The sequence below is a fragment of the Cryptomeria japonica genome, chromosome 2 (assembly GCF_030272615.1).
Source record: "Cryptomeria japonica chromosome 2, Sugi_1.0, whole genome shotgun sequence".
NCBI classification, from domain to species: Eukaryota; Viridiplantae; Streptophyta; class Pinopsida; order Cupressales; family Cupressaceae; genus Cryptomeria; species Cryptomeria japonica.
In genome coordinates this window covers 39627453-39915810 of record NC_081406.1, presented here as the reverse complement: position 1 = coordinate 39915810, position 288358 = coordinate 39627453, and the positions used below count along the sequence as shown (strand labels likewise).

General features: G+C 37.4%; 1 protein-coding gene across 1 annotated transcript; it reads right to left on the bottom strand.

Annotated features, from left to right (window-relative positions):
- Positions 1–53020: 53020 nt before the first annotated feature.
- Positions 53021–188627, bottom strand: LOC131859044 (uncharacterized). Its single transcript, XM_059212559.1, has 2 exons — positions 188453–188627; positions 53021–53268 (listed from the first exon to the last, which is right to left on the bottom strand). Exons 1-2 carry the CDS (start codon positions 188625–188627, stop codon positions 53021–53023), a joined length of 423 nt encoding a protein of 140 aa, XP_059068542.1.
- Between the last annotated feature and the right edge of the window lie 99731 nt (positions 188628–288358).

Genomic DNA, 288358 nt, shown 5'->3' with positions numbered 1-288358 from the left:
AGTGGAAGATGGAGAGGAACTATTAGTAGTAGCTATGCCTCAAGACCAAAATTTATTCTTAGATGTAGTCAAATCCATTTCTAAAGACAACTTGGATGGATTACCCACATTTGGAGGAAATCTCAATGGAGAAGAGTTGTTAGATTGAATAGAAGCTCTCAATAATCACTTTGATTACAAAGAGGTAGCAGAAGAGAAACATGTGACCAAATCAAGATTGAGAGGATCATCATTGGTTTGGTGGAATATGATGCAAGAAGAAAAGATACAAGAAGGCAAAAAGAAGATAACTTCATGGGAGCGTATGAAGATCAGACTTCAGACACAATTCCTTCCAAGAGATTATGAAGTTCAAATCCATAAGAGACTGCAAAATCTGAAACAAAGGGAGTTAGATGTCAATGCATACACTAAAGAGTTCCATAAGCTCAGTTTGAGGGCTAGGAAGCATGAGAATGAGGTGGAGAAGTTGGCTAGGTACTTGAATGGCCTTAGACATAATATTCAAGATGAGATAAGTATCCTCACACCAGACACTGTCCATAAGTGTTTTCAGTTGGCCCTAAGGGTAGAAGAGAAGATCAAAAGGAGGAGTGAAAAAAATCATAAACATAGGGGAGGTAAGAATTTTAGAGGTAGATGAAACTCTGGTAGAGGGCAACAATCACCAAGAAGTGAAGAGCAACAAGGCCAAGAAGGCAATAGAGACTCTCAGAGAGGAGCATTTAGAGGATCCTATAGAGGAAGGAGTAATTTTAGGGGTAGGTTTGGAAATTCAGGAAGAGGAAATACAGTCTTCACCAGTAGGTGTTATCATTGCAATCAAGTTGGGCATACCATGAGTAATTTCCCAAGGAGAGCCTCAAGCTCCACAACCTCATACATGGGGGAAAGATGAACTCAATTGTTGCAAGAGGAGGACACTCAGAGTGTAACTTCTTCAATCAGCAAGGAAGGGCCAGTGACAGATGGAGAAAACTTGATGATGAGGAGAACAATGCTCAAGATACCCCAAGCTCAAGAGCCAACACAAAGGAAAAGATTGTTTAGAACCACTTGTAGGTCACATGGGAAGATTTGTAAAGTGATTGTAGATTCAAGTTCCACTGAGAATATTGTCTCAGTTGAAATGGTGGACAAACTCAAGCTGAAAAGATTGCCTCACCTCACTCCTTATAAGGTTTCATGGCTCAACCGGGGTCAACATGTATTGGTTGATGAACAAGCATGGGTATATTTTGAAATTAGTGAGTACAAGGACAAATTATTATGTGACATATTTCCTATGGATGCTTGTCATTTTTTGTTGGACCATCCATGGCAATATGATGTGAGAGCTACTCATGACGGGGAGAAGAACAACTATCTTATCACCAAGAATGGGAAGAAGTATCAAATGGATCCAGTACCTGAACTAAAGAAATAAAAGAAAATAGGCTCAAGTGTGATGTTGATGAGAGGAAAAGAGTTTCTCAAAGTGTTGAAACTTAGAGAAGAAGCTAAGACAGATCCAATGAGTGAAGTACCTCAAGAGGTGCAAGGTGTACTCAAAAAATATGCATAAGTGATAGGGGATGACATACCAAATTCTTTGCCTCCAATGAGAGATGTAAATCATCAAATAGACTTAATACTAGGGGCCAATTTGCCAAACAAATCTGCCTACAAAATGACACCTAGTCAAAATGAAGAGATCGCCAAAAAAGTGCAAGAACTCTTAGACAAAGGGTTTATCAAGAAGAGTTTGAGTCCATGTGTTGTTCCTGCCATGTTAGTGCCTAAAAAGGGAGGCAAATGGAGAATGTGCATGGACTCCAGAGCAATCAACAAGATTACTATAAGGTACTTGTTTCCCATGCCAAGGATTGAAGACCTATTAGACAATCTAGGAGGTGCAAGCTACTTCACAAAGTTGTACTTAAAGTCTGGTTACCATTAAATCAGAATCAGACCTGGAGATAAATGGAAGACAACCTTTTGAACCAATGCAATCCTATATGAGTGGTTGGTGATTCCATTTGGCCTCACCAATGCACCTAGTACCTTCCAAAGGCTCATGAATGAAGTCTTAGTTGAGTTTATTGGTAGATTTGTAATTGTATATCTTGATGAAATTTTGATATACGATAGGTTCAAGGAGGAACACCTCAAGCATTTGGAGATGGTTTTGAAGAAGTTGAAGGAGGCTCAACTCAAGATTAATCTTGAAAAATGTGAGTTTTTGAAAATAGAGCTTGTATACCTTGGTTTTGTTATTTCTCATGGATGTTTAAAAATGGATCCAAGTAAGGTATAAGAAATACTTAGTTGGCCTATCCCTATGGGCATAAGTGAAGTTAGAAGCTTTCATGGAATGGCATATTTTTATAGGAAATTTGTGAGAAACTTTAGCCATGTTTGTGCTCCTATTCTCAATACCATTAAAGAAGGGATTAAATGTCACTTTAAGTGGATAGAATGTCAATAAGGGGTTTGAAAGGTTGAAAACCAAGATAGCAGAGCTTCCAACCCTTAGATTGCCTAATTTCAATCAATTGTTTATAGTAGCCAAAGGATAATAGGGGCAGTTTTATGCCAAGAGGGATATCCTATAGCTTTCTTCTCAAAAAAGTTAAATGAAGGTAAGAAAAGGTACTCCACATATGAATTGGAGTTGTATGTGATGGTTCAAGCATTGAAAAAATGGCGTCACTACTTGCTGCCCAAATAATTTGTAGTCTTCACTGACAACCATTCCCTTAGTTTTCTCAATGGGCACAAGAAGTTGAATCAAAGACACCTAAAGTGGGTTGAGTACCTGCAATATTATACATTCACTATTAAACACAAAAAAGGGACAACCAACAAAGTTGCTGATGCACTAAGTAGGAGAATCACGACCATGTAGGAGATTCAATTGCAAAGTGTGGGTTTGAGTGAGTTAAAAGACCTCTACAAGGATGATAAGGATTTTGCAGAGGTATATAATGTTGTTCTGATTTTTCTAACACCTCGCATGTCTCTTATTCAGAATACATGATACAAGATGGTTTGTTGTTCAATGGTCATCTTCTTTGCATACCTCAATGTTCTATGAGGCAAAATATTATTCAAGAGAAGCATCAAGGAGGTCATTTTGGCATTGATAAGACTTTGGAGCAGGTTGGTAGGTTTTATTATTGGGCCAAGTTGCAATCAGAAGTGAGAAGATTTTTAGATAAATGTACCATCTTCCAATGAGAAAAAAGAACCTCAAGTAATGCAAGTTTATATCAACCCTTGGTCATACCTCAGAGGCCTTTGGAATGTTTGAGCATGGATTTTGTGTTAGGCTTTCCTACGACACCAAGAGGTTTTGATAGTGTCTATGTGGTAGTAGATAGGTTCAGCAAAATGGCACATTTCATACCTTGCAAGAGTACCAATGATGCCACCTATATTGCATGTCTCTTCTTCAAGGAGATAGTCAGAATTCATGGTCTTCCAATCAACATTGTTAGTGATAGAGATGTAAAGTTTTTGAGCCACTTTTGGAGGACACTCTGGAGGAAGTTGGGCACCAAGTTATCTTTCTCATCTGCCTATCATCCTCAATCATATGGTCAAATAGAGGTGTGTATGGTGAAAATGGATACAATAATAACAATATTGAAAGGCTAAATGAATTCAACCACCAAACCCTAGCCTAACAACAATAAAGATCCACCATAACATATGAAGATTACCTAAGACAATGCAAATCACATGAAATCACAAAGATTATACCATCACATGTCCAATAGGGTTTTGATCTCCATTCTTCCTATCTCCATTGATCTTGCTTGATATATATTTGCTCTCAGATTTTATGTGCACAAGAGCTCAACAAAGAATGGAATGTGGTTGCAAGTAGGATCGTAATGTAGTCAAGTCCTCCAAATTGTCGATTAGGGTTTGATAATGAAGGAAGTATCTCCTTAAATAGAAGACACAATATGAAATGGAGGGATAAGATTGAGAGGTGTAAAAAGGAGGTCGGCTAAGATTAGAGGGTAGGTAAAAGAAATAATAAAATAATGAAAGAGGTAGGTAGTGTAGGAATTAAGAGATGAATGACATGTGTCATAGGTAGAAAAGGTTAATAAATTAATTAAATAAATAAAGATTTATTTAATTAATGGAAGAAGTGGGATCAATTAAATAAATAAAATATTTATTTAATTTAGGAAAGGGATAATTTAAATAAATAAATGTATTTATTTAAATGAGAAATAAGGCTAGAAGAGGATAAATGAATTAATTAAATAAATAAGGATTTATTTAATTAATAGAAGAATTAAGCTTAGATAATTAAATAAATAAAATATTTATTTAATTAGACATGACAATTTTGGGTGTCTACATTTTGCCTCTCTTTGAGACAATGCGGCTTGTCGCGTTGTTTCAAAGAAGATAAGATGAACTGATACAAAGTTGGCCCAGAATGGGAATGATATGCCCCCTCGAGAGATTGGATGAAAATGTTTGAAAAGATTGCAGACAATCTCTCAATAAGAAAGAAAGGCTAGAATGGACTGACCGGATAAAGTGACAAAGTCATGGGATAACGAAGACTGACTTGAGAAATGAATGCGAGGGCTAGGGTAGGCTATAAGATAGACCACAGGCAAAAGACATCCTCATTGTCATCTACACCTTCACGAGATCAAAGTGCAGAGCAAGAAAAGAGCAGTAGCAGTCAGCAGCGATGGCTTCCGTGCATAGATTCGACCACGTTCGACGATTTCAGAGGCCAGCAGAGGCAGGAGAGCCGGTAGGTACCACCAAGCCTCCTCGTATTTTGATGCATTTATTTTTGTCAATAATGCATGCTAGTTAGAGCAATAAATGCACTTAGGAATAGGGTACAAAAAAGTCTGAAAACGTGTAACCGCGTCTGCGTTGGTGCCAGGCATGTCTGTGTCGGTGCCAGGCACGTCTGTGTCTGGAACCGCGCTTGCGTCATATGCGGGTGCGTCTGCGTTGTGCAGGGGCGTCTGCGTGGTAAAGTCGCGTTTGTGCACAACTTAGGCACGTCTATGTCGTACAAGCATGTCTGTGTTTTTCAGGCTCGCTTGTGTAGTCTGTAGGCGCGTTTGTGTCAGTCAAGCGCGTTTGTGTTGAAAAAAATGCAAGTTTTGGTCTTCGAGGTCAAATTGGCAGTTCTGTGATGAACATACGCTGTCGATTGGATAAGCTACTAAGAGGATACACTCAAGCAGGTCCTCTAGGAAGACTAGGATAGATCAAGGCACTTTGTGATGAGCAGTGAGTACCAAGATAGAGTACTTTGTGATGAACAGTGAGTACCCAAAGTATGAGCAGCACTTTGTGATGAACAGGGAGTGCAAATGTGAGTAACACTTTGTGATGAACAGTGAGTGTCACCCACGTAGTACTTTGTGATGAACAGGGAGCACTACTAGGATAGAAGCAACACTTTGTGATGAACAGTGAGTGTCACTAGGATAGATAACCATATGCATTTAGATAAAGAAGTAGCATTTTGTGATAAACAGTGAATGCCACCCTGACTGACATGATTGATTTGCTTGACTGCAGGAGTATTTGCCTATGTTGGAGTCACGGGAGAGATTCCCGTCGACACAGAGATTGCGACCAGAGCTATCATTTCAGGATAGAGCTGCCATCAAGGAGATGGGCTTGAGACATATATTGTATGTGCCTGAGTTTCGGGCAAACATGGGTTTGCTGACTGCACTTTCCGAGAGATGGCATTCTGAGACATGCACTTTCCATTTGCCAATGGGTGAGATGACAGTCACCCTTGAGGATGTCTATAGGATTCTGCGGATACCGATTGATGGAGAGTTGATTCCATATGATCGTGACGGAGACAGGGAGGCATTGAGATGGGTATTCCAGAATCCTGGACTAGAGATGAGGGCAGGACATGTGGCATGGGACACCATGACCGCCACAGGGTTAGCATTGCCGCCCGTGATCAGAGGAGCGATCAGTAGATTTCTATGCCCAGACAGGGCGACATGGGGATTAGCTATGGGCTGGGGGGAGCATTGGAGATGCTGATGACACAGCATACCAGATATGCTTGGGGACCATGTGTATTGACCCACCTATATTATGAGCTTCACCAGTTTGTATACCATGGGTCAGTGGGATTGGGCTGCGGGGTGACACTACTGCAGGTTTGGGCCTATGAACATCTGCTAGTGATGAGGTTGATACACTTCCGAGGTAGGGGACATGGATGCAGTTTTGTTCACTTATACGACATGATCACCTCGTAGCTGCGGATTGGCAGGTTGGAGCATTAGCGGCGAGTGCTGGATGATATTGATGTGGTCATCTGGAGACCGTATCTAGGATGCGAGGAGTGGGAGGATGATGCCGTGGAGCTTCCATACACCTTCTGGAGTAGGTATCTGATTGGGTGGATGCCCTATGTTTTAGAGAGGTAGTTTGTGGACAGGGTATGAAGGCAGTATGGCAGGATCCAGAGGATGCCACGAGGCTCGGGTATGTATGCCCGTACAGTTAGGGATCAGGCGCAGTTTGGGCCTTTATTGTCATATGATCAGGTGGTCACTCAGCTGGTCGAGATGGTAGCCCTACCCTGGGATATGTGGCCAGAGGTCAACGATGCCAGGATGGATGCTAAGTATTCAGCATATTGGGCGGAGCATCCATTCCCGCGACTGACAGATCCAGGGGAGCTGGTGGAGGGAGATGGAGGAGGAGATGAGGATGATGATAGCGGAGGTGATGGGGGGAGAGGCCGACGGAGGCGGAGGGGAGTTGTTGGGGAGAGGAGGGTTGCACCTTAGAGAGAGGGTGGAGAGGAGCAGCAGGCTCGGGTGGTGAGGGGTCGCGGTGGCTTACCCCTACAGGTACCAGCAGCACAGGGTCCCAAGCAGAGATAGAGACAAGGACAGGTACAGGGACAGGTGTAGGGACAGAGACAGGTGCATGTACAGGCACCAGCACAGGTACAGGGGCAGGCACCCGCTGAGGGAGAGCCACAGGCAGCGGCAAAGGGTGGGGATCCAGAGGAGGATGAGCTGATTGAGCTCAGGGAGATTTGCCAGGGTCAGGCAGATGAGATACAGGAGCTGGAGCGGGAGAGAGACCGACTCAGGATGAGGCTCAGAGATAATGAGCGGGAGAGAGACCAGGCGATTCAGCGCTACACAGAGGCTGAGACAGCGCTGAGGGCAGGGAGGCAGGCGGCGGAGGACACAGGGGCAGGCTACGCATATGTCCTGCAGGCTGGAGAGGAGATAGGGTACTGGAGGGACCTCTACTATGGTGCAGTGCCGGTAGATCAGCGGGCGAGGAGCTTCCATAGACCGTCGCATATAGCGACAGCTACGGGAGGGAGTCGGAGGAGGCAGGCATCAAGTGGTGGGGTCATGGGTCCTCCACCACCACCAGATAGAGGAGATAGGCAGGGTGATCCTGGGGCGGGTCCCTCAGGGGCTCAGATTCCACCGAGGCGAGGCAGCTCCGAGGGAGGGAGTTCATCATAGCCTTAGAGGGCTCCCATTGTATCAGTTTTGTACCATTATTTTGTATTGTAGACACCTGTGGGTGCTTTTGTAGCCATATGATTTTTTTGACATCATTGTATCATGACACTTTATATATATATGAGATGATTCATCTTTGTGGCAGCTATATGCATGTGTACCTATGTGATGAGATGTTTAATGATGTATGTTTCTATGTATATATGTGGATGCAAATATGTATATGATGCAATGCAATATATTTTTGTTCTTTTATGTTTTATATATGTGTATGGATGATGCAAATGTGAATGTATGTAATGCAGATGAATATGATAATGCAAATTGTGCTAACAGGTGTTGTGTGCAGGATGTGATGTAGTTGTGATATCTATATGTATGTATGAAATACTTATATGTGGTAATGCAGGTGCAACTACATGAAATGCAAATGTTTTTGGTGTGTCATTATACTCATTCATGTGATAGCAGGCTACGCGGACTTGAGAAGGATGATGGAAGTCAATCAAGAAAGGGGGGATGAAAGACAGAAGATATGAAAGTGAAAGAGCTTCTTGCGCGTTATCATCATTGAGCTTTATTATGGCAAAATAGGTTATGACAATCGAGGCATATGTTCGACCCAGAAAGTCATTGTACCTATTTGCATGGAGATAAGATAGTCACAAACAAGGAATGCCCCAGTTCACACTAGACTCACAGTGTCCTCATATCCTTGGACAAGTCATAGCATTACTAAGAGACAATCCACAGACAGCAAAATACAAATAGGTGACGATACCCCATCCTCGCCTTTCTAGTCAAAGACATCCTGGAGATAGAATCTCTAGTCAAAGACATCCCGAAAAAGCTAAAAGACATGTCACCAAAAAAAGATGAAATCAAAAGAAAACCAAGACTCGACACCAACATCCACTATAGTCCTCAAGTTTAGTGTCTCTTGTCACTTGTATAAGTCTTATTTGATTGTGGTCACAATGTTCACTTTCACAGAAAGGATAGATAGCACTGAACCATAATGTTGTCTGAGTCTGTTGAAAGATTTGATTTGTTGAAGCCCATTGTTGCTGCTGTGTCTGATCTGAAACTGACCGAATCCATGAAACTGATACTTTATTGCGGAGAAGATGAAACTTTATTGCGGATCTGTGATGCAAATGTTGCTTTATTGCGGATTGTGCGCGGATAGACTGAAGGAAGCTGGAAGAAACTGTACTCCTTGAAACATGTGATGTTCTCAGTTCCACACCCATTAATAGACGTAGGATTTTGCCTTAGCCACAGATAGGATCTGATTTATTATGGATGGAAAGGGAGGTGAAAAGGGAGGTTTATTATGAATGGCTAACCAATCTTGGGTAGATCAATAACAAGCCATGATGGGACTGGGTAAGTTTATTATGGATGAATAGGTTGTGAGTGTGTGCAAAGTGAAAAGATGAAAGTGAATCCTGAAGGAGGGAGGAGCAATGTCTCTACGCATGGTGTTGGTGACCCAGTTTTCACCATAGTACTTGCCCAGGGCGCCACCGAAGTGGTTTTCACCGTTGGACGAAATTATTTCTCTTTACTTTTTTTGATTTTCCAATGTTTTTTGTGTCACAAGGCGCCTGTTTGCCAGGTTTTCACCAAGTAACGATTTTTTTGATTTTTTTGTATTTTTTGATTTTTTTGTATTTTTGAATTAGGATATTCCAAAGAGCTATGTGTAGAACCTGCGAAGGTGCATACTATTGATAGGATCCTCCAAAGGTTCACCTTCTGTAGTTGAGAGCTGATATGCCCTAGATCCATATGCTGCTGTGATGATGTAAGGACCAAGCCAATTTGGTTCGAACTTGCCCTTCTTCTCTCTATCTTGCTGATTCTTGGGGTTTTCTCTGAGAACCAACTCACCTACCTCAAATGTGCGAGGCTTGACCTTGTGGTTGTAGCTGCGACTCATTCATTGTTGGTAAGCCTTGAGATGATTAAAAGCAGTTTGTCTCCGTTCATCCAGCAGTTCTAGTTCTTGTAAGCGAGAGACCCTGTAGTCTTCATCAGCGATGATGTTTTGCAAAGAGACCCATAAAGAAGGTAACTCGACCTCAATAGGAAAGATGGCTTCAGAACCATAGACTAGTGAATAGGGTGTAGCTCCTGTAGGTGTGCGAACACTTGTGCGGTAGGCCCAAAGTGCAAGATTGAGTTGGATATGCCAATTACGGCTAGCATCGTCGACTGTCTTCTTGAGGATTTTAAGAATTGTTTTATTAGACGCCTCAGCTTGGCCATTACCTTGGGGGTAATATGGTGTGGAGAAAAGATGGGAAATATGGAAGCGGTCACAGAGTTCACGAACATCCTGATTTTTGAAGGGACGCCCGTTATCAGTAATAATGGAAACAGGAATACCATATCGGCATATGATATAGTTAAGGATGAATGTAGCAATTTGTTTTCCAGTGACTTGTGTGAGAGGTACGGCTTCAATCCATTTTGTGAAGTACTCTGTGGCTGTGATAATGAATTTATGACCATTGGAAGAAGGAGGGTGAATCTTGCCTATGAGATCGAGTCCCCACTGACAAAAGGGCCAAGGAGACACAAGTGGTTGTAATTCTTGTGCTGGTGCATGTATGAGGTCTCCATGAATTTGACATTTCTTACATTTCTTGACAAATTGATATGAGTCTTTTTCCATATTGGGCCAGTAATATCCAGTCCTAATGAGTTTCTTGGCCAAGGTAGGACCACTAGCATGTGGACCACATATCCCTTCATACACTTCACGTAACGCAATCTGAGCTTCATCGCTTTCTAAACATCTAAGAAGAGTGCCATCTAGACCTCGTCGGTATAGGATATCAGCTAAAATGACATATCGAGAGGATTGGCGAATGAAGGTTCGACGTTGGTTATTTGATAGATTGGGAGGTAAAGTATTGTCATGTAGGTATGTGAAAATGGAACCATATAACTGGGATTCGGGACCAACAACACATCATTTCAGTAGGAGTAATCTCATATGAAGAAACCAAAAGGTTATCCACCAAGAACTCGTAGCAGGTCTCATTTTGAGGTAGATCAATCAGTGAGGCAATTGTAGCCATGGCATCTGCGGCACGATTCTACTCTCTTGGTATCTGCTCAAAATCTATCTTTGTGAACTGTTGTTTCAAATCGTCCACCATTTGCTTGTAAGGCAGTAATTTTTCATCTTTTGTTTGGTAATCATCAATTGCTTGACGGATGACAAGTTGGGAATCCCCAAAAACATGAAGTTTCTGGATCTTCCACTGAACTGCAATTCGTGATCCTGTTGTTAGTGCCTCATATTCCGCTATATTGTTAGTGCAAGGAAATGATAAGCGGTATGATTTTGGTATAGAATCGCCTTGAGGAGTTATAAAGAGAATACCAGCTCCTGCCCCATGCTATGTGTATGAGCCGTCAAAATACAATTGCCATGGCTTTGCATATGATATTGTTAAAATGGATTCATCTGGAAATTCTGAATTTAGAGGAACATCATCAATCATGGGGGCCTCTGCTAATTGATCTGCGATGGCTTGTCCTTTTATTGCTTTTCTGTCCACATACTCGATGTCAAATTCACTAAGGATCATTACCCATTTGGCCAGCTGCCCAGTAAGTGTTGCTTTATTGAGGAGGTATTTCAATGGATCGATCCTTGCAACTAACTGAGTCTTATGAGTAAGCATGTAATGTCGTAATTTCTGCGAAGCAAAGACCACGGCGAGACATGCACGCTCGATTGGCGTGTAGTTTAGCTCATATCCCACCAATGTGTGACTGATATAGTATACTGCTTTTTCCTTGCCGTCAACAATCTGTTGTGCTAGGAGTGCCCCCAGTGCTGTTGGAGTAGCTGATATGTATAGTAGCAAAGGTTGATCTGGAACTGGTGGCATCAAAACTGGCGGATTCAAAAGATAATCTTTGAGCGTCTGAAAAGCTTGTTCATAGTTATCATCCCATTGAAATTTGATATTTTTATGTAGCAGGTGTTGAAAAGGATTGCACTTATCTGCCAGTTGTGCTATGAATCTTCGAATGGACTGGAGTCTTCCTTGTAAGGATCGAAGTTGACTGATATTTCTAGGTGGTGGCATGTCCAAGATAGCCTTGACTTTTGCTGGATCGGCTTTGATTCCTCTTTTGGACACAATGAATCCTAGGAGCTTCCCGGAGGTTACTCCAAAGACACATTTCTTGGGATTTAATTTTACTTTGTATTTTTCCAACCGATCAAAGACGACTGACAGTATGTCCAGATGCGTATTTCTGTCTACTAATTTACCCAAGAGATCATCAACATAATCTTCCATAGTTATGTGCATGAGATCATGAAAGATAGTGGTCATTGCTCTTTGATATGTAGCACCTGCATTTTTCAGCCCAAAGGGCATGACGTTCCAGCAGAAAGTTCCCCACGGACAAGTAAACGATGTTTTGTGTTGATCCTCGGGTGCGATTCTAATCTGATTGTAGCCAGAGAATCCATCCATTAATGATAGCATTTCATGACCTGCTGTAAGATCAACAATCAAGTCAATGTTTGGTAATGGGAAGTCATCCTTTGGACAAGCTTTGTTGATGTCTCTGAAATCTGTGCAAATTCTGATGCTGCGATCTGGTTTACTGACAGGTACTAAATTGGAGATCCATTCAGGATAATCAATTGGGCGTATGAATCCGACATCCAATAACTTCTCCAGCTCTGCTTTGACTAGTAATGCTACTTGTGGATGCATTTTTCTTAATTTCTATTTTACTGGTTTTGCCCCAGGTTTGACTGTCAGATGATACATTACCAAATCCGGATCCAATCCAAGCATGTCAGCATATGACCATGCAAAGTTGATTTGTCTTTCCTTGAAGAAGCGTATGAACTGTGACCTTTCAAACTCTGTCAATGATTTAGCTAGGAATATGTTGTGTGGAACCTCTTCTGTACCAATGTTTGTCTTGGTAGTCTCCTCTACCAGCATGGATGACTTTTCTTCATACGAAGCTGGGAGAATGTCGAGCCTTCCATCTTCGGGTGCCTCAGAGAGGTTTTCGCCTTCAGATACGTCCTTTCTTTTTTACTTTTTTGGGATCAGATAGTGCCACAGTGTGGTTTTCACCATAAGATCCTTGATTTTCTCTTATTTTCACATTTTTGCGACTGGAAGGTCCAACACCCTCACCAAAATATGCCATGTTGTTGAGTTCTATAGTGTATCCTACTTTATGGTCCCCAAGGGGAAGATCATCTCATATGCCAAGATAGTCAATAACAGCTTCATCATTTTGAAATGTGTCAAACTGTGCTGGCCCTTCATAATCCCAGTCAATGAGTTGGTGGTGAACAAGGGGAAGGCCTTTAATGTTTTTGGGGTTTGCGGGGTTAAGAGTGAAGATGTGGTTATATTCGGGTATGTCGAGGTAATTATTGAGGTCATCGATGGCACTCTCCTCATCAGTCTCGATCACGAGCGAATCCAAATTATCATCACTAGCAGCGCATTCCGGAACAGGTGTCCTCATCCTATGTGATTTCAACCTAGAACCTTGAGACAAGGACTGTGTAGACTCCTCATGGGTTGTTTCTTGACCAACTCTGAATTTGTTATAAAATTCCTCCTCTTCTATGGGTTCATCTGGCTCTCTGAATGTCTCGGTGAGCTTGTAGTCATTGGAAGACTTGTCGGAACCCCATTCCCATTCATTGGAATCTGAGGAACAACAATTCTCTTGTTGAATTTTGGCAGCTTTGATGTGTAAGGCTTCTTCTGTCCTTTTAGTAGGGATCTTGGAAGTCAGAAAACCAAGTCCTTTCGAGCGTTCCCTTTTTACAGTCAATTCAGGTTGTAAGGGCTCCATAACGCCTTCTTTGCATAACCCAAGAGGGTTTTTTCCATCGTACCCGATTTTTTGTAGAATCTTGAAGCCTTTGCCATATTTCTCACAGGGTATATTGATCTGTTTTTGTGTATCATCCTCAATGTCTTTGTAGAGCATTTTGTATAAACCTTCCTCTTCCAGTTCACCCCATCTTTGAAAGGTAGTAGGATCCCATTTGAATGCCATGATGGATATTTGCTTGTTAGGATGTGGCCTTCCATATTCTTTTGGCAAGCTCATGACTTGTCGTAGATACATGGTCTGATTTAAAGTGTATTCTCCCATGCCTTTGTCCTGAAATTTGCCTTTAAGTTCACCCTGTTTTGATGTCGAAGGTTTCAATGACTCAGGGTCAATGTATGCCGAAGAAGGGACAACTTCACGATTACTGGGAATGATGGTCTCAGTATGCAATCTCAAGTTATTGCAATATATGAACGGATTAGGATCACCGTTAACTATTACTTCGACTCCATTGTGAGGAAACTTAATGCATTGGTGATATGTCGATGGGACTGCCCTCATTTCATGAATCCAAGGACGTCCTAACAATATATTATAAGTGAGATCCAGATCTAGAACCTGACAAACCACATCCTTTGTGACTAGCCCAATTCTTAGAGGTAAGGTGACTGTGCCCTTGGATGAGCGTTCTTCATCATCATATGCCTTGATGGTGATTTGATTTGTAGAATTCACAGCTTTATCAGAATATCCCAATTGTTTAATGGTGCTCAATGTACAAATGTTTAGACCAGCTCCTCCATCTATCAGGACTCACTTTATTCGATGTTTGTGTATGAAGGCTTCAATGTGTAATGGCGCATTGTGTGGCTGACTTACGGAGGCGTCATCGGCTTCTGTGAATGTAAGGGAATGTGGAATGGAAAGGTATCCCACCATGGCCTGAAACTGGTCCACATTCAGATCGGTAGGAGCGGCGGTGTCTCTCAAGATTTTGTCCAGAATAGCTTTATGAGCGGGGGATATGCGTAAGAGTTCAAGTATGGAGATGAGCGCGGGTGTCTTCCCTAATTGTTCTACAAGGTCATACTCAGGTTTGGTTGATGAAGAAGCGGTGTTTTTAGTTGAAGCACCTGGCAAAGTAATTTTACCTCGACAGGTTGTAACATGACACTCAGAGGTAGGTTCGGAAGAAGATCCAACACCTCTTAGGACAATCTTGGGTCGCTGAGGAGGATTCTCAGGATTTTTGTTCTTGATGGTAATAGTAGAGATATGATTGTCCATCGAGATATGATTGATAGTTGAATCATAGTTGTAAGGTGCTCTAGTATAGTTGGCCTGATCATCTGTGACTTTAGCTTTTCCATTGTCATGCTTTGGGAATGGTTCCTTAAACATCTCATGTTCTTGATTGGATGAGTGTCCCTCAATCTCAATGTCACCTCTATCAATGAAATCTTGTACGATGTTCTTCAGTCGATGACAATTTCCTATCTTATGACCCTTGCTCTTATGAAATTCACAATACTCATCATCATTCCACCAATTCGGCTTAACCTTTGGTTCATATGGAGGAAAATCTGGAACTGTGATTACCTTGTTTGCCACCAGCTTCCTGAAAACTGACTCAAGTGGTTCTCCCAATGGGGTGTACTTCCTTCGTGATCTGGGAGTTGTTTGAGTATTTACTTGATTGTTTGTAGAACTTGATCTTGAAAAGATGAATTTAGGTTGCATTGTGTTGGCATCAACAACACCATCATTGACTGTGTTCTTGTTTTTATTCCAAAATAATGGCTTGTCTTTTCCTTTAAAGTCATCTTTGTTTTCCTTGAATATCTTGATGACTCCTTGTTCAATTAGGACCTTTTCTGTTGCTAAGTCTTTTTCAATGACATCCTTGAAGGTGGACAAACAAGCTTTCCTTAGATCATAGCCAATGTCCTTGTTAATGTTTTGGGTGAACATTTCTACCATTTGTTTTTGTGGAATCTCACAAGAGCATCTGCTGGCTAGATTTCTCCATCTTTGTAAAAATGATGCAAAATATTCTCCCTCTTTTTGCTTGGTGTTGCACAAAGTAGTGACTGATATGTCTGTCTCTATATTGTAGGAGAAATGTTGAATAAATGCTTCTGCTAAGTCACCCCATGACTTAATACCAGGTGGAAGTTGGGAGAACCATTCCATAGCTTGATCACCTAAGCTTTGTGGGAATAATCTCATCAAATATGTCTCTTCTGCTGCTACCTCAATGCAAGCTGTGAAAAATTGTCTTATGTGCGCCTTAGGATCCCCTTTTCCTCTATACTTGTCAAATTTAGGCGTCACAAAGTGTATAGGAAAAGGAGGCATTGGAATGCTCTTGTCAAATGGATAAGGACATATGTCTCTCATTGTGTATGTTGGCTTCGGTGCATTTATGTCCTCCATTTTCTTTTGTAAGTCCCTGATTTGTTGTTCCAAATTGCTCTTAGGTGGAGATCGACTTCTTGGACCATATCCTATGTTTGAGGTACCCATTGGAGGAGGTGCATGTTGCATATATGGATGATATTGATCATACACATGTTCATATGGAGGAGGTCTGTAATGATGTCGCATATATGGACCACTTGGTATAGATTCATGTTGAGGAACACCATATCTATTTTGTGCATGTATACCATATTCTACAGGCATGTCATGTTCTATTGTGTTGCCCCCAAATTTGACATGAGGTTTCCTTGTGTCCAAATTTTGAGCATGCCTTGGAATATCCCATTGCTTTGGTGGTTGTTCCTTAGCATTCGTATGTGATTGAGCATATTTGTCTGCATAAGACTTCCATAATGGTCTACAAAGGTAAGTATCATATGTTTGACCATGTGTATGTGGGACCTCTGGTTTTTGAAGCAAAGCTGATGGTGATTCAGGTACCATATGTGGTCCTCTATTTCCTCCACTATTAGGTCTCCTTTGATCCATATTGGAGTGCAGTTGTTGCAAAGGTCTATGTTCCATTATTTGAGACATGTCAAAATCATGAGGTATCTTTGCTCCACTTTGTGCCATCATGTGTAAGAAGTATTGTCTATCTCTCCTCATTATTTCCTCAACCAATCTATTGAAATGGGGATTCATAATGGATTCTTCCACATCTGCTGAATGTACTAAAAAGTTGTCCACATTGTCATTTCGTGTAGCATTGTTGTTTAGAGTGTCCATGTTCTCAACATTTGGATTATTTCTATAGGCATCCATGTCAGGTAATGTAGTATGATCAAAATTGAAAAAGATCTCATTGTCATACTCATAAGAACTCATGTTTACGGACTCTTGAGCCTCTTTAGTTTCTCTCCTAGATTTTTGAAGATGGGTTTCAACCATGAACTAGGTATTGACCAAGATGAAAAATGGAAAGAGTATGGAAGACCAAGAGTTGAATGGAATGTAAATGAATCTGAGGTGTACTTGCAATGTCCAAAGTGTAAGACCAAGTATGTATGTAGTAGAGTAGGTGTGACTTCCAAAGAGAGGATAGTTTCTCTTGATGAGGTAAGTTGACCTTGACTCTAAGTAAAACCAAATGAGACCCAAAGGTAAGAAACCTTGATGAGGGACCACTTAGCAAAGTGTTGTTGTATGTAGTGTGTTGACAAAGTATGATGAGGACAAGCAAGTGACCTTTTGACTCAAGTTTAGACAAATGTGAATGTAAAATGAGATGTGAAGCAATGATGGACTATGTGAGACCCAAAGACAGGTTGAATGCTAGATGAAACCTGAAGAAACAAGCTAGGAAGCTCAAGTATTCCAAAACTGATTTCTTGTGTTTGCTGGACTGTGAAATTTTTCTTGCAATTTTGAACACAAACACGCCTGTATACTGCACAGACGTGGTTTCCTGACCCAAATGCTACTCTGCCCTTCACAGACGCGCTTATGAGATTTTTCCTGTTTATGTTTGTTGGATTGTGAAATTCTTTTGGCAATCGTGGACACAGACGCGACTGTATACTGTACAGACGCGATTATCTAACACAAACGTGTTTCTATTCAACACAGACGCTGTTATAAACATAGACGCTATTCTGCACTTCACAGATGCGCCTAGACAACACAGATGTGGTTAAAACAGACACAGACGCGTTTCTACAAACTTTGTGCAATTTTTCCAATATGTGAAGTCGTTTTTGTTGTGACCAAATCTGATTGTTTGACTATTTTTCGTGACAAGAGGACACAATGTTGATGAGGACTCAATGTTTGCAAGTGTTTAGACTCCAAAATGACTCCAAGAAAAGTGTGTTGTTTGATGTAAAAATATTTTGCATACACTTGAAGACACAAAAGACACAATGTTTTGCTGTTTGGTTTTGAATGTTTGAATGTTTTAACATAAGTCAAGCACAATTGTTATGGCTGGCCAAGACAATAGTTGTTGATCCCACATGGGGTTTTACCCCCGAGGCTACGCTATTCAGAGCGGATACTTAGATGCTTGACCTCACTGGCTCCACCCTCGGCACTCACTTCTCAGGTCAGCCAAGCATCAGTCCCCATGAAAACTCCCCATGGTGAACTTTGTATCTCTACTAAGAATCGTATGTGTGTGGGCCGCTACCAGAGGTTCGACCTCCTGCCCCAACAACTAGAAGGATTTGGGCATCTAAAACAAAATGGTGCTAGTAAGGGCATCCGCTCGTGTGGCCATACATGCGGCACTTTTAGCTCTGTAAATATAGAAGGCTCCCAGCCGGTAGGGGTTACGCCCTACAAATGATCAAATAAATTTGATCAAACAGGTTTATGGGGAGACATAGTGTCGGTATGAACTAATCAGCACACGTTATTCATAGCTTTCACCATGAATACATTTGATTATAGTGGTTCGAATGAGGTGGGTTTTCTTCGCTACCACTTGGGTCGTTCTCTTCTCACTAGTAGTCCTAATGACCACACAGGAAGACAGGCCCTCTAAAGATTAAACAAAAAGAGCCTATTGCTCAAGACACAAAAGACAATGATTCAATTTTAGTGCACCAATGGAAGTGTTTGCTAGTCTATGAAAATAAGGTACACAATAAAAATCCAAAACCCTAGCCAAGGACCTGCAACAAAGAGTTGTTAGTAGTTTGGGTTGTTTGAAATAATCACCCCTTCCTGCAAACACACAGGTTAGGTAAATTTTAAAACCCAAAAGACTTTGTGAAAATAGGGGCCTTCAACCAAACGATTTAGCTTCCAAGGCAAGCTGCACTAATGTTAGCTAGATCTGAAAGTGTTAGTCCAAAAATAAACCAGATCTGAAACCCTAAATGCAAAAATCCGAAAACTGAATCACTAAAATTTCAAAATTTTGAAACAGTAAATACACAGACACCGTTACCCTCAACACAGACGCATCTGGAGCACACAGACATGATTATGTGATTCACAGACGCGCTTAAAAGTCACAGACGCTCCTTTTAGACACAGACGTGGGTAGAAATAACACAGACGCGTTTCTGGAACACAGACGCGCCTCCCTAGAACCTGCAAAATGAAATATTGACAAAACACAAACGCGGATCTCGTTGTCGCAGACACGCCTGAAAATCAAAAACGCGTTCCGGAAGTGCGCAGCCGCGAAAATACCAAAAATGCTGCCGAAAATGTCCGATCTGCAACTTCAAAAACACAAGATCTGCAACAAGGAGGTTAAATGCAAAGGGACAAGTGTCCCACCGGGCGTGCCAAAATGTGTATGGTGAAAATGGATACAATAATAACAATATTGAAAGGCTAAATGAATTCAACCACCAAACCCTAGCCTAACAACAATAAAGATCCACCATAACATGTGAAGATTACCTAAGACAATGCAAATCACATGAAATCACAAAGATTATACCATCACATGTCCAATAGGGTTTTGATCTCCATTCTTCCTATCTCCATTGATCTTGCTTGATATATATTTGCTCTCAGATTTTATGTGCACAAGAGCTCAACAAAGAACGGAATGTGGTTGCAAGTAGGATCGTAATGTAGTCAAGTCCTCCAAATTGTCGATTAGGGTTTGATAATGAAGGAAGCATCTCCTTAAATAGAAGACACAATATGAAATGGAGGGATAAGATTGAGAGGTGTAAAAAGGAGGTCAGCTAAGATTAGAGGGTAGGTAAAAGAAATAATAAAATAATGAAAGAGGTAGGTAGTGTAGGAATTAAGAGATGAATGACATGTGTCATAGGTAGAAAAGGTTAATGAATTAATTAAATAAATAAAGAATTATTTAATTAATGGAAGAAGTGGGATCAATTAAATAAATAAAATATTTATTTAATTTAGGAAAGGGATAATTTAAATAAATAAATGTATTTATTTAAATGAGAAATAAGGCTAGAAGAGGATAAATGAATTAATTAAATAAATAAGGATTTATTTAATTAATAGAAGAATTAAGCTTAGATAGTTAAATAAATAAAATATTTATTTAATTAGACATGACAATTTTGGGTGTCTACAAGAGGTAGTCAACCAGTCATTGGGTAACTTGCTAAGATGTATTACCAAACAACATGGGCAGACTTGGGATCTAGTACTTAGACATGCAGAATATGCATATAATGACTCAATGAACCGTAGCACTGGTAAAAGTCCTTTTGAGATAGTGTATGGATTCTATCCTAGGGGCATATTAGATCTTAGATATCTCATTTCAATGGCACCCAAGAGTGCATAAGGGGAGAACTTTGTAAAAGGTATTAAAGAGGTGCATGATAAGGTAAGGCAGTCCTTACAACAAAAATCCAAGAAGTATAAGGTTCAAGATGATAAAACAAGGAGGAAGGTACACTTTCAAGTAGGAGACTTAGGGCTAGCATACCTTTGGAAGGAGACTTAGGGCTTCCAAAAGGGCAACCTATCAAGCTCATGATGAAGAAAATTGGACCTCTTAAGGTGGTGCACAAGTATGGGTAGAATGCCTATGAGGTTGAGCTTCCTCCTACCTTAGGGATATCTCCTATTTTTAATGTATGTGATCTCTATCCATACAAGGGAGAGACACCAACAAATTAGATAGACATGCCATCACCAGTTCATGAAAATTGGGTAAAGGATTTGCCACCTAGTCAACCAGTTGAGTTAGAGAGTATCTTGGATACCAAAATAGTAAAAAAGACAAGGAAAGGAGTCTACAAGTAGTATCTTGTTAAGTGGAAAGGGTTACCTGATTCAGATGCCATGTGGATGTCAGAGGTAGATATACTTAAGCATGGAGTGGATATTTCAGACCTTATAACTCTAGGGACTTGAGTTCTTTGACCCAAGGGAGCATGGTGCAGGGCACCTAGCACTCCAAGAATGAAAGATTTGATTTCTTTTAAGTTTTTGTGTTAATTTGTGATGTAATAATGGACCAACCATTGAGGAATCAGTAGAGCCATGGTTGAGATGTCCAAATTTTGGTTTGAGTCAATTGTGCTCAGGATGTTGTTAGCCTGAGAAGTGAGATGCTTAGGTAGTTCACAGGCAAAATACTCCAGATGAATGTATTCATGTATTAGGAGTCAATTGAGTTGTGTTTAGGTCTTCTATGGTGTTTGAGGACCTTTAAGAGCCTTAGAATGCATTAGAATGAAAAAAATACATCCTGGAGCAAGAGTTGTCAAAAGTTGTTCAGCAACATTTTGCAATTTCTTGCAAAGGTTGCATTTTTGGTTATAGGCATTAGGAATTTGGTTGAACTGACTGAAACAAGTGGATATAAGAAAAATTTCACTTCATTGTACAGGCTGGAGGATTGGAAATGCAAGAGAAAGTTTTTGGTTTGTGAAGCAATCTTGTTTCCACTAGTTTTTGACAATGTTTGTCTTATTTTTCTTTGTTTGTATGGTCCAGTATGGACTAGATGGTGTAAAATCATTGCATATTTGAGATTTAATTATATTTTCTTTAATTAAGGTTGATTTTAAGGTTTGATTGTTCCAGGTTGTAGAGATTTCTTTCATTCTTTGCAACTAGGAGCAAAACCCTTGCAAGTAGAGTTTAAGAGAAAGAAATGGCTCTAACCTAGGCATTCTTTGATGAAACCTATTGAAATAACTAAGAATGATAGGTTAGGGTCTATAAATAGCTTAGAATAGGGTGTGTGATGTTGTAGGTCTAGGAGGAGGAGAAACAATGAAGCCCTAGGCTCACCGCTGGGAGTAGGTGAGTTAGGACAATAAAAGTGTGATTTATGAGCACATGGAGATTGGTACAGGTCCAAGTGGCATATGAATAGAAATATCTCAGAGTTCCCTTGAAGGTTCCCAAATTTTTTTGATCAAAATATTTGACTGGTGAAGAGTTTTAGACCCATCTTGCCAAGTCACCAGCTAGGCCTAAAACCCTTCAAAATAGTGCAGCATTGCAAATCCCACTTGTATAGATAACCCAGATACAATTTTCTAGTATTGTCTATAACTTCCAAAAGGGTACTCAAATCCATGATTTATTTCTAGGCTTGTTTGGTATTTTTTCAATTTAAACCCCTAAAACCGCCTAGGAAGGGCTAATGCAATTAGGCCTATTTAGGTACCAGTAGAGACCTAGAAGGGTGAAGAATCCAAGGTGATGGACTTGGTGAGTCTTAAACCTCAAAATACATTGAAGACACCTTCTTTATGCATTGGGAAACCATAGGAAGAGATTGTGTGTTAAGATCCTTGTAGGAGTGGTTGGAGCCTAGGAGAGGAGTGTGTGAGTAACTGAGGTGGCAACCTCAAGTGGACGAGTTGATTGACCTAAAACAATTGGATATACCTAGGAGGCAAGTCAAGAAGGTTCAAACCTTGGAGGTCCCATTAGCATAACCCCTTCCAAGTGCCATTGGAAGGACTTGAGTAGTTGAAGGGTTGAGTAGGTCAAGTCACTCAAGAAGGTGTAACAAACAAAGCTCCAAGACTCTCCGCATCAATTTCCTTCCAAATATTCTGAAGAATTTAAGAGTAGGAGTATTACCAAACCATAGTTCATAAGGGGTCTTACCGGTTTCACTTTTGATGTGAACTCTGTTGAAAGTGTAAACTGTTGTATTTACTGCTTCTCTCCAGTACACATGAGGTAGATTTGCTTCCAATATCATGCTTCTAGTTGCTTCCAGAATAGTTATATTCTTCCTTTCCATAATTCCATTCTGTTGAGGTGTTCGGGGTGTTGATAGTTGTCTTTTGATTCCATTCACTCCATAGAATGTATTAAATTCCTTAGATATAAATTCTCCTCCTTGATCAGATCTCAAACATTTGATTTTCTTACCTATTTCATTCTCTACCATTGCCTTGTATAACTTGAATTTTGCTAAAGCTTCTGATTTTTCCCTGAGAAAAGTAACCCAACACATTCTAGAATAATCATCAATAATTAGCATAAAATATATATCTCCCTGTAGACTTCTTGTTCTTCCTAGACCACACAAGTCAGTATGAATTAAATCAAGAACATTATTGGATTTCTCAGAAATACTTTTAAAGGTTGTTCTAACTTTCTTTCCCATTTGACATTCCTTACATATCAGATTATGAGGTTTCACAATCTTAGGTAGATCCCTTACTACCTTTTAGGGATCCCATAGATACTGAGAGGGGGGGGGGGTTGAATCAGTATCTAACTGGTGATTAGAATTTCTTAACTTTAAACATGCAAAACATAATATAACAGTGTATCGGTATGCAAGAAATAATGCAATAAACAGAATCAAGAACATCCACATGAAAGGTACACCATAACACAAGATGTTAACGAGGAAACCTAGTGTGGGAAAAACCTCGATGGGATTTGTGACCCACAATATTCACTCACTGGCCAATAAGAGAATATTACTTACAATAGGGGCCTGCACATGTAGGAAGACCAATTGCCTAGAGCTCACTGCTCAATGGGAAGTCTCACTGACTTACAATGAGGATTATACAAATCCAATATCTTGTATTGCTTTACAATAGCATCTTCTATGCTAGATTCAATACCAGTTCCTGCTCTGTCCTTTACATATACCTCTTGACCTATATTTCGCACAATAGGTCTGCCTAATATTTTCATATCTGCTTCTACATTACCTATCTCAAATGTCTAAAATGATCTCTTTTATATATAAGAGTCATTTTACAATTTTCCAAGTCGACTTACACATTTTTACAATAATAAACAAAATATAATATAACAAAATCCTCTCGGCCTCTGTGCCGATATACTTCCTTTCTTCTATGTCGGTGCCGGTGTCCTGAGTGCCGATGTAGAGTGTGATCTGCTGATGCTAGTATAATGCCTTTGCCGGTGCCATAAGATTACAAGGTTGCCATCAATGACTAAACCTTCAATCACATATAATGTCTGATTGGAGTATGCATATGCCAACAATCTCCCCCTTTGGCATTGATGGCAACACTCATGAGAAATTTCAAAAAGTATCCAAAAATGTGTAGTCCAAAAATGTTACCAAAAATGTGAGAGCTCCCCCTGAGCATATGATTCCTGTCCTGTGATTTGAATTTTCTCATCCCACTACTCCCCCTTTGGCATCAATGACAAAGGTTATCAAGATGTCAGTAGAGTTTGTAGTTTCAACCTTGTAGCTGGGTAGTTATAATTTGAAAAAGATCACCCAAAATCAAGTTTATACTATCCATAAACTTTTGCTATCCTTTATTTCTATTTCTGTTCTCTTCACTATACCGGTGAGATGCTACAAATGCTCTACCGGTGTTTTACTGCCCTGTATTAGTGTCTCAGAAATTTCCTTCCACAGAGATGCTAGATAGTCCAATCTTGGACTTAGTTTAGATCTCAAATGTTTTGCCTTACTTATTATTCTTTCTTTTTCTCTTTCCAATTTGAGTAGTTCTTCCTCAAAATTTGTTATCTTTTCCTCAAAAACTGATAGTGTATCAGGTGAGTTGACAAAACTATCTGCAAGTTTATTGATCTCATCATGTACCTTTCTCATTTTGTTGTCAATATCTACAGTCAAAAAGTTTGTTTTACAGGTATCTTTGTACAAATTTTTGTACTCTTTCAACAAATTACATAATTTCGGTAGAAGTGTGTCAAAATCTCTATTACACTTCTTTATTTGCTCATCAAAGAATTTATGTTTTTCAACTTCTACTTTATCCTTTACTGACTCTTCCTTTATTTTCTCAATGTTTTCTAAGATATATTTACATAGTGTATCCAATTGTCCTAAAGAATCTTTATTGTCTATAATATAGTTAGGAGCAATTACCTTTAAAATTGGTATGGTATCATCAATTGCTTTGTAAGCCTGTGAGCTGCAGTCAGTTATTTTCTTGATAGAGACAAGTAGTACCTCAGTCACATTGGTTGACTTGAAGCTTGATGATGAATCAACAATCTAAGTACTAGTGGAAGTAACCAAGCTTGTATTAACCTCTGGTAGGTCAGTTTGTGTCTACATTTCTCTAAGCAATGGTTTTCCAACTTCACTAGTTGTCGGTGGCACTGTTTCCTTAAGTACCTGTTCTGGTTGTTGTTTTTTTGGAGCCTTTAGCTTTTTTTTTTTCTCTGTATGTTTCATTTCCTTAGTCCATTTCTCAGCCTCTACCTTTAGCTCTTTATCCTCTGCTGGTTTATTAGTTTCCTCAGTTACTGAAGGCTCACTAGCCATATCTGTCTTTTTTGTTGTATCTTTGTCTACTACTATGTTGATTTTCTGAGTATCAACATTCACAGTATATAGGACTTCAGGATTAGGATTATTATTCTCTACATCCATACTCTCGGCTACCGGTTGATCTTCAGTAGTTGTTATCGATGGAGTAATCAGAGGTGGTGGGGATAAGTTATCTTTTATTTTGATACTAGGAGGTCCACCAACCTTTCCTTTACCCTTATCTTTGTCTTTCTGATAGACTTTGATAGGCTTGGGGTTCCTATATTCTTCCTGCTTTTCTTTCTCAACCAAGAATATATCCCATCCATTTTCTGTTTCTTTTGTTACCTCATTTACTCTTCCTGCCATTAGTGCAATATGCCGGTGTGTAGTGAATACTGACCGGTTGGCCTTTGCAATCAAATCATCAATTTCTGGTGGAGAGTTTACCGGATATACAACAAGTAGCTTTTCAATTTTTATTTTCTTATCCAATTCTATCACTGCTTGTCTTCTTGCGTCTAGTCTTTTGAATAATTCATCTAGTATCTCATTGACTACTTCCATAAAAAATTTCTTATACATAGCCATGTGCAATATAACACTATTTTCAACTTGTTCTTTCTCATCAACTGTTAGAGTGTCATAAATTTTCTCTATATTTTTCAGTTTACCTTCCTCTGTGATTTCATTCAGTAGTATATCAAGAGGGGCCAAGTCTTTGTTTGTCCTTTTCTTCTTCTTGGGTGTTAGTTTCTTCTTTGGTGTAGCCTTTCTTACTGGAGATCTCACTGCTTGTTGCTTTTGCCTTGTCCTCCTGGGTGAAGGTGTGGTTGCCGATGAGGGATCTCTTTTTCTTACAACTCTTTTGAAAGTTGCAGGCATGTCACTTCTTGAAGAAGTACCTACCAGTGATAGGTGAGTTTCAGGCTATGGAGCTGCTAACTCATCCTCTATTATGCCGGTTTTCTGCAATACATCTTCTTTTATGGCTTTTGCTTGTTTGGACCCTTTCCTTACAACCGCCTCAACCTTTTTCACCCTTTTCTTTGATTGAATTTGTCTTTCAATATTTTTAGCACTGCCAAATACCTCTTCCTTAGGTACTCAGGGGGCTTCTAGAAGTGCTTTAGCATATGTTTCAACTATGTGATCATCTATTTCATAGCCCATCTCGGTTACCCAAACTATCCTTGGGATGACCACTTCCATCCAGATTTCATCTTTCTTGATGACCAAGCATATATCATCTTTGTATTTGTCTACAATCTTCTATGATAACCTTACTCTTTTCTTCATTTTGGTTTTTAATACTTGAAAGAACTCATGAATATTGTTTTCCTTGTTCTCACCCATGTTATTAAATAGTTCTATTAATTGTTTGCCTACTGGTATGTCATATCCAAGTTCTTTGTAACTTATACTTGGAACCTATTTTGTTATATGTAGCATTAGGCATACTAACATATTTCTAAATCTGAAAGTTCCTTTCTTGTCCTTCTTGATCTTTCCAAGGTTGTCAATTAATTCATCCTTTAACCACTCACATATGTCAATTTTTGCATTATCTGTGACCATATCATAAGCACTCTTAATGCATAAACTTGAAACTGAATTAAGTCTATTAGAATGAGTAGCTTTATACCCTAATATCATACTGATGAATCTCACATTGATATCTGCTACATCATTTACTCTTAGAGATCTCTTGTCAAATGTTGCACCAGTTAGGTTTATAACTAGGTCATTAGAAACTTTCTTGGTTTTATCTGGTCTTTTACCGGTGGTCGGTAACCCTGTGATAGCTTTCACAACTTCCTTGGTGATCTTATGGATTGCATCTAACTAGAAAAATTCTCCATGTACCCTGCTCAAAACTATCCTAATCACATCTTTTGGAAATTCAGGAGTGCTAAGGATCTCTGTAAATCCTAGGGTCTCAATGATCTTGTGTTCATCCTTTACATTTCTGGTATTATAACATATCATAGTTTTATACATGGTTTTAATTTCCTCATCTCCTAAATCTTCAATGTTGCAGTGGATGTACATTCTGGGGTCTTCAGCATACACAACTCCCTTAGGAATTTGAGAAAAAGCACCTAAGGTATCATCCTTCTTTGCTATCTCGAGAACTAACTGAAATACGAGCCTAGGTCTTTTTATTACTTCAACAATAGTAGGGTTTGTTATGTATTCAATTGCAGAGGTGGTTGCCATGATTAAATACCTTTTACTGCCTTGGATGGATGATTTCTTGGAGTGTTCTTGCTTCTTGCCCGAAATGCCTTAGCTTGGAGTCTTCGCGCTCTTCAAAAATTTGAAATCTCGATGAAATGAAATGGAGCCAAAACCTTAATTTTATAATGTCTTTTCACCATCTACCACATTAATTGCATGCCGGTTAAGTATTCACTTAACTTTGTTTGCCGGTAATAAGTAATTTCCAACTTCTTATCTCTAACCAAGGGAATAATAGCACATGTATCAATAGATTTCCAAACCCTCAAGAAAATTTTCTTCAATTAGATGAACAACTTCCTACTGGTGGAGCACTACTTTTTCCTTCTAGTGAAGCATCACTTTGTTCTGCCGATGAAGCATTGGTTTGTTCTACCGGTGAAGGAGTATTCCCAATATTTAGATCAGCTTTTCTAATCCATTGTTTTGAGAATTCTTTCTTAACCTCTTCAACTTTTTCTTTACCTTTCAAGCTAGAACTTTTGTTGTCTATTGGTGTTCCTTTACTTCTATAGAATTTAGCAATATGCCCAATTTTGTTACATGCATAACAAGTTACATTATTTTTCTAAATAGCTTTCCCATAACCTATGTCGGTTTATGTTCTGCATTGATTAGATAAATGTCCAAATCTTCCACAAACATAACATCTCACATTCATTATGTGGTTTTCAGAATTGAGACCAACTTTGTTGCATTTAGAACATTGACCAGTGGGTTTGTTGATATTCTGATAATTTCTAGATCTACATTCATTTGCTCTATGACCATACTTATTACAGTTAAAGCATTTACCATTGACTTTATAAGCATTAGGTTGTCTTACCGGTTTGCTGTGATCCTGAGTATTTGCAGTACCGGAGCTTTCACCAACTTCAAAGCTAATTCCAGAAGTGTCACCTTTAGGTTTTTCATTCTTCAGCAAGGTGCCAAGTTCCTCTGAGCTTTTCTTGAATTTTCTTTGTGTTGGTTTGTAGTTTCTAGTTCTCTTTCTAAGACTTCCTTTTGTCTCATTAGTTCATTTGAGTCATTTTGAGTATGCATCAGATCTGTCTTCAATAAATCATTTTCATAGCTAAGTCTTGTGTTCTCATTTGCTACATCACTTAGTCTTCTGGTCAAATCTTCTTCATTCTTCTTCCTATCTTCAATCTCTTTGCACAATCTCGTCGTCATATCCTACATCTTATTCTTTGTTCTCATGATCTCTTGTTTCAACTTGTTTATCATATCATTAAGTGATTCCTTTTCATCATTCTCATTTTGCAATTTTTCACAAAGTTCTCTTCTCTTATTTCTTGCAATAGTAAAATTTTCTTGAAGTGCCTGAATGATGTCCTGAGCTACTCTTAAATCATCTTCTAGTTTGATATTTTTCAACTTTTCTGCATCATAGTCTATAAGAGCTCCTTCCAATTGCTTCATTAGATTTTCCATCTTTACCGGTGTCCAGATCTTCCTCAAGCTGTTAGGCTTTTGAAAATAGAGGACCAGGCTCTGATACCAATTGTTAGGGATCCCACAGATACTGAGGGGGGGGGGGGGGGGTGAATCAGTATCTAACTGGTGATTAGAATTTCTTAACTTAAAACATGCAAAATATAATATAGCAGTGTAACGGTATGCAAGAAATAATGCAATAAACAGAATCAAGAACATCTACATGAAAAGTACACCATAACACAAGATGTTAACGAGGAAACCTGGTGTGGGAAAAACCTCGGTGGGATTTGTGACCCACAATATTCACCCACTAGCCAATAAGAGAATATTACTTACAATAGGGGCCTGCACATGCAGGAAGGCCAATTGCCTAGAGCTCACTGCTCAATGGGAAGTCTCACTGACTTATAATGAGGATTATACAAATCCAATATCTTGTACTACTTTACAATAGCATCTTCTATGCCAGATTCAGTACCGGTTCCTGCTCTGTCCTTTACATATACCTCTTGACCTATATTTCACATAATAGATCTGCCTAATATTTTCCTATCTGCTTCTACATTACCTATCTCAAATTTCTACAATGATCTCTTTTATAGATAAGAGTCATTTTACAATTTTCCAAGTCGGCTTACACATTTTTACAATAATAAACAAAATATAATATAACAAAATCCTGTCGGCCTCTGTGCCGGTATCCTGAGTACCAGTGTAGAGTGTGATCTATTGATGCCGGTATAATGCCTTTACTGGTGCCATAGGATTGGAAAGTTGCCATCAATGACAAAACCTTCAATCACATACAATGTCTCATTGGACTGTGCATATGCCAACACTGCCTTAGTTGAACTAATCTCTACAATGCAATAAAAATTTACATTGTAGAGTCTCTTATGCCATAACCAACTTTCATCAATATGTGCAATCAAACATGTCTTATCACTATTATTCAAATGAAAGATATTACCTTTAGTCTGATTACTGGTTGCAATCTCCAATCTAGTTTTGTTCATGATTTTGCATTTACCATTCTTGAATTGTAAGTAAAATCCCTTTTCAACTAATTGACCAACACTCAAAAGATTATGCTTCAAACCTTCAACATAATAAACATTGTCAGTATTGTGCTTACCATCTAAAGATATAGTGCGTTTTCCTTTGATTAAACAAGCTTTATCATCACCAAATCTTACTAGACCTCCATTATATTCCTAAAAATTTATGAGTTTACTTTTATCACCAGTCATATGATGTGAACATCCACTATCAATGATCCATTCATCTTTTTCTTCAATTTTAGCTCCCAGGGCCTGCTCTACCAATGGGACAATAGGTGCTGGTTGATCTTCTTTTATTGCAACAAATTCCCATCCATTGTCTGTTGGTTCTTCATCAGAATCATATGTAACTCCTTCATTAGCATAGTAACATGATTTATCTTTGTTCTTCTTAAATCTATATCTCTGATATTCAGGGTTAGGCTTATATGTTCTTTTAGCTTCCTCTCTCAATCTTGCATGTTTATCAGAACATCTAGATGCTATATGACCAACTTTATTGCAATTAAAACATTTAAATGATACTTTACCTTCATACTTACTTCCAATTGGACCTTTAGGCATCTTTCTTGCAAATAGTGCTTCAAGTTCTTCCAGTTATTCATTTTCCCTCATAATATCTTCAAGTTCTTTAGCATAAAGTGGTTTCCAATTAGATTTGTTAGATGAGGATGATGATGCTCTGAAGGTTAAATTTGTCTTAACTATAGCAATACGACCAAATTCCTCAAGCTCAAATGCTGAAAGTTTTCCAACCAAGGTATCTCTAGATACTGATGTATTAGGCATTGTTCTTAACTCATTAATAGCAGTTACTTTCATTTTGTAAGCTAGTGGCAAAGCTCTTAAAACTTTAGAAACAATTTCATCTTCACTTAAGGATCCTCCACAACATTGTATTCCTAAAATAATTTCATTAACTCTTTCCATAAAAGCAGAAATTCTTTCATCTTCTTCCATTTTCAAATTTTCATACCTAACCCGGTAACATTCTAGTTTTGCAATTTTGACAGTGGTATCTCCTTCATTCAATGTGTCCAATTTATACCAAATAGCTTTAGCAGTATATTGGTTTGACAATCCCATGATTTGTTGATATGATAATGCACTCAGAAGTGCTTCTCTTGCTTTGCAATCATTTTCTTGATCTTTACCTAAAGTTGGTGGATTAGGTTGATTCGGAGTAGGACCAACATAGCCATTATTTGTAACTTCCCATATGTCTCTTCCAATGCAACTAAGATGTGTCTCCATTCTAATCTTCCATATACCATAGCTGGTTCCATCAAGTTTAGGACTATCCTTCCCGAAAATGTTTGTTGCCATAGGATCTCCTCAAGATGTTAGGCTTCTACAAAAAGAGGACTTAGCTCTGATACCAATTGTTAGGAACCTAAAGGACAACTGAGAGGGAGGGGGTTGAATCAGTTGTCAATTAATTTCAACCCAATTAGAACTTAATCTAGCTTAATACTTGATATCGGTAAACCAAACTTAATGCTGGTTAACAGATTAGTAGTTAATATCAATACCGATGAAACTTAATGCATGAAACCAAAAGAGAAACAACATCCATAACACATAACATAGATATTTTTGATGTGGAAACCTTGTAAGGGGAAAAACCACCATGGGAAACCTTACCCACAATCAGATGATACTACTACAGATAGTATGTGTCTACAAATGGGGTCTGCACATGCAAAAAGGCCAACCTCCTAGAGCACACTGCTCAAATGGGAGTTGCAATGAATACAGTAGGATGGTTAAATCCTAGAATAATGTACTGCTCAAAATAGCATCTCCAATGTTGGATTCAGTACCGGTTAAGCTCTGATAAACACCTTCAAACCTTCTTTTAACCTTCAAATGATATTTGCTTGATTCTCTCTATGATTTGCTCATATGATCTTCAATATTTGCACATACCATGATCATACCACAATTCCACTCTTCCACACTTCATCTCACAAATGAGATCTTACATTTATACAAAACCTAAGACCAAATGTGTAGGTCGGCTCACTAAGAATTATACAATTAAATCAATTACAAATAAGTCTTGATGCGATACAACATGTCAGCTCAATACAATTACAACAATATCCAATCAATAAATCATCTCCATAACATGTCGTGCTGATCTGGAATAGATAACGCATACCGATCCATAACCTAGACCAATCTTCCAGTAACAACAAATATGTCAACCCAATTAGACCAATAACCAAAACACCAAAACCAAGTATCCAAACCATGTCTTTGACATAATCAAATGATCTCCAGATGATAACAAGTCATCATCAGTGCCGGTGAACCATATAACCTATCGGTGAGCATATATCGATGACTGTGCATAAGTCACTGATCTTGCCACTAAACACAATGTGCCAGTTCAATAGTAAACCAATATAACCATAGTGCCAAATCAACAATGTAGATTTCCAGAAAGATAAGTGTTGACATCAATGACAAAACTAATGAAACACATCCATAATACCAATAGTTTTCTCAGGGTGTGATTGGGAGGAAGAAGTTTGGCGAGTTAGTAATCCGTCAGGAAGAGCTACACCGATAGAATAACAATAAGGCAGAGTTATCGGCATAGCGTTCACTATCAAAAGTATGGAGAAAATGTTACCCTGATACCCGATGAGGTTATCAACATAACTTATGCTGATGTCAGATGGAGTGGAATACTTGTTGACGATGTCATTGGGTCATCAGAAAGTGTCAGCTTACGCTACCCTGATACTCAATGGATTAGGTGGTGAAGGCAGTGTTATCGGCCTAACCTACTTCGATGAGGCGATACCAAAAGGAGGAGAATATAGAGTCATCGGGGTAACTTAAACCATTAGGGAGAGGTGTTTTAGGTTATCCCAGTACCCGATGAGGAAGACAAGCTGGGCACAGAGAAGGAGACTTGATCAGGATAAGTTACACTGATCGAAGTCGAAGTCATCGGGATATCATTGTCTCATCGGGAGGGGACATTTTTTCATTACACCGATACTCTATGAGAAAGAAGAGATGGGTGTGAGAAAGGAGATCTCATTGGGGAAATGTAAGCCAATAGACCAGAGAAGTAAAAAGATACACAAGTATGAGGTCGATGTCATCGGGTCATCGAAGAAACATAAAATGAATTGTTCCAATACCCGATAAGGTGACCCAATGTAACAAATGAGAGTCGAACTACAAAGGAGGACTCATCAGAATGACTTCTAACCATCAGAGGAACATATTTGGAGCTATGTTGATACCCAATGGGTAGAATGCCACAGAGGAATCAAAGGAGGGTACATTGGAATGACCTAAGTTGATGTGACATAAAGGTGAAAGTAAAACCTCGCTAGAAGGCAGAGCCATCGGGGAAGCTATAACCATCAGAATGAGGTAAAATGAGATACGCTGATGCCTGATAGAGTAATCGGGGAGACCTATGCCAATCAAAAAGATGGGTTGCACCAAGTGATTGAATCATCAGGAGGAGTTGTGCCAACTAGCCATTGCAAAATTTGATTTTAACGAATCCACCTGCCATTATTAAATGTAGGAAACAGATAGGTCTATGTTTGCATGAGGAAAATCATAGCACGATTTCAATTGAGTAAATGCTGCTGAAATACTAAATCTATATATGAAAGTTTGTATAAGGAATTTTCATAACAAATTGAAGCGAACAGAGAGACTGAAGCGAAACTAAACTATAAAAAATTGAATTTCAGAAAGCTTGAAGGATTCAAAAATGGAGGGTTCTAGTTCCAAAGGCAAGAGGAAGGTCATTGAAGTTTCTGATAGTGCCTCAAAGAAGTCTAAAGGTGGAGAAAGTGCACAAAAGTGGAAGTTAAATCAAGATATGATTGACCAGATGAGATTACCAAGAGCCAAGTCCTGAAGGTCTAAGGCTAATTTTCCTAACCGTGACCAGCTAGAAGATGATTTTTTAAAAAATGGTGATGTCTGGACTAGGGTTAGAGGCCACAAATTGTTCTTATATCATTACTCATAAAGGGGCAAGCCCAACCCTAGTCTTAAACCCATGGATAACTGGATTGGGTAAGCTAGTGGTCCCTAATGTCTTTGTAAATATTCAATTGTTGAAAACTTTGGCTAGGGTTTATAATTCCACGAACATCCATCTTTCAATAGCTACCATTCATGAGGTTTTTGGTCTTGGTTTTAAATCTGATGTGCCTCTATCTTTTTAGAAGTTGGAAGAAGAATATACAAAGATGGATACTATATACAACAGGTGGAATTTGGCCATACATAAGGCTAAGAAAGGGAAGTTGATAGATGAAGACAGGCCCCCGTTCAACATCAATATTTTTAGACAGTATTTGCAATATACGTACATGGCATGTGGTCAAGTGGGAGGAGTTGAGGTTCCAGATGTGGCTTGAATAGGACCTTTGGTACTTTCTGCAGATACACAAATTCATGAGCCAAGATAATTTGATTATACTATCTACATTGTGGAAAAAATGCATGAGGGTTTCTTAAATCTTCAAAATAACCCTGATAAGTCTTCTAAGTTTTATTCATTATTGATGCACATTATCTTGTTTTATAGATGACCCAGGGGGTTGTGGCCTAAAGAATTGAAATTAAATGGTCATGGTAAAGATTAGCAAGAGCAACCAATACAATTGTGGGTATCACTATGGGATTCTCGGATCATGAGATCCCATTATGTCAAATTTGAAGAGTTTTGTGTTCAACCACTATACAGAGCTTTTGGGGTTTCTTGTGATGGATCAATCTCAGAAGAAATTAAAAGATTTCTTAGACCCCATGAGCATGGAGATACAAGGTGTTAGGTCTCAGAGACAACTGAGAAGGGGGGGGGTGAATCAGTTGTCAAATAAATTCAAACCAAAATCAACTTAACCAACTTAATGCTTAATACCAGTAAACTAGTTTAATATGTCGGTAGATAGTTTTAACAGTTAATTTCTATACCGGTAAGGATTAGTGCATGAAACATAAACACAAAGTCATCCACAACACATAACACCAATATTTGTACGTGGAAACCCTATAAGGGGAAAAACCGTGGTGGGAAACCTTAGCCACAATCAGATGATACTACTCCAGATAGTAAGTGTACATAAATGGGGTCTGCACATGTAAAAAGGCCAAGCGCCTAGAGCTCACTGCTCAATCACAAAATGGGAGTCACACTGGCTATAGTTGGATGGTTAAATCCAATAAGAATGTACTACACAAAATAGCATCTTCATATGCTGGATTCAGTACCAGTGTAGTTCTAATTGTCTTCACAAAAACCCTCCTTCAATCTTCAAATGATGTCTACGTGTATAGCTCTGCTTATTCTCGCATATACCTTCACACAATCCTTTTTCACATTCCTCATTTGATCTTACATTTATACCATAACCTAAGACCAATTTTAGTAGGTCGACTCTACAAGATATTACAATACAACATTTTACAAACAATACAATATCCGATGCAATAACCGATTGAACATGTCGGCTTAATGCATTTACAACAATAATTAGTCATCTCCATAGCATGTTGTGCTGATCTGGAAAAGATAAACCTGTCGGTGTAACCCTGGACCTATTTGCCGGTAACAACAAATATGCAAATATGAATATACCAATAAACAAAACTCTAGGACAAGATGTCCAAACAATGTCTTCGACATTACCAAGTGTTTTCCATATCATTCCAAGTGCTGGTGACCATTATATCTTGCCACTGTACCAGATACCAATGACTATGCATGAGTCACTTGCTTGCTGGTGAATGTTGCTGATTCTCCAAAGTGCTAGAGTTGATAAGTGTTTAGTAGGTGTTAAAATCAATGACAAAACCATACCAAAATACCAACACAAGGGTGAATCAAAATTGGGGTGATTGGTACATATGCCAAGACTTCTCATATGTTAGGGTTTTTGGATTCGAAGGTACTACTACTCCCTATGTGCTACCAAAGCCTATGCCAGACCGAATTGCTTACCTAGAGATTCTGACACAAATGAGTGTCTCTAATGCACATCACTTTGGGGGTGCCCACAAGCAAGTCTTCTTACCTGGAACTCTATATTTTAGTGATTTCACCATTGTATCAACAAAGGATTATGATGTTAGTGACAGAAAGTTGATAGAGGATTATAACCTGTATGAGCACACAAGTAGAAAAAAATATGACCCAGAGGGATATATACACTAGTGCAGAAAAAAAGAAGAATCTTGGTGATTACTTTCATGAGCATATTGAAGCTTTAGATATCTTCAGGAACAAGGAGTCTGAAGAAGCTATGAAAAATTTTCAGGATTTGAATTAGAAATTGGAAGTAAAAAGACAGAGACTGTAGGAAATGGAGGAAGAAGAAGAAGTTGAAAGTGAATTAGGTGAAAATGAGGTTGTCTCAAGATTCAAAATGCCTAAAAGAGAAGAGGAACCTGGAGCACAGGATCAAATTATTGCAAGGATGAATGCTGATGTTGATGCCAGATTGGAGGAGCACAACACCTTTGTGTGTGATGATGTTTTTGTTAGGTCTAAAGAGTTTAGAACCTTTTTGTATCAAGTCAAAGGAAAGAGATTAAGGAATGCAATCCCTAATATCACCCCAGATAATGAGGCAGAGTTAACAAGGAGGCTGAAAGTTGAGATTTATGTGGAGATGGCTATGATGACCCCTCAAAGAGGGAGACAATTACTTTTAGAGGTGGGGATTATTCTTTTTCCTGGCTAGGATTTGAATGCCTCGTATATTTTTGAGAGTTTGTTAAATTCAAAGAATAAAAAATTCAAACTGGATATTCAGGGAGTTGATGATATTTTCATTGGGTCAAGGTATGACCAAGATGAGGAAGCTATGTAGTTGTGGGCTCTTTATCCCCCAAACAAAAGGCCAAAAAATAATAGATGTTGATAAAGCTTTTAGTCATATGATGAAGTTAAAGGTTGGTGAAGTGGATCCCATGGTCATAGTGGATATGGGGATTGATATTTCCAAATTAAATAAGGCACAGATGAAGATGTTGGCAAAAGAAGTAGGGAAATACAAGTAATTGTATGAAGAGCTCTTGAGAAGTAGGGGTCATCCTGTACCCCAAATAACAGATGAATCAAAGTTGAAGAAGAGGTGCGAGGAATTGCATAAAGAAAAGAAGAAGTTGAAAGAGAAAATGTAGAACATAAGGGCAGACATAGTATGTGTCTTATTATCAAAAAGATTTGAAAAGTTAAATGGAGTTCTTGAAGACTTCTGGACAGTTTACCAGAAGAATATGGATAACAATTTGTCACATAAGAGAGTTTCTGATAGATTACATATGCTCTTGCAGGATAAGAAGGCTAGTTAGGTAGACAATGCAATTACTGAGAAAATTCAAAGACAAATAAAAAAACACGAGAAGTTTGATGCAGACCTGAAGGTAGAATATGATGATTGTCAGGAAATTGTGCAACACGGTATTCAAAAAGTGATAGATGAAACAGGGCAGATTAAGGACAAGAATGTGTGGATTACAGAATGTTAATCATTACTTAATGCTTCCCTAGGTATTGCATGGGATGACACTTTGGACACGGTAGAGACAGTGGACTAGTTGGAAAACTTTGTGACTATAGAGATGGTAGTGTGGGATATGATATTCAACTCCAACACTTACAAGGATGAGGCCTACTTTCGGCATATTCAAAAAATGTGGCCTGGTCCTGGATGGCCAGAGTTAATTTGTGTTAATTGTAATATGTTTGGTAATATTGTTAGTTGTTCTAGCAGTTAGGGAGTTATTAGTTAGGTTTTTGTCAATTTTTAGTTTGTACTAATGAAAGGGTGTGTCCTTTCATTTGTGTCTTTTGAGTCACATATGTATAGGGAGTCATTTTTGTATACAAGGGGGTACACAATTGAAAAAACTCCTATCTTTCAGATTGTTTGTTGGGACTAGTAGTGTTATGTAAAGCAGGTCTGTAGAAATGAAGTCATTTTGTGCAAGCAAGAATATCATGAAGTATCTATGAGTTTGTAGCTTTTGTATACCTTTTTATTCCAAAATTAATATATAAGATTTGTTGTCTTTATCTTCAAATCATTTTATGTTACATGGTGTTGATGAATCAATTTCTTTGGATAAATCTAATTAAGATTTGCTACGGTGTGCCATGACACGATGTTGTGTAGGAAACATAAATGTTTTTGTTATTTCTTGCAACACATAATGAAACCATTGCATTGATAATCTTGCATATTTGTAAGTTTTTCAAACTGTCTCCAAAGTTGATTGCAAATATTCATCCACTAAGTAACATATAAATTCTCAGATAAGGCACTGGTCTATTATTAGTTTTCTGTGAGTAAACTTGGTGTGCATAAGGTCCTCATCAGGGAAACATACTTCTTATTTCTATCAGTATTGTTTTTTCATAATTACTTAAGGTTCCAACAAAAATTTTTTATAAGAAGTCATTCACTATTAATTACATTCAAGTTTTTTAGATTAAAGCAAGTTAAAAGCACATAATAAATCATAGTTGCAAGAAATATTTTGCCATTCTTGCAAAGAGCTAAATTGATAAGTTTAAATTCACTATAAAGAAGTCTCTTTGTGCTTTGGAGATTAAGGTATACTCACCTAGGCCTAGTGGAGCCTAAAGTGCAGAGGAATTTGGTCTTTGACCATTCCTATTTGTTGGCCAAGGTTGATTGAGAAATCAATAGGAGATTTGGCAAAGCTCTAGGATTTCCAATCTGTACTTTTGGGAACCAACACTGCCATTGATGAATTAAACAAGAAATTGGAAGAAAAGAAAAAGAGATTGCAAGAAATGGAAACTAAAGAAGAAAAGAGTGAAGGTGAGTCCAAAGAAGTTGAGGTGGTATCTAGGCATCAAGCACTAGACACAACAGAAGAGACAGACTTGCAAGAGAAAATTGTTGCTAGGCTGAACATCCATAGTGATGAAAGATACGATGAGTATTCTCCCTTTGTGTGTGATGATGTTTTTATTAAGTTGAAATAATTTAAATCCTTTTTATATTATTTCAAAGGGAAAAAACTGAGAGACTCTATCCCAAATGTAACCCCTGAAAAAGGATCATAATTGTTGGGGAAACTAAAGGAAGAAATGAGTTTAGAATTGACCACTATAACCCCTCAAAGGGGAAGACATCTTCTTAGTGAAGCAGACATCATCATCTTTCCAAGATGGGACATGAGTGCATCATTTATTTTTGATAGAATGTTACATTATGAGAATAAGGTTTTTAAATTAGATATTCAGGGGGTAAATGATGTGTATGTCGACTCTAGATTTGACTAGAATGAAGAGGCTTTTCTTTTATGGGATCTTTACCCTCCAAATAAGAGGCCAAAAATCATTGATGTGGATAAAGCCTTTGGTCACATGATGAAATTGAAAGTTGGTGAAGTAGATCCCATTGTTATTGCTGATATGGGTATTGATATTTCAAAATTTAATAAAGTACAATTGGTCAAAGTGATCAATACAAGGGATTATATGAAAAATTGCTAAAAAGAGGAGGACAACCTAAGCCACAAATCCATGATGGGTCTCAGTGGAAAAGGAAATGTGAGGAAGTGAAACTAGAAAATAAAAAGTTGAAAAGGCAAATGCAGAGTGTGAGGGCTGACACAACCTCTATTTTATTGACTAAGAGATTTGAAAAATTGCAAGGTTTCCTTGAAGATTTCTGGGCAGTTTATCAAAAGAATATGGATAATGCAATATCTCACAACCGGATTTATAATACACTAGGAACTCTGTTGCATGAGAAGAGAATGGCCAATACATATGCTAAAGTCATTAAAGGAATACAATGTTGGCATTTTCATGAAGATTGCATTAATGATATGCTATGTTGTCATTGATGTCAATTGAACCGGTAATGGTATTTATGATATTTCTAATATTTGTTGTTAGTGATGTCTTCTAACCAGTAGGAAGAGCTTTGAGGAAGATGGTGTAAATCGGTATGTTGGTTTGTGAGATGAACCAAGAAACCGGTGTATAAGGTTAAACCCTTTCTATGCAATGTAACCGGTAAACCCTACAAGTTGTTTTTGTTAAACCCTAACCGATCAAGTTTTTTGGTTTAAGATCTAATGATGAGCGGTAATGATGGAAACATGTGTGATCATTGTATGAGGATAAGTTTAGATTGTTTTGGCACATTTGTTTGTTTGTTTGATTGTCTAGGGAATGAGAAAAGTGGATTGCATCTAATGCATAGCGCATGATGAGTTACAAGTCCGATGAAGTGGTGATCATGGAGTGGTTGGAATTTTCTTAAATAATGTGTATAGATTGCTATGTAAATCCAACGGTCACGCTTCAACTAATTTGTTTGTAATATCTATGAGAGTATTAGGTTTTTGTTGTGTTACCGCCCTAATTGATTTGAATTTAAGGTCGATGAAGTTGTTTGTAAAGTTGTTGGCAAAGCGTTGTCTGAAATCAGTGAGTGTCTGGTTGCCTAATCGAAGAATGGATCTACAATTTGAGTAAAGGTAGATTGAATCTTAAAAGGATATGATCAAGCAAATGTAGTGCTATTTAGATAGATCAAGAAAACCTATTTTTTTCTAACAATTATAGTAAAAGTGAAATCCCCTAACTGGGTAAGCTCTAACAAGCTTAGTTACTTATTAAATCTTCTAACAAGGTGGTCCATTAGATTGGATTCTCAAATCCTCTACCGAGGTTACTCCTAATAGGGTATTTTCTTTTCATCGAGGCATTTTGTAAATCCCTTAACTGAGTGATTCCTAACATGATCAGTTCTTAACAGGACTTATTGGAAAAGCTTTAATAGGCTTGGCTCCTAACAAGGTGAACTTTTGAAGAGTTCAGATAACTATCCTTGTGAGTCTCATCTCTTCATGGTTTTTACCTATTTGGGTTTTCCACATATAAACATTTGTGTCAAGTGGTGAATGTTTTTGTGGTTATGATCTTATTTGTTGATTTGATTAATTTCTAACAAAACATGATAACTGGAAGCTTTGAGAGATGGAATATGTTGATATAATTAAGCATTTTGATGTTTATAAGATTGAAGTTGTTTTCAGTTAAGTTGTTATAATAGTTAACCAGTTGATGTTGAGTATTCGTATGAGTATTGATCTTGATAGTAAAAGTTTACTTTGTGAGTTTGAATTTTAGATTGGGAAGTTTGTATTAGTTTTTTAGTTTACTGATTCACCCCCCCCTCTCAGTAATCTACCAGATACTTATTCTTTCATCATACCATCAATTGGTATCAGATCATCTCAGGTCCTCTTTAACCTTAAAGCCTAACAACTTGAGTAAAAGATCTTGCAGATCGTGATGAAGAAATAAGTTCTGAAGTTCAACAAAGATAACTATAGGATATGGAGTGACATAATGAAGATTTACATTAAGAGTCTGGGAAGTTAGTATTGGGATCATGTAGAAACTAAGTATATTTCACCTACTGGAACTCTGACTGATTATCCGAAGAAAGAATAACAAGAAAATCATCAAGCATTGGAGACTATTATAAGTTCCATGTTTGATGCTAAATATGTAGATGTTCATGGTCTTGAAACTGCATATGAAGTATGAAAAAAACTTGAAGAGATTTATAGTGGTGGTGAACACATTAAGATTTCTAAAGAGGATAGCCTAAGAGGAAAGTTTGATGACATGAGAATGTTTGAAGGTGAGAATATCCAACACTATGGTAAAGCATAAAAGAGATTGTTGGTGAAATAAAGAGTGCAGGAGGGAAAGTGGAAGATGCCACAGTGATTAGTAAGGTACTGAGAACCGTGCTACCGATCTATGCTATCCAAGTTACAGCTTGTAGCGTCCTAAAATTGTGACACTTGCAATTTCGACTGCATTTCGGTCTTCACGATGGTGACGCAACACGCAACCTGAATGGAGACCCCGAAACTTGCTCACGACATCAAAAACTGCATTTTTCAAGTACCCTGGCCTGAACCTCCTTGCACCCTGCTGTCCCGGGAGGTGGGACCAGAGCGCCCAGCGCCCTGGTCCCTGGGTCCTATTTTGGGCCCGGTCTCCTAAGGGGTCTCGAGTCTTTTTTTTTGCAATTTGGAAATTAACTTTCCTGGTCGGCCTAAGGTCGGGAAAATCAGTCTATCAGCCCTAATTGACAAGTATATAAACTACATTTTTCTCTCTCATTTGGGATAGGAAACATACATGTGTACAAGGCGTGGAAACTATACTCAAGCATTCAAGCATTCAAGCATTCCTTCTAAGTCTCCATTCAAGGCTAAGTGTTGCATTCAAGACAAGGATTCAACCATTGAAGAGGAGATCACATATCACATACTACTACAACATACAACATACAACATCTAAACCTTCGCACATAAGGATACAAACATCCTTAGAACAAGGTATTAGTACTTGTTTTATAGTCATTTACATTTACAGCTCTTGCTCATTTCTTGGTTAATTCCAAAACTGGGGTTTGACCTAAAGACAAACCCCTAATCCCTAACCCCCCAATCATCTTTGCTTTTCTGTGTGTAGGTTGCAAGTACGCGGCTGAGATTGAAGATCTGGAATCCTTGTGCAGAGACGAACAGATCCCCCTTCGTTTCACGGATTTTTCGGAGGACCGTGGCATCGGGCGCCATCGTCCTGACAACTTTTGCTCAAATTTGCAGGACAGTGTCGTATCGACATTTTACTGCTAATTCCAGGTCTGCAGCTTCATACTGTATTCCTATCTCAGTTTATAAGCGAATCTTTGTCACTTTCTATGCATTCCTAGCTCAATTCTCCCATGCACATTCTTTACAAAAGTGGGTAGCTTTGCTGTCTTAACCCTTGAAACTCATTTAGCATCCAATCTTGCATTGTGTGGGATTGGATCTTGTGGGTTTCAACCCCTCTTTTGAATGTAAAGTCTCCCCCCTAAGTGAAAACCATCGAATCCTAGCGAACCTCCCTTCTCTCTCCTTGGAGTTGGAAGAGGGGAGAGCAACTAGGGTTCGATCGCGATTTTTCCACTTTACATTTTGGTGAACCCGACGTGAACATCCTTTCTGATTTTTTCATGCTTAGATCTGAAAAAATTGATTACATTTCCATGTTTGATCTTTTGCAAAATTTTAGAGGTGATTGCATAAAAACCCTAAAATTTCTTTTTAGTAATTAAACTTGTGAAATTTTTAATTGTTAATGCTTGTTTCAGATCTGTCCTTCTATTACAAATTATCAATTCATATCTATGCTTTAATTTTGAAAATTAAGTGGTTAAGTGTCAAAACCCTAATTTTTGAAACCCTCTTGATCCAACCTTTGTTCGACAATTTCACCGATCAAAACATCTCCAAATCAGCTGTAACTTTGGATTCCGCAATAAAATCACAATATCTTTCATCCCTGAAAATTTGGAAAAAAGTTGCAAGGACCGTGGCGCCGAGTGCCATCGTCCCCGACATTTTTTATGAAATTTCGGGAGCGAGATCTTACTGTATTTTTCTACTAAAATCCAGAATTTTGGCTGATTTTATCAATTTTAACACCTTCAAAATTATAGTCAAAGTTGGTCTTGTGATTGCTTGGATTAAGGCTTCTAAACATTCAAAAATCATTGAAACTAAAATTTTGTGTCAAAATTGTGTTCTTACTGTCCTAAATCTGAAAAGTGCGTTAACATTCATTAAAAATTTCAGTGCTTTATTCAAATTCTTGCATTTTGTGACTTTTGAAATTAAGTGCTTAATTACAACAACTTTGATTTCCGCTTTCAAAATTGAATTTCGCGTGAAATTGAGTCAATTTTTAAATTTCAAAATTTGCATTGCTTTTGACATTCCCTCTAAAATCATAAAATTCAAAATTTCAGTTTCCCTCTCTTTTTCAAAATTCAAATTTTGCATTTTTCGACAATCTGGGTAGGGTTCAATTTTGAGATTGCAACTTTAATTTGGCCTATCTACAGATCGTAAAATCACTCAATTTTTTCAGATTAGCTTTAAAATCATCATACCTTTCATCCCTGCAAATTTCGAAAAAAGTTGCAAGGACCGTGTTGCACTCCGAGCGCCACGGTCCCGGACATTTTTTCCGAAATTTCGGGAGACTGTTGTGATTGCATTTAACAGCTTAAATCCAGAAGATTGGCTGATTTTACTGAAAATTGCTACCTCTAAAATCAAAATTTTCTCTCCTTCTCTAGTGCATGAGTTTTACAACAATAAGCCCTACTTACACTATTCCCGTTAGACGAAGCTGTAGAATTAAGTCTTTCCAAGGTTTAACTACCAAGGAGATGGAACCTAATTTCAATAGCCTTTTTAACGAGGACATGGGTAATTCCTCTAATCCTCCTAATGATGAAGAAGCTCTCCATGAGGTTTCTGAAGAACAAATTTCGAAATTGGATAACCAATTTGATGATTTTCGACAATGGATGTCTCAAGAATACCCTGATAGTCAAGCTCTTCCTTTAATTGAGGGTCTAAAACGTATGCTTCAAAGTGATAAGAATGGAATTGATATTTTGCGTGGTATTTCACACATTGTGAATTCGAACGTGATGCCTATGAAGAGTTGTGCCGAAACTTTAGGTTATACACAACCTCCTACACAAGTCAATCATTCTATTCCTTTGATGACTTCTATTGCTAGCATACCTACCTTTACATCAAACATAATGGCTACTTCTACACAAGACATTCCTCCTGTGATCACTAGTCATGGGGGCAATCCTTCCTTTTCAATTAACCCTCTTCCTTCATTCAATCTGACTTCTTCATTCACTCCTTCAATGAGTGTTCCTATTACATCTTCACAAATGAACATGACGCAAGGGGGCAATTCATTTAATCATTCCATTCCTCCTTGTAGTGTTCCTCTTGTCCAATCATCTCCTATGACTAATTATCATAGAGTCCCACCACCTTACTCTTTGCCTTCTTTCAATAACATAACACCTCCATCTCAATCTAACACATCTAATATGAACCCTTCGACTGAAGCGACCATTAACAATCTTGCACAAACTGTCTCTTCTTTACAGCAACAAATTGCCTCTATGAATCAATCTAAGTTTAGTGTGCCCACATTTGATGTTGCGAGCCCACTTTCTCTTGACATTGTTCGAGCTATTCCTCCTAAACATGTTGAAATTCCGCATTTGGAGCTTTATAATGGTAAGGGTGATCCTCTAACACATGTTAAGACTTTTCAAACAATTTGTACTGATTTTTCTTATGACCCAAGGTTGCTTGCAAAACTGTTTATGAGAACATTAAGAGACAAAGCCCTACAATGGTATTGCTCGTTGCCTTCCTATTCTATTACTTCTTTTGAACAACTTGCAAATGCTTTCATTCAACAATTTCAAAACAATATAAGTCCTAAAGTTACTTTGATTGATTTAATGCATTGTAAACAAGGTGTTAAAGAAAAAGTGACTGATTTCATTGGTAGATATAAGCATTTGTATGCTCAAATTTCTTTTCCAGTGCCTGACAATGATATTCAAAGAATCTTTATTTCTAATTTACAAAAAGATATTCGAGACAAACTTCTATTTTCTGAGTTTACTTCTTTCCAACAGTTGTGTGCCACTCTTCACAATTATCAACTGACTGTGAGTCAAATGGAACAATCACATCCTATGGCTCCGAGTGATAAGGGTGATAGCAGTCAACAACCATTTGGGAAGTTTAAACCGAACAGACACTCCATCAAATTCAATGAAAACATCATCAACAACAATGTGAATGCAGCATCAGGTGTGCCTCCTATTTCTAGATTTTTCAAGAAAGAAAGAAAGTATACTCCTTTGAATGAATCATTGCATAGTATTATGAATAAATTATTGGAACAAAATGTGCTTACTCTTCCTCCTATAAGACAAATTGATCCTACAAAGATTACTTCACCTTATTTTGATAACAAAGCCTTTTGTCAATTTCATCGTCAGCCTGGGCATGATACTGAAAAATGTTTTTCTTTAAAGGGTAAAATTCAAGATTTAATTGATAATAATACTATCTCTGTTTCTGGAGTGAATGATAAAGGCAATACATCTATAGCTCCTCCTAATCAAAATCTTCAGATTTTCACTAATCCATTACCTTCTCATACCTCTAATGCGGTTGAGACTAATGATTCCTCTCTTTCATCTGATGGTCTTGTGTCTATGACTCCAAATGTGATTAACTTTGTAGAGCAGCAAGAAGACCCTAAAGAACCTTCCATCACATTTGATTCCAGTGAAACCATTAGGGCACCTGATGGTCCTTTATACATAGTTGCGAAAGTCAAGAATACACCTTGCCATGGAGTGCTTATTGATCCTTCGTGCACGGTTAATGTTATTACTGAAGAATTTCTTTTTACTTTGCAATTGAATCAAGTGATTTATGATAAAACAGATGTGATTGTGAAACTATTTGATGCATTTTCTTCTCCTGCAATTGGTTCTATTACATTGCCTATTGAGGTCTATAACAAATCCCTTGATGTGAACTTTGCTATTATTCCATCTTCCGAACAATTTCGTGTGAAGCTTGGCTATCCTTGGCTATCTTCCATGAAAGCTATTGCTTCTCCTATTCATAAGTGTTTGAAATTTCCCCATAATGGTGAAGTTGTTACTGTTAATCATAGCCTCTTTAAACCAGCTGAAAGAACCTGTAGTGTTCCTCTTGATTACTTTTGGCCTAAACAATTCCAATCTCTTCCTCCGCGAAGTGATCATCTTTTCAAATCTTATCAAAAGTGGAAAATAGATATGATCCTATCTTTAAGTGAACCTAGAACACCTAAACTTGACATTCCTATCATTCTTGAGAAGGAAGTTCTTCCTTTGAAAGATAAAACTAATGTCTTTCCTCAAGAAGATTCCCAACCCATCCCTATGGATGTGACTATGTCTATGTCTAATAAATTTCCTACAAGTAGACCTATACCTCCTCGTCATGATGGACTTGGTCTCCTTCCTAAACCAAAAATTCCTCCTTTATATGGAGCGGTTCCTCCTCCTTCCTTTTATAGAGAGAAGAGACCTTCTTCTTCTCCTATTATTTAGCCTAAGAGACCACAACCTAAACACCCAAGTGATAGGGATGAGAACATTCCTCCTCCTCAATCTTCTTCACTTCCTACTAAGACTAGACGAAATCGTTCTGCACGTGAACGCCGACGAAAGCGTCATCTTAGAGCTCAAGCAGCTGCTTCTCAAACTTTGCCATCTCCAAAAACACCTTCAACGAGCATTATTCCATTTTCTCCTCAGCCGGACATTGAGCCTAAATCTCCTAAACATAAGATGCATGATGGTCTTGATCCTGTGCGAGTTAAAGATCCTATTTTTATAAATCTTGATGATGATATAGATGAAAATGTTATTCATGATGAAAATATTACTTCTCTTGCTTCTGATAGTGAATATGAACTTGTTGATATTGATAACCATTTATCTAATGAATTTTCTAAAGCACTTATCCTAGCTCCTAGACAAGAACAATGTGGCTCGGAACATGAACATAGCCCTTGTTTGGATCTTGTGATAGCTCCATTTGTTGTGTTGAATGTTCCTCCTCTAGCGTGTTCCCTGCCTTCCCGAAACATTGATCAGCAAGATCGGGGGGTAGATGATGTGCTAGACTAGTTACATTAGCATAGCAGATTCTCTCCTCCTCTCTTGTGTTACTTCTTCTATATGTTATTCTCATTCTTCTATTTGTTGTCCTTAGTATTGTCTACTTGAGGACGATGCAAAGCATTGAGATCTCTCGATCTCTCTCATGTTGACTCAAAAGACACATGTGTTCCCTTCTTCTAGGTGACCTTCCTTGATTGGGGAATGAAGAACAATTATGCATACATACATATGATATATATACATGAATTATCATACAGCATACTGACCCCGAGGAAAGCGAAGTCACCTCGTGCTTTGTGTTTTGTGTCTATTATCCTTGGGCTTATCTCACACTTGGGGGCTAAATCCTTGCGATAACGTTCTCCTTTCCTTTCTCATTCTTATGTGTATCACTACGTTAAAACAATCACCCCCGGTGAGGCGTGTGCGATCGCTTTAACGTAGGGGGGCATACATCCCGTTCATATCTTTTCAAGATACTTGAGAATTTCTTGGCAAAATTAGCTTTGCCTTGAAAATTCTTGATATCTTTCTTGCATGACTCATAGTGAGGGAACCTTACTACTGACAGTCATGGTTCTCCTTCGTGATCTTCCCTTTTACTTTGTCAATCAAAGTCGTAAGATCCTTAGTCCACTGGGGGCTTGGTGTGTCTTGCCTCCTTGACATGGTGAAAGTTTTTCAATGTTGTTTCCTTGTACTTTACCGGAAGTATGAGCATACATACTCCCGCTAAAGTGGGGGCTAAATGTAGCGTCCTAAAATTGTGACACTTGCAATTTCGACTGCATTTCGGTCTTCACGATGGCGACGCAACACGCAACCTGAATGGAGACCCCGAAACTTGCTCACGACATCAAAAACTGCATTTTTCAAGTACCCTGGCCTGAACCTCCTTGCACCCTGCTGTCCCGGGAGGTGGGACCAGAGCGCCCAGCGCCCTGGTCCCTGGGTCCTATTTTGGGCCCGGTCTCCTAAGGGGTCTCGGGTCTTTTTGTTTGCAATTTGGAAATTAACTTTCCTGGTCAGCCTAAGGTCGGGAAAATCAGTCTATCAGCCCTAATTGACAAGTATATAAACTACATTTTTCTCTCTCATTTGGGATAGGAAACATACATGTGTACAAGGCGTGGAAACTATACTCAAGCATTCAAGCATTCAAGCATTCCTTCTAAGTCTCCATTCAAGGCTAAGTGTTGCATTCAAGACAAGGATTCAACCATTGAAGAGGAGATCACATATCACATACTACTACAACATACAACATACAACATCTAAACCTTCACACATAAGGATACAAACATCCTTAGAACAAGGTATTAGTACTTGTTTTATAGTCATTTACATTTACAGCTCTTGCTCATTTCTTGGTTAATTCCAAAACTGGGGTTTGACCTAAAGACAAACCCCTAATACCTAACCCCCCAATCGTCTTCGCTTTTCTGTGTGTAGGTTGCAGGTACGTGGCTGAGATTGAAGATCTAGAATCCTTGTGCAGAGACGAACAGATCCCCCTTCGTTTCGCGGATTTTTCGGAGGACCGTGGCGTCGGGCGCCATCGTCCCGACAACTTTTGCTCAAATTTGCAGGACAGTGCCGTATCGACATTTTACTGCTAATTCTAGGTCCGCAGCTTCATACTGTATTCCTATCTCAGTTTATAAGTGAATCTTTGTCAATTTCTATGCATTCCTAGCTCAATTCTCCCATGCACATTCTTTACAAAAGAGGGTAGCTTTGTTGTCTTAACCCTTGAAACTCATTTAGCATCCAATCTTGCATTGCGTGGGATTGGATCTTGTGGGTTTCAACCCCTCTTTTGAATGTAAAGTCTCCCCCCTAAGTGAAAACCATCGAATCCTAGCGAACCTCCCTTCTCTCTCCTTGGAGTTGGAAGAGGGGAGAGCAACTAGGGTTCGATCGTGATTTTTCCGCTTTACACAGCTATTCAGGAGCTAAAGTCCATTAACAAAACTAAGGTAACTCTTGACTCTATCATTGGAAAATTTACTACTTTTGAATTAAATGGTTATAATGGTAGTGTACAGAAATCAGAATCTACATTCAGAACTTTTGTTTCTAATCCATCTATGAGAAAAAGTAGAGATACTTGTCATGGTTATGAATCTAGATCCAGCAGAGATGCTGATGATGAAGATATCTTAGTGGAACTTGAAGCATTGTTGGCAAAATGATTACCTAGAGGAAATGGTAAATATAGATGTAGACTAACTTTAAAATGTTTTACATGCAACAAGATTGGTCATATAGCAGTTAACTGTCGTAATGGTGAAAATGAATACAAGAGAGACAAATTCAAGAAGTATAAGGGAAAAGGCAAGAGAGATTGTCTTATAGTGGTTGACAATGGTATTACTGATGAAGAATCTGATGATGATGTTGGTGAAGATATTGTGTTTGTAGCTATTAAGGAAGAGATATCAGATCAGAAGGCACTAGTGTCCAGGATGGATAACTTTGATGATTGGATCATTGATATTGTTTGTTCACATCACATGATCGATGATCAGAGCAAATTTCTTTCCTTGAAGAAATTTGATGGCGGTGTTGTTAGATTGGCAATGACTTGCCCTGTATGGTTAAAGGTAAGGGATTTATTTCTCTTAATGTGAAGAGCAGTGCTGATGGTGTCTATTGGGTTGAAGGCCTAAAGCACAATCTTCTGAGTGTGGCACAACTTAATGACATAGGATACCCACTGGAGTTTAGAAATGGTATCTGCAAAATATTTGACAACAAAGGTGAATTGATTCCAACCGTGAAACAAACCAGAGGTAATCTATTTCATCTTAATCCTAAAGTTAGCAACTGTTTGATTGCAAAGATAGATGATAGCCGGCTTTGGCATAAGATATTTTTTCATTTAAACTTTGATAACATTGTTAAAGTTAGCAAGTCCAAGACAGTAAGAGGTCTACCTCAGTTAGACAAACCGGTTAATGCTCTTTGTAAAAAATGTCAGTTAGGAAAGATGACTTCTTCAACTTTCAAGAGCAAGTCCTTCTCAACAGAGCATTTGTTAGATTTGGTTCATACAGATCTATGTGGACCAATAAGAACAAGAAGTATTTAAGGTGATAGATATTTCATGATCTTCATTGATGATTGTTCAAGGATGATATGGGTCACATTCTTGAAGGATCAGAATGAATCTTTTGGTAAATTCAAGGCATTCGGGGCCTTAGCTGAGAAAGAGAGTGGCAAAAAGATAAAATGTCTAAGAACAGATCAAGGCGATGAATTTACTTCTAAGGAATTCACTAAGTACTATGATGAGAATGGTATCAAATAGAAAATTTATGCACCAAGGACACCACAGCAGAATGGTATAGAAAAGAGGAACTACCGGTCAGTGGTTGAAGCTGCTAGGACAATGTTGATATAAGGAAATGTAGTGAAAACATTTTGGAAAGAAGTTGTAAGTATAGTTGTCTACACAATGAATCGAGTTCTAGTGAAAAGAGGTAAGGACAAGACCCCTTATGAATATTGGTATGGGAGATCACTTGATGTTAGCTATTTTAAGATATTTGGTAGAAAATGTTTTATTAAAAGAGGTGATTACATAAGCAAGTTTGAAGCTAAGAGTGATGAAGGCATATTTCTTGGCTATTCCACCAAGAGTAAGGCCTATAAATGCTTCAAAAATTGGACACTGAGAATTGTTGAGAGTTTTGATGTTTGAGTAGATGATGTTATGATTCCCAAAGATACTGAGAAGGGGGGGTGAATCAGTATCTAATGAGTTTATGGATTTTCTAAACTTATTAAATGAATTGCATGCCAAAACAGTGTACCTATATACCAGAAATAATGCAGTAAATAAGATCAGTAAACACAACATAGAAAGTGCACCATAACACAATATTTTTAATGAGGAAACCTGGTGTGGGAAAAACCTTAGTGGGATTTGTAACCCACAATATTCGCTCACTGGCCAATAAGTGAATATTACTGATACAATAGGGGCCTGCACATGCAGGAAGGCCAACTACCTAAAGCTCACTACTTAAATACAAAAAGGGAAGTCTCACTGACTTACAAAAGTGGATTATGTAAATCCAATGTCATGTACTACTTCAGTTTAGTATCTACTATGCCAGGTTCAGTACCGGTTTAAGCTCAACAACTTCCAAAACCCTATTCCAAGGTCTGCCTTAATATTCGCATCTGCCTATTACATTCCTTCCATGTATTTTGCATCTTACAAATGATTTACAAGATCTCATACTTATATGAGTCCTAATACAATTCACCTTGTCGGCATACAAAAAGATTTTACAATTAAATACAAAATACAATAAACAAAATCTTGTCGGCCAGAGTGCCAGTAAACATCTTTGCCATTGCTGCTACTAGTGTCTGTCGGTGCCATAGGATTGTAAGGTTGCCATCAATGACAATACCTTCAATCACCTACAATTTCTCATTGGAGTGTGCATTTTCTAACAATCTCCGCCTTTGGCATTGATGGCAACACTCATGTGATAAAGCCAAAAAGTATATCTAAAAGTGTTGTCCAAAACTATCTTACCAAAAAATTTCAATGTGTGCTCCTCTTGAGCACATGATCTCTTATGTCATACATTTTTCTCATCCTTATTCCTTTTTCTCATCCTCTACTACTCCCCCTTTGGCATCAATAACAAAGGTTGTCATTCAATGTCAATTGAGTGTAGTTCCTGTTATGATCCCTGTAACCGGTGGGTTTACAAAAGCAACATTCAGATTGTTGTAGAATCTTTCACTGTCCTTTAGTGCTACTTCAGTCCTCTGGATTGTACTAGTGAGTAAGTGCTTTTTCTCTTCTGGTGTCTTAAGTCCTAGAACAAGAGCCTCAAAAATCTCTTTTCTCAAAGAGATGAGGATATCTAGTTTAGGACCTAGTCTGCACTTCAGTTCTTTTGCCTTAAACCTTAATCTCTCTTTATCTTTTTCAATTTTTTTAATTTTCTCTTCAAAGCCGGTAATTTCTTGTTCTAATACTGATATTGAATCTGATGAACCTATTAAATTGTTAGCAATATCATTGATTTCCTTTTGTGCTCTGTTGATCTCTTTATCTAAATCCTCTATCAAAATGTTTGTTTTACATGTGTCACTGTATAATTTCTTGAAATCCAAAATTGTCTTTCCTAGTGCCGGTAATAATGTATCCATATGTTCCTTACTCTTCTTTACTGTCTCCTCAAAGAATTTTTCCTTCTCTTTATTCATTTTCTCTCTAAAAGTCTCCTCATTGATTTGATCAATTGTTAGAAGATTGTCGGTTATGTGCTTAGACAATGTGTCTAATTGGCCTAAAGAATCTTTATTCTCTATGTTACACTTGGGTGCAATCATCTTCAAAATTGGTATGATGTCATCAATTGCCTTATATGCTAGTGCATTACAATTTGTTGTTTTCTTGATTGAACCTAATAATACCTCTGTCACATTAGTTGGTCTAAATTTGGTCATGGAGGTTCCGAATGACTATCCAACTACCTTCACAATTTGTAATCTACCGGTGGTAGTAATAGCTTTGCTTTCCTCTTTCTCTAGAGAGTCAATTTGTGTTTGCATTTCAACTACCAAAGGTTTAGATTTTTCAGTTGTAGCTGGTGGCACTGTCTCTATATGTACCTATGAATGAACCTGTTGCTCTACCTGTTTCTCTATATCTGTCTCTGCCTTTTTCTCTGTGCTCTCTACTAATGGTTTCTTTGATGGTGCCTCTGATGATTTTATAGTGGTATCCACTGCCAGTTTTTTTGTTTGCACCTTAGTACTGTCCACTACCAGTATCTCAACAGATTTTTCATAACTATTAGTTGCTAGTTGCTTAGTAGATACATTAGTGTGTATACTAATAGTATTTGCCTTTCCTGTACCTAGGGAATCAGTTTCCTATTCAGTTTGTTGTTCAGTCCCAATTTCAATATTTCCAACTATATTCTCCATATTTATCTCAACTGTAGTGTCATCTACCGGTGGCTCAGTTGTCACATCTCTCTTCTCACTTGTTTCCTTATCCACCACAATGTTAACTTCCTATGTGTCAATATTCATTGTAAACAACACCTCTGAGTCAAGATTTGTGTCCTCATGTGGTGTTTCCATACTCTCTATTGCCAGTGGTGTATCAACATTTTATACCGGTGGAGTATCAGAAAGAGGTGGGGGTAAGTTATCTGTTATCTTTATATTCGAAGGACCACCTACTTTACCTTTCCCCTTATCCTTATCCTTTTCTTTTTGATAGACATTAAAAGTTTGTGGTCTCTTAAGCTCTTCTTGTTTCCCTTTCTCAACAAAGAATATATCCCATTTATCCATTGTCTCTTTTGTGATCTCATTAACTCTGCCAACCATTAGTGCTACATGTCGGTGACCGGTTGAAAATACAGTCTGGTTAGCCTCACTTATCAGTTCGTCAATTTCTTCTGTTGAATTTACTGGGTAAATTGCAAGTAGTTTTTCTATCTTCATCTTTTTATCCAATTCAACAATTGTTGCTCTCCTTGCTTCTAACCTTATATACAACTCATTGGATAAATCATCTACAACCTCAATCAAAAATTTCTTGTAGATATCCAAGTGTAGGATAACACTATTTTCAATGCTTTCCTTTTCATCATTGTTAAAAGTATCATACAACTTGCTAATGTTTGATAAGTTACCATTTTCCATTATCTCATTCAAAAGGTTGTCAAGTGGAGGAACAACTTGTTTTTCTTTTCTTTTTTTTGGTGTTAACTTCTTTGTCGGAGGCCTAACTACTTATTGTTTCTATCTTGTTCTCTTAGGTGTAGGAGCAGGTACCGGTGAAGGTTTCCTTTTCCTTACTAGCCTTTTAAACTCTATTGGTATCTCACTGTTAGAGGAGGTAGCAACCAGTGAGAGATGTGTTTCTGGTTGTAATCCTTCCAAGTCACTTTCCTTAATACCATTTTTATTCAATACATCTTCCTTGATTTCTTTTTCCTGCCTTGTTCCTTTTCTAACTATTTGTTCAGTTTTCTTTATTCTTTTCTGTGAATGAATACTGCTTTCAATTGTTTTGGCATTTCCAAATATTTCTTTAGTTGGTTCTTTAGGGGATTCTAGGAGGGCTTTTGCATAAGTTTCAATTATGTTTTCATCTGTCTCATATCCCATTTCTGTAACCCAAATAGTCCTTGGGACCACTACCTCCATCCAAATCTCATCCTTCTTTATCATAAAGCATATCTCCTTTTGATATTTGTCAACAATAGATTGAGATAGCCTTATCCTTATTTTCATTCTATCCTCTAGTGTCTAAAAGTGTTCATTTATGTTCTTTTCTCTATCATCTCCCATGTTGTTTAGTATGTCTAGAAGTTGTTTTCCTACCTGTATGTCAAAACCAAAATCATTTCTACCAATACCGGGTACTTCCTTGGTAATATACAACATTAAACATACAAGTAAGTTGCCAAATCTGAATGTACCTTTCTTATCACCTTTGATCTTCTTCAGATTGTCTATCAGTTCATCCTTCAACCATTCGCATATGTCAATCTTTGCATTGTTGTTTACCATGTCAAAGGCACTCTTGATACATAAGCTAGAAACATAGTTTAATCTATTGGCATGTGTAACTTTCTATCCAAGAATCACGCTGATGAACCTTAGATTGATATCCTTTACATCATTTACTCTCAAGGATCTCTTGTCAAAGGTTACACCGGTTAGGGTCATTACAGTGTCATTTGGAACCTTTTTAGTCTTGTCAAGCCTGCTACCGATGGAAGGTAAGCCTGTCACTGCCCTAACTGCTTCTTTGGTTATCTTGTGAATTGAATCCAACCAAAAGAACTCACAATAAACTTTTCTTAACACAATCCTTCTAACATCCTTTGGAAAATCAGGGATACTAAGAATCTCCACAAAACCTAGGGTTTCAACTATCTTATGTTCCGGTTTAACATTTCCATTTACATCACATATAACAGTCCTATGCATGTTCTTAATTTCATCACCTCCTAGTTCTTCTATATGACAATGTATGTAGATTCTAGGATCCTCAACATATACAACTCCTTTGGGTATTTTTGAGAATGCTCCTAGGGTATCATCTTTCTTCGCAATTTTGGGAATAATCTTAAATATGGGTCTAGGGTGCTTAACAACTTCAATTACAGTAGGGTTTGCAATAAATTTAGGTTCAGAGGAGGAAGCCATTGTTATAAATACCTTAATTTTCCTTTAGGTATAAGTGCTTGAATGATTTGCTTCACTTCTCATTATGGATGCCTTCACTCGAGATTTTCGTGCTCTGAGGAAATTTGAATGATTGGTGAATAAAAAAGAGCCAAAACACTTGCTTTATAATGTCATTTGTTTCAACTACCACATTAAATGTCTATCGGTTAAGTGAAACTTAACACATCTGTCAATAAAGAAGTATTTCAACTTTCCAGGTGAGATGAGTGACACTTGTCTTCTCCTTCCCCCTTTCTCTCAACCTTCACCTTTGCTCATAGCCATCCAAATCTATAGATCTGATCATGACAGTTGATCTAAGCCACATCATCTTATCCTCTCAAAGTATATAAAATCCTGAGCTTCAGTTGAGAGAGTTAATCTTCAAGTTAGACTTCAAGAGACTTCAAGTGTATCTTGCAAGCTAACCATATGCATCCGTGAGTTTTTGAAGCAAAGAGCAATAGCAAATATCATATATCATTTTAGCATAATCATGTAGTATTTACATATCATAGTGTCAGTTAACTACAAGTTATCACTCCATTCTTCACATGCTATCTTGGAAGCCAACAATGCATTGTCTGAGAGCACACCATCTGCAACCAGGAACAGTGGAGTTGGGATATAATGAGACATAAGTCATGAAGGTAAAATAATATTTTATTTTAGTATGTATTTCATGTAGTTTCATTGGTGGATTTTGAATTTCCTGTATGCATTTCCATTGTATTTTGTGAAACTAACTTATTACAGGTAACATTCTGAGGATGAAATTCAAGCTCACACATTTTGGTGCCCATCGTGGGGATTGACCTCAAATATACATTTAAAAAAATCTTGCAAAAAGTTAAATCAATGCATTTGTAATGCAGATTCACACATGTGTGAATTCTGACATCACTTTTGTTCAACAGGTTAGCGCATTTGCATCATAGGTTAGCACATATGTCATGCAGGTTAGTGCTTTTATCTGAAAAACTGCGCATTTGCATCATAGGCTAGCACATATGTCATATAGGCTAGTGCTTTTATCTTAAATTTTGTGCATTCGCATTACAGAATCGCACATTTGCATCATAGGTTAGCGCATATGTCAAAGAAATCACATTTTTGTATCCACAGAGCAGCACTTTTGTAGTCTAAGTTAGCAGTTTTGATATGTAGGTTAGTGCTTTTAAATAGAAAGATGGCACATATGTTAGGTTAGCACTTCTATTTATAAAACTGACAAAATTTTCTTGCAGGTCTGAATATCCAAGAAATTAGATTTGTCAGATTACTAACATGCGTGTGCAGGATGGCATTTAAAGCAAATTTTATTAATTTTATCATCTAGCTAATTAAAACTCTTCATTTGGGAAGTAATATATCATATCTTGTTCACCTAGTTTAACTAAGAGGATGAATTGACAGCATGGAACTTACATTTTTGGTAATTTTTTCTAAAATAGTTGCACATAAAAGGGCTAAAGTGATCACCATGCTTGTTGGACCAACATCTCCAAATAGGACTTAGCTAATAATTGAATGGAAAAGGATAAAAAGAACACTTGTATTTCATGTCTAGAAAGTGGTAGGTATATTCTCTCCCCTTAATTGGGTGACCAAAAATCCAAACCCACTCTCTTACGCTTTCTTTACTTTCAAGCAATTAAATCCTTTTAGAAGGCCTACCTTCCCGAGTTGCCTTGAGGGGGCCAGTGAGAGGGGAACGACCTAAAGTGGAAACAAGCTAATATCGAGTCCTTCCAATCCACTATAAATAAATCGTGTTTGTGATGAAAGTCCCAAACAACATGTGTTGATAAGTTCATACTGACACTATGTTTCCCCATAAACCCTATGGAGCGTAACCTCTATAGGCTAGGAACCTTTTGTATTTATAGAGCTGAAAGTGTCGCATGTATGGCCACATGACTGGAAGCCTTTACTAAAAACCACTTCTACTAGTTGCCAAAATGCTTCTAGTTGTTGGCATAGGAGGTCGGACCTCTAAAGCGGCTCACATACATATGGTTCCTAGTAGAGATATAAAGTTTGCCATGGGTAGATTTCATGGAAATTGGTGCTTGGCTGCCTCAAAGAAGTGAGTGCCGAGGGTGGAGCTAGTGGGGTCAAGTATCTAAATATCCACTTTGAATAGCGTAGCCTTGAGGGAAACTCCACGTGAGATTCAACAATTATTGTCTCAGCCTGCCATAGGGATTGTACTTGCTTGTGTATTTTATTTATTAAACACTGTGTCTTCTATGTTTGTAACATGTTCCAAATGGTCAAAAATTGAAGAAAATTATCATCTACAAGGGAGCAAAAATCCAACAAATTTCTGAAAAAGTTTGATCAAAAGGGTAATACAAAAGCTTTTTAACACTTGAAACACCATACCCAAAATCAAAGTGTCAAAACATCAATATCAAAATAATTCTTGAATTAGGTTTGTCTCTAAACCATCACATACTTTTCAAACTAGCTCAAACAACTAGGTTGCTAATCCAACATGTTATACTCAAAAGGTTCTATAAACATCAACATTTAACAAGCTATTGATTCAACTATCTTAAGTGCAAAAATCAACATCTTTGTCAAGTTTCTCATCAGGATAATCAAATCCTCTATCACGAAGCTTGATCAAATCTATACTAGGTTCCTAATCTTGGATATATCTTTCCTGGGTTATATCAAAACTAAAATTGGACCAACTTTGGAATCAAACAAACTTGTGAATTGTCAAATGCTTATATGACTTTTAAGTATCACCTTAAGAAAAGAAAACCCAGTTATAAAGCTACTTAGAAAAGGATAAGATTCTTGTATATCAATTGCAAGATCTTATTGAAACATAAGACATTCTTACACCATTTTCATTACTAGTTACGTGGCTACAGTACATAATTTGACGGTGAAACTCTACAAAGATGTGCCTTTCAACAAAGAGACGCTTTATCCCAATGAACAAACAATTGTGGTAAGATCAAAAAAGCACATCTTCCTAAACCAATAATCACCTATTGACTTTGTCCTTTGGGAATTTCAACAACATTGAAATAATCACATGTCAGTTTGGACTAGAGCCCAACACGAGCAACTTAGAAAACAACAACAAATGGAGGAAGAAGATACTCCTATATTCCACACTTTTGGATTTACCGCTATTAACGAAGAAGCGGTCACTAGCACCATTAGAGACCTTGAGAAAGATTTCAAATTTGATGGGCTAATGGAAAAATTATTGGCAAAACAAAAGGAAAAATATCTCTTGATGTTGGCAAAATCTGGAGCTAAACTACCACAAGACTTTAACATGGAAAGATTGAAACAAGATGCAGAGACAAGTAACACCCAAAACACAGATGATCCAAATAATGAGGACATAAACAAAGAAAGTAATAGAGAAACAAGGAAAGAAGGGGATGATAAAAGAAAGAGCGTACTGACAAAAAGACTCACAAAGAAACAAGAAGAAACTATGTAGATAATACCTTATCAAACCTTACTCAACAAGTACAAACTCTTCAACAACAAATACAAGACATGCAAAATGGGACAAGCTCCAAGAAATATTCATTAGAAGATATATGCCCATATCCTTTTGATAAAAATCTGAATATGATACCATTTCCGCAACATTACGAGATTCCTAAATATGCCGAATACGATGGAAGATCTCATCCTCAAGATCACATTAAGGAGTTTTGTACTATGAGCATGGAATTTTCTCATGATGAAACTTACCTTATGCATCTTTTTCCTAGGAGTTTAAATGGACAATCAATGGAGTGGCTTTCAAGATTACCATCCGGAATCAAATCCTTTGAAGAACTTATGAATAGGTTTATTTCACAATATTCCTACAATATAAGGAATGAAATAACAATGCTAGATCTTTTCAATGTTAAACAAAAGAATGGTGAATCCTTTATGATTTTCTTACAATTATGGAAACACATGTTTAATAGGTATCCCTGAGATTTACCTGATCAAGAAAAATTGGATATATTCATTGATAATCTTATCAGTGAAATGAGTTATCAACTAAGGATGCAATGTCCTCCCTCTTTAGCCAAAATGTTCGAGAATGGATTAAAAATAGAGTACGCAATGGTAAAGAAAGGAGAACTAAAACTTTACAATAATTCATACAACAACAACAGCAACAACAACAATGACAAACCCAAGTTCTAGTCAAAGAATAGGAATGTCTGCAATGAAATCTATCAAGTCAAAACCCAAGCAATAACAATCCAGAAAACAACAAAGCTAAGTCCTTTTTCTCCAATCCTCAAAGAGAATTCACAAACATTGGATAATCTTTAGAATCATCTCTAAAAACTTTACTTGCTAATAAATTGATTGTTTTGCCAAAAACAAGAAATTATGAACCACCAGCCAAGCCCAATTGGTGGAATGGCAATCACTTTTGCAACTATCATCAGAATAAAGGACACATAATAAATGATTGTCAGAGATTGAAACACCTTATCCAAGACCTAATCGATAATGGAACCATTACAATGGATAGTCATAAAACGAACGAATCACACTTGGCTTTTAAAACTCCACTCTCAAATTATGACAAAGGCGAACCGTCCCAATTAAAAAATGACAAAGGAAAAACCAAGGTGAATTACACTTATACATACAATGATGTAATGAATGTGATTATTGTTAATGAAAATTCATCTTCAGAACCAATCAATGTTATCACGAGAAGAAAAGAAAAGGTTACCTTTCTAGGTGTAACAAAATATCCAACACCCAATCCACAACAATACAATTTGTAGAGCAATTATAATGAATACCCGCTCAAATATCAATTGTGGAACTTCTAAAGATTTCACCTATGCATAAGGGCATTTTGGAGAAAGCTTTAGTGGAGACAAAAATTTCAAAAGATTTGGATATAGATTTGTTCCAAAATATGGTAGGACACCTCATAGCTCCTCATTGCTTATCATTTTCTGAAAATGATGATGCATCCTTGCAACATCCTCATAATGCTCCCTTACATGTTGAAGTATCCATAAATAAAACTCATGTCAAACATGTACTCATAGATGGAGGAGCTGGATTAAACATTTGTGCATTAAGTTTGATAAAAGCTTTGGGATATTCAAAGAATGCAGTAGACCCGAAAAAGAAAATAACCATCAAGGCTTATGATGAAGCAAAACGTTCTTCTAAAGGGACTGTTGTGCTACCAATAAAGATAGGACCTGTGGAAAAGGAAACATTGTGTCAAGTTTTAGATTTGAACCTCTCCTACAATATTCTTCTGGGAAGACCATGGATTCACAAGATGCAAGTAGTTCCTTCTACATATCATCAATGTGTAAAATTTCCTCATGAAGGAAAAGAAATCATTGTAATTGTAGATTCCAGTCAATATTGCAATAATTTGAAGCCAACACAAGATACAAGAGTTCCACATAACAGAGAATTAGTATATCCTACCAAAGAAATTCAAGCAAAGTTATGGGAAACTTTTGAAGAAAAGTTCAAGTTAAATGATGAAGGAATGGGAAAGTATTCTTTGCAAAATTTTCCACTTTCCCCTAAGTCCTATGAAAAGCCTACAGATATTCAATCATCAATGTGTAAAATTTCCTCATGAAGGAAAAGAAATCACTATAATTGTAGATTCGAGTCAATACTGCAATAATTTGAAGCCAACACAAGATACAAGAGTCCCACATAACAGAGAATCAGTATATCCTACCAAATAAATTCAAGCAAAGTTATGGGAAACTTTTGAAGAAAAGTTCAAGTTAAATGATGAAGGAATGGGAAAGTATTCTTTGCAAAATTTTCCACTTTCCCCTAAGTCATATGGAAAGCCTATAGATATTCAATCAAAGGCATCAGGAAAATCGAAACATATGTTTAAAGGAACCTTTGTTAGTGCTGGAACTCTTGAAGAGGAAAATGAAGACAAAGACATTCTTGGTTGGTTATACAAAGATGAAGATAAAACTATAGCAACATCAACAGAAGTCAATATTCCCATAAAACAATATGGCAAAGGATATGACATCATGCAAAAGATGGGATATGAAGGAAAAGGACCAATTGGTAAGCAACATCAAGGTATTTCAGAACCTATTTGTCCACACTCGCAATCCATAGAAGATAAATCCGAGCTAGGATATCTAAAGTCTAATCAAAAGAAACATAATCATTAGCATAAAAAATGGAGAAAGAAAACAATTTCTAAAGAAGAAAATTGGCAAGAAAAGCTACATCAAGTGGCTGAAACAATACCCAATAAACAAAAGAAGAAAGAAGAACACGAAAAGAAATAGGAGGAGATCATCATCCAAGGTGAAGAAAAATCTTATCAACAAGTTTTGAAAATACAAACAAAGGCAAAATCATCACAAGATACTCCAGAAGTAGTAAAAATAGAGATGGCAGAAATCAGAGAACTCTTTGCACCATACGACATTCCAGTATGGTATAGTGGAGTAATCTTGGATCAGGATTCAGAAACAGACTCCAATGAATATGAATGGAGTCCAGATGTCTTATCCACTACATCAAGTAAAGAACATAATGAAGATCAAGTAGCTCTCACGAAAGAAGACTTGTCTATAGCAGAACAAAAGATGGAGTTAGAAAGAAGGCAAGAAAAACTTTGAATCCAGAGAAAAGAGGCATATGCAAAAAGGAAAGCAAATGACAAAGATAGAGAGGCAATGCCATATGAAGCACAAACACAGATCAGATATGGAAGAACCATATAAGAGCTAAGGGAGAGTCAAGTTGGACTAACTATTAGTCCAGAAGAAGTTGAGTTTGAAAGGAGACAAAATCTATTAAAAGAATCTACTTCATCATGTGCACAAATATGTCAACTCCAAAATGCAAATGAGGTCAATCAAGAAGGAATTTGCAGTATCAAAGATATGTGCATGGATATAATCCATTCATTTAAGGGACAAACATCAGTTGAAGGACCACTTGAGTGTGAACTACCAAATGCTAATATTAATCTTTTTAAGACTAATTCGGAAATGCTTGAGAAAGACAATTCTCAAAAACATTTAACCTATGACAATACCTATTCTACACCAAGCTATGATCATTATGTCATGAACATTGAAACAACTAATGATGATAATGATTATGATTTACCCCTTCTACATCTTGAACTAATTGATTAGGATAATTTAGACAACCTCAAACTAAATGTCTTTTCAAATGATCATGACTTAGCCATGTACCTTAACATTGTTGAACCCATCCATCCTAAGATATCTTCCATTGTAGAATCAAGTGATGTTTCTCGTAATTAGGAGAATGCCAAAATTTCCAGTAACAAAAGCAAAATAAAACAAAGAAAGAGACCTATTGTTGAAAACCATTTCATAGCAACATTAGATCAATCAAAAGAGAAAACAAAGGGCGTATCTGATGGTGAAAACCTCCTAGAGGCACCAGAAGATGGAAAGTTTGACATTTTTCCTGTATATTTTCAAGAGAGATCTACTATCCTAATAGAACCAATAGAAGCAGTAAACATTGATACATCAAAAGATCCTAAAATACTTCATTTCACTGCCTCATTATCAGAAAGAGAGAGGAAAGAGTACATGGAATTCTTTAAGCAAAGACAAATAAATTTTGCTTGGTCTTATGCAGATATGTCGGGACTTAACCCAGATCTTATCATGCATCATCTTAACATGGATTTAAAAGAAAAACCTGTTAAGCAGAAGCTAAGAAAGATGCATCTGCATATTGCTCTCCTTGTCAAAACTGAGCTCAAGAAACTATTAGAAGTGGGTTTCATAAGACCAGTTGCTTATCCATAATGGGTCTCAAATATCGTACTAGTATCAAAACCAGATAAGAGCATAAGAGTCTACATAGATTTCAGAGATCTAAATAAAGCATGTCCAAAAGATGATTTCCCGTTACCAAATATTGATATCATAGTGGACTTATCAGCAGGCCATGAGATTTTTTCATTAATGGATGGCTTCTCAGGATATAATCAAATAAGAATCGCACTTGAAGATCAAGAGAAGACAACTTTCACCTGTGCATGGGGAATGCATTGCTAGAATGTTATACCATTTGGGCTGAAGAATGTAGGAGTGACTTATCAAAGGGCTATGATGACAATTTTTCATGACATGATGCATACATTCATGGAAGATTATGTCGATGACATACTTGCAAAATTTCACACAAGAAAAGAACATTTGAATATTTTAAGCAAGATTTTTGACAGGCTGGAAAGATATCAATTGAGATTAAATCCAAAGCAATGTGCATTTGGAGTAACCTCTGGAAAGCTCCTTGGATACATTATATCAGCTCGTGGCATTGAAGTAGATGCTGGAAAAGTTAAAGCTATCATGGAGATGGAGTCACCCAAGAACATAAGTCAATTGTGATCTTTACAAGGAAGGTTGCAATCAATCAGGAGATTTGTTTCTCAATTGGCCGATAGATGTCTTCCATTTACCCATCTTCTACATAAAAATGTTCCATTCAAATGGGATACAAAATGTGAAGAAGCTTCTTGCAAATAAAAGGATATCTTATGAGTCCTCCAGTATTGATATCACCAACCAAGGGAAAACCATTGTTACTCTATGTCTCAACAACAAGTGTATCATTAGGTGCTCTCCTAGCTCAACATGATGATGAAGGAAAAGAAAGAGCAATTTATTATATTAGCAGAACTCTTGTTGGCTATGAGTTAAATTATTCCTCAATTGAAAAGATATGTCTAGCAGTTGTATTTGCAACCCAGAAGCTATGACATTATATGTTGATTCTATTGGCATATGCACACTCCAATGAGACATTGTAGGTGATTGAAGGTTTTGTCATTGATGGCAACCTTACAATCCTATGGTACTGGCAAGGAATTACACCAGAAAGATAGTTCACTCGCATCAACATATCACACTCTACACCGGCACTCAGACTACTGACATAGAGAAAGGAAGCATACCGACACAGAGGCTGACAGGATTTTTGATATATTATATTTTGTTTATTATTGTAAAAACTTTGTAAGCTGACTTGGCAAGTTGTAAAATGACTCTTATATATAAGAGAGATCATTGTAGACATTTTAAAAAGGAAGTAAGCAAAAAAAAAAGGAAGATATTAGGAAGACCTATTATGCGAAATATAGGTTAAAGGTTTTATGTAAAGAATAGAGCAGAAAACGGTACTGGATCGAGCATTATAGATGCTATTGTAAAGCAGTACAAGATGTTGGATTTGTATAATCCACATTGTAAGTCAGTGAGACTTATTTTTGAGCAATGAGCTCTAGGTAGTTAGCCTTCCTGCATGTGCAGGCCCCTCTTGTAAGTAATATTCTCTTATTGGCCAGTAAGTGAATATTGTGGATCACAAATCCCACTGAGGTTTTTCCCACACCGGGTTTCCTCATTAAATCCTTGTGTCATGGTGTGCTTTTCATGTGGATGCTTTAATTTTGTTTATTGCATTATTTCTTGCACACCGGTATACTGTTATAATATGTTCTACATGTTTTAAGTTAAGAAATTCAATCCACTGGTTAGATACTGATTCACCCCCCCCTCTCAGCATCTGTGAGAATCCTAACAATTGGTATTAGAGCCTAGTCCTCTATTTTCAGAAGCCTAACAGCTTGAGGAAGATCTTGACACCGATAGAGATGGAAAATTTGATGAAGCAACTTGAAGCAGCTCTTTCAGATTATGATACAGAGAAATTGAAAAATATCAAACTAGAAGATGATCTAAAAGCAGCTCAGGATATCATTCAAGCACTTCAAGAGAATCTTACTATTGCAAGAAATAAGAGAAGAGAACTTTGTGAAAAGATGCAAAATGAGAATGATGAAAAGGAATCACGTTATGATATGTTAAGCAAGCTAAAACTAGAGAACATGACAACAAAGAATGAGATGCAGGATATGACTATGAGATTTTGTAAAGAAATTGAAGATAGGAAGAAGAATGAAGAAGAATTGACCAGAAGACTAAGTGATGCAACAAATGAGAACACAAGACTTAGCTATGAAAATTATTTATTGAAGACAGATCTGATGCACACTCAAAATGACTCCAATGAACTGATGAGGCAGAAAGAAGTCTTAGAAAGAAAACTAGAAACTGCAAATCAACATAAAGAAAAATTCAAGAAAAGCTCAGAGGAACTTGGTAACTTGCTGAAGAATCAAAAACCTAAAGGTGACACTTCAGGAATTGGCTTTGAAGTTGGTGAAAGCTCTGGTACTGCAAACACATAGGATCATAGCAATACAGTAAGGCAACCTAATGCTTATAAATTCAATGGAAAATGCTTTAACTGTAATAAGTATGGTCGCAGAATGAATGTGAGATGTTATGTTTGTGGAAGATTTGGACATTTATCTAATCAATGCAGAACACAACCCGACATATGATATGGGAAAGCTATTCAGAAGAATAATGTGACTTGTTATGCATGTAACAAGATTGGGCATATTGCAACATTCTTTAGAAGTAAAGGATCACCGGTAGACAACAAAAGTTCTAGCTTGAAAGGTAAAGAAAAAGTTGAAGATGTTAAGCAAGAATTCTCAAAACAATGGACTAGAAAAGCTTATCTAAATATTGGGAATACTAATCCACTGGTAGAACCAATCAATGCTTCACCGACAGGACAGAGTGATGCTTCACCGGCAGGATAGAGTGATGCTCCACCAGCAGGAAGTTCTTCATCAAATTGAAGAAAGTTTTCTTGAGGGTTTGGCAATCTAATGAAACATGTGCTATTATTCTCTCGGTTAGAGATGAGAAGTTGGAAATTACTTCATTACCGACAGACAATGTTAAGTGAATACTTAACCAGCATGCATTAAATGTGGTAGATGGCAAATAAACACTATAAATTTGTGGTTTTGGCTCCATTTCATTTCACCATGATTTCAAACATTCGTAGAGTGCGAAATTTGTAGAGCTAAGGAATTCCAAGCAAGGAGGCAAAGCACTTCAAGAAATCAATCCATCCAAAATAGAAAAAGGTATTTATCATCATGGCATCCACCTCTACACTTGAATATATAGCAAACCCTACTATAGTCAAGGTTATAAAATGCCCTAGGCCTATATTTCAACTAGTTCCCAAGGTAGCAAAGAAAGATGACAATGTAGGTGCTTTCTCTCAAATACCAAAAGGAGTTGTTTATACTGAAGACCCCATAATTTACATTCACTATAACATAGAGGAATTGGGAGATGAAGAGATCAAAACTATGTACAAATCTATCATATGTGATAACTCCAGAAATGTGAAACTGGAACATAAAATCATTGAAACCCTAGGATTTACTGAAATCCTTTGCATTCCTGAATTTCCCAAGGATGTGATTAGGATAGACTTAAGTAGGGTACATGGTGAATTTTTTTGGTTAGATGCAATTCAAAAAATCACCAAGGAAGCTGTGAAAGCTATCACAGGGTTACCGTCCACCGATAAAAGGCTAGACAAAACCAAGAAGGTCTCAAATGACCTAGTTACTAAGCTAACTGGTGCTACATCTGATAAAAGGTCCTTAAGAGTCAATGATCTAACTAACACCAATGTAAGGTTTATCAACATGATACTCATGCAAATAGACTCAATTTAGTTTCAAGTTTATGCATTAAGAGTGCTTATGACATGATCACAGAAAATGTAAAGATTGATATATGTGAGTGGTTGAAGGATGAGTTAATTGACAACCTAGGCAAGATTAAGAAGGATAAGAAAGGAACTTTTAGGTTTGGAAATCTGCTAGTATGTTTGATGCTACACATAACCAAACAGGTTCCCAGTATATGCTATAAAGTACTTGGATTTGATATACTAGTAGGAAAACAATTGATAGAACTATTCAACAATATGGGAGAAGATAAGGAAAACAATATCCATGATTACTTTCAAGCACTTAAGGCCAAAATGAAGAAGAGAATCAGATTATCACAAAAGGTTATTGACAAATATAAGGATGATATATGTTTTGTAATAAAAAAGGATGAGATCTGGATGGAAGCAGCCATCCCAAGAACAATCTGGGTAACAGAGATGGGCTATGAGACAAATGATCATATAATTGAGACTTATGCTAAAGCACTTCTGGAGGCTCCAAATGAACCAAAGGAAGAAGTATTTGGTAGTGCTAAGACCATAGAAAAACAAATACAATCTAAGAAGAGAGTGAAAAAGGTTGAGGCAGTTGTGAGAAGAGGTTCTAGACAGGCAAAGGCTATTAAAGAAGTTGTATTAAAGCAAACAGGTATAATTGAGGACGAGCTAGGAAGTCTATAGCTTGAGACTCACCTATCACTGGTAGGCACTTCTTCGGAGAGTGACATGCCTACAACTTTCAAAAGAGTTATAAGAAAAAGAGATCCTTCACTGGGAACCACACCCTCACCTAGGAGGACAAGACAAAAACAACAAGTAGTGAGATATCTAGCTAAAAAGACTACACCAAAGAAGAAACTAACACCCAAGAAGAAGAAGAGAACAAAACAAAATTTGGCCCCTCTTGACATATTATTGAATGAAATTATAGAGGAAGGGAAACTAAAGAATATAGAGAAATTGTATGACACTCTAACTGCAGATGAAAAAGAACAAGTAGAAAATAGTGTTATATTGTATATGGACATTTATAAGAAATTTTTTATGGAAGTTGTAGATGAAGTACCAGATGAACTGTTTAAAAGAATGGAAGCAAGAAGATAAGCTGTTATAGAGCTTGATAAGAAAACTAAAATTGAAAAGTTACTAGTTGTTTATCCAGTAAACTTACCTAAAGAAATAGATGACTTAATTGCTAAAGCCAACCAGTCAGTATTCTCTACTGCACACCGACACATTGCATTAATGGTTTGAAGAGTCAATGAGGTGACTGAAGAAACAGAAAATGGATGGGATATATTCCTAGTTGAAAAAGAAAAATAGGAAGAATACAGGAACCCCAAACCAATAAAGGTATATCAGAAAGAAAGAGACAAAGGAAAAGGAAAGGTTGGTGGACCTCCAAGTATCAAAGTAAAAGACAACTTACCCCCACCTCCTTTTACATCACCACTAACAACAACTACAGAAGATCAACCGACAGTTGAAAGTATGGATGTAGAGGATGTCAATCCTCATCTTGAAGTCTTATACACAGTAGATGTTGATACAAAAAAGATCAACATTGTGGTAGATAAAGATATAACTGGTAAGAAAGACATGGCTAGTGAGCCACCGATAGCTGAGCAAACTGATAACACACAAGATAAACTAGCTGATGACAAAGAGCAATAGGTAGAAACTTAGACTGAGACAGTGCAACTATTGGCATATGGACACTCCAATGAGACATTGTGTGTGATTGAAGGTTTTGTCATTGATGGCAACCTTGCAATCCTATGGCACTGGCAAGACATTATATTGGCAAAGCATTACACAGGAAACCTTGCAATCCTATGGCACCGGTAAGACATTATACCAGCAAAGCATTACTCAAACAAGACAGTGCATCAGCATCAGCAAGATCACTCTACACCGGCACCAGCACAGAAGATGTACACCGACACAGAGGCCGATAGGATTTTTGATATGTAATATTTTATTTATTATTGTAAGCCGACTTGGCAAATTGTAAAATGACTCTTGTATATAAAAGAGATCATTGTAGTCATTTGTAGGATATAGATGGGAAGCATAAAGAAAATTATAAGGAAGACCTAATGTGTTAATTGTAGGTCAAGGGTATATGTAAAGAACAGAGCAAGAACCCGTACTAAATTTGGCATTGAAGATGCTATTATAAAGTAGTATAGATCATTGGATTTGCATAATCCTCATTGTAAGTCAGTGTGACTTCTTATTGAGCAGTGTGCTTTAGGCAATTGGCCTTCTTGCATGTGTAGGCCCCTATTGTAAGTAATATTCTCTTATTGGCCAGTAAGTGAATATTGTGGGTCACAAATCCCACCGAGGTTTTTCCCACACCGGGTTTCCTCATTAAACATCTTGTGTTATGGTGTTATTTTCATGTGGATGTTTTTGATTCTGTTATTTAAATTAATTCTTGCATACCGGTATACTGTTACTTTATGTTCTGCATATTCAGTTTTAAGAAAATCACATTACTGGTCAGATACTAATTCACCCCCCCTCTCAGTATCTGTGGGAACCCTAACAATTGGTATCAGAGCCTGGTCCTCTATTTTCAGAAGCCTAACAGCTTGAGGAAGATCTTGACACCGGTAAAGATGGAAAATCAGATGAAGCAACTTGAAGGAGCTCTTACTAACTATGATGCAGAGAAGTTGAAAAATATCAAATTAGAAGATGATTTAAAAGCAGCTCAGGACATTATTCAGGCACTTCAAGAAAATCTTACATTTACAAGAAATAAGAGAAGAGAACTTTGTGAAAAATTGCAAAATGAGAATGATGGAAAGGAATCACTAAATGATATGATAAGAAATTGAAACAAGAGATCATGACAACAAAAAATGAAATGTAGGATATGACTATGAGATTTTGCAAAGAGATTGAGGACAGAAAAAAGAATGAAAAAGAATTGACCAGGAGACTAAGTGATGCAGCAAATGAGAACACAAGACTTAGCTATGAAAATAACATGTTGAAGATAGATCTGATGCATACTCAGAATGACTCAAATGAATTAATGAGACAAAAAGAAATCTTGGAAAGGTAATTGGAAACTGCAAATCAACACAAAGAAAAATTCAAGAAAAGCTCAGAAGAACTTGGTACCTTATTGAAGAATCAAAAACCCAAAGGTGACACTTCTGGAATTGGATTTGAAGTTGGAGAAAGCTCTGGTACTGCAAATACTCAGGATCACAGCAAACCAGTAAGACCTTCTAATACTTACAAATTCAATGGAAGATTCTTTAACTGCAATAAATATGGTCATAGGGCAAATGAATGTAGATCTAGGAATTATCAGAATATCAATCCTCCCACTGGTCAATGCTCCAAATGCAACAAAATTGGTCATAACTCTGAAAACTGCATAATGAATGTAAGATGTTATGTTTGTGGAAGATTTGGTCATTTATCAAATAAATGCAGAACACAAATCGGCATAGGTTATGGGAAAGCTATTCAGAAAAATAATGTAACTTGTTATGCATGTAACAAGATTGGTCATATTGCTAAATTTTGTAGAAGTAAAGGTACACCGATAGATAACAAAAGTACTAGTTTGAAGGGTAAAGAAAAGGTTGAAGAGGTTAAGCAAGAATTCTCAAAGAAATGGATTAGAAAAGGTGATCTAATTATTAGGGATACTTCTCCACTAGTAGAACCAACAAATGTTCCACCAGCAGGATAGAGCAATGCTCCACCTGCAGGATGTTCTTTGTCAAATTGAAGAAAATTATCTTGAGGGTTTGGCAATCTAATGATACATTATTCCCTCGGTTAGAGAAAAGAAGTTGAAAATCATACATTACCGACAAGCAATTAATGTGGTAGGTAGCAGAAGAGACTTTATAAAATAAGGTTTTGGCTCCATTTCATTTCACTGTGAATTCAAACTTTCAAAGAGTGCAAAGATTTCCGAGCTAAGGCATTTTGAGCAAAGAGGCAAAGCACTTTAGAAATCAATCCATTCAAAGGCAGAAAAAGGTATTTATCATCATGGCATCCTCCTCTGCACCTGAATTCATAGCAAACCCTACAGTAGTCGAAGTTATAAAATGACCTAGGCCCGTGTTTGAGCTAGTTCCCGAGGTAGCTAAGAAAGATGATAATACAGGTGCTTTTTCAAAAATTCCAAAAGGTGTTGTTTATGCAGAAGACCCTAGAATGTATATTCATTGCAACATAGAGGAATTAGGTGATGAAGAAATCAAAAACATGTATAAGTCTGTTATATGTGACAATTCTGGAAATGTGAAACCTGAGCATAAAATTATTGAAACCCTAGGATTCACTGAAATCCTCCGCATTCATGAATTTACCAAGGAAGTGGTTAGGATAGTTCTAAGCAAGGTACATGGTTCATTATTTTGGCTTGACTCAGTGCATAAAATTACAAAGGAAGCTGTGAAAGTAGTAACAGGGTTACCTTCCATTGGTAACAGACCCAACAAAACCAAGAAGGTCTCCAATGACTTAGTAACAAACTTAACTGGTGCAACATCCGACAAGAGATCATTGAAGGTTAATGATGTGACCGATACAAATGTTAGATTTGTTAGCATGATTTTAGGTTACAAAGCAACTCATGCTAATAGGCTTAACTCAGTTTCTAGTTTATGCATAAAGAGTGCTTATGACATGGTTAAGGACAATGTAAAAATTGATATCTATGAATGGTTAAAGGATGAGTTAATTGACAATTTAGCAAAAATCAAGAAGGATAAGAAAGGAACCTTTAGATTTGGAAATTTACTTGTATGCTTAATGCTACATATAACCAAACAAGCTCCTGGTATAGGCAACAAGGATTTTGGATTTGACATACCGATAGGAAAACAATTATCAAACTTATTCAACAATATGGGTGAAAATAGAGAAAAGAATATCAATGAGTATTTTCAAGCACTAAAGGTCAAAATGAATAAAAGAATCAAACTATCACAAGAAGTTGTCAAAAAATACAAGGATGATATATGTTTTGTAATAAAAAAGGATGAGATCTGGATGGAAGTAGTCATCCCAAGGACAATCTGGGTAATAGAGATGGGGTATGAAACAGATGACCACATAGTGGAAACTTATGCCAAAGCACTTCTGGAAGCCCCCAATGAACCAAAGGAAGAAGTATTTGGTAGTGTTGAGACCATAGAAAGTCAAATTCAATCTAAGAAGAGAGTGAAAAAGGTTGAGGCATTTGTGAGAAAGGATCCAGACAAGTAAAAATCATAAAGGAAGACATATTAAAGAAAATCGGCATAACAGAAGATGAGTTGGTAGCCCAACAACCTGAAACTCATCTATCACTAGTAGATACTTCCTCAGAAGGAGATATGCCAACAACTTTCAAAAGAGTTGTCAGGAAAAGAGACCCCTCACCGGTAACCACTCCTTTACCTAGAAGGACAAGATAGAAGCAACAAGCCGTGAGATCTCTGGTCAAGAAAGTCACACCTAAGAAGAAGCTGACCCCCAAAAGGAAGAAAAAGACAAACACTGACTTGGCCCCTCTTGACATATTATTGAATGAGATCATAGAGGAAGGTAAATTGAAAAACATAGGGAAAATCTATGACACCGTATCAGATGATGAGAAAGGACAAGTTGAGGAGAGTGTTATATTACACATGGACATGTATAAAAAGTTTTTGTTGCACGTCTTAAATGAAATTCTTGATGAACTATATAAAAGACTTGAGGCCAGAAGGCAAGGAATAATTGAGTTGGATAAGAAAATTAAAATAGAAAAATTACTTGCAGTATACCCAGTTAACTCACCTAAGGAAATTGATGATCTAATAGCTCAGGCCAACCGGACAGTTTTTTCCACTACACACTGGCAAATTTCACTAATGGCTGGTAGAGTTACAGAAGTTTCAAAGGAAACAAAAAATAGTTGGGATACATTCTTGGTTGAAAAAGAAAAACAAGAAGAATATAGGAATCCCAAGCCCATTCTGGTATATCAGAAGGACAAAGGGAAAGGTAAAGTTGGTGGACCACCAAGTATCAAGATTAGAGACAACTTACCCCCACCTCCTTTAAATACTCCACTGGTAAAAACAACAACTACAGAAGATCAACCGACAGTTGAGAGTATGGATATAGAGGATAATAATCCTAATCCTGAAGTCCTATATATTGTGAATGTTGATACTCAGAAGATCAACATAGTGGTAGTTAAGGATACACCAGATAAATCAGGTATAGCCAAAGAGCCTCCGGCAACAGGAAACACAGAGAAACTGGCAGTAGATATAGAGAAAAAGATGGAATCTGGAACACAAACAGAGAAACCAACAGAGCTAAAGGCTCTAGAACAGATGCCGCTGGTAAGAAATGATGCAGGAAAACCAGTGCTTAAAGAGATGGAGACACAAATAGACCTACCAGAGGTCAATACTAGCATGGTCACTTCCATCGGCACTCAGTTTGTTGGGTCACCATCAAATGTGACTGAGGTATTACTTGAATCTATCAAGAAAATAACTGATTATAGCTCACAAGCTTATAAAGCAATAGATGATTCAATTCCATTTTTGAAATCAATAGCTCCTAATTGTAATATAGACAATAAAGATTCTTTAGGCTAGTTGGATACACTTTGTAAATATATTTATGGAAATTTTGAGCAAACAAAAGTAGAATCTATAAATCAAATTGTAGAAAAAGAGAAACAAAAATTCTTTGAGGAAGGAATAAAGAAGTGTAATAGGGAATTTGACACACTTCTACCGGAACTATGTAATTTATTGAAAGAGTACAAAACTCCATACAAAGACACCTGTAAGACAAACTTTTTGACCATAGATGTAGACAAAATGATGAGCAAGGTACAGGAAGAGATCAATAAAATTGCAAATAATTTTGTTAACTCACCTGATACATTATCAGTTTTTGAGGAAAAGATAACAAATTTTGAGGAAGAAGTACTCAAATTGGAAAGAGAAAAAGAGAAAATAATAAACAAGGCAAAACTCTTGAGATCTAAACTAAGTCCAAGATTGGACTAATTAGCATCTCTGCGGAAGGAAATCTTAGAGGCACTAACACAGGGAAGCAAAACACTGGCAGAGCACTTGCAGCATCTCACCGGTACAGTATACAGAACTGAGACAGCAATAAAAGATAGTAAGAAGTTTATGGATGGTATAAACTTAATTTTGGGAGATATTCTTCAGATAATAACTACCCAACTACAAGGTTGAGGTTATGGATTGGTACAACTAAAAAATCTACTAACCTTTGTCATTGATGCCAAAGGGGGAGTAGTAGGATGAGAAAATTCAAAACACGGGGATCACATGCTCAGGGGGAGTTCTCACATTTTTGGTAACATTTTTGGTCTACACATTTTTTGGATATCTTTTGAAATTTCTCATGAGTGTTGCCATCAATGCTAAAGGGGGAGATTGTTGGCATATAGACACTCCAATGAGACATTGTGTGTGATTGAACGTTTTGTCATTGATGGCAACCTTGCAATCCTATGGCACCGGTAAGACATTATACCGCCAAAGCATTACACAAGCAACCTTGCAATCCTATGGCACCGACAAGACATTATACCGGCAAAGCATTACTCAAACAAGACAGTGCACCAGCATCAGCAAGATCACTCTACACCAGCACCGGCACAGAAGAGAACATGTATACCAGCACAAAGGCCGACAGGATTTTTGATATGTAATATTTTGTTTATTATTGTAAGCTGACTTGGCAAATTGTAAAATGACTCTTGTATATAAAAGAGATCATTGTAGTCATTTGTAGGATATAGATGGGAAGCATAAAGAAAATTATAAGGCAGACCTAATGTGCGAATTGTAGGTCAAGGGTATATGTAAAGAACAGAGCAAGAACCGGTACTGAATCTGGCATCAAAGATGCTATTATAAAGTAGTACAGATCATTGGATTTGCATAATCCTCATTGTAAGTCAGTGTAACTTCTTATTGAGCAGTGTGCTCTAGGCAGTTGGCCTTCCTGCATGTGTAGGCCCCTATTGTAAGTAATATTCTCTTATTGGCCAGTAAGTGAATATTGTGGATCACAAATCCCACCGAGGTTTTTCCCACACTGGGTTTCCTCGTTAAACATCTTGTGTTATGGTGTTCTTTTCATGTGGATGTTTTTGATTCTGTTATTTACATTAATTCTTGCATACTGGTATACTATTACTTTATGTTCTGCATATTCAGTTTTAAGAAAATCACATTAACGGTCAGATACTGATTCACCCCCCCCTCTTAGTATCTGTGGGAACCCTAACAACAACAAACAAAGCAACAAGAAGAGCAAAAGGCTCCGGAACAGGTTCAGAAGGAAACAATACAACTGACAATTGGAGAAGTACACAAACCATTGCTTAAGGAAATGCAAACACAAATAGACCTACCAGAGGTCACAACAAGCTTGGTTACTTCCTCCATTGACGGAATTCAGAATGTTGGTTCCTCCTCAGTAGGTCACAAATCAACAAATGTAACTGAAGTACTTTTGGATTTAATCAAAAGGATAACAGATTGTAGTTCACAGGCTTATAAAGCCATAGATGACACAATCCCAATTTTGAAGGTAAGTGCTCCTAACTATAACATAGACAATAAACATTCTTTAGGAAAACTTGATACTTTGTGTAAATACATCACTGAGAACATAGTGACTATTGAGAAAATAAAGGAAGAGACATTGAAGGACAAGGGAAAAATTGAAAAGCAAATTTTTTTTGAAGATCAGATAAAGGAGTGTATTAGAGAATTTGACACACTTCTACCGAAACTGTGTAACTTGTTAAAGGAATACAAAACTCTGTACAATGACACCTGTAAGACAAACTTTTTGATAGTAGACATAGAGAAGAAGATAAGCAAGGTACAAGATGAAATCAATAAACTTGATGATAATTTTGTTAACTCACCTGATACATTATCAGTTTTTGAGCAAAGGATAACAAATTTTGAGGAAGAGTTACTTAAGTTAGAAAGAGAAAAGGAGAGAATAGTGAATAAGGCAAAGCATCTAAGACTAAAACTGAGTCCAAGATTGGACTATCTAGCATCATTGCGGAAGGAAATATTTGAGGTACTAATACAGGGACAGAAAACACTGGCAGAGCATATGCAGCACCTCACCGGTATAGTTAAAAGAACAAAGACAACAATAAGAGACAGTAAGAAGTTTATGGATAGTATAAACTTGATATTGGCGGATCTATTTCAAATTGTAACTACCTAGTTACAAGGTTGAAACTACAAACTCTACTGACATCTTGACAACCTTTGTCATTGATGCCAAAGGGGGAGTAGTGGTATGAGAAAATTCAATATCACAGGAATCATATGCTCAAGGGGAGCACACATATTTAGTAACATTTTTTGGACTTCACATTTTTGGATACACTTTTGAAATTTCTCATGAGTGTTGCCATCAATGCCGAAGGGGGAGATTGTTGGCATATGCACACTCCAATGAGACATTGTAGGTGATTGAAGGTTTTGTCATTGATGGCAACCTTACAATCCTATGGCACCGACAAGGCATTACACCAGCAAGGCATTACATTGAAAAGATAGTTTAGCGGCATCAACAGATCACACTCTACATCGACACTCAGACCACTGGCACCGACACAGAGAAAGGAAGCATACCGACACAGAGGCTGACAGGATTTTTGATATATTATATTTTGTTTATTATTGTAAAAACTTTGTAAGCCGACTTGGCAAGTTGTAAAATGACTCTTATATATAAGAGAGATCATTGTAGACATTTTAAAAAGGAAGTAAGTGAAAAAAAAAGGAAGATATTAGGCAAACCTATTATGTGAAATATAGGTTAAAGGTTTTATGTAAAGAACAGAGCAGAAACTAGTACTGGATCAGGCATTATAGATGCTATTGTAAAGCAGTACAAGATATTGGATTTGTATAATCCACATTGTAAGTCAGTGAGACTTCTCTTTGAGCAGTGAGCTCTAGGCAGTTAGCCTTCCTACATGTGCAGGCCCCTCTTGTAAGTAATATTCTCTTATTGGCCAGTAAGTGAATATTGTGGGTCACATATCCCATCAAGGTTTTTCCCACACCAAGTTTCCTTGTTAAATCCCTGTGTCATGGTGTGCTTTTCATGTGGATGCTTTTAATTCTGTTTATTGCATTATTACTTGCACACCGGTATACTGTTATAATATGTTTTACATGTTTTAAGTTAAGAAATTCAATCCACCAGTTAGATACTAAGTCACCCCCCCCTCTCAGTATCTATGGGAATCCTAACAGATTCATTCTATAAAACTAATAGCAAAGATAGATCCTCTCAAATATCTATTGAGCAAGTCAACATTGACAGGGAGACTATCCAAATGGGTTATGATACTGAGTGAATTTGACATAGAATATGTTGACCGGAAAGCTATCAAGGGACAAGTCATCGCTGATCAATTGGCTGATGCACCTCTACATAATAACATACCTTTGCACATCAAATTTCCTGATGCAGATATCTTGACAGTAAGTAAAAAAAATTAGGAATTGTACTTCGATGGTTCTTATACCCAATATGGTTCAGGCGCAAGAATCTTTTTCATCACATCTCAAGGACACACAATTCCAAAATCATATAGACTGTGATTTCCATGCACCAATAATACTGCAGAGTATGAAGCATTAGCTATAAGGCTTAAAATGGCCATTGAATGGAATGTCAAAGAACTACATGTCTATGGTGATTCACAACTTGTCATAAATCAAATAAATGATGAATATCAAACAAAGGATGATAAGCTTATGCCATAGAAACAACTAATAGAGGAATTTAAAGGGCACTTTAAAGAAATTACATTCACCCAGATTCCCAGAAATGAGAATAAAGCAGTAGATGCAATGGCTACAATAGCATCTCTCTTGCAAAATAAAGGAATCAATAGTGTTACGAATTTCTCGTGGAAGATATCTTAACCCCTACCATCCAATCCCAGAATACCTATCAAATTTGCCATATATCAGGAACCAGTGAATCCTTATACGATCAAACCTACCAATATTTGAAAGATCATATCCTTCCTCTGGAATTATCTTGTAATCAACAAAGAAACTTTATCTATCAGTCCTCTCGCTATACCATTATTTTTGATATCCTATATAAGAGTGGTCTACATGGTACATTATTGAGATGTCTTAAAAAGATGAATCTGAGAGAGTTCTTAATGACATTCATGCTGGTATTTGTAGTACGCACTCAAGTGGTTTAACATTGGCTAAGAAACTTATCCATATGGGTTACTTTTGGCCTACTATGGAAATAGACTCATTCACCTAGGCTAGAAAATGTAAACAGTGTTAGATCCATGGAAATCTAATCCATGCACCAGCACAAGAGTTATATCCTATGACATGATCATGGCCATTTTCACAATGGGGCCTTGATTTGGTAGGAAAGATCAATCCTTCATCTTCTAATGGACATAAGTTCATTCTGATTGCTACTAAATATTTTACTAAGTGGATTGAAGCAATGCCTCTAACAACATTGACAAGAAAACAAATATCATCATTCATCTTGAATTGTATAATCTATTGCTATGGCGTTCCTATGACCATTATCACTGATAATGGAAGATAATCAAGATGTGAAAGAACTATGTGAACAGTTTCATATCCAACATAGGTTCTCTACTCCATATTATCCACAGGGAAATGGTCAAGCTAAGGCATCAAACAAAACTATCTTGAAAATATTGAAGAAAACAATAAATGAAGCTAGAAAAGACTGGCACATTTAGCTAAATCCTACTCTTTGGGCATACCGAACTTGCATCCACACTCCAATAGGGGAACTCCATATTGTTTGGTCTATGGATCAGAAGCTATATTACCTATAGAAGGAGAGATACCTTCTCTATGTGTATCCTTGCACGGCCTTATACCAGAAGAAGAACAATGAGTTTCTTGACTCCAAGAACTAGAACTAATTCAGGAACGTCACCAAAATGCAATAGAACATTTGAAAGTATACCAACAAAGAATGGGAAGAAGCTATAACCACAGAGTCAAGCCACATATTTTCCAGATTGGAGACATAGTTCTAAGGGAGAATCCAAGAAATCAGCAGGACTGAGAAAAGAAGGGAAAATTTGAACCAAATTGGCTAGGACCTTTTGTCATAGTAGCAACATATGGATCAGGAGAATGCAATTTATCTACTCCTTAAGGTGATTGGTTTGATGAACCTATCAATTCTATCCATCTTAATAAATTCTATGCTTGAGATATTAAGTCCTAAAAAAATCAATAAAAAGCAAAAAATGCAATAAATTTAGATGGTGAAAACCTGGTAAACAAGCGCTATCTAAAAAGTGAGTTCCTCCATCTATGAGATCACTTTGCGCACCTATCCACTCCATCCTATTGCATCTATCATTTCTATCTATCGCTAGCTTATCCAAAACATCTTTCGCATCCATTTCTCTGAACTATTTAGCAAGAAATATGCAACTTACCAACAGTTAACCAATCTTTGACATCCTTGTCGTACTCACTATCTTAGATTTTATCAGCATCGATAAATCTACATTTTTATCCCGCTATGGTTTGGATCTTGATCAATTCATATATCCATAATATTTTTTGTTTCCACTAGGGGCAAAATCCAAATTCCTTTGGCTATGGTGATCTTTTGAACCTTTGAAAAATCCAAAACATACAAAAAACTTAGAAAAACCAAAAACATCTAGGGTTTTGAACCAGATAAAAAGCAACAAAGCAACAAAAATCAAGGCAGTTCATAACAACTGAATCATCAAACTTAGAAAATGAAGAATCAACCAGCAAGCTATAAAGGATTATCAAAGATCATTCATTAAGATGATTATATCAGTTAATGACCATTACAACATGTGAATGACATACAAGGTTCTGTGTTTATATCTTGATTTTATTGCTAATCATGTACTCTATGCAACTCAAGGATGTCCATGACTAGAGAAGCTATGATGGGGCATGATTATTTTCTTTGATTGTTGTCTATGGTTTATCTCTTACTACAGTATGAACTTGTCTCAAGATATGATCAGCAAAAGATCAAGGAGGACATTCCAAGTCATGCATGAAAGGAGATAATCCTTGTTTGTTCTGCAAGCAATACTCAGGTCAAGTTGATCCATTATATTAAGCTACTTGTATTAACTTTCTATATAAAAATCCATGTAAGGAATACTCAGGTCATCTTGAATCATTATGTCAAGTTGCTTGTATTTTCTTACAACATTTTAAAAATCTCAATGATGAAATCAAAGAACTGTTACAAGATAACATATGAAGAATGGCAGTACAATTTTTAGTTAGATCATTTCATTAGCTCATTATTCATCTACATTATAAGCATTCATTTGTCAGTTGCATTATAAGCATATCATTTCATTAAACAGATCAATGGTCATAAATAAAGATTGAGTATACTTGGACAAACAAAAATAATTTGCCTTTAATCATAATGGGTGCATTTTAATCATCATTCATTTCATTTAGTTGCATTTTATTATTGCATTAGTTTGCATTTAATTGTGTGCATTTCATTTATCATGTAGTGTATCATCATTGTTATTTGCATTATCATTTTTATAATGATCATTTAGTTGCATCTTTGCACTTAGATTCATAATCATCATAAACATTACATAAAAACTCAAAAATATTTCATATAGATTATTTGCATTTAGATAATCATAAATCAAAAGCAAATCAATCATTCATTTGCATTTCATATAGATTAGTACATTTGCATCATTTAAGTTAGTAATCATTTTCATTTGCATCCAAGATCATCAAAATAAAAAATCAACAAAAGCATTTATCATTGCATCATCATATAAAGCATCATCATAAAAATAAAAATAAACAATAACATGCATAAATATCATCATCCATCTAATCACTACATCCATATAATCAAGGCATATAGACCATCAAAGCATAAAGCATCATCATAAAATAGAGTAACATGCATATAAATCATCATCATCATATAGAGTCCATGTTTGCATATAGATCATCATAAAATAATAAAAAGTCCAAGTATACAATGATATCAGATAAACAATACAAATGCCTCATCCAATGCAAATCAAGTCAAGGTTATCCTGCACCACTACCACCTGACTTTGTCTATCTCTATGGTTGTGGGCAAGAATATCCTCCAGATGCCTATCTCCCATGCTCCCCACTCCTCTGAGGAGGTCCCATGACCCCACCACTGCTAGTATCCATCAGCATGGTGGTATGATAACTACCTGCTCTCAAGCTCTCTGCAACTGCCTCCTCATATCATCGTCGCCAGTGGGAAGTCTCCTTCCCAGCCCAAACTAGTGATCTAATAGTATCCACCGAGAGAGTACCTGATTCAACCTACTGAATATGATCAAGAAGCCCCTAAGTATCATGATGTCTCCTAACAGCTCTATCCTACTCAATAATAAGAGTCTGTACTTGTGCTCGAAGTTGATCAATCTGTGCTCTCAGACTGTCAATAGTATCCTGCCCTAGCACATCATGCTCTGGTATAACCACATCTGGCATATCATGCATTGGTGCAACCTGCTGTGGTGCATGAATCCCAATCCCCTCACCACCAACCTGTCCAACTGGTGGAATCTTAGTCCGAGTAACTCTCCAAACCCATCATCTAATCAGGGGAACATGATCCTCAAGATCCTCATCATCTCCACCATGTGCTACAATAACTTGAGGATCTAGCTGAATCTGTCTGAAATCAATGCCTCTCCCGCAACCCCCATCCAGTCCAGTCACCCTGCCTCCTGTCAATGGCAACCCTCTCGGTGATCTCATGCTAGTCCTGCCATGCTCTCTCCCACCCATAGGACATGGTCTCTCAATCCTGCCAGCCGGTCCAAATGGTCCTCCATGGACTCTCAATTGACCTCCCCTTCATCCAGGTCTCCTACCACCACCTCCTCTATCCCCACCATCATCTCCACCTCCCCCAGCCTCATGAGAAGCTCTAAGCTCTTGTCTATGTCTACGTCTCCTAGAAACTAGATCATCTGAGTCATCCTCATCATCTCCTGAACTAGGAGGAGGATCTGCTGGATCGGTAATGTGAGGAAATGGATGAGCTAGTATATACTAAGCATACTCTGTAGTAACCCCAGGATCAAGAATGTGCAATCTCATATCATAAGCCACTCTCAGAGTAACAATAAACTCTGCATGAGCAATCTCAAATGACAACGATGGTCCTCGATGCAGGGCACCTAGCTCAAAGTTGTCTTTTCTTGCATTTTAGAGTTATTGTGTGATTTAAAGTTATTTTATGTTGTAATAATGTGAAATAAATCCTATGATTCTTTTTGAAGCCATAGTTTGGTTGTCAACACTTTTGTTGTGCTCAGGATCCAAAATTTGATGTCAATTTTTGGTTTGTACCAGGTGGATTCCTGGAAACTTGCTAGAATGTTTGGAAATGGTTTAAATCCATTTTAGGATGCCATTTGAGTTATTTTTAAGGCCTTGAAGGCCTTGGATTGTGTTTTTGCACTCATAGGTAAAAGTTGTCAAAATTGTCATGACAACTTTTGCATTTTTAGGCAAAAGTTGTCCATGAAGGAAATGGCATTGGAAGTTGGTTGGAACCAACTTGAAATTGTGTATAAAACCTTCTAAACATCTCCAATACGAGGTTAATCAACTTTTGGTTTGCATTCAATTCATTTGCCAAGGGTTTCCAATGCTTTTTCTCACATTTGGACTATTTTGGTTGGAACCAACTTGAAATTATGTATAAAACCTTCTAAACATCTCCAATACGAGGTTAATCAACTTTTGGTTCGCATTCAATTCATTTGCCAAGGGTTTCCTATGCTTTTTCTCACATTTGAAATATTTTTTCTTTGAATTTCTGATTTTGTACAACCTGTATATTCTGGTAGAGTTCTCATAGTAGCATAGGAAGTTATAAATTTTTTTTACCTTTCCAACAAGTATAATATGAAGGTCTGAAGTGCTTTGAATCAAAAGTTATCACTGTTTTTGTAATAGTTGCTCACAAACTCTTGAAATTTGGGGTTTTGATTGTAAAATGCATTTTACCTAAGCATCCATGAATGGAAAAAGTTTCAATCCATTGGATGGCTGGGTAGGCTCTGTAAATATTTTTAGAGTAGGCATTTTGTGTTTTTGTAGGACATAAGGAGGAGAATGGGTGAGATGAACAACACACAAGCTTGTAGCTAGTTTGTGGGGGTAGCAGAGATTGCTCATTTTCAGAGCCATGGAGAACTGATACCTTAGCAACCCATAGTGTTCTGGAAAGATCTAAGCATGTACAAAAATTATCCAAGATTTTTCTGGTTGTATATTTTGACTGGTGAAGAGTTTGGAGCACATCTTCCAAAATTGCCTGGAAGCCCTAAACTCCTTAAAAATAGCTTGTTTTGAGTTACCCTAGTTGTAAGACAAACCCATATTGGAAAAATTGTGATCTTGTTTAACATCAAAATGGGTATCTAAATATGTAAAAATATCTAAGGGTTGTTATGAAATTTTTGGGGAAAATACCAAAAAATAGTCCCAGAAGGGCTAGTCATTTAGGCCTAATACCAGTCGATAGAAGCAAGTTGAAAGCATAGGGCTTGGGAGGAAGGTGAAGACCTTTATAATGAATAAAATGACCTTGAAAATACTTGAAAAACATAACCACAAACTTTAAACATGGTTAGAGTGAAGATCCTTGGCAGAGGTCTTTGGAGCCTAGCTGGAGTTTTGAGAAACTAGTAGGAGACCATCTCAAAATCAGAGATTTGGGGTCAAAACCAATAAGAAACCTCAAGAGGATATACCTCAAAGGCAAGCCAATATATTTTAGGCCTTGGAGGTCTAAGGAGTGTACCCTAATAGGTTATCTTGGATGATCTTGAGCTGAAGGGTGAGTTGAGGAGTTGGGGTGAGTAAGGGTGAATTGGAGAGCTAGGCACAAGACCTTTGCATCAGAGTGGTATCAGAGCCATTCTTTGAAAGATTTGGTGTGTATGTCAGATTGTGAAGAATCAAAAGCAAGTTCAATGCCTCCAAAGGAAATGACTCCAAAAGCCATCCGACAGATGGTGGCCGAGATGATAGAAGGATGGAAGGATACAAAAGGAAGTAGAGGAACCAAAGAGGAAAAGAAGCAGAAGGTAAAGGTTAAGACAGAATGGGGTGATGAGACTGATGAAGAAGTGGAAGATGGAGAGGAACTAGTAGCAGTAGCTATGCCTCAAGACTGAAATTTATTCCTAGATGCAGTCAAATTTATTTCTAAGGACAATCTGGATGGATTACCCACATACGGAGGAAACCTCAATGGAGAAGAGTTGCTAGATTGGATAGAAGTTCTCAATAATCATTTTGATTACAAAGAGGTAGCAGAAGAGAAAAGAGTTAATGTGGCCAAATCAAGAATGAGAGGATCAGCATTGGTTTGGTGGAGTATGATGCAAGAAGAAAGGATACAAAAAGGCAAAAAGAAGATAACTTCATGGGAGCATATGAAGATCAGACTTAAGGCACAATTCCTTCCAAGAGATTATGAAGTTCAAATTCATAAGAGACTGCAAAATCTGAAACAAAGAGAGCTAGATGTCAATTCTTACATGGAAGAATTCCATAAGCTAAGCCTCAAAGCTAAGAAGTATGAGAATGAGGTGGAGAAATTGGCTAGATACATGAATGGATTGAGACAAAATGTACAAGATGAAATCGGCATCCTTACTCCTGATATCATTCATAAGTGTTTTTAGTTAGCATTAAGGGCAGAAGACAAAATTAAGAGGAGGAGTGAACAAAATCAAAAGTTTAGAGGTGGTAGATCCTTTAGAGGAAGCGGCACTTTTAATAGAGGACAGCAAACATCAAGGAATGAAGAAAACTCAAGGCAAGAAGTTGGTGGAGACTCTTCAAGGGGGGCATTTAGAGGATCCTTTAGAAGAAGAAACAATTCTAGGGGCAGATTTGGAAGCTCAGGAAGAGGAAATTCAGTTTTCACTGGTAGATGTTACAATTGTAATCAAGTTGGCCACACAATGGGAAGGTGTCCGGAGAAAGAAACCAGCTCTTCACACTCATACATGGGTGAGAGAAGAACACAATTAGTGTAGAAAGAAGACAATCAAAGTGTGTCTTCCCCTCTCAGCAAGGCAGGCCTAGTGACAGATGGTGAAAGTTTAATGCTAAGAAGGTCTTTGTTGAAGATTCCTCAAGCTCAAGAGCCACCACAAAGGAAGAGTTTGTTTAGAACAACTTGTAAGTCTCAAGGCAAGATTTGCAAAGTGATTGTAGACTCAGGTTCAACTAAGAATATAGTTTCAACTGAAATGGTGGATAAACTCAAGTTAAAGTGGCTACCACATCTCACTTCCTACAAGGTGTCATGGCTCAACCGGGGCCAACATGTCTTAGTTGATGAGAAAGAATGGGTAGACTATGAGATTGGTGAGTATAAGGACAATATTTTATGTGATATATTACCTATGGATGCTTGCCATTTTCTATTGGGATGTCCATGGCAATTTGATGTAAAGGCTCAATATGATGGAGAAAAGAATAGCTATATCATTATCAAGAATGTTAAGAGGTATCAAATGGATCCATTACCTAATCCAAAAGAGAAACCAAAAGTGGGATCAAGTGTGATGATGATGTGTGTAAAAGAGTTTCTTAAGGTGATGAAACAAGAAGGAGATCAAGGGTATGATATTGTGCTCAAACCTAGTGAAGAAGGTAAGGCGGATCCAATGGAAGAAGTGCCACAAGAGGTGAAATGTCTACTCAAAAAATATGCAGAAGTAATAGGAGAAGATCTACCTGATTCTTTGCCACCAATGAGGGATGTAAATCACCAAATAGATCTGATTCCAGGGGCAAGTTTGCCTAACAAGGCTGCCTACAAAATGAGACCTAGTCAAAATGAAGAAATTGCCAAACAAGTGCAGGAGCTCTTGGACAAAGGAATCATCAAAAAGAGTTTGAGTCAATGTGTTGTACCTACTATCTTAGCACCCAAGAAAGGTGGAAGATGGAGAATGTGTACAGATTCCAGAGCAATCAATAAGACCACTATAAGGTACCAGTTCCCTATGCCAAGGATAGAAGACTTGTTGGACAATCTTGGGGGTGCAAGCTACTTGAAAAAGGTGGATTTAAAATTAGGTTATCATAAGATAAGAATAAAACTAGGGGATGAATGGAAGACAACCTCTAGCACCAATGCTGGCCTCTATGAGTGGTTGGTCATGCCATTTGGCCTTACCAATGCACCTAGCACCTTTCAAAGGCTCATGAATGAAGTCTTGGCTGAGTTTATAGGTAAATTAGTGATTGTATATCTTGATGTTATTCTAATATTTAGTAGGTCCAAAGAAGAACATCTCAAAGATTTGGAGATGATCTTGAAGAAGCTGAAAAAAGCACAACTCAAAATCAACCTTGAAAAGTGTGAGTTTCTCAAGACTGAACTTGTATATCTTGGTTTTGTCATTTCACAAGGTTGTCTAAAAATGGATCCTAGTAAGGTTGAGGCAATCCTTAGTTGGCCTACACCTAAGAATATCAGTGATGTTAGGAGATTTCATGGTTTAGCATCCTTTTATAGGAAGTTTGTAAGAAACTTTAGTCATGTGTGTGCTCCTATGCTCAATACTATCAAAGGGGGATTCAAGTGTCAGTTTAGGTGGATAGAGGAGGCCCAAAAGGGTTTTGAGTTGTTGAAAAAGAAGATAGCTAAGTTACCCACCCTTAGGTTACCTAATATCAATCAGTTATTTACAGTTGAGTGTGATGCTAGTCAAAGAGCAATAGGGGTTGTTTTGAGTCAAGAGGGTCTTCCCATAGCCTTTTTCTCTGAAAAGTTGAATGAAGAAAAACAAAAGTACTCTGTGTATGACTTGGAGTTGTATGCCATGGTGAAAGCATTGAAGAAGTGGCATCATTACTTGCTGCCCAAAGAGTTTGTGGTCTATACTGACAACCATGCCCTTAGTTTTCTCAATGGACAAGAGAAGTTGAATCAGAAGCACCTCAAGTGGGTTGAATACCTACAATCTTACACCTTCACTATCAAGCATAAGAAGAGAACCTCAAATAAATTTGTTGATGCACTTAGTAGGAGAGTCATGACCGTACAAGAGATTAAATTTCATTGTGTGGGGTTGGAGGAGTTGAGAGACCTATACAAAGAAGACAAAGATTTTGCTCATATATATGCTACATGTTCTGATTTTCCTAACACTTCTCATGTTTGCTACTCAGAGTATATGATACAAGAAGGATTGTTGATTAAAGGACATCTCCTTTGTATACATCAATGCTCTATGAGACAAAACATCATTCAAGAGAAACATCAATGGCGTCTAGGAGGTCATTTTGGCAATGATAAAACAATGGAGCAGGTTAGTCGGTTCTACTATTGGCCCAAGTTGCAATCAGAAGTAAGGAGATTTGTTGAACAATGTGCCATATGTCAAAGAGCAAAAGGATTAGCAAGTAATGCAGGTTTATATCAGCCCTTAGTCATACCCCAAAGGTCTTGGGAATGTTTGAGCATGGACTTTGTGTTGGGTTTACCAAGAACACCAAGAGGATTTGATAGTGTTTATGTGGTGGTAGATAGGTTCAGCAAAATGGCTCACTTCATCCCTTGTAAGAGTACCAATGATGCCACCTATATTGCAGGTCTTTTCTTTAAAGAAATAGTAAGAATCCATGGACTTCCAATTAGCATTGTGAGTGATAGGGATGTTAAGTTTTTGATTCACTTCTAGAGAACCTTATGGAAGAAGTTGGGTACTAGACTCTCATTTTCATCTACCTACCATCCACAATCAGATGGTCAGATTGAGGTGGTCAATAGGTCCTTGGGTAATCTCCTAAGGTGTCTCACTAAGTAGCATGGTCAGACTTGGGACTTGGTGATCAGCCAAGTAGAGTATGCATACAATGATTCAGTCAAATGGAGCACAGGTAGAAGTCCTTTTGAAATTGTTTATGGAATGCATCCTAGAGGTGTCTTAGAACTTAGTGATATCAATACAATGAGCCACAAGAGTGCTTAAGGAGAGAGTTTTGCTGAAGGTGTCTTAGAAAATTCATGACAAAGTATGGCAGTCCTTGCAACAAAAATCAGAAAAATATAAGGAACAAGCTGATCAATCAAGGAGGAACTTGCAATTTAAGGTTGGAGACTTAGTTTTGGCTTATATCAGAAAGGAAAGACTTCCAAAAGGATAGCCAACCAAGTTGATGATGAAGAAGATTGGGCCACTCAAGATTGTGCATAAGTTTGGCCAAAATGCCTATGAGGTTGAACTAACTCCTTCTTTGGCCATATCTCCTATTTTCAATATTTGTGACTTGTATCCCTATAAAGAAGAATCTCAAACCTCTTAGATGGATACCACATTGCAATCTGAAGAGGATTGGGTGAAGGATTTACCAGTTAGTCAACCAGTTCAGCTGGAAAGCATCTTGGATACCAAAGTGTTCAAGAAGACAAGAAAGGGCATCTACAAACATTATTTGGTGAATTGGGAAGGTCTACCTGATTCAGAGGCTATGTGGATGTTAGAAGCTAGTATAAATCATCATGAAGTGCAACTAGTAGACCTGATAACTCAAGGGACTTGAGTTCCTTGCCCTAGGGGAGTATGGTGCAGGGCAGCTAGCTCAAAGTTGTCTTTTCTTGCATTTTAGAGTTCTTGTGTGATTTAAAGTTATTTTATGTTGTAATAAGGTGGAATAAATCCTATGATGCTTTTTGAAGCCATAGTTTGATTGTCCACACTTTTGTTGTGCTCAGGATACAAAATTATCATTATCCTGAAATGATCTCAAAATGTCAATTTTTGGTTTATACCAGGTGGATGCCTGGAAACTTGCTAGAATTTTTGGAAATGGTTTAAATCCATTTTAGGATGCCATTTGAGTTATTTTTAAGGCCTTGAGAGCCTTGGAGTGTGTTTTTGCACTCATAGGTAAAAGTTGTCAAAATTGTCATGACAACTTTTGCATTTTTAGGCAAAAGTTGTCCCTGAAGAAAATGGCATTGGAAGTTGGTTGGAACCAACTTGAAATTGTGTATAAAACCTTCTAAACATCCCCAATATGAAGTTAATCAACTTTTAGTTTGCATTCAATTCATTTGCCAAGGGTTTCCTATGCTTTTTCTCACATTTGGACTATTTTTGCTTTGAATTTCTGATTTTGTATGACCTGTACAGTCTGGTATGAAAGTCCCAGAGACAATTGAGAGGGGGGGGGTGAATCAGTTGTCTAATAAATTCAAACCAAAATCTTATTAACCAACTTAATGCTTAATACCGGTAAGACAGTTAAGTATGTCGGTAAACAGTGTTAACAGAAAATGCTATACCGGTAAGAATTAATGCATGAAACATAAGCACAAAGTCATCCACAACACATGACACAAATATTTGTACGTGGAAACCCTGTAAGGGGAAAAACCACAATGGGAAACCTTACCCACAATCAGATGATACTATTTATGGTGAAAATGGATAACAATAATAACGATATTGAAAGGCTAAATGAATTCAACCACAAAACCCTAGCCTAACAACAACAAAGATCCACCATAACATATGAAGATTACCTAAGACAATGCAAATCAAATGAAATCACAAAGATTATACCCTCACATGTCCAATAGGGTTTGGATCTCCATTCTTCCTATCTCCATTGATCTTGCTTGATATATTTGCTCTAAGATTTTATGTGCACAAGAGCTCAACAAAGAACGGAATGTGGTTGCAAGTAGGATCGTAGTGTAGTCAAGTCCTTAAGATGATTGATTAGGGTTTGATAATGAAGGAAGTATTTCCTTATATAGAAAACACTATATGAAATGGAGGGATAAGATTGAGAGGTGTAAAAGGAGGTCGGCTATGATTAGAGGGTAGGTAAAAGAAATAATAAAATAATGAAAGGGGTAGGTAGTGTATGAATTAAGAGATGAATGACATGTGTCATGGGTAGAAAAAGCTATTGAATTAATTAAATAAATAAAGATTTATTTAATTAATAGAAGAAGTGGGATTAATTAAATAAATAAGATATTTATTTAATTTAGGAAAATGATAATTTAAATAAATAAATGTATTTATTTAAATGAGAAATAAGGCTAGAAGAGGATAAATGAATTAATTAAATAAATAAAGATTTATTTAATTAATAGAAGAATTAGGCTAAAGTAATTAAATAAATAAAATATTTATTTAAATAGACTGGACAATTTTGGGTGTCTACATTTTGCCCCTCTTTGAGACAATGTGGCTTGTCGTGTTGTTTCAAAGAAGATAAGATGAACTGATACAGAGTTGCCCCAAAATGGGAATGATATGCCCCCTTGAGAGATTGGATGAAAATGTCTGAAAAGATTGCAGACAATCTCTCGATAAGAAAGAGAGGCTAGAATGGACTAACCGGATAAAGTGACAGAGTCACGGGATAATGAAGACTGACTCGGGCGATGAGGGCTAGGGCTAGGGTAGTCTATAAGATAGACCACGGGGGAAATACATCCTCATTGTCATCTACACATTTATGAGAGTAGAGTGTAGAGAGAGAAAAGAGCAGCAGCAGTCAGTAGCGATGGCCTTGGTTCATAGATTTGACCACATTCGCCTATTCCAGAGGCCAGCAGAGGTAGGAGAGCCGGTAAGTACCACAAAAACCTCCTTGTACTTTGATGCATTTATTGTTGTCATTAATGCATGGTAGATAGGGCAATAAATGTGCTTTAGGTTAGGGTCAAAAAATGTCCAGGCACGTCTGTGTTGGTGCCAGGCGCGTCTATGATTGAAAACGCGTCTGTGATGTGTAGGCGCGTTTATACCAAGAAGGCACATCTGTGTCGCCTAGGTGCGTCTATGCAGAGCATAGGCACGTCTGTGTCTTTAAGGCGCGTCTGTGTAAAATAGGCACATTTATGTAGTCTTCAAGCACGTTTATGTCAGGAAAGTGCGTTTGTGTCCAAAAAAATGTGAATTTGTGTCTTCTAGGTCAAATCGGCAGTTCAGTGATGAACATACACTGTCGATTGGATAAGCTGCTGAGAGGATACACTCAAGCAAGTCCTCTAGGGAAGACTAGAATAGATCAAGGCACTTTGTGATGAACAGTGAGTGCAAGTGTGAGGAGCACTTTGTGATGAACAGTGAGTGCAAATGTGAGTAGCACTTTGTGATGAACAGTGAGTGCCACATACGTAGTACTTTGTGATGAACAGGGAGTACTACTAGGATAAATAGCAACACTTTGTGATGAACAGTGAGTGTCACTAGGGTAGATAGCCATATGCATTTAGATAAAAAGTAGCATTTTGTGATGAACAGTGAATGCCACTATGACTGACATGATTGATTTGCTTGACTACAGGAGTATTTGCCTATGTTGGAGTCACGGAAGAGATTCCCATCGACTCAGAGATTGCAACCTGAGTTGACCTTCAAGGACCGAGCTGCGATTGAGGCTATGGGTCTGAGACATATTCTATATGTGCCTAAGTTTCGGACGAACATGGGACTGCTGACTGCACTGGTGGAGAGGTGGCACTATGAAACATGTATGTTTCATTTGCCGATGGCTAAGATGACAGTCACCCTCGAGGATGTATACAGGATCCTGAGGATACCGATTGACAGGGAGCTAATTCTATATGATCGAGATAGAGACAGGGAGGCCCTGAGATGAGTGTTCTAGGACCCAGGATTGGAGATGAGGGCTGGACATGTGGCTTGGGACACCATGATAGCTACAGGATTAGCACTGCTAGCAGTGATAGGAGGAGCAATCAGTGGGTTCTTGTGTCCTGATAGAGCGACACAAGGGTTGGTTGTGGGCTGGGGAGGTGCACTGGAGACACTGGTGACATAGCACACCAGATATTCTTGGGGACCATGTGTGCTAGCACACCTGTATTATGAGCTGCATCAGTTTGTGTACCACGGGTCAGTGGGATTGGGCTACGGGGTGACATTATTATAGGTGTGGGCCTATGAGCATCTGCCAGTGACGAGACCGATACATTTCAGAGGCAAAGGTCATGGATATAGTTTCATACACTTGTACGACATGATCACCTCACAGCCATGGATTGGCAAGTTAGAGCACTGGTGGCAGGTGATTGATGATATTGATGTGGTCATATGGAGGCCATACCTGGGATGCGAGCAGTGGGAGGATGATGCAGTAGAGCTTCCCTACACCTTCCGAAGTAGGTACCTGATTGGGCGGACACCCTATGTGTTGGAGAGGCAACTAGTAGATAGGGTGGGCAGGCAATTCGACAAGATCCAGCGGATGCCATGGGGTTCAGGCATGTATGTACAGACTGTTAGAGATCAGGCACAATTTGGGCCCCTATTGTCATATGATCAAGCTATTACGCAGCTCGTAGAGATGATGCCCCTACCTTGGGACATGTGGCCAGAGATCGAGGATGTTGGCATGGATGCCAAGTACATAGCATACTGGGTCGAGCATCCATTCCCATGCCTAACGGATCTAGGAGAGCTACTAGATGGAGATAGTGGTGGGGATGGTGATGATGATGGAGATGATGGGGGCAGAGGCTGACAGAGGAGGAGGGGGGCAGTTGGAGAGAGGAGGGTGGCACTACGGAGGGAGGGTGGAGAGGACAGGCAGGCTCGGGTGGTGAGGGGTCATAGTAGATTACCGCTACAAGTGCTAGCAGCACAGGGTCCTAGATAGGTGCAGGTACAGGGACAGGTACTAGTACAGATATAGGGACAGGTACCAGTACAGGCACAGGGGTAGGCACCCGTACAGGGGGAGCCATAGGCAGAGCCACAGGGGGCTAAGGCAGAGGAGGATGAGCTGATGGAGCTGAGGGAGATCTGCTAGGGATAGGTAGATGAGATCTAGGAGCTAGAGAGGGAGAGGGATAGGCTTAGGAGGCAGCTCAGAGATACTAAGCGGGAGCGGGATTAGGCCATTCAGCGCTACTCAAAGGCTGAGACAACACTGAGGGCTAGGAGGCAGGTGGCAGAGGACACAGGGACTGGATATGCCTATGTCCTGCGGGCAAGGGAGGAGATCAGTTACTGACGAGATCTCTATTATGGTGCGGTGCCAGCTGATCAGTGGGTGAGGAGCTTCCATAGACCATTGCGGACAGCAATAGCTACGGGAGGGAGCCGGAGGAGACAAGCATCTAGTGGTGGGGTTATGAGTCCTCCACCACCACCAGATAGAGGGGATAGGAGGGATGATCCTGGGGCGGGTCCTTTGGGGGCTCAGATTCCGTCGAGGCCAGGCGGCTCCAAGGGAGGGAGTTCATCATAGCCGTAGAGGGCTCCCTATGTATCAGTATTGTACCATTTTTATATGATGATGTAGACACCTTCAGGTGATTGTAGCCATATGATTTTTGACATCATTGTATCATGACACTTTATATACATATGAGATGATTCATCTTTGCGGCAGCTATATGCATGTGTACCTATGTGATGAGATGTTTCATGATGTATGTTTCTATGTGATGGGTATGATATGGATGCAAATATGTATATGATGCAATGCAATATATTTTTTGTTCGTTTATGTTTTATATGTGTATGCATGATGCAAATGTGAATGTATGTAATGCAGATGAATATGATAATGCAAATGCAAATTGTGCTAACAAGTGTTGTGTGCAGGATGTGATGTAGTTGTGATATCTATATGTATGTATGAAATGCTTATATGTGGTAATGCAGGTGCAACTACATGAAATGCAAATGTTTTTGGTGTGTCATTATACTCAGTCATGTGATAGCAAGCTACGCGGACTCGAGAAGGATGATGGAAGTCAATCAAGAAAGGGGGATGGAAGATAGAAGATATGAAAGTGAAAAGAGCTTCTTGTGCATTATCATCATTGAGCTTTACTATGGCAAGTAGGTTATGATAATCGAGGCATATGTTTGACCTAGAAAGTAATTGTACCTGTTTGCATGGAGATAAGACAGTCACAAACAAGGAATGCCCCAGTTCATACTAGACTCACAATGTCCTCATATCCTTGGACAAGTCATAGCATTACTAAAAGACAATCCACAGACAACAAATACAAATAGGTGACGATACCCCATCCTCGCCTTTCTAGTCAAAGACATCCTGGAGATAGAATCTCTAGTCAGAGACATCCTGGAAAAGCTAAAAGACATGTCACCAGAAAGATAAAATCAAAAGAAAACCAAGACTCGACACCAACATCCACTGTAGTCCTCAAGTTTAGTGTCTCTTGTCACTTGTATAAGTCTTATTTGATTGTGGTCACAATGTTTACTTTCACAGAAAGGATAGATAGCACTGAACCATATGTTGTCTGAGTATGCTGAAAGAATTGATTTGTTGAAGCCCATTGTTGTTGGTGTGTCATCTGAAACTGACTCAATCCATGAAACTGATACTTTATTGCAAAGAAGATAGAAATTTATTGCGGATTGGCGATGCAGATGCTGCTTTATTGTGGATTGTGTGCGGATAGACTGAAGAAAGTTGTAAGAAACTATACTCCTTGAAACATGTGATGTTCTTAGTTCCACACCCATCACTAGATGTAGAATTTGCCTTAGCCATAGATAGGGTCTGATTTATTATGGATGGAAAGGGAGTGAAAAGGGAGGTTTATTATGAATGGCTAACCAATCTTGGGTAGATCAATAACAAGCGATGATGGGAATGGGTAAGTTTATTATGAATGAATAGGTTGTGAGTGTGTGCAAAGTGAAGGATGAAAGTGAACCCTGAAGGAGGGAGGAGCAATGTCTCTACACATGGTGCTGGTGACCCAGTTTTCACCATGGTACTTGCCCAAGGCACCACCGAAGTGGTTTTCACCATTGGATGAAATTATTTCTCTTTACTTTTTTTATTTTTTTAATTTATTTTTTTGTATTTTTTGAATTTTTTTGATTTTTTTGTATTTTTGAATTAGGATACTCTGAAGAGCTATGTGTAGAACTTGCGAAGGTGCATGTTGTTGATAGGATCCTCCAAAGGTTCACCTTCTATAGTTGAGAGCTGATATGCCCCAGATCCATATGCTATTGTAATGATGTAAGGACCAAGCCAATTTGGTTCGAACTTGCCCTTCTTCTCTCTGTCTTGCTGATTTTGGGGTTTTCTCTGAGAACCAAGTCACCTACCTCAAAGGTGTGAGGCTTGACCTTGTGATTATAACTGCAACTCATTCGTTGTTGATAAGCCTTGAGATGATTAAAAGCAATTTGTCTTCATTCATCCAGTAGTTCCAATTCTTGTAAGCGAGAGACCCTATAGTCTTCATCACTGATGATGCTTTCCAAAGAGACCCATAAAGAGGGTAGCTCGACCTCAATAGGCAAGATGGCTTCAGTGCTATAGACAAGTGAATAGGGTGTAGCTCCTGTAGGTGTGCGGACACTTGTGCAGTAGGCCCAAAGTGCAGGATTAAGTTGGATATGCCAATTACAGCCAGCGTTGTCGACTATCTTGTTTAGGATTTTAAGGATTGTTTTATTAGACGCCTCAACTTGGCCATTACCTTGGAGGTAATATGGCGTGGAGAAATGATGGGAAATATGGAAGTAGTCACAAAGTTCATGAACATCCTGATTTTTGAAGGGACGCCCGTTATCAATGATAATGGAAAAAGGAATACCGTATCGGCAAATGATATAGTTGAGGATGAATGTAGCAATCTATTTTCCAGTGACTTGTGTGAGAGGTACAGCTTCAATCCATTTTGTGAAATACTCTGTGGTAGTGATAATGAATCTATGACCATTGGAAGAAGGAGGGTGGATCTTGCCTATGAGATCGAGTCCCCACTGACAAAAGGGCCAAGGAAATGCAATTGGTTGAAGTTCTTGTGCTGGCGCATGTATGAGGTCTCCATGAATTTGACATTGCTTACATTTCTTGACAAACTGATATGAGTCTTTTTCCATATTGGGTCAGTAATATCCAATCCCGATGAGTTTCTTGGCCAAGGTAGGACCACTGGCATGTGGACCACATATCCCTTCATGTACTTCATGTAATGCAATCTGAGCTTCATCACTTTCTAAACATCTAAGAAGAGTGCCATCTAGACCTCACCGGTATAGGATATCAGCTAAAATGACGTATCAAGAGGATTAGCGAATGAAAGTGCGACATTGGTTATTTGATAGATTAGGAGGTAGGGTATTGTCACAAAGGTATGTGAAAATGGAACCATATAACTAGGACTCGGGACCGATAACACATATCATCTCAGTAGAAATGATTTCATATGAAGGAACCAAAAGGTTATCCACCAAGAACTCATAACGGGTCTCATGTGGAGGTAGATCAATCAGTGAAGCAATTGTAGCCATGGCATCTACGGCTCAATTCTGCTCTCTTGGTATCTACTCAAAATCTATCTTTGTGAAGTGTTGTTTCAAGTCATCCACCATTTGTTTGTAAGGCATTAATTTTTCATCTTTTGTTTGGTAATCATCAGTTGCTTGACGGATTACAAGTTGAGAGTCCCCAGAAACATGAAGTTCCTGGATCTTCCACTAAACTGCAATCCGTAATCCAGTTGTTAATGCCTCATATTCTATTATATTGTTAGTGGAAGGAAATGATAAGCGATATGATTTTGGTATAGAATCCCCTTGAGGAGTTATAAAGAGGATGCCAGCTCCTGTTCCATGCTATGTGTATGAGCCATCGAAGTACAGTTGCCATGGCTTCGCATGTGACATTGTTAAAATGGATTCATCTGGAAATTCTGAACTTAGAGGAACATCATCTATCATGGGAGCATCTACTAATTGATCTACGATGGCTTGTCCTTTTATTTCTTTTCTGTCCACATACTCGATGTCGAATTCACTCAGGATCATTACCCATTTGGCCAATCGCCCAGTAAGTGCTGCTCTATTGAGAAGGTATTTCAACGGATCTATCCTTGCAACCAACTTAGTCTTATGAGTGAGCATGTAATGTCATAATTTCTGCGAAGCAAAGACCACGGTGAGACATGCACGCTCAATTGGTGTGTAGTTTAGCTCATATCCCACCAATGTGCGACTGATATAGTACATTGCTTTTTCCTTGCCCTCAGCAATTTGTTGTGCTAAGAGTGCCCCCAATGCTGTTGGAGTAGCTGATATGTATAGTAACAGAGGCTGATCTAGAACTAGTGGCATCAAAACTGGCGGATTCAGAAGATAATCTTTGAGTGTCTGGAAAGCCTGTTGATAGTTATCATCCCATTTGAATTTGATGTTTTTATGTAGCAAGTGCTGAAAAGGATTACACTTATCTGCAAGTTGTGCTATGAATCTTCGTATGGACTAGAGTCTATCTTGTAAAGATTGAAGTTGACTAATATTTCTTGGTGGTTGCATCTCCAAGATGGCTTTGACTTTTGCTGGATCAGCTTCGATTCCTCTTTTGGATACAATAAATCCTAGGAGCTTCCCGGAGGTTACTCCAAAGACACATTTCTTGGGGTTTAATCTTACTTTGTATTTTTCCAACCAATCAAAGATGACTGAAAGTATGTCCAAATGTGTATTTCTATCTATTGATTTGCCCAAGAGGTCGTCGACATAATCTTCCATAGTTGCGTGCATGAGATCATGAAAGATAGTAGTCATGGCTCTTTGATATGTAGCGCTTGCATTTTTTAGCTCGAAGGGCATGACATTCTAGTAGAAAGTTCCCCAAGAACAAGTGAATGATGTTTTGTGTTGATCCTTGGGTGCGATCCTTATTTGATTATAACCAAAGAATCCATCCATCAATGATAACATTTCATGACCTGCTGTGAGATCAACAATCAAGTCAATATTTGGTAATGGGAAGTCATCCTTTGGACAAGCATTGTTGATGTCTCTGAAATCTGTACAAATTCTGATGCTGCGATTTGGTTTACTGACAGGCACTAAGTTGAAGATCCATTCAGGATAATCAATTGGGTGTATGAATCTGACATCCAATAATTTCTCAAGTTCTGCTTTGACTAGTAATGCCACCTGTGGATGCATCTTTCTTAATTTTTGTTTCACTGGTTTTGCCCCCGGTTTAACTGTCAAATGATGCATTACCAAATCTAGATCTAATCCAGGCATATCAGCGTATGACCATGCAAAGTTGATTTGTTGTTCTTTGAAGAAACTTATGAATTTTGACCTTTCTGACTCCGTCAACAATTGAGCCAGGAATATGTTGTGTGGAACCTCTTCTATACCAATGTTTGTTTTGATAGTCTCGTCTACCAATATGGATGACTTTTCCTCATATGATGCTGGGAGAATGTTGAGCCTTCCATCTTCGGGTGCCTCAGAGAAGTTTTCACCCTCAGATATGTCCTTTCTTTTTACTTTTTTGGGGTTAGACAATGCCACAGTGTGGTTTTTGCCATAAGACCCTTGGTTTGTTCTTATTTTCACATTTTTGCGACTGGAAGGTCCAACATCCTCACCAAAATATGTCATGCTATTGAGTTCTACAGTGTATCCTGCTTTATGGTCCCTAGGGGGAAGATCATCTTGTATGCCAAGATAGTCAATAAAAGCTTCATCATTTTGGAATGTGTCAAACTGTGCAGGTCCTTCATGATCCCAGTCAATGAGTTGGTGGTGAACAAGGGGAAGGCCTTTAATGTCTTTGAAGTTAGCAGGACTAAGAGTGAAGATGAAGTTATATTCGGGTATGTCAAGGTAATTATCGAGGTCATCGATGGCACTCTCCTCATTAGTCTCGATTGCGAACGAATCCAAATTATCATCACTAGTAGCGCATTCTAGGACAGGTATTCTCATCCTATGTGATTTCAACCTAGGACCTTGAGACAAGGACTGTGTGGAATCCTCATGGGTTGTTTCTTGACCAACTTTGAATCTTTTATAAAATTCCTCTTCTTCTGTGGGTTCATCTGGCTCTCTAAATGTCTCGGTGATCTCATAGTCACCGAAGGATTTATCTGAACCCCATTCCCATTCATTGGAGTCTGTGGAATAGCGATCCTCTTGTTGAATTTTGGTAGCTTTGATTTGTAAGGCTTCTTCTGTCCTTTGGGTGTGGACCTTGGAAGTTAGGAAACCAAGTCCTTTCAAGCGTTCCTTTTTGAAAGTCAATTCAGGTTGTAAAGGTTCAATGATGCCTTCCTTTCGTAACCCAAGAGGGCTTTTTCCATCATACCCAAATTTTTGTAGAATCTTGAAGCCTTTGCCATATTTCTCACATGGTAGACTGATGTGATCTTGTGTATCATCTTCAATGTCTTTGTAAAGCATTTTTTATAAGTCTTCCTCTTCCAATTCGCCCCATCTTTGAAAGGTAGTAGGGTCCCATTTGAGTATCCTGATGGATACTTGCTTGTTAGGATGTGCTCTTCCATATTCTTTTAGTGAACTCATGACTTGTCGTAAGTAAATGGTCTGATTTAAAGTGTATTCCCCCATGCCCTTGTCCTGAAAATTGCCTTTAAGCTCACCTTGTTTTGATGTCGAAGGTTTTAATGACTCAAAATCAATGTATGCCGAGGAAGGAACAGCTTCACGATTACTAGGAATGATGGTCTCAGTTTTTGATCTAAGATTATTGCAGTATATGAATGGATTAGGATCACCGTTAACTATTACCTCCACTCCATTGTGAGGAAATTTAATGCATTGGTGATATGTGGATGGGACTGCCCTCATTTCATGAATCCAAGGACGTCCTAGCAATATGTTATAACTGAGATCTAGATCCAGGACTTGGAAAACCACATCCTTCATAACTGGCCCAACTCTAAGAGGTAAGGTGACTGTGCCCTTGGACGAATGCTCTTCATCATCATATGCCTTGATGGTGATTTGATTTGTAGAATTCATAGCTTTATCAGAATATCCGAATTGTTTAATTGTGCTCAATGTACAAATGTTTAGACCAGCTCCTCCATCTATCAGGACTCATTTTATTCGATGTTTTTGTATGAAGGCTTCAATGTGTAAAGGTGCATTATGTGGCTAACTTACAGAGGCATCGTCGGCTTCCGTGAATGTAAGGGAGTGTGGAATGGAAAGGTATCCCACCATGGCTTGAAATTGGTCCATGTTCAGATCAGTAGGAACGACAGTGTCTCCCAAGATTTTGTCAAGAATAGATTTATGTGTGGGGGATATGCATAATAGCTCAAGGATGGAAATGAGTGCGGATGTCTTCCCTAACTGTTCTACAAGGTCATACTCAGGCTTGGTTGATGAGGAAGTGGTGTTTTTGGCTGGAGCACCTTGCAAAGTGAATTTACCTCAACGAGTTGTGACATTACATTCAAGGGTAGGTTCGAAAGAAGATCCAACACCTTTTAAGACAATCTTGGGTCTCTGGGTAGGATTCTCAGGGTTTTTGTCCTTGATGATAATGGTAGAGATGTAATTGTCCATCGAGATGTGATTGATAGTTGAATCATAGTTGTAGGATGCTCTGGTATAATTGGTTTGATCCTCTGTGGCTTTAGCTTTTCCCTTGTCATGTTTTGGGAATGGTTCCTTAAACATCTCATGTTCTTGATTAGATGAGTGTCCCTCAATCTCAATGTCACCTCTATCAATGAGATCTTGTATGATGTTCATCAATCGATGACAATTTCCTATTTTATGTCCCTTTCTCTTATGAAATTCACAATATTCATCATCATTCCACCACTTTGGTTTAACCTCTGGTTCATATGGAGGAAAATCTGGAACTGCGATTACTTTGTTTGCCACAAGCTTTTTGAAGACTGACTCAAGTGGTTCTCCCAATGGGGTGTACTTCCTTTGTGATCTGGAAGTTGTTTGAGTATTCACTTGATTGTTTGTAGAACTTGATCCAGAAAAAATGAATTTGGGTCGCACTGTATTGGCATCAACAACACCATCATTGACTGTGTTCTTGTTTTTATTCCAAAATCTTGGCTTATCTTTTCCTTTAAAGTCATCTTTGTTTTCCTTGAATATCTTAATAACTCCTTGTTCAATTAGGACCTTCTCTATTGCTAAGCCTTTTTCAATGATGTCCTTGAAGGTGGACAAACAAGCTTTCCTTAGATCATAGCCAATGTCTTTGTTAACATTCTGGGTGAACATTTCTACCATTTGTTTTTGTGGAATTTCACAAGAGCATTTGCTAGCTAGATTCCTCCATCTTTGTAAAAATGATGCAAAAGACTCTTCCTCTTTTTGCTTGGTGTTGCACAAAGTAGTGACTGATATGTCTGTCTCTATATTGTAGGAGAAATGTTGAATAAATGCCTCTACTAAGTCACCCCATGACTTAATACTAGGTGGGAGTTGGGAGAACCATTCCATAGCTTGATCACCTAGGCTTTGTGGGAATAATCTCATCAAATATGTCTCTTATGCTGCTACCTCAATGCAAGCTATGAAAAAATATCTTATGTGTGCCTTAGGATCCCCTTTTCCTCTATACTTATCAAATTTAGGCGTCACAAAGTGTGTAGGAAAAGGAGGCATTGGAATACTCTTGTCAAATGGATAAGGACATATGTCTCTCATTGTGTATGTTGGCTTTGGTGTATTTATGTCCTCCATTTTCTTTTGTAAGTCCCTGATTTGTTGCTCCAAATTGCTCTTAGGTGGAGATCGACTTCTTGGACCGTACCCCATGCTTGAGGCACCAATTGGAGGAGGAACATGTTGCATATATGGATGATATTGATCATACACATGTTCATATGGAGGAGGTCTATAGTGATGTTGCATATATGGACCACTTGGTATAGATTCATGTTGAGGATTGAAATATCTATTTTGTCCATGTATACCATACTCTATAGGCATGTCATGTTCAAATGTGTTGCCCCCAAATTTGACACGGGGTTTCCTTGTGTCCAAATTTTGAGCATGCCTTTGAATATCCAATTGCTTTGGTGGTTGATCCTTAGCATTGATATGTGATTTAGCATATTTCTCTACATAAGACTTCCATAATGGTCTGCAAAAGTGAGTATCATATGCTTGACCATGTGTATGTGGGACCTCTAGTTTTTGAAACAAAGATGATGGTGATTTAGGTACCATATGTGGTCCTCTATTGCCTCCACTATTAGGCCTTCTTTGATCCATGTTGGAATGAGGTTGTTGCAAAGGTTGATTTTCCATTATTTGAGACATGTCAAAATCATGAGGTATCTTGGCTCCACTTTGTGCCATCATTTGTAAGAAGTATTGTCTATCCCTCCTCATTACTTCCTCAACCAATCGATTGAAATGAGGATCCATAATGGATTCTTCCACATCTACTGAATGTACTGAAAAGTTGTCCATATCATCATTGTGTGTATCATTGTTGTTTGTAGTGTCCATGTTCTCAACATTTGGAATGTTTCTATAGGCATCCATGTCAGGTAATGTAGTATGATCAGAATTGAAAAAGATATCATTGTCATACTCATAAGAACTCATGTTTGCGGACTCTTGAGCCTCTTTAGTTTCTCTCCTAGATTTTTGAAGATGGGTTTCAACCATGAACTAGGTATTGACCAAGATGTGTGAGACTAGATGAAAATGGAAAGAGTATGGAAGACTAAGAGTTGGATGGAATGTAAATGAATTTGAGGTTTACTTGCAATGTCCAAAGTGTAAGACCAAGTATGTATGTAGTAGAGTAGGTGTGACTTCCAAAGAGAGGATAGTTTCTCTTGATGAGGTAAGTTGACCTTAACTCTAAGTAAGAGACCCAAAGGTGATAGACCTTGATGAGGGACCACTTAGCAAAGTGTTGTTGTATGTAGTGTGTTGACAAAGTATAGTGAGGACAAGCAAGTGACCTTTTGACTCAAGTTTAGACAAATGTGAATGTAATGAGAGATGTAAAGAAATGATGAACTATGTGAGACCCAAAGAGAGGTTGAATGCTAAATGAAACCTGGAGAAATGACCTAGGAAGCTCAAGAATTTCGAAACTGACTGTGTTTGTTTGCTAAACTGTAACAGTTTTTCAATTCTGAACACAGACATGCCTATATACTTCATAGACGCGATTTCCTGACACAGACATGGTTCTGTTCAACATAGACGCATTTCTGAGATTTTTGTAAAATGCACTATTGATTCTGGGAACAGAGACGTGTTTCTGAGATTTTTGTAAAATGCACTGTTGATTCTGGGAACACAAACGCATTTCTGCCCTTCACAGACGTGGTTATACAACACAGACACTATTATGTCAGACACAGACGCATTTCTGAGATTTTTGTACAAATTGCAATATTGATTCTGGAAACACAGACACGTTTCTGCCCTTCACAAACGTGGTTATACAACATAGATGCTATTATGTCAGACACAGATGCATTTCTGAGATTTTTGTGCAAATTTTCCAATCTATGAAATCATTTTGTTGTGACCAAATTTGAATGTTTGACTGTTTTTCGTGACAAGAGGACACAATATTGATGAAAACCCAATGTTTGCAAGTGTCTAGACTTCAAAATGACTCCAAAAAAAGTGTGTTGTTTGATGTAAAAAATGTTTTGCATACACTTGAAGACACAAAAGACACAATGTTTTGCTATTTGGTCTTGAATGTTTTGAATGTTTAAAATAAGTCAAGCACAATTCTTATGGCTGGCCAAGACAATAGTTGTTGATCCCACATGGGGTTTTACCCCCAAGGCTACGCTATTCAGAGCGGATACTTAGATGCTTGACCTCACTGGCTCTACCCTCGGCACTCACTTCTCGGGTTAGCCAAGCATCAGTCCCCACAAAAAATCCCCGTGGTGAACTTTGTATCTCTACTAAGAACCGTATGTGTGTGGGCCGCTACTAGAGGTCTGACCTCCTGCCTCAACAACTAGAAGGATTTTGGCTTCTAAAACAAAAAGGTGCTAGTAGGGGCATCTGCTCGTGTGGCCATACATGCGGCACTTTCAGCTCTATAAATATAGAAGGCTCCCAGCTGATAGGGGTTACACCCTACAACCGATCAAATAAATTTGATCAAACCGGTTTATGGGGAGACATATTGTCGGTATGAACTAATCAGCACACGTTATTCATAGTTTTCACCATGAATACAGTTATTTATAGTGGTTTGGAAGAAGATGGCTTTTCTTTTGCTAGCACTTGGGTCATTCTCTTCTCACTAGTAGTCCTAATGACCACACGGGAAGACAGGCCCTCTCAAGATTAAACAAAAAGAGCCTATTGCTCCAGACACAAAAGACAATGATTCAATTTTAGTGCACCAATGGAAGTGTTTGCTATTCTATGAAAACAAGGCATACAATAAAAATCAAAACTCTTGCTAAGGACCTACAACAAAGAGTTGTAAGTAGTTTGGATTATTTCAAATAATCACCCCTTCCTGTAAGCACACAAGTTAGGTAAATTTTAATCCAAAAGACTTTGCAAAAATAGGGGCCTTCAACCAAATGATTTTACTTTCAAGACAAGCTACACCAATTTCGTTAGATCTAAAAATGTTAGCTCGAAATAAATCAGATCTAAAACCCTAAATGCAAAAACCCAAAACTAAATCAATAACTCAAAATTTGAAATCGGTGCACACAGATGCGATTACCCTCGACACAGATGCGACTTCGTGATGCAGACGTGGTTCTGTGAGACACATATGCGACTCCAGAACGCAGACTCAACCTCTAGACATAGACACGGCTAAAAACACCGCAGACGCGACTTCAGAACACAAAAGCGATTCTAGGAACCTGCAAAATAAAATACTGTCAATAACACAGACACGATTCCAGATATCGTAGACACGCCAAAAAATCAAAAACACGATCCGAAAGTACACAGACGCGAGAATATCAAAATGCTGTTGAAAACGTCAGATCTGCAACTTCAAAAACACAAAATCTGCAACAAAGATGTTAAATGCAAAAGGGACAAGAGTCCCACCGGGCATGCCAAAATGTTTATGGTGAAAATGGATAACAATAATAACGATATTGAAAGGCTAGACGAATTCAACCACAAAACCCTAGCCTAACAACAACAAAGATCCACCATAACATATGAAGATTACCTAAGACAATGCAAATCAAATGAAATCACAAAGATTATACCCTCACATGTCCAATAGGGTTTGGATCTCCATTCTTCCTATCTCCATTGATCTTGCTTGATATATTTGCTCTCAGATTTTATGTGCACAAGAGCTCAACAAAGAACAGAATGTGGTTGCAAGTAGGATTGTAGTGTAGTCAAGTCCTTAAGATGATTGATCAGGGTTTGATAATGAAGGAAGTATTTCCTTATATAGAAAACACTATATGAAATGGAGCGATAAGATTGAGAGGTGTAAAAGGAGGTTGGCTATGATTAGAGGGTAGGTAATAGAAATAATAAAATAATGAAAGGGGTAGGTAGTGTATGAATTAAGAGATGAATGACATGTGTCATGGGTAGAAAAAGCTAATGAATTAATCAAATAAATAAAGATTTATTTAATTAATAGAAGAAGTGGGATTAATTAAATAAATAAGATATTTATTTAATTTAGGAAAATGATAATTTAAATAAATAAATGTATTTATTTAAATGAGAAATAAGGCTAGAAGAGGATAAATGAACTAATTAAATAAATAAATATTTATTTAATTAATAGAAGAATTAGGCTAAAGTAATTAAATAAATAAAATATTTATTTAATTAGATTGGACAATTTTGGGTGTCTACAGATACTACTGCAAATAGTAAGTGTACAAAGAGGGGTCTGCACATGCAAAAAGGCCAACAGCCTAGAGCTCACTGCTCAATCACAAATAGGAGTCACACTGACTATAGTTGGATGGTTAAATCCAATGAGAATGTACTGCACAAAATAGAATCTTCATATGCTGGATTCAGTACCGGTGTAATGCTAATATGCTTTTACAAAAACCTAACTTCACCTTCAAATGATGTCTTCATGTATATCTCTGCTTGATCTCGCATATATCCTTCCTTAAATCTTTTTCGCATTCCACACTTGATCTTACAAATAAGATCTTACATTTATACCATACCCTAAGACCAATTTTAGTAGGTCGGCTCTACAAGATATTACAATTGTAGACACCTAAAAATGGTCAAGGCTTGCGGAGTCATACTTTAACATTTGTGCATTGCCTTATTTTAGGTTTTTGCATCTCATTAACATTTCTCCTATGTCACGCACTTGGTTTTTATCATTTGTGAGCATCGAGTCATTCTTCTACATTCTTCATTCATCTCGCTCTCAAATTTGGTCTTGTTGACAACACTATCCAGTTATGATTTTGATCAATTTTATCCTATCATATCAATATGCGTGCTCATTTGTCATCATTTTGGACATCGTCAATCCTAATTAGGGTTTTGTCCTCTTATCGATCTTGTCATTTTGCAATCGATTTGTCATCGATTGTAGTCATTTTCAATCTTGTCATCTTGCAATCTATTTTGTCATCGATTCTTGTCCTCTTGTTAGCCTTGTCATTTTGCGATCAATTTGTCATCGATCGTTGTTTGTCTCAATTATGTCAATTTGGATCAATTAGTCATTGTTCCTCGTCAATTGGTGCATTTATCAATCAAATCATTTATCACATTGGTTCTTTGTTAATCAGAATCATGATCGAGTCAATTATCTTTCATCAAGACCTAATTGTCATGCTTGCATTGCTAATTCATCTTCTAGGGTTTCGTGATTTAATCATTTAACCTTGTTTGTCATTTCTCCCTTTAGGATCAATAAATTATTTATTTATCCTAAGTCTTCTCATCACAATTAAATGTTCATTTAATTGGCTAATTATTCCTCTTTTTGTGAATTAATTAATAAATGACAAATTATTAATTAATTCACCTAATTTATCTTAATTCCTAATTTTCCTCTTTTTCTAATTTTCTAATTTTCTAAATTCCTAATTTCATTTCTCTCCTATTTTTCTCCTAACTTCATGGGAATGACATAGAAATTTGTCATAATTTGTCATAATTGACAATCAATCAATTTTTGACATAGAAATTTGTCATAATTTGTCATAAATTATCAATCAATCAATTTTGCATAGAAAGTGCATAATTTGTCATAAATTTGTCATAATTGACATAATTGATTTGCAATTTCCATTTGAATTGAATCATGCTAATTTGATCATTTCTCCAATTTATCTATAAATTGGATGAATTTCTTCAATCTCAATCTAATAATCACTTGTTTTGAATTACTTTGTCAAATCAATCACGCTTTGAGTACTCTTGAGCAATCATCTTGTCTACTTGCTTTCATATCATGATCATGCACTAGTAGGTGAGATCCACAACAAAGCTATTTGGAGAAGAAAGAAGGACAATGGAGCTGCATGAAGGAAGCATTTAGATCTACATTTGGTTTGCATAGTCTTTAGTTTTGAATGTTTCATTTTCATGTCTTTATTGAGTGTGTTAGGATTGATCATTGCAATGAGTTTTTGTGATTGAGCTATTATTCATACTTGCTTTGATGATTTCCGATTTCCTAGCTACAACAATAAAAACATTTTACAAATAATACAATATTCGATGCAATAACTGATTGAACATGTCGGCTTAATGCATTTACAACAATAATAAATCATCTCCATAGCGTGCCATGCTGATCTGGAAAAGATAAACTTGCCGATGTAACCCTAGATAACCTGGACCTATTTTCCGGTAAAAGAAAATATGTAAATAAGAATATACCAATGATTATTACTTCAAATTAAAGTGTCCACATGACATCTTCGACATTACCAAGTGTCTTCCATGTCAATGCAGGTACCGGTGAACATTATATCCTGCCGGTTAACCATATACCGGTGATTGTTTGCACAGTTTACTATTTGTCGGTGAATGTTGTTGGATCTCCAAAGTAGGTGTATTTAGCAGGTGTTGACATCAATGACAAAACCATACCAAAATACCAACACTCTCCTCCTTTGGCATTGATGGCAACACAAGATGGAAAAACCATCAAAGTGCCAAAACAGAAATGCCAAGTACAAAAACCAATTCTCCCCCTGGGAGTAATATGTGTTTATACCAAACTCTCAAACCAATCTCTCCTCAATGTTTTATCTCTCCCTAATGCTTTTCCATATATCTCTCCCCCTTTGACATCAAATGCCAAAGTCACAAAAGGTCAAGTTCATACAAAATACCAACCAATTCAATATACCAACTACTCCCCCTGAGAAGTAGCTTCCTCATCAAATACCGGAATAAAAGTTTTGTCCATTTAATTCTACCGGTTGATGACAATCATCAACTGTCTAAGTCTCTACCAGTGGAGGTAAGACTCTGAGCTGATTTCTGAGATACTCAAAAGTTTCCTTAGGGAAAGGTTTTGTAAAAATATCTTCAAGTTGTTCTTTAGTATTCACATAAACCAATTTTATTTCCTTTTCTTCAACTTTTTCCCTTAGAAAATTCAGTTTGATAGAAACATGTTTTGTTTTAGAATGTAATACTGGATTCTTAGATATATCAATTACTGTAGTGTTATCACAATATATAGTAATAGGTTCCTTGCATTTTACCTTTATGTCTTTAAACATTTGCTTAAGCCAAAGTACCTGTGTACAGTTTGTTGTTGCTGCAACATATTCTGATTCTGCTGTTGATAAAGATGTACAACTATGTTTCTTACTTAACCAAGAAACTAATCTCTTTCCAAGAAAGAATGCTCCTCCAATGGTGCTTTTTCTATCATCCACATCTCCTGCCCAATTTACATCTGTGTATGCATATAGATCAAAATTTTCATCTTTAGGATACCATAATCCAAGATTTACTATGCCTTGTAAGTATCGGAAAATCCTTTTTACTGCTGATTCATGATTTTCCCTAGGATTACTCTGAAATCTAGAAATTATACATACTGCATTCATAATATCAGGTCTGGTTTGTGTCAAATACAGTAAACCTCCTATCATAGATTTGTATCTAGTTGGATTAATAGGTGTAGATTCATCCCTTTGAGATAATTTGTCAATTGTAGTCATAGGTGTGCTTACCGATTTAGAGTTCTCCATCCCAAATTTCTTGAGTAGCTCTTTCAAGTACTTAGATTGACTCAAAAATATGCCTTTATCAGTCTGTAAAATCTGCAATGCTAAAAAGAATTTTATTTCTCCAATCATAGACATTTCAAATTCATGCTGCATTTTAAGAGAAATTTTTTTGCATAATCCATCTTCTCCTCCAAAGATTATATCATCAACAAATACTTTCATAATCAAGATGTCATCATTAGTTACTTTGTAATATAAATTGCTATCTGCATTTCCTTTAGTAAAACCAATTTTTAAAAGATACTTATCCAATCTTGCATACGAGGCTCTTGGAGCTTGTTTTAGTCCATACAGAGCTTTTCTTAATCTGCAAACCATATCATTGTCATCTGTCAAAGAAAATCCATCAGGTTGTTCAATATAGACTTCTTCTTCAAGATCTCCATTCAAAAATGCACATTTAATATCCATTTGATAAACTTTGTAATCCTTGTGAGCTGCGAAGGCCAAGAATAATCTAACTGCCTCAATTCTGGCTACCAGTGCAAAGGTTTCATTGTAATCAACTCCTTCTTTCTGAGAATATCCCTTACACACTAGTCTTGCTTTATTTCTGACAGCCTTACCTTCTTCATTGAGTTTGATTCTAAACACCCATTTGGCTCCAATTACATTTTTATTTTCAGGCCGGGGAACTAATGTCCAAGTATTATTTTTCTCAATTTGTCCTAATTCTTCTTCCATAGATTTAATCCAAAATTTATCTTCCCATGCCTCATTGATAGATAATGGTTCAATTTGAGAAATAAGACATACCTCTTCATTTGCTAGTCTTCCTCTTGTCATGTCTCCTTTAAATTTGCTTCCAATTATCTGATCTTCAAAATGATTCAGTTTTACATACCAGGGTGTCTTAGTCGGTTGTTGTTCTTCAATTACTATGGAATCCTCTGATGATACCGGAGTAACTGGATCATCATTCTGTACCGGTGGATTTACTGTTGGTTCATTTGTCATAATTTCTGTTACCGGTTCAGAATCTATATACCTTGAAGTTCCTCTGAATTGTTCATCAATCTTTACATTTGTACTTTCAACAATATTCTGTAATCTTTTATTAAAACATCTATAAGCTTTACTCTTAGATGAATAACCAAGAAATATTCCTTCATCACTTCTAGGATCAAACTTGCCAATATACTCATCTCTTCTAATATAACATTTACTTCCAAAAATTCTGAAATACTTAAGAGTAGGGGTATTACCAAACCATAGTTCATGAGGGGTCTTACTGGTTTCACCTTTGATGTGAACTTTGTTGAATGTATAGATAGCAGTGCTTACTGCCTCTCTCCAGTACACATGTGGTAGATTTGCTTCTGATAACATACTTCTTGCTGCATCCAAAATAGTTATGTTTTTCCTTTCAACAACTCCATTCTGTTGTGGTGTCCGAGGTGCTGATAACCGTCTTTTGGTTCCATTTACTTCATAGAATGTATTAAAATCTCTAGATGTGAATTCTCCTCCTTGATCTAATCTTAAACATTTAATTTTCTTACCGGTTTCATTTTCAACCATTGCTTTGAATAGCTTGAACTTTCCAAGTGCTTCTGATTTTAACCTGAGAAAAGTAACCCAACACATTCTAGAATAATCATCAATAATTTTCATGAAATATCTATCACCTTGTAAGCTTTTAGTTCTAGCCAAACCACATAAATCAGTGTGAATTAAATCAAGAGCGTTATTGGATTTTTCTCGAATACTTTTGAAACTAGCTCTAACCTGTTTTCCAAATTGACATTCCTTGCAAATTGTATTTTGAGGTTTTATAATTCTAGGTAGATCTCTAACTGCCTTAGAAGTACTGATTTTTACCATGCAATCAAAATTTACATGACATAGTCTTTTATGCCATAGCCAACCTTCATCTATATGAGCAATTAAGCATGCCTTTTCACTATTATTCAAATGAAAGATATTACCTCTAGTCTGATTACCGGTTGCAATTTCCAAACCAGTTCTATTCATGATTTTGCATTTTCCATTTTTAAATTATAACTGAAAACCTTTCTCAACTAATTAACCAACACTTAAGAGATTATGTTTTAATCCTTCAACATAGTAGACATTGTCAGTGTTATGTTTACCATCAAGAGATATTGAACCCTTACCTTTGATTGAACAAGCTTTGTCATCTCTGAATCTTACTAAACCTCCATTGTATTCTTGAAAGTTGAAGAATTTACCTTTGTTTCCAGTCATGTGATGTGAGAATCCCGAGTCAATAATCCATTCATCCTTTGATTCAACTTTAGCTGCTAGGGCTTGTTCTACCGGCTGCGGTTGATCTTCTGTTATAGCAACAAAGACCCATCCGTTGTCTGTTGGATCCTCATCAGAATCATCAGTCACACCTTCATCAGCAATGTAACAAGATTTATCTTTGTTTTTCTTAAATCTGTATCTCTGATATTCTGGATTAGGTTTGTATGTCCTTCTAGCTTCTTCTCTTAGTCTAGCATGTCTATCAGGGCATCTTGAAGCCATATGACCAATCTTATTGCAGTTGAAACATTTAAAGGGTGCTTTACCTTCATACTTACTTCCAATTGGACCTTTTGGCATTTTTCTTGCAAATAGTGCTTCAAGTTCTTTAAGCTCTTCATTCTCTTTCTTGGTTTCTTCAAGTTCTCTTGCATAGAAGGCTCTCCAGTCTGATTTGTCAAAAGATGGAGCAGATGATGTTGATGCTTTGAAGGCCAAATCAGTTTTTATAGTAGCAACAGGACCAAATTCCTCAATTTCAAAAGCTGAAAGTTTTCCAATCAATGTATCCCTAGTTATTGATGTATTAGGCATTGTTCTTAACTCATTTATAGTAGTAACCTTCATTTTATATGCCAGTGGCAAACCTCTTAAGATTTTTGAAACAATCTCATCTTCACTCAAGGTTCCTCCACAACATTTTATACCTAAAACAATTTCATTTACTCTTTCCATAAAAGCAGAAATTCTTTCATCTTCTTCCATTTTCAGATGTTCATACCTGACTCGGAAGCTTTCAAGCTTTGTAATTTTGACTATGGAATCCCCTTCATTCAGTGTTTCGAAATGATCCCAAATAGCTTTTGCAGTGGATCTATCTGATAATCCCATGATTTGTTGATCTGATAATGCACTCAAAAGTGCTTCTCTTGCTTTGCAATCATTTTCTTCATCTTTAGCTAAAGTAATGGGAGCAGTCTGACCAGCTACAACAGTAGTATAACCATTCTTAGTAACTTTCCAAATGTGTCTCCATTCTGATTTTCCATTTTCCATAGTTGGTTCCATCAAGTTTAGGACTATCCTTTTTGAAATAATTAGTAGACATTGGATCTCCTCAAGTTGTTAAACTTCTGCAAAAAGAGGACTAAGCTTTGATACCAATTGTAGGTCCCGGAGACCACTGAGAGGGGGGGGTGAATCAGTTGTCTAATAAATTCAAACCAAAATCTTATTAACCAACTTAATGCTTAATACTGGTAAGACAGTTAAGTATGCCGGTAAATAGTGTTAACAGAAAATGCTATACCGGTAAGAATTAATGCACGAAACATAAGCACAAAGTCATCCACAACACATGACACAAATATTTGTACGTGGAAACCCTGTAAGGGGAAAAACCACGGTGGGAAACCTTACCCACAATCAGATGATACTACTACAGAGAGTAAGTGTACAAAGAGGGGTCTGCACATGCAGAAAGGCCAACAGCCTAGAGCTCACTGCTCAATCACAAATGGGAGTCACACTGACTACAGTTGGATGGTTAAATCCAATGAGAATGTACTGCACAAAATAGCATCTTCATATGCTAGATTCAGTACTAGTGTAATGCTGACATGCTTTTACAAAAACCTAACTTCACCTTCAAATGATGTCTTCGTGCATATCTCTACTTGATCTCGCATATATCCTTCCTTAAATATTTTTTGCATTCCACACTTGATCTTACAAATAGGATCTTACATTTATACCATACCCTTAGACCAATTTTAGTAGGTTGGCTCTATAAGATATTACAATAAAAACATTTTACAAATAATACAATATCCGATGCAATAACCGATTGAACATGTCAGCTTAATGCATTTACAACAATAATAAATCATCTCCATAGCGTGCCATGCTAATCTGGAAAAGATAAACCTACCGGTGTAACCCTAGATAACCTGGACCTATTTGCCAGTAAAAGCAAATATGCAAATAAGAATATACCAATGATTATTACTTCAAAGTAAAGTGTCCACATGATGTCTTCAACTTTACCAAGTGTCTTCCATGTCAATGCAGGTACCGGTGACCATTATATCCTGTCGGTTAACCATATACCGATGATTGTTTGCACAGTTTACTGTTTGCCAGTGAATGTTGTTGGATCTCCAAAGTAGGTGTATTTAGTAGGTGTTGAAATCAATGAAAAAACCATACCAAAATACCAAAATGGTATGGTTCTCATAGTAGCATAGGAAGTTATAAATTTTTGTTACCTTTCCAACAAGTATAATATGAAGGTCTGAAGTGCTTTGAATCAAAAGTTATCACTATTTTTGTAATAGTTGCTCACAAACCCTTGAAATTTGGGGTTTTGATTGTAAAATGCATTTTACCTAAGCATCCATGAATGGAACAAGTTCAAATCCATTGGATGGCTTGGGTAGGATTTGTAAATCATTTTAGAGTAGGTGTTTTGTGTTTTTGCAGGCCACAAGGAGGAGAATGGGTTAGATGAATGACACACAAGCGTGTAGCTAGTGTGTGGAGGAAGCAGAGATTGCTCATTTTTAGAGCCATGGAGAACTGATACCTTAGCAATCCATAGTGTTTTGGAAAGGTCTGTGGGTGCACCAAAAGTATCTAATATTTTTCTGGTTGTAGATTTTGATTGGTGAAGAGTTTGGAGCACATCTTCCAAAACTGCCTGGAAGTCCTAAACACCTTGAAAATAGCTCATTTTGAGTTGCCCTAGTTGTACGACAAACCCAGATAAAATTTTTGATCTTGTTTAACTTCCAAATGGGTATCTAAATATGTAAAAATATCTTGGGGTTGTTAGGAAATGATTGGAGAAAATACCAAAAAATAGTCCCAGAAGGGCTAGTCATTTAGGCCTAATAGCAGTTGGTAGAAGCAAGTTGAAAGCCTAGGGCTTGGGAGGAAGGTGCAGACCTTTATAATGAATAAAATGGCCTTGAAAATACCTGAAAAACATAACCACAAACTTTAAACATGGTTAGAGTGAAGATCCTTGGCGGAGGTCTTTGGAGCCTAGTTGGAGTTTTGGGAAACTAGTAGGAGACCATCTCAAAATCAGAGATTTGGGGTCAAAACCAACAAGAAAACTGAAGAGGGTATACCTAGGAGGCAAGGAAATATATTTTAGGCCTTGGAGGTCTAAGGAGTGTACCTTAACAAGTTACCTTGGAGGATCTTGATTAGAAGGGTGAGTTGAGGAGTTGGGGTGAGTAAGGGTGAATTGGAGAGCAAGGCACAAGACCTCTACATCAGAGTGGTATCAGAGCCATTCTTTGAAAGATTTGGTGTATGTCAAATTGTGAAGAATTAGAAGAAAGTTCAATGCCTCCAAAGGCAATGACTCCAGAAGCCATCCGACAGATGGTGGTTGAGATGATAGAAGGATTGAAGGACACAGAAGGAAACAGAGGAACTAGAGAGGAAAAGAAGGAGAAGGGAAAGGTTAAGATAGAATGGGGTGATGAGACTGATGAAGAAGTGGAATATGGAGAGGAACTAGCAGCAGAAGCTGTGTCTCAAGACAAAAATTTATTCCTAGATGCAGTCAAATTCATTTCTAAGGACAAACTGGATGGATTACCCACATATGGAGGAAACCTCAATGGAGAAGAGTTGCTAGATTGGATAGAAGCCCTCAATAATCATTTTGATTACAAAGAGGTAGCAGAAGAGAAAAGAGTTAATGTGACCAAATCATGAATGAGAGGATCAACATTGGTTTGGTGGAATATGATGCAAGAAGAAAGGATACAAGAAGGCAAAAAGAAGATAACTTCATGGGAGTGTATGAAGATCAAGCTTAAGGAACAATTCCTTTCAGGAGATTATGAAGTTCAAATTCATAAGAGACTGTAAAATCTGAAACAAAGGGAGCTATATGTCAATGCTTACATGGAAGAATTCCATAAGCTAAGCCTCAGAGATAAGAAGCATGAAAATGAGGTGGAGAAATTGGCTAGATACATGAATGGATTGAGACAAAATATACAAGATGAAATCAGTATCCTTACTCCTGATACCATTCATAAGTGTTTTCAATTAGCATTAAGGGCAGAAGACAAAATCAAGAGGAGTGAACAAAATCAAAAGTTTAGAGGTGGCAGATCCTTTAGAGGAAGGGGTACTTTTAATAGAGGACAACAAACATCAAGGAATGAAGAAAACTCAAGGCAAGAAGGTGGTGGAGACTCTTCAAGGGGGGCATTTAGAGGATCCTTCAGAGGAAGAAAAAATTATAGGGGCAGATTTGGAAGCTCAGGAAGAGGAAATTCAATTTTCACTGGTAGATGTTACAATTGTAATCAAGTTGGCCACACAATGGGAAGGTGTCCAGAGAAAGCAACTAGCTCTTCACACTCATAAATGGGTGAGAGAAGAACACAATTAGTGCAGGAAGAAGACAATCAAAGTGTGTATTCCCCTCTCAGCAAGGCATGCCCAGTGACAGATGGTGAAAGTTTAAAGCTAAGAAGGTCTTTGTTGAAGATTCCTCAAGCTCAAGAGCCACCACAAAGGAAGAGTTTGTTTAGAATAGCTTGTAAGTCTCAAGGCAAGATTTGCAAAGTGCTTGTAGACTCAGGTTCAACTGAGAATATACTCTCAACTGAAATGGTGGATAAACTGAAGTTAAAGAGGCTGCCACATCTCACTCCCTACAAGGTGTCATGGCTCAACCGGGGCCAACATATCTTAGTTGATGAGCAAGCATGGGTAGACTATGAGATTGGTGAGTATAAGGACAAGATTTTATGCGATATATTGCATATGGATGCTTACCATTTGCTATTGGGACGTCCATGGCAATTTGATGTAAAGGCTCAGCATGATGGAGAAAAGAATAGCTATATCATTATCAAGAATGGTAAGAGGTATCAAATGGATCCATTACCTTATCCAAAAGAGGAAACAAAAGTGGGATCAAGTGTGATGATGATGAGTGGAAAAGAGTTTCTTAAGGTGATGAAACAAGAAGAAGATCAAGGGTATGCTACTGTGCTCAAACCTAGTGAAGAAGGTAAGGCGGATCCAATGGAAGAAGTGCCACAAGAGGTGAAAGGTCTACTAAAAATATGCAGAAGCAATAGGAGAAGATCTACCTAATTCTTTGCCACCAATGAGGGATGTAAATCACCAAATAGATCTGATTCCAGGGGCAAGTTTGCCTAACAAGGCTGCCTACAAAATGACACCTAGTCAAAATGAAGAAATTGCCAAACAAGTGTAGGAGCTCTTGGACAAAGGAATCATCAAAAAGAGTTTGAGTCCATGTGTTATACCTACTATCTTAGCACCCAAGAAAGGGGGAAAATGGAGAATGTGTATAGATTCCAGAGCAATCAATAAGATCACTATAAGTTACCGGTTCACTATGCCAAGGATAGAAGACTTGTTGGACAATCTTGGGGGTGAAAGCTACTTCACAAAGGTGGATTTAAAATCAGGTTATTGTCAGATAAGAATCAAACTAGGGATGACTGGAAGATAGCCTTTAGGGCCAATGCCGATCTCTATGAGTGGTTGGTCATTCCATTTGGCCTTACTAATGCACCTAGCACCTTTCAAAGGCTCATGAATGAAGTCTTGGTTGAGTTCATAGGTAAATTAGTGATTGTATATCTTGATGATATTCTAATATTTAGTAGGTCCAAAGAAGAACATCTCAATGATGTGGAGATGGTCTTGAAGAAGCTAAAAAAAGCACAACTCAAAATCAACCTTGAAAAGTGTGAGTTTCTCAAGACTGAACTTGTATATATTGGTTTTGTCATTTCACAAGGTTGTCTAAAAATGGATCCTAGTAAGGTTGAGGCAATCCTTAGTTGGCCTACACCTAATAATATCAATGATGTTAGGAGCTTTCATGGGTTAGCATCCTTTTATAGGAAGTTTGTAAGAAACTTTAGTCATGTGTGTGCTCCTATGCTCAATACTATCAAAGGGGGAGTCAAGTGTCAGTTTAGGTGGACAGAGGAGGCCCGAAAGGGATTTGAGTTGTTGAAAAAGAAGATAGTTGAGTTACCTACCCTTAGGTTATCTGATTTCAATCAGTTATTTACAGTTGAGTGTGATGCTAGTCAAAGAGCAATAGGGGCTGTTTTGAGTCAAGAGGGTCTTCCCATAGCCATTTTCTTTGAAAAGTTGAATGAAGCAAAACAAAAGTACTCTGTGTATGACTTAGAGTTGTATGCCATGGTCAAAGAATTGAAGAAGTGGCATTATTACTTGCTGCCCAAAGAGTTTGTGGTCTATACTGACAACCGTGCCCTTAGTTTTCTCAATGGACAAGAGAAGTTGAATCAGAAGCACCTCAAGTGGGTAGAATACCTACAATTTTACACCTTCACTATCAAGCATAAGAAGGGCACCTCAAATAAAGTTGCTGAAGCACTTAGTAGGAGAGTCATGACCATACAAGAGATTAAATTGCATAGTGTGGGGTTGGAGGAGTTGAGAGACCTTTACAAAGAGGACAAAGATTTTGCTTATATATATGCTACATGTTCTGATTTTTCTAACACTTCTCATTTTTCCTACTCAGAGTATATGATACATGAAGGTTTGTTGTTTAAAGGACGTCTCCTTTATACACCTGAATGTTAAATCTAGTTGTCAAAGTGATTTTTATCTTTTGCACTCATAAAAAATATCAAATTTAAGCAAAAATGCTATCCTATTGAGCATTTGTGCTAAACTACAACAAATGCGCTAAAACTAAATGAAAATGTGCTAACTTAGTGCATATGCACTATCCTTTTTAACAAAAGCTCTAAAACTAGAGGCATAAATGCTAATCCATGCAAAAACGCTACCTTTCTGGGCATATGCGCTAACAAACAACACATTTTTGCTACCCTATGCATATGCGCTAACATACCGAGTATATGCACTAATCTAAGCATTTGCGCTAAACCTAGTTGCATAAGCACTAAAACATACTGCAAAAGCGCTAAAATAATGCCGAAAAAATTGAAATTTTTTTTACAAATCCAAAAACACGCCTAGAACATGAAATTTTTAATTAAAACTTGAAAACAAGACTCAGGATAAGATACATAATGGATACCCATACTCGATAGGTGTTGGCATTTGGCATTATAACAGACAATGGGAGATTGTTGGCATTTCAGTAAGGATATTGAGAAGGTTGTTGATGATTATGGATATAACTGATTAAGGATGATTTACTATCTTAATATTATTATTTTGTCATTGATGTCAAGAAACTGGTTTTCTAATTCAGTATGATGTTGCCATATCTTGAGAAGTATGATTTGATGAGTATAAAGATGTCGGTAAAAGACACAGAAATAATATGATGAATAAGGGGATGAATAAGGTATTCAATGGGAAACTATTACCAAGTCAGACAATGATGAGATCATGATGTTTAGATTGTTTTAACATCATACATATGTTGTAAATTGTAAGGTTAATACTATACTATGTTACCGAGTAAAGAACCTAGTCGGTAAACCCTAAGGTTATTGCTATCGGTTAATGAAGGCGGAATGTCTACCGAGTAAAGTTTAGTATTCACCGAGTTGTTACCGAGTTGTAACCGAGCTGTAATAGAATACATTAAATGGTTACATGCGTTATTTAATGAAGGAAGATGATGTGCTAGAACTGATTAAATGATTGGTATGTCATGCATGAAGTTTGTTAATGAATCTATGGCAAAGGAAAATCGACATGAAGATCTACAGCTCAGATTGAACCGCATTACCCTAGCACAAGTTCCAAGGTAGGGTAAAACATTTTTCAGATCGAAGGATACATTGAACCTGGACAAGTTTGAAGATCTGATGGCTATGATTGATCATGGGAAGTGTGATCAAGGAGATTATGTGGTTGGTGAATTGTTTATAAATAGAGAACTATTGATAAACAATGCATGCAGGAAAATGTATGCACAAGGATGCTATATAGTGATTACCGAGCACAAAAGCTTGAAGACCTGTTTGAATAACAGAGTACAGAAGCCCAGTAGATGGACAAGATTATTTCTATGTCTAGATTGTATTGAGCAAATAAGAATCTGCTTTAGCATTTTTGATGTGAAGTTGCAGATAGATTTTTATTACTGTTATTTTGTGAAAGTGATAGAAAATCTCTTAACCGAATGTACTTAACAGTCTTATTTGTAAAACCCTCTAGCAAGGTGACATTCTGATTGAGCGTTTGAAATCCTTTAACAAGGTCACTTCTAACAAGGTGAAGATCCTAATAGATCTGAGGGAAATCCCTTAACTAGGTCACATCTAGCAATGTGTTTGTAATCTTTAACAGGATTTGCTTTTAACCGAGCATACTCTAGAAGAGTATATTTCTTAGTGGGTCTGAAATCCCATAGTGGTTTTTCCTTATTTGGGTTTCCACGTTAAATCTAGTGTTATGAGTGATATAATGTTTATATGCTTTTGAGTTTGCATGTTTAGCAGTTTTGGTTATATTACTGAAGTATATGTTACCGAGGTTGAATCTAATGTTTTTATGGAAGATTAAGTTTGTATGATTCACCCCCCCCCCCTCTCATCTTGTTGGCTATTGGATCTATACTTACATTAAGTATCAGAACTATCAATTGGTATCAGAGCTTTGGACTCTGGAAGAAAAGTTTAAAGGTACTTGAGGAAAAGATCCAAAGATGTATAAGAGGGATGCACCGAAGTTGAACATGTCAAGTTTCTCTACATGGCAGAAAAGGATGAAGCTGCACCTATCAGGAGTTGGAGAATATGCTGTATATTATCTAGAGAATGATTTCATCACACCAAGCACCTATCCATTGACTATGGAAGAAATAAAGGCAAAGCAAGAACATATCCAAGTAATGATTGAAATAACATCTGCATTGACCGACTTAGAGTTTAATGATCTAGAAGGCTGCAATGATGCAAAGGCAATATGGGACAAGCTCATATCTGTATATGGAGGTGATGAAAATGTTCAAAGAGAAAAAGTAGATAGTCTAAGAGGACAACTTGAATCCATAAGGATGAATGAAGGTGAGAACATAACCCAGTATAGTACAAGACTAAAGGAGATTGTCAATCAAATCAAAAGAGCAGGTGGAACTATTGAAGAAAACGATATAACAAGTAAGTTGTTAAGAACCCTTCTACTGGCTTATGCAATCCAAGTCTCTGCAATCAATGAATTGAGGTCTATACCTAATATACTAGTTTCTTTAGATGCTACTATTGGTAAGCTACATGCATTTGAGTTAAGTAACTTTGATAACAGTGGATTTTCAGTAAATAAAGTTGAATCTGCATTTAGTTCTTTTCATCTTGATGAATCTAATGATTACAATGAAAGAAAGTACAAGTACTCTGAAGGAGATCACAGTGGAGCAAGTGAAAGATTTTGTAAGAACATGGAAGAAGTACACAAACTATATGAGGAAATCAAAAAGTAGGAAGAGTTTGAAGCACTATTAGTCAGAAGGTTGCCGAGAGGCAAAGGTAAGTATAAAGGAAAACTACCTTTGAAATGTCTCAATTGTGATAAAATAGGACATATGGCTTCTAATTGTCCTGACAAAGATTCTACTAAAAAGAGAGATTACCAAGATGACAGACATAAAGATAATCATTACAGAGGACACCGAGATTTAAGAAGAAGAGATAGAAAGACATGCTAAATAGTCAATGAGGAATCCAACGATGATAAATCAGATGAAACTAATACAAAGGAAGTAGTTTATGTGGCTATCAAAGATGGATCAGATGAAGAAAGGTATGAAGAAAAAGCCCTAATATCTCACATAAATACTAATGATTCTTGGATCATAGATAGTGGATGCTCACATCATATGATAGGTGATAAACACAAGTTTGTTATGTTAGAAGATTATGATGGAGGCTTTGTAAGATTTGGTAATGGTGCACCATGTCCAGTAAGAGATAAAGGATCTATAACACTTCTTGACAATGCAATATGCAATGATATTTATTGGGTTGAATGTTTGAAATACAATTTGTTGAGTGTAGCACAGCTAAACAATACAGGTTACCGAATAGAATTTCAGAAAGGAATTGTCAAAGTTCATGACAAGCATGGAAAGTTAGCTACTACTGGGACACAAACAAAAGGTAATACATTTCACCTTGACTCGAGTCAGAACAAGTGTCTGTATGAAAAGATAGATGATACCTGGTTATGGCATAAAAGGTTTTGTCATGTAAATTTTGATAATCTGAACAAAACAAGTAAGAAGCACCGAGTAAGAGGTCTACCGAGTCTTGAAAAACCTGAGAATGCTATGTGTTGAGGATGCCAGATGGGTAAAATGACAAGATGAAGCTTTACAAGTAAGTCTTACACTTCTAAGGGAATTTTAGATCTTGTGCACACTGATCTTTGTGGTTCTATGAAGGTTCAGAGTTATTATGGTGATAAATATTTCATATTATTTATGGATGACTATTCAAGGATGATATCGGTAATGTTTTTAAAAGAAAAATCAAAAGCTTTTCAAATGTTTAAATGGTACAAGGCAAGAGTTGAAAATGAAATAGGAAGACAACTAAAATGTCTTAGATCAGATAGAGGAGGAGAATTCACATTTGATGAGTTCAACTTATTTTGCAATGATCATGGTATTAAAAGACAAGTCTCTGCACCGAGAACTCCACAACAAAATGGAATTGCTAAGAGAAGAAATAGATCTATTGTGGATTGTACTAGAACCCTAATGATTGAAAAGAAAGTGCCACAAACATTTTGGAGGGAAGCAATAAGCACAACACTTTACACCCTGAAATGAGTACAACTGAAGAAAGGTACTTTGAAGACACCATATGAAATCTAGTATGAAAAGAAACCTAATGTAAGTTATTTTAAAATCTTTGGAAGTAGATTCTATGTACACAAAGATGATAGAAATGGCAAGTTTGATCAGAAAAGTGAGGAAGAAACATTTCTAGGTTATTCTTCTAGAAGCAAAAGATTTAAATGCCTGATCAAATCATCTAACAAAATAGTAAAAAGTGCAAATATGAAAATTGATGAATTTGCAAAAAGAAATGATGAAGGAAATTCCAAAGAACTAGAAGATTGTGATGAATTTGTCTATGTTCAACCAACAAGTCCTACCAAGAAAACTGTTGAAGAAAATGAAGAGAATATCCAATTACCGAGTGATGAAGAAGATCATACAGAGCCTACCAAGCCTGTATTAGCCAAGTATGTCAGAAGACATCATGCACCAAGTTAGATTATAGCAGTAAGGATGATCTAGTGATGACAAGGAACAAACTGAGATAGAACACATGTCTGATATCTGAATTAGAACCAAGAATAGTGAAAGAGGCATTTAATAGTGAAGATTGGATAAATGCTATGACAAAAGAGATTGATCAAATCAAGAAGAATGATAGATGGACACTAATCCCAAGACCGAAGGACAAAAATGTAATCGGTACAAAGTGGATTTTTAGAAACAAGATAAATGAAAAAGGTGAGGTCATTCGAAATAAAGCAAGACTAGTATGCAAAGGTTATGCTCAAGAAGAAGGAATTGATTATGGTGAAACTTTTGCACCTGTGGCTAGACTTCAAGGAGTAAGAACATTGTTGGCATATGTTGCTTTCAAAAACTTCAAGGTATATCAAATGGATGTCAAATCTGCATTTCTGAATGGAATATTAGAAGAAGAAGTTTTTATTGAACAACTTGAAGGATTTGTTGAAGACAAGAGTAAAGATTAGGTATGTAAATTGAACAAAGCATTATATGGTTTGAAACAAGCACCTAGAGCATGGTATGAAAGATTGCACTCTTATTTGAATAAGATTGGTTTTATAAGGACAAGTGAGAACAACAATATGTACATGAAGAATGATGAAAATGGAATACTGATCTCAGCCATATTTGTTGATGATATTATATTTTGTGGAAATGACTATTTATGCAAGAACTTTGGAAACAAAATGAGAAAAGAATTTGAGATGTCATTAATCAATGAGATAAAGTATTTATAGGTTTACAGATACTACAAATGAAAAATGAGATTTTCATTACTCAATCCAAGTACATAAAGGAAATTTTGAAGAAATTTGGAATGGAGGATTCAAAACCAGTAAGTACTTCTATGACTACCAACTGTAAACTATCAAAGAATGATGAATCTGCATCTGTTGATGAGACACTTTACCAATCCATGAATGGAAAGCTACAATATGTTGTTCACAATAGACCAGACATAGCACATGTAGTAGGTATAGTTGCAAGATTCTTTGCAGATCCTAAGGAAACACACATGACAACAATCAAAAGAATTTTTAGATACTTGAAAGGCACTGAGGATTATGGCTTAGTATATTAGAAAGGAAATGATTTTGATTTAAAAGTTTATATTGATGCTGATTAGGCAGGCAACATTGATGACAGAAAAAGCACAAGTGGAGGAGCTTTCTTTTTAGGAGAAAGACTAGTGAGTTGGCTTAGCAAGAAACAAGGATGTGTTTCACAGTTAACAACGGAAGTTGAATACGTTGTTGCAGCATTGAATTGTACCAACATAGCATGGATCAAACAACTGTTGGAAGGTATAAATGAGAAAGTTACTGAGCCAGTAACTATATTCTGTGACAATACTAGTGTCATTAACATTTTGAAGGATCCTGTTATGCACTATAAGACAAAGCACATCTCTATAAAATATCATTATCTTAGAGAAGAAGCTCAAGACAAGAAAGTGGTGTTGGAGTATGTTAGCACATAGGAATAAATAGCAGACATCTTCACCAAGCCACTACCAAGGGACACTTTTGAGTATCTCAGAAGTAAATTAGGGGTCCTACCCCTATCTTCTACTCACTGACCAAATTCGGTGAAAGCATCAATTTGATGACTCTATCGAATATCTTTGAGGAGTTGATGTTGATTTACACACTTTAGGATGTTTTCTAAAGGTGTGCAGGAAACAGTGTAGGATACAATACAGGAAATAGGAATTGAAGACAAAATGCTCTGACCGAGACTAAGTTGACACATTACAGCAGGAATTCACTTCATATAGGAAGAAATTATGTTTTAGTTCTTTACTTTGGCATTGTTGTCAAAGGGGGAGAAGACTAAAGAAGATTGAAGAAAAAGGGGGAGAAGATGGGAGAAAAGAGGAGAAGTCTAATGTATGGGGGAGAATTCTGATGATAGGAAGAGAGCATTTCAGAATCTCACAATCAACTCACAGCAATCTGAAACAATTAGGTCAAATCAATTGGTTTTGCCATCAGTGCCAAAGGGGGAGATTGTTGGCACTTGGCATTATAATAGACAATGGGAGATTGTTGGCATTTCAATTAGGATATTGAGAAGGTTGTTGATGATTATGGATATAACTGATTAAGGATGATTTATTGTCTCAATATTATTATTTTGTCATTGATGTCAAGAAATTGATTTTCTAATTTAGTATGATGTTGCCATATCTTGAGAAGCATGATTTGATGAGTATAAAGATGTCAGTAAAAGACACAGAAAGAATATGATGAATATGGGGATGAATAAGGTATTCAATGGGAAACTATTACCGAGTCAGACAATGATGAGATCATGATGTTTAGATTGTTTTAACATCATACATATGTTGTAAATTGTAAGGTTAATAATATACTATGTTACCGAGTAAAGAACCTAGTCGGTAAACCCTAAGGTTATCACTATCGATTAATGAAGGCAGAATGTCTACCGAGTAAAGTTTAGTATTCACCGAGTTGTTACCGAGTTGTAACCGAGCTGTAACAGAATACATTAAATGGTTACATGCGTTATTTAATGAAGGAAGCTGATGAGCTAGAACTGATTAAATGATTGGTATGCCATGCATGAAGTTTGTTAATGAATCTATGGCAAAGGAAAATCGACATGAAGATCTACAGCATAGATTGAACCGCATTACCTTAGCACAAGTTCCAAGAAATGTATGCAAGTTCCAAGGCAGGGTAAAATGTTTTTCAGATCGAAGGATACATTGAACCTGGACAAGTTTGAAGATCTAATGGCTATGATTGATCATGGGAAGTATGATCAAGGAGATTATGCGGTTGGTGAATTGTTTATAAACAGGGAACTATTGATAAACAATGCATATGGGCAAATGTATGCACAAGGATGCTACATAGTGATTACCGAGCACAGAAGCTTGAAGACCTATTTGAATAACAGAGTATAGAAGCCCAAGAGATGGACAAGATTAGTTCTATGTCTAGATTGTATTGAGAAAATAAGAATCTCCTTTAACATTTTAGATGTGAAGTTGCAGATAGATTTTTATTACTGTTATTTTGTGAAAGTGACAGAAAATCTCTTAACCGAGTGGACTTAATAGTGTTATTTGTAAAACCCTCTAGCAAGGTGACATTCTGATTGAGTGTTTGAAATCCTTTAACAAGGTCACTTCTAACAAGGTGAAGATCCTAACAGATCTGAGGGAAATCCCTTAACCGGGTCACATCTAGCAATGTGTTTGTAATCTTTAATAGAATTTGCTTTTAACCGAGCATACTCTAGAAGAGTATATTTCTTCGTGGGTCCGAAATCCCATAGTGGTTTTTCCCTATTTGGGTTTCCACATTAAATCTGGTGTTATGAGTGATATAATGTTTATATACTTTTGAGTTTGCATGTTTAGCAGTTTTGGTTATATTACTGAAGTATATGTTACCGAGGTTGAATCTAATGTTTTTATGGAAGATTAAGTTTGTATGATTCACCCCCCCTCTCATCTTGTTGGCTATTGGATCTGTACTTACATTAAGTATCAGAACTATCAACAGGTTGCTGGTAACGCCAAACTCGCTCAAATCGATGACACTCCATCAGAATCACCTTTTCACCACCTCAGCAAGAATATTTTCAAACAAAAAGTTGACAAGGATAACAATGAAGTTAAAATTAGCCTTGGTTAATTTTATATTTACTATTTTGAAGAGTAATTAATTTCAATGGGGCAATTTAATTGGTTTTTCCAAATGAAATAAATTGACTAAATTTTTATTATCATGAGATTAATCGTTCAAACAAGAAATTTCGACAATTTCATGATCAATCTCTTGAGGGGGTGCACACAATCAAGATTTTCAATCTCTATCAAGCATTTTTGAGACTCGATTTAATCTTTGAAACAATGTTGTTTTCACATCATTTCAAAGAGGGGCAAAATGTATACACCTAAAATTTGCTATGAGCAATTAAATAAATATTTTATATTTATTTAATAATTATTCTTCTATTAAATAGTTCGTTTGAAAAGATTAATTTATTTAATTCATTTTCATGTCTTTCTATTAATTAATATTTTATTAATTAATTCATTTATCATATTCTTCTAATTAATTAAATATCTAATACTTAATTATCTCCTCCAAACAATTAAATATCCAATATTTAATAGTTATTCTCCTATCTTATAGTCTCAAATATTAAATAATTTCTAGATTATTTAATCCCTTATCCAACTCACCCTTCCATCTCCACTTCATCTTCCCTTTGCCAACTCATCAAACATGTGGCTAAGGAAATTAATATTTCTTAAATATTAATTCATCATTTATCTTCAACTTCCAAACTTAATGAAAATTGTGTACGTACACATATTTCATAACCATTTCCTATATTCTCTCCAACACCCCCTACATCTTAGGAAGGACTTGAGTCCACTTATCCTCTCATGCCTAAATTTCCTCCAACCATCCCTAGATTCCCTCAGTCAGCAAACCAATCAAGGTGAGATGAGTGACACTTGTCTTCTCCTTCCCCCTTTCTCTGAACCTTCACCTTTACTCACAGCCATCCAAATCTATAGATATGATCATGACAGTTGATCTAAGCCACATCATCTTATCCTCTCAAAGTATATAAAATCCAGAGCTTCAGTTGAGAGAGTTAATCTTCAAGTTAGACTTCAAGAGACTTCAAGTGCATCTTGTAAGCTAATCATATGCATCCGTGAATTTTTGAAGCAAATAGCAATAGCAAATATCATATATCATTTTACCATAATCATTTAGTATTTGCATATCATAGTGTCTGTTAACTACAAGTTATCATTTCATTCTTCATATGTCATCTTGGAAGCCAACAGTGCATTGTCTAAGAGCATACCATTTGCAACCAGGAATAGTGGAGTTGGGACACAATGAGACATAAGTCATGAAGGTAAAATAATGTTTTATTTTAGTATGTATTTCATGTAGTTTCATTGGTGGATTTTGAATTTCCTGTATGCATTTCCATTGTATTTTGTGAAACTAACTTATTACAGGTAACATTATGAGGATGAAATTTAAGCTCACAGATTTTGGCGCCCACCGTGGGGCTTGAGCTCGCATACACCTTTAAAAAAATATCGCAAAAAGTTAAATCAATGCATTTTTAATGAAAATTCACACGTGTGAATTCTAATAGCGCTTTTGTTCGATAGGTTAGCGCATTTGCATCATAGGTTAGCACATATGTCATGTAGGTTATTGCTTTTGTCTGAAAAACTACGCATTTGCATCATAGGTTAGAACATATGTCATATAGGCTAGCACTTTTATCTTAAATTTTGTGCATTCACATCACAGAATCGTACATTTGCATCATAGGTTAGCGCATATGTCAAAGAAATCACGCGTTTGTATCCATAGAGTAGCGCTTTTTTATTCTAAGTTAGCACTTTTGATCTACAGGTTAGCGCTTTTGAATAGAAAGATGGTGCATATGTTAGGTTAGCACTTTTATTTATAAAACTGACAAATTTTCTTGCAGGTCCAAATATTCAAGAAATCAGATTTGTCAGATTACTAACATGCATGTGCAGGATGGCATTTAAAGAAAATTTTATACATTTTATCATCTAGCTAATTAAAAGTCTTTATTTGGGAAGTAATATATCATATCTTGTTCACCTAGTTTAACTAAGAGGATGAATTGATAGCATGCAACTTGCATTTTTGGTATTTTCTCTAAAATAGTTGCACATAGACTTTTAAAAGGGCTAAAATGAACACCATGCTTGTTGGATCAACATCTCCAAATAGGACTTAGCCAATAATTGCTTGGAAAAGGATAAAAAGAACACTTGTATTTCATGTCTCGAAAGTGGTAGGTATATTCTCTCCCCTTAATTGGCTAACCAAAAAGCCAAACCCACTCTTTTACGCTTTATTTACTTTCAAGCAATTAAATCCTTTTAGAGGACCTACCTTCTCAAGCTGCTTTGAGGGGGCCAGTGAGAGGAGAATGACCTAAAGTGGAAATGGGCTAATACTGAGTCCTTCCAATCCACTATAAATAAATCATGTTTGTGACGAAAGTCTCAAACAACATGTGCTGATAAGTTCATACCAACACTATGTTTCCCCACAAACCCTATGGAGTGTAACCTCTATAGGCTGGGAACCTTTTGTATTTACAGAGCTGAAAGTGCCACATGTATGGCCACATGACCGGAAGCCTTTACTAAAAACCACTTGTACTAGTTGCCAAAATCCTTCTAGTTGTTGGCGTAGGAGGTTGGACCTCTGAAGCCGCTCACATACATATAGTTCCTAGTAGAGATATAAAGTTTGCCATGGAGAGATTTCATGGAAACTAGTGCTTGGCTACCCCAAAGAAGTGAGTGCCGAGGGTGGAGCCAGTGGGGTCAAGCATCTAAATATCCACTTTGAATAGCATAGTCTTGGGGGAAAATCCACGTGAGATTCAACAACTATTGTCTCAGCCTGCCATAGGGATTGTACTTGCTTGTGCATTTTATTTATTAAAAACTATGTCTTCTATGTCTGTAACATGTTTGAAATGGTCAAAAATTGAAGAAAATTATCATCTACAAGGAAGCAAAAATCCAACAAATTTCTGAAAAATTTTGATCAAAAGGGTAATACAAAAGATTTTCAACACTTGAAACACTAGACCCAAAATCAAAGTGTCAAAACATCAATTTCAAAATAATTCTTGAATTAGGTTTGTCTCTAAACCATCACATACTTTTCAAACTAGCTCAAACAACTAGGTTGCTAATCCAACAGGTTATACTCAAAAGGTTCTATAAACATCAACATTTAACAAGCTATCGATTCAACTATCTTAAGTGCAAAAATCAACATCTTTGTCAAGTTTCTCATTAGGATAATCAAATCCTCTATCACGAAGCTTGATAAAATCTATACTAGGTTCCTAATCTTGGATATATCTTTCCTATTTTGAACCTAGGTTATATCAAAACCAAAATTGCACCAACTTTGGAATCAAACAAACTTTTGAATTGTCAAATGCTTATATGACTTTTAAGTATCACCTTAAGAAAAGAAAACCCAGTTATAATGCTTCTTAGAAAAAGATAAGATTCTTGTATATCAATCACAAGATCTTATTGAAACATAGGACATTCTTACACCATTTTCGTCACTACTTACATGGCTGCGGTACAAAATTTGACAGTGAAACTCTACAAAGACGCGCCTTTCAACAAAGAGACGCTTTATCCCAATGAACAAACAATAGTGGTAAGATCAACAAAGCATATCTTCCTAAACCAATAATCACCTATTGACTTTGTCCTTTGGGAATTTCAACAACATTGAAATAATCACATGCCAGTTTGGACTAGAGCCCAATACGAGCAACTTAGAAAACAACAACAAATGGAGGAAGAAGATACTCCTGTATTCCACACTTTTGTATTTACCGTTGTTGACAAAGAAGCAGTCAATAGCACCATTAGAGACCTTGAACAAGATTTCAAATTTGATAGGCTAATGGAAAAATTGTTGGCAAAACAAAAGGAAAAATATCTCTTGATGTTGGCAAAATCTGGAGCTAAACTACCACAAGACTTTAACATGGAAAGCTTGAAACAAGATGCAGAGGCAAGTAACACCCAAAACATGGATGATCCAAATAATGAGGACATAAACAAAGAAAGTAACGGAGAAACAAGGAAAGAAGGGGATGATAAAATAAAAGAACGTAGTGACAAAAAGACTCACGAAGAAACAAGAAGAAACTATGTAGATAATACCTTATCAAACCTTACTCAACAAGTACAAACTCTTCAACAACAAATAGAAGACATGAAAAATGGGACAAGCTCCAAGAAATATTCATTAGAAGATATATTCCCATATCCCTTTGATAAAAATCTGAATATGGTACCATTTCCGCAACATTGCGAGATTCCTAAATATGACAAACACGATGGAAGATTTGATCCTGTAGATCACATTAGGAAGTTTTGTACTATGAGCATGGAATTTTCTCATGATGAAACTTACCTTATGCATATTTTTCCTAGGAGTTTAAATGAACAATCAATGGAGTGGTTTTCAATATTACCATCCAGAATCAAATGCTTTGAAGAACTTGTGAATAGGTTTATTTCACAATATTCCTACAATACAAGGAATGAAATAACAATGCTAGATCTTTGCAATGTTAAATCTTGTCGGCCAGTGTGCCGATAAACATCATTGTTGTTGCCGCTGCTGGTGTCTATGCCTGTGCCAATGTCTGCCAGTGCCATAGGATTGTAAGGTTGCCATCAATGACAATACCTTCAATCACCTACAATTTATCATTTGAGTGTGCATTTGCCAATAGATGAATGTCCTGAAGTCTAAGAAGGAACCAGTTCAAAGAAAAAGGATGAAGAACCTTGCATTTTGCTTTTGGAACTTGAAACTGTTAAATTAGAAATTGGTAAAGAAAATTCTGATGTACTTGTTCAACCAGAACAAATAAATTCAGAAGAAGATGATAATGAAGAAGCTGAACCTGAAGAGAATGATCATGTTATTCCTAGGTATGTAAGATTGAACCATAGTCCTGAGTAGATTATTGGGGATAAAGATGTTGGAGTACTAACCAAAAGAAAAATAAGAGAGAACTCTTGCTTGATCTCCACCATTGAATCTAGAAGTGCTAAGGAAGCATTTGGTGATGATTATTGGGTTAAAGCTATGGAGGAGGAATTGGATCAAATTGTGAAGAACAACACTTGGACCTTGGTACCCTGACTGGTAAACTAGAATGTTATAGGTAATGAATGGGTATTCATAAATAAGTTAAATGAATATGGTGTTGTAGTTCACAACAAGGCAAGATTACTTTGCAAGGGTTATGCTCAAGAAGAAGGAGAAGATTATGGCGAAACTTTTGCACCAGTAGTAAGACTGGAAGGTGTCAAAACTTTACTTGCATTTGCAGCCCATAAGAAGTTCAAGGTATATTAGATGGATGTTAAGTTTGCATTTTTGAATGGGATATTGGAAGAAGAGGTATACATATAGAAGCCAGATGGTTATGAATTGACTAATGAGAAAGACATGGTATGCATATTGCGTAAAGCTTTGTATGGATTAAAGGAGGAACCCAGGGCATGGTATGAACGACTTCATACACATCTGATGAAGATAGGAATTGTAAGAACCAGTGATGATAGTAGTATTTATCTCAAGTCTGAGTGAGATGAAATACTTATCAGTGAAGCATTTGTTGATGATATTATTTTTGGAGATAATGACACTCCAATGAGAAATTGTAGGTGATTGAAGGTATTGTCATTGATGGAAACCTTACAATCATGTGATATCGGTAGGCAGACTCAGGCACCGGCACCGGCAGACTCTCCACCGACATATAGAACACTGGCACTGAAAAGGAAGAATACCGACACCTTGGCCGACAACAATTTTGTATGAATATATTTTGTAATTAATTGTAAAATCTTTTGTAAGCCAACATGGCAGATTGTAATATGACTCATATATGTATGAGATCATTGTAGATCATTTAAGATATGATAGGATGCGAAATATGAATAGAAGGTAGCATACCTAATATGTGAATTATTGGTTAAGGGTTTATGTATGTAGCAGAGCTTAAACCGGTACTGAATCTGGCATAGCAGATTCTAATATGAAGCAGTACAAGACATTGGATTAGTATAATCCATTTTTGTAAGTCAGTGTGACTTCCTTTGTAACTGAGCAGTGAGCTCTAGGCACTTGGACTTCCTACATGTGCAGGCCCCTGTTGTAAGTAGTAATATTCTCTTATTGGTCAGTAAGTGAATATTGTGGGTCACAAATCCCTCTGAGGTTTTTCCCACACCGGGTTTCCTCGTTAAAATATTGTGTTATGGTGTGCTTTTCATGTTGTGGTTGTTATTCTTATTTGCTGCATTATTTCTGGTTTACCGGTACACAGTTTTAATATGCTTTTCATGTTATAAGTTAAGAAAATTATTATACCGGTCAGATATTGATTCACCCCCCCCACCTCTCAGTATCTTTGGGAATCCAAACAATTGGTATCAGATCTTGGTCCTCTATTTTCAAAAGCCTAACAGCTTGAGGAAGATCTTGTCACTGGTAGAGATGGAAAACTTGAGAAAGCAATTGGAAATAGCTCTTTCAGACTATGATGCCAAAAAAGTGAAGAATATCAAACTTAAAGATGATTTGAAGGCTGCTCAGGATATTATTCGAGTACTTCAAGAAAATTTCACTATAGAAAGAAATAAAAGAAGAGAACTTTGTGAGAAGATGCAGAAAGAGGAAGATGAAAAGGAAACTCTTAATGATCTAGTGAACCAACTGAGATAAGATAATTATACAATGAAGAATGAGATGCAAGATATGACTATGAGATTTTGTAAAGAAATTGAAGATAGAAAGAAGAATGAAGATGACTTGACTAGAAGACTAAATGATGCTAGAAATGAAAACACAAGACTCAGTCATGAGAATGATATGTTGAAGATAGATCTGATACATACACAAAGGGATAGAATTGAACTCATGAGACAGAAAGGAATCTTGGAGAATGAACTGACTGTTGTAAATCAACACAAAGAGAAATTCAAGAAAAGTTCAGAAGAACTTGTTGACATGCTGAAGAATCTGAAACCTAATGGTGATACAAATGTCCTTGGCTTTGAAGTTGGTGAAAGCTCCGGTACTGCAAACAATCATGATCATAGTAAACAGGTAAGACAATCTAATGCTTACAAATTCAATGGGAAATGATTTAACTATAACAAGTATGGTCATAGAGAAAATCAGTGTAGATCTAAAAATTATTAGAACACTAATACACTCACCGGTCAATGTTCCAAATGCAAAAAACTTGGTCATAACTCAAAAAATTGCAGAATGAATGTAAGATGTTATGTTTGTGGAAGATTTGGACACTTATCTAATCAATGCAGAGCACATACTGGCATAGGATATGGGAAAGCTATTCAGAAAAACAATGTGACTTGTTATGCGTGTAAAAAAATTGGACATATTGCAAAATTTTGTAGAAGCAAGTCCTCACCGACAAATAACAAAGGTCCTAGTTTGAAGGGCAAAGAAAAGGTTGAAGAGGTAAAGCAAGAATTTGAAACAATGGATCAGAAAGTCAGATCAAAATGTTGATGGGAATACCCCTCCATCGGTAGAACAAAGTAACACTCCACCGATAGGAGACTCTTCATCTAACTGAAGGAAAATCCTTTGGGGGCTTAGCAACAAATTGAAAAACATACTATTATACCCTCGGTTGATGGTAAGAAGTTGAATTACTTCTATACCGGCAGATGAGTTAAGTTGTGACTTAACCGACATGCATTAAATGTGGTAGCTGGAGAAAATAACCTTATAAAGAAAGTGTTTTGTCTCCTTTTTCATTCATCAAGCATTCAAATCTTTGAGAGCACAAAAATTTCCAGGCAAAGACATCCTTAGCGAAAAAAGTGAAGCAGCTCATCCAAGCATTCATCCTTAAGGCAAATTGAGGTATTTACAATTATGGCTTCTTCATCCACTCCTGAATTTATTGCAAACCCTACTGTGATTGAAGTTATTAAGCGCCCTAGACCTGTATTTAAACTGGTTTTTGAAATTGCGAAGAAAGATGATAACGCAGGTGCATTCTCTCAAATTCCTAAGGGAGTAGTATATGTTGAAGACCCTAGGATATACATACATTTTCATATAGAGGAATTAGGTGATGATGAGATCAAAAACATGTATAGGACTATGATTTGTGATGTAGATGGTAATATCAAGCCGAAACATAAGGTAGTAGAAACCCTAGGCTTTGTGGATATTCTTAGCATTCCTGATTTTCCTAAAGATGTAATAAGAATGGTCCTAAGCAGAGTCCATGGTGAATTCTTTTGGTTGGATTCAATTTACAAAATCACCAAAGAAGTAGTAAAAGCAGTAACAAGATTACTTTCCACTGGTAGCAGACCTGGCAGAACAAAGAAAGTCCCAAATGACATAGTGATGAAACTAATCAGTGCAACTTTTGAAAAAAGGTCTCTAAGGTAAATGATGTAAAGGGCACCAATGTCAGATTTATCAGTATGATCTTAGGTTACAAATCCACCCATGCTAATAGGTTGAACTCAGTTTCTAGCCTATGTATCAAAAGTGCATATGACATGGTAAATGATAATGTTAGAATAGATGTGTGTGAATGGCTCAAAGATGAATTGATAGACAATCTAAAGAAGATTAAAGAAGATAAGAAAGGAACCTTTAGATTTGGAAATTTTCTTGTTTGCCTAATGTTGTACATTACTAAGCAAGTTCCCAGTATTGGTAGGAGAGATTTTGGCTTTGATATACCGGTAGAAAAACAACTATTGGATCTATTGAACAACATGGGAGAAGACAGAGAGAAAAACATAAACAAACACTTTCCAGAATTGAAGGCTCAAATGAAAACAAGAATAAGACTGTCACAGGAAATTGTGGACAAATATCAAAAGGAGATATGTTTTGTAATCAAGAAAGATGAAATCTAGATGGATTCAGTTGTCCCTAGAACTATCTGGGTAACTAAAATGGGCTATGAAACAGATGATAACACTATTGAAACTTATGAAAAATCCCTCCTTGAAGCACCAAAGGAACCCTCTGAGAAAGTCTTTGGAAATGCTGAAACTATTGAAAGTGGAATTCAGTCAAGGAAAAGGGTTAAGAAGGTTGAAGAAACAATAAGGAAAGGAACTCAACAGGCAAAGGCAATTAAGGAAGATGTCTTGAAACAAACTAGTACAAAAGAAAGTGAGTTGGAAGGACTTCAACCGGAAGCTCATCTTTCACTGGTTGGAACCTCCTCTAAAAGTATTATGCTAGTAGTATTCAAAAGGGTAGAAAGGAAAAGAAAACCCTCACCGGTACCCTCACCACTCCTAGAAAAACAAGACAAAAGCAACAGGCAGTGAGGCCTCCAGTAAAGAAGTTAACTCCTAAGAAGAAGAAGAAGGTAAATCAAGATATTGCTTCACTGGATAATCTCTTAAGTGAAATAACAGAGGATATTAAGTTGAAAAACATCAGCAAACTATACAACACACTATCTGCTAATGACAAAGAAAACATAGAGAACAATGTAATCTTACACTTGGACATTTATAAGAAATTTTTGATGGAAATTGTTGATGAAATACCCAATGATCTGTACAGAAGATTAGAAGATAGAAGGGTAGCTATTGTTGAGCTGGATAAGAAAATAAAAATTTGAAAAACTACTTGCAGTGCATCTAGTAAAGTCACCTAATGAGATAGACAAACTAATTAGTGAAGCTAACCGGACAGTATTTTCAACTGCTCACCGGCATGTAGCATTGATGCCAGGTAGAGTGAATGAAGTCTCTAAAGAAACAACAGATGCATGGGACATATTCTTTGTAGAAAAAGAGAAACAAGAAGAGTTACTAAGACCCAAGACTATTAGAGTATACCAAAAGGACAGGGATAAGGGAAAAGGTAAGGTAGGTGGACCTCCAAGCCTTAAAATAACTGATAATGTGCTCCCACCTCCTTCGGATACTCCACTGATAGATACTACAGATAGTCAACCAGCCACTAAGAGTATGGAGACTCCACTTGAGGATACTAATCCTAAAATCTAAAATTTGGTACACTATAAATATAGACACACAGGAAGTAAATGTTGTGGTTGACAAAGAAACCACTAAGGATAAGAAGGAAGAAGTGATTATTGAGTCATCGGCTATAGATATTGAGGTTGAGGTTAATAACATTGTAAACATGAGCACAAAAAAACCTACTCTAACAGAGCAACCGACAAAGGACAACACTGGTAAACCATTAGAGGAACTGGTAGATAAAACTGGAAAACAGTCAGGAGAACCGGCAATGGACAGTACAGAGGTACAAACAGAGAAACTAGAAGCGCATAAAAAAGGCCACACCTGAGAAACCAGCTATTGAGAGCTCAAAAAAACCTTCTGAGACATAGATGGTGGTGCAGGAGCACCCTTCCAAACTCTTTCTCTTTCTTGTTTTGTTGGTGTTATGCTTCTTATGAAGCCATTGTACATAAAATAATGAGCCATGTGCTCATAAGTCCTAGTGGAGATCTTAGGGGTCATGAGTCAAGATTGTGATTTTCTTGAAAATAGAGGGTATGTGTGTCCTTGAAGTGTTTAGGGGTCCTTTATAACATGGTGGTGTCCTTAGGTTGGCCCAATGTGGGTCTAGGAGTCATAAATAGCAACATTGGGAAAGTTGCTCAAAAGTTGCATGACAACTTTTAAAAGTTGTCAAGCAACTTTTCCACCATGATGTCAAGTTCTTTAGGTTAGCATGGAAAACCCTAGTTTGGGCACATAGACTGAGGCAAAGGTAGTATAATTACTTGCAAACCCTAAATTCATGGGTTGGATGTCATATATTGTATGACCCTAGTAGAAATATCAAACTGAGACTGTAAAATTGTTACCAATCAGTTTGAATGAAGGAAACAAGCAAGTTAATGGATTGAGATATGTCCAAAACTATGTGGTTTGTCTTTCATGGTGTAAATACTTTCATTTCAAGCAATTATTTTAGGTTTTTATTGCAAATTGAGTGTGTTTGTAAATAGTATGTAAATTGTCTTCTTACTATCCAGTTTTGGACAGGATTGTGTAAATGGCTGCATAACTCCATTCCCTGTTGTGGAACCACCATGAAACCATGGGGAATGAGAGTGCAGACCTTGTACCATACTAAGAAACAAGAAGAGCCCTTAAAAATGTAGGAAGGCCAAGAAAATGCCCATTCCTAGGCGAGACTGGACAGTATCCGGTTAGGAATGGTTGTTGGTGCAGAGGTCTTCGAGAGCAAGGTTAAAGAGAGGAGAGTACATACTTTGGAGGAGGTGTAGAGGGGTGTTAGAAGCATCATTGGTGTGAAGGAGGAGCCTCCACCAATCCAAACAAGGTGGCTAACACACAAAACCTTTACTATGACCCAGGCAGACCACAAAACCCTCACAAAACCCTTAAAAACCCCCAAAATTTGCCCTAGGCACTGTACAGCCACTTGGAGGCCCAAAACCTAGAAAATCCTTGAGCCCTTGACAATTGAATGGTAGTCCATTTTGGGAGTTTGGGTTTTTTGTGCATCATTTGTGAGAGGGATCCCTAGAAGATAGGTTAGGAGGCCTAATTGGTCCTAATCCTTGTAGCCCTGTTTTGTAAGCAAAAACACAAAATAGTGAAATTGGTAGAAAGGATGAAGGTAGAAACTTCTTGGGGGCACATGGAGGGATGTAAAACATGGTTTGAGACCTGATTTAACCTTGCTAAGACCTTGGAAAGTGTGGAATAAGCCTTAGCCCTTATTAGCCATAGTAAGGGGTTTGAGTCTTATGAGTAGGTGAGACCTTAGCAGCAACATAGCAACTCATTGGTGGGTGGATTGGGCAAGGTCAGGGGATTCCTCAAGCATAGGGAGTCCTAGAGACCCTAGGGTGTTAGGGGAACACCAGGTGATCCAAGGAAAGGATCCAGGAGCATAGACTAGGCTAGTCTATCCCAAACCCCATCCCATCAGATTGGTATCAGAGCAAGTGAAAGACTTGTTGGACTGTGTATGTCTCTATATACTGGTGAATCAGTAGTCGAGAGAAGAATGGTTACTAATGCAGAGCTGGCTAGACAAGTAGAAGAGCAGAAGGAGAAGAATAGACTCCTTGAAGCAGCAATGAGTGAGATAAGGGATAAACTGCAGGAAGTGGTGGATCAGAGAACACGTGAACCTTGGGATGAAGACACCAAGGGTAAAGGCAAGAGAACTATAGACATAGATGACATAATTCCTGAACCAGATCCCTTGTTCAATGAAGAACCTTTTGTGAAGGCTATTAAGGCTTTGAACACCAAATCTTTTGAAGGATTGCCACATTTCAGTGGAAGAATGAACATAGACACTATTATGGAATGGATTGAGGGCATGGAAAACCACTTTGAGTGTGAAGGAGTGACAGAGGCTCAGGATTAAGGGGAGCAACTTTGACATGGTGGAAGTACCTGCAAGAAGAAAGGGTTAGCATGGGGAAGATACCTATTGCAAATTGGAAGGCTATGGTGAGTAAGATTAAGGAAAACTACTTACCAGAAGATTATGAAGTCCAACTTCATAAGAAAAGACAAGGATTGAAGTAGAAAGATCTTGATGTAACCTCCTACACTGAAGAGTTTCAAAAACTATGTCTTAGATCAAAGGTCCAAGAAGATGAATCCATCAAGGTGGCTAGGTATCTAAGTGGCCTAAAGAGGAACATTCAGGAGGAGATAAGTCTATGGACTCCTACTACTATTCAAAAATGTCATTAGCTTGCTGTCAAGGTAGAAGAGAGGAACAAAAGGAAAGGAGACTCTAGTAACAGGGGCAGAGGTAGAGGTAGAGACCAAGTGAATCACCGAGGTGGTTACCAAAGCAAGACAAATGAGCCAAGGAACCAAGGAGAAGCCAAGTTGATTGAGCATGGTAGTGAAACCAATCTCAGAGGAGGACATTCCAGAGGAAGAGGTGCACAAGGTGGTCCAAATAGGGGTAGAGGTACCGGCAGAGGTAACTCCTATTTTGCAACTATGAAGTGTTACAATTGTGGACAATTGGGACACCTGACATATAGATGCCCTGACAAGCCTACCTCATCAAACAATGGAAAGAGGGTTTCTTATGCACAAGAAGACTCTTCAAGAAGAAAGACACCAGATGTGGACCAGATTGAATCAGAAGTTGGTGAGAATCTGATGTTCAATAGGATTTTGATTAGACAATCGGTTAAGGAGGAACCAAAACATAGGAGAGCATTACTTAGGGTGAGATGCAAAGTTCTTGGTAAAGTGTGCAAGGTGATAGTTGATACAAGCTCAACTGACAACATCATCTCAGAAGAAGCAGTCAAGAAGTTGAAACTCACAAGAATACCCCACACCAATCCTTACAAAGTGACTTGGTTGAACAAAGGACAGAGTGTACTAGTGAATGAGCAGACTTGGGTAGAGTTTTCTATTGGAGGATATAAGGATAAGATTCTTTGTGATGTGCTACCTATGGATGCATGTCACTTGTTTCTAGGAAGACCCTGGCAATTTGACAGGAAGGTGATTTATGATGGAGAGGAGAACTCCATATCCTTTAACAAGGACAACAAGACTTTCAAGATTCAGTCTTTGACAAAGGATGAAGAGGGCACTTCAAAAACACCTAGTGTTTTAATGGCTACTGGTAAAGAGTTCTTAAATATGCTACATGAGGAGGAGATAGTGAAGTGTGCCATCTTTGTGAAGCCAAATGAGGAAGAAGACAAGTTGCAAGCAGAAATACCCAAGAAGGTAAAGCAAATGTTGCAAGAGTATAAGGATATAGTGAGTGATGGAGCACCTGCAACACTCCCACCAAGAAGGTCTATAAGCCATCAAATAGACTTTGTTCCTGGTGCATCCTTACCTAACAAGGCTGCATATAAGCTCACACCTGATCATAATAAGGAGGTAGCAAGGCAAGTGCAGGAGTTATTGGAACAAGGACTGATTAAGAAGAGCATTAGCCCATGTGCAGTCTTGGTAGTGCTAGCATCAAAAAAAGGAGGTAAGTGGAGACTATGCACTGACTCAAGAGCAATCAATAGGATTACCATAAGGTATAGGTTTCCTATTCCTAGAATAGAGGATCTAATGGACTGTTTAGGAGGGGCTATGTATTTTACCAAGCTAGACCTTAAAAGTAGTTATCACCATATAAGAATTAAGGAGGGTGATGAGTTGAAGACTGCTTTTAAAACCACAGACGGATTGTGTGAGTGGCTTGTGATGCCAATCGGGCTTAATAATGCTCCAAGAACCTTCATGAGGTTGATGAATGAGGTGTTGAAGGATTTCATAGGCAGATTTGTGGTAGTGTACCTAGAAGATATTCTCATCTATAGCAAAACCAAGGAAGAGCACCTTGAGCATTTGAGGTTAGTTTTAGAGAGGTTGCATGAGGAGACATTATCCATCAACCTTGAGAAGTGTGACTTCTTGAAGTAAGAGCTTGTTTACCTAGGATTTGTGGTGTCTAAGGAAACCTTGAAGATGGATCCAAGCAAAGTGGAGGCAATCTTGAATTGGCCTGCACCTAAAATAGGGACTGAAGTTAGAAGTTTCCATGGATTAGCTCAATTCTATAGGAAATTTGTGAGGAATTTCAGTGGTATATGTGCATCATTCCTTGACACCAATAAAGGAGGTCTTAAAACTAAGTTTGAATGGACTAAGAAGGCAGACAAAGCATTTCAATTGTTGAAATAGGAAGTAGCCGCAAAACCTATCCTTCTCCTACCTACATTTGATAAGCTATTCACCTTGGAGTGTGATGCAAGTGGAGTTGTAGTCGGTGGTGTATTGAGTCAAGAGGGAAGACCTATGGCATTTTTTAGTGAGAAGCTTAATGAAGCAAAGAAGAAGTACTCAACTTATGACCTAGAGTTGTATGCTTTAGTGCAGTCTCTAAAGAAATGGAGGCATTACCTACTTCCAAAAGAATTTGTAGTATTCATAGACAATCAAGCATTGAGTTACATAAACACTAAAGAGAAGCTAAGCAACAGGCATTTGAAATGGATGGAATATCTCCAATCCTTCACCTTCACCATCAAGCATAAGAAGGGGCAGCTTAATAAGGTAGCAGATGCATTAAGAAGGAAGTTGTGACAGTTCAAGGATTACAGTTGCAGAGCGTAGGAATAGAAGGTTTCAAAGAACTCTATGAAGGAGATGAATACTTCTCAACAGCTTACAAGGTTTGCAAAGAGTTTGAGAACCATTTCCATGGTGAGTATGCAGATTACACTCTCCAAAATGGTCTCTTGTTCAAGGGTAACCAGTTGTGTGTACCAAGGGAATCCATGAGGGAGAACCTCATCCAAGAAAAACATAATGGCAGTTTAAGTGCACACTTTGGAGTTAACAAAACTTGGATTTAGTACAAAGGTACTACTGTAGATAGGAATTTGGAAACCATCAAAGCAATATAAACATTAGCCTAGTTCAATCACAAAAACTAAATTGCAATGACAAATCCTAATAACATTCAATAGAGATAATGAAAATAAGACATTTAAACCAAATACAAACCATTACAAACGCAAATTCTCCATTGTCCTTCTTTCTCCTTCAAATTGCTTTGTTTGTGGATCTCACCTACAAGTGCATAAGCATGAGATGAAAGCAAGATTGACAAGATGAGATGACGGTGTAAGGATACTTGAAGTGTGATTGATTTGGATCCCTAATTGAAGAAATTCATCCAATTTATAGATAAATTAGAGAAAAGACAAGATTAGCATGATGAGATTTGAAAGGAAATTCAAATCAAGAATAGAAAAATTATGACAAGTGTATGACAAATTGCTATGCAAGGAGTTATGACAATTTATGACAAATTGCTATGCAAGAAGTTATGACAAGAATTTGAAATAGAAATAGAAATTTAGTAATTTAGGAGAAATTAGAAAATTAGATGAATTAATGAATTAATGAATTGGAAATTAGGAAATTAGAAATTGATGAAATTAGAAAAATAGGTGAATTAATTAACAATTTTTCATTCATTAATTAATTCACAAAAAGAGAGGGAATTAATTAGCCAATTAAATAAATATTTAATTGTGACAAGAAGACTTAGGATAAATAAATAAATTATTTAACCTAGAGGGAAAATGACAAACAAGGTTAAATGAATAAATCATAAAACCCTAGAAGATGAATTAGAAATGCAAGGATGACAATTAGGTCTTGACAAGAGATAATTGATGTCGATTTAATCATGATTTTAATTGACAGAGGATCAATGTTGATAAATGATTGAGATTGGTTGACGAATTGACCAAGATTGATAAAGAGACCAACGATTGAGATTGGTTGACGAATTGACCAAGATTGATAAAGAGACCAAATTGAAAGGCACCAATTGCCGAGGAATAATAATTGATCCAAATTGACATGATTAAAAAGAACAACGATCGATGACAAATCGATGACAAAATTGACAAGATTGACAAGAGGACAAGGATCGATGATGAATCGATCACAAAATGACAAGATTGAAAAGGACAAACGATCGATGACAAATCGATCGCAAAATGGACAAGATTGACAAGAGGACAACAATCGATGACAAATCGATCACTTGACAAGAGGACAAGGATCGATGACAAATTGATCGCAAAATGACAAGATTGAAAAGGACAACGATCGATGACAAATCGATCGCAAAATGGACGAGATTGACAAGAGGACAAAATCCTAATTCGAAAGTGATAAAAATGAGGAATGCAGAAGAAGGACTTGATGCTCGCAAATGATAAAGACCAAGTGCGCAACATAGAAGAAATGTTAATGTGACGCAAAAACCCTAAAACAAGGCAATGCGCAAATGTTAAAGTATGACTCCGCAAGCGTTGACCATTTTTAGATGTCTACATTTTGCCCCTCTTTGAGACAATGTGATTATGAGCATTGTTTCAAAGAATAATTAAGAAGATCATGCCCCAGTAGATTGAGGGACGGAGGTGGGTGCCCCCTCGAGAGATTTTTTATGTATGAAAGGAATGAATGATCTCTGAAAAAGAAGAGAAGAAATGTTAGAAAGTGAAAATATGATGAAAGAGAAGAATACTTAATTGATTAGAGATAAAGAGTTGAATGAATGATGTTGATACTAAACCAAGATGACTACAAGGACTGACAGAAGAAATGTTAGTAAGAGGAAACTAGATGGAGAAGTGTTAATGATGTAGATCAGGAATTTGGAAATCATCAAAGCAAATATAAACATTAGCCTAGCTCAATCACAAAAACTAAATTGCTATGACAAATCCTAATTACATTCAATAGAGATACTGAAAATAAGACATTTAAACCAAATGCAAACCATTACAAATGCGAATGTCTCCTCCAAAATTCTCCATTGTCCTTCTTTCTCCTTCAAATTGCTTTGTTTGTGGATCTCACCTACAAGTGCATAAGCATGAAATGAAAGCAAGATTGACAAGATGAGCATAAGGATACTAGAAGCGTGATTGATTCAGATCCCTGATTGAAGAAATTAATCCAATTTATAGATAAATTGGAGAAAAGACAAGATTAGCATGAAGAGATTTGAAAGGAAATTCAAATCAAGAATAGAAAAATTATGACAAGTGTATGACAAATTGCTATGCAAGGAGTTATGACAATTTATGACAATTTATGACAAATTGCTATGCAAGAAGTTATGACAAGAATTTGAAATAGAAATAGAAATTTAGGAATTTAGGAGAAATTAGAAAATTAGATGAATTAATCAATTAAAAATTAGGAAATTAGAAATTGATGAAATTAGAAAAATAGCTGAATTAATTAACAATTTTTCATTCATTAATTAATTCACAAAAAGAGAGGGAATTAATTAGCCAATTAAATAAATATTTAATTGTGACAAGAAGACTTAGGATAAATAAATAAATTATTTAACCTAGAGGGAAAATGACAAACAAGGTTAAATGAATAAATCATAAAACCCTAGAAGATGAATTAGAAATGCAAGGATGACAATTAGGTCTTGACAAAAGATAATTGATGTCAATTTAATCATGATTTTAACTGACAGAGGATCAATGCTAATAAATGATTGAGATTGGTTGACGAATTGACCAAGATTGATAAAGAGACCAATGATTGAGATTGGTTGACGAATTGACCAAGATTGATAAAGAGACCAAATTGAAAGGCACCAATTGACGAGGAATAATAATTGATCCAAATTGGCATGATTAAAAAGAACAACGATCGATGACAAATCGATCACAAAATTGATGAGATTGACAAGAGGACAAGGATCGATGATGAATCGATTGCAAAATGACAAGATTGAAAAGGACAAACGATTGATGACAAATTGATCACAAAATGGATGACATTGACAAGAGGACAACGATCGATGACAAATCGATCACTTGACAAGAGGACAAGGATTGATGACAAATCGATCACAAAATGACAAGATTGAAAAGGACAACGATCGATGACAAATCGATTGCAAAATGGACGAGATTGACAAGAGGACAAAACCCTAATTCGAAAGTGATAAAAATGAGGAAAGCAGAAGAAGGACTTGATGTTCGTAAATGATAAAGACCAAGTGCACAACATAGAAGAAATGTTAATGTGATGCAAAAACCCTAAAATAAGGCAATGCACAAATGTTAAAGTATGACTCCGCGAGCGTTGACCATTTTTAGATGTCTACATTTTGTCCCTCTTTGAGACAATGCGATTCTAAGCATTGTTTCAAAGAACAATAATGAAAATGCCCCAGATAATAATGATGACATATGCATGCCCCCTCGAGGAATTGGCCGGAAACATCCAGAAAAGAGGCGAATTGATCAATAAGAATGATAGAAAATGATAGGATCAAACAGATGAAAGATCGGAGGTTAGATACACAAATGACAAGCAGTGGAAGATACAAAAGACCACAACCAGCATAAGATGGAGAGGGTGCATGTCCATCTAGGCACTAACAAAGATCTATAAATGAGACAAGGAGAAGGAAAAGATCTCATTTGCACTAGCCAAAGTGGAGGATTTGTTGCTCTGGAAAAGGACCCTTGCATAGAGATCGCGAACATTCCAATGGTAGATCACCTTGGGGAATGTGTATGAACCTACAGATGACCGGATGACGTGGGAGTAGCGGTATTTATCTCAAAAACTCATATTGTCAATTTCTTGAATTTTGGAGGATTGCGGGACATTGCGGGGCCCACAAGGAAGAGATTAATTGACATCTGCGCCTGTGTGGGTGCATTCTGCACTTCTATGAAGATGTTATGTGCCTATGTAGGGTACATAGGCGCAGCTTGATGTTGCACAGGCATAGGATAGGGTACACAGGCACAATTGTGCACTTGAGACCCTAATTTGACCGAAAACAACGTGCGTATGATCCCGAAAATGGGGATAAGGGTAGGATAGGTCAAAATAGATAAAAAACACCTTGATTTGTGGATGAAACAAGGAAATGCAGCCCTTAGGAGAAAACCCTAAAACTAACAAAGTGTGCCCCAATTGTGATGCAGAGTCGACAGTATCCATTGATTACGCAGGAGAACAACCCCGACTGCTTCATGTTGCGGCATAGACTCAGGAGTACGGAAAGAGATACATTAGCAGGAATTGGATTATACTATATTACATTCATGCTTGAGATTAGGGAAAACATAGGACTTCTTACTGCATTGGCAGAGTGATGGCATTCAGAGACTTCCTTGTTCCATCTACCGACTAGAGAGGCGATGGTGACACTAGAGGACGTGTGGCATATCCTCTGCATTCTAATTCATGGGGAGATGATAGTATATGACCCAGTGACAGGGAGAGATGCTTTGTGCAGATTATTTGAATGCAACGTAGAGGACCTTGATATTGTAGAGAGGGAGATCTGTTGGGAGACCATGGCAGCAGAGTATGATCAACGATATGTGGTGATACCCGTGGTTATAGCATGCCTATTAGCAGGGGACAGACGAGGACATGGATTCCCTATTGGATGGGGAAGAGTGCTAGAGTAGATGGTGATAGAGGGGATGGTGTATGCATGGGGACCATGTGTGCTTTCTATGCTATATTTTCAGTTGCATCAGATAGCATATCAGGGGGTGCAGACTTTGAGCTGTGGGGTCACACTGTTACAGGTATGGGCATTTGAGCACATAGCCATATGTTGACCAATTGCAGAGAGATAGGTAGTACCACATCGACCATATGTGTACTGTTATGGGGGTACATTGAGACAGGGTCTATTTGAATACATACTGTATTGGTGACATGAACTAGATAGATTGAGAGAGTTCACATGGAGGCTATATCTTGATTTCCCTGGATGGTAAGATGATAGTGATAAGCTAACATATTGTAGATAGGAAAGATACATGATTGGGTGACCAGTGAACCACTAGAGATTGATTGAGATGTACCTACCAAAGAGAGTCAGATGACAGTTTGGAGAGAGGCAGGATGTACCGAGAGGGACTGCACACTTTGCCCGATCTCATAGAGAGATGAGTCAGTGGGGGAGGATGATTTAGCCACACATAGCATATGCTAACTTCACATAGCTACAATAGAGACAGTGGGATTGGAGATTAGATGTAGTGGATGTGGGGATGACAGAGGAGTATGAGCGATGGTTTGCACGACGATGGCCAGTGCCATTAACAGATCCTGATATTCCGGTACCTAGGAGATAGGAAGACTTCCCACTCGCTGGAGAGGAGAAGGGAGATGATGAGGACAGAGATGAGGAGGATGATGAGGATGGAGGTGATGAGGATGATGAGGATGATGAGGATGATGAGGATGATGAGGATGGAGATGAGGATGGAGAGGATGAGTCAGATTCGGCCGATCAAGAGTCATTGCAGGATATACCCATAGAGCCGGAGATAGCTATCATAGAGGAGATGGAGATATGTAGGGCCACCATAGCGAGTTAGCATGATCACATTGTGACATTAGAGAGATAGAATGTTATCTTGAGGACAGAGCAGGATCAGTTTAGAGCAGAGATAGCCAGACTGACAGCGGCTCGAGATACAGCAATAGCCCAGGCACAACAAGCAAAATAGAGAGTCACCGAGTATATTGGATCGATTAGGGATGCTAGTGCATGTGAGATGACACATATGTTGGTAGAGATCGAAGAGGAGATACACCATTGGAGGACACTATATGAGAGTGTAGTTCCACCAGAGCAGAGAGCAGCATCATATCGGGCATGATCGAGGATAGAGAGCAGGCCATGCTCTCGGAGGTCAGTGAGCAGCATGGGGGTGAATGGACTGAGGAGACCACCACAGCCAGGACCAAGGACAAGAGGGACATCATCCTTGAGACATGGCAGGGATGAGGAGGATAGATGGAGCACCCAGTGATAGAGGCATATGCTCCTTATGATAGAGACATATATAGTGTGACATTATGTATTTAGCCTGCGGGCCATACTTAGGACAGACAGTCCAATTTTGTACTCCGATATTGTTTTGATATATGATATGATATGTAGCTATATGATGGGATGCAATGTGTTATGGTGTATGTTTATGTTCCATGTATGGATGGCTTATGCACTGTTTATGTACCATTGTGGAACATGTATGAATATATTTTTATGTGTTTTTGATGCATTTATAATATGAAATGGATAAAATGCTTGATATGATGCTTGATATAATTCAAAGGTACTAACCAATGAATGCAGGATGTAGCTTATGTTTTTTGGAGATCGGAGAACTAGACTGAACTGACTGCCCAAACTGATGGAAGAAATTTTAGTGAGAAGAAATTAGACAGAGGAAAATTAGAGATGAAGAACAACTTGCTTTCACCAATGCACAGAAGTAGGTGAGAACCTTTATTTAATGTAGCAAAGCAGATGCAGAGCATAATAGCATTGAAAGCCAGAGCTGAAACGCAACCTCATTTGCAAAAGACAGACACATCGCACACAAGGAATGAGTGAAGCATCCTAGGGTGAATACATCAAGGGTCGAGGTATGTGTGGTGTTCACAAAGCGAACATACTTATCACAGACACCCAACGATATAGTTGCCCCAGTTTGTGACAAACATTCCACAAATAACAAACACAACCAAAAAAAAAAAAAAAAGGGACCATGAACCATCCCGATTACTCTAAATTACTCAGTGACATCCTCGAGCAACATAGGAACATGATCAAAGCCAAAGATAAATCAGTAAAAAGATAAGACACACAAATACGACCAAGTCAAACAAACAGTCTGATCATCATTGTCAAAAGTGGAAAACAAGAATGATCATGCTATCTGGTTTCAGGGAATGCAGTACCTCGTCTAAGACAGGACACAGTCTAGTTTAGAGTATACCACACCCTGTATAAGACCCATGATAATATTGACAAGGACCAATGGTAATGTTGATGCTATTTGGATTGATGTGACAATTGTGATTAGGTTGATTGTCTGGTTTGATTGAAAAGTTCATCTGTTAATGCGTGATTCCAGTAAAGCTCAATGTTGTAACATGTTATCTATTTGTTGTCTACACAAATGTTTGATCGATTGTCATTGGATGTATGCTTAGTGATCTGTCTATGCACAGAGGGTACCATTTATTGACAAAATGCAAAATGCCAAAGAAATTGTTTTTGGATTTTGATGTTTTCACTTTGTAGGAATTTCAAGTTTTTTTTTAATTTTTTTTGTTCGTTTTTCAGGACTTTATTTGACTTTTTAGGGATTTTTTTTAGGACATTTTATGAATGTTTTGGATTTTGACATTTTAGTTCAAAATGAACACATGATTTTTTGTTTTGATGTTTTTGAATGTTTTCAGGATTTTTTTCAATTTTTTTCAATTATTTTAGGACATTTTTCAAATTTTTATGATTTTTGCCCCCAGTGTATAGCAAGGCAAGGAATATGACAGGTGAATAAATAGGCTTGCTGAAATGTTGGTGGATAGAGGGAAGACAAAGGCTTTTTATTATAGAGACAATGGAACAAGCGATTAGATATGACAATGTAAAGAAGGAACATGGCATGAGGGACATGTCAAGAGGTTTTTGAAACTATGTTTAAATTTTGCGTCCTTATGTCCATGCTTTTTCATGCTTCTGTGGTTCCTTGGAGTGCATTGCTTGCATAAGGGATTTAGGAGCCGCTTAGGGATCCACATGGTTTTTGATTTTTCATGCTTTTGTGGTTCCTTGGAGTGCATTGCTTGCATAAGGGATTTAGGAACCCATATAGATTTTGACTTTTGTTTTTGAGGAATGGGCCTTTGTGGCCTTTTGGATATTTCTTTTTCTTTATATATCAAATTTTTCTTTGTTTTGACATGTTGATTATATTGGACATGTTGATCCTTGAATACATGTGGATTGCTAGACTTATGACATTTATACTTGGCATTCAAATTGCTTGGAGGGGGAAAGGAATGCATGGATGGATATGAATGCAATGGAGTTCTTTTGGATGGATGAAATTTACTCAAGGATGTGTGCCTTTGCTAACCTTACATAGAGGACAAAGGGATATAAGGACCTAAGATGGATGGAAAGTATGATGGGAAAGGTGTATGTTTTGATTTTGATGGAGGGATACCAACATCTTGAGAGTGAGTTGTGTAGACATGAGCCTTAAGATCTTCTTTGATATGGAGGGATTCTTGCTTATGGAGATCTACTCCTTTGCCTTTATGAATATCTTGACTTCTAGGATACTCTTTTCTTTGGGAAGAAGACGCGAGTCCATTATGAGGTGGATATGATATGAGAGAAATAATGAGATCTTGAAGTGGATCAGATTGCACCAAAGTGGAAGAACCCATTATGCATGTCGAGGGTTCATGAACATCTTGCACTGACACGTTAGAATCATGAGGGGGATTAGGATCATGAGGGGGACTAGGATTGTGTAGTGGACATGGTTCAATGGCAGGCTCTTCAAGAGATGGAATGGGAGAAATAATGGGATCATTAAAAGAAATGAGATCTTGGGGTGTGTATGGAGGATTAGGACATGGAGATGGAGGAACAAGTGGATCTTGTGGAGGATCTGAAGGAATGATAAGGTCTTGTGTTGGAAATGAATTTGGAAGGATACTTTGATCTTGACAAGGAGGAAAATCATTGGATTCCTCTTTAAAGGTGCTTTGCTCTTGACTTTTAATGGGATCATTGGAAAGGATGGAAGGGATATCTTGATCTTTCTCAGGGAATGGAATGTCAATGGGATTTGAAAGGATATTGTGTTCTTGGATAGAATTGATAGGAATAAGTGAATCATTGCGAGTGTCTGGGGAAATGGGATCTTGGTCAACAATTGGATGGGATGATAAGGTTTCAAGATCTTGATCTTCATCTATTTCAAGACACGTTTCTTCATGCTCTAAATTATCCTCTTGACATGGGGTTGGACTTTGGATATGCATGTGGGATTCTAACAAGGGATCAATGTTTGGGCATGAAGGAAATGCACTTTGAACATTTGTGATGGATTCCGGCAAGGAATCAATGCTTGAACATGAGGAAGAGGGACTTTGAATGGGGTCCTCTAAAACAGGTAATGACAATAAAGTGCATGGTGGCATTGGGTCTTGTATTTCTGAAACATGACAAGGATGTGCATCATGAATTGGTTTATTTTGGCAATCAATTATGGATAGCCCTTGGATAATTTTATCCTTAGGTGCATTGTTTTATGAGGACAATATGGAAGGTTCTTGTGAAACTTCTAAAGGTGTAGGGATAGATGCCACTGGAGAGTCAATTTGTTTGTGGGGGGATGAGGCATTGCTAGACATAATTATATTATCTTGATCTTCCTCAAAGAACTCACTTGGTAGTTTCCTTAAGAGCCTTGCAATAAAGCCACCTTTCTTTCGAGGTTTTGACATACTTGTATCTGGAATTTGAACTTGTTTGGAAAGGAGTTGGTTTTGGTCTGATGTCATGTTTTGATTTCAAACTAGATGTTGATCAAATTGGTTTGACATGTTCAAAATTTGGCTTGGTGTGTGCTGCAACCTTTGTTTTTGAATGTTTGGTTGTGGTTGTTGACATTGATATGTTGATTGAACTTGTTGATATTCCACCATTGGTTGAACTATTTGTGGACATTGTATAGTTGGTTGGACATATTGTTGAAATTGGACCATTGGTTGTGTTGGTTGTATATGTTGGACAATTGGTTGTGTCTGTTGGAAATGTTGAAATTGTTGAACAATTAGTTGTGATGGTTGAAAATTTGATTGATAGTAAACACCTTCTTGTTCTTGTTGTGAAGGCACATAATGTTGTTGTCTCTTTTCTTGAAATTGTTTCATCATCTCTATTTGTGAGAGGAGAGCTGGTATGTCTGATCATTCAATAAGAGATCTTACATCAATTGGCTCAATTTTTGGATTTCGACCTGGAAATTTTTGAAACATTTTGGACATATGTGATCTATTCTTCTCAATTTTTTTCACTCTTTGTTCCAATATCTCCTTTTCTTGAGCTAGTTTCTCCTCTAGTTTTTGTATTTGGAGACTTGTTTCATCATAAAAAGTTTGATCAATATTGCCTTGTTGTTGGGTTGGATATAATTGTGATTGCCTTGGATTAAAATTCGATTGCATTGTTGGTTGATACGTCAAACTTTGTTGCATCATTGGTGCTTGGAACCTTGTTTCAATAGACATGTCACTATGCAATGTTTTTGGGATTTTTGATTTTAAAAGGATGATGTATGATATGCAACTAAATGCAACCTAAATAAATGAAAATGTAATCTATGGCAAGAATGCAACCTATGTTTTTGGTTGTTTTTCAAGATTTTGACAAACTTTTTGGAATGCAAACCTAAAGACTCAACCTTGGGAAGGTGAAATGAAGCCAAGACCTTAAAGGACAAAGGACCAAATGACAATAGGACAAATGACAATGTCTCACCTATATGCTTGGATACTAAGCTAGGTTTGACAAAAATTATATTAATGGAAGGACAAATTTTAGACAAGGTCAAGACTCCTTAACAACAACTTAGGGTATCATCCAAAGTTTTGATTTTTCAAGTTTGACAAACCAAATTTTGACACTATATGCAAAAAAGGCAATGATTATGACAATGACTTAGGATATGACATGAAAATGATCTAAGGATATGATATGACAAGATGAAGTGAAGACAAGATGACAATACAATGACAAGGATATGCGAAGACCAAAGACTTGAAATATGCAAAATGCAACCTAGGCAAGACCTAATTTTAGCATGACAAGGATAATGCAGTAATGTCACCTAAATGGAAATCTAGCCTAGATATGACAATGAAATGCAAACTTAGGGAAATGATTTTGAACCTAAGTGCAAAATGAGGACGCTTGCAATGAAAAGGACTAAAAGGAAGGGAGATGACAATATGCCCTAGGACCTAAGTTGGACTATGCAAAACCTAGCCTAAAGTGACATGAATGTTGAGACAAAGTTTTTTATTTCAATGTGTTTGAAAGCCATGTTCAAATGTTAGATGAATACTTGGACAAATTTGGACCTTTGTTCGGATTGTGTTTTGAGTTGAATGTTGTTGATTTCGAAAATCCAAGTTGATTATGACCACTTTTGAAAGTTTGTTTTTTAATTTAATGTTTGACAATCACAGAAGACAAAATGTTTGTTTGACATGGACTCAAGACAATCAAGCACATTTACAACAAATCTTATGGCTGGCAAGGGCAATATCTATTGAATCCTCTAACCATAAAATACAACACTTAGCCGAATAGCTAGACGCTTGGTAGCACTGGCTCCTCCTTACAGTGCACTCACTTCTCGGGCATACCAAGCTTCGAGTTCAAGGGGCATCACTTCCCAAGAACTTGCTATCTCTAACTAAGGAGTACATGAGAGGTGTCTTTGGCATGTGCATATCACAACGCCTGAGCCAACAAAGAGAAGGATTTTGGCATCTAAACAAGAGATTCTAGTAAGGGCATCCGTTCGGGTGGGTATTGAGCTGGCGAATAAATCATCGCAATACCATTCCAGCACCCATTGTCTACAAATTTCATTGCATCCATGGTTATTTAGAGTGGTTCAGAAGAGCTTGGTTTTAGCCCATCACCACTTAGGGTCGTTCCCTCTCACCAATGCCTGTGTGAAGTGCCAGGCAAATCGGGAGTCAGGCCCAATTCTAAGGGTTAAAACATGCAATCAAACTAAAAGCAATCAAAGCATGCATGGTATTCATTAACCTTTAGGAAATTAAATGTGCAACTACTTTAAAAATCACATGCAAGATGTTTTAATAAAAGTCTTTGACCGTGTCCTGCATAAGATTTGTTAGTAGTTTCATTCTTTGTCTTTGTCACACGTAAAGTGAATGTCTCCTCCAAAATTCTCCATTGTCCTTCTTTCTCCTTCAAATTGCTTTGTTTGTGGATCTCACCTACAAGTGCATAAGCATGAGATGAAAGCAAGATTGACAAGATGAGCATAAGGATACTAGAAGCATGATTGATTCGGATCCCTGATTGAAGAAATTCGTCCAATTTATAGATAAATTGGAGAAAAGACAAGATAAGCATGAAGAGATTTAAAAGGAAATTCAAATCAAGAATAGCAAAATTATGACAAGTGTATGACAAATTGCTATGCAAGGAGTTATGACAATTTATGACAAATTGCTATGCAAGAAGTTATGACAAGAATTTGAAATAGAAATAGAAATTTAGGAATTTAGGAGAAATTAGAAAATTAGATGAATTAATGAATTGGAAATTAGGAAATTAGAAATTGATGAAATTAGAAAAATAGGTGAATTAATTAACAAATTTTCATTCATTAATTAATTCACAAAAAGAGAGGGAATTAATTAGCCAATTAAATAAATATTTAATTGTGACAAGAAGACTTAGGATAAATAAATAAATTATTTAACCTAGAGGGAAAATGACAAACAAGGTTAAATGAATAAATCATAAAACCCTAGTAGATGAATTAGAAATGCAAGGATGACAATTAGGTCTTGACAAAAGATAACTGATGTCGATTTAATCATGATTTTAATTGACAAAGGATCAATGCTGATAAACGATTGAGATTGGTTGACGAATTGACCAAGATTGATAAAGAGACCAACGATTGAGATTGGTTGACGAATTGACCAAGATTGATAAAGAGACCAAATTGAAAGGCTCCAATTGACGAGGAACAATAATTGATCCAAATTGACATGATTAAAAAGAACAACGATCGATGACAAATCGATCGCAAAATTGACGAGATTGACAAGAGGACAAGGATTGATGACGAATCGATTGCAAAATGACAAGATTGAAAAGGACAAACGATCGATGACAAATCAATCACAAAATGGATGAGATTGACAAGAGGACAACAATCGATGACAAATCGATCACTTGACAAGAGGACAAGGATCGATGACAAATCGATCGCAAAATGACAAGATTGAAAAGGATAACAATCGATGACAAATTGATCACAAAATGGACGAGATTGACAAGAGGACAAAACCCTAATTCGAAAGTGATAAAAATGAGGAATGCAAAAGGACTTGATGCTCGCAAATGATAAAGACCAAGTGCGCAACATAGAAGAAATGTTAATGCGACGCAAAAACCCTAAAATAAGGCAATGCGCAAATGTTAAAGTATGACTCTGCAAGCATTGACCATTTTTAGATGTCTACAACTACTATTGGCCAAAGTTGCCAAGAGATGTGAAAAGATATGTAGAATAGTGTGGTGTATGCCAAAGAGCCAAAGGTGGATCAAGAAATGCTAGTTTATATCAACCATTATTGGTCCCTAGCAGACCTTGGGAATGTCTAAGCATGGACTTTGTAGTAGGAATTCCCAAGACAAAAACTGGTATGGACAACATCTATGTGGTAGTAGATAGATTTTCCAAGATGAGTCATTTTATCCCATGTAAGACTACACATGATGCAAGCTATGTTGCACATCTCTTCTTCAAAGAGATTGTTAGGATTCATGGACTCCCTTTAAGCATTGTTTCAGACAGGGACAAAAAATTCATGGGTCATTTTTGGCAAACATTATGGAGGAGACTAGGAACTAACTTGTCATTTAGCTCAGATTACCATCCACAAATAGATGGTTAAACAAAAGTCATCAATAGGGTGTTAGGTAACTTGCTGAGGTGTTTAACTAAGGAATATGGTGAGACATGGGACCTAATAATTTCTCAAGTAGAGTATGCATATAATGACAGTGTGAATAGAACCGCTGGTAGAAGTCCTTTTGAGGTTGTCTATGGTAGGCATCCAAGAGGAGTATGTGAGTTGAGAGACCTTGGTAGTTTGGAAATGAAGAGTGGGCAAGAAGAAGACTTCACTCAAACCATCAAGGAAGTTCAGGAGCAAGTTAAGTAGGCCATCCTTGAATCCACTCAAAAATTGAAACCCAAAGTGGATGAGAAGAGGAGAGAAGTTCAGTTCAAGGTGGGTGACTATGTGATGGTCCATTTGAGTAAAGATATGATGCAAGGAGGTAAGCCTGCCAAACTGTAGATGAGAAGGGTAGGACCTTGTAGAATCCTATCACAATATGGTAAGAATGCCAACAAAGTTGACCTGCCTTTAGATTTAGCTATATCACCAGTCTTTAATGTAGCTGACCTGATCATGTACAAGGGTGAGATAGTAGGGCAGACTGAGAACCAAGCCAAGGTACTATAGGACCTTGATGTTAATGTCTTACCATAGGTGAAGAAGCCTAAAGCAAAGGAGATCTTGGAATCATGGGTGAAGAAGTCAACTAGACACTAGGTCTACATGGAGCACTTAGTGAAATGGGCAGATCAACCAGTATCTAAAGCTACATGGATGGAGGAGAGCAGGTTCAAGGCACTTGGAATAGACCTGGCTCTCATCTCTTCTTCTATTTCTTAATTATGTGTAGAGGGGGAGTATGGTGTAGGAGCACCCTTCCAAACTCTTTATCTTTCTTTTTTTGTTGGTGTTATGCTTCTTATGAAGCCATTGTACATAAAATAATGAGCCATGTGCTCATAGGTCCTAGTTACGGTCCTAGTGGAGATCTTAGGGGTCATGAGTCTAGATTGTGATTTTCTTGAAAATGGAGGGTATGTGTGTCCTGGAAGTGTTTAGGGGTCCTTAATAACATGGTGGTTTCCTTAGGTTGGCCCAATGTGGGTTTAGGAGTCATAAAAAGCAACATTGGGAAAGTTGCTCAAAAGTTGCATGACAACTTTTAAAAGTTGTCAAGCAACTTTTCCACCATGATGTCAAGTTCTTTAGGTTAGCATGGAAAACCCTAGTTTGGGAACATAGACCGAGTAAAAGGTAGTATAAGTACTTGCAAACCCTAAATTCATGGGTTGGATGTCAGACATTGTACGGCCCTGGCAGAAATATCAGACTGAGACTGTAAAACTATTACCAGTTAGTTTGAATGAAGGAAACAAGCAAGTTAATGGATTGAGATACATCCAAAACTATGTGGTTTGTCTTTCATTGTGTAAATACTTTCATTTCAAGTAGTTAGTTTAGGTTTTTATTGCAAATTGAGTGTGTTTGTAGATAGTCTGTAAATTGTCTTCTTACTGTCCAGTTTTGGACAGGATTGTGTAAATGGCTGCATAACTCCATTCCCCGTTGTGGAAACACCATGAAACCATGGGAATGAGAGTGCAGACCTTGTACCATATTGAGAAACAAGAAATTCCCTTAAAAATGCAAGAAGGCCAAGAAAATGCCCGCTCCTAGGCGAGACTGGACAGTGCCCAGTTAGGAATGGTTGTTGGTGCAGAGGTCTTGGAGAGCAAGGTTGGATAGAGGAGAGTACATCCTTTGGAGGAGGTGTAGAGGGGTGTTAGAAGAATCATTTGTGTGAAGGAGGAGCCTCCACCAATCCAAACAAGGTGGCTAACACACAAAACCTTCACTGTGACCTAGGCAGACCACAAAACCCTTAAAAACCCCCAAAATTTGCCCTAGGCACTGCACGGCCACTTGGAGGCCCAAAACCTAGAAAATCCTTGAGCCCTTGCCAATTTAATGGTAGTCCATTTTGGTAGTTAGGGTTGTTTGTGCATCATTTGTGAGAGAGAGCCCTGGAAGACTGGTTAGGAGGCCTAATTGGTCCTAATCCTTGTAGCCCTATTTTGTAAGCAAAAACACAAAACAATGAAATCGGTAGAAAGGATGAAGGCATCAACTTCTTGGGGGCACATGGAGGGATTTAAAACATGGTTTGAGACCTGATTTAACCTTGCTAAGACCTTGGAAAGTGTGGAATAAGCCTTGGCCCTTATTAGCCATAGTAAGGGGTTTGAGTCTCATGAGTAGGTGAGACCTTAGCAGTAGCATAGCAACTCATTGGTGGGTCGATTGGGCAAGGTCAGGGGATTCCTCAAGAATAGGGAGTCCTAGAGACCCTAGGGTGTGAGGAGAACACCAGTTGATCCAAGGAAAGGATCCAGGAGCATAGACTAGGCTAGTCTATCCCAAACCCATCCCATCAGATGGAGAAACTGGAACAAAAATAGGTTGAGACACAAGTTCAGACAGAGAGAGTGCCACTAGCTAAAATTGAAAAGCCCAAACCTTTACTTATAGAAATGCAAACATAGACTGACCTACCAGAGGTTGAATCAAGAAAGGTAATTACTATATACACCTAAAAATGGTCTGAAGATAATTAATTAAATAAGCAATTATTTAATTTATCTTTCCTCCCCAATTTAATTAAAATCACTAAGCAATTTGATTAAATTTCCTTTCATCTACTTATTAATAAATCTAAGGATTTATTAAATAGGTTCATTTCACCCCTTTAATTAATTAATTCTCTCATCCAAAATCATTTCTTCTAATCCCCTAATTAATTAAAACAAATCAAATCATGAGTTGTTGAGATTAATTATCCTTTTCCTATTATTTGAATTTTTAAATTCAAATTCTCCTAACTTCTACCACTCCTAAACCTAACCCATTCTACCTACCACCATGTCCCCTTTCATCCAACATCTTCTAGAACCTTTGTGACACTTGTCACTAAGTGTTCCCTTTAATCCAACCCCCTTTGCCATCCTCCTCCAATTTAACCATTGATATCTTCAGATCAATCTTGGCCGTTGATTCTTGCCACATCACCCCTAGCCTTGGAAAATCCTATAAATAGACTTCATTTTGGAGCAATATTGGTCCCAATTCAATTTCATGTCTCAATTTCATGTCCTAATTTCATATCATTATTGCATATCATTTGATCCCATCTCATTTTGCATTCATGCATTGTTATTATAGGCATCTAGCTTATAGTTTATTAGTTTTAGCAATGTTATCATGCTCAATTTTAGCTTCAATCTTAGCTTAATCATGCTAGATCAATCACTCATGTAGCTTAATCATGCTATTCTTGCTAAGATCATGCATTTCATCATTCAAATCCTCCATCTAAGTGTAGTCAAGTCACTGGAATATGCATAATCAGATTTGAGAGCATTTTTCATACTCGCATTTACTAGGAGGTGATAAGTCGATTAGCTATGGTTTTATCTTTCTTTGATTTAAATCTTCTAACCATGCTTGCAATGATTTATTGAGAGAATTGTGTTTGCAGATATAGGTACAATTCACAGAGCATGACATTTTGGCACCCACCGTGGGGCAAAAATCATCATTTTCAGCCTCTCAAGCTTCAATAAACCTTCATCTCTATTGGATCAGAATCAAAATGTCGTACGAGTTGATTTTCCAACTCGTACGAACTACCTTTTAGCCCAGGATGACACTTCATCATGACTGATACTAGGTATAATTCTAACTCGTATGAGCTTTTACATTGAAAATTATTTATTCGTTCTAGCTCATTCCTGTGTCATATGAGTTGATTTTCACTGTCATACTAAAGCTAATTCTGTTTCGTATGAATTTCTGGCTTCAAAATCTTATGTCATATGAATCTTCTTTTATTCCTGTGCGAAATCTAAAGTTTTGTCGTACTAATTGGAAAAGCATGTCGAACGAGTCTCTGGTTCTCTGGGTTTTTCCATAAACTGCAAATTAGAATTTTCAAGATTGTCTATGCGTTGGTAATTTGCATTTTTGAAGGCCTTCTGGTCATTTTTAGCCCTTGAAAGTGTAGGCTTGCTCTTTCAAATATCTCATCTATAACTCTTGGAGACCTTTCCAACGAGTTAAACGATTCGCAACTTCGAGTCCCGAGCAGAAAGTTATGCCTATTTGAAGTTAGGCTAAAATTTCATATAGTTTTTTTCTAAAAATTTCGTAGTTTGAATCACTAATGCTAATCTTGTTATGTCTATGAGATGTTTGTAGCCTAACTCTTTTCTACAAGATGCTTGTCAAAGAAAAATTCAAAACACAATCATGACTACTAATCAATCTATTTTGTAGGTTGCCTAAGGATTCAGCAAAAAAAAAAAACTTTGTGTATTCTTTAATATTTTTAGGCACACTTCAATTTGGGATAAAAATGAACAACCATGTATTTCATGTCTTTGATGATAGGCGAGTATGCTCTCACCTTTCTTAGGTGATCAGAAAGCTAGACTCATCCTTTTACTTTCATTAGTGCATCTCTTTAGCAGGCCCGCCCTCCTGAGGAGTTATTAACTCTTAGCCCTTAAGGCCGGTGAGAGGGGAACGACCTAAGTGGGAATGGTTAACGCCAAGTAACCCAACCCACTATAAAATAAATGTGTTTTTGATGAAAATCAAAGCAACGACAGTGCTCGAGAATAGCTCTCCTTCGTACCTTCGGGTATATCAAACCTTGGTTTTCAAGGCTGGGAGACCTCTTAATTGAGTTTATACCCCGACGCGCCGAATGGATCCCTTACTAGTGCCAGTTAAAATAGAAGCTACTCGATTCACCTCCAAAAGGGTGATAATCTTTATGCAAGAGAGATAGTAACTCTCTCAAGACACTTGCCATATTGTGCCCCCATTAGCGTTTGGAGTCGGATAATACGGCATTGAGAATCCATTGCGTGAGACTCAGCGGCCATATTCTGATTAGCTATTGGGTGTGTACCTAAGTCAGAAAGCAATGGTTTTCATTCTCAACCAACTTCCTTAGGGTTTATCTTGATTGAGAGTCATCTATCACATCATGTGTTTGTTGTGTATTCATCCCTAAATTGAAAATCAAACATTTAAAACTAGAAAACCAAAGTAAAACATCAAAATTCACTAATCCAAACTCAAACAAGCAAACAATTTTTGTCACTGTTCAAATACCTATCGTACGAGTCATAAGTCTCTATCGTATTTCTTGATCCTCTGTCGTACGAGTCAGGATTCTTTGTCATACTGCTTGATCTTTTGTCGTACAAGTCAAGGTTCTCTGTCATATGAAACACTACTTTACACATGAAGTCACTAGTCTGTCGTTATGTTTTGTATCTCTTGTCATTCTATGCTGCATAATCTATCGTACGAAACTCTGCATTTGTCAGTCCAGAGCCATGTCCTGCATGCCTGTTTCAGATTTGTCATTTCTGCCTAATCAATTTGCAGTAAGCATAAACAATTGTTATCTGTCAATCCATGCTTAGATTGTCTGCTTGGTTTGCTTGGTCAAGTTATCATCCGTCAAAATCAGAATTTAGAAAATATACACCTGAATATTTTCAAGTGCTTACCCCCAACAAGTTCAAAATCTAAACATCTCAAAGTGCATTATCTTTGATAAACTGATCACTCAAACATAGTTTCTCATTAGGATCAATCATCCTTTATCATGAAACTGAAACGTTTGGTCAGGATAATCTTGACCCACATCGTAGGATAGATCATTCCTACTGGACTTGGTTCTTATCAATCATCACCATTGCACTCCTAAATTGAAGATCAAAAAACTTGCAAACTTTTAAACAATTGAATTCTCTTTTAGTGACATATCACTCTATTGCCTTAAAATTGACTATTGATCACTTACCCAAAACAATCTTTTGGACAATCAAATCCTAGCACAATATCAAACACAATGCCCATTTTAACAAGAGAGCAGAGACATAAGATCGCTGAAACATTTGCAATAGCTGAAAATCATATTAACATGACATATCAAAGCAAAACACAAGAAGAACACATGACAAACCAACATATCAGAGCAATCAAACAAGTTTAAAATCAGTATCCAACTATGTTAAAACCTCACGAGGATTTAAATACATCTCAAAAGAAAGGTGTCTCTTTTATGCACCTCTTAAAGAGATCCCTAAAGGATTTGGCTAAAGAAGATCAAAATCGTGCACCCATATCTAACAATGATCCATCCATACATAAGCAAATTGATTAACCAAAGGCATCTATTCCTACACCTCCTAAAAGCTTGCAAGAATCTTCCATAGAACCATCGCCAAAGAATACATCCAAAGATCAAGTTGCCCAAGGGATATCCACAATTGCCATCAAGCCTCTTTCAGATGATCCTATTCAAAGCTCATCTCCTTCATATCCAACCATTAATTAAGTGCAAAATCCTCATAACGCTTCCTTGCAATGAAGTCCTCATTCATAGAACGCTTGTTAAACATGTCCTGATAGATGGGGGAGCTAGCTTGAACATTTGCTCTATGAATCTTGTTTGTGCTCTAGGCTATTCAAAATGCATTTGATCCCTGTAAAAGGATAAAAATAAAAGCACATAATGAAGAAGAGAATTCATCTAAAGGAATGGTGATATTACCCATCATAGTGGGACCTTTGTAGAAGGACATAGCATTCCAAGTTCTAGACTTGGACCTACCATACAATATACTCTTGGGGAGACCATGGATACAGGATATACAGGCTATTACATCAACATGTGATCAGTGCTTAAAATTTCCATACAATGGACAAGAAATCACAATATCAACAAACTCAAATCCAGTGCAGTGTTGTAGTAATCTGAGATCAGCTCAAGAGGTCATTGTTTCACATAACAAAGAGGTGGCACCTTCAAGCACACAATCCAAGGAACAATAATTTGCATCAATTTTGTCAAACATGGAAGAACAAATGCAACTAAAAGATTGAGGGAACAAAGAATATTTTCTATCATGGAAAAACAAACAAGAGCAACTTCAAATTAAGAGGGATGAAGAAGCAGATATAGTAGTTGATGTAGTTCACACATATGTAGAACAAATGCTAGGAACTAGCCCACTTGAATCAAAATCACATTCGACTGACATGGACATAACCGAGGACGATCCAAATTTTCTTATACAAGGTCATTCTAATGAAAGTATCATTCTAGACATCGACATACATATTGAAAGCTCTGACATCTCTATCATGACCCCTAATATCTTTGAAGCTATTCAACCTGAAGATCCTTTATCCTTAAGCTATCTTGAACCTATGAACTAGGAAAATGAAGGACATACTACCATTGATACCTTACCTAATGACCATGCCATATCCTTATATCTTGATGAAATCAAACCCGCAACAACTTTCACCAGGGATTCCACTAATGTATCTTCAGGTCAAGTGGGTGTCGAGTCTCCTAGTCGCAAAAGTGAAAATCAAGAAAACAACATCAGGTCTAATGTTGAAAACCATTTATTGGCAACATTAGATCGAGAAAAAGTAAAAACAAAGGACGCATCTAATGGTGAAAACCTCCTTGAGGCGCCGGAAGATGGGAAATTTGACACCTTACCTAAATTTTATCAAGAGAAGCTATCTATCATAATAGCACCAACAAAGGCAACTATCATTGGCACAACTGATCTACATCTAGCAGCTTCTCTATCAGAACCAACAAGACAAAAATACTTGAAACCATTCAAAAGATGGCAAGTCAATTTTACCTGGTCATATACAGACGTTCCAAGGTTTGATCCATATCTTATAATACATCACCTGAATATCAGTCTAGGAGAAAGCATCAATAATGGAACACAACATGGATCAAGAGAAAGCATCAATAAAGGAACACAACATAAATTAGAAGCAGGCATTCAATTCATCAAAATGGCTATAGAATGAAATATTAAACAACTTCAAGTCTTTGGAGACTCTCAACTTGTCATTAATCAAATCAATGATGACTATCAAACCAAAGATGACAAACTCATGCCTTACAAAAAGATGGTGGATGTTATCAAGAAATACTTTGTAGAAATAACTTTTGAACAAATTCCCAGAAATGACAACAAAGCAACAGACGCCATGGCTACACTTGCTTCTCTATTGCAGACACAAGAAAATCAACAACATTATGAATTCCTGGTTGAAGAGTTGTTTCATCCCACCTATAATTGTCCCGATTCCCAAACCATCTATCAACTTATTGGACATGATTCCTCCTGCTATGGCCAAACTTACACATACCTAAAATATAATATCTTACCTCCTAACTTATCAAAGAATCAAAAGAGAAACTTTATTCGCCAATCCTCTCATTTAACTCTTGTCGCAGATACCCTATTTAAACGAGGTCTAGATGGTACTCTTTTAAGATGTCTTGAACAAGAAGAATCTGAGAAGGCCTTATATGAAGTCCATAATGACATTTGTAGCACTCATTCAAGTGGTCTTACCCTTTCAAAAAAACTCATACGCTTGGGCTACTATTGGTCGACTATGGAATGAGATTCTTTTAAGATAGCAAGAACATGCAAACAATGTCAAATCCATGGGAACTTGATCCATGCACTAGCACAAGAACTTCATGCTTTAGCAATATCTTGGCCTTTTTGTCAATGGGGACTTGATCTAGTAGGAAAGATAAATCCTTCCTCATCTAATGGACACAAATTCATTCTTGTAGCTACAAAATATTTTACAAAATGGATTGAAGCAGTACCTCTCATCAATATCACAAGAAAACAAATTGCTACATTTATCTTGAATTACATCATCTATCACTATGGAATACCAATGACCATTATCACTGATAATGGGTGACCATTCAAGAATCAAGATGTACAAGAGCTATGTGAGAAGTTCAAAATCCAACACAGATTCTCCACACCATATTATCCACGGGGAAATGGGCAGGCAGAAGCATCTAACAAAACTATTCTAAAAATCCTCAAAAAGACAGTAAATGATGCTAGGAAAGATTGGCATATTCAACTAAACCTTGCTCTATGGGCCTACCGCACCAGTATCCATACACTAATAGGTGCCACACCTTTCTCTCTTGTATATGGATTAGAAGCCATATTGCTAATCGAAGTAGAGATACCTTCTCTACGTGTATCACTAAAAGGTCTCATCTTAGATGAAGAACAACGAGTATCTAGACTGTAAGAGTTAGAATTGATCCATGAACGCAGACACAATGCCTTTGATAATCTAAAGGTATATCAGCAAAGAATGTGCTGGAGCTATAATCATAAGGTTAAACCACAAATCTTTCAAGTGGGAGAACTAGTGCTAAAGGAAAATCCATGCAACCAGGCAGATCGAGAAAAGAAAGGAAAGTTTGAACCAAACTAGTTAGGTCCATTTGTGGTCATAACAATATTTAGATCAGGAGCATATCAGCTATCAACATAGAATGGGGATCAGCTCGAAGAACCTATCAATAGCATGCATCTGAAGAAGTTCTATGTTTGAAAAATTAAAAAAAAATTTAAAAAGTGAAAAATCAGAAAAAATCAAAAACAGTGAAAAATCAAAAAAAAGCAAAAAAAAATCAAAAAGCAAAAAAAATCCAAAAAAATCAAATATAAAAGAAAAAGTGCAATAAAAGCAGATGGTGAAAACCTGACAAATAGGAGCTATCTGCCAGCTAGCTCTTCCATCTATTAGTTCATGCATTCATCTTCCATCAAGCGCTATCCATCATAAAGCCTTGTACATATGCAGACATCCCAGGTGGCTTCTTACCATGGTTTGGATCCTTGGATATATCATAACGACTTTGTTTCTAGGCTTGGGGAAAAATCCTCCACTTAGCTGGGGGAAAAAAATTTGATCATTTTGAGCTAAATTTAACAAGTAGAACAAATAGTTAGACAACTCTTATCAAGTGAAAAATGAGACACATCCAACGTTGAACACAAGATCAAACTATCAACTATCAAGCTATCATGAAATCAATCTAAGCACATCACACACTTTTCAGTGTATAATTTTCTTTTTGAATAATGATTGTAACATGATTGTTCAACTTTTCTATATTGCTTTTCGCTATCATGATTTCTGAGTGACTCCAGGATGTCATTGACTAGAGGAACAAGGAAGAAACATGATATTTTTCTTGTCTGCTATCTGAAAATTAATCATTAATATGTGCAAATTTGTCTCGGGACATGATCATCAGAATATCATTGAAGACATTTCCAATTTGCGTATTGAAATGATTAATACTGCCTATTTTACGCAAACAACACTCTGGTCATCTTGGTTCAATTATACCTCAATGCTTGTATTAACTTGCTATATCAAAATCTAGGAAAGTAGTGCTCAGGTCATCATGGTTTAATTATACCATCAATGTTTGCACTCACTTCCCACATTTCAAAAGCTCAATGATGACAAAAAACGCAAAATAATCTAGTGATTGGTCCGGTCATAGCTGTGCATCCATTGCATTGCATTTGCATTTTAGCTTGCATTTCATTCTTGCATGGGATCTTACAAGATCCTTTTATCCAAGGCTAAATATATTGTAGGAATAATCAAAGAATCATCACAAGTGTATACACAATCAGAATGATGACTCATTTCTCTTAGATATTATCAACTCTTATTCTATCTCTCTCAATAGAATCAATAGTTAGCATATCCAAATATTTCTGCATCTTGCTATCAACAAAATGTCAGTTCTTTATCTAATCAACCTTATCAAATCAAATCAATCAATCAAACCTAATCAATTCTATCACATCTTATATAGGATGAATCCTTCCTGAAACTAGACGATCTGATTCTGATTCAGGTCTTATACAAGATGTATCCTTCCTGAAACCAAACGTTCTGATCATGTCTTATATAGGATGAATCCTTCCTAAAACTAGATGCTTTGATCATCATTGTCTTATACAGGATGAATCCTTCCTAAAACTAGATTGAATCTAATCAATCAAGATTTTTCAATCTTATCAATCTAAGCAATCAAGCTAATCTAAGAACTCACACTTTCATCAACCACAGTTGTAGAAATCAAATCAAATCTATCAGGATATCAATCTCGCAAAAACTCCAAAGATCAATTATCTCAATTGATCTCCCGAGGGGGCATCATCATTCCAGAATTTAGCAATCAAGAGTTGGGGCATCCTATCTGTACATTAGGAAATAGGAAATCATCACAAAACAAGATAAACATAATAGCTCAATCACAAATGCATTCATTGCAATGAATCTATCCTAAGACACATTCAATAGAGACATGAAACAAAATCATTCAAAAGCAAAGAAATTATGCAAACCGGATGATGATTTGAATGCTCCTTCCATGCGGCTCCATTGTTCTTCTTTCCTCTTCAAATGGTTGTGGATCTCACCTACAAGTGCACATACATGATTGAAAGCAAGATTGGCATTGATTATTGATCAAGAGTACTAGAAGCATAAATTCGATAGCCTGATTAAAGATTATTAGTTAAGGGATTTGATTGAAGAAATTCATCCAATTTATAGAAGAATTGGAGAGATGACAAGACTAGCATGATTCAATTCAAATGGAAATTGCAAATCATTTATGCCAATTATGAAAAATTATGACAAATTATGCACTTTCTATGCAAAATTTGTTGATTGATGATTTATGACAAATTATGACAACTTCTATGTCAAAATTGATTGATTGTCAATTATGACAAATTGACATGTCATTTCCATGAATTTAGGAGAGAAATAGGAGGAAATTGAAATTAGGAATTAGAAAATTAAGAAATTAGGAAATTGATGGAAATTAGGAATTAGCCAATTAGGTAAATTAATTAATGATTTGTCATTTATTAATTAATTCACAAAGAGGAATAATTAGCCAATTAAATGAACATTTAATTGCAATGAGAAGACTTAGGATAAATAAACAATTTATTAATCCTGAAGGAAGAAATGACACACACAAGGTTAAATGATTAAATCACGAAACCCTAGAAGATGAATTAGGTCTTGATGAAAGATAATTGACTCGATCATGATTTGATTTTGGATTGATAAATGACCAATGTTGATAAATGATTTATTTGATAAACAATTGAAATTGGTTGACAAATTGACCAATATTGATAAAGAGACCAAATTGATATGCGCCAATTGACATGATTGAAGAGGACAAGGATCGATGACAAATTGATCGCAAAATTGACATATTTGAGACAAACAACGATCGATGACAAATCGATCACAAAATGACAAGATCGAACAAGATGACAAGAGTTGATGATAAATTGATCCAAAATGACAAGATTGAAAATGACCACGATCAATGACGAATTGATTGCAAAATGACAAGATTGAACATGACAACGACCGATGACAAATCGATCGTTAAACGACAAGATTGAAGGATTGATGATAAATCGATCGCCAGATGACAAGATTGAAAATGATAAGGATTGATGATAAATCGACAAGATTGATAAGAGGACAACGATCGATGACAAATCGATCGCAAGATTGATAGGACAAAACCCTAATTAGGATTGACGATGTCCAAAATGATGACAAATAAGCACGCACATTGATGCAATAGGATAAGATCGATTAAAATCATGACTGGATAGTGTTGTCGACAAGACCAAATTCGTGAGCGAGATAAATGAAGAATGTAGAAGAATGACTCGATGTTCGCAAATGATAAAAAACCAAGTATGAATCATAGGAGAAATGTTAATGCGATGCAAAAACCTAAAATGAGGCAATGCGCAAATGTTAAAGTATGACTCCGCAAGCGTTGACCATTTTTAGATGTCTACATTTTTCCCCTCTTTGAGACAATGCGATTTTAAGCGTTGTTTCAAAGAACAGTAATGAAAATGCCCCAGAAAATAACAATGACATATACATGCCCCCTCAAGGAATTGGCTGGAAATGTCTGGAAAAGAGGCCAATTGATCGATAAAAAGGAGAGGATCGAACGGATTGACAATCGGAGATCGGATGCATGAAGGACAAGCACTTAAAGATGCAAAAGACCATGACCAACATAAGATGGAGAGAGTGCACATCCATCTATGCACTGACAAAGATCTATAAATGAGACCAAGAGAGGGAAAATTACTCATTTGCACTAGACAAGGAGGAGAATTTGTTGCTCTGGACAAGGACACCTGCAGAGAGATGGCGAACATTCCGATGGCGGATCACCTCAAGGAATGCATACGCACATTCAGATGATCGGACGACACAGGAGCAGCGGTATAGATCTTAAATACCCATGTTTTCAATTTCATGAATTTTGATTGCTTGCGGGACATTGCGGGGCCCACAAGGGATGCAGAAACTGACTTCTGTGCTTGTGTAAGGCGAATCCTGTGCTTGTGTAGGGTCTTTTGCACTTGTGTAGGGAGACACAAGCACAGGTTACCTGACACAGGCGTAGGTTCCTGGACACAGGCGCAAGTGTGCATTGGAAACCCTAAATTTGGTCAAAACGGCATGCAAATGCTCCGAAAAGGGGGGACAAGGATAGGATAGGTCAAATGAGATGAAAAACACCCTGATTAGACATGAAAATGAGGAAATGCAACCCGTAGGAGCAAACCCTAAAACTGACAAAATTTGCCCCAATTGTGATGCAGGGTCGACAGGATCCATTGATCACACGGGAGAACCGACCGGATTGCTTCATGCTACGACATAGACTCAGGAGCACAGAGAGAGATACCTTAGCAGGACTTGGGATATACTATGTCACATTCATGCCCAAGATTAGGGCAAACACAGGATTGCTGATCACATTGGCAGAGCGATGGCATTCAGAGACTTCCTCCTTCCATCTGGCGACTGGAGAGGCGACGGTGACACTGGAGGATGTATGGCATATCCTCCACATTCTGATTCATGGAGAGATGCACTATGTAGATTATTTGAGTGCGACGCAGATGAGCTGGATATCGTCGAGAGGGAGATTGGCTGGGAGACTATGGCATCGGAGTATGATCGACGATATGTGGTGATAGCAGTGGTGATAGCATGTCTACTAGCGGGAGACAGACGAGGACATGGATTCCCTATTGGATGGGGAAGAGTGCTAGAGTGGATGGCGACAGAGGGGACAGTGTACGCATGGGGACCATGTGTACTGGCTATGCTCTATTTTCAGCTGCATCAGATAGCATATCAGGGAGTGCAGACATTGAGCTGTGGAGTCACATTGCTACAGGTATGGGCATTTGAGCACATAGCCATATGTCGACCGATCACAGATAGACAAGTAGTACCACACTGACCATATGCGTATTGCTATGGGGGAGCATTGAGACAGGGTCCTTTTGGATACATATTGTACTGGCGACATGAGCTAGACAGATTGAGAGAGGTCATATGGAGGCCCTATCGTGATTGTCCAGGATGGTCAGATGACAAGGAGGAGTTACCATATTGTAGACAGGAGAGGTACCTGATTGGGTGACCAGTGAATCACCAAAGAGTGATTGAGTTGTACCTGCCAGAGAGAGTCAGACGACAGTTTGGAGAGAGGCAGGATGTACCCAGGAGGACTGCACACTTTGCCCGATCTCACAGAGAGATGAGTCAGTGGGGGAGTATGATTCAGCCACACACAGCATATGCGGACTTCTCACAGCTATAGCAGAGACAGTGGGATTGGAGATCAGATGTGGCAGACGTCGGGATGACAGATAAGTATGAGAGATGGTTTGCACGATGACGGCCAGTGCCATTGACAGATCCGGATATTCCTGTACCGAGGTGACAGGAGGACTTCCCACTCACAGGAGAGGAGGAGGGAGATGATGAGGACGAGGAGGATGAGGACAAGGATGAGGATGATGGAGGAGATGAGGACAGAGATGAGGACGGTGGGGATGAGGATGATGAGGAGTAGGAGGATGAGCCAGATTCAGGCGAGCATGAGGCATTACAGGACATACCCATAGAGCTAGGGACAGCTAGGACAGAGGAGATGGAGATATTCAGGGCTACCATAGCGAGTCAGCAGGATCACATTAAGACTTTAGAGAGAGAGCATGATCAGTTCAGAGCAGAGATAGCTAGACTTACAACAGCTCGAGATGCAGCGATGGCTCAGGCACAGCGAGAGGAACAGAGAGTCACTGAGTATATTGGGTTGATTTGGGATGCCAGTGTACGGGAGCTAGGACAGATGCTGGTAGAGACTGGAGAGGAGATACGCCATTGGAAGTCACTATATGAGAGTGCAGTTCCACCAGAGCAGAGAGCACCTTCATATCGGGCACAATCGAGGACAAAGAGCAGGGAACGCTCTCGGAGGTCATTGAGCAGCATCGGGGTGAGTGGACCGATGAGACCACCACAGCCAGGACCAGGAGGGACATCATCTACGAGACATTGTAAGGATGAGGAGGACCGAGGGAGCACCCAGTGACAGAGGCATGTGCTCCTTAGACAGACAGTGGACATTATGTAGTTTGACATTTTGTAATCAGCCTGCGGGCCATACTTAGGATAGACAGTCCGATTTTGTACTCTGATATTATTGTGACATATGATATGATATGCATCGATATGATGGGATGCAACATGTTATGACTTATGTTATTTTCTATGTATGGATGACTTATACACTGTTTATGGACCTTTGTGGAATATGTATGGATGTATATATTTTTTTGCTTATGCGTTTTTTATGCATTTATAATATGAAATGGATAAGATGCTTGATGTGATGCAAATGTACTAACCAAATGGATGCAGGATGCAGCATATGTGTGCGGGGAAATTGGAGCACTAAACCGAACTGACTATCTGAATTGACAGAAGATATGTTAGGAAGAAGAAAATGAGACAGAAGACAGTTAAAGATGAAGAAAACTTGCTTTCAGTAATGCACTTTGTAGGTGAGAACCTTTATTTTTATGTAGAAAAAATGGATGCGTAGCATCATGGCATTGAAGGCCAGAGCTGAAATGCAACCCTATTTGCGAAAGACAAACACATCATAGACAAACAACAATCACAATCAAGAAAAGGACCATGATCCATCCCGGTCACTCTAAATCACTCAGTGACATCATCGAGCAACATAGGAACATGACCGAAGCTAAAGATAAATCAATAAAAAGATAAGATGCACAAATGCAAATCAAACAAACATCTTGATCTTCATTGTCAAAAGTTGAAAGAACGGATAGGACGATCATGCTGTCTGGTTTCAGGACATGTGGTACCCCATCTAAGACAAGACACAGTCTGGTTTCGAGTATACCACACCCTGTATAAGACCCATGATAGTAGAGACAAGGACAAATAATTTTGATAATAATGTTCGATTGATATGACAATTTGGATTAGTTTGAATGTTTGGTTGGAGTAAAAAGTTCATCTGTTTAAGAGTGATTTCAATAAAGCACAATGTTCGATTGATTACGAGGTATTGGATGGATGCTCAGTGATCTGTCTATGCACCAAGGGATCCTCTATTGCAAAATGCTTGTTTTTTGGATTTTAATGTTTTGAAATGTTTTTGTTCATTTTTTTCAGGACGTTTTATGATTTTTAGGGATTTTCAATTTTTTCAATTTTTAGATACTTTTTTCAGGACTTTTTTCAATTGTTTTTGAATTTTTTTTCAGGACATTATATGATTTTTTTATGATTTATTTCAGGACATTTTTCAATTTTTATGAGATTTTTTCAGGACATTTTTCAATTTTTTTTGAATTTTTTTCAAGACATTTTTAAATTTTTTTCGAATTTTTTCAGGACATTTTTAAATGCAAAAGTTCTAGTGATCGATCATGACAAGGGAACGTACCCAATGTGCATCGGAAAGACATACATAGACCGGGACCAAAACATATGGACAAAGAACTGAGGTATGTAAGACAATGATGTTGACCAATAACGAGCCTAAAATAGGACATCGGGTCAAGACAAAGATAAACATGAGGAACCGACCGAGAAAAAGCATAGCTTAAAGGTCATGATAGATGATGGAGCAATGATCTCATTTTACACATGGCGCCTGTTTGCCAGGTTTTCACCAAGGTACTTGCCCCAAGCGCCTGTTTGCCAGGTTTTCACTAGAGGGCGAATCATTTTTCTTTGCTCCTTTTTCTTTTGCTCTGTTCCTTTTTTTTGTATTTTTCTCTTTTTTCATTTTTTTGTATTTTTCTCTTTTTTCATTTTTTTGTATTTTTTCATGATCATATTTGAAGAAGTACTGATAGAAAATTATGCCCAGTACTTGCGAAGATGCATGTTGTTTATAGGATCGGACAGAGGTTCACCTTCCGAGGTAGCAAGCTGATATGCCCCCGAGCCATATGCTGCAGTTACTATGAAAGGACCAACCCAATTAGGTTCAAATTTACCTTTGATGATGTCAGTAGACTGTGCATTCTTAGGGTTTGCCTTTAAAACTAGGTCTCCCACTTCGAAGTGTCGCCCTTTGACCTTCTTATTATAAGAGCGGCGGAGACGGTTTTGATATGCTTGCAAATGTGTCAGAGTTGTCTGACGTTTCTCATCTAACATCTCAAGCTGATGCAGCCGAGAGACTCTATGTGTCTCATCATCAATTAGATGTTGCAAGGAAACATGCAAGGAAGGAATCTCCACCTCCAAAGGTAAAATAGCTTCCGCACCATACACCAAGGAATAAGGTGTTGCGCCAATAGGTGTGCGGATAGAAGTATGATAAGCCCATAGTGCTGGATTCAGCTGCACATGCCAATCTCGACCAGCATCATTGACAACCTTTTTCAAGATCTTGATTATGGTTTTATTTGATGCTTCAGTGGATCATGTTGGGTTCACCAATTAATGTACGTTAGGAAATAGGAAATCATCACAAAACAAGATAAACATAATAGCTCAATCACAAATGCATTCATTGCAATGAATATATCCTAAGACACATTCAATAGAGACATGAAACAAAATCATTCAAAAGCAAAGAAATTATGCAAACCGGATGATGATTTGAATGCTCCTTCCATGCGGCTCCATTGTTCTTCTTTCCTCTTCAAATGGTTGTGGATCTCACCTACAAGTGCACATACATGATTGAAAGCAAGATTGACATTGATTATTGATCAAGAGTACTAGAAGCATAAATTCGATAGCCTGATTAAAGATTATTAGTTAAGGGATTTGATTGAAGAAATTCATCCAATTTATAGAAGAATTGGAGAGATGACAAGATTAGCATGATTCAATTCAAATGGAAATTGCAAATCAATTATGCCAATTATGACAAATTATGACAAATTATGCACTTTCTATGCAAAATTTGTTGATTGATGATTTATGACAAATTATGACATCTTCTATGTCAAAATTGATTGATTGTCAATTATGACAAATTGACATGTCATTTCCATGAATTTAGGAGAGAAATAGGAGGAAATTGAAATTAGGAATTAGAAAATTAAGAAATTAGGAAATTGATGGAAATTAGGAATTAGCCAATTAGGTAAATTAATTAATAATTTGTCATTTATTAATTAATTCACAAAGAGGAATAATTAGCCAATTAAATGAACATTTAATTGCAATGAGAAGACTTAGGATAAATAAACAATTTATTAATCCTGAAGGAAGAAATGACACACACAAGGTTAAATGATTAAATCACAAAACCCTAGAAGATGAATTAGGTCTTGATGAAAGATAATTGACTCGATCATGATTTGATTTTGGATTGATAAATGACCAATGTTGATAAATGATTTATTTGATAAACAATTGAAATTGGTTGACAAATTGACCAATATTGATAAAGAGACCAAATTGATATGCACCAATTGACATGATTGAAGAGGACAAGGATCGATGACAAATCGATCGCAAAATTGACATATTTGAGACAGACAACGATCGATGACAAATCGATCGCAAAATGACAAGATCGAACAAGATGACAAGAGTTGATGATAAATTGATCCAAAATGACAAGATTGAAAATGACCACGATCAATGACGAATTGATCGCAAAATGACAAGATCAAACATGACAACGACCGATGACAAATCGATCATTAAACGACAAGATTGAAGGATTGATGATAAATCGATCGCCAGATGACAAGATTGAAAATGATAAGGATTGATGATAAATCGACAAGATTGATAAGAGGACAACGATCGATGACAAATCGATCACAAGATTGATAGGACAAAACCCTAATTAGGATTGACGATGTCCAAAATGATGACAAATAAGCATGCACATTGATGCAATAGGATAAGATCGATTAAAATCATGACTGGATAGTGTTGTCGACAAGACCAAATTTGCGAGCGAGATAAATGAAGAATGTAGAAGAATGACTCGATGTTCGCAAATGATAAAAAACCAAGTATGAATCATAGGAGAAATGTTAATGTGACGCAAAAACCTAAAATGAGGCAATGTGCAAATGTTAAAGTATGACTCCGCAAGCGTTGACCATTTTTAGATGTCTACACTATCAAATCAATATCATCATCAAAATGAGATTATACTTTGAATCAACGCATCATCACACCTCGCTTCATAGAGGGGCAAAATGTATACACCTAAAAATGGTCTGAAGATAATTAATTAAATAAGCAATTATTTAATTAATCTTTCCTCCCCAATTTAATTAAATTCACTAAGCAATTTGATTAAATTTCCTTTCATCTAATTATTAATAAATTTAAGGATTTATTAAATAGGTTCATTTCACCCCTTTAGTTAATTAATTCAAATTAATTAATTCCCTCATCCAAAATCATTTCTTCTAATCCCCTAGTTAATTAAAACAAATCAAATCATGAGTTGTGTTATCACTGTTTTAAAACTGGGTTCTTCTTTCCCATAATTGGCTGTGGTATTTTAAAAAAAATTTGAATAAGGTGTAGTCCCTGGTGCTTTAGCTTCTTTGTTCTTAACCTAGAGGGTTTAAGGGTTTTTTAAAGTTTTAGACCTTATCTTTTTGTGTTAAACCCCCTGGTTTCTATTTTGTCATTACTTTATTTCACTTAGATCATGGGTCACGGGGTCGTAGGAAGTGTCCCCCCTTGTTATTTACCTAGGCGGTTACGTTGATTATTTGAAAATTTTTCGCCTTGTATTACTTCATTCTAAAGTGTCAGGCCTAGTAAACGCCGATCAACTTGAGAAGGGATCTGATGGTACACGCTATTTCGCAAGGGTTAAGTGCTCACCCTTTAAAGCCGCGAAATAGCGAGAATGAATGTCAGTCATCCATGTGTCATGACGGAGGACGTAAAGGATATAGCGGTCAAAGAAAGTGGGGCCCCCGTGGTTTTTTTCTGGCGTATTAAAAGGCAGCACGTGGCACAAGTCACCACAGTCAGCGGGTTAGGATTAAAGGTTCAAAAGTGGGCCCCAAAGATGAGTCAGCTCACAGGTGGAGATGACCTGGTAGGGACAGCTCTTACAATTTATTGAGACCCCGTGGCTCCTTCCAGCAAATGACAGAATGACAAGTCAGATCCGAAAGTGACGAGGTGCCAGGTGTCCATTACGTGTCCGCGGGCCCACCCCTTCTAAGAGCCTTTAACAGGGTTTAAATACCAATCAGGTTGAAATATGATCGAACAGCCCGCGCTATTTCGCAAGGGTGAGGTGCTCACTTCTTAAGGCCGCGAAATAGCGAGAGTTAATGAAGGCCGTCCACGTGTCTTGATGACACGCGGTCTAAAAGGAAACTGTGGGTCCCTATGGTTCCTGCTTGACAAATGAGAAATTGACAAGTCAGCTCCGAAAGTGACAAGGCACCAGATGTCCATGACGTGTCTGTGGGCCCACCATCTCTGAGAGCCTTCTTAAGGGGTTAAATACCGATCGACTGTAGAGATGATCTGACGGTCGGCGCTATTTCGCAAGGGTAAGATGCCCACTTCTTAAACCCGCGAAATAGCGAGGATGAATATCGGCCGTCCACGTGTCTTGATGATGACATAAGAGACAGACCTGTTGAGATGAAAGTGGGACCCCCCATGGTTCTTCTTCTGGCAAGTGACAGAGCGACAAATCAGCACAGCAGGTGACTAGGTGCCAGGTGTTAGTGACGACTCAGTGGGCCCACCATTCCTGAGGACCTTTTTGAAGGATTAAAAAGTGATCAACTTGAAGGATGATCCTACGGCCCACGATATTTCGCAAGGGTGAGGTGCTCACTTCTTAAGGCCGCGAAATAGCGAGAGTTAACGAGGGCCGTCCATGTGTCTTGATGATGACATGGCAAAAAGGGAAAATATGGGCCCGCCACAGTATAAAGGGAGACATTCGGCCAGTATCAAAATAGAATGCGAAGGGATTTTTTAAGCCAATGGTTGGATGCCGTGTGCTATTATGTAGCCAATAGAAAGACGGGACCCAGACTAAAGACAAAGCCATCAAAATGAAATTAACAGTGAGACACTTGCAGGAAGGCTGCGACCCGTTGGAGCTAAAATATGAATTCTCGTATGAATTCGATTTTGAAGGGACGGCCGAAGCATGCAGAATCAATGTTATAGTTAAGGCCCAGAGTACAAGCATTTGATTTCCTAACAACCAAGTGTAGATATCTTTTAAAGGGATTTTGTAGAAGAGTAACGCAGAGTTATCTTTTTCAAATACAGAGAAGGCGAATCAGTTGCAGAGCGAATTCCTTCAAGCAAGCATCAGGTTCTTTCTTATTTTGCAGCTATTCCTATGTGGTGTAATAAGTGAAATTATTCTCGTGTTACAGGAGTGTTTAAGAAGTGATATTCATCTTGTTGCATTTTCAAATGGCTCCTAAAAGGGAATTTTCTGGCAAGGTTAATTATTTAGAAAGAAGTGTATGTGATGACTTTTTAGAGCAGTTGACGCTGTCAACTAACCAGGCATCTAAGGCCAAAGATTTAGTACCCAGGGCTCCCCGTCTGAAGATAGGAGAAGGATTATATGACAAAGGTAATTGGTTAAGAGACCCACAGGTCGGACTGTCTGGGTTGGGGCTGTTTAGAATCGGATTTGGGATGAGGAATTCTCTTGCTCCTCAAAATAGCATTTGGGAACTAGATGTCAGGAAGTTGGTAGTCCCAAGAGTATTCATGGATACAGACTTGCTAACCCAAATGGCATTAAACTATGATTCAATCACAAGGTGCATCCGGGATGTAAATGGGAAAACCCTCGTGGAAATCAATGCAGAAGAATTGAGAACAGTGTTTGGGCTCGGTGAGTTTACAAACTTCTTGGAACCCATAAACTTCACACAATTAGCTCAAGTGTATAGTGCACAGAGGAGTCATCTTAGGAATGGGCCTCTCAAAGAACTTTTTCTGAAAATAGGAGGGTTAGCAGTTGTAGGGCCCAACACACAGGAGCCTTTTTCATTGAGTATGTTTACCTTGAGGGTGAAAGGGATGTATTGGGCACTTTGCCAAGTTCTAGGAGAGGATGCTGAATCAAATATGCCAAACCATTACTTGTTAATGATTGTTCAAATTTTGAATCCTTCTCTTGCTATTACATTTGATTATGCTGCTTATATTGCTGATGCTATCCATGGAGGGTTGATAGGGATAAAAAATGGAAAGGTGGATAGGCCATTTGGGTGGTATTCACTCTTGATGCACCTCTTTCTCTTCAAAGGTGGTGATTATTTCGCCAGTGGAATGGACTTGGTAAAAGAAAAGGAAGGAGAGAAGATGCCAGTACAACTATGGAGTACTGTGTTGTCATGGGACAGAGAGGATGCTAGTTTTCTAAAATTTGATAAATATTTTGCGTCCAAAATAAGGACTCTCCTTTGCTCTGACAACCCAAGAGTCCCCAAGGTTCTTTTGGAATTATTAAGACCAAAAGAATTCGCAGAGAATATCAAGATAGTTCATAACTGGGGTGATATGTACTTATATCCAGTCTCCACAGTTTTTAGAGTCTTTGGTTTCAGAGGCACCCCATTTTTGTTACCATACCAGGTCCCCCTCAAAGTGGGAATAGCTGAGATTCTTAGACAAATTGGTGGCCTACAAGAGGCAAAGCTAACAGGCAGAGGTAAAGGGACAATTTTCCCTACAGCTACAGTAGCCAACCAATTTGTAATCACCAAGGGAGGCTTGAATTGTTTTGAGGATTTCCTCAAACCCTACCATTTGTCCACTGCAGTGTCCAGATGTGTTGATCCAGAGGACTTCTACAATGGTGTGTTCCGGAAGAAGGTAGCATGCAGAGGTAGGCCTCATCAATTCCACTTTCCTGAAGACCTCATCAGGAATGAATTTGATTTAGATGAACAAGAGTTAAGGAAAGAAAAATGGGTGGCTTACAAGAAAGCCCTGGACTTTGTGCATCAATTTGATGCTAGCTATGACCCATTGTCTAGCTTCTTCCCATTGGAAGAAAAAATAAAAATTTTGATTGTTTGCTTTGAGGATGTGATGCAAACACTAAAGGAGAAGAGGGAAGTTGTAATTAAGAATAACCCTGAGAAGGCAAGAATGATTTTAGGAAAGTCAACTTCCACTAAAGCAATCCCTCCTGGTGACTACACTCTGCATAAGAAAGCAGGTTACAGTGTGTTGGTGTCTACAACAGGGGAACCCTCTTCATCCAAAGGAAAGAGGAAGGTACAAGATGTCATTGACATCCAGGACAGCCCAAAGAAGCAAAGGGTGGGGAAAGAAGTGCAATCAAATACACCCCTGTATTCCCCATCCCAATCCCCTCTCCACATAGGAGATGAACAAGCAGCAACTGAATACCTCTCTCAGTTGGGCAGCTTGGGGGAAATTGCATATACCTATGATGAAGTGGAAGAAGGGATGCCAGAAGAGCCCACTGAAGCACAGATGGACATCACCTCGACTGAACTTAAAGGCCAGGAGTGGGATCTTGAGATAAAGAAGGCCACTAGTGCCTTTTTAGCTGATGATAGCTTTGTCACATCTGAAGCATTCATGCAATTTATCTGGAAGCAGCATATAGATAAATATAATGCTAGATGTGAAGCAAGAAAGGCAGAGCAGCCTAATAAAGATCCAACCTCAGTGAAGGAAGAAATAAAATAGGAGATGATGGAAGAATTCAAAACCATCACTCCTGAATAGGGAAGGGATCTAGTAGCACAAGCTGGAGTGCTCATTTTACCAGAGTGGAATATTGTTGATGCTCTAGTGCTGGATGTAGTAAGAAAAGAGACTAAACCCATGGAAGGGGTTACATTCAGTAAGGACAATGCTACACTAGTCATGTTGTCCCTCAAAAGAAATGAAGACAAGAAAGGTAAAGACACCTCAGGGACAAGTCACATTGGTGGATTGATGATTAAAAGAGTAGAGAGTACAGGGGTAGTAGAGGTTGCTAGCACTGTGTTAGAGACTGCCAAATTTAGTGTTGCAGTGGCTGAAAAGGAAGCCAAAGAAAAGGAGGCCCTCCAGATTAAACTGGAAACAGTTTTGAAGGCTTATGATAGTGCTAAGGAGGAGATAAGAGGCAAAGATAGCATTATTGCCAAATTGCAGAGCCAGCTGGTAGGACAACGCCAACAAGGTGAGTCTTCAACATTAATGATCGCCTCTTCTCCTACAAGACCTCCACCTACTAGCCCCATTATTGAGCTCCCACCATCTCCTGTGCCTTCCAGTTCTCAAATGATTGAGATAACTCCCCAAGAATTGGAGAACCTAAACCAGACTCAGGCCTATTATGTGGGGAAGTATGAGGAGAAAATAAAAGCCACAATCTCCAGTTTTGCAAACACTATAAATGCCTCACTGCTTCACAATAATGTGGGAAAGGTCATGGAGATATGGAATGAATTAAGGAGAGATAAGGCCATTTTGACACCCATTTTTGACAGATGGAGGCCAAGGGAGCAGAATTTAGAGTTCATGTGTGTTTCCTGTGATGAAGCAAGGGCCAATCCCATTATAAAATCTACCTCTGATGTTGCTAAAGTCTTAATGCAATTGGCTGCAGATGTAGATAATGTGGATAGGAAGGTCAATCTATGTAAGAAGGAATACATTGATCAGGTTTTTGAGTTGCTCTCGGGAATTTTTGCCAATCTGGATCAGATAAAAGATAAGCAAATATGGCTCAAAGAGGTAGAGGTCAAATTGTCAGCAAGGGTTAAGGGAATCATCGACCTTGATGATACCTCTTTCTTTGTCATAACAATACAGGAAATAGAAAAGATTAAATCACATTATAGTTTCCTTAATTTAGAAGTCAACAAATTGAGAAATTCTTGGAAAAGGTTGACCAAAATTAAGAGTGATGTGATTAATTTTTCATGGCCGACAGAAGAGAGATATAGTGAGTGGGGAGTTAAATATTCTACCCATGATCCGGAGTAGTTGGAGAACGCCCCTGAAAAGCCAGAAGAGGTTACAACCGAACAACCTATTGAACAGATTGCAGAAGCTGAAAAAAGCACATAACTGCTTTACGCAAAAATTGTAACCTCTTCAATTTTTGAAATAATTGTAACAAACTTTCCTCGAGAAGTCCGAAGCTTTGTGCATCCATATTGTTATAAATGGATACCAGGACTAGAGGGAAAGGGATCACAAAATTTTGTAAGAAAACGCTCCAAAAAAATTATCTGAGCTTTTCAAAGTTTAATGGAGAAAAAGAACTTTTTGTAAAATCTCTTCGAACGAATATCAATATACAGGCCATCGGTTTTTGAGTAAAACTCCGTGTTGTCTTCAAGTTTATTCACAAATTTATTTACTGTTTTCATTCTGAACAATCCAGGATTTTTCTTTTGAATGGAATTGCAAAGCAATCTCAGTATGAGTGTTTTTAGCTTTTCTCTTTAGGAGGGAGATTAAATATGCAAGATCACTTATACCAGTAAATTCTTTGGGAGGAACTTTGAATTTTGAGGACCATAGTTTAGTGTGAAATGATTAAATTCTTGTATGTGTCAGGCACATGTAAGAATTAGTGGAAACTGAGCTGATGGGAAGCATATAGATATTATGTTTCAGGAGTTTTATTTGAGTTAGGTGACTCTGTAACCTTGGATAAGGCACTGATATTAATGGAAGTTGTTTATTGCATGCTTTGTTGATCAAAATGCTGAAGTCAAGTATAGTTTTCATGCTTTGTTTTCAGTTTCTTTCGAGGTGAATAAATCCACTGGTTTTCTGGACTGGTTTGCTATGGGTTTATTGTTTAAAAGTGTGAAGTTAATTCACAAAGGTATACCCACCTGGGCTCCAAGAAAAGCCCGAAGTGTAGAAGGTCTAACCAAACCTTGTCATATGCTGTTTCTGGAATTTCCTTATCTTTGATGTCTTCTCGGCACCCATTCTATATCATCTTATTCTAAAGACATTGAAGGGAATCAGATTTTGAGAATAACAAGTTGTTGAGATTAATTATCCTTTTCCTATTATTTGAATTTTTAAATTCAAATTCTCCTAACTTCTACCACTCCTAAACCTAACCATTCCTAAACCTAACCCAGTCTACCTACCAACATGTCCCCTTTCATCCAACATCTTCTAAAACCTTTGTGACACTTGTCACTAAGTGTTCCCTTTAATCCAACCCCCTTTGCCATCCTCCTCCAATTTAACCATTGATATCTTCAAATCAATCTTGATCGTTGATTCTTACCACATCACCCCTAGCCTTGGAAAATCCTATAAATAGACCTCATTTTGGAGCAATATTGGTCCCAATTCAATTTCATGTCTCAATTTCATGTCCTAATTTCATATCATTCTTGCATATCATTTGATCCCATCTCATTTTGCATTCATGCATTGTTATTATAGGCATCTAGCTTATAGTTTATCAGTTTTAGCAATGTTATCATGCTCAATTTTAGCTTCAATCTTAGCTTAATCATGCTAGATCAATCACTCATGTAGCTTAATCATGCTATTCTTGCTAAGATCATACATTTGCATCATTAAAATCCTCCATCTAAGTGTAGTCAAGTCACTGGAATATGCATAGTCAGATCTGAGAGCATTTTTCATACTTGCATTTACTAGGAGGCAATAAGCTGATTAGCTATGGTTTTTTCTTTCTTTGATTTAAATCTTCTAACCATGCTTGTAATGATTTATTGAGTGCATTGTGTTTGTAGATACAAGTACAATTCACAGAGCATGACAATTACTACAACCAATAGCATGGATATTGTGAGAACAATTGCACAGACATTTGGTACTTCTATAGCAGAATTCTGACCTACAAATGTAATAGAGGTCTTATTGGATTCAATAAAGAAGATCACAAAATGCAATGCACAAGCTTATAGGGCTATAGATGATACAATCCATATTCTTAAATGATAGCACCTAAATGCATAGTGGATAATAAGGATTCTTTAGGTCAACTAGACACATTGTCTAAGTTCATCACCGAAAACATTTTGACTGTTGATCAAATAAATGAGGACACATTTAAGGAGAGATTGATTAAAGAAAAAGAGAAATTCTTTGAGGAAATTGTGAAGAAGAACAAGGAGAAAATGGACACCTTATTATTGGATCTAGGAAAAACAATTTTGGATTTTAAGAAAATGTACAAGGATACTTGCAAAATAGACATCTTGATACAGGATATAGATTCAAAGATCAGTAAAACTCAAACTAAAATAAACAATGTTGCTGACAATCTGATAGGTACATCCGATTCATTTTTGGAGATAGAAAAGAAAATTGCAGATCTAGAAGAGAAAATTGAGAAGTTAGAGAAGGACAAAGAGAAAGTTAAGCTTAAGGTAGAGATCTTAAAATATAAACTTGGTCCTAAACTAGACTACCTCATTTCTTTGAGAAATGAAATTTCTGAGGCTCTGGTTCCTGGACTTAAGACACCAAAAGAGAAAATGCACATACTCACTAGTACAATTCAAAGAACACAAGAGGCATTACGAGAAAGCAAAAGATTCAGCGACAGTTTAAAAATGATTTTGACAGATATATTCTAGATTGTAACCCACCAGTTACATGAATCTAGGCAGGACTCCATTGACAGTGAATGACAACCTTTGTCATTAATTTCAAAGGGGGAGTAGTGTGATGAGAAAAATGAAAAGAACAGGGCATCATCAGCTCAGGGGGAGCATACATTGCTTGGGCACACAATTTTTGGTATGACAAATTTTGGTAGATTCCTTTTGGACATCTTTTTGGACACTTTTTTATTTTTCTTATGAGTGTTGCCATCAATGCCAAAGGGAGAGATTGTTGGAAAATGCACACTCCAATGAGAAATTGTAGGTGATTGAAGGTATTGTCATTGATGGAAAATATTACAATCATGTGATACCAGTAGGCAGACTCAGGCACTGACACTGGCAAGTCTCCACCGGCATACAGAACACCGACATTGAAAAGGAAGAATACCGACACCTTAGCCAACAACAATTTTGTATAAACATATTTTGTAATTAATTGTAAAATCTTTTGTAAGCTGACATGGCGGATTGTAATATGACTCATATATTTATGAGATCATTGTAGATCATTTAAGATATGATAGGATACGAAATATGAATAGAAGGTAGCAAACCTAATATGCAAATTATTGGTTAAGGGTTTATGTATGTAGCAGAGCTTAAACCGGTACTGAATCTGGCATAGCAGATGCTAATCTGAAGTAGTACAAGACATTGGATTAGTATAATCCATTTTTGTAAGTCAGTGTGACTTCCTTTGTAACTGAATAGTGAGCTCTAGGCATTTGGCCTTCTCGCATGTGCAGGCCCCTATTGTAAGCAGTACTATTCTCTTATTGGCCAGTAAGTGAATATTGTGGGTCACAAATCCCATCGAGGTTTTTCCCACACTGGGTTTCCTCATTAAAATATTGTGTTATGGTGTGTTTTTCATGTTGTGGTTGTTATTCTTATTTCTTGCATTATTTCTGGTTTACTGGTACACAGTTTTAATATGCTTTTTATGTCATAAGTTCAGAAAATTATTATACCAGTCAGATACTAATTCACCCCCCCCCACCTCTCAGTATCTTTGGGAATCCTAACAATGATGTCAAGAGAAATAGTTTTATAGATGGAATGAAAAATGAGTTTGAAATGTCTTTATTAGGGAAAATAAAAAATTTCATAGGCTTACAGATACAACAAATGAAGAATGGTATTTTCATTACTCAATATAAGTATGTGAAAGAGGTTTTAAAGACTTTTGGCATGAGTGACTGTAAACTAGTTGGAACACCAATGGTTACAGGTTGTAAGTTATCGAAGGAAGATGCATATAAGTATGTTGATGAAAAGGAATACAGGTCAATGATTGGCAAATTACACTATGTTGTTCACAGTAGACTGGATATTGCCCATGCGATTGGTATAGTTTCTAGATTTTAGAAGAATCCAAAGGAAGCACACCTGATAGCAACAAAGAGAAGTTTTAGGTATCTGAAATGTACATTTGACTATGGATTATGGTATCCATATGGAGGAAACTTTGATTTGAAGGCATACACAGATGTTGATTGGGCAGGAAATATTGATGACCGAAAAAGTACTACCGATGGATCATTCTTTCTAGGAGGAAGGCTAGTTTCATGGAGTAGTAAGAAGCAGAGTTGTACTTCACAATCTACTGTTGGAGCTGAGTATGTTGCAGCTTATATGAATTGCACATAAGTTATTTGGATGAGGCACATTTTGGAAGGTTTTATTTGATAATACAAGTGCCATTAATATTTATAATAATCTTGTTTTGCACATTCACACCAAGCACATTGAATTGAAGTATCACTTCTTGAGGGAAAAAGTTTGAAGTAAAGATGTTATCTTAGAGCATGTTTCTACCAAGGAGCAGCTTGCATATATCTTTACCAAACCTCTGCCTAAGACCACTTTTGAGTATCTTAGAAGTTAGTTGGGGGTTGTCCCTCCTCATGAAGATAGTTGAGCATGATTCTAATTGCATCAGTCTCCGAATTACTTGCAAAATATTAGAAGGATTGATGAAGAAGTGTATGTATTCCACAGGGGGAGCATCAAGTTGCAATATGTTGTTGATGCACAGTGAAATTTTGATATTACATGTTTTACTTTCAATTTGGCATTGTTGTCAAAGGGGGAGAAGAATTACGTGATTAGGAGAAGAATTATATGACTCGCAAAGGGAAATGAGCGATAGGCTGAAGACAGACAGAGCATGGTGAATACTTGGTAGTGTAAACTAGGATTCCTATTCACCAATCACAACAACAATTAGAGGCGTTGATATTTGTATTGCCATCAATACCAAAGGGGGAGATTGTTGGCATTTGCATCAATATTACATTAATGATATGTTATGTTGTCATTGATGTCAATTGAACGAGTAATGGTATTTATGATATTGCTAATATTTGTTGTTAGTGATGTTGTTTTGTAACCAGTAGGAAGAGCTTTGAGGAAGATGTTGTAAACCGATATGTTAGTTTGTGAGATGAATCAATAAACAGATGTATAAGGTTTAAGCCTTTCTATGCAATGTAACAGGTAAACCCTACCAATTATTTTTGTTAAACCCTAACCGATCAAGTTTGTTGGTTTAAGATATAATGATCAACGATAATGATGGCAACATGTGTGATCATTGTATGAGGATAAGTTCAGATTGTTTTGGCACGTTTGTTCAGTTATTTGATTGTCTAGTAAATGAGAAAAGTGGATTGCATCTAATGCATAGCACATGATGACTTACAAGTCTGATGATGCAGTTGGAATTTTCTTGAAGAATGTGTATAGATTGCTATGTAAATCCAACAGTCACACTTGAACTAGTTTGTTTGTAATCTCTATTAGAGAATTAGGTTTTTGTTGTGTTACCGACCTAATTGATTTATATTTAAGGTCGATGAAGTTATTTGTAAAGTTGTTGGCAAAGTGTTGGCTGAAATTAGTGAGTGTGTGGTTGCCTAATAGAAGAATGGATCTGCAGTTTGAGTAAAGGCATATTGAAGCTTAAAAGGATCTGATCAAGCAAATATAGTGCTATTTAGACAGATCAAGAAAACCTGTTGTTTTCTAACAATTACAGCAAAAGTGAAATCCCCTAACCGGGTAAGCTCTAACAAGCTTGGTTACTTCTTAAATCCTTTAACAAGGTGGTCCATTAGCTTGGATTCTCAAATCCTCTACCGAGGTTACTCATAACAGGGTATTTTCTTTTCATCAAGGCATTTTGTAAATCCCTTAACCGGGTGATTCCTAACAGGATCAATTCTTAACAGGACTTATTGTAAAATCTTTAATAGGCTTGTCTCCTAACAGGGTGAACTTCAGAAGAGTTCAAATAGCTATCCTTGTGAGTCTCATCTCACCATGGTTTTTATCTATTTGGGTTTTCCACATATAAACATTTGTGTCAAGTGGTGAATGTTTTTGTGGTTATGATCTTATTTGTTGATTTGATTAATTTATGATAAGACATGATAACTGGAAGCATTGAGAGATGGAATATGTTGATATATGATTAAGAATTTTGATGTTTATAAAATTGAAGTTGTTTACTGTTAAGTTGTTATAACAGTTAACCCAGTTGATGTTGAGTATTCGTATGAGTATTGATCTTGATAGTAAAAGTTTACTTTGTGAGTTTGAATTTGAGATTGGGAAGTTTGTATCATTTTTTTAGTTTACTTATTCACCACCCCCCTCTCAGTATTCTATCATATACTTATTCTTTCATCATACCATCATACAAAAGTTGTTGAAAAAGCATGAAGACTTTGACACAAAATTGCAAAATGAATTTAATGAATGTAAGGAAATAGTACAACATAGTTTTCCAGAAATTGAAGATCAAAATGGACAAATTAAGGATAAGGATAAATGGATTGTGGAGTCCCAAAGTCTTCTCAGTGCTTCCCTTAATATTGCCTGGTCTGATGTACTTGACATGACATAGACAATCAAGAAGATGGAAAACTTCATCACTTTAGAGATTGTGTGTTAGAGTATTCAGGTATTTACTTGATTAATTAAACATTATTTATTTAATTATTTAAGTTCCCTTTATCTCTTTTACACTTAAGCTAACTTTAGGTGCATATAATTAATTCTTTTATTAATTATTATGTGCAAACCTAGGTTTTCCCTTTTAGGGTTTCTTGACCTATTAAAGGTTGAGTTCTTTCTTTTCATTGTAAGAATCACATTACATATTTTGTGAATATTGAGCTCTCTTTTTAAGCATATTCTCTATGTATTTGTTTTTTTGTATTTGCTTCCTTGCTTCTCCTTGTAATAGGTTTTTCAGCTTGCAGAGATTATTTGGGCTCCTATGGTGTTGTATTTTCTCAACTCCTATATGGTATCAGAGCTTCAGATCTACAGCTGCTTGTTCTTGTTTTGAGAATTTTTACTTTGGAAGCAGATCTGGGGTTTCAGGAATTTTTTATGTACCTAGGGTTTGACATTTTTTCTGAGCACTTTGGGCCTAAATAGACCTCACTATCATGCTCAAAAGGCCCAAAAACCCCTATGGTCATAGAAAATTTGACCTATTTTGGTTCCTGAGCCTCTGGATGAAATTTTTTTCTCAGATCCAGGCCATACGACCCTGGCACACAGATCGAGAAAAAAATTTTGAAAAAAAAAATTGGCCTTTTTATGGCATGCAGGCTGAAATTTGCTTTTAAAAGGGAAAATTTTTTTGGGGGGGTCCCCACGGTACGCAAGGTATTGTGGGGCCCATGCCTTGTTGTAGGCTTTGCATGTGTCCGTACGGTCTCTGCTGCACGTCCAGACCTCGGGCCCCACTCATCCTCCAGCTCCCGACAGCTTTCTTCAGCCTCTGCGGCCCCCACCAATGGCCCCTCCGGCTCCCTGCCGGCTCCTTGCACTTTCCGGCCCGCTGCTACTACAGCCTCCAGCCCCCGCCGGCAGCGCCTCCACCGGCCTTCACCCTCCCCGGCTCCCCGTCGGCTGCCGCCTGCCTGCCCTAGCACTCAGCCTGGCCTTGGTCTCCCCATTGCCGGTTCTAGCCCCGCCACCAGCAGTAACCTCCGCTGCACCACCGCCCCCACCAAATGCTCCTCTCCCCGGCCGCCGCCCTGCAGCTCCCGGCTGCCGCTCAGCCTCCCGACCGCCACCCACGCCCACCCGCCGCATCGCCCACTGCTTCCCTGCACTGCCCGGTCACCGCATTCAACTGCTAGCCACCCTCGGGCCACCAGAGCTCCACCTAGGCTCCACCAGAGCACCACCGGAGCACCGCTCCCTGGCCACCGGACCACCCACTGGCCACCAGACCTCCTTTTTTGACCTTTTTCAGGAGGGGTTTAGTTTTTTGGCCCTATCTTGGACATACGGAGTCTTTTTTTTGAAAATGAATAGGTGTCAGAAAGCTAGTTTCGAGGTCGACCTCATGGTGTTGGTATTTTCTTCCAATTTTGGTGTTTGACTATGCTTTTTTCAGTCAAAGTGAGGTCTATTTTTTGCACTCTAGGAGCCATAGAATGAGCATCCAAACTCCGTTTTTCAAAAAATTTATATTTTTGGAAAGCTTGTGCTATGTACTTTCCAGAAATATGAGTTTTATTCCCAGATTTTTCTCCATGCATATTTTATTTAGTTTTTTTCTTTTCAGCACTCTGGTGGATATCGTGGTTGTTTCAGGTCTTGGGATCTCTTCTCTGAGTAGGATGTCTCTATTTTGGTTCACATTTCTATTTCCAGTCTTCTTATTATTGTAGCTTGTATCTATGCAAACGCACTGAGATAAAGTGTCATCATGCATTGTTTACTTGGAATCTTGCATATCTTGTGTCTTGTTATACATGCACTATTGATCAAGTGCCATGAGGGGGTTGATGTTTGCCTATTGTTTGCCATCTTCCTTTGTCAAGTGAGTGTTCCTTCCATGACATTCGCCTCATGATGATGTGTCTCAGCACCCTTGATGTTCCTAATTCTTTGTCATGCAATTGTTTTTGGTTGTCCTTTTTAGTGTTCTTATCCCTCTCCCTCTTCTGCATTGTGGGGAGGTTTATCCTGTTGGTTCTAATGCTTCCATGGTTTGATTGATCAGCTCTTCAGGCTTTGGTTTCTCATGCCATCTATATCTTCGATTTCAGTTGTTTTGCCTTGTTTGCCTCCTGATTCGAGTAGTGTCATTTGAGGGCACTCATGCAGATTACAGTCTTGTCTACCTGGTCATGTTCTAGTTCAGTGGATGTTCTTCAGATCAGCAGTTATTCTTTGACAGAGTTTGTAGGGTCTTCATGCTTCAGTGATATTCTTTTTCATCTCTTTTTGGAGTAGAGTTTTGTTCCCACGTGGTTTTCTCTATTTCTCTAGTTCATAGAGATTTCATTGTATTTAGGTACCTGATCAGGCCTTGCTGCTGGGACCCATCTTTATTGCTTTCAGTAGCTATTCTAGGTTTTAGCTTCTCCCTCAGTCTAGCTTAAGGGGGGGTGTTAGAGTATTCGGGTATTTACTTGATTAATTAAACATTATTTGTTTAATTATTTAAGTTCCCTTTATCTCTTTTACACTTAAGCTAACTTTAGGTGCATATAATTAATTATTTTATTAATTATTATGTGCAAACCTAGGTTTTCCCTTTTAGGGTTTCTTGACCTATTAAAGGTTGAGTTCTTTCTTTTCATTGTAAGAATCACATTACATATTTTTGTGAATATTGAGCTCTCTTTTTGAGCATATTCTCTATGTATTTGTTTTTCTGTATTTGCTTCCTTGCTTCTCCTTGTAATAGGTTTTTCAACTTGCAAAGATTATTTGGGCTCTTGTGGTGTTGTATTTTCTCAACTCCTATATTGTGGTAAGAGATATTATCTACGATACAAATACCTACAAATCTAAGGGTTATTTGAAGCACATTCAAAAGTGCGATCAGATGCTTGGAGACCAACCATAGATATCAAAAGATGTTTAAAGATGTGACTTTGTATTTTATAGTTTTAGTTTGTTAGGGCAGTTTTTAGGTAGTTAGTTTCTAGTTAGTTTTTTGTTAATTTTAGTTTAATGAAAGGGTATGCCATACCCTTTCATTTTTCAAACTGAATCCTCATCTATATGTGGAGGATCTTTTAGGAGAGACAAATATCACAAGTTTATAGGTTTTTTTATCAAGACAATCTCTATGCATTTTCTTATGAGCTCGTTGTCTGGAAGTACCAAGTTGATGGAGGATATGCACTGAAATCAACTGGTTTAAGTAATTTATTTTCAATATAAAGATTCAAGTGTTTCTCACTCATGATGGTATCTATGTTTTCAATGGATTGATCATTTCCTTGGATAAATCTATTTACATAGGTTTTTTCATTATGCAACCTTATGTTGTTGTAATTAAGATTGATTTTCAGTTTGAAGGATTGGTTGGCAAACTTCGAATTGTCTTATTGGTCTTTCAAAGTAAAGTTAAATTCAAGACTAACCGGATGTCATATTTTAATCGTAATTCATATGGAAGCCTTTGAGATGATGGTCTTGTTTAATTAATAAGTTATTAAAATTGTCTCTAAGGTTAAACATAGGATTTTTCATTTGAAATTATATGAAACGAGTAAGGAATCAAGGCACTGGTCTTTTATTGATTTTATATATTTGAATAAAATATTTCCAAAGCAAGTTTCATTAAGGAATCATATTTCTAATTCATACAATCACTACTTTATAAACATTCATTTACAAGCAAGCAGTTACAGTTTTCAGATAATAAGATTGGGTTCAGGAACAATTGCCATCTTGAAGTCACCTAATTTATTAAATTCGCTATAGAAAATTCTTTAACCTATAGTTTTAGGTTTTAGATATAGGTTCACCCGCCTTGGTTTAGCAAAGCCTGAAGTGTAGGGAAATTTGATCTATCGATCATTCTCATTTGTTGGCCAAGACTAATTCAGAATTCATCAAGAGAAGTGGCAAAACTCTTTGATTTCCAATCTATGGTTTTGGGAACCAACAGCTTCCACATGGGACTGATAGTTGGAACTGGATATTAGACAATTAGAATAATTCTAATAGCCAACAAAAAGTCTGCAACTCCACAAAAAGTGAGAAAAATGACCAAAACCTTCTTGGGAAGAGAATTTTTTGGGGCTTTTGCAACTTTCAACATACGATAATAGCAGGTGGAATGAAGAGGAGCAACACCAAGACAAATTTGACAGAGGGAGATCCATTTAAATATTTCTCAAATCTATTATATATGATGGGCAAAATAAGTCTATATGCACAAGGGGGCATTCAAGCAAAATTTCCAACTATTAGATTGAATCCCAACACACTCTACAAATGGTGCCAAATTGAACTATGAAAGATTCAAATGCTTATCACCTTATTTGATTTTAAAAGGATTTTCTGTGGATTTGACGAAACTTGGAAGTTGAAGTCTATTTTGTAACACCACTTAGATAAATATGTGGACATCACTACTTCTTATGTCCTGATTCTAGTATAGTAAATAGTGTTTACTTATTTTTTAATTTTTATACAATACTTTTAGCCTTTATCTAACATAATCAATAATTGGAAGACTTTTCAATAACTAGGAACTACAACATTAGGTAAGTAAAGAAAAATAGATAAATGAGAACATACTGGTAGGATGACAAGCTCAAATTTATGAGACACACACTCTGAGATGAACTTATCTGTAACCAACTTTACACTATTCAAACACACAACCTACAATTCCATAGGAATTTCACCATCTCCAGTAGTTTGATACCCTCCAAACTAGCTACTCAATCCTTCGATTCAAAGATGAAAAAATTGCATGGAATACATTTCGTGTGTGCCTTATTTGGCAAATTACACGCCAAATGTATTTTCAAATTTTTTTCCATTTGGTGTGCACCAAATGTGTCACCTTGGAAAACACCAAGCCTAAGGCTTGGATGCCCTTCTTAGGCCCGAGACATGTTTTCCAACAAATATTGAAAATTTTCTAACTTTTTTGTTCATGCTCTTCGTCAAGTTTGCACGTGTTTCAATGCAGTAAAAAAACACCATACAATCGTCAAGCTTCCTCTTAGCTGTCCAACCATATAATTCTTTTCAAATTTTGATAATGTTAAGGTCTTCATCCATAATTTCTTTTGTTAGTGTGTCTGATTTTTGTCAAAAACCAACATGTTGTATTTTGGCCATAGATTTTTACTCGTTTATCGAATTTTGAAAAAAATTACATTTTTAGAAACTGGACTCCATTCTATATAATTAAAAAAAATTAAAAAATTCTGATTTTTTATTAGTTTTCACAAATTTTGGGGGGGAGCACGCTCAAATTTCTGTGTTTTAGGATGTGTCCACTTCAAAAATTTGTAAAAATTCAAATATTCATAAAATAATTAGCTGAAAAATATAGCATAAACTTCTATGTGTTAGCTACTTTCTCACTGGAGCGATTTGCAAAATTTTTAAAAAAAGTTGACATTTTAAGGGCACCACATTTCATGCTATGTTATTTTTTCTGAAAAAACAAGACCAATAAATGTGGTGCCCCTTTTTGAAACCCTTAATCTCCTCCATTTTCAAAAAAAAATAGTAGTTTAGAAAGTAGATTGAGAGCACTTCAATTTTTGTTCTTGTTGCATCTCCCAATTTTGAGTGTACCTATCTTCGATTTCTCGTCAAAGTTTAGACTTTGCTGATTTTAGGAAAAAAAAAGGTGGCATCTTAATACCCCTTTTTGGTCCCCCATCTTTGTGCACTTACCCTTGTGAGAAAAATAGTAGATGTAGGTGTGCAAGTAGTATTTTATAATGCAAGATGCAAGATGACCCGCTAGAGGTTTTAAATTTGACACATTATGTAAGATTGATGTAGACATTATTGAGTGCAATAGTATTGTTGAAAATTTATTCTATGAGTACTTCATTTGAAGAGGTTGTTAAACACATGGAAGGACTGAGATAGGGGGTGAATCAATTTGGAACTTCAAATTTTATTATCAATAAACAATTAACTAATTTAGCATCAACACTTAAATCATAAACACATAAGCATCAATGATCAACACATGAACACCAAATTTAAGTGGAAAACACAAACAGGGAAAAACCATGATGAGAATGTAACTCATAATATATATCAAAATTTTATAATGACTATAGCTTCCTACTAAAGAGATCACTATTCCCGACTTGTAGAATAAGGCACACAACCTTAGGCAAGATACAAAATAAGGACTTGCTCTGTTGAAGATCACTTCTTCAAGGCAAGATACAAACTGTTGTCGAGGGACTCACTATAATTCAACAATAGAGGAAATAGCTAAATTGAAATTGAGAAGGATTCTTTTGAACATGAAATTGTCCTTGAACAATTGGCTCAAGCAACCACCATCATGTAAAAAAACTATGATAATCTCTACTGTCACAACACATAGTCTTACAAAATGTCACCTACAAAGCTCTCCTCAAATTGACTTTCACACAACTACAAACTCAAATATGCTTGCATATCATTCACATACACTTCTCATAAATTCACACACAAACCAATTCCCATACATTACTACTCATCCATTCATCCATATTAAATATGAGATACAACATTGAAAACCTAATAAAGGGTTGTCCAAAACAAAATAAGCCACCCGGACCTAAAATGCTCAAACTGGTCCACTCCTGGAGAAACGGGGAACCAAAACATATTATAATACATCCTTCCAAGATTGATCCAATGATCCACACACACTAATAGATTCTCCAAAGCCATTACCAAATGTAATGTGTAGATAAAACAACTAGTCGGCCATCAAACCTCTTGCAATTCAAAATATTCCATGCAAATCTCCACATGCCATGATGAGACCCATAACAACTTCTCAATTCAACTTCCAACACATATCCATACCAAAAGAATATATAATCCACTAAACCACAACACAAGCAACAACATATTCAGAGAGAACCAAAAAGCTATCCGGACCATCTTGAACACAAGATGCCACAACCAACACCAAAAGTACTATTTGAAACACAAAACATAACTGCAACAACCAAGAGCATATTTGGACTAGCATCCATCCAGATAACTAGGTTTGACATCAGGCTCATGCTTCCAAAAGAGGTGAGGGTTTCATGTTCAATAAATGGTTATGGCTTAGGTAACTAAGGGTGCTCTTTCATCTAAATTAAAGTTACTTGTAGAGAAGACTGGCCACATGGGAGAAAAGGGTAAAAAGGCTTTGAAAAATAAAATCCTTATTGAAGAGTTGTCTAATTACACTCTTGATTTTAATTTAGTTGAGAATTGTATTTATGGTAAACAAAATTGTATTTAGTTTTACTTGAGTTCTCATAAATCTTGTGGTGTGTTGGATCTTATTTATTCTACCTTGTTTGGTCTTGTAGATGTTCCTTCCATTGGATAATTCATATATTATGTTTCATTTATTGATGATTATAGTAGGAAATAAGCATATTTTCTAAAAAGTAAATAATATTTTTTTAGTCAATTTAAGAAATTTAGAACAATGGTTGAATTGTAGACTAGCAAGATAGTAACCTATTTGAGGGCTAACAATAATGGTGATTTTTTTTTTAATTATTTTGATAGATTCTATAAATATTTTGGCATTATGAGATAAAAGATAGTTTCATATTCTCCATAATAGAATAGATTTGTAGAAAGAATGAACAAGACATTGATGGAGAAGGCTAGGAGTATGCTTAGTGATGTTGGTATAGAAAATAGGTTTTGAATTGAAGTTGTCACACTACTAGCTACCTAATCAATAGGTCTCCTATACCAACTCTTATTGATAAAATTCCTATGGAGGTGTTGTTGGATCACAAACTTTCATTGAAACATCTAAAAGATTTTGGTTGTGAGGCATATGCACATGTGCTAAAGGAGAAGTGAAAAAAAGTTGGAGAATATGGAACCGTTAAATGTATCTTGTTGTAAAATGAAGTGAAGAAAGCTTGCAATACGAACTTAAATCCAAAATTATTGTTGTTTAGTGGTGAAAAAGGGAATAGGCAAGACTAGGACCAAAACCCTCTTTCAGCTAAATATTGGAATACAAAATCACAAGAGGAAATGTGCTTGACTAACTCTTGTCAAAGAGAGTCAAGCAATACCTTAGGGCTTCTATTAATTATTTTCTTTGAAAGTTGATTCGACTGATTTGGAATGCAAAGTAACTAGGATCTAAACATGAGAAAATGAACAATTGGATTACTAAAACTATTTGATACGAAAACAAAAAGAAATCATAACTTGTACAAAAATAAAATGAGGAATCAAAGGTGCACAGATTCCTAAAAACTAAATTGAAACTAGATGGACAAGGTCACCTAGAACACCCTTGTCTTTTTGATGATTTTTGCACATAGATAAAGATCTGGGTTATCGAGGCATTGTAATGAGATTCTGGCAAGTTTCAAACTAAAGTAGGATGAAAAGGCTACCTAGTTATTCCTTGTCTAGGACAATGGTTCCCCAAATGCCCTTGTCCAGGTGTTTTCTATTGATCTTTAGAGAGGTGACCTATTTTTGGACCCTAAGTTGATGAATACTAAGAGGGGGGGGTGAATTAGTATACCAAAAAATACTAAACTCAAACACTTAAATAGTTTAGCAGTAAATCGGTATAATTGTTTTACTAACAAACCAGTTAACACAAATGCAAACCAAACAACAAATAAGGCATTCACCCACAGAAGCACAATCACCATAACATAAGAGATTTTGACGTGGAAACCCAAATGGAAAAAACCATGGTGAGATGAAACTCACAAGTAACTATCTGTAGAATAGTAACCAGACCGGTTAAGGTCATACAATGTTCTTCACCAAAACAGATCCTGTTAGGAATCTCAATCTCTGTTAGGAGATAAGTCCAATTAAAGACTACCTTGTGAGAGAATTTCAGATCCACAATTGTGAACCACCTTGTTAGAGGATTTACAAAGTCTTTTCTAGGCCTACCCAGTTAAGGGTTTTAGACTTGTCGAAGATGTGAGTACTCAACAAGTGAGTGATCTAAATACTAGCACAGTATGCTTGGTTAGATCCTTGATAGCTCATTGTTAATGCATTTTAGCATTACTTCAGTCTTCAAAATCTTCACACTCTATTTCTTCACACAAACCTAATATTCTTTTGTGATCGTACATACAAAACCTCATCAACCACCTAAAACCCTAACAAATCTTAACTACTTTTTGAAACCCTAGACATGATGTCCTTATAAAGGAATCTGATTTCATGTTGGTCCAATAGGATTACATTGCAAGTTCCTAGGTTCAGTGCATCTGGACACATTTGGTAACATGACACAAAATCACCACCAAAGTGTCGGTGGATGATAACTCATCACAAAAATAATACTGGTTGGTAACTCATCACAGAGTAATACCGGTTCATACATTTACCTATTACCGGTTCACAAATTTTACCGACTATCAGTTCACACATTTTACCAATTACCAGTTTGTCAAAATGAAGACTGGGAAAAATGATAACAACCACTTTGTTCCATCGTACCTCTTTGGGATCCTCGAACTACTTGAGGTCTTCATACCGCTTGAGATCGGTAAACACTTTCTGCAAAACACTAATAGTCTAAACACTATAATACATAATACCGGTTTGGAACAAATACTAGTTGAGCATAACTCATACATACAAAAAGTGATCTCAAAGCAACTGTGTGTCCATCAATCACAATCACAACATCATCATAAAAATGCCAACAATCTCCCCCTTTGGCATTGATGGCAACACTTAGACAAAATTTTGACATCTAAGTGTTTTACAACAAGAATATGCCATAATCAAAATTACTCCCCCTAAGCATATACACTATCCCTTTTGCAAAAAATACAATGTATACTACTCCCTTACAGAGATAAACATGAAAGTATACATAACATGCATCAAAACTTTAAATACAGATTATTACTCCCCCTTTGCCAACAATGACAAAGTACTGCAGAATAACCCTTGTTTCTCATTATCATTAAAATAATAAGTGTTTATGACAATAATGAGTGAAACTTATCAAAAACCAATTTAAAATCCTACATAAATGTCTTCATGGATAAGGACCATGACTCAAGCAATGAGGTAGCAACCTCACTTTCCGTTTGCATCTGGGATACCTGTTCCTCCATGGCATCCAAGGTACTCATCTCTTGAGTGACCGTTAAGGCATCCAGATTGAGATAACACTTCTGAAGTATTTGTAGTCTGGGTAGTAGAACCAGTTGAAGTTCTTGCAAATCTTTGGTCCAGTTGATGATCTCCAACTCTATTCTGGCAGTCTGGAGTTGAAACCGGTGAACGGTTTGCCCATATGTGGTGAGGGAATGATAGGGAATCTTGAAGGTGCTTATATATGCCTGCAAATCATATTGCAGTTTGTCTTTCTGAGCAAGCACATCATCATAGAATAGATGGGGTTGGCTTATCTTACTAAGCAGTAATTTCCCCTCATCCATAGCATCTCTTATGTCTTTCTGCACTTTCTAAAGTTTAGACCAGAGCTCATTTAATTTCTTCACTAAGGTAGTGTTCAGTGCCTTTTGATACTTCTTTTGTGCATTGGCTTCAGCAACATCTTCCAGGCATTGCACCTAGTCCTCTACAACTGTGCATAAGAGTTTCAGTGGGGCCAAAGAGGAATCGGTACTGGGGAGGTTGGTACCAGGAATCAAACTGTTAAGAGTTTCCACCACAGTTTGAATAACATCTTGCTGCTTCTTTCTCCTTAATGCTTCCAGTCGCTCTTGGGCAAGATTAATGCTTTGGAGACGCTCTGTTTCATTTGTAGATTGGAGGTCAATGGGACTGGTAATGTCAGCCATTTTGGCTTGACTACTGGTTGCCTTTGGGGTATCCACTTGTGTGCTCTTTGCAGCTTCCTTCTTCTCTTTGGCTCTTTGCTTTTCCTCTTCAGCCTTCTTTTGCTCCTTTGCTTCTTTCTTTCTCTTTTCTTCTTCCTTCTTTCTATCTTCTTCCTCCTGCTCTCTTCTTCTTTCTTTTTCTCCTCTTCCTGTTTCCTTTTCTCTTCCTCTTTTCTCTTCTCCTCTTCTTGTTTCTTTTTATCTTCTTCTTTTCTCTTCTCCTCCTCTTGTTTTTTCTTCTCCTCTTCCTTTTTCTTCTTCTTCTCTTCCTATTCCTTCTTCTCCTCTTCCTTTTTCTTCTTCTCCTCTTCCTTTTTCTTCTTCTCCTCTTCCTCTTTATTCTTTTTCTCTTTCTCTGCTTGCACTTTATCATCCTTTTCTTTGTCCTATTTTTCTTTGTCCACTCTCTCTTTGTCAGCCTTGTCCTTTGCTGCATCTGGAGTGACATTTTCACCATCCAAAGCATCAACGTCAATTGTGTCCATTTTTTCAGTGACCGGTTCTCCTTCACTGTCATACACCTCATCTGGTTTTCTAGTTTCTAGTTCTTGCTCAGCCTTCTCATTGGCTTCAAATAGTTGGTGTAACCTTAGAGCGGCTTTGGCATGTGAGTGGGTATCTTATACCACTTCAGGGACTTTCCCTTCCAATAATAAGAGTCTTCTTCTCATGAAGAAGAGGCCTTTGTACTTTTCCATAACTTCAAAAGTTCTGAATTTGATACATCAACAAAATATTGTGCAAATATTTCTTCTCTTATTTCCTGTTCCTTTTCTATGGCAATTCACCATTTGTTATCTAAAGAATTATATAAAGAAACTAGTGTCACAAATTTAATTTCTGATGGCGATCGGCCATTAATACATAAATATTGAATGATTTCCTATTTGACTTCCTCTTTCTCATTGTCATTGAAATCATCAAAATAATCTACTAAATCACTCAACACTTTTCTCCTAATATTCTTAATGGTTCTTTGACAATGTGTCAAAGGTTTGTAAGAGGAAATGTCTATATTTATCAATGTTGATGATGCTAGTTCATTGCTGGTTGTCTTTGTCTTCTTCCTCGTTTGCCTATTCTTTTTAGGTTGTACCTCAGGTTCTGTATCCTCAGAATCTGGTGAGGTGTTCTTAGTTTTCTGCTTCCTTTCAAAGACCTTGGCAGGTGCAGCTTCCAGTTTCTTCTTTGTCGGTGACTGCTTGGTCACTTTAGGACTTGCTGAAGTAACTGGTGCCGATACAGATGGCACTGCCTTTCCTTTCTTCACTAAAGGTTCTTCAACTAGTGTTACCCTCTCCAAATAGGTGTCGGTTCTCTTCTTCTTAGGATCAAGAGGTGAGGCAAGTAGGGTAGAGGCATACCCATCTAGCATGTCATACATTACCTCATATCCCATGGGCTCCACTTCTTCTTTTCTAGGATCAACCACCTCCATTATGCACTCATCTACTTTGATGATAAAGCAAATGTCCTCTTCATACTTCTTGACAATGTCACCAGATATTCTCACCCTTTGGCTCATCTTGCGTCTGAACTCATCAAAGTATTTGTTCAAGACTTTAGGATAATTGGTTCCTACCGCTTGAAGACTCTCTCTAATTTTCTTTGTAACGGGCTGGTCAGCAGACCATTGTATATCACCTACTACTGGGAAATAGCCTTGAAAGTAGAAAAACAATCCTACTAGCAGTTGTCCAAATTTAAATATTAAGGCATTGTCCTGTTTAATTGACTTCAAGTTCACCAGAAGTTGCCTTTTCATACAGGTGCATAAAACAAATGAGGCATCTTCCATGATCATCCTGTAGGTGGTATTTACCGCTGTAGCAGAGATAGAGTTAATTCTGCTAGCATAGAATGTCTAGTAACCTATCACCATGTAGGCATATTTGACCAGATCATCCTTGATGGTATTGATGGTCATTCCCCATTGGTCGCTCTCAGAACCAGTGAGCTTGGTCATTTTGGTCTTGATGATTTTCCTTAGGGCTGGCACATCTCCAACGTTGTAGAAACCGGTGATGGCATGAATTTCTTCTGGTGTGATGCCATGTGTCCTCTCTAAATACATTTTGTCATCGTGCACTCTGCTTAGAATAATGCGGATGTGATCTTCTATAAATTCTTCATGGAAATAGACCGCATTGTGAAGCTTCTTCTTTTCCAAGATGCTATATTTGGGTTTGATCTTCTTGTCCTTTCCGAAAAATAAACTTAACTTAGAATGGATCACTAGAGATCATAGGTCCTCTATTTTGCAATCAATATAATCTTAAATACCTTCCTCAACTATAACACCAACAAGTATCTGGGATAGGGCATTGTATTTCACCTTCTGTTGGATGAAATCTATTGAATCATCAAGTGCACTAGGACTAGAGTGTGATGCAGAAGCCATGATAAACAGATAAACAAGAATTTCGATAAATATCTTTAGAAATCTGCAATTTAGGGTTTGTAACTTCAGCTTTGTCACACACTACTTCGATTGTTGGATTACCACTTTGTGTTTTGTGTTCTTCACCTGACTGATTGATATTATCTCTGAATTCTACTTCAAAGTTTTGAAATCTCTCTAAATCACAAGACAAATCATCTTTTGTCACTCTGCACTTGAAAATTTCTTCACTCACAAATTGATAAGTGAAAATGACTTGAAAATCCCATTTAAACAAATTCTTCACCTACCATAATAAATGCTCCACCATTAGGGCATAAACCCTAATTTGCCTTTTACCATTTCTGGTCTTCTACCAATTGACAGGTATCACATACCAGTTAAGGTCTTTTACTGGTGTAAACTGGGGGTTCGAAACATTTCACCAATTTGCTCCCCCTAATCTTTTCTGAAGCTTAGTTTGTCGGTTCAGCGACTTCCACACTAGGTGCAGAAACTGGTTCTTCTTGTGATACTTCTTCAGGTTTATTCTTCCATGTTGTCTTCACATCTGCTTGAATAGTTTCAACATCAATCTTTCCTTCTGGAGTGACCGGTATATCATCTGATATGCTTTTTCTCATTTTGTAGGTTCTGGCAGGGTGTCCCAGTTTGTTGCAATGATAGAAAACCATTTTGGGTGTTCTCCATGGTCCATTGTTCATTCTACCAATCTTCCTCCTACATGTTGCAGTAGTGTGACTGCTACCATGACAAATCAAACAGGTTGCTCTCCAACCGGTTGCCACTTGATAGCCACCACCACCTAAATGATGGTCATAGGCATTATACTGGTTTGGATTCCAGTTCACAGAGCATTCATGAAAAAATCCTTGACTCCTTTGAGGATATCTTCCAGTGTTGTGTATAACAGACCTGCACTCAAATTCTCTATGCCCAAACTTGTTGCATGCATAACAATTACCATTGAATCTATTGGATCTAGGCTTATTGTTTAGAAAGTAGGGAAAATTATTGTAAGCCTTACTTCTATATACATTGGTAGTGTGTCCTTCCTTGAGACAATTAAAGAAAATAGGTTTGAACTTTTGCTTACCTTTATCCTTTTGTGTTGGTTGCTTCTTTGATGCTTCATATTTTGCTCCAGAGGTTTCAACTTCCTCATAACCAGAAAAACCAAGTCCGGTGGTATTCTTAACCAGTTTTCCTAATTCAAGCTTTTGTTCTAGCTTAACAGTGCTCTTATTGAATTTGGCAAGTATTTCCTTTGGCTCAATGAGTTCTTTGGAAATAGTAGCATTAGATTCCTTCAGGGTTGCATTCTCAGAAATAGCCATGTTTAGTTCACCTTGCATTTCTTCTTTTTCCACTTTACTCTCTTGGAGATGAGCGGTAAGTGCACTGATTTCTTGCTTCATATTCTAGATCTCATGATATTTGTCTTTTTCCAGATCTTCAGCTTTCCTCCAGTTCTCAAGCTCTTGACACATTCTGATAGTTAGTCCTTCTAGTTCCCTTCTTAGGTTAGCATTAGATTTATTCACGTTTTCAACTTATTCAACTAGGGCTTCCATGTCTGCTTCATCAGAAGAACTATTTTTAGTAAGCTCCATCTGTTTCTTAGCATGCTCTCCTCTCTTTTCTAGAGAGGCTTTATATTTGACTTTGAGTTCATCAAAGTCTTTCTCAATCTGAGTGAGACAATTAGTAAGTTCCCTCACAGTCTATTCCCCCATATCTCCTTCCAAGTGGTTAAACTTATAGAAAGGTTGGCTTTGATACCAATTGACGAATACTAAGAGGGGGGGTGAATTAGTATACCAAAAAATATTGAACTCAAACACTTAAATAGTTTAGCAGTAAACTGGTATAACTGTTTTACTAACAAACTAGTTAACACAAATGCAAACCAAACAACAAATAAGGCATTCACCCACAGAAGCACAATCACCATAACACAAGAGATTTTGACATGGAAACCCAAATGGGAAAAACCACGGTGAGATGAAACTCACAAGTAACTATCTGTAGAATAGTAGCCAAACCAGTTAAGGTCATACAATGTTCTTCACTAGAATAGATCTTGTTAGGAATCTCAATCTCTGTTAGGAGATAAGTCTGATTAAAGACTACCTTGTGAGAGGATTTCAAATCCATAGTTGTGAACCACCTTGTTAGAGGATTTACAAAGGCTTTGCCAGGCCTAGCCGGTTAAGGGTTTCAAACTTGTCGAAGATGTGATTAATCAACAAGTGAGTGATCTAAATACTAGCACGGTATGCTTGGTTAGATCCTTGATAGCTCATTGTTAATTCATTTCAGTATTGCTTCAATCTTCAGAATCTCCACACTCTATTTCTTCACACAGATCTAATCTTATTCTGTGATCGCACATACAAAACCTCATCAACCACCTCAAACCCTAACAAATCTTAACTACTTTTTGAAACCCTAGACATGATGTCCTTATAAAGGAATCTAATTTCATGTCGGTCCAATAGGATTACATTGCAAATTCCTAGGTTCAGTGCATCTGGACACATTTGGTAACACGACACAAAACCACTACCAAAGTGTTGATGGATGATAACTCATCACAAAAATAATACCGGTTGGTAACTCATCACAGACTAATACTGGTTCATACATATACCTATTACCAGTTCACATATTTTACTAATTACCAGTTCACACATTTTACCAATTACTGGTTTGTCAAAATGAAGACTGGGAAAAATGATAACAACCACTTTGTTCCATCGTACTGCTTTGGGATCCTCGAACCGCTTGAGGTCTTCATACCGCTTGGGTCTTCATACCGCTTGAGATCAGTAAACACTTTCTGCAAAACACCGATAGTCTAAAGACTATAATACATAATACTAGTTTTGAACAAATACCGGTTAAGCATAACTCATACATACAAAAAGTGATCTCAAAGCAAGTGTGTGTCCATCAATCACAATCACAACATCATCATCAAAAATGCCAACATAAGTACTTTTCAATCTAAACATTAATTCACACCCTAATATTAAATAATATTTTTAGGTAGGATAAAATCATTTTGATATCTTGTCATGTCATATTTAAGCATTAATAGTACTTTGAGATAAATTGGGAGGTAGGTAAGGTAAACAGTGCTCACTAGGTGGAAGTGTCAAAGTATAAGGTGTTGGAATTAGGGCTTCACCACTTGGATTGATAAAGCCACTAATTTTTCTTGGAACCAACCTTACATTAAGGAGGAAATTAAATTTGATTGAGCCAATCATGAAAGCGTTGAATACAAATCAAATTCATCCTCCTTGTTTGAGTTGAAAACTAAATTTGAATTAGAATTGAATTACAATGATAGATCTAGGACAAACAATGAGAAATTGACATAAATAATGGTAACATAATGTTCCAGATATCATGTAGAGTTGTAAATCTAGATTTGTGGATGGAAAATAGATAACAACCTTTGATGGAAAGTTCAGGCATAATTATTGGGACTGGGGGGAGTAAGTCGCCCTAGTCCTTTGAATATCTAGGATAGACAAACTTGATGTTTGTTGGATTAGGATGATGCATTCATTGTTAGAAGGTCATCAAAAATTCATGGGACCAAGAGGTGTAGATGGTCCTAGTCCTCCACTTTTCATGCCTTCAAAATATGAGTCTAATTGTTGTCATCTACTTTGCCAGATTCCTCACTCATAGCTCCTGAGACAATTCCCTTAGATCTAGAATGATTGATGTAAGTTGATGATGCAATGCTCTTTGAATGTGATCACAAATGTTGATGCAATAACATGACAATACATAGAAGACTCAAACACAAAAATATGATTACATGAGGATTGATGTGATTTTCTCCATGATGCTTGAAGATTATGGTGGGATGTGTAGACAACTAAAATTGTCCTATCCTAATTAAATAAATATTTGATTTATTTAATTATTTATCCTAAGACCTCTATTAATTAAATAGATTTTTATTTATTGAATTAATTCAATAAACCTCTTGTATCATTTCCCATTTAAATAAATATTTGTATTTACTTAAATTATATTTTTCCCTAAATTAAATAAATATTTTATTTATTTTATTGGTCCCACTTCTTCTATTAAATAAATAAATCTTTATTTATTTAATTAATTCATTAGCTTTTTCCCTCTTTGACATTTGGCATTCATCTCTTAATTTATCTTTAACCACCTCCCTAATATTTTCCTATTTTCCATACCTACCCTCTAATCCTAGCCGGTCATTTATCCCTCCACCTCTTAATCCTATCCCTCCATTTCTAGGGTACTCTCTGTAAAAGAGGATCCTTTTATCCTTATCAAACCCCTAATTATCCTAATCCTAATGCTAATGTGAATTTGAATCCTATGCTTGTGTGAATCCTCATTGCGATCAAGCATCTGCACAACCACAATCCATTCGTTGTTGAGCTCTTGTGCACACATATAAATCTGAGAGCAAAAAATTCAAGCAAGATCAATGGATATTAAACCCTAATGAGCATGTGAATGGTATAATATTTCATATTTGTTGCTTTGCATGTTTTTAGGTTCTTCATTGGTGTATGGTGGATTTTATTGTAAAAATAGGGTTTTATGTGGTTGGATATTTATTTGGTTTTACAATATATTTTAGTCTTCCAATTTCATCATATAAATTTTGGCATGCCAAGTGGGACCTTAGTCCCTAGTTTCTAACATAATTTTGTGTTTTAAAGCATTTTTGACAAGTTGCAAATTAGATTAGTGACAATTTCAGGACAAAGTCCTGTTTGCACATCATATTTACATGTATGTGTTTTGTTCAACTTTTTTTGGCAGGTTTTCACCAGATTGGCATTTGTGTTCATTATCAGTGTGTCTACGTTCATTATCAGCACGCCTGTGATTTCGGATTTGATAGTTTTTTATTGATATCTTAGCGTGTTTTTGCTTCATATTGTCATGTTTGTATTGCACAAAGTCATGTATATGTTATTTTATGTTGGGTATGTGATATTTTATGTCACATATTTGATCTGTGTTGCCACATATAATTTTTCTATGATTTTGTAGGTTGCGGGTTTTTGACAGGTTATAGTTTAGGTTTTCCTACATCCATGTCAGGTATAACAACATTTGTGTTTTAAACATTTGCTTTTTTTCTTTCAAATTAGGGTTAAATCTTAGATGTGATTTTTCTTTTTTCCTAACCCTTTGTGGCCTAATGAAGTGGTGCATCTGTTCTATTGTTTTGTCAAAGGCCCCTTTTCATATTTTGTTTTGGGATTTTTGAAATCAACCTGACAAGTTTTCTTGCATGTTGGGTTAATCATTGAAACTACTAATCATTGGCTTGTATGGGGTAATTTATATGTGTGTTTGTCTTTTCTAGTTTAATTAGGCTTGGATTGGTTTCATTGATCATTTTCTTTGTTTGTTGAAGGGTAAATGAACTTTGTTTGAAGTGTCTTGTGGTTTTGGAATGCTTTGTGTTTAGAACCCTAAGATAATAACAAAATTATCCTCTCCCCTTGCCTTCCTTTAGATCTTAAGTGTAAGAGAAATTGTTAATGTCTTTAGAGGGCCTACCTCTCATCTTGTCAGAGGAAATGACCCAAGTAGTACCTTGTTTCGGTTCGCTATATAAATAATTGTGGTTTGTGATGAAAGTCATCTTATCACTTGGTGCTTATGTTTTATATTGATAGATGTCTCCTTTGGTATCCTTATGTTGCATAAAACCTGAAAAGGTTGGGAGGCCTCTTAATTGAGTGAACCACCACATGTATAACCACTAGTATACCTCGAAACATGACTAGACACCATTATTTATAGTGGCTGAAAACCCTTTTTCTTTCTAGTGCAGAAGGTCAGACCGCCGAAGTTGCCCCACATTAATACTACTCATTGTCGAGATAGATGTCCCTCGGTTCATAATATATCTAGATCTTCAGGGTATGAGATTTTGGTGTCCCTGAAAAGTGATTGTTGTGTAAGGGGGAGCTAGTGCCACCAAGTCTTTTTCTATCTGCCTTGTTTTAGTATTTGGATAAATCCAAGTGGGGACTCAGCAAGTAGTATCATCTTTCCAAACCTAGGTTGTGCAAGCTTTCAATTTTTTTTGATTGTGTTGAGACCCATGGAAATTGGGCTATTTTGGCCTACAAAACATACACATTACGCTTATATTTTGGACAACAATACCTTAAGAAACTTTACCTTCTTATTTGTTGTGCTTTCTTACCACAAAAACATCAACATTGAGATCTAGTCACTTATCAACGACTTCCAAAATTTGGACAGAGTTGAGAATTTTCTAGAAATGCATCTTTGTTCATTTCCAATCCATAAAAAATCACTTTGGATATGTTTGTGCCCATTTCCAACATTTTTTTGACTCATATTATTGCGTCTGTGTCCCTTTCTGGTGCGTATTTAGGCAAAACTGAGAAAACATTACCTATTGAGAAAATGCATTTCTAATTCATCTTACCGCGTCTATCAGTTTATGGCACGTATTCATAAATTCATATCACGTATTTGACAAACTATGAATTACATTGCAACTTTGAAATTGCATGTTTGGACTCAAAAACTGTGTATAAGAGATAATTTGACGCATCTATGGATTCATACTGTGTCTATGATTTTGAGATTCTAAGAGCTTCTAAGGTTGATTCCATGGGATTCCAGTTTAGTCAACCATCATCTGGTCAGTTCTTTTTCATACACTTTCAGACATCATTTTCAATCCCCCATTCATACTTTTTCAACTAGAGTCAAAAGGTTGTCTTGTAGTCCCTATCTTATCTTGCAAACACATCACATACATCTCTAGGTGGTTCTTGCATCAGATTTATCATCTTGGGTACCATTTGGGCATCTCTAGTTAAGGTCAACTTACCCCATAAGAATTTATCATCTCCTAGGAAGCCACACCTTTCTTAGATCATGATTATATTTATCTTGGACCAACATTTTCGGACATTGCAAGACAATCCTAGATTCATTATCCATTTCACAAACCTCATTATCTTTAAAAATCTTTTGATTGTTGGTCAATTGGTGGGCAAGGGTTTCCAACTTCAGTTTAAAGATAGAAAATGCAAAATCATTAACAAGATATGTTTGATTGCTCATATTGATGAGAGTTGGTTATGGTATACAAGGTTGTGTCATGTTAATTTTGATTGTATTGTTAAGACCAGTTCAACCAAGGCAGTTAGAGATATACCTAAGATTATGAAGCCTCATAATCTAATATGTAAGGAATGTCAATTGGGAAAGAAAGTTAGAAATTATTTTAAGAGCATACATGAGAAATCTAATGATTTACTTGATTTGATTCACACTGACTTATGTGGTCCTGCAAGGACTATAAGCTTTCAAGGTGATAGGTATTTCATGTTGATTATTGGTGACTATTCTAGGATGATGTGGGTGAATTTTCTAAGGGAGAAGTCTGAAGCCTTTGAGAAATTCAAGATCTTTAAAGCAAAGGTTGAAACAGAAACTGGATTGAAAATCAAATGTCTAAGATCAGATCAAGACGGTGAGTTCGCTTCTCATGAATTTAATAGTTATTGTGAGACAAATAGAATTAAGAGACAGTTATCTTCACCTCAGACTCCTTAGCAGAATGGAGTAGTGGAAAGAAAGAACATAACCATTTTGGATGCAGAAAGATCTATGATGATGGAAGCCAAATTGCCTCATATCTAGTGGACAGAAGCAGTGAGTACAACACTCTACACATTCAACAGAGTTCACATCAAAAGTGAAACCGGTAAGACCCCTTATGAATTATGGTTTGGACATACACCTACTGTTAAATATTTTAGAATTTTTGGAAGTAAATGCTATATCAAAATAGATGATTCAATTGGGAAATTTGATCCTAGATGTGATGAAGGGATATTTATTGGTTATTCAATTCAAAGCAAAGCATATAGATGTTATAACAAAAGATTGTAGAAAATTGTGGAGAGAACTAATGTGAAAGTGGATGAGCAATATAGAAATCAATCTAAAATCGGCAGTGGAAATGATCATAATTGAACCAACAATGCCACAACCGGTACAGGAAACTGAGATAGTTACACCAACACAATCAAAAAAATCAACTGTGACTAATGATCAAAGTAGTGAACCTAAAGTTTAGAAGACACCAAGCTACCTAAGATTAAATTATTTTGAAGGTCAAATCATTGGAGATATGAAAAAGGGAGTTATGACAAGAAGAAGACTGACAAATGAAGAGGTATGTCTTATTTCTCAAATTGAACTAGCATCTGTTATTGAAGCTTGTAAATATGAATGTTGATTAAAGGCTATGGAAGATGAATTATATCAGATAGAGAAAAATGAGACTTGGACTTTAGTTCCCCAACCTAAAAATAAGAATGTTATTGGAACTAAATGGGTTTTTAGGAATAAACTGAATGAGGATGATCAAGTTGTAAGAAATAAGGCTAGATTGGTTTGTAAAGGATATTCTCAAATGGAAGGAATTGATTATAGTGAGATATTTGCTCCTGTAGCTAGAATTGAAGCTATTAGACTATTTCTTGCCTATGCAACTTATAACAACTATAAGGTTTATCAAATGGATGTTAAATGTGCAATTTTGAATGGTGAACTTGAGGAAGAAGTATAAATTGAGCAACCTAATGGATTTTCACTGACAGATGATAAAGATATGGTTTGCAGATTGAAGAAATCTTTATATGGATTGAAACAAGCTCCTAGAGATTAGTCTGCAAGGTTGGATAAATATCTTTTGAAGCTTGGTTTTACTAAAGACAGTACTGATAATAATTTATATTATAAGATCACTGATGATGATATTCTGATTATTGAAGTATTTGTTGATGATATCATTTTTGGAGGACAAGATAAATTGTGCATGGAATTTTCTAATAATATAAAAAATGAATTTGAAATGTCCATGATTGGTGAGATGAGATTTTTCTTAGGTTTGCAGATTACTCAAACTCACAAAGGCATTTTTATATGTCAAACTCAATATCTAAGGGAATTGTTGAAGAATTTTGGTATGGATAATTCCAAACTGGTAAGTGCTCTTATGGTGACAAGGGAGAAATTCTCTATCAATGATACTTCTACACCAGTAAATTCGACAAGGTATAAGTCTATGATTGGTGGTTTGTTATATTTAACTCAGACTAGATCGGATATTATGAATGTAGTAAGTATTGTTTCAAGATATCAAAGTAATCCTAAAGAAAATCATGAATGTGCAGTAAAGAGGATATTTCAGTATTTGCAAGGAACAACAGAATATGGCTTATGGTATTCTAGAAATGATGATTTCACTTTATGTGCATATATAGATTCAGATTGGGAAGGAGATACTGATGACAGGAAGAGCACTTCTGGTGGAGATTTCTTTCTTGGAAAAAAACTGGTTTCATGCATCAACAAAAAATAGTCATGCATTTCTTTATCTACTATAGAAGCTGAATATGTTGAAGCAACAATTAATTGCACTCAAGTCTTATGGATGAAGCAAATGTTGAAGGATATCAAGGTAAATTGTAGTGTACCAGTGGTAGTTATCTACTATGATAACTCTATAGCTATTGACATTTCTAAGAATCTGGTATTTCACTCTAAGACTAAGCATATATCAATAAAGTATAACTTTCTGAAGGATGAGTGGTGCAGGAGCACTTGAACAAATTTTGTTGTGTAGGTTCCAAGAGTTATGAATCGTGATATTTTGGTTTTTTATAAGGTTAATAGGTTAGTGAACAAGTACTCAGATGTTTGTAAGGACCTTAGGAGTCACTGATTGGCCAATGTTGGCCCATGGGCTCTTAAGGGTGCCAGGTAGAGTACTTGGTAGAATAAGTTGGTTTTATTTTAGAATAGGTTGTTTGATGTTGTTTAATAGTTTTTAAGGTCATTTAGACCTTTAGAAGTGATCTAGGTTTGATTTGGGCCAAAGTTGCTCAATCATGTAAAAGTTGTTAAAAGTTGCAAAAGTTGCCCATAGCAACTTTGCAACTTTTGCATTTTCCAGACACCAACAGCTAGTTGGTTGTCTTTTTCAGTTAAAAGACAAATTTAACCAACCCAAGGCCTATATAAGGCTTGGGACAATCGATGAGAATGTTGGTTGAAGAATTGGAATAAGGAGAGCAAGATTTAGCCTTCAATTTTTGTATTTTCAGCTATTTGCATTGAGTTTCATTGGAATTGTACGGTCTGTACGGATTTCCAAGCCCAAAAAAAGACATAAATTATTAAAATAGTGACTTTTCTTCCATTTCATGGTGATTTGAGATTTTGAAGTATTCTTGTTTCCATGTTTTGTCATTTTTATTGCAGGTGGGTCCTAAAGACCTTGAAACAAGGGTTTTGAAGACTTCATGGCTCAAACATAGCATTCCATGGTGGAATCACATACTGAAACTTTTTGGAATGTTAGGAGGCTTTGTACATTATGTTTTCATTTTGTTTTTAGGGTAAGGAAGGTTGATCTCTAGTTTTGCCACCATACCCTAGGCTTGGCACATTGAGTTGGCAAGTAATGGGGAACATGGATAGCTGGCCCTAGATGGGTAAATCCAAAGAATGGAACTGATACCAAGTTGTATTGGACATCCTTATGGGTGTAAAGACTTGATACAATCATTATATTTCTTTTTCATTCAGACTGGTGAGGGCATTTGAGAAAAAACCTAGTTTGTAGGCTTAAAAGGTGGAAAGTAGGCCTAAAAAGGGTTAGGTGGGTTAGAGACCAAACCCAGAACCAATTCTAAGATATTGTATGAAGTTTCAAAAAGGGTATCCAAAAATATAAATAGTTCATACTGATGTGTAGGACTTTGGCAAATAAGTGTAAAATACCTCACTGGTAGGGCTAATTGGACTAGGTCTTCTTGTAGGCCTAAAAGAGAAAATTGGTCGTTAAGTTTGAAACCGGTAAGCTCCACAAACCTAGTTGAAGGGATAGAGTTGGAAATCAAAATAAAATTAACCCTAGGTGAGTTAGGAATGAGTGTATGAAGATCCTATGGTAGAGGGGGTTGCCTCATGGGGAAGGTGTGAAAAGGTGTTGGGTTGGAGAGTCTCAATTAAGGAGTGTTGGACACTCACAAGTCAAGGGGTGATCACCTTATTCATAGGACCTTGGGAAGGTCAATAAAGGTGAGCCCTACAACCTTTGGAAGGTTCATGAGATAGCCTAGAGAGACATCAAGAATAGGTAAACCCTGAAGGAGTGAGCAACCTCTCTACATCAATAAGGTAGAAGGAAAGGAAGTCAAATTAGTTTATGTGAACACTAAAGAATAGATTGTAGATATATTCACTAAATCACTGTGTAAGGAGTCATTTGAGTATTTGAGAGACAGGTTAGGGGTTTCTGCCCCTCCGACAAAGACTTGATTGATGTAGTTTGTCATCAATTCGGCATGCATTATCAGAGATATTATTCATTCCAACATTGATGAGTGGTGGTACTACTTAGGGGGAGTAGTCAGCTTTGAGATTCAGCGATTTACATTCTTGCTTTGATATATTTCTCAGATTTCTGGCATTGATGTCAAAGGGGAAGAGATAGTAATGTGAAAAATAAATTCAAAACTTTACAGAGATATTATTCGCATGGGGAGAGTTATTCGTATTCAGGATATTGTTGGTTGTCTTCCATAGGGGGAGACTTGTTTGGCATTTCTTGGTACTTAGATGTTTTTCACATCTAGTGTTGCCATCAATGCCAAAGGGGAAGATTGTTGGCATTATGGATGAATTGATTATGTGTTGTATTGAGGTTGTGTCATTGATGTCAACACTAGCTGTTATGGTTGGTTACCGATAGACAGGTTTTGGTTACCAGTAGAAGATCTAGTGTTACCGGTAAAAAGGACTATCTATTGGACACTTCCATCATGTTTGGATCTATGGAGTATGCTTGATTTTATGTGTTACATGCTTCTGGAGCATTTTTTGGTCATTTCGTATTGACTTGGTAATTGGATGCTATCATGCACTCTTGTAAACTGTCATGCCCAAAATTTAGGGCAAAAATGGAACAAACTTTTTTTTAAAAGATACTAATTTAATTAACAAGTTCACTCTTGCGACAAACGTTAAAGAAATTTTCATTATTAAACTCGAGCTAATTCCGAAACGAACTAAGCATCGATTAATCGTTAAATTTTAATTGCGGAAAACCTACTAGTTAAATTCTATCTCCAAGAGATACTTAGTCAATAGTCTTATTAAATGATTTAAACTGAAGGAAAAAGGAAAGTTATTTTAATTTATCCTCCATTATGACTATATAGTCTTTTCAAATCTTCTCTTTAAATTCCTCTTTATAATTTATCCCAACATTAAAATTAGGATTATATAAATATATATACATATATACATATTTGAATATGCATATATTTATATATTTATAATTTAATTACTTATTTAAAATACTCAAAAATTCATATATATATATATACCCATATATATATATGGATATTTATATATATATTATATATTTGGCATAAATGACAATATTTTAATTCAAAATTTAAAAAACATTATATCTTCCTAAAATTTGTTTCATATCTCCCCCAACCCTAATTAGGGGTCTAATCTCCCCTCTTATTTCTTATATAATCAAAATCACTTATTTATTATTTTATTTAAATTTCAACTTGCCCTAGCCCCACTCGGCTAGGGTTTAAACCCTATATATTTTTTTTAACTGTTAATATTTTTGGCTGGGCCGAAGCCCTTGGCGGCCATAAAACCATTTATATTTTTTTACAGACAATGTTTTTTGGCTGGGCCGAAGCCCTTGGCGGCCATGAAAACCATTTAACTGCAGGTCACGGAGGGGGCAAACAAACTTGGCCGCGCACGCGCCACTGTGTGAGTGCACAGTGGGCGCCGCGACACCACTGTGTGCCCACACAGTGGGCGTTGCTGGCGGCTCCACTGTGTGGCCACACAGTGGCGGCCATGGCTGTCCACTATGTGCCCACACAGTGGGAGCCGCAAGCGGCTCCACTGTGTGTGCACACAGTGGGCGCCGCGCGGTCATCCACTATGCGTACACACAGTGGAGTCCGCAGGGACCCAAAACTTAATTAATTTTTTATTTTTTTTTATTTTTTAAATATAATATATAAAAATATATATATATATATAAATATATATATTTATATATATATATATATATATATATATATAAATATATATATTTATATATATATATATATATATATATATTGATATTTACATAACTAAATAAAGATGAAATTTATTCCAATAAAAATACATATCAAATTTTTTTTTAAAAAAAGAATTTACATGCAAAATTTTTAAGCTAATTTAATAACGGGAAAACACATAAAGATAAATCAGATTTATAAGTATATATATATATATATATATATATATATATATATATATATATATATATATATATATATATATATATATATATATATATATATATATATATATATATATAAAACCAATAAGCCTTTAAAATCATTGCTAACTACAGTACAATTTAAAATTCTTTGAAAAAGATACAAAATATTCTTCTCTAGAATAAAAGGAATTTTTCATTGATATTTCTCCTCTAAACTAATATTTACATAAAACTACTTTTTTATTAAAAATACATAAAAATCTTCCAACAATAATAAACTTCTATTTGCCTCAAGTAAAAATATAGGTAGAATCTAATTGAAAACAACTCTTTTATTTTCTTCCAAAATTCAAGAAGCTTTTGCAAGCAACACAAATTAACTTTGTTTTTTTTTCAAATAAACCAGAAGTAGAAATAACAAGCTTTTCTTTTTTTTTAAAACATCTCTAAGATATTCTACCAATTTTACAGAATTGTTTTCTCTGAATAGTCACAACAATAAGACTTCAAGTCTATTTTCACAAATTACAACTTGCTTCTTTTTTTCTTATGAATGAGGCATATATCTTTAACAACTATAAAGAAACATCTGCAACTGAAATTCAAGTATCTTCAATAACAATCTTCTGAGTCCCTCTCATGATTCCTATTCTCTTTCCTCTGAATTTCCTGCATAATAGAAAACACAAATATGACCACGGAGTGCTCACCTCCCAGCCTAGGCTAACTGGTAGCCACCCTCGAGCTCGGAGAACCAATTCCTAGACAGGTAACAAACAAGCAAACACATAGAAAGCATTGCATACAGATTTTTTTTTTTCAGACACATTCCCAACTTGGCTTTCACAGCACCACACTCTGGTGATGAACATTTTCAATGGGTGGTAGTGGACCAAATACCCTGAGGAGAACTGCAAATATGAAATAAACAAGAAGCCACCTCATGGCACAATAAAATATCAAGAATTCTCAACCCCTTATTCCTTATGCCCCCCAAAGGCATTCTAGCCTTATAACCCTCCTTATGACCCCCATTGCACAAACAGGCCATGCAACAAGGGTCGCACAGAGATCCCTTGTGATCACTCTCAAAAGACAGTCTCTCACTCGAGGGCTGTCACTGCTACCACCCTCAAGATCCTCTTCTCTCCCAAGAGTAAGAGATCTTGAGAAAACTCCCAAAACACATCAATTCTTAAAACAAAATACCAAAAGAATTTCAAACATAAACTTTCAAGAATACAGATTTCTTATTCAAACCACTTCCAGACATAAACGAGAAGAAGACATTAAAAGTAAAAATTGAAACCAACCTTAATCTGCCCAAAGGTTATTATGATATCTGATGAAGAGCTGCCCAATCCACAAATCTTTTTCCTTCTACCCTTATTCAATTTCTCTATTCCATAACATTATTTTTCTTCTAAATTTTCTTCTGTCTCCAAAAATGGAGAGTGGGTGATTACCCTGCTATTCCCAAAAATCTTCCTTAAGAAGCTCTCTCACTGAGTTCTCACAGGATTCTAAAAAAAACAAAAAGAAGAAAGAAAGCAAAAAAAAAGGAAAAAGACTCTCCTTCCCAAAAGGAAAAATCTTGATTTGATTTCACTTAAATTTCAATTTTCGCTCAACTCAAAAAAACCAATTTTTAAAGCGTTAAAAAGGTCATTAAAAGTAGAAACTTGCCTAAAATTACCCCTAACCCCTAGGTATACCTTATGGGCATTAGGAAACCCTATTAAACTACCCCTAGGTGTTCATTTAACCCATTTTAAACCCCTCTGAAGTTTATTTTCGGGTCAAACATAAGTTGACCACTCCAAATATTATATTCCCAAAGTATTTATGACAAGACATTAATTTATTTAAGAAACTATAATTAAACACTTTCCCTCCAAGAGACAAAATAATTAAATTTAAATACACACGTGTCAAGTGACACAATTAAAACACTTTTACAAAAATAAAACATGAAATTGTCTCTTGAGGTTTTTACACATTAAAATTTAATTAACACTTTAACACTCATGCAGCATATACAGTTACGAATAAAATACAACACAAACGGGGTGTTGTCTCTCCAAATGGACAAACCCTGGCTTTACGAACATACATAAGTCTAGGTTTGATTCTCCGTAATTTTCCATGGTCACATGGTAAATTTCCTGCGCATCTCAATTTACACATTAGTACTTCCAAATATCCAAATATAATATAATTCAATACTATAACAATGCACATCATCACTTGCATACAATTTACATCTGCACAGATTGAATACATCTTTTATCAAGCAAATTCACATAAGCAATTTCATCCCAATTCACATAAACTAAACATACATCATGGTTCTATATTCAGAGTAAAGTCCTGCAAATTCAATAACGACATCTAAACATTGCAATATCATCCTATCTAACAATTATGTAGTGTTCTATCTCATAAAGCATGTAAGTAAATCATCAAATCATAGCAATGTTATCCAAGTCCTGAAATCATATAAATTCTAAGTCTCAAAATGCATCAAAATAAAGTATCCATAATAGTCTAAAATATAAAATCCACTGAATGTCAGACTGAGTCGAGGTGAGGCCTCACATCCTCCCCCTCTAGGCATGAACTTCCTCCTGGAGTTCATCAAAGAGGTGAGGGTACTCTGATCTCATACGTGTTGCATCCTCCCATGAAGCCGTAACCTCATCATAACAATCCCACTGAACCCTAACCTGGTCCAGCTCTCGACCTCGAAGGGCCAATGTCTGGCGTGCCAAAATGCGAATGGGCTCCAAAGCTAGCTGCCCGTCCGACTCCACCTGCAAGGCATCCCAATCTAAAAGGTGAGACTCATCATAGATATATTTTCTCAAAACTGAAACATGAAACACATCGTGGATGCGTGACAGGCTAGGTGGCAAGGCTAAATGGTAGGCAACTAGGCCTATCCTCTCCAAAATCTCAAAAGGTCCTACAAAGCGAGGTGCAAGCTTAGAACCCTTTCCGTAACGGATTGGACTCTTATGCGGTCGCACTCTCAAGAAAACTCTGTCTCCAACCAAGTAACTACGGTCTATCCTCTTTGCATCGGCATACTTCTTCTGTCTATCTTGAGCCTCTCTGAGATGCTGCCTAATCAAATCCACCTGCTGCTCCATATCTCGAACTAACTCAGGACCAATAGCAACTCTATCCTCTATGCGATCCCAACTCAAAGGCGTCTTGCAAGGCCTGCCGTATAATGCCTGGTAAGGTGGCATCCCCAAAGAAGTGTGATGCCCATTGTTATAGGCAAACTCCACTAGAGGAAGATACTCCTCCCATGAGGTCTGATGATCCATGATGTACATACGAAGCATATCCTCTAACACCTGATTGACCCTCTCTGTCTGACCATCTGTCTCCGGGTGATAGGCTGTACTGAAATTGAGCTTAGTGCCCATAGCTGCCTGTAATGACTTCCAAAAGGTGGAAGTGAAAAGAGAATCCCTGTCAGAAATAATCTTGCGGGGTACGCCATGTAGTCTAATAATGTCTTGCAAGAACACCTATGCTACTGCTGGAGCTGTGAATGTAGTACGAGCTGGTGAAAAGTGAGCTACTTTGGTCAACTTGTCAATTGTCACCAAGATAGCATCATGGCGACGAGAAGACATAGGGAGACCAATGATGAAATCCATGGATATAGTATCCCACTTCCACTCTGGTATAGCATGAGACTGAAGCAACCCACCTGGATGGCGGTGCTCCGCCTTTACCCTTTGACACTCGAGACACTGAGCTACTATCTCAGTAATGAGCTGCCGCATTCCCGACCAATGATACAACTGTCTCAAGTCTGCATGCAACTTCTTAACCCCGGGATGCGCTGCATAAGGAGCTCTATGAGCTTCTGAGACAATGAACTCTCGCAACCCTCCGAAGGAAGGTACATAAATGCGCCCTCTGTGGTGTAACAGTCCATCGGACTCCAAAGAATAATCCACAAATTTCCCTTCTAGAGTAACCTAAGAATGTAATACTTGACATACCTCTGCATACCATCCATCCTCTGACAAGTGCCGAAGTATACAGTCCCTCAAGTCTGTTCCCATGGATATGGTGTAAACCTCATGACATCTCCTACTCAAAGCATCTGCAACTACATTTTCCTTTCCTTTGATGTAGTGAACGTCAAAATTATATTCGCACAAGAACTCCATCCATCTCCTCTGACGTGCATTAAGGTTCGGCTGAGTGAAGATGTACTGAAGACTCTGATGATCTGAATGCAACTCAAAGTGATGTCCTAAAAGGAAGTGTCTCCACCTCACAAGTGCATGCAATACTACTACGAGCTCAAGATCATGAGTGGGATAATTAAGTTCATGACTCTGATGATCTGAATGCAACTCAAAGTGATGTCCTAAAAGGAAGTGTCTCCACCTCACAAGTGCATGCAATACTGCTACGAGCTCAAGATCGTGAGTGGGATAATTAAGTTTCCTAGACTCGAAAACTATGGCCCTACCACCCTACATAAGAACTGCCCCTAAACCCTCTAGGGAAGCATCTGTACAGACCATGAAATCAGCTGAAGGATCTGGTACAACAAGGATAGGAGTGCTAGTAAGTGCCTTCTTGAGTTCCTGAAAGGCCTTCTTGCACTTCTCTGTCCACTCAAATTTCTTCCCTTTACGCTGAAGAGAGGTAATAGGGTGTGCGACTCTGGAGAAACCCTCGACAAAACGTCGGTAATATCCTGCTAAACCCATGAAACTCCTGACCTCTGTCACACTGGTAGGCGCTAGCCAATCCATAATAGCCCTAATCTTTGATGGGTCAACTGAGATCCCATCACCAGAAATAACATGTCCAAGGTACTTGACCTCAGATCGAAAGAAAGCACACTTCGATAGGCTGCCAAACAACTGGTTATCCCGCAAACACTGCAATACCTGTTTCAGGTGCTCCTCATGCTCCTTCTCATTCCGAGAATATATCAGTATATCATTGAGGAACACAATAACAAAACGGTCCAGAAAGGTACGGAACACCCCATTCATGAGACTCATAAAAACTGCTGGGGCATTCGTGAGTCCAAAGGGGACTACGGTAAACTCATAGTGACCATATCTAGTGCGAAATGCGGTCTTGTGGATATCACTTTCCACTATTCTCAACTGATGGTATCCTGACTTCAGATCTATTTTGGAAAAGATTTGGGCACCCTGAAGCTGGTCAAATAAATTATCAATCCTGGGCAAAGGATATCGGTTCTTGATGGTTACTTTATTTAGCTGCCGATAATCCATACACAATCGTAGAGATCCATCCTTCTTTTTAACGAAGATGACTGGTGCACCCCACGGGGATATGCTAGGATGGATATGACCCTTCTCAAGAAGTTCCTCAAGCTGAATTTTAAGTTCATTAAGCTCATTTGTGGTCATTCTATATGGTACTCTAGAAACTGGCTCGACTCCTGGTACTAGGTCTATATGAAAATCAATCTCTCTACGGGGAGGCATTCCCGGTAACTCTGAAGGAAATACATCTGAATATCCCTAAAGGATAGGATGGTCATCTAGCGATGTTTCTTTTTCCTCCTCTTCTCCTCTGTCACTGATAGTGATAGCAAAAAGTTGACATCCCTTCCGCATGCTCCGCTTAAGCTGCATTGCGGAGATCATACGAAGAGACACGGGCCTCTGAATCCCGGTGATAACTATGGGCGAACCATGATCATCCTCACACTCGATCCTTTTCAGGTGGTAATCCATCTTGGCTCTGTGGGCACAAAGCAAATCCATGCCAAGTACGATTCCATAAGATCCAAGTGGAGTCACTCTAAGGTCTACTACAGTGGTGGTCTTGCCAATCTGCAACTGACATGCCCTAACCTCTTATTCCACTGACACTCTAGCCCCTGAAGCTAATTCCACTTCCCATCTGACATCTTGCCTAGTTGCCACTAGCCCGCAATGCTCCACAACCAATGGAGATCATGAAATTCGTCTATACGACGCTGCCTGAAGTACTCTGATAGGTACCTCTCACGGAACCTCTCTGTGAATATCTCCCAAGTGAGTGTATCAGGAACTAATCCGCATTTGTACTCTTCCTGTCTCCACCAAGTGGAGGTTGTGCCTCTCAGAAGATGAACTGCAACACGTGCTTTCAAGTTGCTCTCATAAGAATGCAACGCAAAGCACCTCTCAAGACTAAGAAGCCATGCCTCGGCCTCTACTCCATCTGTAGAACCTCCGAAGGATGGTTGTTGGAGGTGCATGACTGTCATGCTTAAAATTTAGGGCAAAAATGGAACAATTTTTTTTCTAAAAAAGATACTAATTTAATTTAAAAGCACACTCTTGCGATAAGCACTAGAGAAAATTCCATTAATAAATTCGAGCTCATTCTGAAACGAACGAAGCATCGACAATCAGTTATATTCTAATCGCGGAATAACCTACTGGTTTAAATTTTATCTCCAAAAGATATTTAATTAATAGTTTTATTAAATTAATCATACTAAAAGTATTAGGAGAGATATTTTAATTTATCCTCCATTATGACTATATAGTCTTTTTAATTCTTTTATATTTCTCTTTATAATTTAACCAAAATTAAAATCAGGATTAAATAAATATATACATATATACATAATTGATTATGCATATATTTATATATTTAAAATTTAATTACTTATACAAAAATGCTCAAATTCATACATTTATATACATATATATAATTTCCATATGTATTTATGGAAACATATATATATATGTATATTTAACTAAACTGGTAAATATTTTAATTATTATTTTAATTAACATTAACCTGCCCTAACCTCCACTCGGTTAGGGTTTTAAACCCTATATATTATTATATTTTTTTTAACTGTTAAACTTCATGGCCGGGCCGAAGCCCTTGGCGACCATGAATTCCATCTATATTTTAATGTAGGTCAAGGAGGAGCAAAACAGGTCCGGCCGCGTGCGCGCCACTGTGTGAGCGCACAGTGGGCGCCGCGGCTCCACTGTGTGCCCACACAGTGGGCGCCGCTGGCGGCACCACTGTGTGGCCACACAGTGGCGACCGCGGCCGTCCACTGTGTGCCCACACAGTGGGAGCCGCAAGCGGCTCCACTGTGCATGCACACAGTGGGCGCCGCGCGGTCGTCCACAGTGCGAACGCACAGAGGAGCCCGCGGGGACCCCTAAACTTCGTTTTAATTTTTTTTTTTTTTTAATTTTTTTTAAAAAAAATAAAACATATAAATATATAAATATATATATATATAAATATAAATATTTATATTTATATATATATATATATATATTGGCAATTACAAATTAAATAACAAAGATAAGAAGATAAACCTAAATTCAATATAACATTTATATATATATATATATTTTTTAAAAGAATTTTACTTGCTACAATTAAACTAATATAGTAAAGGGAAAGAATATGAAGTTAATTCAGAATTAAAAGTATTTATATTTGTTTATATAAAATCATTGAGCTTTTAAAACAATGCTAATCCCAAAATACAATATTGAATACTTTTAAAGGATTACAAAATATTTTCCTAAATTAAAAGGAAATCTTTCATTGATTTTTGTCCACTAATCTAATATTTCATAAATCTATTTCTTGTTAAAATTACATAGAAATCTTTCAACAACAAAAATCTTTTATTTGCCAAAAGTGAAATATAATTAAAGTCTAATTGGAGAACAAATCTTTTATTTCTTTCCATAATACAAGATGCTTTTTGCATGCAACACAATTTAATCCTTTCTTTTTTTAAAAAAAATTAGAAGTAGAAATAACAAGCTTTTCTTTCTTTAAAACATCTCTAAAATATACTACCATATTTACAGAATGTTTTCTCTGAACAATTACAACAATAAGACTTCAAGTCTATTATTACAAAATTACAACTTGCTTCTCCTTTCTCTTGAATAAGGCATTTATTTACAACAACTTTAAATCAACATCTGCAACTGAATTTCAAATATCTTCAAAAACAATCTTCTGAATATCTTTCATGAATCCTATCCTCTTTCCTCTGAATTGCCTGCATAATAAAAAAAAAAACACAAAACTGACCACGGAGTGCTCACCTCCCAGCCTAGGCTAACTGGTAGCCACCCCCGAGCTCGGAGAACCAATTCCTAGACAGGTAACAAACAGGCAAACACAAAGAAGCACAAAGCATACAAATATTCCAGACACATTCCCAACCTGGCTTTCACAGCACCACACTCTGGTGGTGAACATTTTCAAAGGGTGGTAGTGGACCAAATACCCTGAGGAGAATTCTGCAAGTATGTAATAACAAGAAGCCACCTCATGGCACAAATAACATATCAAAATCTCAACCCCATAAATTCCTTATGCCCCCCAAAGGCATTCTAGCCTTATAACCCTCCTTATGACCCCCATTGCACAAACAGGCCATGCAGCAAGGGTCACACAAAGATCCCTTGTGATCTCTCTCTAAAGAGAGTCTCTCACTCGAGGGCTATCACTGCTACCACCCTCAAGATCCTCTTCTCTCCCAAGAGAAAGAGAGATCTTGAGAAAACTCCCAAAACACATTCATTCATAAAACAAAACCAAAATATTTTCAAACATTCATTTTCAAGAATACAGATTTTCTTATTCAACAACTTTCAGAAATAAACAAAACTAGACATTAAAAGTAAAAATGAAACCAACCTTATTCTGCCCAAAGGTTATAATGATATCTGAAGAAGAGCTGCCCAATCCACAATTCTTTATTTTTCCTTAATCAATTTCTTTATCCCATAACATTATTTTTCTTCCAAATTTTCTTTTGTCTCCAAAAATGGAGAGTGGGTGATTAACCAGCTATTCCCAAAAATCTTCCTTAAGAAGCTCACTCTCTGAGTTCTCACAGGATTCTAAAAAAAAATCAACAAAAAGAAGGAAGAAAGCAAAAATGCAAAAAGACTTTCCTTTCAAGAGGGAAAATCTTGATTTGATTTTCACTTCAATTTCCAATTTTCGCTCAACTCAAAAAAACCAATTTTTAAAGCATTAAAAAGATCATTATAAAGTAGAAACTTGCCTAAAATTACCCCTAACCCCTAGGTATACCTTATGGGCTTTAGGAAACCCTAATAAACTACCCCTAGGTGTTCATTTAACCCATTTTAAACCCCTCTGAAGTTTATTTTCGGGTCAAACATAAGTTGACCACTCCAAATATTATATTCTCAAAATATCTTTTTTAACAACCCATTATTTTATTTAAAATTAATTATAATTAACACTTTCCCATCAAGAGACAAAGTAAAATATTTAAATTTAAATCCACACATGTGTCAAGTGACACTAATAAAATACTTTTACGAAAATAAACATGAAATTGTCTCTTGAGGTTTTTACACAATAAATTTAAATAACACCTAACACTCATGCCACATATACTGATACAAATAAAATACAACACAAACGGGGTGTTGTCTCTCCAAATAGACAAACCCTGGCTTTACGAACATACATAAGTCTAGGTTTGATTCTCCGTAATTTTCCATGGTCACATGGTAAATTTCCTGCGCATCTCAATTTACATATTAGTACTCCCAAATATTCATATAAAATATAATTCAATAATACAACAATGCACATCATTACTTGCATACAATTTTCATCTGCACAGATTGAATACATCTTTTGTCAAGCAAATTCACATAAACAATTTTTCATCCCAATTCACATAAACTAAACATACATCATAGTTCTATATTCAAAGTAAGGTCCTGCAAATTCATTAACGACATCTATCATTGCAATATCATTCTATCTAATAATCATGTAGTGTTCTATCTCATAAAGCATGTAAGTAAAACATCAATTCATAGCAATGTTATCCAATATCCTGAAATCATATAAGTTCTAAGTCTCAAAATGCATCAAAACAAAGTATCCATAGTAGTCTAAAATATAACATCCACTAAATGTTAAACTGAGTCGAGGTGAGGCCTCACATCCTCCCCCTCTAGGCATGAACTTCCTCCTGGAGTTCATCAAAGAGGTGAGGGTACTCTGATCTCATACGTACTGCGTCCTCCCATGAAGCCGTAACCTCATCATAACAATCCCACTGGACCCTAACCTGGTCCAGCTCTCGACCTCGAAGGGCCAATGTCCGGCGTGCCAAAATGCGAATGGGCTCCAAAGCTAGCTGCCCGTCCGACTCCACCTGCAAGGCATCCCAATCTAAAAGGTGAGACTCATCATAGATATACTTTCTCAAAACTGAAACATGAAACACATCGTGGATGCGTGACAGGCTAGGTGGCAACGCTAAACGGTAGGCAACTGGGCCTATCCTCTCCAAAATCTCAAAAGGTCCTACAAAGCGAGGTGCGAGCTTAGAACCCTTTCCATAACGGATCAGACTCTTATGCGGTCGCACTCTCAAGAAAACTCTGTCTCCAACCAAGTAACTACGATCAATCCTCTTTGCATCGGCATACTTCTTCTGTCTATCCTGAGCCTCTCTGAGACGTTGCCTAATCAAATCCACCTGCTGTTCCATATCTCGAACTAACTCAGGACCAATAGCAACTCTATCCTCTATGCGATCCCAACTCAAGGGCGTCCTGCAAGGCCTGCCGTATAATGCCTGGTAGGGTGGCATTCCCAAAGAAGTGTGATGCCCATTGTTATAGGCAAACTCCACTAAGGGAAGATACTCCTCCCACCGGGTCTGATGATCCATGGCGTACATACGAAGCATATCCTCTAACACCTGATTGACTCTCTCTGTCTGACCATCTGTCTCCGGGTGATAGGCTGTACTGAAATTGAGCTTAGTGCCCATAGCTGCCTGTAATGACTTCCAAAAGGTAGAAGTGAAAAGAGAATCCCTGTCAGAAATAATCTTGCGGGGTACGCCATGTAGTCTAACAATGTCTCGCAAGAACACCTGTGCTACTGCAGGTGCTGTGAATCTAGTACGAACTGGTGAAAAGTGAGCTACTTTGGTCAGCTTGTCAACTGTCACCAAGATAGCATCATGGCGACGAGAAGACATAGGGAGACCAATGATGAAATCCATGGATATAGTATCCCACTTCCACTCTGGTATAGCATGAGACTGAAGCAACCCACCTGGATGGCGGTGCTCCGCCTTTACCCTCTGACACTCGAGACACCGAGCTACTATCTCAGCAATGAGCTGCCGCATTCCCGGCCAATGATACAACTGCCTCAAGTCTGCATGCAACTTCTTAACCCCGGGATGCGCAGCATAAGGAGCTCTATGAGCTTCTGAGACAATGAACTCTCGCAACCCTCCGGAGGAAAGTACATAAATGCGCCCTCTGTGGCGTAATAGTCCATCGGACTCCAAAGAATAATCCACATATTTCCCTTCTAGAGTAACCTGAGAACGCAACACCTGACCAACCTCTGCATACCATCCATCCTCTGACAAGTGCCGAAGTATACGGTCCCTCAAGTCTGTGCCCATGGATATGGTGTAAACCTCATGACGTCTCCTACTCAAGGCATCTGCAACTACATTTTCCTTTCCCTTGATGTAGTGAACGTCAAAATCATATTCGCACAAAAACTCCATCCATCTCCTCTGACGTGCATTAAGGTTCGGCTGAGTGAAGATGTACTGAAGACTCTGATGATCTGAATGCAACTTAAAGTGATGTCCTAAAAGGAAGTGTCTCCACCTCACAAGTGCATGCACTACTGCTGCGAGCTCAAGGTCGTGAGTGGGATAATTAAGTTCATGAGTCTTAAGTTTCCTAGACTCGAAAGCAATGGCCCTACCACCTTGCATAAGAACTACCCCTAAACCCTCTAAGGAAGCATCGGTACAAACCATGAAATCAGCTGAAGGATCTGGTACAACAAGGATGGGAGCGCTAGTAAGTGCCTTTTTGAGTTCCTGAAAGGCCTTCTCGCACTTCTCTGTCCACTCAAATTTCTTCTCTTTACGCTGAAGAGAGGTAATAGGGTGTGTGACTCTGGAGAAACTTTCGACAAAACGTCGGTAATATCCTGCTAAACCCATGAAACTCCTGACCTCTGTCACACTGGTAGGCGCTAGCCAATCCATAATATCCCTAATCTTTGATGGGTCCACTGAGATCCCATCACCGGAAATAACATGTCCAAGGTACTTGACCTCAGATCGAAAGAAAGCACACTTCGATAGGCTGCCAAACAACTGGTTATCTCGCAAACACTGCAAAACCTATTTCAGGTGCTCCTCATGCTCCTTCTCATTCCGAGAATATATCAATATATCATCGAGGAACACGATAACAAAACGGTCCAGAAAGGTACGGAACACCCCATTCATGAGACTCATAAAAACTACTGGGGCATTCGTAAGTCCAAAGGGGACTACGGTAAACTCATAGTGACCATATCTAGTGCGAAATGCGGTCTTGTGGATATCACTTTCCACTATTCTCACTTGATGGTATCCTGACTTCAGATCTATTTTGGAAAAGACTTTGGCACCCTGAAGCTGGTCAAATAAATCATCAATTCTAGGCAAAGGATATCAGTTCTTGATGGTTACTTTATTTAGCTGTCGATAATCCATACACAATCGGAGAGATCCATCCTTCTTCTTAATGAAGATAACTGGTGCACCCCACGGGGATACGCTAGGATGGATATGACCCTTCTCAAGAAGTTCCTCAAGCTGAATTTTAAGTTCATTAAGCTCATTTGTGGTCATTCTATAAGGTGCTCTGGAAACTGGCTCGGCTTCTGGTACTAGGTCTATATGAAAATCAATCTCTCTACGGGGAGGCATTCCCGGTAACTCTGAAGGAAATACATCTGAATATCCCTGAAGGATAGGATGGTCATCGAGTGATGTTTCTTTTTCCTTTTCTTCTCCTCTGTCACTGATAGTGATAGCAAAAAGCTGACATCCCTTCCGCATGCTCCGCTTGAGCTGCATTGTGGAGATCATACGAAGAGACACGGGCCTCTGAATTCCGGTGATAACTATGGGCAAACCATGATCATCCTCACACTTGATCTTTTTCAGGCGGCAATCCATCTTGGCTCTGTGGGCATAAAGCCAATCCATGCCAAGTACGATACCATAAGATCCAAGTGGAGTCACTCTAAGGTCTACTACAGTGGTGGTTTTGCCAATCTGCAACTGACATGCCCTAACTTCTGATTCCACTGACACTCTAGCCCCTGAAGCTAATTCCACTTCCCAACTGACACCCTGCCTAGTTGCCACTAGCCCGCAACGCTCCACAACCAACGAAGATATAAAGGAGTCAGTAGCTCCTGAATCAAACAAAATAGATACATTGTTACCTCTGATTATACCTGAAGATTCGATAACCGTGGCCTGATGGTCGGCCTGGCGGTTGTCAACCGCTGCGAATACTCTATGGGACCTGCCCATATCACCAACTGTCGGCTCTGAAGCGGCCATCCGCTGACTCCCTGCTACCTGTCCCTGAGGGCAATCCCTCGCCAAGTGCCCCATGGCTCCACAAGTAAAGCAAGCACCCCGTGCCTGGAACTGGGCACCCTGAGGCCTAGAAAAACCCTGACCTCCAGTCCTACTGGATCCGCTGTACCCACCCCTGGAGGACTGCTGAGTCCCCGCCGGCTGTGTGTACTGCCCCTGTGCTCTCTGATCACGTTTCTGTCCCTAAGTCTGCCACTGCTTGGGCTTGGAGCCCTGCTGATACTGTGGAGGCTTCTGTTTCTGGTTCTGTGGTGTCTGTTGTGGAGGAGGGGGTTTGGAAAACCCCTGAGAATTTCGGTTGTTCCCCTTCCAATGTGGTTTCTAGAATCCATAAGTCTAAGGTACAGGATTTCAGTTCTGATACCGATCCCTATTGTCCTGTGGTCTAACCTGAATTTCCTCGGTAATCAGTGCCTTCTCTACAGCAACCCGAAGGCTCTCTGGAGCGGACATCCTAACAGGCCCGGCTATACCGGCATTCAATCCCCTGATGAAGCGGTTTACAAGAAGTTTCTCATCCTTAAGATAATCTACATATGGCAACAACTCAAAGAATTTACTCTCATACTGGGTTACTGACAAGCCTTTTTGTTGGAGATCATGAAATTCGTCTATACGACGTTGCCTGAAGTGCTCTGATAGGTACCTCTCACGGAACCTCTCGGTGAATATCTCCCAAGTGAGTGTATCAGGTGCTAATCCGCATTTGTACTCTTCCTGTCTCCACCAAGTGGAGGCTGTCCCTCTCAGAAGATGAACTGCAACACGTGCTTTCAAGTTGCTCTCATAAGAACGCAACGCAAAGCACCTCTCAAGACTCAGAAGCCATGCCTCGGCCTCTACTCCATCTGTAGAACCTCCGAAGGATGGTGGTTGGAGGCGCATGACCTCCCTGATGAGATCCCCTGGATCTCGACGACCTCTCTCAAAATAGACTGGTTCCACCGCAAGAGGTGGTCCTGGCATATGCACTGACTCTGACTCATTACCACCCTGGCTCTCTATAGGAATCGGAGCCGGGCTCCTGCTTCGTTCTCTATCAACAGATCTATGACTCCCAGAGTCATGACTCCTGCCCAGAGGGTTCTCTGCTGGAATCCTTTCCTGAACAATGCCAATAAGATTCTGAATGGCTGCTAGAAGGTCACGGTTAGGTTCATTTGGCTATTCGGGAGGTGCTCTTGGGTTCTCCTCTGGAACCGATGCCTCCCTCTCTTCCTCCTCGCGAGCTAGGCGCTCACGTCTAGGACCACGTCCGCGCTTGCGAGCTTGTCACGTCAACGGAGGCATCCTAAGAGGAAATAAGACAAAATAATTAATTTATTTCTTTTAGAATTAAATTTATTTAAATTCAAAATTCCATTAACAAAATAATTAAAAAATATTCTAAGGCAAAACGTAAGTGAGTAAGGCTCCTAGTGTGGAAACCTTGCTCTAATACCAAAATGTCATGCCCAAAATTTAGGGCAAAAACGGAACAATATTTTTTCTAAAAAAGATACTAATTTAATTTAAAAGCACACTCTTGCGACAAGCGCTAGAGAAAATTCCATTAATAAATTCGAGCTCATTCTGAAACGAACGAAGCATCGACAATCAGTTATATTCTAATCGCGGAATAACCTACTGGTTTAAATTTTATCTCCAAAAGATATTTAATTAATAGTTTTATTAAATTAATCATACTAAAAGTATTAGGAGAGATATTTTAATTTATCCTCCATTATGACTATATAGTCTTTTTAATTCTTTTATATTTCTCTTTATAATTTAACCAAAATTAAAATCAGGATTAAATAAATATATACACATATACATAATTGATTATGCATATATTTATATATTTAAAATTTAATTACTTATACAAAAATGCTCAAATTCATACATTTATATACATATATATAATTTTCATATGTATTTATGGAAACATATATATATGTATATTTAACTAAACTGGTAAATATTTTAATTATTATTTTAATTAACATTAACCTGCCCTAACCTCCACTCGGTTAGGGTTTTAAACCCTATATATTATTATATTTTTTTTAACTGTTAAACATCATGGCCGGGCCGAAGCCCTTGGCGACCATGAATTCCATCTATATTTTAATGCAGGTCACGGAGGAGCAAAACAGGTCCGGCCGCATGCGTGCCACTGTGTGAGCGCACAGTGGGCGCCGCGGCTCCACTGTGTGCCCACACAGTGGCGGCCGCGGCCGTCCACTGTGTGCCCACACAATGGGAGCCGCAAGCGGCTCCACTGTGCATGCACACAGTGGGCGCCGCGCGGTCGTCCACTGTGCGAATGCACAGAGGAGCCCGCGGGGACCCCTAAACTTCGTTTTAATTTTTTTTTATTTTAAATTTATTTTTTTTAAAATAAAACATATAAATATATAAATATATATATATATATATATATTTATATATATATATATATATAAATATATATATATATATATAAATATAAATATTTATATATATATATATATATATATATTGGCAATTACAAATTAAATAACAAAGATAAGAAGATAAACCTAAATTCAATATAACATTTATATATATATATATATATTTTTAAAGAATTTTACTTGCTACAATTAAACTAATATAGTAAAGGGAAAGAATATGAAGTTAATTCAGAATTAAAAGTATTTATATTTGTTTATATAAAATCATTGAGCTTTTAAAACAATGCTAATCCCAAAATACAATATTGAATACTTTTAAAGGATTACAAAATATTTTCCTAAATTAAAAGGAAATCTTTCATTGATTTTTGTCCACTAATCTAATATTTCATAAATCTATTTCTTGTTAAAATTACATAGAAATCTTTCAACAACAAAAATCTTTTATTTGCCAAAAGTGAAATATAATTAAAGTCTAATTGGAGAACAAATCTTTTATTTCTTTCCATAATACAAGAAGCTTTTTGCATGCAACACAATTTAATCCTTTCTTTTTTAAAAAAAAATTAGAAGTAGAAATAACAAGCTTTTCTTTCTTTAAAACATCTCTAAAATATACTACCATATTTACAGAATGTTTTCTCTGAACAATTACAACAATAAGACTTCAAGTCTATTATTACAAAATTACAACTTGCTTCTCCTTTCTCTTGAATAAGGCATTTATTTACAACAACTTTAAATCAACATCTGCAACTGAATTTCAAATATCTTCAAAAACAATCTTCTGAATATCTTTCATGAATCCTATCCTCTTTCCTCTGAATTGCCTGCATAATAAAAAAAAAAACACAAAACTGACCACGGAGTGCTCTCCTCCCAGCCTAAGCTAACTGGTAGCCACCCTCGAGCTCGGAGAACCAATTCCTAGACGGGTAACAAACAGGAAAACACAAAGAAGCACAAAGCATACAAATATTCCAGACACATTCCCAACCTGGCTTTCACAGCACCACACTCTGGTGGTGAACATTTTCAAAGGGTGGTAGTGGACCAAATACCCTGAGGAGAATTCTGCAAGTATGTAATAACAAGAAGCCACCTCATGGCACAAATAACATATCAAAATCTCAACCCCATAAATTCCTTATGCCCCCCAAAGGCATTCTAGCCTTATAACCCTCCTTATGACCCCCATTGCACAAACAGGCCATGCAGCAAGGGTCACACAAAGATCCCTTGTGATCTCTCTCTAAAGAGAGTCTCTCACTCGAGGGCTATCACTACTACCACCCTCAAGATCCTCTTCTCTCCCAAGAGAAAGAGAGATCTTGAGAAAACTCCCAAAACACATTCATTCATAAAACAAAACCAAAATATTTTCAAACATTCATTTTCAAGAATACAGATTTTCTTATTCAACAACTTTCAGAAATAAACAAAACTAGACATTAAAAGTAAAAATGAAACCAACCTTATTCTGCCCAAAGGTTATAATGATATCTGAAGAAGAGCTGCCCAATCCACAATTCTTTTTTTTTCCTTAATCAATTTCTTTATCCCATAACATTATTTTTCTTCCAAATTTTCTTTTGTCTCCAAAAATGGAGAGTGGGTGATTAACCAGCTATTCCCAAAAATCTTCCTTAAGAAGCTCACTCTCTGAGTTCTCACAGGATTCTAAAAAAAAATCAACAAAAAGAAGGAAGAAAGCAAAAATGCAAAAAGACTTTCCTTTCAAGAGGGAAAATCTTGATTTGATTTTCACTTCAATTTCCAATTTTCGCTCAACTCAAAAAAACCAATTTTTAAAGCATTAAAAAGATCATTATAAAGTAGAAACTTGCCTAAAATTACCCCTAACCCCTAGGTATACCTTATGGGCTTTAGGAAACCCTAATAAACTACCCCTAGGTGTTCATTTAACTCATTTTAAACCCCTCTGAAGTTTATTTTCGGGTCAAACATAAGTTGACCACTCCAAATATTATATTCTCAAAATATCTTTTTTAACAACACATTATTTTATTTAAAATTAATTATAATTAACACTTTCCCATCAAGAGACAAAGTAAAATATTTAAATTTAAATCCACACATGTGTCAAGTGACACTAATAAAATACTTTTACGAAAATAAACATGAAATTGTCTCTTGAGGTTTTTACACAATAAATTTAAATAACACCTAACACTCATGCCACATATACTGATACAAATAAAATACAACACAAACAGGGTGTTGTCTCTCCAAATAGACAAACCCTGGCTTTACGAACATACATAAGTCTAGGTTTGATTCTCCGTAATTTTCCATGGTCACATGGTAAATTTCCTGCGCATCTCAATTTACATATTAGTACTCCCAAATATTCATATAAAATATAATTCAATAATACAACAATGCACATCATTACTTGCATACAATTTTCATCTGCACAGATTGAATACATCTTTTGTCAAGCAAATTCACATAAACAATTTTTCATCCCAATTCACATAAACTAAACATACATCATAGTTCTATATTCAAAGTAAGGTCCTGCAAATTCATTAACGACATCTATCATTGCAATATCATTCTATCTAATAATCATGTAGTGTTCTATCTCATAAAGCATGTAAGTAAAACATCAATTCATAGCAATGTTATCCAATATCCTGAAATCATATAAGTTCTAAGTCTCAAAATGCATCAAAACAAAGTATCCATAGTAGTCTAAAATATAACATCCACTGAATGTCAAACTGAGTCGAGGTGAGGCCTCACATCCTCCCCCTCTAGGCATGAACTTCCTCCTGGAGTTCATCAAAGAGGTGAGGGTACTCTGATCTCATACGTACTGCGTCCTCCCATGAAGCCGTAACCTCATCATAACAATCCCACTGGACCCTAACCTGGTCTAGCTCTCGACCTCGAAGGGCCAATGTCCGGCGTGCCAAAATGCGAATGGGCTCCAAAGCTAGCTGCCCGTCCGACTCCACCTGCAAGGCATCCCAATCTAAAAGGTGAGACTCATCATAGATATACTTTCTCAAAACTGAAACATGAAACACATCGTGGATGCGTGACAGGCTAGGTGGCAACGCTAAACGGTAGGCAACTGGGCCTATCCTCTCCAGAATCTCAAAAGGTCCTACAAAGCGAGGTGCGAGCTTAGAACCATTTCCATAACGAATCGGACTCTTATGCGGTCGCACTCTCAAGAAAACTCTGTCTCCAACCAAGTAACTACAATCAATCCTCTTTGCATCGGCATACTTCTTCTGTCTATCCTGAGCCTCTCTGAGACGCTGCCTAATCAAATCCACCTGCTGTTCCATATCTCGAACTAACTCAGGACCAATAGCAACTCTATCCTCTATGCGATCCCAACTCAAGGGCGTCCTGCAAGGCCTGCCGTATAATGCCTGGTAGGGTGGCATTCCCAAAGAAGTGTGATGCCCATTGTTATAGGCAAACTCCACTAAGGGAAGATACTCCTCCCACCGGGTCTGATGATCCATGACGTACATACGAAGCATATCCTCTAACACCTGATTGACTCTCTCTGTCTGACCATCTGTCTCCGGGTGATAGGCTGTACTGAAATTGAGCTTAGTGCCCATAGCTGCCTGTAATGACTTCCAAAAGGTAGAAGTGAAAAGAGAATCCCTGTCAGAAATAATCTTGCGGGGTACGCCATGTAGTCTAACAATGTCTCGCAAGAACACCTGTGCTACTGCAGGTGCTGTGAATGTAGTACGAACTAGTGAAAAGTGAGCTACTTTGGTCAGCTTGTCAACTGTCACCAAGATAGCATCATGGCGACGAGAAGACATAGGGAGACCAATGATGAAATCCATGGATATAGTATCCCACTTCCACTCTGGTATAGCATGAGACTGAAGCAACCCACCTGGATGGCGGTGCTCCGCCTTTACGCTTTGACACTCGAGACACCGAGCTACTATCTCAGTAATGAACTGCCGCATTCCCGACCAATGATACAACTATCTCAAGTCTGCATGCAACTTCTTAACCCCGAGATGCGCTTCATAAGGAGCTCTATGAGCTTCCGAGACAATGAACTCTCGCAACCCTCCGGAGGAAGGTACATAAATGCGCCCTCTGTGGTGTAACAGTCCATCGGACTCCAAAGAATAATCCGCAAATTTCCCTTCTAGAGTAACCTGAGAATGTAATACTTGACATACCTCTGCATACCATCCATCCTCTGACAAGTGCCGAAGTATACGGTCCCTCAAGTCTGTTCCCATGGATATGGTGTAAACCTCATGACATCTCCTACTCAAAGCATCTGCAACTACATTTTCCTTTCCTTTGATGTAGTGAACGTCAAAATCATATTCGCACAAGAACTCCATCCATCTCCTCTGACGTGCATTAAGGTTCGGCTGAGTGAAGATGTACTGAAGACTCTGATGATCTGAATGCAACTCAAAGTGATGTCCTAAAAGGAAGTGTCTCCACCTCACAAGTGCATGCAATACTGCTACGAGCTCAAGATCGTGAGTGGGATAATTAAGTTCATGAGTCTTAAGTTTCCTAGACTCGAAAACTATGGCCCTACCACCCTACATAAGAACTGCCCCTAAACCCTCTAAGGAAGTATCGGTACAAACCATGAAATCAGCTGAAGGATCTGGTACAACAAGGATGGGAGCGCTAGTAAGTGCCTTTTTGAGTTCCTGAAAGGCCCTCTCGCACTTCTCTGTCCACTCAAATTTCTTCCCTTTACGTTGAAGAGAGGTAATAGGGTGTGCGACTCTGGAGAAACCTTCGACAAAACGTCGGTAATATCCTGCTAAACCCATGAAACTCCTGACCTCTGTCACACTAGTAGGCGCTGGCCAATCCATAATAGCCCTAATCTTTGATGGGTCCACTGAGATCCCATCACCGGAAATAACATGTCCAAGGTACTTGACCTCAGATCGAAAGAAAGCACACTTCGATAGGCTGCCAAACAACTGGTTATCTCGCAAACACTAATCCGCATTTGTACTCTTCCTGTCTCCACCAAGTGGAGGCTGTGCCTCTCAGAAGATGAACTGCAACACGTGCTTTCAAGTTGCTCTCATAAGAATGCAACGCAAAGCACCTCTCAAGACTAAGAAGCCATGCCTCGGCCTCTACTCCATCTGTAGAACCTCCGAAGGATGGTGGTTGGAGGTGCATGACCTCCCTGATGAGATCCCCTGGATCTCGACGGCCTCTCTCAAAATAAACTGGTTCCACCGTAGGAGGTGGTCCTGGCATATGCACTGACTCTGGCTCATTACCACCCTGACTCTCTACAGGAATCAGAGCTGGGCTCCTGCTTCGTTCTCTATCAACAGATCTATGACTCCCACAGTCATGACTCCTAACCTGAGGGTTCTCTGCTGGGATCCTTTCCTGAACAATGCCAATAAGATTCTGAATGGCTGCTAAAATGTCACAGTTAGGCTCATTTGGCTGTTCGGGAGGTGCTCCTGGGTTCTCCTCTGGAACCGATGCCTCCCTCTCTACCTCATTGCATGCTATGCGCTCACGTCTAGGACCCCGTCTGCGCTTGCGAGCTTGTCGTGTCAACGAAGGCATCCTAAGAGGAAATAAGACAAAACAATTAATTTATTTATTTTAGAATTAAATTATTTAAATTCAAAATTCCATTTAACAAAATAATTTTAAATATATTTAGGGCAAAACGTAAGTGAGTAAGGCTCCTAGTGTGGAAACCTTGCTCTGATACCAAAATGTCATGCCCAAAATTTAGGGCAAAAACGGAACAAATTTTTTTTTAAAAGATACTAATTTAATTAACAAGTTCACTCTTGCGACAAATGTTAAAGAAATTTTCATTATTAAACTCGAGCTAATTCCGAAACGAACTAAGCATCGATTAATCGTTAAATTTTAATTGCGGAAAACCTACTAGTTAAATTCTATCTCCAAGAGATACTTAGTCAATAGTCTTATTAAATTATTTAAACTGAAGGAAAAAGGAAAGTTATTTTAATTTATCCTCCATTATGACTATATAGTCTTTTCAAATCTTCTCTTTAAATTCCTCTTTATAATTTATCCCAACATTAAAATCAGGATTATATAAATATATATACATATATACATATTTGAATATGCATATATTTATATATTTATAATTTAATTACTTATTTAAAATACTCAAAAATTCACATATATATATATACCCATATATATACCCATATATATATATGGATATATATATATATATATATATATATATATTATATATTTGGCATAAATGACAATATTTTAATTCAAAATTTAAAAAACATTATATCTTTCTAAAATTTGTTTCATATCTCCCCCAACCCTAATTAGGGGTCTAATCTCCCCTCTTATTTCTTATATAATCAAAATCACTTATTTATTATTTTATTTAAATTTCAACTTGCCCTAGCCCCACTCGACTAGGGTTTAAACCCTATATATTTTTTTTAACTGTTAATATTTTTGGCTGGGCCGAAGCCCTTGGCGGCCATAAAACCATTTATATTTTTTTATAGACAATGTTTTTTGGCTGGGCCGAAGCCCTTGGAGGCCATGAAAACCATTTAACTGCAGGTCACATAGGGGGCAAACAAACTTGGCCGCGCACGCGCCACTGTGTGAGCGCACAGTGGGCGCCGCGGCACCACTGTGTGCCCACACAGTGGGCGCCGCTGGCGGCTCCACTGTGTGGTCACACAGTGGCGGCTGTGGCCGTCCACTGTGTGCCCACACAGTGGGAGCCGCAAGCGGCTCCACTGTGTGTGCACGCAGTGGGCGCCGCACGGTCGTCTACTGTGCGTACACACAGTGGAGTCCGCAAGGACCCAAAACTTAATTAATTTTTTTATTTTTTTTATTTTTTAAATATAATATATAAAAATATATATATATATATATATTGATATTTACATAACTAAATAAAGATGAAATTTATTCCAATAAAAATACATATCAAATTTTTTTTTTTAAAAAGAATTTACATGCAAAATTTTTAAGCTAATTTAATAAAGGGAAAACACATAAAGATAAATCAGATTTATAAGTATATATATATATATATATATATATATATATATATAAAACCAATAAGCTTTTAAAATCATTGCTAACTACAATACAATTTAAAATTCTTTGAAAAAGATACAAAATATTCTTCTCTAGAATAAAAGGAATTTTTCATTGATTTTTCTCCTCTAAACTAATATTTACATAAAACTACTTTTTTATTAAAAATACATAAAAATCTTTCAACAATAATAAACTTCTATTTGCCTCAAGTAAAAATATAGGTAGAATCTAAATGAAAACAATTCTTTTATTTTCTTCCAAAATTCAAGAAGCTTTTGCAAGCAACACAAATTAACTTTGTTTTTTTTTCAAATAAACCAGAAGTAGAAATAACAAGCTTTTCTTTTTTTTTAAACATCTCTAAGATATTCTACCAATTTTACAGAATTGTTTTCTTTGAATAGTCACAACAATAAGACTTCAAGTCTATTTTCACAAATTACAACTTGCTTCTTTTTTTCTTATGAATGAGGCATATATCTTTAACAACTATAAACAAACATCTGCAACTGAAATTCAAGTATCTTTAATAACAATCTTCTGAGTCCCTCTCATGATTCCTATTCTCTTTCCTCTGAATTTCCTGCATAATAGAAAACACAAATATGACCACGGAGTGCTCACCTCCCAGCCTAGGCTAACTGGTAGCCACCCCCGAGCTCGGAGAACCAATTCCTAGACAGGTAACAAACAGGCAAACACATAGAAAGCATTGCATATAGATTTTTTTTTTTTCAGACACATTCCCAACTTGGCTTTCACAGCACCACACTCTGGTGATGAACATTTTCAATGGGTGGTAGTGGACCAAATACCCTGAGGAGAACTGCAAGTATGAAATAAACAAGAAGCCACCTCATGGCACAATAAAATATCAAGAATTCTCAACCCCTTATTCCTTATGCCCCCCAAAGGCATTCTAGCCTTATAACCCTCCTTATGACCCCCATTGCACAAACAGGCCATGCAACAAGGGTCGCACAGAGATCCCTTGTGATCGCTCTCAAAAGAGAGTCTCTCACTCGAGGGCTGTCACTGCTACCACCCTCAAGATCCTCTTCTCTCCCAAGAGTAAGAGATCTTGAGAAAACTTTCAAAACACATCAATTCTTAAAACAAAATACCGAAAGAATTTCAAACATAAACTTTCAAGAATACAGATTTCTTATTCAAACCACTTCCAGACATAAACGAGAAGAAGACATTAAAAGTAAAAATTGAAACCAACCTTAATCTGCCCAAAGGTTATTATGATATCTGATGAAGAGCTGCCCAATCCACAAATCTTTTTCCTTCTACCCTTATTCAATTTCTCTATTCCATAACATTATTTTTCTTCTAAATTTTCTTTTGTCTCCAAAAATGGAGAGTGGGTGATTACCCTGCTATTCCCAAAAATCTTCCTTAAGAAGCTCTCTCACTGAGTTCTCACAGGATTCTAAAAAAAACAAAAAGAAGAAAGAAAGCAAAAAAAAAAAAAAAAGACTCTCCTTCCCAAAAGGAAAAATCTTGATTTGATTTCACTTAAATTTCAATTTTCGCTCAACTCAAAAAAACCAATTTTTAAAGCGTTAAAAAGGTCATTAAAAGTAGAAACTTGCCTAAAATTACCCCTAACCCCTAGGTATACCTTATGGGCATTAGGAAACCCTATTAAACTACCCCTAGGTGTTCATTTAACCCATTTTAAACCCCTCTGAAGTTTATTTTTGGGTCAAACATAAGATGACCACTCCAAATATTATATTCCCAAAGTATTTATGACAACACATTAATTTATTTAAGAAACTATAATTAAACACTTTCCCTCCAAGAGACAAAATAATTAAATTTAAATACACACGTGTCAAGTGACACAATTAAAACACTTTTACAAAAATAAAACATGAAATTGTCTCTTGAGGTTTTTACACATTAAAATTTAATTAACACTTTAACACTCATGCAGCATATACAGTTACGAATAAAATACAACACAAACGGGGTGTTGTCTCTCCAAATGGACAAACCCTGGCTTTACGAACATACATAAGTCTAGGTTTGATTCTCCGTAATTTTCCATGGTCACATGGTAAATTTCCTGCGCATCTCAATTTACACATTAGTACTTCCAAATATCCAAATATAATATAATTCAATACTATAACAATGCACATCATCACTTGCATACAATTTACATCTGCACAGATTGAATACATCTTTTATCAAGCAAATTCACATAAGCAATTTCATCCCAATTCACATAAACTAAACATACATCATGGTTCTATATTCAGAGTAAAGTCCTGCAAATTCAATAACGACATCTAAACATTGCAATATCATCCTATCTAACAATTATGTAGTGTTCTATCTCATAAAGCATGTAAGTAAATCATCAAATCATAGCAATGTTATCCAAGTCCTGAAATCATATAAATTCTAAGTCTCAAAATGCATCAAAATAAAGTATCCATAATAGTCTAAAATATAAAATCCACTGAATGTCAGACTGAGTCGAGGTGAGGCCTCACATAAACCCATACCAGTATTGGTTTAAGGTTTAACCGACAGAGCTTTCACTGAGGAATCTTGACAAGATGCATAAGTGGTGTCGGTGTGGCTTCTAGATGGATTTTAGGATGTTGAAGATGTTCTTTGATCATTCTTCAACTGCTTGAAGACATTTCTTTGGCATGGTGGACCCGGAATAGGTCTGGTACCTATCTAGGTTATGGAATAGTATCATGTTAACATGTACTCTACGCGTTACCATGATGTTTCAAGATGTTCTATGGATTGGTTATTGTTGTTTTGGCCTTAAGACGACATGGCATATCATTGTAATATGGATTTATGTAATGATCTTATTGTAATATATTTTAGGTGGCCGACCTAATTGTTTTAGACCTTAGGGTTGGTATAAAATGATGTAAGATCTCATTGTAGATCATGGGGAAATGTTCGTGGTCTTGGAATGTAATATCATATGCGAAGGATATTTGGTCGATCATAGGTGATCGAATCAGGATTAAGGAAGAGGTCAAAGGCCTCCAGTATTGAGCTTAACCAGGAATATAATCAGGCATGATAGATGTTATCTTTAGCAGTTCATTATTTTGGATTATTGTCCATTTATCTTGAGATGCTTATTACCTCTCTATAATCAGTGAGACTCTTTTTTAATGAGTAGTACACTCTAGGTAGTGTGCCTTCCTGCATGTGCAGACCCCTCATTGTATCACATACTTTCTACAGAATTATCATCTAACTGTGGGTAGGCTTCCCACCGTGGTTTTTCCCTTTTTGGGTTTTCCACGTACAAAAATCATGGTGTTATGTGGTATGGTTGCATTGTGCTGATTATCTGTTTCATTGTTAAGTTTCATTGCTTATCGGTATCTTTTTATACTATTTTGGTACCTAATGTTTATATGCTCCGATTTAGAGTTATTAAGTGGATTAATTGATATAATCTATTAACAACTGATTCACCGCCCCCCCCCCCCCCCTCTCAGTTGTTCACCAATTATCCTAAATGTCAGATTTTGTGGCAATACTCAAGATCATACTTACAATATCCATTATGCCCATGGCCATGATACATACAATCATCCTAGTCCTAATGCTCCTTAGCATAATACATACTAGGTGGCCCATAGAATAATTATGTTCCTCCCCACTAGAGCATATATATGACCAATATCATCCTTACATGAAATAAATCCCCCCTCCTCCCATCGGTGGCTCAGGTATGGGAATATCTCAAAGAGACAAAGCACCACCAAGTAGTGACTTGCAAAAATAGATTAAGGAATTGCAACAACAAATAGCAAGTATAAAAATACCAACAAAGGACTACACAATTCATGACATATGTCCTTATCTATTTGATAGAAGAATACCAATGCTTCCTTTTCCTCATCATTTTGTGGTACCTAAGTTTGACAATTATAGAGGAAAATTATATCCCAAGGCACACATTAGAGAATTCTTTATGACTATCATAGAGGTGGCAAAAGAATATTCTTACTTGATGAGATTATTTCCAAAAAGTATAGGTGGACAAGCCATGGAATGGTTTTCACAACTTCCACTTGGGATAAAGTCATGGGGTGAATTGGCAAAGGCATTTATACAAAATTTCTCATATAAATTCAAAAGTGAGGTATTAGTGACCACATTATGTAACACAAAGCAAAAAAATGGAGTCTTTTGCATTAGTTTTACAAAGTTGGAAAAGTTTGACAAGTCATTTCCCTTGTCAAATTCCACAAAAATAAATGGTTGAGATCATTACCCAAAATATGAACAAAGACATTGGATATGAACTTTGAATGGCATGTTTGTCTACCTTCAAGGAAGTTATTGAAAAAGGTCTATCATTTGAGAAGGTCCTCATTGAGCAAGGCACTCTCAAGATATTTAAAGAGAATAAAGATAACCCTTATGGGAAAGAGAAAGCTCAATTTTGGAACAAGAACAATAATACCATCAATGATGGGGTTGTGGATGCTAATATGGTCAATCCAAAGATAACTTTTCCCAGTGCTAGCTTGTACAACAATCAAATGAATACACAAACAACACCAAGACCCCCAAGGAAGTACACACCTTTGGGAGAACCAATTGAAAGTGCATTGAAGAAGTTGGTTGCCACAAAGCTCATCACATCATTAGATAATCAACCATTTGAACCAAGGGTAAAGCCTTCTATTGGAATTTTTGATGTTTATGTGATTGTTATTGATGGACACACACTTGCATTAAGATCCTCTTTATATGTATGAGTTAGAGCACAACTGGTATTTGTTTCAACCAGTATGTTGCAAGTATGTTGTATTACAGTCATTAGACTATTGATGTTTTGCAGAGTGTGTTTACCGGTCTAAAGCAGCATATTGACCTCAAGCGGTATGAGGAATTAAAGCGGAATAACACATTTTGACCAATCTTCATTTTTGTCAAATCGGCAACTAGCATTTTGCATGAACCAGTAATACTCTATGATGAGTTACCAACCAGCATTTTGTGATGAGTTATCAATCCACCGATTGTTTGACGGTGTTGGCACACTGGCGGTGCTTCTTGTGTCATGTTACTGAGTATGTCTAGATTCATTGAACCTAGGAAATTGAAATGTAATCCTATTGGACTGACATGAAATCAGATTCCTTTAAAAGGACATCATGTCTAGGGTTTTAGGTTGTTGCTGAAAGGGTTTATGTTGTGACTAGGGTTTAAGGTGGTTGAGGAGTTGAAAAGAATATGAATGTGTAGAAGACTGAAGTAATGCAGGAGTGAATTAAGAACAAGCTATCAAGGATCTAACTGAGCAGTCTGTGCTATTAGATAGATCAAACACTTGTTGATTACTCACATCTTTGACAAGTCTATAGCCCTTTACCGGGTAGGCCCAAAAGCCTTTTGTAAAATCCTCTAACAAGGTGGTTCACCTCTGTGAATCTAAAATCCTCTAGCAAGGTAGTCCTTGATTGGACTTATCTCCTAACAAAGATTGAGATTCTTAATAGGATCTATTCTGGTGAAGAACATTGTAAGACCATAACTGGTCTGACCTTAACCGGTTTGGTTTCTATTCTACAGATAGTGACTTGTGAGTTCCATCTCACTGTAGTTTTTCCCATTTGGGTTTCCACATCAAATATCTTGTGTTATGGTTGTATTTATTTTTTGGGTGAATATGTTATTTGCATTTTGGTTTGCATGTGTGATAACCGGTCTGTCTGTTAAACTATTTTACCAGTTTATCTTTAGACTATTTAAGTGTTTAAGAGCAAGATTTTTTGGTATACTAATTCACCCCCCCCCCCCACTTAGTATTCATCAATTGGTATTAGAGCCTACCTTTCTATAAGTTTAACCACTTGGAAAGAGATATGGGGGAATACACATTGAGCGAACTTACTCAACAACTCACTCAATCTGAGCAAGCCTATGATGATCTTATGATCAAATACAAGGCATCTCAAGCAAAAAGGAGAGAACATTCAGAAAAGCTGATGGAGCTATCTGAAAATAGTTTTGCAGATGAAGCAGACATGGAAGCCCTAATTGTAGAAGTAAATAATTTGAATGAATCAAACTCCAACCTAAGAAAGGAGTTGGAAGGACTGACTATCCAGATGTGTCAAGAGCTTGAGATCCAAAGAAAAACTGAAGACCTAGTGAAAGAAAGAGATTGTGAGATCTCAAGTTGAAACAAGAGATGAGTGACCTAAATGCTAAACTCCATGCAAGAAAGGTGGAAAAGGAAGACATGCAAGGAGAACTGAACACTGCCATCTCTGAGAATGAAAATTTGTTGGAAACAAGTGCTGCTATTTCCAAAGAACTCTCTGAGTCAAAGGAAATACTTGCTAAGTTCAGCAAAAGTACTGTCAAGCAAGAGCAAAAGCTTGAGTCGGCTAGACCAGTAAAGAATACCAATGGACTTGGTTTCTCTGGACATGAGGAAGGAGAATCCTCAAGAACAAATGTTGAAGCATCAACGAAGCAACCGACATTCAAAGGTAAAGGTAAGCAAAAATTCAAACCTGTTTGCTTTAACTATATTAAAGAAGGACACACTGCCAATGTATGTAGGAACAAAGCCTACAATAATTTTCCTTACTTTATTAACAATGTACCTAGATCCAATAAGTCCAATGGTCATTGTTATGCATGCAAAAAGTATGGGCATAGAGCATTTGAATGTAGGTCTATCATGAATGACACTGGAAGATATCCTCAGAGGACCCAAGGAGTTGGTCCTGAACCTTTTGTGAACTGGAATCACAACCGGTTTAATGTCTTCAATCATCAGCCAAGAAGTGGTGACTATCAAGTGGCAACTGGATGGAGAGAAAATTGCATGATTTGTCATGGTCATGGTCACACTACTACAACATGAAGAAGGAAGAATGGAAACATGAACAATGGACCTTGGAGAGCACCTGGATTGGTTTGCTATCACTGCAACAAACCGAGTCACATTGCAAGATTCTGCAGAAGTAGAAAGAGTATATCTGATGATATATCGGTCACTCAGGAAGGAGGAATTGATGTTGAAATAGTTCAAGCAGACATGAACAAAACCTGGAAGAGGAAACTAGTAATGTTGGAAGAGGAACCGGTTTCTGCACCTAGTGTGGAAATATCAGAACTGGCAAACTAAGCTTCAAAAGGCTTAGGGGGAGCAAACGGCAAAATGTTTTCAAACCCCAGTTTAAACTACCAAAAGACCTTAACCAGTATATGATACCTGTCGCTTGGCAGAAGACCAAAAATGATAAAAAGGCAAATTAGGGTTTATGCCCTAATGGAGGAGCATTAATGACGGTAGGTGAGGACTATGTTTAAAAGCATTTTTAAAATCATTTCTGACTATCAGTTTTCGAGCAAAGAAAAGTTTTTTCAAAGAGCAGAGCGAAGAAAAGGTGATTTGAGCAAAGATTTGGAGAAATTGAGAAACCACGAAGGAGATTCAAATTCAAATAGCAAACGGTCAAGTGGAGAACACAAAGTGGTGATTCAGCTACTGACGAAGTGAGGAGTAAAGGAGAATCAGAAAGCCCTAAATTTATGTGTTTTGAAAGGTATTTCTCAAGTTCTTAAAATTTCTACAATGGCTTCTGCATCTCATACCAGTTCTAGTGCATCTATTGAGTCTGAAAGTTTTATTCAACAGAAGTCAAAGTATAATGCCCTATCGCAAGTTTTGGCTGGAGTGATAGTAGAAGAGGGAATCTCAAATTATATTGATTGTAAATTCGAAGACCTAGGGTCTCTAGCTATCCATACCCAACTAGGTCTATTTTGTGGACAAGATAAGATGATCAAACCGGAGTATAATATTCTGGAGAAGAAGAAACTCCACAATGTTGTTTACTTCCTAGAGGATTTCACAGAAGATCATTTAAAGATTATTCTAAACAAGGTCCATGGTGACAAAATGTACTTGGAGAGAACGCATGATATCACACCATAGGCAATTCATGCAGTCACTAGTTTCTACAATACAGGAGAAGTACCAGCCCTAAGGACAGTTAGCAAAACTGAGATGTCCAAGCTCACCGGTTCAATGAGTGACTTATGGGGCATGACTATAAATTCAATCAAGGATGATCTGGTTTAAGTATGCCTGCATGGTGATAGGCTACCTGATGTTCTCAACTAGTAGAATCAACTCTATATCTACTGCAGTAGTAAATGCCACTTATCGAATGATAAAGGAGTATGCATCATTTGACCTATGCACCAGTATGCAAAGGCAACTCCTATTGAACCTGAAATCAATCAAACAAGATAACGCACTGAGGTTCAAGTTTGGACAACTATTGGTTGGGTTGTTCTTTTACTTTCAAGGATACTTCCTAGGAGTAGGAGATGTTCAATGGTCTGGTGACCAACTGGTAACCAAGCAAATCAAGGAAAGCATTGAAGCACTTGGAACCGGTTACCCTGATATTATGAACAAGTATTTTGATGAGTTCAGAAGGAAGATGAGCTAAAGAGTGAGGATATCAGGAGACATCATCAAGAAATATGAAGATGATATCTGCTTCACCATCCAAGTAGACAAATGTATAATGGAGGGTGTTGAGCCTAAAATGGAAGAAGTGGAGCCAATGGGCTATGAGGTGATGTACGACATGCTAGAAGGGTATGCCTCTGCCCTTATTGCCTCATTGCTTGATCCTAAGGTGAAGAGAATCAACACCTACCTGGAGAGGATAGTACCAGCTGAGGAACCACCAGCAGTGAAAGAGAAAGGACTGGCAGTGAAGAAGGCAAAGGCAGTGCCTGCAGCATCAGCACTGGTTACTACTGCAATTCCAAAAGTGACCAAGTGGTCACCAACTAAGAAGAAATCGGAAGCTGCACCGGCTAAAGTGTTCCAGAGAAAGAGGAAGACGAGAAGCAACTCTCCAGACTCAGAAGAAACTGTGTCTGAGGAGCAGCCCAAAAGGGCGAGACAAACAAGAAAGAAGACACAGAGTGAACCAGCATCTTCAGCACTGGTAAATATAGATATCTCCTCCTATAAACCTTTGACACATTGTCAAAGAACAATAAAGAATATTAAGATAAAAGTGTTAAATGATTTACTTGAGTGTTTTGATGACTTCAATGAGGATGAAAAGGAAGCGATTGAAAAGGAAATGATTCAGTATCTATGTAGTAATGATTGGTCGCCCTCAAAGATTATGTCTCAGACACCAGATTCTTTATATATGTCATTAGATAATAGATGGCGCATTGCCATAGAGAAAGAACAGGAAATTAGAGAGAAGGTTTTTGCACAATACTTTCCCGACCTATCAAATTCTAAATTATATGATGTTATTGATCTAAACAAAGGACTCTTCTTCACTAGAAAAAGAAGACTCTAGCTGTTAGAAGGTAGAGTTGCTGATGTCAAAAAGGACACCCATCTATTTATGCAAATTGTTGTCCAGACTCACAAAGCATGTTTGGTCAACCGGCAAGCAAAAGAAGAACCAGTTATATCCAAACCGGATGAAGCATTTGATGATGAAGGAAATTTGGTTGTAGAACCAATCAACACTATTGATGTCGATGCCCTGGACGTAGAAGATGTCACTCAGGACATACCTTCTAAGGGAACAGGACAGGAGCATCAGGCCGAACAGGGCAATGAGCAAGCTGAGGACAGACATAAAGTGGCTAGGGAACAGGCAGAGAAGAAGAAGAGGGATGAAGATGAGGAAAAGCGAAAAGAGGAAAAGAAGAGAAAAGAGGAAGAGGAGAAAAGAAAAGGTGAAGAGAAGAAGAGGCAAGAAGATGAGAGGAAAAAGAAAGAAGAAAAGGATAAAGAAGAGAAGAAGTGGAAGGAAGAGTAAAAGAAGAAGAAGGAAGAGGAAGATAAAGAAGAGGAAAAGCGGAAGGAAGAAGAAAAGAAGAAGAAGGAAGAGGAAGAGAAAGAAGAGGAGAAGAGGAAGGAAGCTGAGAGGAAGAAGAAGGAAGAAGAAGATAAGGAATCGGAGAAAAGGAGAGAAGCAGAGAAAAAGAAAGCAGAAAAGAACAAGACAGGAGAAGCGGAGAAGAGCACATAGATGACTCCAAAGGCAATCGGGAGTCAAGCCAAACTAGTTGATATCACCAATCCTATTGATCTCCAGTCTGTAAGTGAATCAGAGCTAATGCAGAGCATAAAGGTATCTCAAGAGCACCTTGAAAACCTTCGACAAAAGAAGGAGCAGGATGTAATCCAAGCTGCTGTGGATATGCTTACCGGTTTGATACCCAGTACAAATCTTCCAAACACCGATTCTTCATTAGCTAGACTAAAGCTCCTATGCACTCAGCAAAATCTAGATCAAGTGTAGAGTCTTGAAGAGGCAACAGAGGCTAATGTCAAGAAGGAGCATCAAAAGGCTCTTAATATAGCTCTGATGAAAAATTTGAATGAGCTCCAGTCTAAACTGAATAAAGAACAAAAGGATATAAGGGACACTCTAGATGAGGGGAATATGCTACTCAGCAAAATATATCAACCCCATCAGTTCTATGATGATGTGCTAGCTCAGAAGCAAAAACTTGAACAGGACTTGCAGTCCTACTTGAGAACATTCAAGCTGCCCTATGATTCCTTCACAACTTATGGGCAAACCATTCACTGGTTTCATATCCAGTCAGCCAAAATGGAGCAAGAAATCAACACACGGTCTAGAGATTTGCAGGAACTTCAACTGATTTTAAAATGTGTGGGGGAAAAAGCGAGACTAGGTTAATCATGCCCTAATCCTACCTTTCGACACACATTACGGAATATGAAAGAGCCTAGAGATATCGCACAATTGGCTACTTCTTTTGGTGAAAGAGAGAGCCATGGGATATCTATTAGGATTTCTATTCCCTTGTTGAAATTGTAAGATCAAGTAATGCAAGTTCAAACCCTAATCCCAAAATGCAAGTATAAACTAATAACAAGATTGCAGAATTGAGATTAAACAATGAATAGCTATAAATACAAGGATGAAATAAGAATGTAGATATGTACCCGGAGTCAAAATCGGACTGAAAATGTTCGGGATGGGAGCGCGGGCGCCACTGTCCTGAAAACTACACCGGAAACCACTGTTCTGCACCCTGAAACACTGTCTGGAAACTGTCTGAAAGCTGTCTGTCCGGAGGACCAGGGCGCCCAGCGCCTCTGTCCCAGGGACCAGGGTGCCCAGCACCCCTGTCCGGGTAGGACCAGGGTGCCTAGCGCCCCTGTCCCAGTCTTCTGCTCTGCAACTTCACACAGAGTGCTGTCTCAACCCTCTCTCTCCGGATCTGTATCCCGCGGCGTCGTCCGAATCCCGAAACCTGCAATAATATCTGAAAAGGGGGAGGGGCGGCTATATAGGGTTTTCCCTTAGTCAAACCCCCACTTTGGTGATTTCCACCTCCATGAATAGCCAAGTTGTTTTGTAAAATGTATTGTGTGTGCAGACCTAGTGTGTGTGCAAGGTCCAAAAATGCAAGAAAGCAAACTAGAGCAACCTAGAAAGTAAACCCTAATTGCTTGTAAATGATAATGCAAATGCTTTAAATCAAGATGCAATGTGATCTAAAGCATGAATAAATGATGTATTAAAGCTTATGTAAAGACATGAAAACAACATGAAATCATACCCAACCCTCAAGGGAGGAGTACAAGCCAATCTTCAGTCGGTAATCTCCTATTGTTCTTCAATGTCTCCCAAGCCCTAAGTGGATGAATGAATTTGATAGATGCTTGATAGAATGATGTTGAACGTTGTTGAAGTCCTCAAAGATCTGCTCTTTCGCTGCATATGAAGTTCCTGGAAACAAAAATCCAATCCCTTCAAATGAGGAAAGAGAGCTTTTATGTATGAAACCCTAGGTCGTAAATTCGTATTTTGGCCGACCGAGAGATTGAATATCTCGCCAATTTCTTGGGGTTAAGCTTTATTTTATGATTGGATCGCGCTCCTAAAATTTAGGGAAAAATGTCCAGGACCATGTTGCACTCCGGGCGCCATGGTCCTGACAACTTTTCACCAAATTTTCAGGGTCGTCGGATATGATGATTTTAGAGAGAATCCCGAAGTTACAGGTGATTTCGAGATGTTTTGACCCCGAAACCAAGCCCCCAAGTTCGAAATAGGACTTAATTAGGGTTTTTGATTAAGTGGTGCATTGGAGGAATAAAATGCGAAGGGCGCACTTTAGCGAAAAGGGCCCAATTTTATGATGTAGAAAATGATGAAATAGGACCTTAGACCTAATTAATTTGACTAATTAAGTGCTTAAGGAGAAATGCAATGCAGAATGTAAAATGCACTAAGGCGGGTGCGAAATTGTACCACCCTAGCAAGTGCGTACAATTTACGACGCTACATTTAGCCCCCACTTTAGCGGTCATATGAGTACTACGTGCATATGCAAGCTAAAGTACAGAAAAGTAAACATTATTTGAAAAAGGATATATCCATAAGTTGTCGGACGAAGCCCCCAGCTGTATCTGCAGTACACAGTTAGGAACCGCACCCTACAAAACACACGTTAGATCACAAAATCACCTAATTCTTACTAGGGAAAGTGATGAAATCTGTGAGTAGCTATATGCCCCCCCCTGTTTCGACTTGCTTATTAGGGAGGTGAAATAGGGTAGCATGTTTACTTGCGACAAATTGTGTAAGAGAGTATTGATGAGGGGTGTTCACTAAATAGGCTTCATCAAAGCACTTTTTGGAACATCCCGAGAGTAGGGGAAGGAAAATACAATTCCAACGCAACAAACGGTTCAAAAATCGCATCTCCCAAACTCAAGTTATGATAAAATGAATGACAGAGGAGAATTAGGGTTTCAAAAAGTAAGAATAAGCAAATGAGAGTATATACCTCGAAAGTGACACTTGTATTTGTCACTTTGTTGATTTCAGAATACTATTCAGTGCAGCGGAGCCCACATAGCCATCATCATGCCTTCACGATGACCGGAGCATCCCACGAGGATCGAGATCCTACGCCAGGCCGTGGTCGACGACGAGCCACTGGATGAGGTGAGTTGACTGAACGTTTGACTTTTGATTTTTCAAATGTTTGACTTTTTTGTGATCGTATGCGGGCCTTGAAGGCTGATCGGGGCCCACCCAGGGCACCATGGTCCCTGTGGGGCGCCCTGGTCCCCCCAGGGCGCCATGGTCCCTGACAGGGGCACCATGATCCCTTCAGGGCGCCATGGTCCCTGACAGGGGCACCATGATCCCTTCAGGGCGCCATGGTCCCTGACAGGGCGCCATGGTCCCCAATCAGGGCCTGGCGAGGGGTTACAAGGCTAGCATACAATGTACGACAGTTTGCATTAGTGTTTTTGATGATCGAGTACTGATTATAGTCATGTTTTGATGTTGCAGGGTCTCCCGTACATGAGAGAGCATACAGCGGGACATATTCTTCGCACTTTGCGAGATCAGATTCTGCGGCTGACTTAGTCAGAGAGAGACACACTATCGATTGTGGGATTGTGGTCTGTGATTCTCATGCCGGCCATTCGATTTCATCCTGCGATGCTGATGGCCTTGATGGAGCGATGGGATCCTAACACATGCACTTTTCACCTTCCAGTAGGAGAGCTGACGGTCACACTCGAGGATGTATACCGTATACTTCGTCTTCCTATCAGAGGAGCAACAGTTACATACGCGATCGATCGATCAGCGAAGGATCATCACAGAGAGTAGGTGTATTGCATAGGGAGAGTCATGTCGAGCGAGATGAGAGGTTGCATCATGGTCAGCTGGCTCTTACATCCTACAGGGGAGGTACCCCTTCTGAGATGCCTTATGATAGCCATCATAGCACTAGCCATCTGCCCTAATGGGCGAGGGACACACATGCATGGGGATCTCACATGGTGTATCAGAGTGATGGAGAGACACAGGAGAGTGTATGCTTGGGGTCAGAGTATGCTTGCGCATCTCTATCATGACCTTGAGGAGTATGTATTCGGACAGGGGTTCAGTTTGATGACATGCACACTTCCGCAGGTGTGGATTTTAGAGCACTTCACATGCACCAGGCCCGTCGGCTTTTCGCTAAGTACAGCGAGCGAGCGACCTAGGGTGTTCGCTTATCCACTTACCAGTGAGTGGAGATTTGGAGATTTGTTATATTGGAGAGTGATTTTTGACAGACTGACAGCTGAGGTGATAGTGTGGAGACCTTACCTACAGATGCACAGATGGGATGGTATGGAGAGACAGTTAGCATGCCTATAGAGGAACCGCCTACTGCGAGGATGATATGCACACATCATAGTCCCTTTCTACTTTGACCGAGTACGGAGGCAGTTCGGGCTAGAGCAGTGTGTTCCAGCCGATGTGCCCATCTATACTCGACACTCACGGGTCCTTCCCAGACCTAGAACAGTAGAGAGGCCGATGGTAGATGACATTGAGACTACAGACTTAGAGGGATCCGATCAGGATGTAGTCACTGACTACTCTGCAGAGCCTGGAGCACAGCGCAGGTACATCTCATGGTTTATGAGATCATATCCAAGTCCTATCTTTTCACCAGATCATCCGACAGGCTATCCAGGCCCATGGAGACATGGAGACCAAGACGAGGACCAGGGATCCAGGTTAGAGGAGCCAGAGGAGGGAGAGGATCATGAGGAGGCGGGAGATCCTGATCCACCTATAGGCGATCAATCTAGTGCCAAGGAGGAGGAGGAGGAGGATACAGATAGAGAGGAGGATGAGGGAGATGTAGGTGATGATGCAGATGAGGATGAGGATGACGAGGAGGAGGATAGAGATGATGGGGAGGAATCGGATGCAGCTCCCCACCATTCAGGAGACGATACCATAGCTCTGGATCCACCTCTTATTCCCCAACAGGGGGAACATGAGGCGATACGGAGACCTGTTCCTAGTACCATCCAGCCTAAACCCATCGTGCACAGATTATTCAAGCGAGGGGAGCCTAGCGGTGCCCAGGCACAGATAGTACCATATCATGATCCCTACTGGCATGAGGGAGATCCAGGTATAGTAGTTTATTATTGATTGATTAATGTTTTGATGATATAGAATGGTACTAAAAAAATCTGTTCTACTACCACAACTAATGTGCAGGAATGGCGTTCCCTGATTCAGCAGGCAATGACAGATATTTCCATGATAGCACAGATCCCCAGTTCCTCACAGATTGCCTATAGGCCTTAGGGGAATGCGAGTCGGCATGAGGACTTGTTTTCCCCATTCCGAGTATAGGTAGATATATGGAGGGAGAGAGAGAGAGTCCTATCAGAGGACATCCAGTGGGCACAGCAGAGAGAGAGAGTCCTATCAGAGGACCTCCAGCAGGCGCGGTGAGATCTAGTAGCAGCTCAGGCCGAGGCTACCACCTATCGCGCGATTCTTATGGATAGGGATCGTAGGGGTTCCTCTCGGAGTCACTCACGGTCTGTATCGCGCTACACACCCATGGGTCCACCTTCACGGCCAGATCAGGAGGGAGCGTCCAGTCGACACTCTCCAGCCACTAGCCCTAGCGATAGGAGATGATTTTATGATGTAAAAGAGAGGTCACATTTTGGATATACAGTGACCTGTTTTTGTATACGATCCACACACACACACACACACACACACACACACACACATATATATATATATATACATGCTTCTCTTTGTCTCAAACGTGTTATCTTTAATGCTTAAAACAATGTATATTTTGTTTTGATTAAATCTAATTCATTTGGTAAATGTACATGTATGTTCAGAATTTAATTTCCATGTGATTGATTTCTCAATGCCCCATGATTAAATTGATACATGTGTGACTTAATTAAATATTTAATCAAGTACTACATTGATGATAAGGAAGACATATGCATTAAGTCTAAGAATCATATAACTAATATGATTTAATTCTGAATTTAAACACAACATGATACGATTCTACTTAACACATAAAGACACTATATAATATGCTAGCATAATAGGAATGTAAATCTTTCACAATTTACATAAATGAATTCAAGACACACCATAAGGTAAGAAGACACGCTTGTCAAGAACGAAGCAATATAGATCAAACAACATAACATTTAATTCTATTTTGCTTTAATTAAGAGATACTAACATATTATCCAATATTGAAGAATTGAAAAAAAAGAAGATAGATGAAGAATGAAGAATTAAGCATAATATCTACGCAAGTGCATAGCATTAATAGGTTCTTTAAGAGGCGTACCATCTACATCCGCTATTTTGTAAGCACCTGATCCATAATCCTCAATAACGATATATGGTCCAAGCTAATTAGGACTAAATTTTCCCTTTTCTGCAGGTAAGGCATTCACATTGCGCTGATTCTCATAAAGGACTAAGTTGCCTACTGAGAAGGAACGTTGAATGACCTTATCATTATAGCTTCGTTGTAGAGTTTTGTGATACGCTTGAATATGCTCAAGAGAGTTTATGCACTGTTCATCAAGCATCTCAAGCTGTTGAAGTCGTTGTTCTCTATAAGAGTCATCATCTACTATACCTTTGAGAGAAACCCTAAGTGATGGAATCTCTAATTCTAAGGGCATAATAGCATCAGCACCATAAACAAGATTATAAGGAGTAGTTCCTGTAGCAATTCATACACTCGTTCAGTAAGCCCAAAGAGCATAGATCAGCTGGTTACTCCAATCCTTACCATGCTTGTTCACGGTTTTGCGAAGAATTTGTTCAATTATCTTATTGGATGATTCGGCTTGGCCATTTGATTGAGGATAGTATGGTGTAGAAAATCGATGTTTGATATGATACTTCTCGAGGAATTTCTTCATGTCTTTGTTCTTAAATGATGTCCCATTATCTGAGATTATAGTGGAAGGTATCCCGAATCGAGAAATAATGTTTTCTAGAAGAAATTGACAAATCACTTTAGCAGTAGTAGAGCGAAGGGGAATAGCTTCTACCCACTTTGTAAAGTAATCTGTTGCGGTTATAATGAAGGTGTGTCCTTGAGGTGAAGGAGGAGAGATTTTTCCAATAAGATCCAAACCCCATGTGGAGAAAGGCCAAGAAGCTACTTGAGAACGGAGTTCTTGGGCAGGAGCATGAATCAGATTATTGTGTTGTTGACATTGATGACATTTTTTAACAAATGAAAAGGAATCCTTCTGCATAGTTTGCCAATAGTATCCCATACGAAGCAATCTATGAACCAAGGATTTGCCCCCAAAATGCCCCCCACAGGCACCTGAATGTGCCTCTTCAAGAGCAACAGGGATTTTTGACTTGTTAAGACAACGAAGGAGAAGACCATCATAACCCCTCCGGTATAGGACATTAGAAAGAATGATATACCTAGCAGACAACTTGCGGATTCTAGCCCTAGTGTTCCTATTAGCGGAATCAGGAAAGGTACCATCAGTCAAATATCTTACGATATGCGAGTACCATTCGTCTGAGTCTACAAAGTCACAACATGTTACCAGGCTAGAATCATCTACAATAGCTGGAGAAATAAGATTGTGAATAATAAATTTAAGATCGACCACAGGGTCCTCTAAAGATACCAGAGAAGCCACACATGCCATTGCATCCGCATGTCGATTATCTTTTCGAGGAACGGGTTCCATAGTATAAGAATCAAAATTTTGTAATAAAGAGACAACAAGGTCTTTATATTGTGATAATTTGTCTTGTTTTGCTTGATATATTCCTGTTACTTGTCTTATAATCAATTGCGAATCTCCATAGATATATATGTGTTTTATATTCAGAGCTAAGGCTGCTTTTATTCCCACTATAAGAGCCTCATACTCAGCAATGTTATTGGTACACAGGAAATTTAGATGATATGATAAAGGAATGGACTTCTTTGTAGGAGAAATCAGAACAACCCCTGCCCCCGATCCCGTACGACACTTAGAGCCATCAAAGTATAACTCCCAAGTTTCATCTTTCTCTATAGAAAGAATGAAGTCATCAGGAAAGGACTCAGGGTTAGGGAAGGAAAAAGGTGAAGGGGCCTCAACTAAGTGATCGGTCAACGCTTGTCCTTTAATTGCTTTTTGTGAAACAAATTTAAGGTCAAATTCAGTTAACATCATAACCCACTTAGCTAGACGTCCTGATAAATCAATTTTAGAGAAAAGATGCTTCAAAGGATCAAACTTTACCATGACGTGGACTTCTGAATTTAAAAGATAATGTCTCAATTTCTAAGTCGCAAACACCAAGGCCAAGCATTGTCTTTCTATCGCAGAATATCGGGTCTCATAATCGAGTAAGGTACGACTTATGTAATAAACCGGACATTCCTTACCATCTTTATCATGTTGTGCCAACAATGCTGCAAGAGCATGAGAGGAAGCCGCTGTATACAGAAGGAAGGGTTTAGAAGGTTCGGCAGGTTGAAGAATAGGAGGACTAGCCAAATACACTTTTAAATCTTCAAATGCTTGCTGACAATCCTCATTCCATTGAAAAGTGATATCCTTTTTAAGAAGTTGAGTAAAAGGAAAGGTACGATCCGCAAGCTGAGACACGAACCTACGAATAACTTGAATCTTTCCTTGTAAGCTTTTAAGTTGAGACACATTTCTAGGAGGTGGCATGTTGACAATAGCATCTATTTTCTTAGTATCCACCTCAATCCCACGATGCGAAACTATGAACCCTAATAGTTTTCCACTATCCACACCAAAAACACATTTTCGGGGATTCAAGCGCATGTGATATTTATGAATTCTTTCAAAGATTTGACAAAGGAATTTAACATGATCCATGCGAAGAAAGGATTTGGCCAAAATATCATCAACATAATCCTCTAAAATCTTATGCATATAATCATGAAAGATAAGGGTCATCGCTCGTTGATAAGTTGCACCGGCATTTTTAAGTCCAAAAGGCATCATTATCCAACAAAACGTACCCGAAGGAGTGGTGAAAGCAGTTTTGAATTGATCTTGAGGGTTAATAAAAATTTGATTGTAACCTGAAAAACCATCCATGAAGGATAACAAGGCATGTCCTGCTGTAGAATCAACTATCATGTCAATGTTTGGAAGAGGGAAATCATCTTTCAAGGAAGCTTTATTCAAATCTCGAAAGTCAGTACACATTCTTATTTTGTTATCTGGTTTAGCCACAGCGACAATATTTGAAGTCCATCGGGAATAGTCAATAGGGCGGATAAATCCAGCCTCCAATAATTTTTCAATCTCAGCCTTAACAAGCAGAGCCACCTTAGGATTCATTTTTCGAATCTTTTGTTTCACGAGCTTAGCATTAGGAACTAAGACAATATTATGAGTAACAATCTTAGGATCTATACTAGGCATGTCGGAATATGTCCAAGCAAAGATCTCAGGGAATTCATGCAATAGTTCTTCATATTATTTCTGTTCCTCTTCATCCAAACATTTTCCAATTTTAATAACTTTCTCTTTATTGCAAAGGTCTATCTTAACATCAGTGGTATCACTTATGAGAAGATTACTTTGTTGAGGAGTGTCCTTTAACTAAGGGAATTCTTTCACAATCTCATCATTATCAATCTCTTTTCCAAAATAGGCTTCAGTGTTCAAACAATAAGGGAGTCCCCTATTGTGATGATAATGAGGAAGAGTGTCATAGGCTCCCAAGAACTCAGCTAAAGCATCATCGGTAGGGAAGATATCCAAAGCATAGTCACCCGAAGGATCCAAATCAATATACTCAGGGTGCTGCATTGATAGAGATGTAGAAATAGCATTAACACTAATGCATGGTCTTTTAAAAGCTTTAGTACGTCTGCAGGGATTATAGCCAAGTCCAAAGGCATAATTGTGAAAATTAGTCTCTAGAGGAACTCTTATCCCTTGTTCATGAGCACCACAACCTTTTCCATGATACCCATGCTTAGCAAAAATGCGAAAACCATGACCATAATGATCAGCCATTTCAGGAAGAGAAGGTGGTTTTTCATAAGACAAAGAATCAAACTCTTCATAATTATAGATGTGAGGAGAAGAAGTTTGAGAGGCGGCCACAAAATTATTACTCATAGATTCAGGTAAGGTTGATTGATTTTTAACTTCTTCTTTCTTTTCAACTTTATGATTTTCAGCTTCTTCCTTCTTTTCAATTTTAATTTCTCTAGAAGGAACCTTATATTCAGGTACAAAGGTAGGGTTAAAATCAAGAGATCCCCAATCATCCTCTGCGAGAACCTTCTCAGGATCAAAATCCTTTTTATGTGTAGTTTCGAGTCGAGAAGGATCCTCTTCAGGAGCTCTAGACTCATCCAAAGAATTCCGATCATTGGAGAGCGAGGATTCATTGATAGGTTTCTTGTTTAAAGAGTCATCACTAGACGAGGATGGCTTAGAAGAACTCCCTTTGGAAGTAGATGTTTGTAGACAAGCTTGAAAATTAGTATCACCCATCAAAGTGTATGTCTTATTGTTATAAATGAATTTAACTTGTCTATGCAATGTAGAGGGGATAGCTTGCATGCTGTGAATCCAAGGCCTCCCTAATAACAAGTTATATGTTAAATTTCCTGGCATAACATGGATAGGAGTAGGCAAAGTAATAGGTCCTACTATGAGAGGTAAGGTGATGATACCTAATGAAGTCTTAGCCACATTGTCAAAGCCACGAATGGGACGAGAGTCAGGCTCAATAAGAGACGTATCCACATTCATCTTATGCAATAAATTAATGCTACACACATTAAGGCCAGAGCCATTATCTACTAGTGTTCGTCTTATAGCAGTGTCTTTCATGATAACCACAATCATCAAGGGATCATATTGTTGTTGAATTTCACTAGTAGGCAACTCATCTTGGGAAAACACAATTTGAGCTTTAGGATTCATCACAGAGTTAACAAAAGATGCTATATTACTAGATGTATTCGGTGGAGGAACATTCAAATCTTTCAAGGCATCTTGTAACATTCCATGATAAGCGGAAGAAGTTTGAATCAAATCCCAAAGGGATATCTTAGCAGGGGTAGCTTTAAGTTGTTCTATGAGATCATATTCCTTACCCATAACTTGCAAAATACGGGGAGCTTGAGGAAGAATTGGTTGAGGATTAGGAAGGGAAACTGGAATAACAGGAGGAGGATTAGGTTGCCTATTATTTCTAGTATGATAAGTATGGGCAACCGCATGATAACTCTCTCTAGTTATTTGTTTAGCATAACTGTAAGGACTTACAGGTTTTCTTCCTTGCACGGTGATGATTGGTTTATTCGGGGTACGAAAGGAATCATGATCATACCTTCCTTGGACAATAAGGAGAGGTGATTTAAGAACTTGAAAGGTGGGAGAAGGATAAGCACCTTGGACTTCAAAGAGAGGCTTATTATGTTCATTCAAGTTTATCATGTTAACCAATTTAGAGGCCTTGTTCTTGTTTAAAGATTTCGATAAAGCCACAAAGTCATCAAGAGCATCATCCAACAAAGAATGATCATATCGGTTAAAAGGTTTGTCATTTGATTCAAAAGGAGACATCTCCTCATAGAGGGGATTATTGAAAACAACCATGTTACTAGATTCAGGGGAAGAGTTGATAGGAAAGTATCCTTGAGAGGAATCATTCGACTTATCTTTCTCATCACACCTAAATGGCATAGTAACAAGGTTTATGAGTTTTTGGTAAAATGAAGGTTTGGCATCTTTAGGGTTTAAAAACTCATCTAAAGCTTCATCTAATTCATCTTGGCTATACTCATAATAATCATCAAAAGCATGAACATTTTGCAAATAAAAATCTGACATTTTGAAAAGATTGCATAAAATTTAAAAACACAATGCAAAGAAACACACTTTTTTTTTTTCTTTTTTCTTAAAAATGAAATGAAAACACACTAAATCTAGATCTAGATCTAACAAATGTAATGCAAGAGGAAGCAATGATAGATTCACGTCGGGTTCACCAAAATGTGTGGGGGAAAAAGCGAGACTAGGTTAATCATGCCCTAATCCTACCTTTTGACACACATTACGGAATACGAAAGAGCCTAGAGATATCGCACGATTGGCTACTTCTTTTGGTGAAAGAGAGAGCCACAGGATATCTATTAGGATTTCTATTCCCTTGTTGAAATTGTAAGATCAAGTAATGCAAGTTCAAACCCTAATCCCAAAATGCAAGTATAAACTAATAACAAGATTGCAGAATTGAGATTAAACAATGAACAACTATAAATACAAGGATGAAATAAGAATGTAGATATGTACCCGGAGTCAAAATCGGACTGAAAATGTTCGGGACGGGAGCGCGGGCGCCACTGTCCTGAAAACTGCACTGGAAACCACTGTTCTGCACCCTGAAACACTATCTGGAAACTGTCTAAAAGCTATCTGTCTGGAGGACCAGGGCGCCCAGCGCCTCTGTCCCAGGGACCAGGGCACCCAACGGCCCTGTCCGGGCAGGACCAGGGCGCCCAGCGCCCCTGTCCCAGTCTTCTGCTCTGCAACTTCACACAGAGTGTTGTCTCGACCCTCTCTCTCCGGATCTGTATCCCGCGGCGTCGTCCGAATCCCGAAACCTGCAATAATATCTGAAAAGGGGGAGGGGTGGCTATATAGGGTTTTGCCTTAGTCAAACCCCCGCTTCAGTGATTTCCACCTCCACGAATAGCCAAGTTGTTTTGTAAAATGTATTGTGTGTGCAGACCTAGTGTGTGTGCAAGGTCCAAAAATGCAAGAAAGCAAACTAGAGCAACCTAGAAAGTAAACCCTAATTGCTTGTAAATGATAATGCAAATGCTTTAAATCAAGATGCAATGTGATCTAAAGCATGAATAAATGATGTATTAAAGCTTATGTAAAGACATGAAAACAACATGATATCATACCCAACCCTCAAGGGAGGAGTACAAGCCAATCTTCAATCGGTAATCTCCTATTGTTCTTCAATGTCTTCCAAGCCCTAACTGGATGAATGAATTTGATAGATGCTTGATAGAATGATGTTGAATGTTGTTGAAGTCCTCAAAGATCTACTCTTTCGCTGCATATGAAGTTCCTGGAAACAAAAATCCGATCCCTTCAAATGAGGAAAGAGAGCTTTTATGTATGAAACCCTAGGTCGTAAATTCGTATTTTGGCTGACCTAGAGATTGAATATCCCGCCAATTTCTTGGGGTTAAGCTTTATTTTATGATTGGATCGTACTCCTAAAATTTCGGGAAAAATGTCCAGGACCATGTTGCACTCCGGGCGCCATGGTCCCGACAACTTTTCACCAAATTTTCAGGGCCATCGGATATGATGATTTTAGAGAGAATCCTGAAGTTACAGGTGATTTCGAGATGTTTTGACCCCGAAACAAAGCCCCCAAGTTCAAAATAGGACTTAATTAGGGTTTTTGATTAAGTGGTGCATTGGAGGAATAAAATGCGAAGGGCGCACTTTAGTGAAAAGGGCCCAATTTTATGATGTAGAAAATGATGAAATAGGACCTTAGACCTAATTAATTTGATTAATTAAGTTCTTAAGGAGAAATGCAATGCAGAATGTAAAATGCACTAAGGCGGGTGCTAAACTAGGTGCGAAATTGTACCACCCTAGCAAGTGCGTACAATTTACGACGCTACACTTCCACATCTACAAATTCTCCAGAAGTGTTATCTGAACCTGGATGCCTTGACAGTTACACAAGAGATGAGCATAGTTGATGCCATGGAAGAACATGTCTCCCAGATGTGAATAGAGAAAGAAGTGGCCACCTCCCTACTTGAGTCCTAGTCTCTATCAATGAAGCAATTCTTGCAGGACTATAAATCTATTTTTGACAAGTACTACTCCTCATTGTCATAAACTTTTTTTGTTTTAATATCAAATGGAAACAGGGTTGTTCAGCGGTACTTTGTCATTGTTGGCAAAGGGGGAGAACTACTCTATTTTGGAGAAGTATAGGGGAGAAGTATCTAGTTTTAAAATTTTGCTATATGCTCTGTATGCAAAATTGCTATTCATGGTATTGTTAGAGGGATAGTGTATATGCTTAGAGGGAGCAATTTTGCTAATGGCATGATTTTGTTCTAAAACACTTAGATGTCAAAATTTTATTTCCTAAGTGTTGCCATCAATGCCAAAGGGGGAGATTGTTGGCATTTTTGATGGTTTTGTTGTGATTGTCATTGATGGACACACACTTACATTAAGATCCTCTTTATATGTATGAGTTAGAGCACAACCGGTATTTTTTTCAACCGGTATGTTGCAAGTATGTTGTATTATAGTCTTTAGACTATTGATGTTTTGTAGAGTGTGTTTACCGATCTAAAGCGATATATCGACCTCAAGCGGTATGAGGGATTAAAGTGGCATAACACATTTCGACTAGTCTTCATTTTTGTCAAACCGGCAACTGGTATTTTGCATGAACCATTAATACTCTATGATGAGTTACCAACCGGCATTTTGTGATGAGTTATCAATCCACTGATTGTTTGATGGTGTCGGCACACTAGCGGTGCTTCTTGTGTCGTGTTACTGAGTATTTCTAGATTCATTGAACCTAGGAAATTGAAATGTAATCCTATTGGATCAACATGAAATCAGATTCCTTCAAAAGGACATCATGTCTAGGGTTTTAGGTTGTTGCTAAAAGGGTTTATGTTGTGACTAGGGTTTAAGGTGGTTGAGGAGCTGAAAAGAACATGAATGTGTAGAAGACTGAAGTAATGTAGGAGTGCATTAAGAATGAGCTATCAAGGATCTAACTGAGCAGTATGTGCTATTAGATAGATCAAACACTTGTTGATTACTCACATCTTTGACAAGTCTATAGCCCTTAACCGGGTAGGCCCAAAAGCCTTTTGTAAAATCCTCTAACAAGGTGGTTCACTTCTGTGAATCTAAAATCCTCTAGAAAGGTAGTCCTTGATTGGACTTATCTCCTAACAGAGATTAAGAATTCCTAATAGGATCTGTTCTGGTGAAGAACATTGTAAGACCTTAACCAGTCTGACCTTAACCGGTCTGGTTTCTATTTTGCAGATAGTGACTTGTGAGTTCCATCTCACCGTGGTTTTTCCCATTTGGGTTTCCACATCAAATATCTTGTGTTATGGTTATATTGCTTTTGTGGGTGAATGCATTATTTGCTTTTTGGTTTGCATGTGTGATAACTGGTCTATCTATTATACTGTTTTACCGATTTATCTTTAGACTGTTTAAGTGTTTAAGTGCAAGATTTTTTGGTATACTAATTCACCCCCCCCCCCCTCTTAGTATTCATCACCTTCTTAGTGGAATGACAATAAATTTTATGAATATCACAAGAGAAAGGGCCATAAGACTAGCAATCGTCATGTTATGTCCTTCATATCTAGTTCCATCATTATCCTTGTCTTGAAAATATGGTTCCCCATTTTTGTTTTTTTCTTTTGTTTTGTTTATTTAATTTTTTAAAGTTTTGCTTCTTCCACCTCGGAACCCCGAAGTCTCAGAGTTTTGGAGTGCCTTTTCTTTGGTTTTTAAAGTTCTACTTTGGAACCCTAGAAACCCGGAGTTTTGAAGTGTTCTTTGTGCCTTGTTTGTTTTTTGGCTTTGTTTTGTTCCACTTCAGAATTTCAGAACTCCAGAATCCCAAAGTTTGTTGTTTTATTTTGTTCAAGACCCCAAAACCCCAAATTTTTGAGGTCTTGCCTTGTATTTTTGTTAAATCCTCAGAATTCTAGAATCCCAAGTTCGTTATGTTTTGTCGTTCCTATTGTCAGACTGGAAGTTTGGAATCCCGAACTCTCAAAGTTTGTTTTGAGTTTCACCCTAAAACCCAAAAATCCAGAGTCCCGAGGTGAGTTTGTGTTTTGTTGTTCAGAAGCTCAGAAGTCTAGAACCCCGAAGTTCTGAACTTCTGTTTGTCTACCTCAGAGCTCCATAGTTTTGAGCTCGTATTTAGTAGTCTTATACGAACAACTTATGGGGAGGTTTAAATGTTGAAGATGAGATGTTTTGGAGTTTATTTGTGTATTCAACTTTCTAGTTTTCTTAGCTCAAAGTCCTCCCGCGAGTTTGTGTGTTCGAGTCTTTGAGTTTTAGAGTCATTTCATTTGCCAAGTTGGTGAATTTTTTATTTTTGTACTCTTTTAGTTTCTTGTTTTCTAGATTATATTTTTTGTTTTCTTTTTAGGTTTTTAGTTTTTGCATGTTTAGTTTTGATGTGCCCTAGTTTGGGATTTCAGATTCCCGGAATCCTAAAGCTCTTTTTTTCTTTCCCATAATTCAATCCTCGAAACCCCAAGATTCTGAAATTCCTGCATCGTATGTCTTTCATCCCATCTCAGAACTCTGGATTCTTGGAGTCCTGAAGTCATTTATCATAAACCCTTTTTCCTACCTCAGAACCTTGGAACCCCAGAATTTCGAAGTTTGCTTCATTTAAACTTCATTCCATCCTAGAACCCCAAATTTTCAAACCATCTTTTGACCTCCAACTCAATCCACTCTGAAACTTAGGAACTCAGAAGTCCCGTGAACCATTTTCACAAGCTAGTCATTCCACTTCAGAACCCCAGAAACCCAGAGTTCCGAAATTTGACAATTTCTTCTTTTTAACAGGCCCAAAACCCTGAAGTTTTGGACTTTGCACTTTTTATCCTATTCTCACTTTGGAACCTCAGAACCCTAGAGTCCCTAAGTTGGTTGTCTTTAAAGGGTTTTCTCACCTCGAAACCTTGGAGTCCCGAAGTGAGTATAAAATTGATGTTTTGACAATATGATTAGATAATTTTGGTTTCTTCTTGTAGATTAAAGTAATTGAATAGACTCAACATCTAGCAAGAAGGCCAAGGACCTAGAAAAACTACCCATAACAATGAAGTACCACTATCAGTGCCAAACCCATGCATCTCAATTGGAAGATTAGATTAGATGGGTAATTGATACTGAGGTGGTCATATAGAGCTAGAGGATATCAGAACATAACTAGACAAGACAATATTGGATGCTCCTTATAGGATAATCAAGAGGTCAAGGCTGGTGGAGGCAACAATTTTCCCACAATCTTTACAAGCCCCAGAATTCATCATGACTATTGCACAATTTTACAATGCTGACACCAGGAAATGTGTAGATGACAAGGGCTAGACAATAATAGATCTATCAGCAAACATGCTTGGTTTGGTATTCGGTATTCCCACTAGGGATGAAGTGTTGTTGACTACTAAGGAGGAAGCTGGAAAAGTTTGGGATAAGGATACAACTGCTTGTAAGAAACATATGAATGAACATTGGCTCGAAGAAGAAAGCAATACGGTCTTAAAGGCAAACAATATATTGAGGTATGAATTTAAGGATCCATAGAGAGATTTAATAATCATGTTGAGAAGGCCTTCGGAAAATGCAATTGTGGGAATTTTCACCCTTGGATATTCCAACTCATGACCACTATCTTGATTGTAAAACAATATTATGAGTGGGCTCAAATATTATCAGATAGCATACATAACCAATTAGTTAATGTGTACAAAACAAGGAAGTTCTTCTTTACTTCTTATATTATCTGGGTAGCTACTTAGGCAGGTAAGTTCCTAGGATTATAAATAGAAGGGGAACTCAGGGATGAAGAAGGACAGAAGAAGGTGTGGGAGTATTACACTCAACTCCCTCTGAACAAGGAAAAGGCACATTTTAAGAGCGTAAATGATGCCTTCATCTTCCCTATTATTATAAGGTTCACAGGTGATGAAGGTTACAAGATAAGCCCAGAAGAAATGAAAGTAATAAAGGAATGGGGATGTTGGTTCCTCTAGAACCAATGTTCTACATACAGCCGAGTTAGTGGCTATACAAGAAATCTAGTGATTTTTCCTAGATATTGTAGTAACAAACTTATTCTTTTGGAGTATGCTAGGTAGATGGTAGAGTTACAATCATTGTCTATAAAACATAAAACATGTATTGATCTTCCTATTACAATCGGTTACTTTTCATGTTCAAAAATACAAGTAGCCAAGGTAGTGGAACAGGAATTGCAAGATTTGCATTTAAAAGAGTTTGATTATGCTCGTGAGTTTTATAATCCCTACAGTAAATTGAAGGCACAGATGTCAAAATTATATGAGGGACATAAACCATCCTTGGAGGATTTTTGGACCAACCTCAAAAAATAGTTTTGAAGCAAGAGAGAAGAGTTATTATCGACTAAACGTACCTCAAATAAGAGATTCTGAGATAGAAACAAATATTCCTAGTGAATTGAGGGATGATGGTGAATTACTAGATCTAGTGTTCAAGGAAACTGTAATTAATAAGAAACCCCTCTCTCCAGTCATATGGTCAAGTCAAGAAGAGGTGGATGTTAATACTTTCTCCACAAAGGTCATTGAAAGGACAAAATAGTGGCTTAGTTTGAGGATCAAACCAAATGTTTCTAGAGAAAAGAAGAAAAGAAAAGCTACTGACAAGATCCTCAAACTAAATTCCATAAGGAATATGCAAGAAGGATGAGATCTAAATCCAAGAAGAATACCTCTACTGATCCTGAGGAGGCTGGATGCAAAAATGAGGCAGTGTGAACTATTAAAGAAAGCTCCATATTTTGGAATTACTACAGGGCTACAAGCTATTATGTAGGCTTCTATTACTCCTATTGTTTCGACTATTGGTATGGTTCTGGGTGAGGGTGTCTCTCAAGCTGAAACCATTGAAACACAACCTCCACCTACTTCTTCAACACAATAGGCTACACCTCCTCCAACACCAACAGAAGAAAGGGTTATCATCCACAATATTGAAACAGATTCCGATGAAGATGATGAGCCCATTGCAGCCATAACAAAGAGGAGGAAAATTGAAAAGAAATCAAAAGAGTCACAAGAAAAGCCTATTGTAACCCAACTAGAGAATCAACCAAGAGCTATAAGAGAGTCAATAGTACAGGTGCAACCAATGGAAATTCATGTACAAGTTATGGGAGAAGAAGCACAAGAAGAGGCCCATGATGACGAAAATGATGAACAAGATGAAAGAATGGTCCTTACTCCTCAAGACCAAGAAATGTCACTTCAACAACTAGGAGAAAATAAGCAAGGGGGAATAGAGAGACCATTTGTAGAAGAGGTTTCTAAGAAGCTAGAAGATATATAAAAGAAGCAACAACTTGATCAAGCCCTTCACACTAATCTTGCTCAACAAGTTACTCAATTTCAACAAAGGCCACTAACTCCTCTCAATCAAAAAAATAAATGGGAGCAGTAGTGAGATGAAGACAAACAACAACAACAACAACAACAATAACAACAAAATTTGATTGCCCATAGGGTCACTGTAGAAGTGACATTGCAGGGAGAGGAGCAAGACGAATCAATGCCTCAATGACTAGGTTTTACTTTTAAAAAGAAAGAGAAGGTCATTCTCCCCAGTATAACCTTACAAGATGCAATTATAGAATCCCCAAGGAGAGCAAAAAGAAAAAAATATTCATCATCTCTCAAGGACAAATTCAGGAAATATAATTGCTAATATAGCAGCTCTCGTTCAGGATGCTAAAGGATCTTTCCATGCTACCCCTAGATATCAAGTATCCAAGGTAAACCTAGGAAAACAAAATAAATGGGGAGAGATGGCTACCTTATTTGCTGCAATGTCTATTGTGCAGTCAAGGATGGAGAAAGAGTATAAGACTAAGGTAGAGGTCAAGGCACAATTGAGACAATATAAACAATTGATTAGGGAAATAGCCAAGCCTCTTGACTCTAGAACGGATGATGATTAACCATCTACTTCATCACTCCCACATGGTGATACTAAAGCTTTATATGAAATGAAAAAGGTAGCTACAACAATTAATACTTGGATGAAGGACCAGTTGGGAAAAGTACAAGCATTTTTGTAAAATAAAATGGAGATAGTTGAGGAAGCTCATTTTAATGAGAATTCTCTTATATATTGTGTTACACAGTGGAAGCAACTTCTACAACTTTCTAAATAGCATAAGGTTTTGAAAAATATCAGAGGGTTGGAAGAAGAGATGATTACAAAAGAAGACTTGTTGGGGGGTGAGACTATCACCAATTTGTAATCATATATAGATATTTTAGATTTGAACATGGAAATCATGGAGTAGAGTCATATCAAAGCAGTCAAGGAACATCCTCCACTCCTTAATAAATTAAATTTATATGAACAATTTTTGGTTAAACTACTAGGAGGACATGGTAATGGTCTTAAAGAGGATGAAGTGTTACAGCAAGAAGTAAAACTCAGTAAGTGGGACTCGTATGTTACAGACTATTTTGTAGACACTGCTGAATTTACTATAGACACAATGAATAGGTAAATGTATTTAATATTACAGTGTCAAGAAATAGAGAGAATAATGGATGAGATGGTTGATAAGGTGGAAATTATAAAAGAGATACTCAAAGTATCAAAATTCCGAATAGGTTACATTTCTTATCCACCCACAGCTTCCTTGGAATGTTTTATCAAAAACTACCAAAACTATAAGAAGAAGTAAATAATGAACAAGTAGTTCTAAAAGAAAAATGCATGCTATAACACCACCACCATTATCACAACTAATTTGTCAACTGAAGCTACATCTCGTACATGCTTTTTGGGTGTTATTTTTGTATGGTTCGAAATACTTGCTGCTGGAGCACCATATTTGAAGTGGACATGGAGTACCAGTTTAGTAATACTTAACTAGAGTTCATAGGTAGCAACTTGCATGTCGAATAAGACTCCTCCCTTTTTGTAACCCTAGTCTATAGGCAAGATTCTTTCCTAAGATGTAGGGAAAACTCTAAAAATTGTAGGATTTGGGCCATTTTGAGGGTTCACAAATTGATTATTCAAGGCCATTTAGCTAGATAATTTAGTTCTATGCAATTTATTTCTCATGAACTTTTCAAGTATTGTATTCATTCTACAAAAAGATTAACACAAAAGCAGCTTGTGGATTGCCTGATCTACGATACGTGTTCTATGGGTTTCTATTCTTTGTACAAACTTGTTATTCCAATCTTTATTGTTCTATGAATCATATTGCACATGTTAATGGTGTATGAGGATTAAATAATAGAGTAATTATCTGAGCTTGTGATTGCTATTTCCATTTATATGTGGGTTGTATGACTTTGCATGTTTGTTGGAATGTCCCTTTTGAATGTTGATTAAATGTTATTGATAATACCTTGATGTCGTGCACTAACTTAGTAGTTCATTCAGTTGTTATGTATTGATTTTCATATCATCTCTTGTTATCCTGATCTATCTTTTACCATTTTTTTGGATTGAAGTTTAAAATTGAAAATACAAAAACAAAATGTATTTTGTTTTTTTTGTTTCAACCAATAGGCCCCTTGACAGGTACAATCGCATTTAGCCACCGAGAGACCCAAAACTGTCATGACCCAGCTATAGAGACCTTGGAGTGATTAGTCTTTCAAGATTGATTACTTTTCAGGAGAGGTGATTTACATTTCATATTCTACCTGACTGTTGGTGAGTGTGTCAAAACAACCATCAACACGTCACAAATTGAAGAATCTCATTCGAGATCTTTTTGACAATGGCCCAATAGAAGTTGATGGTCATACTTCCAATGAAGAGATTGTGATGTTCAAGGAACCTTTTCCAAAACATGATATGTGAAAGGCCCCTAAGATAGACAATAATTCTTATTACACCAATGTAGTTTATGATTACATTGTCAACCATATTACCGAATTGAACAATCATGTGTCTATAATAACCATTAAATGAAAGCCCCCAAATGCAATGTCACTATTTTGAGGGTAAAGTTACTTTATAAGGTGTTACATCTAAAATGAAATCATCATCCAACAACCAATATGATCTTGTAGATCAATTGGGAAAGACACCCAATCATTTTCAATCCTTGATCTTTTGCGCATTTCACCCTCACACAAAACCATTTTGGACAAAATCTTGCAATATACATCCATTTCTACCAATCTAAATGTCGATCAGTTTCAAGCCATGGTGGGACATATTTCTACCCCTCATTGTCTTACATTTACCAAAGTAGATGACACATCTCGACAACAACCACACAATGCACCACTTCACATTGAAGCTTTCCTCCATAAATACTGCATAAAATGAGTCTTGATAGATGGAGGAGAAGGTTTCAATTTTTGTACATTTAAAGCTATCTTAGAATTGGGATTCTTTGAAAACACTGTGGATTATAGGAAGAAAATAACCATAAAGGTATATGATGATGAATAATGTTCCTCAACAGGAATAGTCACTCTACCTCTAAGAGTTGGGCCAATAACAAAGGATGTGGTTTACCAAGTCCTTGATCTTGATATTACATACAATATACTTTTGGGATGACCTTGGATACATGCCATGAGTGCAGTACATTCCACTTACCACCAATTCATCAGATTCCCACACAATGGAACCAAATTTACAAAAAAAAGTTATCCAAATTCATACATTTATTGCAACAATATTCAACCAAGACCTAAAACAATAGTCCCAATCAATTGAGAAACTACTCCATCTTAGAAATACATTGATCTTGCCTCATTGGAGGCTTTGATGTCAAAAAAAGAAAAACTTAAAGGAAAATTCAAGGACAAAGGCATGGGATCCCAAGACATATGGTAGAAAATGGGATCTATAAAATGGAATCTCACTACCTTCAAAATATGGGGTGAAATGGAGGAAGAAGATATCTACAAGATGTTTTACAAAGAACTAGAAGAACAACCTAATCAAGACCACATCATAATACCAGTAGGGAACTATGAAAAAGGTTTCAAGTTTCTACAAAAGATGGCATATGATGGAAAAGATCATTTAGGCCTACAAAAGAAAGGTATTGTGGAACCATTACAACCTGAGATAGTACTAAAGAAACAATGAACAAAACAACTTGGTTTTGCACCATTGAGATTACATGGTGTTGAATCCCAAGAAACATTGCAAATAACTTAGCCCGCTTCCAATAATGACCAATAAAAAGAAAGATGTCATTCTATAAATTCAAATGAATGGGAATGGGGTTTCAAAAAATCATGCAGTGATTATGAGCTTGCAAAAACTTTTAAAGAACTCAGTGAACCCACTGAGGAAGAAAAATTTAGAGAACTATTCAAAGTTGGTCAAGCATCATCTAATTCTACATCTCAAGATAAGCAAGATAGTGGTGAAGCATGGATACATAATTTTTGGGATCCTGAACCCTCTTCGTCTTGAGGATTTAAGTGAAAGCTGGGAAAAGTGAGAACTCCTATTGTTGAGTGTCCTTCTAGTGATGTTGATTTAGATTATTTCACAATTGAGACTAATGGGGAGAGTGCTAGTGACCACCCCAATAACTATATTGACATACTCAAAGATTATTTTGTCAATGCCCTTACACCTGCCAAATTTGAAAATACTGACGATCTTACCCTAATTCGCCCTCAACTCATTGACTGGGATCAACAAGGACCTCCACAACTTGACACATTTCAAAATGATGAGGCCTTCATTGATTACCTTGGTATAAGATATATCTCCCTCTCGGGGACCATAAATCAGGATACACCATTGAACTGAACAATATGGTGTATTTTGGAGCAGGTGCCAAACCTTCTAGTTGCAAAAATATTAAAATAAAAAAAAATAATGGGTCTTTTAGTGAAAACCGCATTTGGCACTTTCTGACCCCAAAAAGGTAAAAAGAAAGGACACATCTGAAGGTGAAAACCTCTCTAAGGTGCTAGAGGATGAAAGGTTTGACACCCTACCCATGACATCATATCAGTAAAAGTCATCTATGTTGATTGAAGAGACCATAAAAACAAACATTGAGATAAAGGAAGTACCACACAATATTTTCCTTGTACAATCATTGAGTAAATTAAGCAACCAAAATTCACAAAGTTCTTCACAAAGAAACAAATCAATTTTACATGGTTGTATGTATATATGCTTGGATTAGATCCTGATTTGGTTATGCATCACTTGACAATTACTCCATGTGCCAAACTAGTCAAAAAAAATTGCATAAGATGCATCCATGGGTGGCATTACTAGTTAAAGTTGAGCTTAAAAAGTTGTTGGATGTTGGCTTCATCAAACCAATTGGATATCCCAAATGGATTTCCAATATTGTACATGTCTATAAACCAGAAGGAAACATAAGGATATTGTAGTGTCATAAAATTATGACCCTAGCAATTTACAACCGCATTTGGGTCCTCATGCATGCGAATTCAAATCCTCTAGCCTGGTCGGAGACTAGAGATTGCTCGACTTGCAAAAATAGCTTCTTCCTTGGCCTCTACATCACCTCGATTACATTTTTCCTTGCGCCCCTATCCTTGCCCTATTTTAGGGTAGGACCCTTCCTAGAGCATGTCTTGTGGGTTGTGCCTTGGGCGAGAAACCTCCCCGATGTCCCATGACGAAATTCAAATTCACCAACATGTATTTAAGGGGTATTCATCCTCTCATTTGCATAAGTGAAATTTTGATAAGGTCATGTTGCATAAATGATCAAGAATTCAAGAGCATTCAAACATTCAAGTATTCTTTTCCAGCATTGAGCATTCTCAGGTCTCCCTTCATGGCTAGGTGTTGCATTCAAGTCAAGGCTTTAACCATTGAAGAGGAGATTGATTTCAACATACAATTCCACAAAAGCATTTCTATCAACATTGCTACTGCAACCTCCCTTGAGGTGATTTATGATTCAATCTTTCATTTACATCTAATTGTAAGTACTTTCTTTCATTACTTAGTTAATTCCAAAACTAGGGTTTGACCTAAAGGAAAACCCTCAATCCCAACCCCTTTTTCCTCTCTTTTCTATTTGTAGGTTGCCAGTGCGCAATTGTACTTTCAGATTTGGGCTTCATTTGCAGAGGTGGAAAAACCCTTTTCATTTCATGGATTTTTTGGAGAACCCTGTACATTCCCGCCACTGTCCAGACAACTTTTCATCAAATTTGCAAGACGACTTTGTCTCGACATTTTACTGCCAAATCCAAGTGCACAGCTTCATCCCATATTCCGATCTCAAGTTATAGTCGATTCTTTGTCACTTTTGCACTACATAATCTAATCAATTCCTTTCCAAATCAAACTAAGGAAGAGGGGATAATCCTAACATTCTTAATTCATTAAGAATTCAATCTATCATCTTTGTGTGGAGATTGAATCTAGTGAATTATCCCTTATCTTCCTAATGTAATGGTGAAAAGTGCTCGAAGGATAATCAAAAGTGAATCTCTTATCTCTCTTTGAGGGAAAGAGTATTTTTCCTCTTGATCTATCACTCATCATTTTCCCACCATTACATATATGTATTGATTTTAGAATAAATAAGGTTTGTCCCAAGGATGACTTCCCATTACCAAACATTGATTTGATCGTCTATCTCACAACAAATCATGCAATGTTATCCCTTATGGATGAATTCTTTGGATACAATCAAATTAAGATACCACTTGAAGATCAACACAAGACAACATTCGCATGTCTGTGGGGTACCTTTTGTTGGAACATCATACCCTTTGGATTGAAAAATGTAGGTGCCACATATCAGAGAGCCATCACAATAATTTTTTATGACATCATGTATGTTACCATGGAGGACTATGTAGACTATCTTTTGGGAAATTAGTTACAAGGGAAGAGAATTTGGATGTCTTGGTAGTTGTCTTTGATTGCTTGGAGAAATATAAAGTTAGGTTGAATCCCAATAAATGTCTCCTTGGAGTGGCCGTCGGGAAACTCCTAGGGTACATCATTTTGCAATGGGGTATTGAGGTAGATCCAACAAAGTCAGATCAATTTTAGAGATGCCTCCTCCTAATAATATCAGTCAACTCAAATCATTGACAGGAAAGATCTAGTTGACTCATAGATTCATGGTGTAGCTTGCAGATAAGTGCCATCCATTTCAACAATTACTTCACAAGAACGTCAAGTTTAAGAGGCATGATGAATTCCAACAATCTTTTCAACTACTTAAGGCCTATCTCTTAAATCCACTAGTACTTATACCACCAATTCAAGGAAAACCAATGCTACTCTACATATCAACAACAATGGAAACAATGGGGGCACTTTTGGCACAATAGGACCATGAAGGAAAGTAATGATCTATCTACTACATCAATTGTACACTGGTTGGAGATGAGCTTAATTACACACTAATTGAGCGTGCATGTTTGGCCATAATTTTGGCTTCACAAAAGTTGCATCATTACATGCTAACTCATAAGACAAAGCTCATAGCAAGAATTCATCCACTAAAGTATATAATCAACAAAGCAACTCTCACAGGTAGGTTGGCTAAGTGGGTAATGATATTAAGCAAATTTGGCATTGAGTATGCTGACAAAAAATCTATCAAAGGACAAGTCATTGTAGACCAAATCATAGATGAACCAATGGTTGATGATTCTCCTATTATTTTAGATTTTTTAGATGAATTTGGATCTTCACAGTGACAAAATCAATATTATGCAACTATAATTTGATGGCTCATTTGCACAACATCGAGCAGGAGCAGACATACTATTCATCACACCTCAAGGAGATTCCATTCCTAAGTCATATCAACTATCACTCCCTTGCACAAATAATATTGTTGAATATGAGGCATACACAATAGGTCTATTAATTGCAATTCAGTAGAAGAACCAAGAACTTCATGTTTTTGGGGACTCTTAGCTTGTAATTTGTCAAACAAATGATGATTATCAAACCAAAGATGAAAAACTAATGCCTTACAAGAAAATGGTGGACGAATTCAAGAAATATTTCACAGAGATAGTCTTTGAGTAGATACCAAGAGAGAACAACTAAGATATAGACGCTATGGCTACCATTGCCTCCTTGATCGACATGTTGCAGAATGAGATCCATTGTGAGTTCTTGGTGAATAATCTTTTGGTCCCTTCATATGAGATGACTCCATCAGAATTAATGTGTTATTGGTCCCGATTCCCCTTGGTATGATGAAATTTTCACCTACCTTTGTGATAACACCCTTCTACCTGACGTTTCCATTAATCAATGTTATACCTTTATTCACCAAACCTTTCATTACATCATCATAGTTGACACACTCTACCAACAGGGTCTGAATGGTACTCTTTCTAGTTTGTTTAGAGAGTGAGGAAGCTCAAATTGCATTACGTAAGTCCATAAAGGTATATGTGGTGCTCATTCTAGTGGTCCAACCTTAGCTAAGAAACTTATGAGGACTATTACTAGTAGCCTACAATGGAGAAAGAGTCATACCAATTTGTCAAGAAATGCAAGCAATATCAGCTTCATGGAGACCTAATTCATGCACCAACACAGGAAATTCAAGCAATTGCTACTCCATGGCACTTTTGTTAGTGGCGACTTGCTTTCATGGGCAAGATTCACCCTCTATCATCCAACAACCATAAATTCATTATCAATGCCACCAAGTGTTTCACAAAGTGGATTGAGGTCATCCCTCTCATCCAAATCACCGGTAAGAAAATTTCAACTTTTATCCTTAATTACATCATTTGTCAATACGGTGTTCCTATTTCCATTGTCACAAACAATGGACATCCCTTCAAAAACCAATATGTTCATGAGATTTGTGACTGATTCCGCATTCACCATTTCTTTTCCACTCCATATTGTCTCCAAAGTAATGGTCAAGTTGAGGTGTCTAACAAAACTATTCTCATAATTCTTAAAAATAGAGTCGATGACGTTGGCCACAACTAGCACATCCAACTTAATGCCACACTATGGGCCTAGTGCACAAGTGTTCACACACCTACTAGAGCTATTCCCTATTCACTTGTTTATGGTGTTGAAGCAATATTTCCCATTGAGGTCTAGTTACCATCTTTGTAGGTCTCCTTGCGTGATCTTATCATCAATGAAAACTATAGAGTCTCTCACTTGTTGGATTTGGAATTGTTAGATGAGTGTTGAAAAACTACTTTCAATCACCTAAAAGAATATCAACAATGCATGAGTCATAGTTACAATCATAGAGTGAAACCTCACACATTTGAGGTGGCTGACTTGGTCCTAAGAGAAAACCCCAAAAATTAGAAAGATAGAAAGAAATGGGGTAAGTTTGAACTAAATTGGCTTGGACCTTATGTCATTATAGGAGTTTATGGCTCAGATGCATATCAGTTATCAATGCCAAAAGGAGAACCATTGGATGATCCTATCAATAACATGCACCTTCACAAGTTTTATACATATCTTTTCAAATAATCCTAATTAAAAATACAAAAATATCAAAAAATATCAAAAACACAAAAAAATAACAAAAAATAAAAAATTGTCACTTTGGTGAGAACTTGGCAAATCAGCGCCTTTTGACACAAAAAAAATTGAAAATTTGAAAAAAAAGTAAAAAATAAATTTGTCCAATGGTGAAAACCACTTCAATGGCGCCCTGGGCAAGTACCATGGTGAAAATCGGGTTACCAACATCATGTGTAGGGACTTTTGCTCCTCCCTCCTTCAGGACTTAGTTTCACCCTTTCACTTTACACACACTCACAACCTATCATTTCATAATAAACATGTCCATCACCATCATGGCTTGTTATCAATCTACCTAAGAATGGTTTCCCATCCATAATAAACCCCTTTCCACCCTTTCCTTTCACCCATAATGAACCAGGTCCTAAATATAATTGGGGGCATATCTTGAACCTAGTGATGGAAGTGGATCCTGTTAGGTCCCGAAGGCAACTAAGAGGGGGGGGGGGGTGAATCAATTGTCTATTAATTTCAACCCAAATATAACTTATCCAAACTTAGTGCATAATACCAGTAAACCAAACTTTAATGCCAATAGACAGTTTAGAAGTTAATAACAGTACCAGTAAAGTTTAATGCATGAAACAGAAAGACAAATAACATACACAACACATAACTTAGTTATTTGTACGTGGAAACCCTGTAAGGGGAAAAACCATGGTGGGAAACCTTACCCACAATTAGATGATACCATTGTAGATAGTATGTGTGTACAAATGGGGTCTGCACATGCAGAAAGGGCAACAGCCTAGATCTCACTGCTCAATCACAAAATGGGAGTCACACTGACTACAATTGGATGGTTAAATCCAATGATAATGTATTGCTCAAAATAGAATCTTCATATGCTGGATTTAGTATCGGTTAAGATCTGATTTGCTTCCTCATACCTTCCTTTAATCTTCAAATGATGTTTGCATGTATAGCTCTACTTATATTTGCATATACCTTATTACAATCCTTTTCACACTCTTCTACTACATAATCTCACAAATGAGATCTTACATATATACCAAAACCTAAGACCAAATGTGTAGGTCGGCTCACTAAGATATTACAATAAAATCAATTACAAATGAATCAATATGTGATGCATGATGTCAGCTCAATGCATTTACAACAATAACAAATCATCTACATAACGTGTCGTGTTGATCTAGAATAGATAATGCTTGTCGGTCCATAACCTAGACCTATTTGTCGGTAACAACAAATATGCAAACTCGATTGTACCAATAATCAAATCACCAAAACCAAGTGTCCAAACAATGTCTTCGACATAACCAAGTAATCTCCAGATGATAATAGATCATCCTCAGTTTCGGTGAACAATATAACCTACCGGTGAAAAATATAACTTGTCAGTGAACCAAATATCAATGATTGTGCATAAGTCACTAAACATGTTGGTGAACATAACCAAAGATCTCCACAAGGATAAGTGTGGACAAGTGTTGACAAGTGTTGACATCAATGACAAAACCAATGCAACACATCCATAATACCAACAATCTCCCCCTTTGGCATTGATGGCAACACAAGATGGAAAAACCATCTAAGTGCCAAAACAAAAATGCCAAAAATCAAAAACCAACAATCTCCCAAAGAGATCATCAAAATATAGATACAGAGAGTAACAATCTCTCCCCCAATGAATAATCTCTCCCCAAAAGATAATGTGTTTTTCCATAGATATCTCTCCCCCTTTGACATCAAATACCAAAGAAATACAAAACCAAATATAATCAGTTCATAGAACTTGTTACAAATACCAATTGTTATAACCAAATTTATTCAATCTACTCCCCCTGAGAAGTAGCTCTCCTTCATCAAAGCCAGAAAAAAAGATTTCTCTGTTAATTTTGTCGGTCTAATGCCATGCTCCAACTGTCTAAGTTTCTACCAGTGAGGGTATATCTCCAAGCTGTTCTCTTAGATATTCAAAAGTTTCCTTAGGAAAAGGCTTAGTAAAGATATCTGCAAACTACTCTTTACTATTCACATAAACAAATTTCACTACTTTTGCTTCAGTATTCTCTTTCAGAAAATTGAATTTGATAGAAACATTTTTAGTTTTAGAGTGAAATACCAGATTCTTTGATATATCAATTGCTACCATATTATCATAGTAAATGATTATAGGTTCTTTCCATTTTACCTTTATGTCCTTCAACATTTTCTTAATCCATAATCCTTGTGTACAATTAGTTGTTGCTGCAACATATTCTGATTCTGCTATTGATAAAGATGTACAACTTTGTTTTTTGCTCAACCATGAAATTAGTCTACTGCCAAGAAAAAATGCTCCGCTAGTGGTGCTTTTTCTATCATCTACATCTCCTACCCAATTTGCATTTGTGTATGCACATAAATCAAAATTTTCATCTTTAGGATACCATAAGCCAAGATTTGTTGTGCCTTTTAGGTACAGGAAAATCCTTTTCACTGTTGATTCATGATTTTCCTTAGGATTACTCTAAAATCTTGAAACAATGCATACAACATTCATAATATCAGGTCTTGTTTGTGTCAAATACAGTAAAACTCCTATCATAGACTTGTATCTTGCGGAAATAATAGGTGTTGATTCATCCTTCAATGATAGTTTATCAGTTGTAGTCATAGGTGTACTTACCGGTTTAGAGTTTTCCATGCCAAATTTCATAAGTAATTCCTTCAAGTACTTTGATTGATTTATGAATATACCTTTATAAGTCTGTGAAATCTATAATCCTAAAAATAATTTTATCTCTCCAATCATAGACATTTCAAGTTCTTCCTACATCTTATTAGAAAAGTCTTTACATAATCCATCTTCTCCTCCAAAAATGATATCATCAAAAAAAACTTCAATAACCAAGATGTCATCATTAGTCACTTTGTAATATAAGTTTTTGTCAGCATTACCTTTAGTGTAACCAAGCTTCAAAAGATATTTGTCCAATCTAGCATACCAAGCTCTAGGAGCTTGCTTCAATCCATATAAATCTTTCCTTAACTTGGGTGTATTCACTTGTTGTTGTTCTTTAGTCACTGTGGAATTCTCAGATGATGTCGATGTGACTGGATCAACATTCTATACCGGTGTACTCATAGTAGGTTCATTTGTGATTATCTCAACTGCTTGTTCAGAGTCTATAGACCTTCTAAACTGTTCATCAATCTTCACATTTGCACTTTCAATGATTTTCTGCAATCTCTTATTAAAATATCTATATGCCTTGCTCTTAGATGAATAACCAAGAAATATTCCTTCATCACTTCTAGGATCAAATTTGCCAATATAATCATCTCTCCTAATATAACATTTGCTTCCAAATATTTTGAAATATTTAAGAGTAGGAGCATTACCAAACCATAGTTCATGAGGGGTCTTACCGGTTTCACCTTTGATGTGAACTCTGTTGAATGTATAAATAATTGTATTGACTGCTTCTCTCCAATACACATGAGGTAGGTTTGCTTCTGATATCATGCTTCTAGCTGCATCCAAAATAGTTTTGTTCTTCCTTTCCACACTCCATTTTTCTGGGGTGTCTGAGGTGTTGATAATTGTCTTCTGATTCCATTCACTTCATAGAATGTATTAAATTCCTTAGATGTGAATTCACCTCCTTGATCTGATCTCAAACATTTGATTTTCTTACCGGTTTCATTCTCTACCATGACCTTGAATAGTTTGAATTTCCCAAATGCTTCTGATTTCTCCCTGAGAAAGTAACCCAACACATTCTAGAATAATCATCAATGATTAGCATGAAATATCTATCTCCTTGTAAACTTCTAGTTCTTGCTGGACCACATAAATCAGTATGAATTAAGTCAAGAACATTATTGGATTTTTCTAGAATACTCTTAAAAGTTTCTCTAACTTGCTTTCCAAATTGACATTCCTTACATGTCGGATTGTGAGGTTTAACAATCTTAGGTAAACTCCTTACTGCCTTAGTTGTACTGATTTTCATAATGTAATCAAAATTTACATGACATCGTCTCCTTTTCCATAACCAACTTTCATCAATATGTGCAATCAAGCATGTCTTCTCATTATTATAAAAATGAAAGATATTACCTCTAGTTTGATTACCGGTTGCAATTTCCAAATTAGTTCTATTCATGATTTTGCATTTACCATTCTTGAATTGTAATTGAAATCCTTTTTCAACTAATTGACCAACACTGAAAAGATTATGCTTCAAACCTTCAACATAGTAAACATTATCAAAATTGTGCTTACCATCAAAAGATATAATGCCTTTTTCTCTTATCAAACAAGCTTTGTTATCTCCAAATCTTACTAAACCTCCATTGTATTTCTGAAAGGTTTACTCTTATCACCAGTCATATGATGTGAATATACGGAATCAAAGATCCATTCATCCCTTTCTTCAATTTTAGCTGTCAAGGCCTGCTCTACTGGTTGAATAATAGGTGACGGTTGATCTTCTATTATTGCAACAAAAGCCCATCCATTGTCTATCAGTTCCTCATCATAATCATCATTAACTCCTTCATCATCATAGTAACATGATTTGTCTCTAATCTTCTTAAATTTGTACCTTTTATATTTAGGGTTAGGCTTGTATGTTCTTTTAGCTTCTTCTTTCAACCTTGCATGTCTATTAGGATGCCTAGATGCCATATGACCAATTTTACTACAGTTAAAACATTTAAATGATGCTTTACCTTCATAATTACTTCCAACAAGACCTTTAGGCATTTTCCTTGCAAATAGTGCTTCAAGATCTTCAAAGTTCTTCATTCTCTCTTCTAATTTCTTCAAGTTCTCTAGCATAGAGTGCTTTCCAATCAGATTTTTCAGATGATGATGATGATGTTGCAGATGATGAAGCTTTGAAAGCCAAATTTGTCTTAATTGTAGCAATAGGACCACATTCATCAAGTTCAAAAGCTGAAAGTTTTCCAACCAAAGTATCTCTAGATACTGATGCATTAGGAATTATTCTCAATTCATTAATAGCAGTTACTTTCATTTTGTATTTTGGAGGCAAAGCTCTTAAGACTTTAAAATCAATTTCATCTTCACTTAAGGATCCTCCACAACATTGTATACCCAAAACAATTTCATTAACTATTTCCATAAAAGTAGAAATCCTTTCATCTTCTTCCATTTTCAGATTTTCATACCTGACCTGGAAGCATTCCAGTTTTGCAATTTTTATTGTGGTATCACCTTCATTCAATGTCTCCTATTTATCCAAAATAGCTTTATTAGTAGATTGGTCTGATAATCCCATGATTTGCTGATCTGACAATGCGCTCAAAATTGCTTCTCTTGCTTTGCAATCATTTTCTTCATCTTTAGCCAAGGTTGGTGGATTAGGTTGACCTTGAGTAGGAGCAACATAGCCATTATTTGTAACATCCCATATCTCTTTTCCAATTCAACTCACATGTGTCTCCATTCCGATCTTCCATATACCATAGTTGGTTCCATCAAGCTTCGGACTGTCCTTCCTAAAAAAGTTAGTAGACATAAGATCTCCTCAAGTTGTTAAACTTCTGCAAAAAGAGGACTAAGCTCTGATACCAATCATTAGGTCCCGAAGGCAACTGAGAGGGGGAGGGGGTGAATTAGTTGTCTATTAATTTCAACCCAAATATAACTTAACCAAACTTAGTGCTTAATATCGGTAAACCAAACGTTAATGTCGGTAGACACTTTAGCAGTTAATAATAGTACCCGTAAAGTTTATTGCATGAAATAGAAAGACAAATAACATACACAACACATAACATAGTTATTTGTACGTGGAAACCATGTAAGGGGAAAACCATAGTGGGAAACCTTACCCATAATCAAATGATACTACTACGGATAGTATGTGTGTACAAATGGGGTCTGCACATGTAGAAAGGCCAATTGCTTAGAGCTCACTGCTCAATCACAAAATGGGAGTCACACTGACTACAATTGGATGGTTAAATCCAATGATAATGTACTGCTCAAAATAGCATCTTCATATACTGGATTCAGTATAGGTTAAGCTCTGATTTGCTTCCTCATACCTTCCTTGAATCTTCAAGTGATGTTTGCATGTATATCTCTTCTTATATTTGCATATACCTTATTACAATCATTTTCACACTCTTCTACTACATAATCTCACAAATGAGATCTTACATATATACCAAAACCTAAGACCAAATGTGTAGGTCGGCTCACTAAGATATTACAATAACATCAATTATAAATGAATCAATATGCAATGCATGATGTCAGCTCAATGCATTTACAACAATAACAAATCATCTCCATAACGTGTCGTACTGATATGGAATAGATAATACTTGCCAGTCCATAACCTAGACCTATTTGCCGGTAACAACAAATATGCAAACTCTATTGTACCAATAATCAAATCACCAAAACCAAGTGTCCAAACAATTTCTTTGACATAACCAAGTAATCTCAAGATGATAATAGATCATCCTCAGTGTCGGTGAACAATATAACCTGTCGATGAATAATATAACCTGTCGGTGAACTAGATACCGATGACTGTGCATAAGTCACTGAACATGCCAGTGAACATAACCAAATATCTCCACAAGGATAAGTGTGGACAAGTGTTGACAAGTGTTGACATCAATGACAAAACCAATGTAAAACATCCATAATACCAACAAATCATTGGCATCACATATTTTGAGGAGCATCGTCTTTGTTCTTCCTTCTTTTTGTACACAATCCACAATAAAAGATGACTTGCATCACTAATCCGCAATAAACTATTCATTGTTCTCCACAATAAAGTATTGGTTTCATGGATTAAGTTATTTTTAGATAAGACACAAACAAAAATGAGATTTCAACAAATCAATCTTTTGGTAGACTTTGCTACAACAAGGTTTTTCTGCATTATTTGTCCTTTATCAAGATGACAACATTGTGGCCATACCAAACATATTAACATATGTGGAAGGATACACTAATAACTTGAGGATTTCAGTATCTATTAGTGTAAAGTCTTTCATGTTCTTTTGATTTGATCTTTTGTGGTGTCATGTTTCCTATGCTTCTCAAGGATGTCTATGACTAGAGTGGTCAGAATGGGGCATGATCACCTATTTTTTGTTTGTGGATTGTCTCTTAGTAATACTACGGCTCGTCCAAGGATATGAGGACATTGTGGGTCTAGTGTGAACATGTGCATTCTTTGTCTGTGATTGTTTGATCTCCATGCAAATGATGCAATGCCTATCTAGGTTAAACCTATAGTTGGATGGTCATAAGACATTTGTCATAAATAAGCTCAATGATGATAAAGCACAAGAAGCTCATTTTACCTCCATATCTTCTACCTTCCATCTCCCTTTCCCATGTGTCCTCCATTATTCTTCCTCGAGCTTGTGTATTTTGGAATCATATGATTCAGTATAATGACACACCAAAAACATTTGCATTTCATGTAGTGTCCATCTGCATCATCATATGTTAGTTTGTATCATAAGTATAATATAGATAGAAATCATATTGCATCCATCCTTTATATCAATAGATTAGTCTGCATATAATCATATCATTGTATAATCATAAATTGTCACCGAACCAATTTACACCTCATGTTTGTGCCCCTACTTTAGCGTGTCTCCCTCTCATCTCCTATCTGGGACTATTTAGTTCCTTAACTTCATTTTTCATGCAATGTGCACCTGCCAACTTATTTCCTATAGGGATATCCTTCTCCCTAGGGCTTATTGAGGTCCCTGATTGAGGAGGACTAGGGAACTAGCACCCTGGTCATAGGACCAAAGTGCCAAACACCCTAGTCACCCTTGATTAAGCCCTATTTCAAAGTGTGAGATGGGTCCTATCTCTATGGCAAAAAATGAAATTGGTAGCTCAACATGGTCATTGGAGGTTGGCCTAATCAGTAAATTGACCTAGAATCCCATATATATAGAGACATTAATCCATTCATTTCAATCTAAGTCTTAATCTCCAAGCAATCAAACATCCATGCATCCGTGAAGAATTCATCATCAAGCATTTTTAGAGATCTTCAAGGTTGCATTTTCTTCCTTCAATCATTATGGAGAAAAATTGCATCATTCATATGGAAGCATGTGTGTGTTATTAGGGTTTTGTTATGTTTATGTCATTTCATACAACATGTGATTACATTCAAGAAGCAAATCATCATCATCAACAATTGTAGATTTGAGGTAATCTTTCCATTATTTATTTCAATATTTGTAATATTTCATTCAAGGTTGATTCCTAAATCGGGGTTTGTCTTAGGCAAGTCCCTATTCCAATGTGCACAAGAATAGGTACAAAGCTACAATCTTTGGAATTTCCTTTATTTACAAAGACAGATCTGTTCCCCTTCGGATAGTGAAAAGTGTAGAGGACCAGAGTGAAAAGCATTCTGGTCCCAACAAATTAGGAGCTCCTTCTAGGAATAGATATGAACACTCTTACTTTGCTCAAATATAGGTTCGTGGATTGATCAGATGACTATAGCTCACTGTTTGCATATAATTACTTCAATTCCAGCATATTTACCGCAATTTCAGTATTTCAACAATTCAACTCAAAAGAGGGAATCAATCTCCAACTCTAGTGAATCCAATAGAATTCTCAGCCCTATCCTTTATAATCTATGACTATATCTCTTGGGTTCACCCCCCTTTAATTTAGTGGTGCCTAAGCCTAAAATTGGTGGTTTTTACCTTGATTGGGTGAGAGCACTAATTTTTCACCATTACAATCATAAACATCACATCTTGCACCCACCACCTGTTAGTACATCACATAAATCCTGCATCTTGAAAAATCCTATGATAGAGTGGAATGGCAAGTTCTTTTCAGGGTCATGGAGGCCTTTGGATTTGATGAGAAGGATATTAAAATTACTAGAGAATTGATATCTACACCAAATTTTTCTATTCTTATTAATGGATCTCTGTCCAGATTTTTTAAATCTTCTAAGGGTCTTAGGCAAGGAGACCCTATTTTGCCTATTCTTTTCACTATCTTGGCGGAATATTTGAGCAGACTCATTCAAAAGTTGAAAATTAATAAAACCATCAAAGGGTTGCAACCCTCTTCTGCTAACGTCTTCTGTACACATCAATAGTTTGTTGATGATAAAATTTTGTTGGGATATTCTTCTATTAGTGAAGCTGCTACCTTCAAAGGTGCTCTTAGATCTTATTCCCTTGCTACTGGACAACAGGTTAATTGGGAGAAATCTGCTATTTACTTCATCAATACCCCATTATTGAGGCAGCAGAGGATTACTAACATAATTGGTTGTAAGGTAGAGCTGCTCCCCTCTACTTATTTGGGTTTCCCTCTTGGTTTGGCTCCTCCAAACTAGTTCTGGAATTCTTTAATTGATAAACTCAATAAAAAATTGGCAGGTTGGAAAGGATCTATGCTATCTCAGGTTGGTAAGCTTCAACTTCTTCAAGCTACTCTTCATAATCTGCCTGTTTATGCTCTTAGCTTGTTTAGTATACCAGTCAAATTTGCTAAATCTTTAGAAAGAATTCAGAAAATATTTCTTTGGTCCGGTGTAGAAGATAAGAAAAGGATTGCTTTGGTTTCCTAGGATGAAGCCTGTACTCCTATAAGAAATGGGGGGTTAGGTATTAAATCTCTAAAACCTTTCAATAAAGCCTTGTTAGCTAAACAGATTTGGAGGGCATATGGTATTCAGAAAGATTGGAGTAGAGTGTGGTTTGATAAATACATACATAATTAGCCAATTCATTCTCTTCTCTATTCTGAAGATATCCCTGTTGAATCTTTTATATGGAATAGTATGATCAAATCTATAAAAGTTGCTAAAGCTGGAGCTGGATGGGTCCTTGGCAAAGGTGATAATTCAGATTTTGGGAGGATGTATGGATTAAAGATGAGCCTCTTTTTAACCAGGATTGCAACCATTTCATTGAAGAATGTAAAAGGAGGTATGGTTCTATGGTCTGTAAGTATTGGAAGGAGAATAAATGGGCCAGACTTGATGCAATTTATATTGGATTCTCGTTGCTCCAGCATGATTTATTGTTCTTTTCTGTCAGTAAAGATTTTGATGATGTGTTCCTATGGAAGAGTAATCCCAGGGGTAATTTTACTATTGCCTCTGCTTATAAAAAAATTGTTACTCAGGCCTGCAACCCAATATGGACTAAAATTTGGAATAGATTCCTCATTCCTAAAGTTAACATGTTTTTTTGGCTTGCAACTCACAACAAGACTCTTACCATTGATAACTTGGCTCGAAGATGATTCCCGATCCCTAATAGGTGTGAGTTATGTCAAAAAGAGGTTGAATATGTGGATTATTTGTTTATTCACTGTTCTTTTACCTAGGAGATCTGGAGTAAAGTGTGCATGCAATGGAAAGTTGATTGGGTAATACACAATAGTTTTAAGGAAGTCATCTAGCAATGGATATTCCCTACCAAGCTTCCTATGATTAAGACCCTCTGGTCCTTTGTCCTTCCTATGACCTGTTGGCATATTTGGAAAGAGAGAAACAATAGAATTTTCAGGTAGGCTAAGTGTTCTTCTCAGATGGTTTTTGAAAAGATTTGTATGGCTATTAAAGAAAACATCAATACCATTCACAAAAATAACAAGTAGTGCAGTTATATTAACATGACTAATAATGAGAAAATCATCCTAACTGAGTGGAATTTGATACACAAGGTCTGCGAATCAGATATGAAGAGTAGGAGAGATAATGTTGTGTGGAGGTTCCCTCTTCATGATTGGGTTAAGGTGAACTTTGATGGTGTAGCTAAAGGTAATCCTGGGAAGGCTGGAGGGGGAGGAGTCATCATAAACTCTTATGGCTTTTGTGTTGCTGCAATTGCCTCTCCCTTTGGAGTTCAAAACAACCATGTGGCAGAAGCTCTGGCAATGTTAAAATTTCTCCAGCTTGCTCAGAGTTTTAATTTTAAAAGAATATGGCTGGAGGGGGATTATCTCAATATTATTCGGGCTATTAAAGGTATTAGTTCCCCTTCTTGGAACATCCTTAATATCATTGATAATGCTAAAAAATTGTTAGATGCCTATGATAGTGTGATTGTTACCCATACCTTTAGGGAAGGTAATAGGGTAACTGATTTGTTAGCCAAGGAGGGGGTCATTTTAGCGGAAGATGCTAAGTATATTAGAGAAGTATCATGTAAGAATGGAGTCTGTGAGCAATTATTATTTGATAGAGTCCATGGTACATGTTAATTTCATTATTACTTTTCTAGGTTCGGATCTCAATGATAGATACTAGAGTGATGCAGAGTGTCAGTTGATTACCTATTTAAGGCATCGTGATAATGAGCACTGGTGTGATAGGCCTTATCATATTAAGTGTTGGTTTATATTGAATGTCTTAAAAGACTATTTGAACAACAAGAAAATCACCTTGTTTTTCGATTCCAGCATCTTGTTTCTTCAGCATTTGGTTATTTTGCACTCTGTTGAGGGTTTCGACTTGAACAACCACTACATTATGGGGGAAAATCTTAATTGCAATGAGCCTTCCAGCTGTGATAGCTGGAAAAGTGAGAGGAAAATATGGTGAATGTTGCATAGATATGGATTCACTAATTACATGGAGAAACTGCATGGGAGCAAGAAGAATGTTTCACATGGTTTTGTCAAGGGTTGGAACAATAATAAAGTTATCAAATTCTACAGAGACCGCAAGTTCTCGGTGGAAGCTACCAATAATTTCCCAAAAAATGAAGAAGAAAGTGATCACCTTGCTAAGAAGGACAATGCATCCTACTATCTCCCTAACCAGGTAAAATATTTCTGGTAGAAAATGTTGAAAGTTTTAATGGAATACCTTACGGTTGATGGAAGGTTTTCAAAAGTTTACAATTACCACTTTGTCATCCTTAACCATTTTCGCCATGGATCGAAGATTTCATTGCCCTTCTAGTTGGCCTCTTCCCTTAACGATAGCCTGGCCGACCATGCCAAGAAACCTAAATCCTACCCCATTGCTAACCAAGGCCTTATTCTGTTAATATATGAGCATCTGAAGGGTAAATCTAGGGCTAATAGGGATGACCCCTTTGTGGAGAATACCCACATTTATGAGGGTTATGATGGCTCTGATTCTGATGAAGATTCTTCTAATCTTCCTCTACATAAGAAATTAAGGATTATTGATGAAGCTAAAGAAGACATGGAAGAGAATGCTGGTTCTAAGTAGGAACAGGGGAAGAAGGTGGAAGAAGAGGTGGAGAATGAGCAGGAGAAGGAGGTTGAGGGCAAGGAAGAGGATGAGTAGAGAAAAGAGGATGTTGAAGAGCCAGAGGTGAAGGATAATCCCTATGTCTCAGATAACAGGGATGATGTTTAGTACAACATGGAGGAGGGAAACCCTAGGTCTATGGACTCTGCTCCGGTTATGGAGAACATGGAATCCTTTTTGAATGCTGCTAGAAATAGTACCCTAGAAATGTTCAATTTTCATAAATAGGTGATTGATAACATCTCTAGCATTTAGAATAAACATACAAACCCGGATTATAAAATTGAGAATTTGATTAAGGATACCAACATTAAAGGTAAAGAGGATGATGCGGAGGATACTAGTGATGCAAAGGATGAAGAAGAAATTATGGACTAGCTGGAAAAAGACATTATTAAGGGAGATTTGAAGCATCTTGAAGATGTGGTGAGAATTATCAAAGAAAAGGGTGAGGTTGATAATGGTCTAATAAACAATCATATTCAAAAAACTGAGAATGCTTTGAAGAAATTCATGGTGCATAGTCTAGCGGTGTTGAAGGTGTCTTCTCAAAACATGAATGCATTGGTTTCTTGCCTGGAGAAGAACAAGCAGAATAAAGAAATGATGATCATTGATGACGAGCCCACCTCTTGTTCTGTTCTACACTCCTCCAGAAGCAGAACTAGGAAAAATACCAGTGAGCTAGAGTTGAAGACCAAAGACCATCAACAGATGCAGGAAAACAAGG

What these genes read in the sequence shown, in the direction of transcription:
- LOC131859044 (XM_059212559.1), bottom strand. Translation starts at nt 188,627, where the DNA reads ATGCGGCGGGTGGGCGTGGGTGGCGGTCGGGAGGCTGAGCGGCAGCCG. An exon ending in CAGGCTGAGTGCTAGGGCAG is followed by an intron (nt 53,269 to 188,452) that starts GCAGGCGGCAGC and finishes CTGATTCCCTAG; the next exon opens with GTACAGGAAAGGCAAATACT.